Source organism: Zosterops lateralis (assembly GCF_965231275.1).
Source record: "Zosterops lateralis genome assembly, chromosome: 4".
Classification (NCBI taxonomy): domain Eukaryota; kingdom Metazoa; phylum Chordata; class Aves; order Passeriformes; family Zosteropidae; genus Zosterops; species Zosterops lateralis.
Window position 1 is genome coordinate 41,419,793 of NC_139765.1, and position 217,053 is coordinate 41,636,845.

The following is a 217,053-nucleotide window of genomic DNA, read 5'->3' on the forward strand; positions in this document are numbered from 1 at the left end:
TGTACAGGTCTCAGCTACTCCAGCATCCTATTCTGGTCAGTAGCAAAAGTAGGTGACTAGAATAAGCAGAAGATTAGGCAAACATGTATTGATCCTTCCCAGTGTGATCCCACATTGCTTCCACTGATCTGTAGCTCACAGGCCTCTTCACTTGGTCTCATTACAATGATTTAACTTCTTGTCTACACTTTTTGTTTCTTGCTTATGTGGTGGTGTTCATCAATGCACCTGTCTCATCTCAGCTCGCTACCCCTGCCAGGCAACACTTGCACAATAATAAAAACAGTAGCAGGAAGAGGACAAGGAGGAAGTGGAAGGAGGAAAAGGCTGCATAAAATAATGAGGAAAAGCTCTCAATTCATAACTGTTCATTCAGAGGCCCTGTAACAGGATTTAAATATTAAAGCTCATTACAATGATTTTGATAGAAAGCTGTTCCAGCAAAATCCTGCTCCCAAAGGAATCTCGTGATGAATTACAGGGAATATGCACTGATTCATCTTCATGTTCTTGTTCCACTTCCAAATCATTGAAATAATTATTATTACTGAAGCAAAATGCTAAAAACGTTTTGGAGGAGGCTACAGAGGAGAATTATATGCAAACTATGACGAACAGAAAGAAATAGTGGTACTTAGTTAAAGAGTTATCGTTTGCCTGTCTCCAGACTACTTACTCAAATGCTTCTTTCCAACTAAAACCATAAATTCTTTCATATGGGTTAGTAATGATCTTTTATTTCTGCCTGTTTATAAAATAATTATATAAACACAAGCAAAGGAATGATGTTTTAAGTGATATTTTTTTGTTAATCTATAAACTGCTTTATTTGTCCATGACACACACCAAGATAAGGCTCACATTTGATTTGGAGATACTATACCAAAATCCAAGTGTGGTCCCAAAAAGAAACTGGCTGAAATAGCAGCTCTTTTCTGCTTACATGAATTACTTTTTACCAAGTTTTTTAAAGAACATGAAACAGGTATTGTCTATAGCAGTAACCATTGCTCTTACATTGCAGTTTTGTCAAGACATAGTAAGGATCCCATGGTCAAATAGTGGGAGGCACATATCCATATCCTTTTCACAAAAAGAAAAGACAGACTTTCCCCACCATTTCTTAATAACTATGTGACCCTGACTTAGCAACATTTGGAATAAAATTATTTGGTGTTTTTGTCTGTAAGTTCTCCTTTCTTTTTTACACAGAAGATCCTCAAGCCAAAAATGTTTTGCTGCTTAAAGAAGAGCAAACAGAATCTAAGATTGCAGTCTGGGATAATTGTGTCAGTCAGCAGGGAATAGACTCCTTCCGCTCTACCCTCTTGAGATTGCCCTTAAAAGCTGCTTACAGTCCTAACCACTTAAGTAGAAGAAAGATGTAAGTACCCTGAAAGTAATGGAAAGAGCAACAGGGATTAAGGGGCTGCAGGGATTAATTTACAAAGAACTATTTTTAAAGCATTGCACTTCATAGACATGATTTCATCCTCTGTAGAAGTGCTCTACATCGCTACCACCACTGTAGCCAGCCAAGGAAAGCTGCTTCTCTGACCATCATTTGTAATCTGTATGTGATCCTCCCATCAGTTTTTTAATCAACTTATTTTTTCCCTTGTTGTGCTACATCTCTGAAGTGTATAATATTTGTAGGTCATAAAAACTGCAAGGTTAGTGACAAACTGCTGGAGCTACAGGACAAAGTTCACATATGAAAATGTGCCTGACTACTTCAAAACCCTCTGGCACAGAGATACATCTGATTATGATGCAGTCTCCCAAAGGAAGCAGTGCAAATTTTATAATTCAAAATATTTTAAATAAGACCAGACACTGCTTGAAGGAAGGGACTCCAGCTATTTACAGTGTGTAGTATCCTTCACAGTCTGGTCTCAGAGTGCTGCACCAATAACTACAAAATGAAATTATCAGTGCTTATTCTTCAGGGAATCAGTATTTCTTTACTTTTCTCTTAAGTGCCAAGATACATACTGAGGAGTGAATTTAATAACTTAATTCATAGCACAGGGTTGCCACATGCCCCTATCTCTCTGAGTTAATAACTGAGGCAAAGCAAATACAGCACCCTGCTCTTATGGACCTTAATGTGCTACCCTCAGGAACATAACCAAAGAACAGGTTAGTGGAGACACCTCTGCAGACATGACTCAGGACTTTAAATGTGAATGAAGGAAACTGTGGAACTGGTATGTAATCTGATGGCAAACCAATGAAAAACCATCAGGACTAATGGTACTAATCTGGTAATAGAGGAGCTGCTGTATTTTGACTGAAGATACATCTAACACACACACACTGCAAAGCAGAAATATGATAAATAAGCATTCTAGCTACATACAACAAACCCTGAAGGAGTTCTTTTTGGGGTTACTGCTGTTTCTTGGGAAATTAGCTCAGCACTGTGTGATTTTGTAGGCAGTAAAAGAAGGTACTTTTTAGAAATGAACCCATGCATCAAAAATATGAAAATCATAAGCAAAAAACCCAAACATTTTGTTCTTGGTGATTTGGCAGTAACACATGATTGAACTATGTGAGAGGAGACCACTTGGCCCAATTTTTTTGTTTGACTGATGTGATGAATCTACTCTTCAACTTTAACCTGTGTTTCTTCAGGTGCATATTTGTTTGAAAGCAAGGAGCACAAAGTGAATTCTCACTGGAACACAAGGTGAATTCTTCAGACTCTGCTTTTAAATCAATGACCATGGATAGTCTGCAATAAGTAGTGTCCAACATGCAGAGGATTAGTGAAGATACCATGATTACAGGTAACCAGAGTCGATCACTGTTTACAAGTATTAAAGCTGTACAAAGAGCTATAGAAAAACATTGTTAATGTACTTTGGTACCAGTGCTGTTATTCAGGTGCTGATCTTCTTTTGCTTCTCATCATGAAGAAGACTGAGACCAAACTGAGGAGGAAAGAGCAGAGTTAGGAAGTGCAGTGGGTTTGCTGTTCTTGCAAACTCATGCTGCTGCACATTTTATGATCAGCTTATCATTTTGCTCCATCCAAGACTGCATTCCCAGAATGGTAACTAAAAGAAGAGAGAGACAGAACATAGGTGGCAGCTGACGCCTCTGTAAGGTTTATATATGAGACTCTGGTCATATCCCATTGACAACACCGTACAAAGAAAATTGTACTGAAGCAACTGAACTGGGCAACCCCAGGAGAAGCTCTTTCTGTTCAGCATTTCAAAGAGCACTTTTAAAAATCACAGACAAACTTCCACCCTGCTGGTGACAACTAATGAAAGTCAAGAAAATCAGCTACATTGTCTTGCCAGAAAAGGCGACCTCTCTCTCCTTGGTCTTCAAAGACTTTGACTGTTGGCTGAGCTGATGCCATGCCCCATGGTAGGTGTCCTTACTGGTGGGGTGGTATGAGAAGCATAAAAGGCCTTGATGCTATGCAAACACTGCTCAGCAGTAATTAAAAAGAAAAACATTTCCATATTAGCAACCTGCTTCTCAGCACAAATCCAAAACATAGCCTTATACTAGCTACAATAAATAAAGTTAACTCTACCCCAGTCATCACAAATATCAAAATATCAAATATCCATTTTTCCCCACATGACATGTGGACATGGAGATGCCTATTTCACTGTTGCAAATATCACACACCTTTGTGGATGTAGTAGAAGTTCAGTGCTCACAGCACGTATGGCTGGTTCCCCACACCCTCCAAATTTTGGTGGCTAAAAGTGGAAATTTACAGAGCAGAACTGAGGAGTCCAGTTGTCAGAGGAGGCGCTCAAGGAGACCATGCATCCTAAAGCATGTGTGTCAAACAAGTAAGAAACCCACATCCTAAAAATACCTTTTATTGACTACAAAAAAAATCCTAAAGAAGTGCTTATTTGCAGGAGTCTGTGCTCTATATTTCTACAACTTCTGTAAGACCATCACCATATGTCCACAAGGAAATTATAGTTCAATGAACAGCCTTGAGGGCCCTTGCTAATGAACAAGTATTAGTTTGCCTGTGGGATCTGGCGTGAGTAAACAGAGCTGTGTGAAATCACTCTTCTGTGAAAATCTGATGCTCAGACATGGGCAAAATGCAAAACCTGTAATGTTCCACTCTCCCCCTTTCCATGAGGTTACAACAAGATCTCCAGAACTACAAGGCTAACAACATATTGCTGATTCTGGAGAACAGTCATAAATAAAGTAACTAATAACTTTGAAGCACAATAAATGATAATTTGATAAAAGCAGGGATTTTAATATATATGATCAAAGCTTTTGCCATTCTATATCTAACCCATCCCACCAGAGAGGAGTCTGGGGTTGTGCAATGTGTTGATAGTGGATGCTGACCAAAGGGATATTTCATACCATATGGCATCATGCTCGGTGTATCACATAGAAAGGATGCACTCACATATTACATAGAAAACATGGAAAAAGGGAATGTTGTTAATACTTTGAAGAATTTTGTTATAAAGTAGAAGCATATTGGTAATAGAGGATAATCTGTGATTGATTGGCTCATTCTGACTATGCAGTTAACTTTTCAAGAGGAAACCCAATACTTTTCTTGAAAAATTATCGTGCACGTCAGACAGCATCCTGCTGTGGTGCATAGTTTGCTATGCCACTTTCAATAATATTTGTCCATCTATTTTGTTCTCTTTTCTGCCTGCTTCCTTGGCAACAGGATAATATTTTATGAGCCATGACCATAAATAGAAATTATAATCTCTGATTCTTTGGGCTAAGGGGCATTAGACAGCAGAAGAATGGTGGTCTCCTTGGGCTGCTTTTTAGCAGAGGGTGGAAATTATACACAAGGGCAGAACTGCCCTTTGCTTGTCCTTGATGGGGAAAAGGCCCCTTGCCTCAAAAGCTCACGGCTATGTAGATACTATAATGTTATCAAGATTTTTAATCTTTTTAAATCCAAGCAGGTTAAAATGCCTCCATTCTCCCTCCAGTCTCCTCCTTTGCCTGCAGCCAGGGGTTGGCAGGATACAGGGTATGACAAGGCACAGTGCTGAACTCCTGGGGTTTAGTTTTACATCTTTGATCACCAGAGGTCAGAATAAGCCAAAGTCCTCATAAATCTTGCTCATGATGCAATAGTCACATCTTCCTGTCCCAATTTTCCATATTTTTTTCCCCACATGTTTTTGTGAAATGGTGCTTATAAGTAAGCCTAATTTGTCAATTAGTAAACAGTTTAAAATGGCTGAGGGGACTGATTCCTTTGCATTAGAAGAGCATGCAGAGCTGTTTAAAAGCCACTAACCAGGAACCCCATCTTCTTGTGTTCGCCTCACTATTCTAATTACATGGAATAGGAAAGTGACTGATAGTTTACTCATGTAAGCCAAAAAATATTACTTGTCCCTGTAAAAATAGTAAATGATTCTCTACCATTAAAAGCAGGAGACGTTTTTGAAGATGGAGTGTTTTGGCTCCAAAAAACTGCAGATCCTGAATATACTTTCTCATTTCAGCGGCATTTAAACAAAGGTGGAAGATCTTAATTTAACCATTAGAGGTCAGTAAATCCCAGGTTATTCATCAGTTTGTTGAACTAAATTTAAAAAAAAATAGAAGAATAATTGCCACATCTCTGGACATCTGGGCAAAATGCTGGCTGAAATAGTGTCTTGGAAAAGAAATTTGAAGAGTAAAATTGTAGTTTTCAGCTGAATATGAGCTGGTGAAAAATGGTCCCCATCCTTCAGAATTCATCAGTGTTCTCATTGTAAGCTTTATTCAAGTAACTTAAACAAAGATTAAAGCAAATGACTGTCCAATGTAAGGAGGAGGGTCAATCCAGGGAGTAAAGGGCTGGAACTAGGGGACACTTTTCTCTTACATGGACGTGTAACTACTACACTGTGCTTCACAGTTACATTCTTGTATGCTGCTGTCCTCTCAGCGCAGGGAATTGTCCTTCCTCTATGCAGCAGCTCAGCTGCAGTGAGAAAGGTGCAAGGAAATAAATAATGGCTTCTGCACACATACTGATCAACAGGAAAGTTATACTATTCTTCTAATATTACTGCCATTAACAGGAAATTGTCCTAATCTAAGTAGAGTAACTGCACATGATTTAATAATGTCTGATCCTAGTCGATGCAACTTAAATAATGTATCTATTGACCAGCTAAAACTAAATTTGCTTTCTGATCCCCCACCAGAGAAAAACTTGTGTTCACTTCTAACCTGAACCTGCTCCCTCCAAAGGGTTTTTGCTATCTGATTTTCTGTTAGCCTCCCTGAAGCTAACTTGATGTATGCTACCTCTGATGATTCCTCAAATCTGGTAAACACCTCTTCACATTTTAGTGCTTCTGTGGGTGCCCAGGTGCTAACCTGCAGTTTGAAGGCATCTCCCTGCTCCATGCAAGCACATCCCTCTGGACCATATGTCTTGCCATGAAAAATTGCCATGTTACCTAATATGAGCCTTGATGCCTGACTGCCCAAGTATTTTAAAGAGGGAATGCAAGCACCAGTCTAATGAAGCGCATCCCCTGATGTGCACTCACTCCCATTGTGGGCACATGCCATAGGAGGGGAGGCAGACACAGGTCTTCTAATTACTTACAGGAAGACAATTAGGCTGCCAATGCGATGTCCCTGTCAAAAAGACAAAAGCCAAGATGAATAGAATAGTTTTGGTGAAAAAGTGTTTTTTAACACAATATTAAGGCCAAGCAGAAACTTCTCTAGAATTGCCTGCAGTCCTGTGTCAGAAAGTCTGATGTCCAGGAGAGGTAGGCCACTGAAATGATGAATAGGCATAAAGCAACTCTGATGATCAAAAGAAAAACAAAGAAGCTGAAACAGCACACTTGTCTAGCCCAGCAAAATAAGGCTGGGGATAGTTGTGACAGTTGACTATAAATACACTGAGGGGTGAGTGTAGAGGAGAGACACAAGCTATTCAGGATGAATCTGTTTCTTGGCTAAGAAACTGATGGGTATAAATTGCCTGTAAATAAAATTTCAGCTGGAACTAGGAGAATTCCAGATCTCCCAAATGCCTCTATTTCTCTTGGGCAACAAGAGATTTTATTTAAATTTAGATCTTTGATCATTTAAAAAATCACCAGACATAACTGCCCATGATGGTAGGGGACTGGAACTGGTGATCCAGCAGGCCTGTAGGTTTGTTTGCTAGCCAGAAGTCTTTAAACATCCTTTACAAACAGGTCTCAAATAATGGCTCCATAGAGTCCAATTCTGCTAAGACAATACCTTGCAGTGGTGAAAATAAAGCTTCCAGCTGCTGATTGACAAGTGATTGCCAAGGCCTGCAAGCAAGACAATATGAAGTGACAGCCTGTAAGTTATATGAGCTTTATGTCAACAAGGAACACCAAACTCGGATGGGTGAAGAACCCTCCCTTATTTATGACTACTGGATATTTGTGTTGAAGTGTGGTTCTGGGATGAAAGAATAAATAAATAAATAAATAAATAAATAACATCTTCTCTAAACTCCAAAAGATAGGCACAGAACAAGGTTTCTCCTGAGCACAGAAGGGAAAGACATTGAGAGTATGTTTCCGCATGTGCTCAGAAGCTTCTTCTTTTATTCTGAAGAAATAAAACTGAAGCAATAAAACAAAAGGAACTGAATCTTGTGGTTGGGGATTTGAACTCAGGCTGGTGACTCAGCCCTGTGGCATCCAGAAATAGTTTTCTGCTTCAAAATAAAACGTGTGTCAGCAACAGGTTCTTCCTTCTGAGAAGAGGCAAGGCCACCGAACTGCATTGGTGGCTGAAGCAGTGGTGGGACAAGGAAAGACTTTACCATCACTCCCAGGGAAGCCAAAAGCAGGTAGGGCCTTCCAGAACTCTGCAATAGCAGGTATTGCAAAGATTAAAGAATGGGGTTGTTGATGTCACAAGGTCACTTGCAAAGACAACTTTGACAGGAGCCTGTCAAAGACAACACGCTAGTTGATTTTGTTCTGCAAAGGTAGAAGCTGAACTTCATGTTCTGTCCAGGTTCAGGAACAGTATGATTTATGCACATCTTGGTGTGTTCAATAACTCACATTTATGTCACTGGTTTAGATCTTTTTTGTAAATAATATATCATTCTGTGTTAATAGAGAAGAGTGCTGCAAGACTGTCAAAATAATAAACAGCTGCATGTCTGTGACATTTTAATAATGCTCCTTCTTAAGTAGCATGGCCCTTATCATCATCCTATCTCATTGATAAATGGTCTCATTTTTTATTTTCTTTAATCAAGAGCTCTAGAACTAAATAAATCATTTTACTTAATGGGTAACTTTCTTCAAAGTTACTTGATTAATACAGTTTCAGAACTCAAGTCAGATGTCACTCTTAAACAATGTGCTATATGGGTCAAACTGTGGATAAAAAAAAGAGTGGAGACTAGGCTGAAAAAGATTTAAAAAAAAACCAAACCAGAGACAAAAGCAAAAATTTAATCTGTTTCAGTTTAGAAGAGAGCACATCACATTAAAAGGCTAGAAGATAAACACATCATCAGGTCTGTTTTCATCACTTAGAGGAGATATTTTAAGAAACTTCATCAACTAAGTAGGAAGTTGCTGTGTGTCTGATAAGGAAGATTGGATGAAATAACAACACAAATAGCCTCAGGAAAAACCCCATGATATAAACTGATGACTACAGCTAAAAGCTGCTATTTAAACATTTTTATTGACCTAAGAGCTATCATGTGTTCTCCATGCTGCAGTATTCACCATGAAGGTCATATTGGAAACAATGTGTATTGATCTGAGCCTATGTAAGAGAAACATTGTAGATGCAGAATAACGATTTGGTCCCCGCATCATGTGCTGAGGCTGTGCGTGTCTGAGCCCAAGGCAAACCATTTCTGACCTCCCTCTGCATACTGCCCAATCCTCCTCCCAGCACTGGGGTGTGAGGTAAGATGGGGGTCCTGCAGAAAGAAACTTTCTTCTGGTGGTGTGCAGGAAATGTGATTCCCTGGGCACTGCTTATGTCTCACTGTGCTGGGGCATAAGAAGTCCCACAGTATAGTGTAAAGTTATGTGAGCAGATCATAGCAGCAAGAGCTGAAAACTACTATTCATACCAGCCTTCCTATTGATTTGAAAGCAATTATCTGCCTGAGTAAGCCCTGCTCAACTGAGAAAGGGGTTACAAAGTCATGGCCAGAGACTTCTGAAAGCTCCTATCTGTCCTAGGTATGTGGGTTGTGAGTCCTGTGCTCTATTTCTATTTTTTTATGAAATTCTTACAGTCCTGAGAGTTTACCCAAGTCTTCTCTGCTCTCTCTTCTTAGAGTTACTGTATGTAGCCATGGAATTGATTCCTTGGTGTCTTTTAGAAAGATTTGGGATGTGACTGAGTTTGGCAAGCTTTCTAGAAGGTCCTGAAGTAAATAGCCCTGCCAAGATTCTTTGCTACTAGCTAGCCCTTGACATGGTTTCATAAACCTAGCTTGGACTTGTGGGGTCTGATAAGAGGAGAGATCTGTGTCCAGCTTGGCTGCTGTTCCCTAAAGACAAACCAGCCCTTTTCCAGAGTCCTAGAAGAGCATAATGAGCTGAGAAGATTCTCCATTTCTGGGCTGTGTGGTCTGCATCATGTACTAGGACTGCCTGAAGGTAAAGGTGGAGGAGGCGCCACCAGCTTCGATAAGAGAGAGAGGTGGCTAAAGAGGCAGCCCAAGAACTGGCTGTAACTACAGCAGCCTTGTCAAACAGACATCCAAATTGCATCCTGCTCAGCTCTGGGCACATTTTAACCTGACTGTGCTGTATCTGGACTGTAACTGGCCATCAGTTTGTCGATTCCTTATAGTCTACAGAGTAGAAAGAGCAACAGTAAACATTTTGTTACAGGCAAAAATGAACTTTTAGTCTAGAAGGTAAAGTCTGGAGAAGCAATTTCCAGCATATGATTCCTAAACATTTACAGCTGCAGAGAAGTTGAGCAACTCAGTGGACTGAGATTATGCAGGCAAAATTTAATTCTATTCAGCTTCTGGTTTAGTACATAACTTTTGGTCAGCCATTTACTCTTTGCACTTTTCTTTATGTGTAATGGTATAGTGGTAGGACCCAGTTCAGAGCATGCTCTGATGTTTGAAACTACAAAGGTCATGTAACTGCTGAGCATCTCTTGTGTTATGTCAGTTATATTACCTTAGAGACTTGAATGGTGATGACAAATCCTAAATAACAGGAATGTTACAGACATTAGCCCGTCCACAAATACAGGTAAATCTTTTCTTTGTGTGTATTTTGTCCTCAAGTGTATCACCAAAACCAGTCTTTTGCTTCACACACATTAAATAACCTGTCCTGAATCTTAAGAATTTGTAGCTATCTGTAGCACAAATCCTCTGCAAGAGCTTGCAGATGGCACAGTTAAACATGACCTGATTTGCTTTTTTCCTCTCTTTTCAGGGTGCATGATGAAATCATGAAGACTCATTCTCATGTTGTCACACTTTTCTTGTCATTCATAGACTTTGGTGTATTGAGTGCCACTAACATTTAAAATACTATGAGTATGTTCAGTCAGTAATTAAAGTGTTCAGAGTTTTCCCAGCTACTGTTCATCACCTAACCACTACTGAAATATGAAGAATGTATATGCTTGAGCTTTGCCATTTGTTTTAGAGTACATTGGTTCTCAAAGAGCATGATGGAAAATTTTGTGGGATCAGTGTCTGAGGTGATACCCAGAAAGAGAAGGGTCATGTAGTCCTCCAGCACCTTGTTTTCCAGATGTTAAAATGGAGATGCTGATTTTTATTGAAAGAGGACAGAAAAAAATGCCTTGGCCGTAGCAGAATAGCAGAGATATAATAACAAAATGACTTAGGAGTTATTTGCACTCTTGTATGCATTTGAGATACCCAAAATACATTTGTTTCATTAAAATGCATGGGGTTTTGCTAAGCATGAATTGAGTGGAGGTAAGGTGTTTGTGGCTGATGCAAGGACAACACCAGCTATTCTCAGAGATAATTGCAGTCCTACCACTGCAGACCATAAAAAACCAATCTGTAATCATAAAGTTCTCATACTCTATTTGAAATGTTGGGGGGGGGGGGGGTGGGCGGGGATGCAATTCCTAGTTTTAAGTGAAAAAGAAGTATGCAATGTGATCTTTCCATTTAGGAAGGGACCTTGAGTGGTCTTCTAGTGAGAGCAACCCAAAGCAAAATCAGATCTGTTAGGTAGCTGCTAACAGACATATGTCTCATCTGTTCATAAAAATCTCCATAAATAAAGATTCTCTGCCCTTCCATTGTAAATTTAGATTCATTTTCCCAAAAGAGAAATTTAGAAGTCTGAAACTAATTTCACTGGAGCAACATTCTTTTATCAAAAGAAGTTTCTGATAAAAGAAAACAGTGATCTATGCTCTCTCACTCCACTCTCTGGAAGAAACTGCCTGCAGCCAAGAGGCTGTCCAACTTCACAAACCCAAATGTTGTCCCTCCTAGCACTGGAAAGACTCTTGACCAAAATAGCACCAGTGTACTGCCTGATCATTTTATAAATTCCACCAATGCACTGCAATTTCTTCTGCTGTGACAGAGATTTTGCAGTCATTGTTATATGTCACTGGCCCCCCAGGTCCCCTGAGAGGCAACTGATAGACCAGACTCACTATTCTTTCATGGAAGTGGGAATCTGTGCCCAGTCTGTGTGGTGGAGGGGAAGCTGCTGCAATGGACCTGACCCTTACTGGCAGAGGGAAGCTCACACATGCAGGGCTGCAGAAAGCCTCGCTCATGCATCATGCTTTTTCTTTCTGAAGGAACAGCTGCCAATAGCCATTTTGTTTTTGTTTGTTTGTTTTTGGATTTTTTTTGCATTTAGGATGTTGAAAATCCCATCCAGGAGGCCTAAAGAAGTTCACTGATATGGCTGGCCGAGAAAGTAAAATTTTCTAAGCCCTGATGCCCATCATAATTATTTATGAGGCCTCATACTTAGAATCTTGCCCACTTATTGCAAGTCCTCATAATTAATGTAATCCCTTGATTTATTTTTTTTAATAGACATTAAGGTGTAAGACATTTACTTCTCTCTTATTCTTCCACTGACATTCACTCTAGGATGGAAAAAATTATGCATTTTTTCCTGACATGTGTAACAGCTGACTCACAAGTGCTGCTGCTCCTCTGGGTTTACAACGACTCTGTCCCACTCTGACTTGAAAATACCACGAGATTTGGCAATGACCCTTGCTTATATATATAAGTAATATAATGTCTTACATTTAAAATATTTGCCTTTGTGTCATGTTCCCCCACATTTATTTAGATCCTTCCCTTTTTCTCTCTCACAATCTTTCTATCGTGAAAGACTTGTAAACAATTTCAAGCAACATTCAAAATACCATCCTTTATCACACCTGTTTATTCTGTTAATACAGCTTTTCTCTTATATTATTTTTCCTTTTTGACCTCATAGAATGGTAGACTAGAATCATAGACTATGCAAAGTTAGAAGGGACCCATCAGGATTATCAAGTCCAAATTCTGGCCCTGTGCAGAACATCCCAAGAACCACACATGAGTCCCAGAGCATTATCCAAACACTTCTTGAACTCTGTCAGGCTGAGACCACTTCTCTGAGGAGCCTGTTCCAGTACTCAACCACTCTCTGTGTGAAAACATCTTCCTGATGTTCAACCTAAACCTTCCCTGACTCAGCCTCATGTCATTTCCTTCAGTCCTATCCCTGGTCACAAGAATGAAGAGATCAGTACCTGCCCCTCTGCTTTCCCATGTGAGGTTGTTGAAGACCACAATGAGCTCTCCCCTCAGTTTTCTCTCCTCCAGGATGAAAAAACCAAGTAATCTCAGCTCCTTCTCATACAGGTTCTCCTTCCTCCCAAAACTGCATGCAGCACTCCAGGCAAGGCCACAACAGGTGTGGAGCAGGGTGGGACAATCCCCTCCATTGCTCAGCTGGCAATGCTGTCCCTGATGCCCCCCAGGCCACGCTTGGCCCTCCTGGCTGTCAGGGCACTGCTGACTCATATTCAACTTGCCATCAACCAGGACCCCCAGGTCCCTTTCTGCAATGCTGCTCTCCAGTCTCTCATTTCCCAGCCTCTGCATACAACCATGGTTGCTCTGTCCCAGGCGCAGAATCCATCTTTTGCTGTTGTTAAACTTTGTATGGTTGGTGATTGCCTAGCCCTTTAACTTGCCGAGGTCTCCCTGCAGGGCCTCTCTGCCCCTGAGGGAGTCAACAGCTCCTCCCAATTTAGTGTCATCAGCAGATTCACTTAATACTCCTTCCAGTCCTGCATCCAAGTCATCAACAAAGATGTGGAAGAGCACTGGGCTGAGGATGAAGCCCTGCAGAACCCCAGTAGTGACAGGTCTCCAGCCTGATGTCACCCCATCCATTATATCTCTTTGTGCTTAACCCAGGAGCCAGTTGCCCAAAGCATACCATAATATGGTTATTTAGCTGAATGCTGTACATGTTGTCCAGAAGGATACTGTGAGAACAGCAAAAGCTCTGCTGGAATCCAAAATGATTACATCTACCGGCTTTCCTAGATAAATTAGGAAATCAGGTTCAACAAGCAGAATTCTCCCCTCATGAAGCTATGCTGGCTGTGACCAATGATTGTGTTGTTCTCCAGGTGTTTTTCAATACTTACCAGAGTAGTGTTTTCCATAGTTTTACGGGGCACTGACGTGAGACTGACAGGCCTATAGATTCTGTGGTCCTCCTTCTTTAGAATAAATCTGTTTGATAAAGGAGGAATGCTGCCCTTCTTGTAAAACTTTGCAGTTTTGCAGGCCCTGGACTCACTGCACTGAAACACAGGGAAGCAACCAGAGATTGTTTTGATTAGGGTTCTCTGTATTTACCTCTTATTTCTCATTATCTCCTTTCTTTGAGGGTTTTACAGTCTCATCTGTCTTTATCACATTTGACCTCTGCTCAGTTGATATGTCTCTGCTTTGATCTCTTTCAGATCCCATATACGTCTTCTCTCCAGCTCTCTCCCTTAGCACTTTCTCCCTCAAGCATGCAAAGAAATCCTCCCATTGCTGGCACTTTTAATTCTTTTGGCTTCTCTAGCTATTCTAAATATACTCAAGATCTGGGAAGACGGTGGCTATTGTTGCGTCCCCAACGAAGAGCCAGCAAAAAGCCTCAGTGTCCCAGGTCTGCTCAGTAGGGACCCCGCCGGCTCCTGTTTATTGCTGTTGGCCCCTGGCCAGCCCAGCCCAGCCCGTGGGCTCACTGGCCATGCTTGTTCTGGTTGCTCCGGCTGGATTTAAGGGTCCCCCTGAGGAAAGCCTGGGGACTGGAAGAGCAGTGTGTTTGCGTGTCTGTGAGCACACGTCCATCACTACCCGGCGGCAGCCCCAGCTCCTTGTGCAGGCTCCCGCGACCCTTTTATTGCTAAATTGCCATTTTCCTGCTACCCTGAAGGGGCCTCTGGCTCCTGCACATCCGCCTGGAACTCGCTTAAGTCTCCTCCGGCATGCCTCCACGTTTCCTCACCACTTCGGGGGGAAGAATAGCACTTAGTGAATGGCCCATTCACGCCCTGGTAGACACACAAACCACCCAGAAAACACCTTGGTCTCTCTGCAGACTCGGCTGGGGCAGGAACACCCGAGTCAGCAGCAGACCCAAGGCACTCTGCTCCCGCCCAGGACCGAGCAGCCAGGGCCGAGCATGGGCTGGCACGGCAGGCTGTGTCCCTGCCTGGGACCAGGCCATCGTCCCCATCGCTCCCTGCAGACCTGGCAGCTAATTAACAGACGGCAATGGCCTCTAAAAGGAGACTTGTGCTTCTCCTTCAGCTCCAAGCAAGGAACTGGATCTTTTCCAAAAGCAATGTTTTGTGTACTCATCTGGAGGTTGTGTAAATAAATCGGTTCAAGGAAATTAAGTGGGTTTTATGAGCGTAGAAGCTGCAGCTTCTTCTCTCTGGACCCTCGGCAAGGCAGGAGTTGGCTGCATCAGACTGCTGTGCTCCCTGTGCTGCCCTTGGTCTGGGCAAATCTCTCTGCTGCCCAGGAAAAAGTGCTGGTAGGGCCAGGGGTTTCAATCATTCATACATATTAACTGGGGAACATCTGTACCTTGTGCATACAGGATCTTTCTATGCTTAGTTGTATGTAAAGAATTTGCAGCCCTCAAAAAGGCTCGGACTAATTTTAAGCCTCTCTAGGTAAATGCTTTAACAGCATTTTCTGCTGGCACTGCTGGTGATGGTCCTGGTACCGGGGCTCCCACTGTGGATAGAATTACCTTACATTTTAAAAGGTGCTTTGGGAAGTCCCCAGCATGGGAAAACAGCTGAACATAGCAATGGTGCCCTTATATTGGGCCCAGTATCCCAGGCTGCTCAAACAGCTGCCTTGTTTGCCTGTTTTGACAGAAAAAAATGTTGAGGAAACATAACATATTTGGTTGGACTGGCATTCACCTCTGGAGTTCTATACATCATGTTTTCGTATCACACACTTTTTCTTAATTTAACTGAACTTCACATTTTGGCAAAGGAAAATAACATTTTAGATACGATCTGTCACAAGAGTGGGATGAGGAGCTTTCCTTTCCAAGCCTGACTGGGCTTCTGTAAATTTTTGTAAAAATCTCTTTTCAAGCTTTCATGTCTAAAATTGAAACAATGTTGTTTGGATGCTCACCTCACAAGTCTCATATGGCTTTTGAGGCTGAAAATAATTTCCCACTCTTCAGTCCCCTTTTCATCTTACATATTGCTTGGAGGTTTAGACCATCAGAGATGGTGAGTGGACTCTGTTTTTTAACAGGGATCAGGCTAGATAGATGTACCCCAAGGTACTGGGGGGCTAGGCTTGTAGTGCTCCCAAGGCTCATGACAGTAACTTCATCTTGCCTGTAAGTGTTACCTGTGTGTACAGTTCAGCAAGGGCATGCATACCTCCAACACACACATTCAAGGGCTACATGTAGGGGTAGCAGCATAGATAGGAGGGTAAATGGGGTTTTGGAATATTCAAGATACTGCTGCTATCCATCCAGAATAAAAAAAAAAAACAAATTAGCAACTCAATCTTGCTGTCATTACATAGGTAAGAAATTTATTAAATCAGTGTGACTAATCCTGTGATTAAGGACTGCACATCAGGTTTGGGGCTTAATCTCTTCCAAGAAAATCCCAATTTAACAGGAGTAAAATGATCCTGGGGCCAGTCTATGAGAACTGATATTTAAAGCATAATTGAAAAAACATATTTAAAGCAGTGGAAGAAGAAAACATAATTAATTAGTTTTGAGGGATATTTTCATATATAGGTAATTCTATTATACATGAGGAGCAATTGCGTCTTTGAGTCTCCTGTTGTAAATTAATGATAGTTTTTATTAGAAAATTAAGATCATCTGAATGCAAAGCTCTTTCAGGACAGCACAGTAATTTTGAAGCATGAAATGAAGAATATGGTTCTTGTGAAAATGCAGTGACAGGGAGGGGATGCTGCTTCCTCTTTCAGGAGTCACTTTTAAAGGGTAAGATTAGAAGTGCATTATCTTGATGCAGGATTACAGAAAGTCCACTTGTGCAGCTGGTGCAACTGGCACTGAGAGGAAGACAATCTGCCTGCTCTTCAGCTTCTAAGCACCAATAACATTGCAATGTTTTCAACACACTGTAAGATAACACTGGGAAACGGCCTTGCTGAATTTTAAAATAATTTACATATGTATATGTGTGTGTGTGTCTGTGTGTGCCTGTGTCTCTGTATGGTTAGCCATTATCTTTTTGCTATTTCCAGTTTATTAAATACTACATGGAGCCATTTAATTCAGTTTAACTTCTTAAAATTTCCTTTCACTCTTATTTTTGCATGTCCCTCTTTCAGTGTGCTTTCCAGGAAGGGAGGGAAGAGGGAGCTAAATAAATGTCCATAGCTGGGTCTTGTTTTCAGAGCAGTTCAGTACCTTCCTGCAGGCTGGGTGGAAGAGGAAGGGTGTCTGCTGTGTTTTCTCAACATTACAGGCTGTCCAGACAATTCAGAGGTCATTCATTTGCGGGAGATATTGTGGCACATTTAGCCCATCTATATATACTGAGTAGATCCAGAAGAAAATGAGAGCACAAACTGAGGCAGCCAGCATGCCTTCCAGGTGGGACAGGGTGATCTGTGAACGGAGCCATTAGACAGCAGAGTTTGTCAACACTTTTATGAGAACATTATGTGCTACCAACAAGGCTGAGACAGAGAGACCTTTGCAAGTTATTTCTATAAATAGCCTGAAACTTCTAACCAGTTTATAGCCTTGGTCTCTACAATTATTGTGTTTGTAAGTACCTAAACTGCTCAAATGGAAGTTGTGTGTGCCATTAGGCATTTTCAGGCACAGTGCTTCAAAGGTCAAGTGATATCTGAGCTAAATTCTTACCCTGGTTAGCCTTCACCACCCATCCCTAAACATACACATAGAAAATACAAATATTCAGAAACTAAGGAATCTGGTTTTGTAGAAATGCCAATCTTTTGAATTGGTGGATTTGGTGTATTCGTTGGAGATGTTTTTAGAGTGTCACTACACCTTTGTACAAGTGCAGGTCCCCTGTGATGTTGCAATGTCTATGTGCAGTGTCACAAATGCTACACCAAGGCCTGGTGTAGAAGGCAACTAATAAACCAACACCAACACAATAAGAGCTGGCAAGACAGTTGTGATGGTCAGTTCTTCTTCCTTTTGTCATAGAAAAAGTTTTCTCTTTTGTAGTCCCTTAATATGTAAATTCCATTAGCAAAGTGTGTGTTGTTCTCTTCTCCCAGGTAACAAGAGATCAGGCAGGAGAAAATGGCTTCAGGTTGCACCAGAGGAAGTTCAGTTTGGGTATTTGGAAAAATTTCTTCACTGAAAGGATTATAAGTCATTGGAACAGGCTGCCCAGGGCAGTGGTTGAGTCACCATCCCTGCAGGTAATTAAAAGCTGCATAGATATGACACTTGGGAACATGGTTTAGTGGTAGACTTGGCAATGCTGGGTTAATGGTTGGACTTGATGTCCTTAAAGCTCTTTTCCAACCTAAATGAGTCTGTGGTTCTGTGATTATTTTTTTATTCCATGCACCCAAAGGATAATAAGCTGAAAATACTATTAGTAAAGAGATCATATCAGAACTGGTAGCCTGTCCCACTTGACTTCTTGCTATCAGTTTGAGTTACCCACAGACAGGCTCCTGGCATATTTATAACCAATAAAGGGAGTTGTAAGATATCAGGAGGCATATTCATAATCACTTTTTTCTTGGTGCCAACTGGGACTGTAATAAAAGATGCAGAGATGGAGGCCACCAATTTCTTATTGCATTCAGTCAGTTACAAAGAAATTACACTGGAAGTCATACTCCAATAATAGCTAATGTCTCTGCTGAGCTCCAAGCCTATTTTGTGCTTGCAATTTCTCTGAAATGGAGTGGCTCAAATAATTGCCTAATGAGTCAGGCCTCCAAGGAGCAGCATTTGACATCGTGGCAGGCAAAACATAGCTTTAATTGTCAACATTTTATAATCTGAAATTTTAAATGCTAACTGATAATTTAAAAGCTGCTGATCCATCCTGATAAGACACATATTTTCCTTATGAATGGTATTTCTTTTGATCTTTAGGTTTTGCTTGACGTATCTCTCTCTGAAGTTAACAGGAGCCATCACTCATTTGATTCTTGGTTGTTTTTTTTTTTCTGGAGTGCTCCATCTGATTCACCCTTTATCCCCATCTTCTTTTCTCTTAAAAATGCAACGTGTATTTGTTTAATTGCTGGCCCACAATAAGCTTCCTTGTTATTCATCCATCACTAACATCAAGCAACGTAGAAAAGAATATAAAACAAAGGGAATATATCTTTGTTGTTATTGGATGTGTCTGAATCTATTTAGAAAGACATTAGAGGGAAATATTTTGTGTAAAGAACCTGAAAATTACAGTGCTGCACAGATCCTGTTATATATATCAGGCAGAAATTTCTTCTCTAACTCCAGGGCTTTCTTATGAAGGAGAGAGATTGATTTTGCTTTTCTGTGTTCTATCTTTGATCCCCTAAATTGGATACCTTTGGTTGCCTTTTCTTCTGTAGAAGAATTGCGATCTTGCTCAAACCTCCCTGAGGTTTTTTCCACTTCACTTGACATACAGAATCATTATCATTTCCCCTTTGGCTGTTAAGCAAAATCTATCATTTATCACAAGCATTTTTGATAGAAGAAACACCCAAGTCCTTTCTCCTCATTTTTTTGAGGACTATCATACAAATACAACTCACTTTAGTGTAAAGCATTAAAGGCGAGTTTTGAGATTTTCAGCTCACTCAAGGCATGGTGAGGGCCTAGTTGCACTGTCCAGGAACAGGCCAGGTCAGGGAACAAAACTTATCTGTAAAATCAGGGCATGTTTGAAAGCAAGGCCACATGCATTAAAATCTCTTATGTGACTGTTGCAGCATCCAGTGCTACAGCTGAAGGCTGGGGCCAAACCCTCATGTCCATGCTTCAGTAGACCTGATTTGGCACAGCCAGACATGCAAATGTGTGTTCCCAGTTCCAGAGGGAACAGAGGGCACCAGACAGACCTGGCTCTGTTAAGCAGTACCAAACTCTAATCTGCTCTCCCCATGAAGAATGTCCCCAGCCCAACTGCAGCGCTCCCTTAAGCACATGGATGCACACAAAGGATGTGGGTGAGGAGCGTGTCAGCCTCAGCATCATGGGAGCTGCAGCTTAGGTGGACATGGCTGTGCTTCATAACCAGACCATAGCTGGTGCCCTGCCAGATCCTGAGCTACTTAGGGCATTATGGCCAATGAGAGCTATTTGAAAGCTATCTAATGAACAAATCTTTGGTCCCAGGGTGTAAACTGGTTGCCACATGGCTCACAGCAATAGTAAGCAAGAGTGTGCATACCCTGCCCCCAAAAGCACTTGCCTCTGCGGCCTAATGAATGGAATGCTTTCTTTCCGCATGGTACCACTCACCTCTGACACCCATCAGCAAATTCCCATGACATAATGGCTTCCTTAAATACTACAGAAAATGATCAGGAACCACTGAGTTGATAGAAAAGTCTTATCATCCTAAATGTATAGCAAAGGCACCCTTACACCTGAGCATGGCCTTTGAGTTAACATGCCATCAGAATGAAAGGTGCCATTTAAGGAGCAACCAAGCACTGACTATTTCTCATTTTGCAGTCAGAAGGAAGGATCTTATTAGCCTGTTTACTTAAACTATTAAGATGGCGCAAGGAGCAAATGGAAGATGCTTCTAAATGATTCCTCTTAGAGTGACATCTGTGTTCTTCTGATGACAACAACTACTCATGGGAAGGCAAGGTTTGGCCTCCTATCTCATGACATAAGCTCACAATGGGCCTGAAGAGCCCTTTACTTATTATAGGCATTTTACTCACTGCAATTACTTCTCAAGTGTTTTATCCATTCTGATAATGAAATGTTTTACAGACTTGCCACTCTTGAAACACATTTCCGTTCTCCATAGGCTAATCACAAACTTGAGAGCATGGCACAACACCTCTGAGTTCTAGTCACTCACTTCTCACCAGTGGGCAGTTTCTGGAAATGCTGATATCTGAGAGCTTGGAAAAACAGCATCAACAACAGAAATCACATTTTAGCAAAATTTATTTGAGCACCTAAGAACTACTTCCCAAAAACTGAATGATAATGATGTGGCCCAGAGCACAGTGCTGTAAAAAGGCATCTAGAAACTCAGCAGGATACAGTTTAATTTCAAACTGTTCATTTCCATCTGTTAAGAGCTACATCTTAGAGAAGAAAAACACTGTGGTGTTTTGGAAAAGGTGAAAATCCTTTTCATCTAGAATTGGAATCCAGAATTTGGGATCCAGAAGAGATTTGTATTTTTTCCCCCAGACTTTTTGTGCTTGTTTTTGTCTGGATGCAGCAGCCTTACCTCTCTGCCTCTGCAGGTGCTGTTGGAAGGTAAGACAAGGATGGTAGTGGTGCTGAATTACAGGTGGGTCTCACCTGCATCAGCTGTGCCTGCAGCAAGTGGTGTTCTGCCATCTGCTCCCTGCCGTGGTCACTCTGATATCCCTGCTGTTGCTGTAAATGAGGATGGAGAAAGGTGCTCCTGTTTTAGCTTTAACTTCACTGGACCAAAGAAATTACTTAATTCTTGTAGCCTTGAGCATGAGGGTTTAGCTATGGAATGTTGAGGCAATAGCAATATCATAGTAAGAATCCTATTTTCCCATTAAAATATGGAAGAAGGATCTTCCCCTGTGTAAAAAAATCTCTCCAGCTGCTTTTCTGTACTAAGTGGAACTGTTCAGAAGGTTAAATATGAAATTCGAACCCAGTAGGAATTTGCTAGTCACTCTACTAAAAAAACCACTCTATGAAATGATTCCTTGTTTCTAAATGTACTTTAACAATCTTCAGAAACAAGATTCCAAATTTGAGTTGATTTTATCTATTTCCCAGTGCTGTTCAGAGCCTTGAGCTAATGGCCTCAATCCAGCAAGCATTTCCCACACTTACTTGGAACTATGGCAAGTCCAAACAGTTCAAAATCATTAGTCACAAAATTCACTTTCAAATAACAAGATTTTTTTAAAAAGACAAATCAAAGCTCTTTCAGTTTTCTGCTTTGTTGCTGAAATAATTGCTTGTGTTTTAATAAAATGTTGGAATCTCATATAATTTGAGAGTTTCAGAAACAGGGTCAAAGTGAAAAAGTGCTCAACACTTTGCAAGTTGGAATGAAATTCAAATTCAATAAAAATAACGGTTTTGTTCTCACCTCTGACTTTCAGAGTATTTACTAGCACAGTTTACTTGGAGTAAAAGTAATTCTACACATTCAATTTTTCTAGACTCAGGCAAGAAGTAGGCATAAGTTCATCATTTCAACATTAATTTTTGGCTTTGGATAATTTGTGTTTAGACATTTTGCTAAATCAGTGACATGCAAGTGCCTCCTGTTATACAAAGAGTAAAGTGACTTGACCATTGGCAAGAAACCACTCTTGTGTTGATGAAAGCTGGGACGGTACAGTGCAGTTATGGTGTTATTTCACTGTATTTTAATAAGATTCTTATGCATTATGTACATAGCTATCCAGGCTCAGCCTTGCTACCTAGTGAATAGTCACCACTGGTAAGACTTAAGGAATGTCTCCTTTGTTAGTCTAAGATGTGCAAAATTGGGAACCTCCCAAGGAAGGAGGACGAAGGTGACAGAGATGTCTGCTTGCAAATCTAACCTGACATCCCAGAAGGAACAGTGTGTGTTGAGAGCCTGGATCAGACCCAGTAGAAAACCTCTCACATTAAACAAGCCCCTGGAAAGCTGAGTGAGCCCTTTGCTTGGATCATGGGAAGGAGGAGTAAGGATTGCTCTCCCCAGCACCTCCAGCTGAGGGCAAATGCTGGGGCAGAAATCAGCATCTAGACAGGATGGGGTGGCCAGGAGACAGGACTTGGCAAAGACTGTAGCTTCCCACTGAGGAGGCAGTAATACTTGAAGAAAGAGAGTAGATCTCACACAGAGAAGTGAGAATGTTATCAGGCACAGCCTGAGCCAACTAGTAAAGAGGCAGATACTGCATGTTCTGAGAACAGAGCACTAAGGCCCCCAGGGAATGAAATGGGACCAGAAAGAAAAGAGAGGGATGACTACCTTGGAGGTCTGTATGCTAATATAAGAAACATGAAAAACTAATTGAAGAAAAATTTCATCCACAATCAGAATTATTTCTTAGCTGATTTGATAAGTGAAGGGACATTATACATTTATGTTTTATTTTGGGTAAGTGGAGAGACAGGGTCACATTTCTGAGATGTGCATCTATCTGCTAGGAACACCAGTAGTCTTTGAGCATAAAAAGGAGGGGAAGCAGCCCTGCTGCAATGGAGATTATTATCTGTTTCTATGAAAAGGAAAGGCTCCTTTGGATCTTGTCTGCTGAGAGAAGAGGGGCTGGTCCAGAGAGCGAAGGGAGTAGGCAAGCCCTGTGACAAGGATTATAAAGAAAGGTAGTCCTGACATCTAGCAAGAGAATAAATGAAAAGCAGTAAAATAAAAAAGAGGATTTGAGGAAATAGAGCATCAGTCAACTTAGAGAATGGAGAGAGAAGAAACACAGGAGGAAAAAGGAAGTTTAAAGGAAGCTCTTAAAAGGGTAACTTCAAAAAGACAAGCATAGATTATTTCCTGCAAAGGAGATATGAGAGGTGTAGTAAGAAGCCCCTTCTGCTAATTCAGAAGTATTTCAGTGACCTGAAAATTATTTGACATTGAAAGCAGGCCAAGTTAATAGGAAGATATATGTCAGAGTAGCACAAACCTACAAGGACAAAATAAGAAAGGCCAAGGTGTAGAATACAATAGAATTAACACAGGAGGTAACAAGAAAAGAACAGAAAAAGTATTTGCAAAGAACATTTGCTAGAACACGAGGATGAAAAACACAGTACACTGCTGAGTGCAAGAGTAGTACTTTCTGTATATTGGCTGTAGCACTGCTTTTGGCTTTGCTTCCCAAGGGAGTCTCACAAGGACATTAAGGAAACAGTTTTATTGAAAACACTATGAAATTGTACAAGTAACTGGAAAACTATACTTCTAGAGAAAAGGATGAGTAAATCAGTGCTGAAAATTATCCTGGGTCTGGTATTATTCAATATTTAACAGTTTGGACAGTAGACAATGGAGCTCTCTTGTATAGGACATAAGCTGAAGTACACAACAAGCATTCTAAATTATTTTGAAAAACTGAAGTAGCCTGAAATAGATAATTTAGGTTTCAAGAATACAAGATGGGAAACTGTAGACCAAACAACTGTTTTTTGTTAAATGCTGTGGGTGTGGATGACCTGGGTCAATGGTGTTGCACAGCCATGCCAATGTAGCTTCCAAGGGATGCAAAAAGTAGTTGTATGGAAGACACATTCTGTTTTTTGTTGTCTGAGACACATCTTAGCTGTGCTTTAAGAAAGATGGGACTAAGGCAGAAGAAGAAAGATAAAGATCAAAAGTCCACAGTCTTGGAGGTATGAATGAAAACTCTTGGGCAAGAGAAAGCTGAGGAGAAGGGTGATAAAACTTGATCATTTGTAGAACTGTTCTGTGGACCATGGATCACAGGATAAGGAGAAATGGTCTTTAAAAGTGCCCCATGGAGTTTGTGTTAAACAACAGATTTCAAATAACCTAACACCATGACAGCCTGTCTTCCAGGGAAACTATGAATTATAGAGATGGTGAGCATGCACAGGGGAGCATCTCAGAGGCAGATTAGATCAACCTCTATTAGGGATAACTTGGCAGAGCTGAGCCTGCCCTGGGGCATGAGGTAGCCTATATGACCCCTCAAATACCCTGACAGGGCTGGTTTCCGTATTTCTACAATGACTTAAACAGTCCCCACACTGAGAATGGTTGTCACAGAGAAATTTCACAATTGACATTTTCTCTGTGAAATTCATAACTGCATTGGTAACACAAGTGACCAGAATACCTAATGACTCATCCAGACAAAAATATCTTAAAGAGCTGAAAAATGAGAGCACTTAATATCATCTGCTTCAGTCTTGACGGGACACAGGGGAAGATTTAATTTCCAAATGTGTCACGTGTTAAAATGGCGCATTTCAGACACAAACAATAAATCTGCTAAACTGATATTTCAAAGATGAAAAAATATTTATCAGAAAACCATTCTGAATTGAAAGTATTGGATCCTCAGAGATCATTCCAATTACATACAGGTAATAATTAGAAAAGATTATAATCAAACACATCATGTTTGATGTGGCTTTTAGATCTGTAATGGTCTAAAAGTGGTGATCCTAATTCTGCTGCATCAAACCCACCTCAAAATAGTGCTGCCTCCAAGCTCTGGGACATTTAGGCCTGTCTCCCATTTAGGACTAGGTGGACTGGTGCCAGGCAAGTACTGATAATGAGCTAGTTGGTTTTGTGCTTTGATTTTGACCAAAACCTTATTTGAGTCTCACATGAAAACCTGACTTAAGCAAGAAATTTATTCTGATGTCTGGTTTGCCCTCTATGTGAGAAAAATACTCTCTCTGTTCCTTTGCAGTTATATGGTACACATGCACTTAAATGCTAACACAAAACATTTTGGTAACTCTCTGTAATAAAGATCCCCCTGAGTGTGGAGAAGGCCGGCAACTGAATCAACAAATTAGTAGACTAAAGCTAAATATATGTCTTGGACTTCAATTGTGTGAGCACCTATCTGAAAGAATGGATTTAAAAAACAAACAAACAAAGAAAACCAAGCTGAGAAAGACAGATGGAAGTCATACCCCCTATGACATTTTGATACAGGGAAATATTATTATCATGATTATCTGTACCAAAGCCAAATGCAATAACTTGTGTAATTGCAACAACTCAGACAGATTCCCTCATTAGGAAATTATCTGGAGAGTAGGTTTAGGAAATGAAAACCATTGTATTCACCATCTATTCCCATTCTCTTTTCCTCTTGTCAGCTCTGTAGATAGATAAATTCAAAGATAATCTCTTAAACTATATCTTCTATGAACCCAGATCTGATAAAAGCACAGTGCATTTATAAGTTTGGGCACAGCAAGTATTCCATTTGATTTCAGTGGACTGTCTGGTATATAAAGATAACAGAAATCCTGGTACAGTTATGTTCTGATCTTTACTAGAATGGAGAATAAAGCCTTTTCTTCCCAAAAGATTTATCAGTGATCATAAACAAGCTAGCCTTTTATTACTTTGTGTATTTTCTGGCAAAAGAGATGATCAAAGGCTAGCAGAGGGGCAGGATCACTAGCTATAGCCATGCACTTACATCTGTAAGGTACAATGTGAGAAAGAAATGGCCCCCACACTAAGAGGAGACTCACTGTTTTTCACTGAAACTCTGGTTAGGAAATTATTCCCATCAAATAGCTCTTCAAGACAAAAAAAGGGATGTATTTCCTTGTAAAACAGACTCTCATCTTCATGCTTGGCAAGGAGCAACCTCAGGACAACCTTCATTTCTCAGATGTGGAGGATGTGTAATATGGGGCCAGCTGCTCAAGGAGCTGAGATAATCTGTCAAAGATGGTTCCTGACAAAGCTGTGGTGACTGGATCACCTGTGGTGACTGGATCAGATGTTGGGGGTCCTGCCTCAGGGGAGCAGGCAACTCTGTGCCACCCAGGGCCCTTCCAGCATACATTTCTGTCATTTTGTGATGAATGCTGGAGCAAGAAAGTTACTTTTGAATCAGATCCACAAAATACTTTCCTTTTGTACTTGCTAAAGGTTTGTGTGTATGGGTTCTTAACAAGGTTATGAACTTTCCAGGATGACTATGCATGTATCTGCACTTTGGATAAATGCCCTGGGACTATTGGCTTATGCCCCTAACTAGGACAGAACGTTTGCTGATTGTCATGCAGATTCTAAGGCCTTCGGACAGCAGGACACATTTCAGTGATTGTTTGCTGTTGGATTAATTGTGCTGCCAGCACCACTGCTAGGTGGGGTCCATCCTCTTGCCAGGTAGTCAGCAGGGAGGATAAAGAAATGCACAGTGTTATCGTGGCCTCTTGAACCTTTTGCAAAGAAAAGGAGTAATACTCAGCCAAGAAAGTTTGGCTGTCTTTTAAGCCTGATAAAATCCTGATGAAACACAAGTATTAATTATTAATACAAATGGCATCAGATAGCAAAAATTCATGCATATAAAATTGACTTATATTTACATTTGAAAGTTTTTCTTTTCTCCAGTGTAAAAGTTTGTCTTTAATGGTCTATTAGTGCTTAGTTAATGCTGCATTAGCTTATTTTTAATGTACTGAACTACCAACAAAGAAATCACAATCCAGACATTACCTCAAGAAGCAAACACAGAAGAAATCATGCATGGCAAAGCCGTGCTTACTTTTTTCCTTTTCATGGTCTGTCTCACCAAACAAAATTCATTAGAATATTAGAAATTCAGTCTATGTAATAATGCTCATCACATTACAGAAGATCATGTCAAGGGTAATTTTGTGGTATGATAGCAAGGGAGTTGAACCAGCCATTGACATTAACAATACCAAGTATTCAGCAGCTAATCACCTATGTATCATCTGAAATTCTTCCTCTGAATGAACATTTGAATATCTCACCTCTTTTTTCTAATGAGTTTTCCTACTCAAGAGAAAAAAGGAATTGTAATGAAATTGTGATGCGGTACCTGTAGCTTTATTTGCTATTTTGCATGTGATCTTTTAAATTAATTATTCAAGAGAGCTACACATAGTTGATATAAACATAATAAACATTTATTTAGTTGGTGGATAGCTGATAGCCTCTAGATTGAACTGCATAGTTCTCCACAGAGACAAGTTATGTGACAACTGCCCAGATTGATGTAAGTCATGGTAATAGGAACTTGAAAAACTGAAAACTCTTAGAAGCAAGTACTGTCAGATACAAAAGATATAAAAGGACCTTCATCCACAAACCCCGGCTACAAGTAGCCATATCACAAATTAACAACCCAGGTAAATCAGTGTGTGGGCTGAGGCCAGGGCAGAGCCGGCAGAAGATTCTGACTGACATGGTCCCATGAGGTGTGAGCTCAGAGCAGAGAGTTGCTGCACAGTGGGAACACCACATCTCCACAATGATGCCCTGGATGGGCAGCTTCCAGCTAGTGACTAACCAACGAAGAACGCATAATCCACTGGAAGTAAGATGGTTTTCTATCATAGTAAGAAACTGTATATGAGTAATCTATGTATATGTACTCTACTCCTTATTTGCATGACTTAATCTTTATTTATTTAGTGAACTGTATGCTCAAGATTTTCTAAACATATATTTTAAATATATTTTAAATATATTAGTTCCTTATGCTTGTTTCTCAAGGGAAAGATCCTTTATTTCTCTTAATTTATAATTTGTATTTAATTTTCCCTGTATATCTATGTTATGTATTAAATTATTCCCACTAAAACACAAACTTTGTTCGTGAAAGATAGGATTCCTGTGACTTAAATTTAGACTCATGCATTTCAGTATCTTGCCTGGTGTCTGGGTTCCCCCCACTATCAGCAGAGACTTCTCTCCAAAGGGGAACTCATTTATTTGTCTCAGAAGCCTTCTTTAGATTACAATGAATCCCTCTGCCATGGGAGGGCTTATATCTCTCTGCTTTGATTTTAGAAAATGCTTGTCTACCTCTTTTATACCCAGTGCCTGACTTTTAGATGACTGAAGTCAGGAGAGCTGGATTTAATCTCTTCCTGCTGTAATGATGTTCCTCTACAGAAGTGGTAGCTTTAGAGGATCTTCTCATGCAGTTGCTGAAATAAGATATTGCTTAGCATATTGAAATAAGCATATTTGCTCAGAAGATTACATACAGCTAATTTGCCCTCCTTGATTTTCCCTGGCAGATTTATCTTGACAGAATCTGTGTAGAGGTCAAAACCCTACCATGGCAGGGCTTAGATCCTACTTAAAAATTTCTTCATTGCCCTGACTGTGAATGTCTTCAAGCAAACAGCCACATGCAGATATAACACCATCTGCAGAACTTCCAGTATGTTATTTCTGTAGCAAGCACGTCTCTTTGGAGGAGCTGGCTGGGATCTCCTTCAATCCACAGCGTTTCCAAGTACCTCATTTTCACTACTGTGCCACATGCACAGTAACAAACATCATGGCCTTTTATGGAGAGGAGGATGGTAGTTAAAATTATAACCTAACCCACGTAATGAATGGACTGCCCTGGCTGGTAAACAGTGATTTCTGCCTGGCAATTGCAAAGTTCTTTATAGGCTTCAGAACAAAATTAATTTTGTGCACGGGTGTAATGTAAGGTCTACATAAGGCTTAATTTCCACTCTTGCTTGTTATATAACATTTAAGGAACACTTCAAATATGCAAAGCTCCTGATCTGGCCTTTTGACTTTCACTGGCTAATTTAGGATCAAGATGCTAAGTTTTAAGGTCATTGGAAAATACAAAGAAAATCTAAGAATAGAAGTCAGTTCCTCTCAGTTGCTAAACCCCAAGACCTTAGGTGTCCTTATACCTGAAGATACTTCCTGTGCTGAAACCGTTCGACATCTTCTATAGAAGCTTTTAAAATCTTTATTTTAATGCACTTCTACATATTTTAGAAGGTTCTTCATATCTTCTTAGCATTTTTTCAAATTGATTTCTGATTACTTTCTTCCTGATTATATATTCCACACCTGCTGTCTTGACAAGGCAAGCAGCAGGAATCTACTCATCTTTCAGCTCCCTTTACTCTTAGAAGGTGCATTTCATTCATATAGATATGTAATTAACATCCTTCTGGCTTTTCCATGCAAACACAGCTTCAAACTGATCATTACCAGAAACAATAGGTTGTTCTAACAACAATTTCATTTGCACTTCATTACGCTGTATTAGGTGACATTGAAGGTGACACTAGGAAAAGTAAAATAGTTTTGTATTGATTCAGTTCAGTTGTTTATAACGAGATAGATTGTACAACAGGATGTTTCCAAAGACTTAGGTAGTGCCTCTCCTGAGAAGTAGGAAGCTGTCTGGTGTTTGCTTTCACTGTAACCTGAATGTTCTAAACTTTTTTGTTTGCAGGCATTTACTCCAATTACCTTCTTCTAATTCCAGGTGAGGTATTTTTCCCAGCCTCGTTTTTTCCTAAGAAAACATTGCTGCATAACTCCATAGGAAATTGTCTTCATGCTAACTTTCTGCTGCTGCTGATCCTCTGGATAACTTTCTTCAGTAAAGATGAAGCTAGTAGAGGTGTAAGCTACAGAACAAGGTTTCCTTTTGAGCAGTTTCTGTTTTACCTTCCCTTCCCTTACTTATAATTACTTATAAGTAATCCCACATCTCTTGGAGCACTATCCAAAATGCTAAAGTCAGTGAGTCTTCCCATCGATGTCAGTGGTCTTTCTCCCTCTTGGCTAGTGATTCAGTCATTTAGTACTTAAAAAGCCATGAAATAATTGAGTTTGTATCAGCATGATATCTGTGTTATTTGCTTGTTACAGCTTCAAAGACTTAGAGAGCCCGGGATGATGCCAAAGCATCCCATCAGGCTGCTGGAGTCTGTCTGCTTTGCAACAGCAGCAGTCCCTTGCCACTGCTCCCTGGGCAGCTCCAGCAGGACTGACTTTACTGAGGTACATTTGCCCAGTACCAAAGCCACAGATTTTGCTATCAATCTTTGATGTTATTGACGCACTGTATGGTGCGTGTTTAGTGGAAGGAGAAGCAGGACTGCACCCAAAGGTGTATGAGCATCAAATGCAACTGCAGAGGTGAAGGATCTACTCTTCTCTGCTATTTCTCAAACACTACTTGCTATGTATTAGTCCCCGTTACCAAAGATTTAAAAAATGGCAAACCACTTTAAAAAGTATTTACACTGAGTATTGTTGTTGCAAGAATAATTTTTTAAATGTATCAGAAGTGTTATGACAGACAAAAGAGGCAACATTTTAATGATGTGCATATGAACAAGAGCAGATTTGTACCGGGAATATTCATGCTGGAAACCCTAGTATAATGAGTGAAACAGGAAATATCTTCCCATATGAGACAAAGAAGAAATCTTTCAGAGTTTATAATCCTTCTCTTTTTACTGAAGTCCCTGATCAAGTGCAGGACTGAGTATTATTGGGTGCATCAGCTTTTACATTTCTTCATACTATATTCAAAATAACCAGGAGTGAATAAGTTAAAAATCAGCAAAGGAATTGGGAACTAATTCAGTGGCTTCTTTCACACAATGGAAGTAGAAGCTTTGTTCCAGCTAGTTCTGGCCTGACATTTACTTCAAGTACTTATCTCTGGGAGCATACCAGGAAGGAAACTATAAAAATACATTTGAGGATCTTGTCAAGTTAAAAGTGGTTGACATATAATAAGCCTCTGCTGATACTTCAGTGCATTCCATAAACTCACCCTGTTGGTCAGTTGTGTTTTCCCAGTACCAAAATCAGACACTGTTCTTGAATTTTAGCTTTAAGTTTATAAGCCTATTCTCCCTGTTGCTATCCTACCACTCTACTTTTCTGTAAAATTCAGAGTAATAACTCCTCCATGTTTTTCAAGGGAAGAAAATCTATCTAGTTCTTTCTTAGCAAATAGCTGTTGACCTCCAGAAGATCCAGGCACATATGCACAGAAGAAGTAGGGTTTCCCAGTGCAGAAAGTCAAATCAGTAGAGACTCTGTTTCAGAATTAGCAAACAAAGATTCGCTTCATAAAAATTTCAGTTCTAATGTCATTTATAGAAAGGAAATGGAAATTACTAGACCACTTTAATGACAACAATCTTTGTATGGCACAATCACAAGTACATGCTTTTATTTGTATACTTGCTCACCTTATTCTTTGTGTGGAAAGAGAACAATGCACACATTAACTGTGCACTGCAATAGCAATGTGTAAAGGGATAAAATCTGTGGTCTAGTAACCACTCTGTGGCATGTGGCTGGAAAGCTATAAGTCAGCAGTCTTGCTGAATCCAGAAGACTTTAGGGAGAGGGGACATGGTTTCTGCACCTCCCACACTGACTTCTTACCCTCTGGCCAGATGCAGCCTAGCTCTGACATTTGAGGGAGAGGTTCTAGACAGCTTTTAAAGAGTCTGACAAAATGAAAAAAAAAATTATTCAAGCACATAGGTGATCACTTTAGGGTAATCAAATTGCTCTGTGCCTTCTCTACTCAGCACTAGTAAATATCTACTGACTTCAATGGGAATTTACATACCCTCAGATTGATTTAGTTGATAACAGAGGCAAAAAATGCAACTCATTTAAGATGTACTAGCTTATCCCACCCGGCTTGCCCTGCTGCTCCAGGTGAACATGAGGCTCCCACTGGACACAGTTGCCCAGCCTGCATGGGTGGGTGGTTCACATAACCACAGCTCAGCAGATGAGCAGCTCTGGTTGCTCCAGAAATGTAGTCAAGCAACTGTCCCTTAGCTCACATTCAGATGCTTACATTTGGAAGTTTGAAGAGATGAATTCCATGTTTGGTTGGAAGAGACCTTACTCAACTCTGCCTCAGTTGTGACCAGGGAAGTGCCAGAGCACTGTTAATTGATGATGAGTTTTCATTTCAGTGCCTACTGTGCAGAGCTAGATACTGAGGTTTCAATGCAAACCAGGTGTAGGTGCCACCCAAATTTCTAGCATGAATGCTGAGCTTTGTGGATAATGTTTTTTACTCATTTTATAGAGTAGAATGGATATGATGTGATATTTTACAGTGACTTAGAGACAAATCCCCACTCCAAGAAGCTTAACTGACAAAAGGAGTTTAAAATAGATTAATTTCCATTGCTTGTGGAACCTTAAAATGTATAGCTTTCTCTTCATTTTCTAGCCAGCAAACCTTTATCTTTGTCTAAAAGCTGACACATAATATTCTACCAGTTCCTGAAGAACAGAAGCTAGTTGCAGCCTGCATTGTTGCAATCCAGTGTATAGAACTAGGTGTTTTTTAAACACAAACCAGGCAGTGGAAAGTTGTGGAAAAAGAAGTAATGCAAAAGCTGGATCTTTAGCAGAAAATGATCATGAAAGTGACTGCAGAACTAGAGACAGGAACTCTCACAAGCTCGTGCAGGCTGCAGTGAAGCCACTCCTGTCCTGAGCCGACAGTCCTTTGCAGTGTCTGCAACATTCATTACTTACAGCTTAACATGTGCAGAGCTGTAGGAGGAAAGTGCTCTTTGTTCACCAGAACAGCTAGAGAGAGACTTAGCATGCAGCATGTTACTCTAAAGTCTGGGTAGCAGTTAGTTTTTTTAAGAACTCTATAAATACACCTTCTCTTTAAAGCCATGAACGAGGCGCATTGTGGAGGTACAGTACCCACAGAGGTTCGATTCAGACACAGCAGAAAGCTTCAGCCAGCAGCAGCCAGTCACAAAACATCTCTCATGTTTGTCAAAATCACAAGAGTATTGTAGCTAAAATGTGAATTTTCAAATTTGTCATACTCATAATTTGACCCAAGTAATATGTACCTCTTCCTCACAGCAACTTCCCTCTGTCCTTTACCTCTTAAAGCAAAAGTAGACTGAGGGAATTCTGAGTAGTTCCTATTCAAGTACTCAAGCATTCAAATTACTTTAAAAGTTAACACCTATTTTAAACCACTTACTGTTCAAGAACTGAGGGTTTTTTCCCACAAAATGCTTATTTAAGATGAGTTGAAACTTTTCATGTTTCAGTTGAAATAGCAAGCAAGTGTTAGGAGACCTCACAAACTTCTGACACCATTTTTCTGGACTTGAAACTGCCTACAGTCACTTTCACCTTCACAATAAGCTTGACGAAAATTTTCAGGCTGATGATAACTGTATTTTCAGAATATTATACAGAGAAATAGACCTTTCACCAAAGCACAAGGCAATCACAGCCTAAGCTGTAGGACACCCCTACTGAGACTGTGAATACATACCCTATTACCTTTTTGTGCAAGTTACAATAACAGATTAAAATTCGGTAATTAAATAAAATGAATCTGACAACAATCTTCTTTATTTCATAAATTAGTCTTAGAGAGATTCTTTTATCTAAACAGAACTTAAAGGGAAAATGTTCTAGTTTTTTTTGTCTCTCACTAAACTCTTACAGTCTGAGCAAAATTTCATGGATAATTTTTACCATCTTCTGACAACAAAGTAGAGAAAATATGAAGTGCTTTCATCTACCTACAGGAGAAAGTAATGGCTGTAGAAGTGGAGTACTGCATACCAAATGCTCACATGAAATTGCTCATAATCATTCTCCCAGAATCATTAACATTTTGAATAATTAATAAATTCAAGAAAATTACAATCTGTTCAAAGACAATCCATGAAAAAAGCCTAAGACTGCCAAACAAGTTATTCTTCATAAATTATTGCTTTGCTGATGCAGTTACATTACATAAAATGAAGCAGTCAACCCTTTAAGAACCAAATGTTTCACTACCCTTTCTAATGGGTGACAAACAGGTGAAATGAAGCTTAGAGAGAGAACTAACAGAGGAGAAACCTTGCAGTGACAGGAGATTATCCTCAACATATATCACATTTTCTATATTGGGAGTGCTGCAGCTCTTTCTAAGTAGAATAATAAAAAAATAAGGTAACACCAGAGCAAGAGGGATGCTGAGACCTGAATGAGTGTCAGTATGAATTTTCATTAGGCACAGCTGGAAGGTCTTTTGTGTTGTGTAACCAAGTCTATGAAAATTAAACAGTGTGAAAACTGCTGACACAACAACTGAGCTGCTTATTCCAAAGGCAGCCCCACAGCTGGTGTACAACAGCACACAGACCAGTGAACACCAGTTGATTCAGAGGTCATCAAAGGCATTTTTAAAGAACCTTCAGAGGCTGAAAAATGGGCAAAGTTTAAAATTGTCATAAAATTTGCAGGTTTATAAGGATTTGGTTTGCTGCCAAATCCTTTCTTGTGTGTGAATGATAAACATGAATGAAATGTCGCATTTTCTTCCACAATATGCTACAAAAAATACCTGGTGAAATAAAGGTGATATCTGAGAAGCTTTAGTCCTCCTGGTCTTTTGTTAATAAAACATAGACATTAATCAGATGAAGCAGAGCAGAGATTCACATTCTTAAGGGTATTTTTACAATGCTTTGTCCTACTGTCAGATATTAAATGTGCGCAATCTGTCAATGAGTAACTGAATATGCCCTGGGATAATTTCAGAGTGTTTCTATTTTTCAGATTTCTACATAATTTCTATAATTCATATTCCAGTTTCCATACACACCTTGCTCTCCCCCTTGCACTGGCCTTATGCATCAGAAAAATAGGTATTTGCAGAAGGGATCAGAGTGTTAGGGCTGGCTGAAGAGCCTTGTCGTCTTTTCACTGTCTTGTGAAGCTACATCTCTGTAAAGCTCATCTGGCTTCTACTGCTTAGAGAGGGGTGGATGGGGTAGAGAGGTGTTGAGGTGGCTGCTGCCGCCATTCCTTACATCTCTTCAGTGGCAGCAAACCCATCTCCCAAAGGCTGCTCCCCCTAATATGGTTCACCTTCCATGTAAGGTTTATCCTTAGGCTTGATATTCCTTCTCCCCTGGGAAACATCCTGGCCCATGCTGAGATCAGCACTCCTCCATTATGCCTGTTTTCCTGAGACATCATCAGTGCTCTGTGTTGTTTGACAAACTCACAAAACAGAGTTAGAAGAAATTCTTAGGACATCAGTTCTGATTTCAAATCTTTAAATAAAGTAAATTGACATCTACTTTTCATTCCCAAAGCATACAAAATCATTTTTGTAGCGGACTTTACCCTTGACTAATAAGATTCCACCTAAAGTAATTTCACCAGAACAGCATCAAATGCAGAAAATCCAAGAAAGATCCCTGGCTATTTTCCCATCAAATATCAGTAGTTAATAATTTTATAAAATTTTGCATGGTTGTAAGATAAATGGTTGATTCTTCCAAGGGAAGAGAGCATGCAAGAATTATGCCTCCACGTGAATGGAAACTTAAGTCACATCTTGGTGATCTCCCTTTCTAATAGCCATGTCTGCACTATGTGGACTAGAGGATCCACTGCCACATGTCATGGCAGTCTCCATGCTTGTGCAACCAGACTTCTTTCCAAAAGCAACCACTGGGTACTTACAGATGGTGCACACCAATGGAGGATGCCACCATCCAGGCCCAATGTTGTCCATATGGGCACCTCAGCAAGTTACTGAGGATCACTCTGTACAGCAAGAGGGACACAGCCAACGTACCTGTCCTTCCTCTGGAAGCAGCAGTCATATAAGAAAGCAGGGAGAGATAAAGGTGTACTTTAGAAGTTACCAAGTCAGAGATTCAAAGAGCTCTAGCAACCAGCTTGGGCACCAAAAAAAGTACCACAAACCCAGAGCTTTAACATAGGTACTGGTTAATAAATTAATTAACTTACTATTACCTGAAGTCAAGAATTACCTTACTAATTATCTGAATGAAGGCTGAGAGAATTGGTGTTTCAGCCCGGAAAAGAGAAGGCTGCAGGCAGATGTTATTGTTGCCTTCCAGTATTTAAAGGGGCCCTGCAAGACAGCTGGAGAGGTACTTATTACTAGGGGTCTGTAGTGACAGGACAAGGGGCAGTGGCTTCAAATTCCGTAAGAGTAGGTTTAGATTAGATATAAGGAAGGAATTCTTGACTTTGAGGATGGTGAGACAGTGGCACAGGTTGCTCAGAGAAGCGGTGGTTGTGTCATACCTGGAACAGTTTGGATAGGGTTGGATGGGGCTTTGAACAACCTGGTCTAGTAGAAGGTGCCCCTACCCATGGCAGCAGGGTGCAACTAGGTGAAAAATGTCCCTTTCAACCCAAACCATTCTGTGATTCCATGATTCTGTGACTATTTGTATAAAGGAATCATCTTTGCCTCATAGCATTCTTATTAGTAGCTTCCCTCAGCACCTGTTATCAGCAGAGAGTTGGTGTCTCCATGGCCCAGACAGTCCAGTGTTGCTGGAGGCTCCAAGCCTAAATGCTTTCTGTCTGTATGTCTCACTGAAAGTGGTTTTCCATTCTTCACTCACCCCAGCCATTTAGCACAGAGATGATAAACACAAATAACTTTAAGGTAGTCATATATTCAAGTGTTTCCTCACAAAAATATTTTTGCAGATGTAAATTTATAAGGAAGCCATTTACCAGTTTGTGATAAAGGGGGTATTGGCCTGTTGAAAAGAAGCAAATAACCAAGGTAAGAAACATTTTGTTCTGCTGTACATTTCTCTCTTCATACATTGCCAGGAGATGGTAATGAGCAATGAGTCATGAGTAGACTTTCGCTGGAATGAAAAATGGCAGAAATAGAACAGAAAATACACCCTATCCTTTCAAGATTCCCCATCCCACAAACACCAGAACTTCATTAATTAGGATTTGAATGTAAATTAATGTGATTATTGCAAATTAATGCTGGGAACCAATCCAACAGAGTTGTCCAATAGATGTCACTGAGAATGCCAAGACACATATACTTTTCTCCATATTGCCACTGGGAGCCTTATCTCCATCCATGGCTCTTCAGTATGTGCACGCTCCTGGAGAGGCATTTAGCAGCATGCCTCCAGCAGCTTTGAGGCCTTAAGGCATTGAAAGAATGAGGTGCAGCAATATTTAAGTTTATTCCAAATGTAGCAGACACATTTTTAATAGTGCTTGGATATAAGTATCCAGTAGGTCTTCCAGAAGAACTCCAGGCTAACTGGAAGTCTCATCACCTAAGGTATTCTCATTATTTGTGCAAAGATAGCAACAAAAGACCAGTGATTCACGATTTCAGAGACTGTAGGAATAAACAGTCTGTTCCCTTAGCTTTCCTTCCTACAAAAATTAAGCTGTACTAGGGTCATTGTATGAAGGTTACGTTCTGTCTGCAAGGCCTGAGGAGACTGGGAAACCCTGCTGGACAGCTGTTTGCTTGTCAAGCCCACGATGTTAGAGCAGATCATCCTGGTTTGGAAATAGGTATCTCTATTTCCAGAGCTCAGGTATTTTCTTGAAAGTGTCACACTGATAATTAAGAGCCAGTCACATCTGAAGTGCTCCTTGGGCCAGAGGGAAAACAGGTTCTTTCCCTTTCCCTTTTACTGGTAAAGACAATCTTTCTATTGCCAGAGAAACCTGACCTTGGTTATCACCTGATTTAAAAGGAATGGACAAAATTTCCAACTTCCTTATGCTGCCATATGCATGTATTTTTGTTCAAATACATCACTGACAGGACAGTAAAGTAGCCTGAATTTTCTGCAACACATCTTCCAAGGATGCTCATCACCCTGCAAGGCACCCTTCTATTGCAAGTGCCTACAAAAGCTTCCCAAACTAAATTTGTCGGTGTTGGTTCCCTGACTACTTACATGGCATTTGATTTGTCATGTCAGGACTCAGTCCCACAACTCTATCCACTTCACCCACTCTTCCCAATCTTTTGCACCTTAATTCCCCCACCTAAACTCTGTATTTTTTTCATTCCTCCTCCTTCACCTATGCTTCCACCGACCAGGACACTGTCCCTTCTCATTCATGTAAGGCAGGCTGCAAGTGCTCAGGCCACAGTCCTGTCCTAATCCTGAGGTGATCTTAATCACATCTGGCATCCTGGACTAGAAGCACAACTGCAGGCTTCAAAGTGATGTGTTTTTGAGGCAACCACAGCCACCATGGCAGCTCAGAGCTCTGTCTGTGCTGGTTTGCCAGTGGATGGAAGCACCTGGGTCATGTCTCTTGAAAAGCCCACATGCACACAGAGGTTGTGGCCACTGCTTCCCATGCAAACATTTCATACAACACTTGAGCAAGGTTTAGAGTGATATTTGGAAGAGCCATCAGCATGTAGTCTGTATTTCCTTGCCTGCAGTGAACATCTGGATGTGATTTGAGAGGAACCTCTGCTTAATCTTCTTAACTCTATGTAGTGGATACTCCCACCTCTGAAGGGGCAGCCTGAGAAATCCTACTCTGCAGCTGACCTACTGGTCACCATCATGAACAATCTTATGAGCTCATAACAGACAGCCAATTAGAAAACACAAGCAATTTCATGAAGCTTTACAGATGTCCAGGGAATTAACAGAATGGTGTGGAGAATCCTGCCAGTTTTGTTCCATGTGCTGGGTTCAGCAGATTTCTGATTGTGAGCCGTTGGTAGGATCAACCTGGTGGTTGGTCCTTTGAGCAGGGCATAGCCTGATATGTGGCAAATGCAGCAGCAGAACTGTGTAACCTGTAGCTCACATCTCACTGGAGCTGTCAACCCAGGCTGTGAGAGCAGGGCTTGATCCCAATACCACACTATAAACAGGAATATTCTTCAACCACCCTAAATTGGCATCTTTGGAACTTGGATTTCCAGCCAAGATGCTGTTTGGAGATCCAGCTGAGAAAAACTAATAACTTAGGTAGCAAACAAAGTTTGAAACTCAAGTTTGAAAGAATCTGCATGCCTTCATCAATGTATTTACCATTTTGATCCTACAATTATCATTATTTTAGTGGTACTAGGGTGATAAAAACTATGAGCATGGCATGATGTGCTGTGTTGTGTGATCCAGACATCCATTAGCTGGTTCATTGTTCTAATTCTCAGGCTCAGTTTTTCTAACAGTTTGGTTATAGTCATGGATCATGATAGCATGCACACATGCACACACTACACAGCAATCAGAATTACAATAAATTTGAGTGAAGCCTTTAACTACACTATTTTAAGTGTTTATTAATCAATATGCTTATCTAATTGATTTTTTTAATGTGCTCTTACTCTTCTGGCAGCAAGTGCAGTTTACTTGTATATGGAGTGAAAGACAATCACTGTCATCTAATATAAAAGCAAGTGAATGGTCTCCATCACCATAAGAGCCAAACAGCCAGTTTGGCTTGCAGTGGAGCTGGGGTAGAGCAATACACAATATAGCTCCAAAGTGCACATTTAAATGCATGATGCAAAACAGCAAGCACTGGGAATGCGACTCAGAGCTATCCATATGCAAAACAGCCACCCTCAGCCTTGCTCTTTCTTGCTGGATGTCTGCAAGCAGATCCAGTCTCTCAGCATAACTCTGCTGTAATTCTCACCTGCATTGAAACAAGTTCAGGAAAACCAGTAAAGCTTGAGACTTTCTTGGATTTCTAATACAGGAAGGTTTTCCCAGAAAAAATAACAGAAGCTCAGTGAACTTAGGACCAACTCCCTTGCCAAATTTCATATCCCTCCTCTGAACTAAAGGGTTGCTACAAGCATTTTATGGTGACAAAAATATTACGTACTGAGAAATCTCTCACCTATTTCTAGAATTTTTTCAATCACATGGGAACTTTTAAAATTAGTTCTGACATTAAAATTCAGTTTAAGGTATAGATCAGAGAGAAAGTACAACAGTATCACTGAAGTTTCTTAAAGCAATTGAAAGTGAGGTAATATAAAAGGTTTAGACTTACCTAGTAAAGGCACCCAAAGAGGACAGTTTCAATAAATAGATAAATGCATGCTGTTTTCAGTACAAAATTCAGTCCCACTCCTCCCATAAAATTTAGTTTCCATTTTAATGAAACAAAATTTTGTAACACTACTACCACCAACTTTAATTCCTGTGTAACACAAGATCAACACCATTTTCAGACAGCTGTCTTTTTACTTTGCATTTTGCTTCAGAAGAAATCATCAGTATCTTTCACTGAGGTGCACTCTCTGTGCTGTTATACTACTGTTATCCAAGACACATTACAGAAGCAGGCTCATCAGCTGAACAATCTGGTCTCATAATATCTTTGTCATTATTGGAGAAAATTGTCTGTTTTATTAATGGCTGCTGTTTACCTAGAGTTTTTTTTTGCAGAAACAAAATAATGCAGCTCTATTGCTATTTCTGTGTCAATATAAAGTATATTTCCATAGAGATATTAAAGAAAAGGAAGTGTTCTTTATCATTTATTTTATCTCCATTATCAAGTCCCAGCTGAAGTAAGGACCTCAGTGTACTGGATTGCAACCACATAATAATATTTGTCTCCCATGTATTTTAACTACCTGTCATGGATTTTCTCTCTTGGAATATATATTGAAAAATAGAAAATGAGGATCCATTCAGTATCTCTATCCAAAGAGAGATGTTGTTATTTATTTCAAAGGGATAAAACGGAGTTTGCATCAAAGAAATTTGTAGTTTCCTTTGTTATCACTTTATTTAGGCATATTTCTGATATTTTCATATTTGTACTTAATCAGATTGGGACCAATTTTTGTGGGAATAAAACATAAAAAAAATCAGTTGAGAAATGCAGAAATGTTTGCTGGGTATGCAGTCATGTAACAATAAGGAATTGTTATAGAACTCCAGAGAGAAATGCCCTGGGCCATGGTAACAAGGAAATATATTCTAAGGGTTTGAAGCACTGAGGTTGTAGTTCAGATTAAGAAAAGCTAAGCCAACCTAATTTATTTCCTTCTGTAGTGCAACAAGTCTGTAAATGTAATATTTTTAGTGAAGTTTTGTCATTTTGTAGGACTAATGGTTAAAACCATTTTTCTGGGAAAATGCCTAATCAGGTCCAAAAAAAAAGTGAATCTTAAAACCACACATTGGCACATTCCAGGAAAATTAAATTTTAAATAAACCCAAGCAGGTTAAATACACATTTGTCCAAGAAAGGACTGTGAGTTGCCCCAGCAAGGTCCACTATATGTCTGAGAAAATAAAGTTTCAACCTGAGAACTCTGGTCAGTCAACATCTAGGAAAAGGCAATCTGCAAAATAAAACAATCCAAGACATTTCATTAACAGATTTGAGGAGATCATGATATGCTCAGAAAATCTGGGGGTGCGGCGGGCAGTGAAAGAGAAAGGCTTTATCTGTCACAAGATATATAGCTGCTATTCCTTCTAATGCCTTGTAAATAAAGTAGTTTCATTTACAAGATATTAAGGATATCATTATGCTCCATTTCAGAACAGAAGTTGCTCTTCCTCAGCTCATTTAACTGTTTGTACTATAATTTAGGAATTCCAACACAAATATTAACCATAAGGAAATGTTGCAAGCAAAATATGATTTGTGTACAAAAATGCTTCAATTGAAAATAGAAGCAGTTCTCCTTTGACAAGGTTAAAGGCAACTTTTAACACTCGAAGGATGCCAGCAGATAAAACACAAAAATAAAAAGCAGAGAGCCAAAAGACACATATGGAGTTAACAATGCTCTTTAAAAACTCAGCATAGGGGGCTGGCGTTCTCACACATGGGAGTGCCTTCAGCAAGCCCTGCAGGGAATGGGTCTACAGCTCAGGCTTCTAGAATGGGAAACAGCAGCTGCTTTGCCCTGCTGTCTTGGTTTTGCCTGGGATAGAGTTAATTTTTTTCCTGGTAACTGGTACAGTGCTGTGTTTTGGACGTAGTATGATAATAACGTTGATAACACACTTTGTTGCTAAGTAGTGCTTACTTAAGTCAAGGACTTTTCAGTTTTCCATGCTCTGCCAACACAGGTGCACATGAAGCTGTGAGGGAGCATGGCCAGGATGGATGACCTAGACTGGCCAAAGGGATATGCCATACCACAAAACATCAAGATCAGTATATACACTGAGAGGAATTACCTGGGAAGGGTGCTCACTGTAAAGGGATGGGCTGAGCATCAGTCAGTAGGTGGTGAGCAACTGGATTGTACATCATTTGTTTCTCGTGGCTTTTATGACTCTCTTATCTGCTTTTTCATTGTTTCTGTTATTAGAATTATTGTTATTATATTTTACTTAAATTATTAAAATGCTCTTATCTCAACTAATGGATTTTACCTTCTTCTGATTCTCATTCCTGTCCCACTAGGGATAAGGAAGGAGATACAGCTCACTGTATTTGGGCCAGAACTCACTAGGCTGTACTCTGACCTCTGCTCTTCACCTTTCAAGTTATTTGTATCTCAGCAGGACATGGTTTAGCATTCAGTTGGCTGACTTAGTTCGAAGTCTAAACACAGTTGCAAAAACTGTTGACACCTTTTGATCTCAAAAGTCTTCTTTGTAATTACAGCTAAGTTGTCTCCTTTCCACTCTGGGGGGATGCAAGCATATCTGTAACTTTGAATAGCAAAGGAAGAAGATGGACAGGGGCTGCAAGGAGCTGGGAGTGGAACCAATCTTTTTCCACAATGCAACAGCTCTGGTTTTTGTGAGAGGCACACCTGTGGTAATTTCCCCTGTGAATCACACTGCCTCGCTAGAAACAATACCAGGGGAAATCAGAAACTGTTCCTGAATCTGACCTGCATATGTTTGTACACCCACACAGCAGCCCATTTGCACTGGTGGATGTAAACCACGGCCAGTTAGAGTGAACTGGGACACTTATTGAAGAGCAAGCTCTGTCCCAGACAGTGTGTACACCAGAACAGTGCCTGGCCTGCTCCAGGCACTTGGACACTGAACAGGCATCTCGGTGCCATCTGGCAAGAGGCTGCCCAGGGCTGCAGGCAGCCTGGGGACAGTGTGGACATGCAGGGGTGGGCTCACAGGGTTCACCTCTGCACACCAGGACAGACTCAGTCATCCCACCCAGACTGGAAACCTCTTCCACTTGAATTCAGGTGTCTCGCAGTGTCATATACCATCTACAAAAGCATGAGGTTTTTTAACTTAACATATATTAACTATGTATGCAGGCACATAAATGCATGTGCATAATACAGCTTTTTAACTTTCCTACAGAGATAATTCTTTCCCTGTACAGAAAATGCAGAAACCTTGGGGTAGCTTTGTTTTCCCTTATACTACATTAAAACATAACTATTCAGACTGAATTTTAGTGTGAATCACAAGATCATGTTGATGCTTCAGAATGTAAATGCAGAATTCCCTTTCGGCTTTAAAGGCATTTATGAAAGAAATCAAAAGAACTTGTTCAAATTTAAAATGTGGTAATATGTTACCTTCTAGCTACTTTTAAAATTTTTATTTTATTTCTGCATAAGGAAAAGAAAAAGCAGTCTGAAGAGATTTACATTTAAAAAAATCAAAAATCCACCACCCTGGAGGAGATTCTGACATAAAGTTCTCTGTATTAAAAAGGCAATAGTTTTCTGTATAGATTTTGTTGTTGTTGTTGTTGTTGTTGTTATGGAATTAATAATTGATCTCTATTTTATTCAGAGTATTCCGAGCTTACATGCACTTTTTATTATACAAGATATGTGACTATTGTGATACTGGCTAGAAGTAGTATGCAGAAACACTGAGAACTTGTTTAGGAAAAGACTGAAGAGGAAGAACATATATGACTCATACAAAAATGTATTGAGCATTGTGTTTCTACAAAAGACAACTGTCTACAAGCCTGAGAAGCACAAGCTGCTGTGATCTCATGTTTCTTTTCAGAGCCTCCATGCTGGCTCTGCATCTGAGTGGTGTAGAAGAAAGCAAAGGTCACCCTGGTCTTCAAAAATGGCAAGAAGGAGGACCCAGGGAACTACTGGCCAGTCAGCCTCACCTCAGTCCCTGGAAAGGTTATGGAGGCCATGTGTGCCCACAGGAATGACAAGAAAGTGATCAGGGGTAGTCATCACAGATTCACTCAAAGTAAATCATGTTTGACTAGTCAGATGACCTTCTACAGTGAAATAACTACCTGAATGGATGAGGGGAGAGCAGTGAGTATTGTCTACCACAACTTCAGCAAGGCTTTTGACAGCGTCTCTCAAAATATCCTTATAGGCAAACTCAGGAAGTGTGGACTGGATGAATGGACAGTGAGGGGGATTGAGAACTGGCTGAACAGATGCCAGACCTAGTGAAGCCACATCTGGAGTATTCTGTTCAGTTTTGGGCTCCTTATTACAAGAGAGAAATGGAGCTCCTGGAGTGGGTCAAGTGAAGGGCTACAAAGATGATTAAGGGACTTGACCATCTCTCTTATGAGGACAGGCTGAGGGAACTGGGATTGTTCAGCCTCAAGAAGAGATGACTGAGAGGGGATCTTGTCAATGTCTATCAGTATCTGAAGGGAGAGTTTCAAGAGGATGGATCCAGGCTCTTCTTGGTGATGGCAAGCATTAGCACAAGAGGCAGTGGGAAGAAACTGGTGCACACAGAGCTCCAGCTGAATATCAGGAAGAGCTTCTTTACTGTGCAGTGACCACACACTGGAACAGGTTGCCCAGAGAGGTTGTGGAGTCTCCCTCACTGGAGATATTCAAGAAGTGTCTGGACGCAGTCCTGTGCAATGTGCTCTGGGATGACCCTGCCTGAGCAGGGAGGTTGGACCACGTGACCCACTGTCGTCCCTTCCAAACTTGCCCATTCTGTGATTTTCTCACTTCATTGAAGTAGGCCTGGCTGAGAGTGCTTCAGTTTACCTAGGGAGAAGCAATGGTTGTAAAGAGATTATCAAAACTAATATTGTTTTTTTTCCCTCCAGAAACACTGTTGTGCTAACCTCTGCACTGTTTCATTTCACTGTGACCATGACTGTTACCCAAGCTATCAAAATGAAAACCACATGCATGGCAGCTTCCCTTTACTACTATCTTTTGTATAATGATTATTGCCAAAAAAAGGACAGAAAATATGGTTATGTGCTAATCCCACCAATGCCGGTACAATATGGCTATGTGTTTATCTGCCAATCTGCACATCACTAATTTTGCATGGGTGAGCCATTCTGGCAAGTTATCATATAAAAATTTATTTAGGCATATGAATTCTTGCAGTAATTATGATACAGTAAGTATATTTTTCTGAAACAGTGTTCAAAATAAAACTGATGATGTGTATGTTAGGAAACAACAAGAAAAGATGAGTGTTGAAGGCAGCAATATGAGCTCCTAGTTTTGATGAATTTTAATCCCCAGGACTTTTTAAAAAAAATTACTATTTAGTCAGAAATTCACAGTCAAGTGCTTAACTCCAGATTCAAAACACAGCTATTGGTACCTGATGGAAATGCACTGCTTTTCAAGACTGCTAAGCACACAATTTTGCTGAAGCTAAAAGGTGGCTGAAGCCAAGTGGAAGAACTTTCTAAAAATCAAGTTTGCTTTCCTTGGCAGTTTCAGAAGCAGTTGGAAACAAATTCTAACCCTTTAGTTTTTTATGACTGTGTTTTTCAGAATAACAGCATCAAGGGGGCTTAAATGGCTATGAATTTTCATCAAGATCTTCACAACTCTAAATTTACAGCCAATGTTGATTAAATCATTAACATTTACTAAAACCTAGCAAATCACCATTTATTAATGAAATCAGTAGTTCCCAAACTTCTTTTTCACTGAGAACTGCAGTCTTTGCTGAAACCTTTATGAAATAAATAAGGGCATTACAATATTATGATAATAGTCTAAAATTATAATAATCTGTATTACTGAATTAATGTCTTTATAATTGCTGGATGCCTTTTCCATTTCAACCTCCTGCTGCCCCATCTTAAAATGTCAACCTTTTTCCCTGTGTGGTAGCTGCTATCCCTCACAAACCACTTCTCATCACATCTTAAACATCTAATTTTTTTTCCCAGGAGAGGCAGAGACTGGTTTCCTATTTCCATTCTTGGGAGGATTTATGGCCATTTGCAAGTCTGTGCACAGGGAAGAGACCCTGCCTTGAGACAAGCCTTTCCTGGCAGAGGTATCACATAAAACTGCTGGGGCATGGTCACTGCTCTGCTTGGGTGAGCCCCCTGTGCACTCATAGACAGGGACAGCAAGCTCAGCATGCTGCAGTGCTAAACACCAGCTTCAGTCCCTTGTTAAAAAAATTCCTGGATGTGGGCTCTCACTGGATGGCTTTAGGACATTGAATAAAATGATAATTGTATGTGTGAGCTACAATCCCGTGACACAAAAATCCCTTGTGAGGAGCATATGATAACAACCCAGGAAACGGGAAACTTAACAGTGCTGTCACTGTTTTCCTTAAACATGCTTGTTTACACTCAGAGCATGGCTAGGTTTGACTGAAAGCACTAAGAGATCAAACTTTCCTGAGAAACTTCTCTCAAAGAACTTCATCCTTGAAAACCTGCTACATTAGTGTAGTCACCAACGGGGTTGGAGAGATGCCTGCTTACCATTTTGAAATGCTTCCTATGCAGTTTATACAAGCCTTTCCAACCAGCTTTGAATTTCAGGCTTCATCAGTTTTAATGGAACATTGCAACTGTGTTTGTGGTGTCAACACTTTTCTTTGGCCTGTTCTTGAACTGCAGATTCTCTCTCCCTGCTATCACAAGAGGGAACTCTTTCACCCTGGCTTTCAGGGCCACATTCCCCCTAAGTGCTGTTGAAACAGAGGTCTGCCTAGCAGAGTTATTTTGAGAACTGTCAAGGGAAGTATCTCACAGTATCTCCTCACCAACATAAAATATTGTTAAATAAATATTAACAATATTTTAATTTTATTGTTAAATAAATTATTTTTAAAAAATAAATAATGTATAAATATAGACAATATATTTGCAGATTTTTCTTAATCATGGGTCTTTTTATGGAACTGTAAATTCTTGTAGTTCAATTATGTACTTTTGTAAAAGTGCAAATGGAGATATAACAAAATCCATGGAGGAAATATATTTTTGGTTTGGGATAGCAAAGCAGAGGCATAAAGAACCAAGGACAAGAGCATAGATGTGGCCATGATTCCTATTATTTGACTCAGGACGGATTTGTGAGAGCTGGAGCTTCTAAACCTGGGCTGAGCGGCCCCAAAACTTCCCCATCACTCTCTGACAGTCCCACACTGTGCTTTACTCTTGTCTTTGGGGTTTTCCTGAGGCTGGACTAGCCATGGGGTACCATGACTGCACCACATCCTTGGAGGCTGAGGGATTGTGCCAGCCATGGGCAGCAGGCCCTTGGCACCTCCCTGCTTTAGGCAGGACTTTAGAAAAGAACTCAAGTGGAGGGTAAAAGAGTGTGAAAACACAGGACAAAATTAACTTCCCTGAAGCACAGTGAGAGCTGTTTTCAGTGGCTGAGCTGAAAAACAATTGGCAACGACCAGCATTAGATTATGGCATGCTAATTATTTACTGTCATTACTTGAATGTATTTGAGGTGCATGTATTACTCTCAAAAGAGGCTCCAGTTCCATAGAAATAGTAAAAGATTTTTTAATATACTTAAAATTAAAAACGAAAACACTGTAGTTAAAGATGTGCAATCACAAATAACTTTTCTTTCCAGAAGGTCAGTGTGTTTTTTCTATGTCAGCTATTTGGTGGAAGATCATGATTCTTGCTTTATTGCTTTAAATCTGTTAAAAAGCATCTTTTTGATTGGTATTCTTAGGTTGTTACACACAATAGTTGAAAGACCATGACCCATAAAAGCCAGAGGTTAATTTGATTTTCAGATATGTCAGCTGGAGTAAGCCAAAGGTCGTGCAGATTGCCTATTGTAGTGGCACTGTGTTTGCTTAGGACATTTCCTGTGGCTGTCTTGGCCGCGGAAGCAGAGATGTTCAGACAGTCCTGTTTGAACATTTTCCCGATCAGCTCAGGATGGCCATTACTGGCACATTGTTAATGCTCTCACATGTCTGTCCCTTGACTGGCAGCCCTTAGTACTGAATTAAATCCTGGGTTTTCATCACTAAGTCAGTTTAAATGGGGAGAAATGAAACAGATACAACAGTTACATTCTTGTGCCTTTAGGAAGAAGCATGAAGAGAATTATTCCATCATTATTATTACAATTACTGCTACTACTACTATTACTGCTATTACTACTACTTTTTAAACTCACTCTGCAGGAGATTTTCAAAGCTTTTAATTTATTAAAAAAGAATAAAAACAAAGGTAAATCAGTCCCAAAAACCCTCCATAAATAAAACACAGTGAGGAAGAATTCATTTAAATAAAACTGTCATGAATATTAATAAAAGAGACCACTCAAGTTATAAACCAAGAGCAGGGGAGAAAGACAGCCATGTGTTTGTCCAGGCTTAAATGCTTTAGGTCCCACACTACTGACACAGGGTTTTGCAGAAAAAGAACCAGATACTAGAGACCTTTGAAGGATGCTGCAGAAGACCGGATAAAATTTATAGTATCTTGTTTCACAGCTAAACCAGAAGAGCTTTTTTTTTACTCTAACACAACTCAATAAATACTTATATATTCACTTTTACTTCTTCATCAAACTTTTGGAAGTGACAACAAATTCTAAATCCTCACTGTTTTTGTCATTGTTTTTGTTGTCTATTGACAAGATTCCATATATGATTTGTACCAGTCTGAATGACAGTATATTAATATCAGAATGTCATGTATTTGGGAAAGCAGATAATCAGACTGACTGTACAGGGCACAGACACCTCATGACCATTGCTGGAAAGAACATTAAAAAGGTATGAGAAAAACACTTTCCATATTCCTGCTTACAAAAGATGTGCAGAAATCTAAGAGCTAAATGAAAAAGTAATATAATTTCTTTAACTTTCTCAGCCATCATTCACTATAGCTGCAGCTGTGATTATGAAAACATAACACATCTGGTAAACTCAGTCTGAAGTCTAGGACCTTGGAGTTTTGACAACTTGCTCACATATCCTACTTCCTTCCTTGGCAAAACTATCTGAGAATGAGTACTACATAAGGCACCTGGGATTTCATATGTCCAAGCTAATATTCTATCCTTCAAGTTCTGCCAGAAATGTTCATTTAATTAATAAAAAAAATATTTTAAAAGCACTGCCTAACTCTAAGCATTATGGTTAAGGCTTGACCATGCTGCAGACAAGGCCAAGGCTGATATGCATTTGAAAGCTAGTGCCTGGCTGGCCTGAAATGCAGGAAAGCTTGTACAGCAGAAGCCACAGCCCAAATGAAGGAGAGAATCTTTATTCATGTTCACCATCTGCTCCTAAGCCACAATCATCAGACAAGAAGCCCCTCATCTGCCCATCCTGCTTAATCTTGAGACATCCGCACGTAAGGATTGTCTGCAGTGAATGCAGCTGGCAGGTTACTCAAAAAGTCTCTCCATGTGGTACATACAAATCACATCTCTGTGTGTTTAACCCATGTTTAACCCAGGCACTAGTCAAGACTATCTTGTATGAAACATGCTCCTGCTTGATCTGAAATGTTGAGGTAGTTGAAACACATATGCCTGTACTCAGTCAAGCTTTTAGTACTGCTCCCCACCCCTACAAACACATCCTTTTACCTGTTTATTTTCCTGTTGTCTCTGCATTGAAAACTGTTTGATTACTTTCAGCTTTTTTTTTTTTTGCTGAGACTGTCAGCAAAAATGTTGCCACTGCTGACATTTTTAAGCATCTCACAATATCATCAGGTCAACATGTTCTTTCACAAGAGCCAAGGCAAAGGAGCCCCAGAGAGGATATAATAATCTTGCTCCATCTCCCTGATGAAAAGCTGCCAACAGAAGCCAATAAACAAACTAGTCCCTATTTCATCTCATTATTAGCAGATTCAGCTACAGGCATTCAAAAGGAGCAGATAATGGAAAGTAAGAAGAGACTGTTGAAGCAAAATCATAATGAGGATGCTTATTGTGAAACTGGAAAATTTTTTTCAGGATATTTACAGATAGATTCTTGTAGAGAAAGTAATTCTGTAGCCTTTGGCAAATGTGACACTTGCAGGCTTATGGGCAGCTTATGTTGAAGTATTTATTTATATTTATATAGATTGCAAGAAGTGTTATGATTTTGTGACATCTTTTGCAGTGATTGCTAGTCAATTAAGATCCCTCCTCAGAGCCTTTTTATGCCTAGGTATGTAAATTAAGGCTGCCTTCATGCAGCTCATAATGTTGCATTTATTAGCCCTCCACTGTGAGAGGGGATATGAACCCACTTTTCTGGCATGAATATTTTCCCCACTAAGCTGGACAACGTATTTTTGAGTAAAGACAGGACTGTGACAGGCCTTCTCTTCATATCACCTCCAAAATATTTCTGGGAAGGTGCAGAAAGAATGAGTCTGCAAAAGCAGGAGGGGGAGGCTCTGTTGGGAAATGAGACACCAGGGCCCCAGCCCCCTGCTTTGTTAAAGCCATGCTGACTCAGTACAGCAGTTGTGCTCTGAAAATACCTTCTCAGTTACGTTCTGCTGGTGAGACAATTTCTAGGTCTTGAATCCCTAAAAATATAGGGTTTTAGCCATTCAACATGACCAAGAACAAAGGTAATTCTCCACATGTATGGAGATAGGAGTGGGGTAGACAACATCCAGCTCCTGTTCCTGCCTGCCATCCCAGGTCTCCTGATGTGTCCATGTTGCATATTAGCATTAAACTCATGTGTACTACTAGATCCATTCTAGTCTAAAAGAAACTTTTTATATTTGCTTGGCCTTCCCATGTCCCCAACCCACACAGTGCTTCAGCAGGTGTCTGATACATGCAATACTCAGAGGATGACCTGCAAATGAAGAGCACTGGGCTATGGAAGCTAAATCCAGCTATAGTCCCTGTAGCCTGACAAAGAAAAAATATGTTTGGGTTTTGGCCACCTTGCGGTTAGGATGGCAGTAGGAAAAGAACATTTTATCCTGAATTTCATATATGAGGGCTTGGCCCTGATAACATTTTGTGGATTTCGACTCTTTGGATAGCAGCCTTCATTAGGACTACCCAGCTCATGCTCTGTGGGGAACTGGATTAGATCACAAAGCCTTGGGGCCATCACACTAACCATGTTCTGATGGAGATGCTCTCTCTGAGCTTCGGTTGCAGAAGTCTCTCAAAAAGAAATCCATGTATAAAATTAATATTGACTAGAGGATGATGCAGTAGATATCAGGTATAGCAGAGGAAATATATCACCTCAAGTATTGCTAGCATTTATTTATTTTTAAGCTGAATTGGTGTTTCTGCAAGCAAATTGGCAAGAACACCAGCAGCTTCTGTCTCATCAGCTCTGATAAGCCTAGAAATGGTGGGGCTTGCTGCAGGCAGACAGAGATCGGGTATTGCGGGAAGTAGGATTGATATCTTAATAAGAGGCATTTTGTCCTCCACATCACTGTGATGCTCCAGGCACTGTGCTTCTGAAGGGCCTTTCTCTAGAGATAAAGAGCTTCCTCATTCTAATTAAAGGTTGCACAGTCCTTTTGAAAAGGTAAGAATAACTTCATTGATCACCACATGACGTGGTAATCTTCCTGAGTAGAATCATATGCAAAAATGAGACTTCCAGTCTTTTTCGTATGGGGAATTAACAGAGAAGTGCAACCAATTCTTCTGTCAACGCTTTTTGTTCCCTGCATATACAGCTTTATCCCATAATGTCAGGCACCTATTCTGACACACTCTCCAAATTTGTTCAGCAGCTCAGTTCACACCTGTGGATATTGACTATATCTGTGATAACGTGACCCAAAAGTTCAAACCTGCAGAAATGGTGCATTCATCTCACATCAGATCTACTTTTTCTCTCACCAAAGTCTTTGGGAGCTTTTATTTCCTTTATTCAGAGCATGAAAAGCACAGGAAAAAAAAACTTCAAGCAAGCAACATGAGTTATAAACAAGGTATAAGCTAGTAAAAGTTACACTGTTGAAATAAATTCCACATTCTTATGAGGCAGAGCCCCAAGCATTGTCCTATTATGCAAAAGAAACAAAAAAGTCCTGCACCAGAAATATTTTTTATTATCAGAAAAATTTTAAACATGTCAGGTCAATTCACTTTCACTGAATACACTTCCAGCCACTCCACATATCATATATTTTCTGCGCAAGTACTCACAAGCTAGAACCAGAATCTTTACAGCCAAGTGGATATTTCATTTTGCAAGCGTTTTTCTTTTTTTAAAGTGAATTTTCTTATAGTTCTCTAAAAAAGTAGCTACAAAGGCAAAAATAAGACAAAAGGAAATGGAATGAAGCTGCATCAAGGTAAGGTCAGACCACACATTAGGAAAAGTTCTCACTGAGAGGGTGTTTCGTCAGTGCAACAGGCTCTCCAGGGAACTGGCCATGGCATCAAGCCTGTCAGAGGTCAAGGAGCATCTGGACAATGCTCTTGGCCACATGGTTAACTTTAGGTAGTATTGCAAGGAGCAGGGAGTTGGACTCCATGATCCTTACGGGTCCCTTCAAATTTGAGATATTCTATGGTTCTGTATAAAAATAATACCTACATAATATCATAACATAATGTTATAATAGCCCTAAGAATTTTTTTTTTCCTGACTGTAAGTATCTCTGCTTTCCTCCTGGTTGTGTGGAATAAGTTGATAGCTGGAGGGCAAGACTACAACTCAGAGGGATCTCAGCAGCCTGGAGAAATGAGCTGACAGGAACTTGCTGGAGTTCACCAAGAACATGTACAAAATCCTGCAACTGGGATGGGGAAAAGCCATGCAAACAGTCAAGAAGGCACCTTCACAGGAAAAAGCCTGAAGATCCTGGCAGGCAATAAAGTATCAGTCACTAATGTGCCTTTGCAGCGATGAAGGTTAAACACATATTGGGGTGTACTGGCAATAGTCATGGGAACTGACCGTACCCCTGTGAATGGCACCTGTGAGAGTACTGTGTCCAGTTTGGGCTCCCAACCTGACCTACTGGAGTGAGTCCAGCAGTGGGCCACCAGGGCTCTTCAAGAAGATGCTGAGATAAATGGATTTGTTCAGCTTTTAGAAGGCAGGGCTAAGGTGAAGAAACCTTACTTCTGCCTTCAACTACCTAAATAGGGGGTACAGAGAGGAAATAATCTCAGAAGTATTCTCAAAGCTGATGCGTAATAGGAGACAACAGACACAAACTGCAACAACAGAAATTCCAAACAGATGGCAGGGGGAAAAAAAAAATTGAATAGGTGGTTGAATATTGGAACTGGTGCCCAGAGAAGCTGTGGTATCTCCATCCTTAAAAATCTATCCTTGGAAATATTGAAGACTTGACAAGTTTCTGGAGAATATAACTTAACTTTAAAGTTGACCCTGCTTTGAAAAGGAGCTGGAGGACATGATCTTCAGAAGTCATCTCCAATCAGAAGTATCTTATGCATGAAAGTTTAGAATGCTCTTTGTGCAAATCTGTTTTCATTATGATTCAAATTACTGAATTTGTTGAATGCCGAATGTGATGCATGGCAAGGTGGCATAATTCAGATGCTTCAAAGAGCTCATATGAATGTGTTTCTGGCCCAGATGCAGCTTCACTCCCCAGCACGGTTACCCATTCAGAGAGAAAAGTAGACTTACTCCAATGTCACAAATAAGTTAACATTTAAAAAAACCCTGCAAACTGTCATCTTTCCTTTGCATTAGTCATGGGATTGCAGAAGGACAGAGAGTCAATTTTCAAACATTTGCATAGAGAATTCAGCCTCTAAATTTCATTGGAACTCAATATCCAAACCTTTAAAGGTCTACCTGCCACCAAGAAAAATGTCTGGCTTGTATCAGGCAGACCACAGGCTGGGAGATTTGGGGAACTTGCTGAGCCCTGCAGGGACTGATTATTACTTCCTTTGAGAAGTGAGGCTTCACTTCTGACTCAAAAGTGAGCATGATCTTCTTTCCCAAAGAACTGAAATCAAGGCATCTCTGGACTTTTCTGTACATCTCTGTACTTTCTCTGCATGAAGAGGCCATATCCCTCCTGTTGTACCATTGTATCCTTACAGCATTCTTGTAGAGGTAAGCATCCATAGAACTTCAAACGGCACAGATCTGTTTTGAATGGTGAGCTGCTGAGCTGTCTCCCTGTATATCTCATCTGGGCTTTTCCTTGTCATCTACCAGAGATAATAATTTAAATTCTAACATATTCTTTCACATTTCTCCCTCATGTTTTGTGCAGAATAGTGACTACAGTATGAGGCCAGAGAAGAAACACTGCATGCTCTCTGTTTGAGTTTTAGTCAATATTTTTCAATGTCTTTGGTTCCAATAAACTGCAAAGCGTACTGTGTTGGCACAGCTTCTCCAGAAGTACAATTCATAACCTGTGATGGATACAGGGATACAGGTCAGCTTATGCTCATGTTCCTCTTCTCACTCCTGTCTTCTCTGGGTGGTAGGTCCTATAAGCTTTAGGGAGGAAAAAGAGTGCTGGAGTACCTGTTAGATGAAAAAACAGAGGCCATCCAGCAGACAAAAGATAGTATAAAGAGATCATCTTGGGTGATGGAAGAAACTGGGAATAAATGAAGAGAGGTTTACTATTCCTCAGAATACTTATAATATCAACCCTGGAAATGGCTAAACAAGAGACAGGAAAAATAAACACCCTGTCCTAAAGGAAGTGTATCTGTAATGCTTAATTTGGAGTAGATTTATTTCCATTTCTACTTTAGAAGGCAGTTAACATGCTCTTAGCATTTCTGTTCTCTAATATATTTTGGCTCTCTAGAGTTTATTAGAAGACAGCTTTATCATAAAAACCGGTGAGTGTCACGACAGTTTTACATTTCTTGTCTTTTCATAAGGAACCTGAAGCAAAACACAGGCATTGTTTGAGCTCAGTTCTCAGGATGTTATGTAATAATCAGAAACTGAACAACCACAGAAGACTTCAAACCTCTGTAACTGTGTGTTCAGTTTCGTGCCAGCTGGTTTCCAGTGTGAGCCAGCAAGATGATGGCAGATCATCCCCACTGCATGTGTGCCATGTATGATGACTGACGAGCTCTCTCCTGCTGGGTTCAGTACTGCACTACTCAAGGTTTGCTGTACCTACCTGCTCCATTTCGCAGGCCATTGCCTTTCAGGGAGACTTACAGCTTTCAGGTGGGCTGCAGAACCACAGAGCTCAAAGCCTTGCTTTAGAGGACAGATTTTCTATATGCTCCTGCTCCATTCCTACATTTTCTTAAAGCTTGGCACACCCAAATCTGCAGCCCTTCCACACATTTGCGTGACCACCACGGTCACCCAAATGACCAACAGACCTCCCGGTTTGGTTTTATTATTTTTTTTTTTAATTGTGAAAAGTATGACACGGTCAAAACTACAAAACAAGAGGAGAAGGGGTTAAAACATCTATGTCCGCAAATGTGAAGGTTTTTAGGCCCGTTCTTTCACCTTTGCCCCACGAGAGCCCCTGAGGGGCGGCGGTGCCGCTCGGTCCCGCTGAGGGCGGGGGGCCCGGCCCGGCCTCCCCGGCGGGCAGGCTGGAGCGGCACGACTCGCTGTCGGCCACTGCCCCCGTTCTTTTTCCTAACAAATGGCTTCCTGGGGAAATTATCCTTGGCGTGTTTGAGCAGGAGAAGGCAAGTAAACCCTCTCCGAGCGGGCGTCTTGTCCCGCAGGATCGGCGGGCTCTGCCGGGCCGGGACGCGCTGGCTCAGCCCGGGGGCAGCGGGGACAGCGCTCCGCGGGCGGCGATCCCCAGCCCCTGGTAATGGAGCCCCGAGCGGCTCCGAGGGCACTGCCTCCCGGGCGGCTCACACCGCAGGCGGCCGCGCTCGGGGCCGCATCGCTGCGGGCGGACACTCGGGGCGGCCCCGCCGGGCCCAGGCCCCGCCCGCCCGCCGCGCACCTGCCGCGGGCCGGCCCCGGCCAAGGGAGGCGGGCGGGGGCGGCGGCCGCCCGTGCCCGGCGTGTGCCAGGAGCCCGCCGGTGCCGCAGGAGGAGCAGGAAGCGCCCGGGCGAATCCAGCCGCGCTATCACATGACTCAGCAGCCGCCGCCGCCGGGCTGAGTTCGCCCAGCGCCGCGCCGGGAGGGGGAAACCTGCGATGAGGCCTCGGCCCCGCGGCCGCCCCTGAGCCCGCCGTCCTCTCCTCTCCTCGCCCGGCTCGGCGGGGCCCGGCGCCCCCAGTGCGGGCCGGCGGGGGCTGCCGGAGCCGCCTCTCGGCGCTGCCCGCGGCGCGCCCCGCTCCCGCCCCGCGCGGCCGCCCCGGCGCTGCCGCCGCCGCCGGCGGGGGTACTATGCTGACACGGGTGAAGTCCGCCGTGGCCAATTTCATGGGCGGCATCATGGCTGGCAGCGCGGGCGCCGAGCACGGCAGCGGCGCGGACTTGCCCCTCCGCTTCCCCTACGGGAGACCGGAGTTCCTGGGACTGTCCCCGGACGAGGTGGAGTGCTCCGCCGACCACATCGCCCGCCCCATCCTCATCCTCAGCAAGGACACTCGGCGCCTGCCCTGGACCACGGGCTACGCGGAGTGAGTACGCCGCGGTGACAGGTGGAGCGGCCGAGCCCTGCCCGCGCTCCGGGCGGGGAAAGGCGGCGGTGCCCGGGGAGCCCCCGGCGGTGCTGGAGCGGGGGGAGCGCAGCCCCGGCCTGAGCGGCCCCGCGGGCAGCGGGAGCGGCGGGGGAGAGATGCCGGGGGAGGGGGCGGCGTACCCGGCCCCGTGTCCGGCCCTGGCCGTGGCTCTGTACCTCGGTGCCTCATTCCTGGGAGCCCCAGGATGCAAACGGTCCCTGCCCTTGAAAGTCCCCGGGGGAGTGGCCGATACGTGGATGGGCGAAGGAGGGCCGGGGCAGCCCGGGCTCCCCTGCCCGTAGTGCCGGCTCCGGGGGCGCAGGGCAGAGGATGGGGCACCGCCGGGGAACAGCAGCCTCGGTCCTTCACCCTGGAATAAAAACGGCTTTTGGTAGGAAACCCTGTTTGGTTTGTGCGTTGTAAATAATTCCCGCTGCCCATGAAGGGTGCAATGTGTGGGGTTCACACTCCTTCCTGCGGAGCCCACAGCCGCTGTGCTCGCTGGCGGTGCCGGGTCGCATCTCTCAAAGTGCTTTCCAGTTTGGGGAGACACTTGAGGACCACAGGCTCCAAACTGAAAGAAAAAAAAAAATCCATTGGCTAGCCCCCAAACTGGGCTTTCCAAATGGTTTGTTGCCCTGGCTCACTCATATCATGGTATTTACCTCAGGGAGTATCTGCTCAGGACCTGGTTGTAGCCTTGCCAGCCAGGCAAAAGGCAGTGTTCCTTTGGATGCATCCAGCTGGCAGTGGGAGTAGTTGCAGAGGCAAGGCATGTCCTTGCACTTGATGCCTTTATCGGTAGGCACATTGTTTTCCTTGAGGATTCTGGGTGCAGGATTCAGTATTTGGTTTCTTTCTGTTTGTTCTTTCTTTGTTTGGTTTCTTTCTCTTACTGCTTCTAAGTCTTGAGCATGTCTGGCCATCCATGTTGCTACCAACTCCGAGATTACTGAAGTTACTAAATTAGTGTTCCAGACTACAAGTTGTTTTGTATAGTCTTTTCAGACATACATGAATTCCCCCCCAAAATATTGCAAAAACCAAAGTGAAGGCTTCACATTGTTAATGAGCAATAACTAGCTTTATTTAAAAGGTTGTTACATTGTTGAGGGTGCTGAAATGGGAGATTTAAAGAGAGATTTTAATGAGAGATTTAAAGAATTTTTAATTGGATTGTTCTCCACAGATTAATAAAGAATTGAATAGGTTACCGAGCAAATTCCCCATGAACTGTAAGTTTAAATATTTAAAAGTCAGCTCTAATTGTTCTGCCACTATAATAGTCCTTTAAAAAGCACTTCTTTACCAAAATAAGTAAAATATGCTGCTATTTTCGGCTTAGGTGAAGTTCTGTGGCTTTAAGCAGGTAACTGTAATTGCAAGTTGGTGACAAAGTGGAAGGGAGGTTCTCTGGCTCCCAGGTGTGTGCATCCCATGAGCTTCACGTGGGATTGTTGGGGCAGAAAAATGTGGGTGCTGGGAAGTGAATGTTTCACAGATCCTGTTGATGAAACCTGATGGGAGAGAGTGTTTGAAGATAAAGTAAATGGTGGTCATGGCTCTGGGGGTCATGAAAGCAGAACATACCAGGATTGTTTTCATATACTTGTTGCTCTTCCCTCTTCAGCTTTGAGCAGCTTGGTTAATTGGGAGGTGTAAAAAAGTCACTAGCTTTTTCAGTTCCTGTTGATATCTATGTAAAAAGAAGTTGCCCTTTTTCTTTGTCTCTGGCGGCTTTTTTGTTGTCTTTTTTGTTTGTTTGTTTGTTTTTGTTTGGTTTTGGTTTTTTGTCTCATCCCCTTCCCTTGCAGTTACTGGCTCTAGTGCTGGTGGAGCAGATCTAAAGAGAAAGGTGGTACTTGTTGGAGAAAACTAGTGAATGTGTTACTACCCTCTTCCCAGAAGTGTGTATATGATGTTCCAAAACTTGGGTTCAGCGTAACCAGAAGATCCCAAAGTGCTCGCCACAGAGAAGCTGAGAGGAAAGCAGTGCCACCAAAATTGTGGTGTTTTCCAAAGGCAAAGCATTAAAGAATGAAGAAATAGAAGAAAATATGGACAAACTCATATTTTGCCAAATATGACCTTTTTTGTTGTTGTCGTTTTACTCATACTGAGCTACTACCAGGCTTTCTGAAAATAATTGCAAGACTTGCTGGGAGATATGTGTTGAAACTATGGTGTTTTTTTTGAAACAGGTTTGAGTTACATAGAGAAAAGAAATGGGAAAAGTAACAGGAAGATGAAATTATGCTTTTACATATTCTGAAGTTTGTTGGCTTGGGGAAAGCAGGGAATAAAGTACTTTCATGGTATTATTTAGCATTTTGTTACCATCTATATTAAGGAAACTATCAGAACAATTGTTTGCCTTTTGTTACAATATAAGTGAGCACTTACAAGAATGTTAGGAGGAAGTTTAATGTCCTCACAAGCAGCTTGTGATGTAACACAAAGGTCAGCTATTTAACTCACATTTTGCTAGTTTGCTTTGGAAGACATGAGAGAAGACCTGTCATACCTGCAGTGTGCCAAGGTGCAGCTTCCCTGAGCTATTGCCTGTTCTGTGTTTTCATGTTTTAGCAAGTCAGCAAAAGGGCGATTTCAGTGTTTTGTTGGTTGGGATGCCTATGGGCACAGGGATTTTTACTTCCTGAAACTAATGAGAGGTTTGTTGTTGACTTAGAAGGGGGAGATTTGGCTCAGAAGGCATAAGAGAGTGTGTGCCACCTGTACTGTGTCTGCCCTGATGTTGTGAGCTATTGCACGGCAGGGTTTGAGTCAGTGGATTTATGTTCCACACCCGGCACCAGCATCTGTCTCTATCCTTAGGAAGAAATTGTGGCTCTGAGAATAGGTCACCTGGAGGCTGAGCTTCAGGAAAGCATTTGTAGTGTTCCTGTTCTGTAGTTGTAAAACATGTCAGTTTACAGATGATACTGGAGTTCCTTGATGTTGTCATGCTGGTGTTTCATCCAAGCTGGAGAAGACATTTTGGGGTTAGACCTGGTTCCCATGCCAGCCGTTTGTATCTACAAAATATGCATTTTTTAAGGGGATTCCTCTTGTTTCATTGATTTCTGAGGATTAGTATTTCTTACTAAACAACATCTTGACAAAGTAGCTCATCCTGTTGATTGTTTCTTTTCTCTAACATCGTGGTATGGGCCTGCTCATCTGACTTATTCCCCTGGAACAAGCATTTGTCCTCCACTCCACTTTCTTCCTCCTCTTGTACTGAACATTTTTTGTAACAGGTATTTTTGCAATATTGCTTGTTCATGTCATGTATTTTAACTTATTCTTTAAATTACCTACTTAGTTCTGTGATATTATGTAGTGAAATGTAAACTAGTCTTTATTTTTTATTATTAACTTTCCCTCTTTTAATGGTGTGATCACTATGAAAAGCATGTAGGCAGGCAAATGAAACATACTTGCTGCTGGGATAAAATATCATTGCTTTCTGACCTTTTAGTGGGAATGCCACAGAGACTCAACTCTCCTTAGTCAGTAAGCAGCCTAAAAGTTGTCTTCTGAAGTGACTATCCTGCTGTCTCTTCCTTGCATGAGAGCCCTGAGACCCTGAATTTCATTTCACCTCATAAAGCATGGCAAAAGGCCATGTTTCAAAGAGATATTCTTATACCACAGACACTTGTCTAATGTTCGTCAAGCTCCACAGAAGCAAAATTAAAATTGTATCCCACATCCAGTAAGATTTTTAATTGTCTTTAAAGGTATAGTTTTATTTAGAAATAAACTTTTCATTTTTAATCAAGGGCATCCTTAACATAGTTTTTTGCGTGTGATTAGCTTGCATGCATCAGGAATGACCCTGGGAGAGGGTAGTCTGTTAACAAATGTTCTCTTAAGTCTGCCTTTAATCCAGAGGAGTAAGGAGATTTGTTGCTCTCTGAAAAGTTAAGTGATTTATTTGAATAAGGGAGGGTGGGAAGGATCCTGCCTCACACTTTATTTACAGATTGCCCTCCCTCTTGTCTGGAAGCAGCTGCACTCCCAAGGCCACTGGGATCTCCTCTAGAGCTTTCCCTGTCTGAGCCACAAGCTGGTTTTTGAGCTTCTGCTTGGACTGCACTGTTACTGGGAGGGAAGTTTCTTCTTTGGTCCCTTCCTGTGCTGTTTTCAGTGTGTTATGATCTCTTCCCTGCAGCAGTGCTGATAAGAAGCGCCGGTGTTCAACTCTGAAAGTAAAGGCCGTAGCAGAGAGCATGTAATGTGAAATGACCCAGATGATATTCACTGCATCTAAACTCTACCCAGAACATTATTTTTTGCTTTTTCATCTTTTGCTTTATCTGCTTCCTTCTGTGAAGGTAGAGGATGAACAGGGTGGATCAGAGCCTTCCTCTCCTAGTTGAGTTCCCTGGACTACATATGGCATGATAAAATAAATGCTAAATTTGCAAATGACAAAGAACTAGCCTGCTGTTGGAGTTGCAGGGAAACTGCAGTAGCATTTTGTGGTAGAAAAACAAGCTTAGTCATTTTCCATCCATTTTGAATGTATATTCCTATGGTCCAGAATCCAGTACTATAATTGCTTTTCTGAACTGTATGAATCCTGGGGATGGGACCATGGCTGGTTCCTTCTGTGTCACGTGTTCCTCTCTTTGTTCTTGCCTTTCTGCCATCTCTTTGGAGAGCTTCAGAAGGTACTATCAAATACACTTAAGGGACAGAGTGAAAGATTTGATTGTATGTTGTCTGGGCTCTCATGCAAAAGGCAATTTTGCCTGCATTTTATTTTATTTTTAAAAAATTCTAAATGACACTTCAGATACCTTTGCAGTTCCAAATTATAATAGGTTTTCAGAAACTTGTCTTTACTGGTATGCATGTTTCTTGGCTTAAAAAAAATCAATTTATTATCCCAGCAGTGCCTTTTGTTTGATGAGACAAAGTCCAGGCTGTTTTTCCATAATGTTGCATTTCAGAGATACTGTGGTTTCTCTGCTCTGCAGGCCTGCAGTAGAAATTACATTTTCTCTGTGGTGTTGGTGGCTACTGACCCATAATGAATGCAGAGTTGTAGGTAAAGTATGATGACCATGTCCTTCTACAGCATTATTACAGTGGCAAATTGTTATAGTTCAAAATAAAGAGGGAGGGCAGTTTATGGAATCTTTTTTCCTTCTCAAATACTGGATTTTTTGTAAGGTTGATGATATTGCATCATGTTTTCTCATGCTATGCTATTTAGTTTGTAGCAAATGAATGCACCTGAGAATTAACTGGAGGTTTTTATTAAAATATTTTCCAGCATTTCTCAGTGATTGTAAATACTTTGGTGAATTAAGATAAGACAGAAGTATTCTTCTACCTTTCATGTTCTGTCTAGGCCAAACTATTTATTCAAATGCTAAGCATTTTAGTAATGTTATGAAGCAGGTAAAAGCTTAGCACGTCTATGAGCTGAGGTAAGGCAAAACACAGAAAATGGTAGTCCCAAATTAAATATTTTGATGTTGGAGGATAGCATAGGGCTTGCAACTGATTGCTTATTCTAATCCCCATTGCTTCTTATTAATAGAAGATAACAACACCACAGTCCTGCTCCTGTGAATTTGAAGTGATAGTCTTTCTAACCCTCCCCTGGGAGCATGACTCATACCCTATTGGTAAACACATTTCTTGTGTGTGTTCTGTTTGGTACAAATTTCAGGAGGATGAGACTCATGGGGAAGGGAATACTTTTTTTTTTTTATCTTGTTCCGTTTGGTTGTCAGGTTATGTACACAGAAAAAATGAATTACTTTCCTTTTAAACTTTTTAAAAATTTGTTTGCAATTCTCTTTGTCTAGATGAAAATACTTTCTTTTATTCTTTTTGTAGGTCAGAACATAATGAGTAGGACCTGATGAATGAACTAAAAACTCAAGTCCTATACATGTAGCTAGAGACAACTGTGTCTTCCTCTGTGAATGAATTATCCTTCTGTGCATATTATAATGTTAACTTTAATGTATATTGCCTGGCTCTTGGTTAAGTCTGGGTTCATATAAAACAGCCTGCAGAAACCTCATGATAATTTTAAGATCTTCAGAAATCCCTTTCCTTGTGTAAGACCTTATGCTATAGCGTCTAATATTTATGTAATGCCTCTAATCTGCCAAGTGCATTGCAAATAATTTCAGAATAACCTTGGAGAAAAATGTACATATGTGTAATGTACTGGTTCTTCCAAGCGAAAAAAATGCAGCAGTGAGGGTAAGTTTTGGCAAGAGATTTGATATGAATGTGGAGAATGAATCTCAAGTCACAGGTTCTGTGTTTTGATGACACAGTTATTTTTCCTGCTGTTGTACACTTGGCTTTTCCTGTGTGGCCTCTGATTTCTTAGAACTTACAGGGGTAAAAGGAGAAAAATAGAAAGAGGATGAAAATGTAAATTGTGCTCAGGTATTTTTAATACTATCTGAGAATTAAAAATACTTAAATTAAAAGTTTAAGTATTAAAAATTGCACAAACATGATTCCTAATGGGACATGTATGAAATTCATCCCTTGAAGCTGTCTCATATTGCTAGTCCTTCAGAGACTTAAGACTAGTGCTGTCTCACATGTTTCTGAAGGGCTTGCAGGAGCATGGTCCTAGCTTCTGACACCAGAGCATGACTGTGTCCTCCCAGGTAGCCTTCCTTTGGACCCTCCTGCCTTGGCATGGGTGGCAGTCAGCAGATGTTACCTGCAAACACTCCAGCTTTGTTCTCTGTTGGAGCTGCATCACTTGGGATAGGTGTAAGTGGGAATGGCTTGGCACAGTTCCCATCACGGCATAAAGTAAACTGACAGGGCTGTGCCCCTCGGGGTGAACTGCTTTGAGCCTGTGAATGTGATCAAATTAAACATGCTCTGTTTGACCTTGAAAGGAAGCAGTGCTGCAAAGCACACAGGTCATTCCTGTGATGGGATCTGTGTGCCACTGCAGAAAGAAATATGGTTTGTGGGTTTAAGGATGGGTTAAGTCAGCTTTGTGAGCTGAATCCCAAATAAGACTTGGAGTGAGGGAGTGCAGTTAATGAGTGCAGGGAGATAATTTAGGCAGAGCAGACATAGCTGCTTTGCTGTGGCGTGGGGCTGGAGTAGGTGCTATATCTGTGATGGAGCAGCATTTGCAAGGGAGATAGAGGCTCCTGAACTACATCTACCCTGGATCTTTATCCACATCCCCTTGGATTTCTGTTCTGATTGAACTTGCTAAAATGCAAGAGGTCCTGTTGGACAGCAGCACCTTAACTGTGCCTTTTGTTGTCTCAAATGATTTTTTTCTTCCTTAAAATGAAAGAGAAAGGTGACTTCTAAGAATTGGTTCCCATTTGGCCAGTCACATTTACTTGGTCGGGTATGTTTGGGATGTCCAGCTATAATACACGTGTTATCCAGAGTGGTTTCCTGATCAGACCTCAGGTGGAGGAGGTTACAGTTTCAAGTGCTCAGGGCACAAAACAGTGAGTGGAGCTGGTGAGAGAAGTCCCAGCTTGTGTCGAGCCACTCTGCCCCTCAAATCCAGCTGACGTGGGGTGGAAGTTTCATTGCGTGGTAATTACAGAGGGTCCAGCAAGTAGGAGATGGCCAGCAGATCCACTAAAGCCTTTTGGCTTCTTCATTATCGCCCTCATTCAGCACTAGACATCACTTGCTGTCTAGTAGATGCTGCCAGCTGTAAGTTGGGGTTATAAGTGTCATGGTTGCTAAGTGGTTGATGCAGCATTAGCTCTTCAGTAGATGAAGCTCATGAAATGGCTGGAGGCAGTTGTGATACCTCTTCCAAATACTGTATGTAAAGCAAGCGTTTGTCTGAAGAATTTAGCATTCTCCAAATAAATATTGCAGTATTTTGTCGGGGGAAGCAGTGCTAGGGTAAAGCCAGCCAAAGGGATGTCTGTGGTTCTTGATCACAGCATGGTTTAATTGCTGTAGTCTGAGTGAATGACAAAAATAACACCAAGCTGAAGGCAGTCAATATTAGCAAGTGCAGTAGATAATGCAAGAGAGTATGTGGCCGATGCATAATTGGGGAATGCCAAAATATGGACGCTGTATATAACTTAGCAATCACACTGATTTAAGAAAGAAACTCAAGAAGAAGTTTTAGGGAGCTGTGGCCAGCAGGCAACTTTCTGGCATGAAGTAGGGTGGCAGATCTAGAGCTTTGCTCATTGTTCGGGATCTGTATTCAACATAGTGAGGCTTAAGGGAGACAGAATCTGCTGAGGGAGTCTAGAGCTGCTTGAGGTGGAGGGCTATGGGCAGTGCTGTGTCTGCAGAGAGCCTCCAGCTGGATAGAACCAAAAATCTTGTGTGGCCCAAATGGGAGCCTAAATGCACCATCTCCAAGACAAGCAGGAATTGAATGGGTCTGATCCCCCAAGATCATGTCAGCCTCTCCCTCCTCTGGTGTGGGGAGATCTGTCTGTCCATTGCTGTCGCTTGTCATAGTGTCAGCTTGTTTTCAACTCTATGAATGATGTCAGATCCTGTAGGCTCTGTGCTTTTCCCTCTTATGAAAGCAGGTCTGAGGTCTGGGTGGTGACTGTCGCTTAAAGGTGAATAACCACTTCTAATTTTCCCCCCCCTCCCTCTTTCTTCTTTCTAAAGAAGAAAAAAACTACCCTAAGGTGTAGTTGATCTTGACTGATTATTTTGATGCTGTTCAGGTTCTTTTGCAAGCAACAGTAATGACACTGTGATTTGAGACAGCCAGTTTTGCCTGATTTCAGGAAGAAAGGATGTGGGGGGAAGAGTAGATCATGTGCTGTTGCCTTTATGCTTTCCATGATGATGTTCTGCTACAGTAAGGGGAGAAATACTGAGCTTTGATTGCATCTGGTATCCTGCATACCACTGCTCTAGAAATCCTGTGGCAAAATGTCCTTGAACTGGCATTAGTGGTCTGTGAGATTGTCCCTTTATAGGCACAGCTCTGTTTCCAAAGTCTTTGCAGTTATTTTCTTCTTTTATTTCATCTGCTGGTCCTATATCTAAGTGCCTTTTGTGCCATCTTCCCCACGTATCTACTCCATTGCATAAAGGTACAAGAGGTGAGTTCTTTCCTCCTCTCTGCTCCCCACCGTGAGCCCTTCTGGATTTCCCTGATTTATTTCTCTGTCCTTTGTGTCCTGTTATGATAATTTCTGCTTTCCAAACTCTCTGCAAGGAGCAAAAAAGATCCATCTCCAGCCAAGTTCTGCAGCAGATCCCTTTTATTTTCCCTGCCAACATTGATTCATTCAGGCCAAGTATGATTTTTCTATCTTTAGGTATGTGTTAGAGACCTCCTCAGAAACAGATGATGCGTAGTGCATGTTTGTAATGCTGTAAAATACCTGTCAGTCATAACTAACAATCTGGTCCTTGGTGGAGTTTTACATTGGAGGTGGGACTGAGGACACATCTCCAGCTCTTATAACTTTAGCAGTGCTCCATTTTGTGCAGAAGTCTTGTGAAGAGACAAGTTACCTTGCTGTTCATCAGAGATCCCTGTATTTTCCAGATTTGGCAGGTCACCACCATGGGTTTTGTTAGGTTTTGAAACAGTTTGAGTGAAAGGTGGGTTTGGGCAACATTTCCCCTCCCCCCAACTAAGTGCCACTAATATTATTAAAAATTATTATCATTGTTTTTTTTTCCCTTCCCACTTGAGGGAAGTTGTTATTTTATTGTTGGTTGCGGACCTTTTCTTTTTGATTATTGTCTCTGCTGCCTGTCTGGGGAGGAGAGGGCAAGATGCTGTGAACCTTAATAAGGGGCAGCAACCTTTTTCTTTCTGGTTGGGAAGAGCACTCCTTAAATTGATTGGTGCCCAACCATTTTGAATGAGAGCAGGGTCCTTCTTCAGCAGGTTCAGGACTGCACCGGGTGTTCAGTTTCAGAGGCAAGGAGCCCCATGTTAAACTCCTGTCCCTGCCTTGCTGAGAGGCTCCTGAAGCAGCTGAACAGCTCTGCTCCTCTCCTGAGTGCAAAGGGTTGCTCCTCCCTTGGCTTCAGTGGCCGCGGGGGAGAGCTTAGTGCCTCCTTCCCCTGTCCCATTGCATCCCTCCCACTGTTAATTCCATGGCTCCAAGTCTGTGGAGGTGCCTTGGCAGGCTGAGTGAGGATCTTGGGGTTTTTATTTGTTCAGCAGTACGTGATGCTTTGCAGAAGCCTGTGCAGTAAATTCATCTCAATTAGTTTTTGTTTTTCTTTGCTGACCTTATTTGTAGATGTCTTGACTGAGAAAGATCAAATCCTTGAAAATAAATGGGGAAAAAAGAAAAACTTCTAATTTTCCAAGTTCAAACTTGCAATGTTTATCCTTTAGAAAGTTTAAAAGTTGTACAGTGAAACCTTGCATTGTATTTGTGGTGACATGGGGGGGATGGAGTATGGCTTTAGATTTTGGTATTTGGAAATGGAAAACAATAATCATAAAGCTAACTTCAGTGATTATTGCTGCTTATGTCATAACAAAGGTCAAAGTTTTATGTATGTTTGGTTTGAGTGACTTACATTTTGAAGAATGTAAATAGAAAATTTTCTTCCCTTCTTCGTCCTCCCCTTTGAACAAAACAATAGTAGTTTTTCAGCTATTTTCATGAATAATTTGAAGATTAGGACTTAGCCATACATGCTGTCAACCATAATGCAGGAATTGATAAGGCATTAAAACAAACACTGATTTCTTCAAACAAATGTGCATCAGCATTGGAGGGCAATTCCCTCTCCCTTACCTTATCACTCCTCTTATTAATCTCATCTCCAGACCTGGGCTTTCAGTTCATTTTGTTGTTCTTCTCCATAAACTTTAACATTAGTGTCTCCACAGCCCTTACAAAATCTAGATGGCAACTTCTTCAGGCTGTGGCTCCCTCTAGGGTACTTCTCAATGTCATTTTAAGGTCTTTCTATCCCTTTCTGGTAGTGCAAAGCCAGGAATTACAGTCCAGTTAGTTCCTTTGGCAACCTCTCCCGAGTAATCCCTGAAAATCCTAGGTCTGCGGATGGTAATTCTATTAGCTGTTCAGCAAGCTGAGTCCGGAAGAATGCAGCTGGTGTGTGGGAATGTGGGAAGTTCCCCATATCTGCCTTTAATCCTGCTTTTAGAGGGGAAAAAAGTTATAGGCTAATGTGATTAGCTGTAATTCCATTCTTGCTTGGTTTTAGAAATGTGTTTGATTCCTAAATCACAAGCTAGTTCTGTGAAGTGCTTTCGTAGAGGGGAGAAAGCACTATTTTGGTAACTTGGCTCATCTGTCTTTGAAAAAGCACTGGAATCAAGAGAAGAAGAAACTCTCATAGCCAGCAGTAAGTTTCTAGTTCTTGCTGCACAGCATAATTTAGAAATCTGAAAATAAGAGCATGTAAATGGAAAGAGAGAATGAGCATAATTCTTTCAGGTGTGTGTGTGTTAACATAGGTGTGGAACAATTTAATGCGCACTGCACTTGGTTCTTCAGGGCTTTGCAGCCCAGAGGTTTGCTTTGGGATTGTGTTATCGGCTGATATGTGACAGCTGCTGCTGCTGGGACTGGTGGCGTGGCTGGTTTAATGCAGACAAGGGGTTCAGCTGTCTCTAATACAAACTGCAGCTTCTACCTGAAGTGAATGATCTGGAGATCTTTTTTCCCCCTTGAGGCACATATTTTTCTTTTTGTGTTAATGGAATGAGAGGATGGACTTGTGTGGGAGTGCCAGTGTGAACTGCTAGAAATGCTGTTGAGGGGCAGAAGCAGAAGCCCCCTGACAAGAGTGGAGCAGATGTGGCCTGTGCCAGTGTGAGCATGGACAGCACACTGCTGTGGGGACAGAGGGCAGCACCCTCTCGTGTGAAAGGCAAAATGCAACATGAGCACATTAGTTGTCTTCAAAGGTGCTGTGCTCCCTATGGCCATCGTTTGGGGAGAAGGAAGTGTCACCCTCACCAGCTCAGCCTGCTTTCTGTTTCCATGGGAAATGAGGGAGAAGGCAGGAAAAAATCTTGTTCCTGTCTTGTCTGTTTGTTGGAAAATTCAAAATAAGTGTGCCTAGTTTTGTGTGAAATACTGCCTGAACCCTCTGTAGTGAAGAGCTCCTGCAAGGATGAGGTCAAAGGACTTGACTTGTTGCTTTTTTTGTTCAAGCAGCAAATTTGAAATTCTTCACTTTAAAGAAATTGTGAGAATTGAGGCTTTTTCTTGACTTCCTGTTAGGTTCCCCTTCCTCTCATGTCCTTTCTTGCCAATGTGGCAGCAGTGACACTGGGGCAGGGAGGTCCTGAAGGCAACTGTCCCCAGAATTCCAGGGAAGAAAGAGTGTGCAGGCACTGCTGGAAGGGTGCCTGGCCAAGCTGTAACACAGCTGCTTGGTTCCATTCCTAAAGGATTGCAAGGTGGGAGCAAATAGGAGTGTTATTCAGTTCCATCTCCTGTGTTGAGTTGCCTCAAGTGTTGATCTTGTTACAATAGTTCAAATGCTTGGGAGAGATGATGCTGTAGCAATAAAATGTTGCAATACTAATCCTATAAATTTACACAGGTACCTGTTTTGAAAATACCTTTACCCCTCTAGTATAGTTTTGGAAAGCACTCCTATGATCAAAGTGGGATGTGATAGTGGAGAATGGGTTGCTTCTAGAAAGTCTACATTTAAAACATGTTGAGACTGTGTTCACCCTTAATTATTGGCAGAGCTAAAGAGGAGTAATGACTGGAAGAAAACAAGTAGGGAACATAGAGGAGTTTAAAGAAGGGGACAAAAATGAAGCCTAAAAAGCCAGGAGAAAGCACACTGAAGGCAAGCTAAATATTTTTGTGTTGGGAGAGAGGTTTAACAGGAGTAGAAGTCCCTATGACAGAAAATGAAAGGCTGTAAACAGGAATAAAGATAACGCTTCCCTGTGTCACTTAAGAGTATATAGGCAGAATTCATTGCATGAGGACATTCTGAAGAAGTCTGTTAAAGATGAAGTTCAGGGTCTCCTGTTTCAGGAAGCAACAAAACCCTGGATTTAAAGATATTTAAAGTTAAAGACAAGTATCTTAAAAACCTAAAATCTTCCCCCACTTTTCTTTTTTTCTTAGAAATAGAGAACTTTTTCATGTTTGCTGCGTGACAGGTGTCTGCTGTGTATTAAGGAGATTGCTCTGCCATGGTTGGGTTCATTCCTGAATTAACCTCTTACTTCTCCCACTCTCACCTGTGCAGCAGAAAGCAGTGCAATTAGTAGAGCACAAACTGAGCTGCTGAGAATTTTTTTCCAAAGTTGGTTATTGTTGTTGTTTGGACTGATAATCCAGAGTGTTGTGGTTTAACTCTGGTCAGCAATTAAGCACCAGCAGATGTTCAGTCACCCCCCCACAGTGGGACTCAGAAGAGAATCGTAAGGGTAAAAATGAGAAAACTCATGGGTTAAGATAAAAACAGTTTCATAGGTAAGGCAAAAGCTGCACATGCAAGCCAAGCAAAACAAGGAATTCATTCACCACTTCCCAAGGGCAGGCAGGTGTTCAGCCATCTTCAGGAGAGCAGGAGCAGGGCCCCATCACACATAATGGTGACTTAGGAAGACAAATGCCGTCACTCCAAATGTCCCTGCCTGCCATTTTCTTATACCCAACTTTTATTGCCAGCATGATGCCATATGGTATGGAGTATCCCTTTGGTCAGTTGGAGTCAGCTATCCTGGCTCTGCTCCCTCCCAGTTCCTTGTGCACCTCCAACCCGTTCACTTGTGGGATGAGGTGAGAAAGCAGAAAGGTTGCTTTGATGCTGTGTAAGCCCTACTCTGCCATAATCAAAGCATCTCTGTATTTCCAACCCTGTTTCCAGCACAGATCCACAACAGACTCCCATACGAGCTACTATGAAGAAATTTAACTCTATCCCAGGCAAAACCAGTACACAGAGAAATTACCAAAAGGTAGGAGAAGGCCCTTCCATGGAGACTGCAGCAGAACACAAAAGTGGCTGCACAAACTACCAAAAAGTGGTACATAGTTTTTCTGCATGGGGAGAAATTGCTTTAAAAAAAAAAAAACTCTTTTAGTGGTGGGCAGTATTTTCATTTTAGGAGTGTATATTTAAACATTGCAGGAGGCAAATTTTTTTTGTTCTAAGATGAGTGTGCTTATTTTATGGTATTACAGAGTAAGAACTTTTCCCCAGAAAAGAACTGAGAAAGGCTACCTCACCAAGAAGGAAAATAATTACTGCTGGCTATTGGCATCATGTAACATCTTATTCTTTGTCTTTCAGTTCTGGTTAGTATTTTAACTCATATTTCAGAAACAAAAAGGCAGGAGAAATATATCCAGATACCTTTTTCCCCCCTCTTTTCCTGTTTAAGTCACAGCTCCTCAGAAGCATCACAGACCTGTGGAGCTCTATACTGCTTTTCCCCAGTGTTGCAAGATTACTGTTTGAAAAAACTTCACAGAAGTCAAGTGAACATCCTGCTACAAGTAAACAAGCCAGCATTGTTACAGGCAGGTTAGAAGGCGCAAGGAACTGACTAGTGAATGGATTAGTCATAAAGAATCATTGAACAAATAGCTCAATCTGGGGGAGTGGCGAGGTGGTGTTAACTTTGAAAATAAGAATGGAATCTGGAAACTCTTTCGCTTGTGAGGCCTTTAACAAGACCTGGAAGAACCAAAGTATTGACAAGGAAGTAGTTACACTCTCAAGGAATTACAACAGTGGGATTTGTTTTCTGTGCAGAGAAAAGCACTTGCAGTACAGAAGCAGTTGGTGCTCACAGTAGTGTGTCACAGTGCAGTGAGGGACCTGAGCCACATATGGAGCTATCCTAGCATTTTCCCAGAGAGCTTATTTTAGCCAAAGTTAAAAGCATGTTAGGAATCTGTGGAAAGAGATGAGAGTTTTCATATATGAGGCACAAAAGAAGCTTGTTTGGGAATGCTCCTGCTAGAACTTCTTCATAAACTCTTATTCTCCTGTGTCTGAAACAGGGAAGAATGCATTATGCATATCTGCAGGTCAGCTCTTATTGAGTATTGGTCAGCAAAGCAAACCTGGTAATCTGTGCAAATTTAGCTAAGTAAAATTAGCTTCTGTGGGACTGTGGGAGGAGGTGTGATTGGAGGCTCAAACTGAAGGTGAAAGAGTTTCAACTTGTTTTAGGAAACAACGTGAAAGCTGAACAATAACTGGGAGTGTTAGAAATAATATACTTGCAGGTAGCTGTGTAAGCTGTGTGTACCCTTGATGAACTTTGGATGGGTTGTAGGAAAGGTCCTGTTGCCTGTGTCTGTTCACCTTATGCTCTGCTGCCCAGAGATGCAGAACTACAAAAGCTTTTATTTTGCAACAGTGATGTTACTTTTTGTGGACAAAGAAGCCAGTGGTCGCAGGGCTGTGGAGTGGGGACTAGATCTGTGTGTGATGGTCTGCAGCTGATGAGAGGGATTTGTTATAGAAAGCATTGACTTCTCACAGTCTCTCCATGTGCTGTGTAGGATGTTTTCAGGTCTTCTGAAGAAGGAGGTGAAGCGGGTGATGTAAAGCTGACTTCTGTCCCTCTTGTCCTCCATATTTCATGGATGCAGTGCCCATTACAAAAGAGTGAAGTATGTCCATTGAATGGCAGAGTAGTCTGACAATGTAGCTAAAGAAATATTTCCACTCAACGAGCTGTGAATAGGACTTTGGTCTAGAAATCTGAACATAAGAATTTGACAACTTATTGAAGTCTAGGACTATTACTAGTGGTCCCATGTTGCAAATAGGAGCTTCTTGTATGAGCAGCTGCATTAGCTGGTATTAGCTGCTGAGGAATGTGCACCAGAGCTGAGAATATAGATTTCATCTCTATGTGTTGGTAATGACATATTAGTTGATGTTTTGAAAAAAGCCATTTTAGACAGGTTTTTAAAGAAAAAAACCCCATGATCTTTGTCTGAAACAAAGCCTTTTCTTGTTCAGTGTGCCCAGCAGGTTGCTATACTGGAAGATTGTTGTGTTCTTTAAAGTGTTTTGTTTTCTTTTGCTTACTACTTTCCTTTGGCCCTTCCCATGAAATTGCTCCTGTGAGGTCTCATGCTGTTTGTTTGTAACAGTTGAATAAAACTGGAAACTTAAAATTATATCTAAGAGTGCTGCCACTTGACTCAAGTGCTATATGAGATAAAAAAGCCATGTTGCTTTATTTTTCAGCTGGTCTAATCTTGCAGTGTGACAGATATGTTTTGTGTATTATGTTGATCGTTTTTCCTTTTAATTAGTTATGTGGCCAGTCAACATGAAATGCAAGAGTTCTGTCTAAAGAGAAACAATATTGCTTTCCTCAGCCAGTTTATAGTCTGTGATGCCCAGTGTGGCTGTGCTGTCCATTTGACATGAGGGGCATTAGGGGACAAGGAAGTTGTTGTCATGCTTTGATTTCTTAGACCTTGTCAAATTACTGAGGTTTGACCATAGATCCAGAAATTCTTTTCCCCAGAGCTAGTAGGAATCTGAAACAATAGCAAAGTGTTATATGCAACTCATGTGTTGCACTCACCTTAAACTCATATTCCTTTTCTCCTTAGTTCTTGAGCTGTCAGAATACCATCAGTCTTACCAAAATCTTTGTAAGGAACAAACTCCCAATGCACTAAAACAAAACCAGAAGCAACAAAAGTAAAACAACAACAAAACTCACCCACCCAACAACAGCAACCAACCAACCAACCAACCAACAAAAAACCAAAAAAACCCAAAACCCAAACAAAACAAAAACAAACAAAAAGAAAAAGAGCAAGCTGTGCCAGAATAGAATCAGAGAATCATGGAATGGTTTGTGTTGGAAGAGACCTTAAAGATCATCCAGTTCCAACCCCCCACCTTGGGTGGAGACAACACTATTTCTATAAGTGCTTTGGAGGGTAGGGCTGTAGGAATTTTGAAATTTACGTATGTTTTGCATATTGTAGACTCTGTCCAGAGCAGTAGGAATTGTGTGAGTGACTCTGCACCCAAACACTGGTCCAGACAGGTGGTGAATGGTTGGAACATTTTCATCTTTCATATCTTCCCATCATCCTCCTGGCCATGATTTTTCTGAAATATTTTAAAACAAATCCCCCCAAAATCCAGAACAAAACAAAGAAAAATCTTTTAAAAAATGGATCTGAGCAATCAAACTTGCTGTAATTCTTCTGGATATGCATAATGGAAAAAGCTAGAGATAGACATATGCATAATGGTAGGGATAGCCCTAGATATGTATAATGGCTTTATGGCCTGAGTTGTAATTATACTCTGCTCTCCTACTGTGCCCCCCTTCATTCCTAGTCTGCCCTTTCTTGCATCATCTCAGTAGCTAGAGCTCTTCTTGTCTGATGAAATGTCCTGTGTCCTACCAGCAGTTTGTTTTTTTTATGGTTTATCTGCATGTAGTTAGAAGCTTTCTGCATTTGTTCATTTCTGAAGAAGTTTCTGCATACTTCAGGGAAAGCATCAAGCAAAGTTTGAGCTCTGCCAGCTATTCTCATAAAAGATGCTGTTGCTTTCTGGAGACCTGATCTCCCTAATATTATTTTGATAACAGGCTATTTTAAGCCACAGTCAAAAACAAAATAACCCCCAAATCTGATTGTTAAATGCCACAGACTTAGAGTAATTCTCTTGGAAAAAAGCCAGTAAGATCAAATGCTGTCTGTGAACTCCCAGATGGTGAAGTTAGCAAAAGATGACACTTAAAGATTGTGTGAAACCCTCCTAGTCACTGAGAAAGAGTTATAATATGTGGGATGCCTGAGAAATATTAAAACAATTATTTGCATAACACTGACTTCCATCATTAAATATAATTGTCATATCTTTAAGTTTTAATAATCCTCATTTTTCTGCACCTTTTAGGTCCTGTTAAAACCATCAGGATTTTCTAATTTCAGAATATGGTGATATTTGTTGACGGTCAAATACTAATGTGGCTTTTATAGATTTTGCTCCAAAAAGAAAATGGCTATTTTCCTCTCTCATTTCAACTTCAGAGTCTGTTTCCAACCATTGCTACTGTGCCTTCTGTTTTAATCAGGGCCTGGCAGAGGGATGGGAAGTGTAGGAGGACAGGCAATTGATGTTTAATCCTTCATATGATTTCTGATTTATACTAGGGCTGATTATACATGCATCTAGAGCAAATAGATGCACATGCATATGCTAAATACAGATACATTATGGTTTTCTTGCTACAAACAGTATATCATCTTTCCACGGCCTCCATGGTTTGGGCCTGGTAAAATTCCTTATTATGTATTTTCACTTCTTCACTGTTCTTGCAGATGGGAGAACCTTGATAAAGATTCAGTGCTTGAGAAGTCTTGTTTCTTAGAAGATTTTCTCCAACTGTCACTTCTTAGATCAAAATTGGCCTTTTTTATACTGAGTAATTAAAAGTGCTGCATAAAATACAGAATTCCCTTAAGTGTTTGTGATAATTGAGTGGTTGAGTGATCATTTTGTACGAAGGTTGCAATGTATTTAATGCTTTGTTTAAAAACTAAATAGAAACCCTTGCAGTGTTGTGAAGGCAAGAACAGTGCTGCTGCTTTTTTACAGGGCTGAATTTGGCCCTTTTATCTTTTTGGTCCACATAGACAAGGTATTTTGCAGAATTGCCCATTATTCCTGGACTGAGAGCTTGGACAAGTCTCATAGCTGGCCCCTAAGGGTACTTTGCAGGCTCCCTGACACTCTGGTGGCGTTTGTCAGCAGTGAGGAGTGCTGTGAGTAGAGTTTAATGCAGCTCTTTTGATTGGGGTAAAGGTTTCTTGTTTTTCTCTTTGATAGAGAGATTTCTTTTTTATCTTTTTCTTTATATATCTTCATATCATACTCTGTATCTGTAATGACTATGAGTTATTTCTGTATTATTGAGCGTTTCCTGCTCTGGTAATTACTGGTGTGTAGCATACTGCCAAATGGTTTTATAAATCTGCAGAGACTGCAGCCAGCACGGGAAGTCTATTAAAATAACACTGGCTTTTGATTTACAGGGTTTCTCTCAAATTTTGAAATTTCTGTGCTGCAGAGCACAGACACAGTGCTTACGACTTTATACTGCATTTTGAAGTCACCTTGACAAAATTTAAGGTGGCTATTGCACTTCTTGGGATGAGAAAGGAAAACTACAGGGACACACCCAATGGGAGTAGAGGCAAGTCACTTCCTGTGGAGACCTTTCCACTCGCTCAAAGCATGAGGTTAAGAGGCTGGTGTGCTTTGAAAGTAGAGAGAGCAGAAGAGGAGGCAACGCAGAAGGTTTTAGCGAGTAATCACTCCTTGGCCTAAGTGGGCAGAGCTGAAGGCTTTGGGGTTTTGATAGCTTGACCCTTGCTTTTAACCTGAGATGTCGATGAAAAGACCCACTGTGCTTTATGGGCAGCCTGGCCTTATCTCTCTGTCTCTCTAATGAGCCCTGAACTGCAGGGTAAATAAGGTCTTACCTCTGCATATCACGTTGCATGGGCACTGGGTGATATTTTGGTGCAGTGTCCTTTAAAGAATGTTAGAAAAGCTGCAGAGTGAAGAAGGGGGCTGTGGAAGTTATTCCAAAGACTAAGAAAGCAATTAGAGCAGGAGACTTGGATATATCCTATCTGGTTGAAAGAAAAATTAAAGGTTGAGAAATGAACTGATTAGGTTTATGAAAATATTAATGGAAAAAAAGGAACTCTTTTCTCTAGTGAAGAAAAGCAGAAAAAGAGCTGAGGCCTGGAAGTTAAAACTGTTAATTCAAATGAAAAATGAAGCTCAAATCTTCCATAAGATGGTGGGTAATTCAATGCTCCATCAGGGAAATGAGCGAAGCTCTCATCTTTGCTCCAAACTTTCATGTGTACACACCAGGGACACCAAAATACTTGTAGAAACACAAATGACTGATGTTGAGGCTGAGATACTTCAATCACACATAAGGATCTGTGATACATCAGTGGTCAGACTAGATAATTAACTTTTCTGGCTTCAAAACTTACAAGTATGCTTTTTAGAATACTTGTACTTTCATAGCAGTTAGGCATATTGGTTATAGCACTTGGAGGCAGTTTTGATGGTGCTTACACCGCTCTGATCAGAGATTGTGTCAGCCTTATTAGTAGCTGTGGAGATGCTCTGCACTTTCACCCATGTAGGAAACATTATCTTGGCTGGGGTTTGTAATTAAGCAGGTAGGCAATTAGGTGAGCAGTGGCTGAATTCCCAGGTGCCATGTGTGTGCACACAAAATAGGCGCACTGGGTAGTGCTCACCTGGTGACAGAGCTGTAGAAGCCTGTGTTGTGGGACAGCCTCAGGGGCGCATCTGGGGAGTGATGGGGTGACAGTGACATTTGGAGTGTTGCCCCTTGCAAAGGTGCAGCCTTCTCAGTTCACAGGAGCAGCAACCCATGGTTTCAAACTTAAAAGGCTGAAATTTAAAAGTGGATCTTGAAGGTTGTTTCTCACAGTTCTCTGTAAAATACCCAAAAAGGGTTCTGTGAAAGCCCATCTTTGGTAGTTTTCAGTCTTGAAAAAACCTCCTTTTAATTAGGGGGTGCCTGTACTTGGAGCATTTGTATTTCTGATGGGTTATTTACTATATTGTCATATTTACCCTAGTGCTGCTTTGACTGCTAGAAGATTACTTGCTTTTATTTTGATTAATTCTGATTAATTAAAGGCAAGCTTTTGCGTCACCACATTTCCTTTTCCATTTGATTTAATTTTATTCAGCCCCGAAGGAGTTATAAAATTTATATCTGTGGGCTTTCTGCAGTATCTACATAAATACTTAATTGTGAGGCAGCTGTATTAATGGAATTTATTGTTCCTTATATGAGTTTAATGTTTGCATGTCATTTCATAACACAAGCAGTGAAAAGGAAAGGCTGCTAAATTTCCAGTATACAGAAAGTAATGCCTCCTTGTCAGAAACACTCTAGGGATTTCTGTGTCTGTCTACCCCTCTAAATATATCTGTGTAAGTATTAGAATATATTTATAGCTATATAAAATGTATCTGTTTGTAAATATTTGTATATGTGTGGAAGTTTTAGAATAAGTTTCCATCAAGATATGACAGACCATGTGAATCAGCTATTCGAGACCTTACATGTGCAGAAACCCTTCAGGACAGCTGGTTCAAGGCAGGGCTGACATTTCAACTTGCCTGCTCTGCTTTGTCTTGCCTTTGTAATTGTAAAGAGTAGTATTTTCATTACCAGTCTCTTTCTTTCTGTTATCTAATTCTAGATTACTGGAGTTGGAAACACCATAATTGGGATGAAAAGATCAGAATTGTATTATCCTTTCACTGATTCAAAATATGTATTAAAGTGAAACAGATTTTACAGAACAAACAAAAAACCCCACATAACTCTGGACAAAGTGAAGTCAAAATTGAAGGACAGAGGCACACTTGTTTATCACATCTCTCAGGGGTAGATCCATAGCTTGAAGTTTGCAGAGGAAAATTTCCGAGACAAACTTATCCAAGGAGTAGGGCTCCAAGTTGAATACTCTCAGAAAATACCTTGATTTATCTGTTCTCTTTGGGCAGGCCTGGTTGTCAGCTGGAGTGGGTGCATTGGCCAGTGAGTCAGCAGATGCTTAGCTAGGGACTGGGCATTACACAAGCTGACTCTTCCCCTGAAAGAACAGTTGTGCAGAAGGAACTGGAAATAATCTTGGAAGATTTGTTCCATCAGAAGAGGAGAGAACACAGGGACTGTGGTGATATCTGGGACAGAGACAGACATGGTGTTATGGTGTTTCAAGGGGTGTAAGGATGAGAGAAACCAAGTTTCATAATTTCTGCTGCTATCAATCCAGTCTTCTGAAATGTACAGGAGACAATGAAGCTCTCTGTTGACCTTCATGAGAGCATCAATGCCCCGGTTCCTAATTATTACCGTGCTAAAGCAAAGGTCATTTGATACCACAGAGCAAAAATAAAACTTACCAGAAATAAGTGGGGTTTTTTTAACATTATGTTGAAGTATAATCTATTCTTAATGGAAATCTTTTTATAACTTGTTAGGCTGGGCATTTAAAAATATTGATTATAGGACTAGTGGTTTTAAGTGAGAAGATGCTTCATATGCCACAACGTAAGGGGGAAAGAGAACTCACTTTGTGCCCTAATTTATGGTGCTCATGAGGTACAGAGATTTCTGTCTCCCTTCCCTTAAGGGTAAAAAAATCAGAAATTAAGTGAAATAAAAGTGAAATAAAAGCCAAAAAACCCCTAATGCACAGAAGTGAACAGTTATTGATAAGTTTTTATAATCTGTTAAAATACTTCATGTTCCAAAATGCTGTTTGGACCATTTACTTCTGAATTCTAACATCACCTAACTAGAATCCTAAACAATTTTGCTAAGAGGTTTTTCTTTTTAGTTGTAGGGCTCGTTTCTTGTGGAGCATGTAGAAGAATTTGAACACTGATGTTTCAGTTGGTTTCGAAAACAAATGTTCCCTGGAGCACTCAGAACCTTTAGATTTTAAAAATAAGCTGACAAAATATGCAGTAAAATCCATACTGTTTGTGCCAGTCCTTTTATCAAAATTTACCAAAGGTGATGACATGCATCATCTAATACAATGTAGTAGTGAGGATCTGGAAGTTTAATGCTGCCAAACTTCCTTTGAAGTCTGGACATCAAGGATATTTGATTAAATCTGATCTTTATCAGGAGGATTTGACATTCATGGGACCACTGAATTTCAGAAAAGTTAGAAGTCTAACATTGCCTCTTAAAAATTCACGTACATCAGTATAGTTGAGTTACTGTATAAAATCTAAGACATAGATATTGCTGGACTTTTCTGTGTTATTTTGCTATTCTTTGCCTTCACACAAAAGAGCTGGGATATGACTTCATAGGGGTTGGAGGACTAGCCTTTTTTTTCTGATAAACTGTTGAGGTACCTCAGCTTGCAATACATATGAAATATTGATTGTTCATATGAATTATTACCTTAGGGTTTAATTCTACATCTGTTGAAGTCAGTTAAGTGGCTTCCCTTTGGATTTAATTGTTTGAGAATGTGAGTCTTAGGAAATATATATTACTTGGGGGAGGAGGTTCTGAAAAAATAAATTTCTTCTATGTGTACATCATTAGTCTGGTACAAAGGTAGTTTGACTTTCAAATAAGAGAAAATTATTCTCCAGATACATATTTATCTCTTTGACATGTGTAAGTAAAAATTTTACTAAGATGAGGAAACCTGGGAAATAAGTATTTTATACTCAAATTACCTGAAAAATCAGCTCAGGGAAAGGGAGTGTTTTGCACTTGCAGTAGGTACCATCTGTTCTAGGCACTGTACATTAAACCTCAGTGAGGGGTGTTTTATTTTGTTTTGTTTTTCTTCCTAATGCATTGCTATTATGTAGTGTTTAATCGTGAGTTTGGAAAAGGATGTGTGTGACCTCATGCTAAAGTCCCAGAGCTAGTGCAGTAGAGTGTCACGTTGATTGTTCCATAAGTGCTGTTCTGCCTGCTCTCACTGATGTGGCTCCTGTGAGGCAGCTCATGTTCTTTAGGGACCTTCCCCATTCTTGGGGTGCTTTATATTCCAGTGTGGGCTGGAAACTGGTTGGCTGTGCATAGTCATCATCTGAAGCACAGTGTGCCTTTTGGTGTGTGAACAACCAGGTGTGTTGTAGTGCTAGAGGACTAATCACAGCTGTCTTTAAAAAGTCAAAAGCCTGCCCTTTTTTTATCATTGGATCTCTTGTTTCAGTAAAAGTGATTGCAATAGTCTTGAGTTGTGACCAAAAGAGCCACAGCTGACTTGAAAAGGTCAGTGTAAGAAAAGTGGTGCTGGGAGGTGTTTGGGAGGGTGTGGGTGACCTTGGTGGCTGAAGACTTGACTTGTGGTCATCATTGGCTACAAACCATCTCCTTAACTGTACGTGTTGTCTGTGCTGCTGTGTGCGGAGGTTTTTCCTCTTAGTGCTTTGTCCTTAACACTGGAAAAAAATGCTGCCCTGATGTCAGTGTTTATCCTGGGCATTGGAGAAGGTGGAAGGCCTTGGCCAGCCCAGGTGTTGTGCCCTGCTTATGCTTGATTGAAGAACTGATGAGAGGAAAAAACTGTTGGCACCAGCGACCAGGAAAGGCTGGTGGGTGAGACTAATGCTGTGGTTGCTGATGGAAGGGTGCAAGTGTAGCAAGGAGCTGTTACTCGGGGGGTGATCCACAAGCTAGGTGGACGGCTGGTGATTGCTGCGTTGATTTGCTAATTGCTGGTTTTGTTCAGTTTGTGCTGGAAAACTCTTCCAGAGCTCTTGCAGTCTGTCATTTTTAAAGGCAAATGAACTGGTTAATGCTTCCTCTGCAGTACCTTGCAGGTGCTGCACCGGCTGAAAGGACTTGTTTTGCTGCAAAAGAGTTGTATGTGTTTATCCCACCTCACTTTTAAGGGCGGAAGACTCGTCCTTCAAGTTGCAATGTACAAGTTAAGCAGTTTGCCTGGCAACAGACATGTGATGAGATAGCAAAAGCAGAAAGACACAGAGAAACAGTACAATGCAGAGCTGTAGGAGTAAAATTAGAAATGAGCTGACTGAGATGAAGTGCTAAAAACTGAATTCTGTTAATGCTATTGCAAGCCTGCAATACAGGCTGGATGGAGGAGGAGACTGGGGTTGCTGTCATTAAACAGGGGAGAGAAGAGGAAGCAAATAGATGCAGAAGAGGGAAAGAATGAGTGGCCATGTGGTATGCATTAGAATAACTTTAGGGTGATGCACCCGGGTGGGGAGGCAGCCTGGTGACAGGCACAACCAAGTCAGCAGTGGTGCCTTGCAGGCACAAGGCTTTGCTGTAGGCAGTTGGTGCTGCCGAGTGGTGCCCTGGCAGCGGCTTCGAGCCAAGGGCCACTGTTGTTTGCACTGACTGTTTGGTGCTGTTTGGTACTCTCAGCCAACACTTTGGTGTAGTTCTTCAAGCCTCTTCGAGGCTGTTATAGGACATCCCTGCAAGAGCTGCTGATCCTGCCATGCTTTGAGATTTGCCATTTTCTGGGTTTAGTTTAGAAAAGCCTTCTCGTGATGCTTCGTTCTTGCCTTGAGATCCCAAAAAACGCTGAAAGCTTTGAGCTCAGAACAACTGCTCTAATACCATTCCTAGATGACTGGGGTAGTGTTGGGAAATTGGTGGAAAAACTCAAATGTCTATTCTGGTCTCTCATGAAGGGGAGTGAAATGTATCTTTCATACATTAGAAGTTCAGAACCCATTAGGATTTATCACTTTGATATTGCAGAGACCTGGGACAGGAATTTCAGATTTATGTAGTGCATACAGTCACTTGATCTCAGTCTGGTTTAGGCGTTACTTTAAAAATGTCTTTAGTCATTCAAGATACTGGGAATAATATTTTTGGAATCTTTTTAAGAAAAATATATGCCACATAGAAACATTCATCAAGATATTTCTTAATTTGTTTTAGTGTAAATTTAATAAATATTTTAGTGAACTGATCTGAACACTTTTCTGGCTGTTTCTAGAACTCAAAGTGGTACCTGGTCTGTGAAAGCAGGAATAGACTTACCACAGGAAGTAAATTATTGAGTTAGGACTGCTTATTATGGAGAGGCTTCTATTAGATTACTTGACTTGCAAATATCTGTAATAACTATTTGAAAGAAAAGCATTCTACTTAAACTTGAACATTCTTATAGTCAGGACTTAATCCTTATCTGAGATTTCAGTTTGTCCAAAAAGGTAATTTCTGTCTGTTCTCCAACTGAAGAATTTAGAAGGCATCATTATGCCTTCAAAATGTTGTTAATTTCTTGTTGTTAATTTCTTCAAATCGTTGTTGATGTAAATAGTCTGAAACAAAGAAGTAAAATAACCTTTTAGTCTCCTGAAACAAAATAGTTAGGAAAATAAACTCTAAACACTGATAAAGACATCAAAATCTTAGATGAACTCTGTTCTTGAGTCTGTCTAATGCATTACAGGGTTCTTAAGTTCCCTTTGCATTAACCATATAGACACAGCTCTCTGCAGGAGTTAGGGACTTGGCCCAGGGTTTCAATTGCTGGTCACCAGCAGCTTTCACTGAATGTATTCCTGTTTCCTGAAGGTGTTTAATTGGTACTGCCAGTTTGGTTTTTTGACTAGGGTTACTGTGCATTCTTCTGCAAGAAGTCTTTTCGGTTGTGGAGTTTAAGGAAGCTTTGCCATTTGTTTCAATGGAAGCAGGATACAGCCAAGAGTAGCTGTGCATGTCCGGAATGTCAGTCTGCACATGCAATTATTGCATCTGAAGATCAATTTATGTAGTCAGCTGAAAATGTAACTTAATTATATGGTTCAGTGAGAGACTGTGTAGTACAGCTGGAGCTAGTGAAATCCAATATGAAAGGAACACACAGTTTTAAAACAGATTCATCATCTGTAGACCCAGAGAAAAAGGAGCTAAGTGAAGATTTTGGTTTTCTGGTTTGGAAAAACATGAATATAGTGATACAGCTCTTCAAACATGGTCTCTGCATATGTGTTAATGTTTGTTTGTCAGTGGGGTTTTTGGTTAGTTTTTTTGTTGGTTGTTGTGGTGGGTTTTTTTCCCCGAAATAGCAGTGGCTGCTTGTGGGGGGCTGTCCTGTTGCAGAAAAAAATTTTGGTCCAGTATTTCAGTTTGAGAATGTAACATTGCAGGGAGTCAAACCCCAGAAACCTGTGCTTTGAGAGCCTGGGCATAGGGCCTTACAGGAACTCTGTTTTCCAGATATTGAAGAGAAGGTATGCAGAAGTTCTCTGGTTTTGGTGATCTGGAGAACATTGTCTTTGCTTGTGGGTACATCCTGGGAAAATCTTTGTAGGATCAGTGTTTCTGGGCAGAAACTGTTGAAAAACTGACAGGTCTCTAGGAAACAGGTGCCTTGGTAGATACATTTTCATCTTAATATGTGATGTCTTTTGGAATCTCTTCAGTAAATATTTTTTTGTAAAGCTCCTTCTACTGGACTGATGGTCTCCAAAATGAGCTCTTGGGGTGCAGGAGGGAAAATAGCAGAAAATTTATGGAATTTATAATACATTTTAAATTAAAAATTATAAGTATTTTATGAGTTAATAAACATATATTATGGGTGCATGGTCAAAATTCAATTTTTATTGATGGAATGCACTGGAGTGCATTGGTGGAGTCACTGCATGGGACAGTAATGTATTGAATCAAATAAACACACAGATATTACAATAACTAAGTCCTGTTAAAGTCTTTACTCTTTACAGGGAGTTTGTTTCACTAAAAAATATTTTTCTTTTTATTTACTTGTCCTGGTGGGGTCTGTTCTTCCCTTCTTTCCCTCAGGGTGTGCTGCTTGTGCAGCCAGTCTTCCTTGCATGGACTGTCTCGGCTGCTTCAGGTGGCTGTCACTTCTACACACATTTACATTCCAGCCCAAGAACTTGTAAAGCCTTATGTTATGTTTTGACATGCTATTATGTTAACAAAAAAATTGAAGTGATGCTTTCTCTGTCAAGGATGAGTCATCCTGATTATCTTTTTGTGGTACCAGTTAAGGCTGTTTCACAGTAGGGCCCACTGTCTTTCCTATTTGCTCCAGTCTGGACCTTCCTGTTCTCAAGAATGGCAGATGTGGAGAGAAGGAGCCCAGGAATACAAGCACTTTCTCATTCACCTGTCATCCTTTGGAAAAGCAGGTGGATGAACCAAGTCTCTTACCTGCTAGAGTTCCTGTTGTGGTTTGAGGGAATGTTGTAAATGTTCTGATCACAGTTGGCAATCCAGATACAACTGAAATTTGATTGGTTTTGAGTGCTTGTATTTAATGAAAAGTCCTGTTTATTGCTTTTTGTTATTTAAAAGGTTGTCTCCTTTACAAAATCATTACCTTCAGAGTAGGGAGTTCATGATCTAGGTTTTGGGCAGAGAATTTGAATGCATCACAGAAAAGGATGTTACTTCAAAGCATCTTTTTGCTTCTGAAGATTTGCTAAAGGTGTGAGAAACATCCAGTTTTGTACCCTTTCTGTGGATAGATGATTACTTTATGTAATGCACTTTTTTTCTTTTATGCTGCTCCCTCTCTCCTCGCCCGCAGCCTCAGGCATCCAGTGGTTGCAGCCAGCCTCCATCCTTGCTGCTATGGGAGGTCACAGCTGTGAGCTGGGTGTGCTGTCCTGGGCTGTGTTCATGGTACTCAAGATATCATTCTGGGTAGTGTAATATTTGCTCTCTTTTGCATAGGAGTTTATAATAATGCTTAATTGCACTGCTTCTTCAGATCTCTACACTGTGTATATTACTTTTCTTCTAGAATCACTATTATAGCGAGTGATCTTAATATCACTATTTGAGGGCCTCCCTGCTCATTTAATGTTTGATGCTGATTATAGAAATTTTGGTGTGAGGGTTCTGAAACTCTTAGAAAGGTGTATTTTTATGTGGAATTTGTTTGCTAGCAAATGACCATACTGACCATAGGGTTCTGGCTGTAGATCTTTCTTTTCTGTATGTTCTGGAGAATACCACAGCATGTAAGATTATTTCAGAAATGGTAATGTTTCCTAGGGAGAATCCTGTTGCCCTAACCAAGTGCCCTAGGTCATTTAAGGAAAAAAAAAATTGCTACAAAAAAAAGTATGTCTATTTTTGGAATACCTATTTTAAAAGTCAATTAAAAATAGGAAATATGAAAGGAAATGTTACATTTTTATCTCAGGAATTTTTCTCAATAGCTGCTTGATGAGTGCATAGACTGTAACCCAGGTTTTGCACTGGATGTTTGACTTGATTATTCAATATTTCGTTGAATTCTACAAAGTTGCATCCCTACTATAGTCAGCTATCTACTGACTTCACTAATGACATTCTTCTTTTGCTCTCATTTGTTGTGAAATCTACGTAAGTGATCTCTAAAAAAAAAAGTTGGCTGTAAATTCCAGTTGTGACTGTCACTGACCTTGCTGAAGTTATTTTGCAGGCTTTACCCTGGATGTAGTTGCCTTATACTACCACAGCACTGTGGAGTTAATGAACAGGTGCCAGCTCAAAAAAATGGGGCAACAGTAGAGATTTAGTTTAACCTGCACAGGTACCAGTGGTAGTGTTTTTATGAGGTGGCACTGGCAGATCAGGTTTGGGGATTTTTAATACAAATGCATTTTTCACTGATATCTTTAACTGGCTTGAATCTGTTTAACTGCATGGTATAGGACCATCAGAGGAACCTGGAAATTTGTTCCAAGTGTCTTTGGCTGATGGAATATGCTGAGCTGGGATCAGCCAGACTGAAACACGGGCCACTTATATCTGCAGGCCTGCTTTACTGCAGGAATCAGAATTTTGCTGCTGCTAGTTAGACTATTAGTGGTTTTCTTGACTAACTGATGTCTGTTAGTCTTCATTGGTTTTGTTTGCTTTGCTGCTCACTAGCAATGATACTAATTTAGCTTTGAAGTTGACCACTTCTTCTCCCAGCCTAACACTATCAGTTTAGGAACAGACAAAGCTATTAAAAAAAAAAAAAAAAAAAGAGAGAGAGAGCGGAAAGAGAAGAAAGAGAAACAGAAACCTTCATTTTCACTAGGAAATTTGTAGATATCCTCCAAGCCAGCTCTTCAGCTCTTCCCTAAAGTAGAAGCCATCCCGTGCAAAGAATGAAGGTTGCCTCTTCTGTTTGGCATGAGCTCCTGCCTATAGCCAGCTTCAGGCTTCCTGAGCTGGAGTGAAATTCAAAGGGAATTAGGAGGCATAGTGACAGATCCAGATCATGTCAGCCCTGGAGCTGTGTCCTCCTGAGTCTGTATTTGAGCCCAGTTGGCAGAACTAACATCTTGTGACTGGGCATCTCCAGTGAGCAAATAAAGTAAGTTGATTCAGTTGTTTGGCTGGGCATGGAGAGGACAGATAAATTCTGTATAGCCCAAACTTGAAAGAGTAAGTTCCATGTATCCATTTTTGTATCCATGGTGCTGTTGGCTCCCTTACTGGTCATGCTCACCGGCAGCTCGGAGTTTGTAGGATTTGGCATTTTTACCCTAGGGTTCAGATTTTGTTGTGTGCCTCGTTTCAGGAGTGCGAATAGTGACAGCTGAAGTGTTTGAGTGTCAGCTGCTGGCAACTCCAGTGTGTCTCTGTGTCACAAGCAAGAATTGTTATACTACCGTTGATATATTTGCAAAGGGCATTTTTCAACAAATTTTACACACTCAGAGATGGAATGTATTCCAGCAGGAAGAAGTAATCATGATGAAGGAAGATTTTTGCAGCACTGCACTTGCATTGCACTCAGATCCATGCTTGGGATGGAGAGGCAATGCTGTGGTGGTGTCACATCTTCCCAGGCACAGCTTGTGGGCCGGCCCAGGAGCTTGCAGCTACTTTGTTCTTCTTCCACAGCAGATAGAGAAAGGGTCCTAAAACCTAGCACTCAAGTTCATTGATTGGAAGGAAAGGAGTGCTGCTCTAATTAAATTTAATTTATTTTAGTGCTTTGTTTTTACTTCTGATTTGCCTGCTCTCTTTGCAGGTGGAAACAGTCCTAAATTTTTTTGCTTTGCTATATGTAACTACTGTGTAGGTGTTGCTAGGAGAGATGGAAACAAGGGGCTAAGAAATGATCTCCATTTTTTTCTATTAAGAGTGGTGTGTATTATTTGCCTGGTTTGGGGGACAGATACGGGTATGTGTGTACATTGACTTTTTTTTCCGGAGTAGTATTTCTACCCTGATTGCTTTTAGCCTATCATTGTAATTTAATTCTTGAAACATCTTGCCAAGCTTCATTATTTGAATAGTATGAAAGATAAAGTTCCCAGTTCAAGCCCTTATTCATGACTTATTACCTAAGCATTTACATGTAAGTGTGTGGCGTGAGTGTGTGTTGAGGGTTAGGGGAAGGAGAAGCCTTGCCTGCCTCCCTGACAAGGATATGGCTGCAAGTACTTCACCTGCGCTCAGAGACTCATGCTGGAAGCCTTGCTTGTGCATCATGTGGAAGACAGCAGGCGCACAAATACCAAGATACACTCACTTACACGTGGTAAGAAGAGGCTGTGTGAGCACCTTCCTTCAATTCTGCTCAAATTAATCAAATCCATTTGAGATCCTATTGATATTTGAGTATAAAGTAACAGCTAAAAGGCCTCTGTTCGTTTATTTTTAACAGCCCAAATGGCTTTCAAGCTTTTGATTTTTTTTTTTTTAAGGCAATTCATAAAACAGTTATTCACATGTGAAAAAATACGCCACATTTAAACAGCAGCAGAATCTTGTGGGAACTTTTCAGAGGAACATGTTTGATGACTTGAAAATCAGTGGTAGGAGGCCTGGTTTTCACTTTCACACTGCATAAACCTGGGATATCTTCATCATCAGATGTGCTTACGAATTGAAAGGGGCTTTATATCATACAAGATAAAATGCAGCAGTAGTAAAATGATGTGCCTATACTTAAAATCTTTGTAAAGCTGTAATTTTTCAGGAAAAAATTCTTTTTGTTTTTGACTAGACTGATTAGCAGATGGCTTTGTGAAGTAAGTGTTCTGTTAGGTGAGTCTGGTGGTATAACCTCATATTGCTTTCTAGCCCTCTAATATTTTTCCAGAATAACCCTGGGACTATGAAACTCAAATTCCCTGTAGTATGGGACAGTGCAAAGAAGAGCCAATTGCAAGATAATGATGCTGGTTCTTGGATGTGAGCACTGCCAGTTGAACTTCCAGGATATGTCAATCTCTATTGAATGTTTAATATTCAGTGATATCCTTAAGCTAATAATTAAGCAGTAGCATATGTTGCATAATCCAGTATTCAATTTTGCTGGAATCATATTCTTTCCTATCTTCTTACATGCTTAGTTAGTACTAGCAAAGAATGGTTTGAATTTTGTGCTTCTTTGTAACTTTTGCCTACTCTAAATTTCTGTAATTGTTAGGATTTTTCTTGTGATTTTAACAGATCTGGATTTAATGTCAGAGGGCTTTGTCTTGAATTGTATTCACTCTTTGAATGTAAAGAGAGGAGAACAATGGAAATTATGAGATGGTATGTTGTGGAGTGATGGAAAGCAGGAGAGGTTGACAACTTTTAAAGTGTTTGGGCTTTGACTCATGATAAATCTGCTCAGGTATGTCTCATCTTCACCCTCTGTAAAAGGCTGTCTTCTCACTCTGGAAGTGGAGATTGCTTTTCTGTGTTTCTTCGGGAAGGGATTCATCCCACTGTGGACCACATTAACCCTCTCCTGATCTGAATCTGCCACGTAAAAAATTAAGTGTATTTATTTTAAAACAGCTTGAAATGGAGAATAGAGGTGATGCAACCCAAAGTCCTAAAATTTGGATTTATCAGAAGTTCAGGGGAGCCCTTCCCTCCATGCTGTTTCTTATGATCCTCTGCTGGCATGTGCTGCCAGTCCTACTGGGCTGGGTCTGTGGTGGGATGCAGTGAAAGTTGTCTTCTGTGCTTGGTGCCAGCAGTGAGATGTTTTTGTGCAAATTGATGTCTTTGTTTTTTTCCAGTCCTGGCTGTTTGTTTTATTGGATTTAACTAGGGAATAGGGGGAAGAGAAGGGCAAAGGAGCAGCTGTAAATTAAATTGGCATCCTTGTGGATTTGGGCTTAGTTGCAGTGGGTTTCCAAGAGCTCGTGTTAGAAAAGGGTTATGTTTGAAGTAAGTTTTTCTCATATTTGGATCACAGTGATAGTTTTGCCTCTTGTGTTCTTCACTGTGGATGAGGAAAAAGCAAGCATAGCATCCAGGATAACAGCATGTTTCAACACTGTCAGTTCAATGCTGTGAAATTCTTGCCTGGGAGGATGCTGTTCTGTTTGGCAGATGGATGGTTATGTATCACCTTCAAAAGTCCTGAGGTTTTTAGCTTCTCAAAGAGCTAAACCATCAAGGCTTCATTTAACAGTGCTAATAATTATTAACACTGTTATTAATATTAATAATTTCCCTTATCTGTCTGGCAGAGGGTTGTTTGTTTTAGTGTGATCTCATTGGTATTATTAAAGGAGTTGGAATGTTGAAACCTTTTTTTCCTTTTATTCCAGTGCCAAATATATGTAAATGGTTTTAAGGTGGAGAGTATGCATCAGAATTATGATGCAGTATGGATAACAAACACTTCTCAGGTGGTGAGTGAAAATAATTTTAGTTTATATTCTGCAACATGCAGTTTCATAATGATTTGAAACATACTATTTTACAGGGCAAATTTCAGATATAGGTAACTGGAGCATTATGGCAAGTTCTATCACTGTCCAAACAAAACCTTGGTTTAAAAGATGCATCTCTTGCTCTATGATTACTCCCTAGTCTTAAATGTTACTCCATTTATGTATGTTACTCTATGTAATTTATGTATTAGTAATTCTGTTGAATAGGGCAATGAAGCCAAGAAATAAAGAAAACTGGAAGCAAGATTGTACACTTGCATAAGAAGTTTTCCAGTCAGAACTTAAAAAAAAATCACCAGTGCAGAAGAATTAGATATTCCAAAAAATCCTGGGGTTTACCTGTTCTCTATCCTTGGGTGTTGTGTGCCTTCTCTTACGAATATTTTCCTTAGTGGGGCATGACCCATCCGTTCTCAGGTGCCTTAGTATTGCTTGTGGGACTCTGTAGACCAGGCCTTTGATGAGAATTAACTACATCTTTATGATGTTATCTGTATGGGAATTTGTAGCAGTCAGTTGGTTTGGCTGTCTCAGTGATTTTGCTTTGTACTGGATATTAGGCTGCGTTCTTCCCATTCTGCTACAAAATGCAAAAATCTTGAAAACTGCTTTTATCTTTGCCCTGGGCTTGCTTCAATGATGACCCTATTGATTTTGTTTGCTTTTGTTGTGGGGTGTTTTTTTTTTTCCTAAGGAAGGGCAAATGGTCAACTTCTCGCCTGTCTCTTTTGATGAGCAATGTGTTCTTTTTTGATCATTGCTCTTTATCCAACATATATTGTTTTAACTCCAGGTTTTATAATTTCAAATTATAATAATTTTCAAGGTCATTGGGACAAGTCTTTCCCCATATCAACAGCTTTGACTAGTAGTGAGGGAATCATCTAGGGGAGGGGTAGTAACTCCTCACCAACTGGAATGTGAATCTGCTGTCAGAAACCAAGCAGTGCTCACATGTAGTGAGTGTGGAGAGTGAGTGTGTTAACAGGTTTGCTCTTTGCTAGGCATGTGATATGAATACCAAGAACAGAATAATTTGGATATTTTCTTCTTCTGACAGATTAAACAGTACACCATGTTCAACCAGTCTACACAGAGTCCTTGAATATTTGATACCAACACCTGTAAAATTCCTCTAGAAAGTGTTTTAGGTATTACAGGGAGGAAAACTGTTTGTCCTTGTTTATACCTCAGAAAGGAACTTGATACTAAAGACAAACATTGATCCAAATGATCAGTAGAAAAACTACTTGGAGGCAGGGATGGGAAATCTCATGATTTTTTCTGCTGTCACAATTGCTATGTCATTCTCCTCAGAAAGCAATGTTAAACAAGATTAAATATGACTAGAGAAAGATATATCTGTATTTATCTCATCAGTGTACACTGATATAAATTCATGCTTCTGAGTAGGCCCTGGGATGATTTTTTTGCTACAATCCAAATGTTATCCTGAAATAAAAAAATTTCCATTTTTTGCTTTTTATTTTTCTAAACTGACCATCATTTCTGGACTGTGGCAGTATCTCACTGGAAACATAAAGCTCTTAATGGTAAAACAGATGTAAATCTTGGTCAAAAATACAGTATGACTTGCTATGGTTGCTAAAGTAAAATGGCATCTCTGTCAGTTCCAATCAGGCTGTAGCTGAATTTAAAAGCTTCTCCTGCCCTGTGTTTTGATGACTCATATGCCATCTTAATGTTCACTGCAGAATTCCTTGAGGACTCTTAAGGTTTGGACATGCTTAGAATAAACTAAATACCAAGGAGGTAGCCTGCCCAAGGTTTGTCGCACAAAGACCGTCACCTGGATCCCTGCAATGGCCCACGCTATTCCTGCATGACCCATACGGTTTAGTAAAGAATTGTGCTGTTATCCTTTGAAAGCCCTTGAACTCAACTGGGAGTTGAGCATCACAAGAAATCTTTGTGGCCTTGGTGGTGCAGTACCTTTTGTGCAACAGGCGTCCTGAGGTCAGGTTGGTTCAAAGTAAAGTTTTAGGGTTAAAAATACATTTATTTGATTCACTACAGGAAAAGTTTGGTTTTGGAGTTGTAAAAAGACGACACATCAAAATATATGTTCAAAGTTATGCTTAGTTGGGTTTTCTGTTTGTTTTTTGTTTGGGTTATTCAGTCCTAAGATCCTTTCTTACCGACTTCATTGTGTTAGATAACTTGTGATAGTGGCTAATGATCCCCACATCTGGGCATGTCCCAAAGAGTCGCTAAAGCTGCATCTTCCTTTTGTGTTCTTTCAGGTCATGTGTCCTTCTGAAGGCACTTTTGCTGGAGCTGGTCAAAAACAACTGCTGAGATATTTTCCTCTCTCTGCCTAAAACATTAGGAATGTCCTGACTTTTTCCAACCTAATTTCTTTCACTAGACGCTGGCTTGTTATCTTGTGGGAGATAAAGCAATTTCTCTGTGTCCTTAGACTCTTGATTAAAGTTTCTGTTGAGTATCTCACCTTGCACCTGTCCCATTGTGGCCCTCGGATGCTTGCAGGGCGCATTGTGCATTTAATGTGGTCATCACCTATTATATTTTAATAGTATGGAATGAAAAAGAGTATAGTAGAGATAGAGAAAGATTATGTATTTAATCGAAGATGAATATATGAAATTCAGTTTACCTATAGCTCTTTTCTTTGTGAGTATCATATAAACCCAAATGTGTTACTGTAGAGCTGAATTTGGGTGTTAGCATTGAGCAATTTTATCTTCCTGTCATGTGCAGTGGTAGTTTTGAAAAGAGGAAGAGGATACTCTAAGATACTCCTAAGAGAATTTTTAAAAACTGATAGTGCAAAAAAAGTGTAGAACTCTCAGACAACTTTTATTTAATGAGTTGTATAAATGTGTCTTCTGTTGGGCAATATTTCTGTTTGCGGTACAAGACAAAGTTTGTACTTGTTCAGAAGTATGTCACATCATGCTGAATTTGTTGTAGTACTGGTTGTAGTACCAGACTGTGTGGACATCAGATTTCTAATTAAAATCTTTTTAAACTTCCAGTGAAGCTGAAAGTAAAGCATGGAAACCTTGTGTTTTGCGCATTATTTCTATTATGTTGCATTGGAATTACGGTGCGGTTTTATATGATTCTTCATTTGGTAGCTATCTACGGGATAAAGCCTTATGGTTTTCCCTAGTTCTTAAAAGCAAACAGAACTCCCTAAAACTCACCACAAAGAAACCAACTTGCTGTTCCTGTTGAGCTCTATAGTCTGGTCTGTAATAACTGCACTTCTTTTTTTATTTAATCTTTTTCCTTATTCTGGTCAATTATTTGCTCTGTTTTCTACAGAAAGGTCTGTGCAAGTGTTCTGTGTACACCTCCTTACTTGGCTGAAAATAGTCAATGGGTTTCAGATTTCAAAGGTTTTACATTCATTACTTCTATTATGGAAATACTGTGGGGAGTGCTTATTGGTCTAATACTCAGCAGATATCAGATGGAGATGTCACATGTCTTTCAATTCTGGGATTTTCAAGGCACTTGAGGTTTTGGGGTTTCATCAGTACAGCCTTTTGGGGAAAGATTGCTGCTTTGGCTCTGTTGATGAAAGGCAGATGTGGGTTTAGTTTCATGAATTGTTCAAATTCATTAGCTTTCAAAATGGCAAGCCATTTGCCATGTACCCTTGCCTCAATCACTTTTCCTGGAAATTCAGAAGTACCCTCTGAATGAAATAGGCTGCTGCTTGAAGTGAGGACCAGGAAGCTAAAAAGACTCTCTAATCACTTCAGTGTCCTCTCTTTCAAATTTTCTTTTTCCTACAGATACTGAAGAGTTTTCCCTTAAAATAACTTGAGAATCGATTCATATGAAAGTTGCACACAAGAAATCTTGTATAGCATAGGATTGCTCTCTTATAACCATGTCTGATTTCTCTGCTGCTGCAGAGTTCAGCTTTCAACTTATGTTTTGCTGAGTGGGGAAGCCACTTCAAGGTACACATCAATCACGTGCAGAATGTGGCTGGCAGAAAGCTAACCTGGTAAATGCTTTGTGGCCAGGGCAGCCTGCAGCTTTAGTGCAAGCTGTAAAACCTGCCTGCAAAGCCAGGATGAAGCTGTTTACTTGCACAAAACCATCTCCATTGGGCTGAGGTACTAGCATGTGCACCATTTTTTCTTGACTGTAAACTGGGACATGGGATGGCATTCAGGACAAGGATGCAATAAATCTGAGCTTTAAATTTCAGCCTAAAAAAATAAAATTAAGAGTAGCCTGACCCAAATCTGGAGCTTTCTTTTCTTTTGTATCATGTTTAATTTCTGTTTCTTTGTGCACCTCTCTGCTTTTGGAGTCTTTGATCAGTACTGAGTTCACGTTATCGATAGTCTAGTTCACATTTCACATCCTGAGATCTCACCAGAACAACACAGGTGTTTTCTGTTACTGAATGCAGCTGTAGAGAAGGAACTTCAGAGACAATACACGGAAGTTGTAGTTTCGCCTCCTGAAACCAGGTTAGGGCAGTACTCCAAGGAGGAACAACAGTTTAAAACCACTTCTTCCTTAATTCCCTCTTCCTGTGGTACATGCAAACATTACTGTACAAAAACAGAAAGACAACAAACTGGCAAGCTGTTATGTTATCCTAGCATGAATTTTCAGGCAATGAAAAGGAGGCTTTTGTATTTGGTCTGCTGACACTTTTACTTAAAGATTCCAAGAGCCCTTACTAGGGGCAGGATCTTCTTGTGACTGGCTAATCTGGAGGCTCCTGATGCAGTTTTTGCCCATTTTTGCCAAGATTATAAACTGGAAATTTATCTTAAGTAGAAGGAACTTTCTCAAAACCTCACAACCAATGTGTGAGGGATCTGGGAACAGATACAGATTTCTAAGCCCAGCATAGCATCATACTTGCATTGATGCTTGGTGCCTTGGGAGGAGAAGTTTTCAAGCATCTCCCCTAGAACAACTAATGCTATCCAGCTAATGTTAAGACAGCCTGCTTTGAGCTGCCTGCCTGTGTTCTCCACCAGATGAACTCTTTTGTCACATCCCTCAGGACAGTGTGGTGTCTGTGGCTCAGCCGTGTCAGCTGTTGATTTGGCATTGGTCACTGGATGTTGGTTTGCCTGTGAGTGGCTGGTGGGGGGCTGGAGGCAGCTTGTGGAGAGTTGACAGGCTCAGTAAATCCTGTTGGGGAAGATGGCAAAGACACCTGGAGGGTGATCAAGCCTCAGCTGCCTGTTTGCTTGGCTGATGGCATGGGCTCACAAGACTCTTTATGAGGGCTTATTGCCTGTGCTCAATCCTGAGCCTTTGATTCAATGTAGCTTTTTCTTGATTTGCTAGAAGGATAAAAGACTGACATATGGGCTTTTATTGGCCAAAAAATTACAGTTTATCTGATTGAATACCTGAGTTTTCTCTTCTGCTGAGGCAAAAAAATGCAGTTGCCTAAGGCAACCAATATGTTCAGTGTGATTGCAGGTTGTGATTGGTAAACCTCTGTGGGTTTGACTGATACGACATAAAAAATGGTGTTGCCTTTTTTCAGTGCTGTGCTGGTTGCAAATACATATTAATTTTGCCGATTTTATCTTTCTTTACCAATGTTTGTTAAGAACATCTGTCATCTCCTAATAAATGAGATACCGAGTGGGAGCCAGATTTTTTCCTTTTTTTAAAAATGGTACTAATATTAGTTTCTACTGCCTTAGAATCTGTCCCAGGTATGCAGATAGAGGTGGATAATGAAAAAGTTTGCTGTAATCCTTTCTTCCCTTGGCTTTCATACTATAGCTAATGGTCAGAAGTGAAGAAGGTGAGGGGGGTGAGAAGAAGCACTGTATAAAACCAGCCATGTGTCATTCCTGGGGTGCAGGGTACAAGCTCCCTGTTTGGAGAGATGGGAAAAGAGTTAACTCAGTTAACATATTGGGGATGGGGAACTGTAGGCAGGAAAAGCACTTACTTTTCCAGGCTTACTCTAAGTTGGTCTTTCAGTTTCTTGCAGAAATATGTCCAGTTGGGCACTAGGGACACTTGGGAGGGCAGGTGTTGATTCTGTCAGTCCTTTGCTTAGGGCTTATCTTCTCTGAGGTGATGAACTATCCCTATAAAATAGGATTGTTTGAACCTGCTGTTAAGGTTGAACTTGTAACTATTTTTAGTTACAACTGGGAGAAAGGAAAAGTGTAAGTGGCTAAGTAACTGCACATGAAGAAATGAAAATTATTTTCTTGGTTACTTGTAGGAAAAATACTTCAAATGTAGGCCTAAGTATCTCATGTCCCCTTCTTTGCTGCTTTTGAGATTGCTGAAGGTTTAACCCACAGTTCTCAGCCATTTCAGCTACAGAATCGTTTAATACTGAGATGTGGAACTGGTTTTCCTGGTCTTGAAAGTAGCAAACCCCATGTTTGGTATTTGGGAAAATGCTGTTCCCTGAGTATCAGCACCCTTTCACTGGCTGAGGAATGTCATTGCTTAGCCTGGGGGCACCAGCTTAGGATACCAGAGGATGTGGGTGCCAAAGCCATTGGAGAGCAAACCCCCAGTTTTGCCTCCAACTCTTCTTCCAACTTGACTTCACCAACAAACTACTGGGAATAGGAGCAGCCAGTGGTCATCCAGCTCAGAAGATACATCTGTATAGAACAGTATGTTTGCTAAACTGCCTGTCTGGAGGTGTTCGCACAGCTGAAGGAAACTCCATGGTCTGTAAAGCAGCCTTGCTAGCTTTGTATGAGTCAGAAGTGAGGAGAGGTGGAGTGTTTGGATTTAGAATAAGGGCATACTTTTCTGTCTCTTGACCTGGGCTGTGTAACCTTTGTGTAGAAACATGGCTGTTTCTTAGTTTGAAAAAAAATGGAGCTTTTACAGTTTTGTCTCATCTGAAATATGTGAAGATAGGGAATACATTCTGTTTAATAATGTGTATTTGGGAAGTAATGGAGACATACCTGTTGTCAAATACAAAATTCAGATTTAGAGATGTACTTCTAAATAAAAAACTGATTAAACACTTCAGGGACTATTATTATTATTATTGCTGGGGTGCTGATAGATGGCTCCAGTCTATATAACTTAGTTTTCACTTCAAGACAACTGTAGAACATGCTGGGGAAAAAATAATCTAACTTTCTCTCCTTACACATAATGTGTTATCAGATCCATTCATCTGTCACTTTCCTCTCCCCAAAGCAGCATTCCTCATGCTGTTTGTCCTCCTTACTGTGCTAGGATTATGTCAGAAAGCTCTATTTAGAGGCTGATTTTACCTCAGCAAAATGAGCTTGCATAAGCTGTGCTGCATTTTATCTGACTGGGAAGATTTTGTTGCCGTGCATGTTACCACTGAACCGTTGCTTCCCAGTGGAAATCCCTGTACTTGTGTGTCATCAGTAAAGCTCATCTGAGGTGCAGAACAAGGCTGGTGAGGGACTGACCCCAAGCCACAACATGAGCTCCTACAGGAGCCTCGCACTGTGACAAATAGTCTTGGAGTTGTCTCTGCTTGCTGGCTGTGTCCTCTGGCATTCACCACCTTCTCTCAGCAGCAAATATAAATGAAGCTGCACTCTGATTTAATATGTGAGAGGTAGTTGGAATATATTCTGAAGTCAGGAATAAATTGGCATATTCTAATGAGCAGCAGTTCTGCCTGTTTCACTGCCTCCTGCACTCATCAAAGCACCAGGAATATACTGTAGGCTAGAGGCCTGTATGGCTGGGGGGTAGATACAAATAAGCTACAATAGGAGAAGGGAAACGTTTCACTTCTGTTTTTGTTTACATAGTATTCCATGCATCTGCTCATTTACAGAATTACCCCTGATAGTTTGTGGATTTTTATTATTTTTATTTACCTCCCAAAGGCTTGGAAACTTCATTATTCTTATAATCTACCAAAGCTGGAAAGAAAAGCTGTTTGTTCCATTAGGCTCTTTCAGGCTTCTGCACAGTTTTTGACTTGTTTTTGAAGATACAAAGAGCTATAAGTATCAGAATGCCTGAAGGGTGAGGAATAAGCACGACACAGATGTCTCAAGCTCTGTTCCCATCACTGAGCTCTTGCTTGTTTCCATTAACTTCTGACCGAAGTGATAGTGCTTAAGAGTATACCCACCTCTTTACTTGACAAGATGGATAGTATCTTTCCTCACATAGTGACAAAAATAGTTTTTTGTCTGATTAAACAGGCATTATCAAATATACTGATAGCAAAGGTGGTCTCCTTCTTTTTGAAAGAGCAATTCTTCAGGTAGATAAGCTTAGTAGAGTTGCAATGTTTTTTGGAGACATAATGTAGATGGAGTTGAGGACTGTTTACCTCATGGCATGTGCACCTAAATTATAATGCAAAATAGCCCCACAAACGGAATGTTAGTTTGACTGTATTAACCTTTGAGTCTTATAAATGCCTACAAGAGTGGTGGTGATGCAGGGCATATTCTTAGAGCAATTGAGCTGAGTGTGATCTCCTTCTCTCCCTGCTTTCTTGGACTGCTAATGAAACGATGCTGCCTTTGTTACAGAAGATAATCCTCTAAGTGTTTTGAAGACACTTCGTAAAGGACAAAACCTGAGACGATTTAAACAGTTTGAGGAGTGTTGTTCTCATATCCAAACAATGTATTTCTTTGTTATTATGTAGTAAAAATCATCAGTCTTACCTTAATCAAGATAATCTTGAAAGTCTGTGTGCTATTGAGGTCTAACTATAACAGTGCTATTGTTCAGGTTTTTTTATTGTGATATTTAAAGCCCAGTTGAAGGCCACTGTGGAGTCATAGGCAGATAACAATGCTGGAAGCACAGAAGTCTAATGGATACAATTATCATTGTAGCACTCTTTGCACTAATTATTGAGGCTATACAAAATGTAATTGGGCAAAGGGTTTCATCGCTAGAGAAAAAATCCTACTGAATGTTTGGGTCATGTTCAAAGCACACCATATCCTAAGAGAATATTAGTTGGTGTACTTCACAGTACATTGTACCATTATCTTTTAGCTGATGAAGGAAATGAAAAAAAAAAAAAAAAAAAAAAAAAAGTGTACAGTGATACCAACTACCAACTGAAAAATCAGAGGAGTAAAAGTGAGGAAACCCATAGGCTGAAACAAAGCTTAACAAGGAGAGCAAAAGCTGCACGTGTACACAAAGCAAAACAAGGAATTAAAGGACTGCTTCCCTGAGCAAGCAGATGCTCAGACATCTCCAGGAGAGCAGGGCCCTATCACATGTTATGGTTACTGGGAAAGACAAATGACATCAGACATCCTCCACCTTCTTTCCCTTCTTTCCCTTCTTTCCCTTCTTTCCCTTCTTTCCCTTCTTTCCCTTCTTTCCCTTCTTTCCCTTCTTTCCCTTCTTTCCCTTCTTTCCCTTCTTTCCCTTCTTTCCCTTCTTTCCCTTCTTTCCCTTCTTTCCCTTCTTTCCCTTCTTTCCCTTCTTTCCCTTCTTTCCCTTCTTTCCCTTCTTTCCCTTCTTTCCCTTCTTTCCCTTCTTTCCCTTCTTTCCCTTCTTTCCCTTCTTTCCCTTCTTTCCCTTCTTTCCCTTCTTTCCCTTCTTTCCCTTCTTTCCCTTCTTTCCCTTCTTTCCCTTCTTTCCCTTCTTTCCCTTCTTTCCCTTCTTTCCCTTCTTTCCCTTCTTTCCCTTCCTTTTATGTATTGGGCTTGATGTTGCATGGTCTGGAATATCTCTTTGGCCAGTTTGGTCACCTCTCCAGGCTGTGTCTCCTCCCAGCCTCCTAGGCACCCCCACTCTCTTCCCCAGCATGGCAGTACAAAAAGCAGAAAACCCCTCTATTATCATCACTGTATTCAGCACAAGCCCAAAACATAGCCCCATACAGGGGCTATGTGAAGAAAATTACCTCTTCCACCATCAAAACCAGCATAATTAGGCATTTAGAATTTTTTCCTTTGCTTGTAGTTAAGTTTGTGCTAGTACGCAGGAGATAAATCAGGGATGGGGGAAGTACTGTTGTCCTAGAGGTAAAAAAATAAAGTGCAGTAAAGTTTTTGTATGCATATATAAGTGGGAAGGATGGCAAACTTATTGCTTAATCCTCTGGACTCCCATTGGTGTCTTTATGGCAGAAATGCATTTTATATTGAATGGTTAGTTATGGTCTAAAAAGTACAGTAAATCCAGAAGACTGGGCAAAGTTTCATGCATGTGGAAGTAAGAGGCTTAAGCAATTTTAGTAATTTTTTTTTTGCTGTAGTTGAAAAAAACATGCCTTCTTAAGCAGAAATACTGCTTGCAAAACAGCAACAACAAAGAGACATGCAATTTTCCTTCAGGATCCAGCCTCCTCAAAAAGCCTCTTCCCTTCATAAAAGGGAAAAGAAGTGCTGGCCAGAATAACTTCCACAAGAAGGGAAGGAATTGCACACAGAGATGTATTTATCTAAACCCAAGTGATAAAATATGATTAAGTGAGCCTGGAGCAACTATTGAGGTTGGAGCAGACACCATGTGCACTACAAGACCATGAAGCAGGATGTGGACCATTCTTTTGGCATTTACTTGGAGTTGTCTGGTCCCAGTAGTACAGCAGGAGAGTAACGTTCCTTTAAAAATGTTCAGTAAAGGATGTAAATAGCTCTGCTTGCTGCCTGCTGTCTACTCCAAAATGCTACCTTGAAGTTCTGACACATCAGGGACAGAACAGCTGTGCTAAGGCCATTCTGAAGATGCTTCAGAAAATTATTTTTGTTTTGTTTCAGTTTATGAATGGAAGCAGATCATAAGGGCTATGAGCTGTCAGATTGGCTGGTTGGAAGGTTGGCATTTTTCTTTCCTGTTGGCACCACCATCCTCCAGTGCATAGGGGAGCAGAAGGACATAGTTGCTGCCATTGTCTGCTGCAGGCTGGTTTCTTTGCAGACCTAAACGGGCAACTTGCTCACCCCTGAGTGTGTAATGCTGCCCTGGAGGAGGTCAGTCCATGTGCCTTCATTCAGGTGCCTGTCTTTCCCTTGTTTTATCCTGTGAGGCCACACCATTTTAAATTTATGTGTTAAAGGAGAGAGGTGTGTAACCACAGGTAGAATGGCAGGAGACACCTTTGCCCCTGCTGCAACCACTCTCCATTCTGTGGACAAGCCTATTTCTTCCTTTGGAAACACATTACTCCAGATCACTTCTTTGTAAGACTGAATTTTGTGCTTACTGATAAACTCAACATTTCAGAGGAACTGGAATATTTTTGCTTGCTTTTTTATTTTTTTCCTTTCTCTTCCCAGTAGAGGAAGACTCTCAGATCTTTCTTTTCTTGCTCTGCTGATTACTCCTGTATTCTGTGGGGCATTTTATTTCAACACTCTGAGATTATATTTCTTAATCTTTGTATAGTAAATAAAATACATCCTAATCAAATAAGTTTATCCTTATTTAAAATGTACATATGGAAGATGTATATAAATAGGTATATGTGTGTATGCATGTCTCCAAAGCATAAAGGAAGTATTAATTATTTAATTGGTTCAGGAAACACTAATTTTGTACAGTAGGTGGTGTGGTTGTATTCTGTCTACTTGAGTCTGTGGAGTAAAGAATCTCCTTTTTTCTCAACTGAAGAGTTACCCCTACCCTTGAAACATGCTCTGATGAGAAAAGGTTGGTGTTCTGAGCTTGTTGATGGGTAAAGGGAAGGAAAATTATATTGATGTCAGTTAAAAGTGTGGGACAGCCTGTGCACTGCTTTGAAGATCATGCACCAGCTCTTTGTGACTTTTTTCTTTTTGTGGCAGTTTAATAGCCATCACTTAATGCTGCTGGAGGTGTTTTGTCCTTGGCAAATGATTTGCAAATCCTTTGCTGCCACTTGCTGATCATTTTGAATTGAAAGGAGATTAATGATTGTGTCTCTGCTGGTGGTGTTGGCCTCTTAATAAGAGCTTTCTATGCCTATCTAAATATCCTGTGCTCAATGACTCCAAAGGTATGTATCTAGGTAGTGCACAGATGTCTAAATATAGCAATAATAATCTCTAGCTTTCTTCTTTTCAGTCACCAGAAGAAATTGGTGGGTAGTTTCCATGTGTGTGGAGTGTGGACTGAGATAAGTCTATGTTGACGTTTGTTTCAGTATTAATTTCTAACATCTCCCTGGTACTTTCAGAAAAGGAGAAATTCTTCTTATGGAAAAGTCTCTGAGCTTGTCTTTAATCCCTGGTTGTGGGTTGAGCTTTTTCCCTGTTATGCTAGAGAATATGCAATTCTCAGCCCCTTTCCGAGCTGCCAACTTTCTGTTCCATTGAAGTTACTTCTGGCTCCAGTCCCAGTATTTGTGGGGAACAATAGATCCTATTTTAGCCTATACAGATTTAATTGCTATGAACAAGATTGACAATTATCTCCTTTTGAGTCTGAAAATCCTACCAGCTGTTTTAGATGCATTAAAATAGTTACACCACGCTAAACTCTCATATTGCATCGGGAGCTATAATGCCAATATGTCCTTGGCCTTTATTTTATAAATAATTTTTGCTGCATTTATTTCTGTTTCTTCTGCTTTGCTTTCAACCCTAATTCTCTGCCTTGGGTGGTATTATTAGTCATACCAAAGAACTTGCATATCAAAGATGCATTTTGAGGAAAATGCATTTCAAATAGCAAAAGAACTTATTTGAAGTGATGTTGATGGGCTTTTTTGTTATTTTTTTGTTTGTATGTTTGTTTTGCTCCCTCCACCCTCATAAGCTCGGGCACTAAGTGGGAATCATCTGACCACATGCTGACAACCTGCTGTGTCAGTGTCTAGGCTCAGCTTTATCACCCGCGAAGAGGAAGACATGTTTCATGCTATGTAAACAACTAAAATAGGTCAGATGAATCATGCCCCCAGATGTCTTCTTTCTCTTTAGCTAATCACCCAGACTTAATAAGCAGACTTAGCTGTCTGCACCATAGACATCTGACTAGATCTCACCTCTGGGGAACCATACTTGTCACAGCAGTCACATGTGGGTGACTAGACACATGTAGACACGTAAGAAGATTAAAAGTACTTGGCTTCTTGATGCAGAGCCACTTCCAGTGCCAAGGTGAAGGTGCTGTAGGCTCATCTTCTTGATAGCAATGACAAACCTGAGTAGATTTTCCCAGAAAAGAGACACATTGGTGTTTGATGTTCACTGTTACATACCACTAAACTTGGGTGCGCAATCTCTCTTTTTCATTACTATCTTCCTAGATTCCTAAGATACAGCTTTGTAGCTTTCTTTTTCAGAAATGTTAGATGGGACTTCTCTTCCCTATTATCTGCTATTTCTGCCTTCATATTTTCTCTTCAGTCTTGTTGTGGAAATATATTGATTAGGATTTAAAAAAAAAATAATCTCATTACATAGGTGTCCCTGTGGGATAGCACACTGGCATATAAAGGTGGAGGTTGCTTATATTGGGAAAGCCAAGAGAGGGGATACTTGAAGTTTGCTTTTCACCCATTGCCTGAGAAATTGTTTCTTGCTAATTTTACAGGTTATTCAGTTGCTGAATTCTGTGGATTTTCTTTGCAGTCTGAATACATTGTTTAATATTTATTTAGAACCTTGTCTAGGGGTATATAAATTTAAACTTCCAGTTTCACGCTTTGCCTTTGTGCATATTTCACATTTGTGCAGCTTGTAATTTCTGAAAGCAAGTTGTTTCTTGGTGTAGCAGGATGCAGGAACACTCTAATACTTTAATTTAATTTCCTGATACATATTTTTACAGATCTCGACACAGTTTTAATTTCCCAGTGGTCTGAGAGGCATGGAGAGGTTTACATGGAAGTTGCAGTAGTTAGTTGGTTCTGGTGTTGACTTTGTTTCATTGAGACCTCTCTGGGATTGCACCTGCCTTTGGTTACACTGTGCAATATCTACCCCATCAAGGCTGCTTCAGTTTGTGCCAGGCTATGCCATTTCCTCTAGGCCTCTTTGGGCATGAGTGATTATCCTTAGTAATTAGCTCTTTTTAAAATATTCAATATTGGTATTGGCCCTACTTGATGTGTTTGTGCTAAGTATTTGCCAGTCTGTAGGCTTTCCAGAGTGCCTGTTGCATGCACAAGTGAAAACTTGGATCGAGGCTTTTTAGGTGCTTGTGCTATTGACTTTGGAAAGGATAAGGTTTACAGTGGAGGCAGATTGCACAGCACAAGTGGAACAAATAGTCATGCTGGAGAAGCATGACCTTTCAGACTTCACAAGGTGTTAGTGGGCTGTTCCTGCCCTGGGCCAGTTCCTGTGCACGCATCAGGTAAGATAGGCTTCTTGCTTTGTGCTTTACTCTCTCTGCATTCCCATTTTTAAAATATTTGATGTTGACCCTACCCACAAGGTCCTGGACAACCTGTTGTATGTGATAGAGCAGGAGGTTTGTACCAGATGACCTCCAAGGACACTTCCAAGCTCAGCTACTCTGTGATTCTCTGGTTTTGCACCTCCCAAAACTTCTTGTTAAGCCTCCTCTGCCCTTGGGTGGGAACACATCTCTTCATCCCACCCCCTGCAAGAGCAGAAGGAGCTTTTGAGGAAAATTTACCTTGAGGTTGTGGCATCCTATGTTAATAGGTGCTGTACAGATCCCAAAACTTCAGTACCTTCCTTCTGGATAAAGGTAGCAGATGAGGCTGGAAAGGACACCCTTGTCTCCAAGCTGTGTGCACGTGCACACACACTCGTTCACACAGAGCCAGATACTTATCTGCTCACTGCTATTTGCCTGTTCTTGGGCAGAAATTCTGCATTTGGCTGTCATTCATTAACTGGCATGATTTTTACCAGGGTTTCTGTGTTGACTTTCACTCTAAATTAACATTGCACCTGAAAATTTTCATCTGTGATGGCTGAACAACTGGGCAAAGATATTAAGCACTTTGACCTACCAATATTACATGAAAAATAAGTGTTTTCAATGACATAATATTTAACTGAATTTTATATAACTTGCATGAGAAACACCACAGGCTTTTGTTTAGAGGTGTTTGTGTGTGTGTATGTGTATATAAAATATATGTTGAAGTATTGCAAAATTTTCTTAATCCTGTTTTGCTTTAATTTCTGTGACTTTTTTATACTTTAAATTTAGGAAAGCTAATTTTGGAATTGATTGTTAGCACCAAAAGGAATAAATGAATGATCACTGCAAATGTTTTGATGAATCATGGTCTATCAAGATTAGGGCAGCTGCCATTTTTCTGTAATCCTTTTATTCAGGCTCAGGATTGCTGATATTTCATTGGTTTACATTTAGCTTCTATTTTAACAGCTTCAAAGATGAGGTCTAGGAATGCAGTTTTAGGAACAGAAGTATAAGACTGGATTTTTAGGCACATTTCTATGACAAAGTGAAGAGGTGTCTTGTCTCTGCCTCGGCCAGCCCTGACACCTCGACAGTGAAGGGCACGGGTTGGTAGCAGGATGAACCTCACCCATCCCTTGGGTTCTTGTTTGCCTGAAAGAGTGAAGCAACGACAGCAGGAAAAAAGAGGAGGCTGTTCAGGGTTAACTGCTGGCTTTATTCATCAGGGTATCTGCCCCAGCAGACACCCCTCAGCAGAAGCAGCAGGGAAGAAAGGTGAGGGAAAAAAAAGTGGGAAACCCCCCAATGCAACACCTTTTATTGGGGGGAGGAACTCAGGGATGGGTTTAACTGGGGACAAATCAGGGACCAAGGGAGTATGGCTCTCCAAGTAAATGACATACATTGTAACAAATTAATAACTCGGGTGGGGAGACAGCTGAATTCTTGCCCAATCACTTGGGGTCCTTACTGGAACTTTCCAGACTTTGGGGAGAGACCCCAAAGTGACAGACAAGACCCAGGGGCTGGATAACTTATGATTGACATAACACTGGGGTTGGGGTAAAACCAATAAGGGTGGAACATGGGTGACATGGGGCAAACCATTACAACTTATAAAAAGGAATATAAAACAAGGAACAAATACATACATAAAACTGATAAAACCAAAACCACACCACTACAGCAAAGTGGTGTTTTTTACACAGGCCCCCTTCCTGCAGATCTGCCAGTACGTGTTCTCCCAGAGGAAAAGTGATGAATGTAAAACTCCAGAAGCAGGATGTAGTTTTTCTTTAATTATTAAAAATTACCAGCATATAAGTGACTCTGAATTAATTTCCTACTTATGATAATAAAGCTGTGTGTAGTGTTTTCTCTCTTTTTTTTTTTTTTTCCTCCCCCTTGTCTTGCATATGTGTGCTTCCATACGTATACAGGTTCTGTAATGACTTTTAAGAATAAATTAGCAGATTGTCTTATTTCAGGTTGTGGGGGCTTCAAGTACCTACTGCAGTAGAGGGATATCGTGAATAAGGCATTAGTGTGTATCTCTGGAAATGTGTATCTTCTCTGTCACACTTGCAGAGATTATCTTGGGGCTAAATTCAGTTGACAGCTGTATAAAAGGGATTAGTACTGTCACCACTCATCTCTTGGGGTTAACTTTCACACATGCTAAGTATGAGAGATAATTTTTTTTAAAGCTTGGACCAATTTTGCATAAGCCATTTATCTTGATTTCTCTTAACCTTGAAGCTGAGACTGTGGTCTACAGCATCATGGTCTAAAGTTGTGGGATTTACTGCATTACTTTAAGCACATAATTTGCTTCACTGTAAACATAAGGAGAACTTTTATTTGCATATAACTCGCATTTCTGTAAGGAAGAAAGGGTTTATTTTAAATGCGCTTTCAAAAGTAGAACTTTGGGGAAGAAGCTGGGGAGGAGGGGGAAATAGTCTTTTGTTTTCCTCATGCATCCTTGTCATGTGCAGACACTCATTTGAAAGTCTAAAAGAAAACAAAAATTTGAGGTCAATTCAAATTGAACTTTTGGTTGGGGTTTGGTGTAGTAGTAGTAGTTAGCGGTGTAGTAGTAATAGTAGTGCTGAGCTTGTAGACAGAGTGAATATTTCTGAAACCAGATGTCCCTTGCCGTAGCGATTAGGGGCAGGTTGCTTTTCATTACCTTTTCATCATCTTAACTAGAATGGTTTCTGTATTTGTCACATAACTCTGCGGGGACAACTGAACCTCATATGCAACCATTTTATCAGATTGTGTCTCGGCTATGGTGCCGTCCTTAAGAGGGTTGTCATGGTCAAGGCTGTATTCAGCCTCACGTGCAGACAGTGGTGTACAGCTTATGGGAACTGACATGGAAGTGGCTGCTTTTCCTTTGGATTAGAGAGAAAGGAATGGCAGAACTTTGATTCTCGTCTTGAATGTGAGCTCTAGGATAGATCCAAATATGTTTCGCATCTAAAAGCAGCTCATAACCACTATCCAATGATGTGTTTCTTGGTGTGCAGTCAAATATGAAGTATTGCTCGTCAATTAACTTTCAGGATCACCCTAAAGGCTATGACAGTAAAATCATGCATAATAAAATGACTGTGAGCAAAATAAAAAAGTTACTATCAGGGTGTGATTTCTTTAGATTGAACCAGGTGCCTCAATTTCAAGAGCTGTCAGTCCTAATGCACAAGGTCACAGGTGCTATTCACACATGGCTAATAAGACATGATAAAGGATATTCCTGTAGAAAGGGTCTGTTTCTTTTCAGTACTATTTAGGGGGTTTTTAATGCTTTCTGCTTGAATTTGAAACTGAAAACGTATCCCACTAGCCAAAGATGGTAAGCATTATCAACCACATAATCATGTTATAATGTGGTAACAAAATATTATAACATAATAACATAAGGTAAGCCTTATCAGCAACAAAAATCTAGAAAAATCTAATCATAAAAATCTCAGAGTTTTTGTTCAGATATATTCATCTGGAGGCTCACTTTACCAGGTTGAATGTGCCCTATTCATATAAGCAGCATAACTTGAAGAACTTTCAAGTCAACTTCTTCCTGAATACCATGGAAATAAGTTCAGGCCCATTTTCCCCAGATTAGCAGGATTTGAGAACTTAACTGTTGGAGAGAAGGAAAAGGTCTGAGTGTGTTAGTGGAAACTGGACTAGAAGGACACTGGTCAACACAAAGTTGTTTATTCTCATTGTCCTCTGAATCTCTTGCTTACATTTCAGCAAGTGCTGAACAGCTGGGCAAAAGTTGCTTTAAATATGGATGATGAGAAGTCTGACCTGACATTCTCTGCAGTTTCACTGTCCTTTGTGGGAAATAAATGGTGATTCTCTTATGGTGTCAATCTTTGTGTATGCAACCCCTCCTTACCCCATTCTGATAGCTAGTACAGAAGGAGTGAGGAAGAAAAATTTGGCAAAGTAGTATTGTCAGCTGTGACTGAGACTACTCAGCTCTGAAGTGAGAGATCATGTTTAATCACCTTTGTATCCCACTGGTCTGGCTCAGCATCTGCTCGGGGTACACTGTCCCTTGGTTATCTTCTGCAATGCCTGCATGCTAATTATCAAAAAGAGCTGCTTCTCCCTGTGTAGTGGTCATAGAGCTTGTGCATTCCTCCAGTGACCTACAGCTGTTTGTTCCTTGTAGTCACTTAGTATTTTATCTTTTTATGGAAAGGGTAGCTGAGTGGTGTGCTGCATTGTAGCGTTTTGGGAAGTCCATACAAATAACATCAGGATGGGCTTCCCTTTCAAGATGTTATTGACTTCAGCCCAAAGACAAGCTGTGTTACCAGGTTATGATAATTTAAATGAACTTGTGGTAAATTTCCAGTATAAGTACTATTCTACTTTTATACTTTGCCCATTTTAATGCCATATTTAGTTCTTATTAGCTTGATGTGTGTCATAGCTTCTAGCTGGGCCTCTAAATGAATTTGGCCTAGTATACCAGTGTAATTGCTGGTAGGAGAAACTGTATTTTCACAGCACATCATTGCAAGATTTCATGGCTAAATATTCACTTCTTCCTTGAAGTGAAAGCTTTATTTAGCCCTATGGATTTAGAGAACTGATTCAGGTCTGGCTTCAGTTTCTACCTGCAGTGGACAGTACTAGTCAGTGCTTTGGTTTTGACGTGCACAATGTGACAGTTACAATAATGAATGAATGGAACTGTTTAGGCTGCTTGAAAAGCTGCCTTTCATCTGAGGGAGGAGGTGAACAGCTAGAAGGAAATCTCTTTCAAGTTGATTCTCTCTGCAGAAATAAATCTCATGTGGGTGAATGGGTGGAAACAGACACCTACCTGAAAATCTAAGACCGTAAGTGAGATGTCAGAGAGAAGCAGCAGCATCTACTCACCTGCTTATCCATTGAGGGGAAAAAAAAAAAAAAAAAAAAAAAAAAAAAAAAAAAAAAAAAAAAAAAAAAAGTGGGAGGGAGAAGTAAAGCCAGCAACACTTCTGTGAAAGTAGTTTTTTAATGGTGTCTTTAATTGTCATTCTAGGACTGTTGAAATTATAACACAAAACTCGTAAGAACGTGTTGCCTGTACGTAGTCAGGCAACTATTCATCTGGGTTACTTCTGTCTTATTAGCTGGGCTGGATACAAGCTGGTGTCATGCAATTTTGGAGTGGTGGGTATGTGCCACAGCTGGAAAGAGGAGAGGCTGGCTGTAGCTCCTGTGAGGAGAGGAGAGAAGGGCTTTGTGCTTCCTGATGAATTGATTCATTCAGAGTCAAAACAAATACAGGTGTCTGCTGCTAGTCTGAAATCCCAGAGGAGGGTAGAATTGAAAATTCTGATGTACAACAAGTTGCCTATGGGTATATCCTTTTATTTCTAGCTCTTTTTTCTTGTTGACCCTTAGGAGCTTTTGCATCTGTATGGGTTTAATCTTTGTGGATTAAATAAGCACAGGTTCTCGAAGTAAAAACGTCTTTTTGGGGCACGTTATAAGCAATGTTCTTTCACTACAGCTCAGAGGCTGTTTGAAGCTTCCGTTGTGGGCTGTATTTTGCTCCAAGTGGATAAGGCAATTGCATTGGGGGTTTTTTTGGTGAGTGAAATTTTCCTGCTACAGGACAGCTTAGAATTTTGGCTGATTACAATATCAAAGAGCATGATATAGGAAGGAATAAAAAAACCAAAGAGTATATACTGGTATTGATGCAAAAAAAAAATTAGAGGAATGAATAGAAATGCCTCAAAAGATTGAAACTTTTATTTTTGGTTTGTGTTTGCTTGTGATTTGGTTTGGGTTGTTTTGGAGGTTCTTTTTGAAACTTCTAAAGCGTGTTTTAGATTTGTTTACCAGGCCTGTTTTGATTCTCTTAAGATAAACTTAGGATTTTGCACAGAACTTTAAGCTCTGCTTGTTGAGAGAAGAATAGAGTCACAGTGTGACCTGCATTTCCGTCTAGTCAGATGGGCTTTGGGGACTCAGAAGATACCAAGAGAATCCTAATTGTGAGTCAAACAAACTAGCTGATTCCTATCTGGTGGATTTGCTTTTAGCTGAGGATATATTTAAGATTAAGACTCAGGAAATACTGAAGTGTCAATCAAGAGATGCAGATACTTCAAATGTGACTAAAGCCCACCACCTTACTGTGCAGGCTTCAGGAAGCTCCTGTTTGGAAAGCAGGGCAGGTTTTTATTAGCACCACTATATCTTGAACTAAATTTTAGGATTATTTATTTATTACTGAGAAATGTGTTTGACATAGTACAGACAGCAAATTCTGTAAAAAGAGGGGCTTCTGATCTAGATACATTATTTGGGTTGAATGTTGCAAAAGATTGGATAGGAGATATATAGATATTGGGGGAGAGAAGGAAAAAAGATGGAAAGGAGTTGATCATCAATAGGTTTAATCAGTGTCTTGGGAAATTTGGAGAGAGAACAAAACGAGGAATTCACTTGAAAACCTGTGTCTAAGTAAGCTAGAGAATTATTTAGGCCTTAGTCTTTTAACTAAATTTTGACTATTTTTTTCTCTGCATTATTATTAATATTAATGATAAAATGAAATTGAAATTATTGGAGCTGTTTTATCGCATTTTGTTCACTTTATTGGTGGACAACTTGTATTTTGAGTTAGACAGAAAAAAACAGCTTTGGCAGCTGAGGCACTTCATCAGTGGAAGGAGAGGCAGATTTTTCCATAAAATATTCCAGAGGTCTAATTAAGAGTTACTTTTTGGTGATATAAATAACTTATTATTTCTGCTTTGTTATTTGTATAAGCAGCTTAGATGTGGTTTTTATTCTGATAAGCTGCAGTCTGGGAGAGCAAGGAGGAAAGACAACAGTGAAATCAGCATTGGAAAGCTCATTGAAAGAATTGCCTGGAGAAGGGATTTAGGAAACTACAGAAAGAAAAGGATTTCAAAAGTCAGCAAAGAGAGAGTTGTTGAAGCCGACTAGAAGCTGTTTGAAGCTGAGTAGATGTTACCAGCTGCTGTGCTTGGTAAGATAGTTCAAGATTCGAAATTAAAAATCATGAGGCTTCACTGAAGCAGTTTTCCAGGATTTGCCTATGAAATGGGATGTGAGAGTAGAAGAGTGTCCATGTCAGGAGTGGAGCAACTAGACCCTATACTGCTGGTAGGATCCATAACCACCATTTTGACATAATAATAAATTCAGGCCTTCACAAGGAATAAAATACGCTTAATCCTCTAATGAAGAAAGAAAAACTGCAGTTCTGGGAGATATAGTTGATTTCTTAGATGAAATGTATTGTTCAGAGCCCCATTCCTCTCTCCTCAATACACTGACACCCCAATTCCCATGTCTACTCAGCGTTCAGTATTGCCAGGTTTGTTTTGATCTTATCCTCTTCTAGCGAGGTGCTTGGTACACAATTTCACCTCCAGGTGTTTTGTGATAACTGATTGCTAAGCCAGTCTGTTGGGTCACTTTGTTCTCATAGTCTTTCTAATGTGTTCAGTGCATTGACAAATTTTCTTTGTAAGAGCTTTAAAAAAGGATAATATTGTGCATAACTTAACATCTTCTACCATACAAGTCCTGAAGTCCATCACTAAGCTCAGGAACCCGGGCAGCTCCAAGAATTCATTTGACTTTTGTAAGAAACAATAAGTGGTAGGAAAGCAGTGATGTTTGTAAGGAGTAACTTTTTTCTCCTAGTTGTCTTCCACTTCTTTTTAAAAATGGGATTGAGAACAGCAGCATCAGTAAGGAGTCCGGTCAGCTAAACTGAATATTGATTAGTTCCTGATGTGATAAAACAACACTTTGTCAGCTGCTGCAGTATTTTAATCATGTTTGTAGCATTTCAAACTGAACAGGTCCTGGTCAGCTGATTTAAATGCTTTGGTATTTATGATTTTGTCATGTGTGTTGTGTGTTCCGCCCTCCCCCCTGGACACTTTCCCCCTATTTTTGAATATATGCTTCTACTTTTCCTAATGTCAGGAACATGGGAGTTTTCAGACTGGAAGCTTATTGCATCTCAGTATTTGATCTGCAATTGTCCAAAGGTTAAGCACTACAGGGGATAAGTGGTTAAACTGCTCATAAGTGCCTTGCAACTAATTGCTCCTTCATCTCTGCTCTCTGTGTTTTGCAAAATAATTTTATCCACAATTAGTGTTTATTTACAAGACATACTTGCAAACAAATGGTTGTGCTGTGCATACAGATAGACAGAAATGTGGAGCATTTAGCACTGTAAGGAAACTTCCCATTTCTGAAAGCAGTTAACTGCAATGGATGTACATTTCCTTTTTTAAAAAGACTGTTTTTTCTATGCAGAGGGAGGATTACTCATTTGCATGTCACAGCATCATATTGCTCCTTGAAAGTGAAAAGAATGTATTACCTTTAAGCAAGGCTGATACAGACTTGAAATTTCAGCAAGAGCAGGCAAGCTGGGGTTCCCTGCAAGCCTTCCTTCAGTTTTTGTTTTCTTTTCAAGTATTTTCCTATTGCATAAAGTTTTACTGTAATGAAAACATTAGCGATCAAGAAGTCAGGTATGTCTTGAACATGCCATCAGGATTGTGATGTGCCTTGAACCTATTTTAGTTTCTGGGGAGGCAGCAGTTATTTCTAAAGACATTGTGTGCCTGATGTGAAGCTTGGTGCTTATCCAGTAGTGGAAATACCATAGCATCTCTGAGTATTGGTCAACTTGTTGGCCCAGACCTCACAGTAAAGAGGAGTGGGTGGGTAGTGTTTGTGGAAGAAGACATGCTTGCATCAAAGTCACAGTGTCTTTGCTTGGTTGGAACAAGACATCGTCCCGTCTTGCATGGATTTTCCCTGTGTGAACCCAGGACTGTCAACTGATGCAAAATTGGTCAGTTTGTGATGAGATTCTCATGTAGAAAGTGGAAAATGTGTTTGAGCTTAACTGTTCTGAGATTGATGATAATAACCACAGTGTTTTGAATAACACAGGCTTCTGATTAAGGTTTTAAAAACTTGTTAGTGGAATAGCTGTTGTTTCAGCCTCTTCACTGATCAAAGGAAAAAAGCTGTGGTAGAGGTCTCAGGATACCTTTGGCTGGGAAAAGCTTGTACTGAGCTCTTAGTGCTGGGTTTTGCATGCCTGCAGCTCTTAGTGCAAATCTGTTTTCTACAGGGTGGACGGGGCAGATGGTTTGAGGTAGATGCCTAGGGGGCAGGGGGTTATTTTGTGCAGTACTAGAGGGATGTATTTAGTATGCATCACTCTATCAGTGTGGTACAAGCAAGCTTGATTTGCCTGTCAGAGACAAAATCTTTCCTTTGTATTTCTGTCATAGCATTTCTAATACGTGCCATTTGAACAGACTGCCTTTAGCAGTAACAGCTTTGTAGATTTATGGCAGGTATTTTGTTTGTGGAAAGACTTGGAACTTGACAGAATGCACACTCTTAGTGAGCAGATAATATTCATTATTTATAGCAGAGATGCTGACAGGTAGAAAAGCAAATGGGGGTCTCATGATTCAACTGGGAGGCATATGTGTTACCAATTTCATCCATAAAGTAGTCTCTTCTTAAAAAAAATATGGTATGCCTAGGGGTGAAATATGCTCATGGCACCATTGGTTCATATTCACACAGTTCTGCAGAAAATGCTTGTTATATCATGTGTATGTGTACAGAAATAGGCAAGTATGCCTGTGTGTATGTTTGTATCTCTGGAAGGCAGTCAGGTATTTTAATTCAGTCAGTACTCGCAACGCTGCTGGACTCTGGTTCCGTATGTCTCGAGTCACATTGTGAGATACAGATGGGGGATTTGTGCTTTGCTAACCTGGTCACTGTCTTCTTTTTTTGTTTGTTTTGCTTTTTTCTTAGGGTAATAAATGCAGGGAAAAGCACGCACAATGAAGATCAAGCCAGCTGTGAAGTTCTCTTTGTCAAGAAAAAAGCTGGAGCCAGTAATTCTACACCAAACAGGAACTCTTCAACAAAACGGAGGTCATCGTTGCCCAATGGAGAAGGTCTCCAGCTGAAAGACAATTCAGTAAGCAAAGTTCTATATCTTGCCAGTGGAGAAATACAAAATTACGTAAAAGGATGTAAGAATATGACACTAAAAGGGGTTTTCTGAATATTTAATATCTTTTCAGTTACCTCTTACTGATTACATATGCTTAAATTTCATTATATTTTTCTTACATTTCATTATATTTTTCTTAGCTCTACTTAATTTTTTGCATTGAAAAATGCTCTGTTCATCTAAGATATTTTAGTTTAAAGATGAGTAAGGGGATGATCCTGGGTTTTTCTTCTTATTTCATTTCTGAAATGTAATGTTGAAAATTTTGAAGATGAAGAAAGGGCTGGAAGCAGGGGCTGTTCAGCCTGAAAACAGGCTGTGAGCTGGGGCTGTTCAGCCTGAAGAAGGGAGACCTCCAGGGAGTCCTTAGACTGGCCGTCCAGTACCTAAAGGGAACTGCAGAGTGGCTTTCACAAGCACCTGTAGTGACAGGAGAAGGAGAGGAGTAAGGACTTCAGACTAATTGAGGGTTTAGATTAGATATTAGGCAAAAATTCTTTGCTTTGAGGATGGTGAGGCACTGGAAGAAGCTGCCCAGAGAAGTTTGGCAAGGTTGGATGAGACTTTGAGCAGCCTGGTCTAGTGGAAGGTGTTTGTGCCAATGGCAGAGGGGTTGGAACCAGATCTTCTTTAAGGTTGTTTTCATCCCAAACCATTCTGTGGTTCTGTAATTTACACAGATGCCTCATGATGCCGTGAAAACACAGGTCAACCTCCATCTGCTTTTTCTAAGTTTCTGTGCTGTCTCGTAGACACATTTGCACTACATGGGGCCCTGTGGACACTGCATTGGCAGCTGTTTTCACTGTGCCTACACAGGGGTCAGATAAAGACCTATATGAACCATATAGGCTGTTAAAATGTGTCTTATATCTAAGACACTAAACCACATCTTCAGCCAATGTCGGAAAGATACTTCATTCTCCAATTTAATCAGCTACTAAAACAGGATGATCTTCTGGTTTGTACAGGTAGGGTAAGATCATCCAGCACATGGAATTCAATGATTTTTGCAGACTATTGCTTCTCTCATTTGTGTGAAGTGTGGTGTATGTCATACACTTGTCTACTGGCAATCATCTGCTATTTTTCATCTGTCTTGTTTCCTGACTGGCTAATTACTTCATCTACTCTTTAAGCATGAGCTCAGCCTCCAGCAGTGATTGATAGTGTGTGTTCAGTTCCAAGATTTCACCGTGTAATACTAAATGCCGTGTCTGAATGTTGGAGTCAGACAATGTGGATATGCTGCATTCCTGCTGCTGGAGAACACAGGTTGTCCCTAAGGGATAATGAAGTTTTTCAGTGGACTGTAAGTCACCTTTTTTGGTAGTTTAGGGTTTTTCTGTTTTGGTTTTATGGTTTGGTTTGTTTGTATGTTTTGGTTTTTGTTTGGTTTGGGGTTTTTTGTTAGTTGGTGTCTGTATGTCTCTTTTAAATTAGCAGTCTGCTTTAGTCTCTCTCCCAGAATTCCATGGCTTGGTATACCTGATGGCTGTGGAGTTCATTGGGGTCCTGAGAAACAAGCATTCCTCTTGTACTGTGTCTCTCCCAAACTCTTGCCCAGTTCTGTTTCATATTTCGTTATTGCTGCAACATTTTCAAATGGAGGCATTCTCTGGGTTTGCAAATTTCCCTGTTTTTTCCTCTTTAAAAATCTTTCCTTAAATCGTGTTTCAATTCCTGTGTGCTGATATTCCTCATTGTATTCAGACAGTCATGATTTCTTTTTTCAAGTACGTTTTTGCAAATTTCTGGATAAAGAATTGTTCCCAGAACTTGCTGGGATTAGGACTTCTACATACAGTCATGCAAAGCAAAACACAATTTGCTTTAATTAGCTGTATTTTAAAAAGTCTTTCCTAGAAAGTTCATGCAACTGCCTGCTGTTGGTCCAGGAAGGTGCTTGGTTTTGGGAGTGTATTTAATTTTTGTATGCATTAATTACGTTTAATGGAGCAAGCATTTCACCACGTTACTTGTTGGTGTATAGGAAATGCAGTAAGACAGCCTCCAGAATCCTCAGTCCAGGTGATGGGTTTGTTTGACACCAGGGGTATCACTGTGCCATGCACACAGGCATGCTGCAAAGACCCCCCTGCACACACCAGCCTGGGTACACACATCTTGATGCAGTGCAAAGATAGGAGATTTGGTCTCACACCACATTACAGTTCCAGACCTACCATGTGAGATACATGGTCAAGGGCCTCTGCATCTGGGATGTGGGTGAGTGTAACTATGCTGAATTTGCCTGGTTTCGCATATTTTGGGGGACGCAAAAATCTTTGTAGCATTGTTTCACAAAGCCTGATTAACTTCCAGTTTCAAAAGCTTCTCAGGAACAAAAGCTATGATTAATCACCTTCAGAAGGAACTTTTTTCTCAAATGTTACATAGTTAACAAGGTAAGATTGCATTAAAAATAAAGGGATCTAAAATAGTTTCGTGATTGGAAAGGCATCTTAACTAACCTTGATGTTATCCAGTTGTTGTACTGTTATGGTAATGTAACGGTAGGGTCATTAAGCTGCATGTTTTTTAAAACTGTTATTTTTAGCAGTTTGATATTTCATGATTCTCAGTAAATTTCTACTTACACAGAGTTTACAAGAAGTATCTCATGGAATGTTCTGATTTTTCTTTCTCTCTTCGCTAGTATATTTCCTAGTTTGATTCTGTATCTTTCATATTGATTTTGGAAGAAACAGCCACTCCCTTTCAGGTTTTTTGAGAGAAACACTTTTATTTCAAATCTTCTGGTCTTGATTCTATTTCTGACATTTTTTGACCAGAAAGGAGCATAACATCTAAAGTTAGGAGGAGCCAGCTGATCCATATAATAGAGTGTACTGTTTCCTAGTTATTTGTTATCTTGTTCTTTGTATTTTCTCTTCTTATCTATTGATTTACTTCTGTTTTCTACATGGCACTGGAATAAGTGCTGTCACATCTATTATTTAGTTGTGGAAAACTTACTCTACCATGTTATTAGACCACAGCTTGTGTATTTAAATTTGTAATGTATTTTCCCAAAACAGGCAGCATATTCCTGGAGAAAGTTTTCTACTAGAGGGCAGTCTTACACTAGCAGTTAGTAGGATTTTTTCCTTGCTACGTCTTTTGTTGGTTGAATATATCTAAAAAGGGGGAGGAAAAAAGCACATTTCTATGTTGTGCCATTTTTGTTTTCATATTTTTATACTGTGGGGCATAATACCCCTCACATAGCACTGCTGGCGAATATTTTTTAAGGAGTATATGAGTTTGATATTAAATGTGATGAGGGTGGAACTTAATTTGTATGAATAAATTTGAAATACTGGCTTTAGATATTACAGTGAATGATAGAATATCATCCCAGGAAATATTTAGTAAGAAAGCCAGAGGCTAAATAGTGTAAATGCCTCATAGGGAAATCCCGCTGTAACATGCAATCTCAGATTGTCTCTATGTTGTGAAGCACCTTGAAGAAATACTGAAGGAAAAACGAATGAGAGAAGAAGGTCATTGAAATGATTTTTTTTTTTAAAGTGTGGAGCACAGGGGAAATAGGCACTGAAATTTAAACTTCATATAACAGAGTCCTTTTCATCATCCTCAGATTTTTCTTTTTTTCCACAGACTCTTTGAGAATGGCACATGCAATCTTTGTTTTCTCCTGCTTTTTGGGAAGTTTGTGAAACATCAGCTATAAACAAGATTGTATGGTTGTTGTTTAATGCTAACCCCATCAATCCAGCCCTGTGCTTTGACAAAGCAGCATAAGGGAGTTGGAGATCCGCATATTGTCCGCATGAGTTGAATGCCACTATCATGGTCTTGACTCTCCACATGGACTTCCAGAAATGGAAAGGAGGGGTGGTAGGCCAGAAATGCAGAAGTGGAGACATGAACATTTCTTTAACCCCAGCACACAAATCCTGTGAATCTATTAGGATAAACATGGTTTTCTTCTTGAAAGGGTCAGTAATAAAATGAGCAGAGCAGTGAAAGACTTTAATTTCAACCCTAAGTTAGTTCTCTCCCCTTCCCTCTATCCCACTCCATTGCTGCTTGATTGCAGTATATCTCCTGTCTGTCTCCATTCAAGAACATTCACAATAAATTGCACGTCTTTTTCATTTGTAGTACTTTTAAATGCCTTTAAGTACAGAGTACCTTCACGATGATGCTGAAAACCATCAGCAAGCAAAAGAGAAATCCCGTCCCAGGATATTGTCGTAGTGATGATCAGGCTGCAGGGCTTAATGTGATGCACTGTTAATTGTCATTGTAACATGAGGATACATAATTACTAATTCTGCAGTTTTCTTTGCCACAAATCTGGATGGTGTATGTTTTGTGTGGCACAAGGCTGGTAGCTTACCACAGGCAGCTGAACATATTGATAACATGAGGAGGCTTTTCTCTGATGATTAGGGTGGCAATTGCTGGCCCAGTTCAGATTTTATGAGAAGTCAAGTTGCACTCTTAAGTATTTTGTGACTGTAGTTCATAACTAGAATAATAATAGTCAGGGTAGGTTATAGTTCCCAGAATAAATCTTTAGTGGCAGCATGATTTATTTGCCTGTTGTGGAATTCCCTAACAACAATCTGAAGGTTTGCAATGTAAGACTGCTTTCTAGCTTACCTGAAAAGCATGTCCCAAATTGATCACTAGCTATTGCTGAGGTTTATCCCTTTTTTTTCTTTTTCATATCATTGAGCTCAAATTATGTGTGCATATACATGCAATTTCTCTCATGATTTCTGGTCTGTTGCTTGACCCAAAACTTTGCATGTCTTAATTATATTTTACAATTGCAAAACCCAGGAGACTGCTGAACCTTCCTGAAAGCTTTGTCAGCAGTTGAGGAGCCTGAAGCTTATTAAATTTCCTAGTATGTTCTGGAAATTAATTGTAAGGTCGGTGCAGTGAAGGATTTGTTTTCTCTTCATGTTTCTGGTAGTTATTCAGCCTGTTGTTAGGTCAGAATCTTTTGAATGAAAATCTAAAATAAATCACTGTAGTGACTAACCACACTCCTATTTTAGGATTATGTCCAGATAAAAGAAGATATGAAGACTGGTGTTTGAAAGACTACTTTTGGCAGAATACTGCCAGTGCTAGTAAAAATAGATGTCTTGTTCTCTGAGTTTGCTGAACGTCAGTTCTTTTTTGAGAAGAATTTCAAGCTCCCAAATGTAAAAGAGAGCAAACAGCAGTGCATATGCACACCAAAACAGGTAATCTCTTGGTGGATGCAGAGTTCATCTCAGCTCTGTAAGGAAAAGCAAGGACCTTTCTGTTAATTTTGCCTCATTTGTGCGCCCTGACTGCTGGCTCTTGTTTGTTCACTGAGTCACTGCTTTAATTGCATCATATTTTTAATTCCCATTGAATAGGTGTGGGTTTGGGAATTAATTTCCTTCAAATAGAGGAGCTGTTTTTATTCTCAGGGTGGGGAAAAAGAGTTTGTTTTTTCTTCCTTTTTTAGACAGCTAATGGGTAATCTGTGGTTTTCCTCTTTGCTAGGTTGAAAGTAAATGAAGCTTTGTAGGAATACACAGAAGTTTTTCAAGACTCATATTTCAGTTACAGCAATGCCTGCAGATCCCAACTGAAGTTAAGGCCCTAGAGCATCTCACACACAATGTCTGTATGAGACCAGCATTATGGTAGTCATCTCCCCTGAGTGCTTAGACTACAGGCTTTGCAGTTATCTAGGGTGCTTCTGCTGTTGGTAGGGAGAAATAAATCTACTTGGGAATGAGATGAGCGTAGTCTGAAAATTCAGGGTTTTTTTTCCGTCTGCCCAGCATAAGAGCAATTTAGAAAAGAATCTTGGAGGTGTGTAGTGTAGATGTCTGAACTCAGCTGAATTGGTAGCAGCATCCTCTTTGTTCAAGAATTACTGCTCCAAAAAGGACAAGATCATTGGACCACCATAGCTGATGTGGCCATGCCATGGTGACATGTGTCAGTGAGAGTCTGAGAATACAGCTCAGGTCCATGTGAACTACTCTGTCCAAATTTATGCTGCCCATTGGCTCAGAGGAAATAAGTGATAGCCTTTCAATTTCCCTTTTTGTCAGGGACCTATTTTCATCTGTTTTAAAGCATCCCAGTCTCATCTTTATTTAACTCCCAAATTCACATGAGGCTTGATCAGTGTAGGACATAGCCAGAGCTGAGATCATAATAATGAGAGGCAAATTGCTTTAACAACTGTTCTCCTTTATCTTCTGAAAAACTGTAAGACAGACTTTGCTGGGGGATTTGCTTTGGAGAACTCATGAAAATGGAGTGCGAATCAAACTTGTTTTTATTTTTAAGCTTCTGTTCTAGTTTGGAGGCAGGGGGAGAACAATGACAAAATATCTGCCTTTTGGTGGGAGGTAAAATATTTCAATCTCAGAGCTGAAATGCCCTGAGGGTTTTTCTCCCCAAAGAGAGCCCATTTCCAAAGGAGTAGCAGCTTTAAAGAATATGAAGACAAAAACTATGGAAGCATTATCCATGGTGCATCATAACATATATTTTGGCCAGGGACACAAACTCTTAAAAGAAGAATGAGAGCAGAAGTGGTTTGATATACAAATCCCAAGAGGCACGGTGTTGTCATTTTGAATAAATAATTTCAGTTTTCAGCTGGAATACTTTCTCTTTGGAAAACTTGTTTCTGTTGGCAAAATACTTGACATTTTACATGAATAGCAATCTATTTTTACAAGAGTGACTGATGAATTCCTCCTCTTGGAGGAGCTCTCTGCTGTGTAGATGACTATGCTGTTGATACTGTGATTAAGAAAATATTTGAACTTTACCACGTCAGCAGTGCTGTATGCAAAAAAAATTACACCTCGAATTTTATATGATTTTTATTATCATGGCATCTTAGTGGAGCAGCTGAAACAGCAGAAAGTAAAAGGAGCTGCAGTTCACAGCCCTGTCTATAAATTGAAACAGGCAGTGCTTTGGACATGAAGTGCTGGGATGCACATGGTGCCTAGACTTTATGCTGATCTGTAGTGTTAGGGAGCAGTGTTTCAGTGAACAAAACAAATTACATCTGTCCTCCTAAATTAGACCACAGTGTAACATGCACATGTAATTTTGAGGTTATTTGATTGCAGCGAGATCTAGGTTATGCTTTCTTATTATGAGGTATTTTACAACAGTATAGCCTCATTCCTGTCCCTTGCAAAATTGTTTCTTTCTAAATCTGTATTAGTCCACCCACATCTGACTTGCAAGGCAGCCCCACTAACAGCTGTTTCTGCATAGCTGGGAGAAGGTGCAGGATTAAAAGAAATTGAGAAGGGAAAGACAGGAAAGACACTTTCCCTATGCTGCTGCTAAATATGCTGTCATGAAAGGTGGGTATCATCATGCCTTAAATGGTTACCTGAGGATTGGTAGATGAATTTCTCTCCTCCCTAAAAGTTGAGGTTATCAAGAGTATGGCTCCTTGGTATTTTGCGGGCATATTGGAGTTTGTGATGCCCAGAGCTACTCTGCCTCCAGCCCTGTCCAAGTGATAGGGTACCCCACCATTTCCAGTACTATACAGGAAACTTTTTAGGGGACTGTGAAGAATCAGGCAGTGAACATAGAGGCTAGATCAGATGAAGTGCAGCTGATCCCACTTGTGTCTGTCATCCTCAAGGACCTCTGTGCTGGTGTTGTTTCCAGGGCTGGCACAGGCAGGGAAAGCCCGAGTTGTCCCATCTGCCAGCACGGATGGACCTTATCTACCAGTTGTGGAACTGGAGCTCAAGTTTGTTGCTGCATGTCAAACTGAGGTCCTTTGTCTTATGCCTAGTAAAAAAATAAGGTCTGTCACTAAGTATCCGGTGCGGTCTTATGTAGAATTTTGATCTTTTGTGGTGCTAGATCTATCATATATTCAAATGCTATTCTTCTACAACCTATGATGGTCGTAAGGTAAGAAAGATTGTAAGTTCAGCCTTTCTTATTCCTTTTTTTCTTGGGCTTTTTTTAAAAGAGGTTAAGGAAAAGAAAATCATGGTGGGGATGCGTTGTAAAAATAAGCATATTTTCTTTCAACAGAGTTGTACTGACACTGTGGGTATTTTTGCATTTCAGAAAGGATGTTACCTCTGGGAAAGTTATCTGTTTCACCTGCTGCCTCTGTGCTACCAGTCATCTTGCTCACAACTGTGTGATAGTGACCATCTCTTTTTCCTTCCTTTTCTCACCCTCCTGCTTCTCCAGGACACAGATGGGATCAACCTGTACTACTGGTCCCTGTTTGATGGACATGCTGGGTCAGGGGCAGCTGTGGTTGCTTCCAAACTGCTGCAGCACCATATCCTGGAGCAGCTGCAGGAGATCGTGGACATCCTGAGGAACACAGCTGTCCTCCCACCCACCTGCCTGGGAGAGGAGCCTGACAACCCATCCACCAACAGCAGGACACTGACACGGGCGGCCTCCCTGCGTGGTGGTGTGGGGGCCCCGGGTTCGCCCAGCACGCCTCCAACACGCTTCTTCACTGAGAAGAAGATCCCACATGAGTGCCTGGTTATTGGGGCCATAGAAAGTGCATTCAAGGAAATGGTATGTATGTCTCAAGGCTCTGAAGTCCTTGTTATTCACATTGAGTCATGTGACCTGGAGATAGTGAAGATTTAGATTTTTTTTTTTCCCTTTCCTTCCTTTATCATCATCTGAGTGTGAACGGAACTGTTTAAGAGCCTCAACAGCTTACCAGATAGATCCCTGTGAGGCAGGAGCTGCATCTTAACTCCCAGGTAGCATTGTGGCAATGGTCATGAATTACTTGAATTTTTGATGTGTGATACTCTTCTTTTTAATTTTCTTCTCCCCCTCCTTTTATAAGATAAAGACCAGCATTGCCTTACAGTGGAGATTTCAGCACTGGCAGTTGTTAGCAGTCTGAGTATATGGGCATGCACTTTATAAAGCCTCATTGCCCTACCAAAACAGCAGCCAAGGTTGCTTGGTCCAATGACCCATAGTTCACATTGGTGTTGGATAGTGACGTTCATTCCTACCACCCACTTGACTTGTGTACAGCCTGAACAACTGTCAGGAAATCATGATCTTATGGGAACAGAATATCCATCTATTGCCCTATGGAAGCTGGTTTTTTCTCTTCTGTAGTTGATGTAGTTCCTCCACAACTTCTCCCTTCACTTCTCCACATTACTGAAAGTCATTCTTGTCAGGCAGAGCAAAGGTCTAGCCTGCCAGCAAGTACATGTGGATCAGGTCTTGGGAGGTCTGATACTGTTTGGTTTGTTTTTGGTTTTTTGTTTGTTTGTTTTTGTTGCTGTAGTTTTCAGGAAAGCCTCTTATTTGAAAAGAAGAACTGTGAACTATTCAGTGTTTCCCAGTGATTTTATTTGTTGCCTGAAAAGAAATATCTGATCATTGTTTTTCCTCATGTATGTGAATTTTGTCCAGTACATGCATTTAATTAGAGACTACAATTGCTGTAACAAGTAGTACTTCACTTTGAGTTCTGAATAACAATTATCTTTTGCTGGATTGTTCTTTCTTCCCAAGGAAGTGGTGGCAAGCAGACCCACCGAATGGGTTTGGACTTGCAGGTGGGTAGGTCCAGGAGCAGCATTCACAGCCATGGCCTAAGCATACTTCAGTGAGGGTTGTATGGGCAGATTTAGCACCATGGGTAGTGGGCTCAGTTTCTGCTAGATGGAAAGAAAGGAGTATGCATGAAAATCTCTCAGTTTAGCACACCTTTTCAGAAAGGGAGAACTACATTGCTCCTTTCTTTGTTGAGAAATGAGGGAGAAGACAACCATGTGCATCCACTGCACCCTGATGGGTTCAGAGCATGCTTAAGGGGATCACCAATTTCATACTTAAGTTGGTGTAATTTTGAGGCCAGAAGAGTGCCAGCCTCTGAGAGCATGAGGTGATTCTCTCCTGTTGAAACTGTCTCCAAGTGCAGACAAGATGAGAAGTGGAGTTTTGTGGGACTCAGAACTGAAAGTAACAGAGTGCAGAAGGGCTGTTTCAAGTATTCTACCTCTTTTAGGAGAGCAGCATGTGCATTACCCATCGCTGCCTTCCTGAATGTGTCTGAGTGAACAGGGCTGTTACTGCACTGCTTTATTTTGACTTCACATCTCTGGTAGGTGTTCACACAGAAGACCATCTCAACCTATGTTCAGAGATCTGATTCTGAGGGCTTCTGGGGGTAGACAGATGCAGACAAATGCAGAAATCCTGGATAACTCACTACAGTTACAGTGTTCAGGTATTCCTTGTATAGCTCATACTAATCCTTCCTCTCTGTTTCTGAACTGAACTAGACAGAACATCCTCCTCCCTGTGTCTTTGTTCATATGCTACAGATCTTAATTCCCACTTGCTTTGTATCTTAATTCCCACTTGTTTTATATTAGAGGGCTGAAGTTCATCATTGTTTTTGATAAACAAATTACTACCACAATGCAATGTAATTTCAGTATTAAATTTTACAGGAAAGCTTACAAAAATGGTCAGCTTAAGGAAAGTAGTAGATGATTAAATTGTATCTACTTTAAGCTCTGAGGGAAATTCTGCACTTATACTTGGTTTAGGCAAAAGACTGTTATCTTTTATCTGTGTAAGGGAGCAATTCATAAAATCAACATTCCTGTCTCATCTGTGCTTGCAGTGCTTGATCTTCCTCTTGCCTTTATTTAACTTCTTGCTAGGATACACTCCTTTTAATCTTGGCATGAAGACTTTGGGCCTCTTCCACAGCACATTGTTTAATCAGCCCTTGTTTGTACTGGACCGTCATGGGTGTTGTTGAGTTAGGTCAGCACAGCCAAGATGTGCAGTGTGTATAAGCGTTTTGAGTCAGCAGAGCACATCAGTTTACCTGGCACTTGGTGAAAACTCAAGTTTCCTGGGCACATTGGCAGACTTCTTGGTGATTTTTCCTGAAACACCAATTTCTGCAAAGGATTCTTGTGAACTGAGTGAAAATAATGAGTAGATAAAGATACTGTTTTTCAAAGAGTCTGACCTGACAGGTTTACCTAATGATGACTTTGTCCCCTTTTCCTGGGAGCATTTAGTGTACCGATACTTTTTTCCCCAACATGCTTTTGAATTCTAGTTAAGATCTCCTTGTTTTTGCCTCAAGTCTCAAATAAAATTCATGGCTTTCAAAAGGCTTTTAAAATTATTTTTCCTTTATTTGGTATGGGGTTTTTTTGACAGTTCTTGTCTAACAACTATATGCAGTAAAACACTGTAGAAAGCTGACACAGATCATCATTGCCTAAGTTAGACATTTAGCAATTAAATTGTCCCCATTTTGAAGTACATCTAAATTATGTTTTCTGTGTTGAAACTGGGATTAGCAAATTTGTACTGTGTTTTCAGATAATTTAATGCCCTGTCTAAAAACAGTAAATGTCAGTAATTGTCAGTATCAGAATTGTTCCAGTTAAAAGGAAATAAATATGCTCAAGTTCTGAAGGTGTCATAAATCAAATCCTCTAATTTTCATCTACTGAATTTTAAGATGTCCATTTATAGGAGCCAGGAGGAATGTTTCCAAGTGCAGTTTCATATTGGATAGAAACTTCAAATTACAGTCCGTTCCCTTTATTTAACCTTGTATACATGTGTGATGTTATACATATTTGCGAGAAGGGTTAAGGGGAGAAAGCACCTATTCTACTCTGAACCCCATTTAGTTTTAGGTGGGAAAAAGTGGTACAGTTTACATACACAGTAGTCTGTATGATTTAGCATACAAATCATTGTACAATTTTCTTCTTTATTGAGTGTTTTTTACTTAGATGAAATCTAGACAGGCACTTTTTCTAGATTTGGTATCATTTTAATTAATTTAGCAGTCCTCAGAGAATGGCATGTGTTGCACAGTTCACTTTTTTAAAAGTTTCCCCTCGTTATATAGCCAGTAGAATTGAGAGTTTAAATAAGAATTACAGGTGTTTGATGTACAGCATGCTAAGGAGTTAATTTTATGTTTATGCCTTTTTTTTTTTAACCAGATACCTAATACTGTGTGTGTAAAGCTGCTTTCTGTCATAGCAAGGTTGAGAACCAGGAGGAAAGGCCACTGCACTGAGGATAAATGTAGATGAAAGGAGTGTGGGAAGAGTGGCTGGCAGTTTGAGGGAGCTGATCCCCCTCCTCTACTCAGCCCTGGTGAGGCACATTTGGGGTGCTGTGTCCAGTCCTGGGCTCCTCAGGACAAGCCAGACCAGGAGCTGCTGGAGAGGGTCCAGCACAGGGCAGCAAAGACGATTGAGGGCCTGGGGCATCTCCCTTATGAGGAGAGACTGAGGCAGCCGGGCTGTTCAGCCTGGAGAAGACTGAGATGAGATCTCATTAATGCACATAAATATCTGAAAGGCAGGTGTCAAGAGGATGGTGCCAGGCTCTTTTCAGTGCTGCCCAGCAACAGGATGAGGAGCAATGGCCATAAACTAAACCACAGTAAGTTTCGCCTCAACCTCACCCCAGGGTGGCAGGGCACAGGAACAGGCTGCCCAGGGAGGTTATAGGGTCTCCCTCTCTGCAGACATTCCAAACCCGCCCGGTTCCTGTGGCGCCCCTGCCTTGGCCGGGGCTGGAGCGGACGATCCGCAGAGGTGCCGCGGGCGGGAGCGGCGGCCGCTGCGCGCAGCCTCCGCCAGGGGGCGGGAGCGGCCCGCGCCGGGCTCCGAGGGGCGGCCGCTGCTGTGCGGACCCGGCCCAGCCGGCCCCGGCCCCGGCCCGCTGCTGTCCCTGCGCCCTGCCGGGCTCGCTGGGAAAGCCGCCCTGCTCGCCCTCACGGGCTCGGTGCCCTCAGCAGGCCGTGCTCCGCCCTCACCTGCTCGGTGCCCTCTGCAGGCCGTGCTCCGCCCTCTCGCACCCCGCTCCAGGGAAGGGGGGCCAGGCCCGGGGCAGCCCCTGGGACCACCTGCCCCCCCTGCAGCCCGGGTCCCGGCACGGGCGGCACAGCTCCGGCTGAATGAACTGCTTCTTCGGGAAAACAAAAACAAATTACCACCACCACCAAATATCCACTTGCTCTGAAATAATTCTCCGGGTGGAAAATGAGGAAAGCTTTGTATACACTCTGTCTGGAATGAGCCCCTTTACACTCATAAGGGTTTTAAAGGCATTTTGGGGCTTCTGCCTAAGTTTGTACGGCATTCCTAGCACCACTATTATAAAGTATTTCATTAAAAGCTAGTGTCTCTACATCAGAATGAGTTGGTGGCATTGATGAGCTTTATTTTGCTTAATTTTCCCCCCTCGAATCTTGAGCTGTTGGAAAGGCTTGCCCGCTTTCCTTGCTGCTGAAAAAGAAAAGGTCAAGCAAAGTATGTAATATCGAATCATACGTGACACACAATGTACTCTGACAAGTCATGGTAGTAAATTGAAGTTCTAGATGGGAGAGCCAAACAACAGCAGTTTGAGAAAACCCAGTACACAGATGTAGTTTAAGACAAGGAAATTCTGAAAAAGAGGCCCTAAGGATTATCCATCTTCTCTCCTATAATATATGTTTCTGAATTCTGCTTATTGGAAGAAATAAATTTTAATTTAGGCATTCCAGCACTCGCAAAGTGTATGTATGACAGAGCTGAAACCAGGTGAGGAATTGCACATTCTGTGAAGGTCTTGGAGGATATTCTGAACTGTGGAAATGAAAGTTTCTTAAAATTCTTGACAGTGCTTGGAAAATCCATAGTATTTGTAAGTTTAAATTATTTTGATGGTTAGAAATTTCTGCTTCCTTTGAACTCTTCAGCTTTATTTAAAAATATATAGAAACCATGGGGAGGAGAATCAGCTTCTCTATGGCAAAATTAGATAAAGATGCGTTTATAACAGGCCCATGACCAAAGGTTCTGCAAGATATGATTTATAACTTGGAGGTGATTTCCTCCTGGTCCTCACTATCCCCCCCCCCCCACAAAAAACCAAAAAGGTTAGTGAGTGCAGTAGAACCCGTGTCGCTGTGGCAGCCACGTGCAGTTTGCACACACAGCTGGGGATGGCCCACTGGGACAGTGCCTCAGCACTGTGTTCATGGCACTAGTAGGGTGTGTGTGCATTGGGCAGCGAGGAGTCAGCGAGTTATTTGTGACAGACACCTCTGCCTGCTGGCTCAGGACAGTGCCCGAGTGCTGCTGGGCATCCCAGCTGCTGCCCCAGGCCACCCCTCCCCTGAAATTTGTAGAAGATAAAGCATGGAACAGGGTCCTCCTCCCACCTCTGCGGATTTTCAATCAAATTGCAGATGTCATGGTTTGTATTTATTGTAATGTTTTTCTTCAGATAAATTTAGCTCTAAAATAAAGCTCCAAATTCCATACCCCAAGGCATGAACAAATTGAGCTGTTTGTTGCTTGGTGCAGATATGAAAATGGCTGAAGTATAGATCTGTGTGTATGCACACACACAGAAGCAAACATACTTTCGTAATAAAAACCACTTAAAAGTAGGCAGAGTTTAGCTGGAAAAGATCTGCCAGTACTTGGAATAGTGATGTTAAAGGATGCTCTCTGTTTGAATCCAATACTATAGGGACAGACCAGTTTGAAATGAGGTTTGGTTCTGAACACAGGAGAGAAGGGTAATTTGTAGTGTGTTATTACCTGAAGCTAAACTACAGATACTAGAATTAATTCACTGGCATACACTTCAGTGTTTGTTTAAAATGTATGGATGAAAGTAGCTCATTTACTTACTTGTTCTATGTTCTGTAAGCCTTCTTGGATCATTGTATGTGTGTGTATATATGTGTGTGTGTGTGTATTTGTGTGTATTTTTTTCTTTCCAGGACTTGATTGACTGTTGATGATAAGTATAATTTGTGTTCTCCACTTCTGTTAAGCAAAAGGACTTCCTTAATATATAATATTTCTTCCACTCAGAGTCAGATTAGCATCCACTCATTCCCTGTGTTTCTGAAGGGTAGCCTTGTAGCACAAGTGCATCTTGCTGTTGTTCTTAAGGTGTATACCCCACAATCCTAGCATTCCTCTAGGGAAGTAGGTAGTTATTCACGTTGTAGCTGGGTCTCATTAATTATCTGCTGTCTGTGTAAAGCTCTCTCCAATTACACCACCAGGTACCTGTTGTTAAGCTTCATTTATCTTTGCCTTCATTGTGCTTTTGCCATAGCAAATTCTCTTGCATCCCTGAGAGTTGCTATTTATTCCTTAGTACCTGATGTTTTACAGTCTCCTGACCTGATTTTCCCAAATGTCTTTGTGTAAGTAATAGGTACTCCTCAACTTTCTGTTCTCCCAGCTCATGTCACCATAGCTGCAAGAAAAGACAGACAGTGGGACATACAATTTAATAAAGACTCTATTGTATTTTTGGCTTTTAGGAGAGACTTCATTTTCTCAGGCATTAATTTTTTGCAATGCTGTCTTTATAAATCTTGTTCTCTTTTCCCGCAGGATTTGCAAATCGAGCGAGAGAGGACCGTGTATAACATTTCTGGTGGCTGCACAGCCCTAGTAGTGGTGTATTTATTGGGGAAGCTTTATGTGGCAAATGCTGGGGATAGCAGGTAAGTGTGTTGTCACTCCATCTCATCCTTCACCCCAAACTCCCCAGTTCTGGTGTTACCTAGTTCCTTAAAGGCAAACAGCATCACAAGAAGATTCTGTTTCTTGGCTGGACACTTAGCACTTCTCATAGAAATGAATGCAAGTGCCAGGGATAGCATTCCAGTATCTTGAGCAGTGGTTGCAGGGAAACTGACAGCACTTCTGGTCCTGTAGCAGTTTCTGAATGACTTGATGTTTGCAGAGAAGTGGAAAGGTGCTAAAAAGCCATTGAAATAGAAGAGGTGTTGGGTGTGCAGTGGAATTGTGTGTTGAACACTGACAAGGTGATTGCATCCGGAAGAGTTGGTAAGGCTGCATTTGTTCTGTTGGAAGTCCTGTGGCTCCTGTTGCCAGGCATAGTCTTGATAGGCCATTTGGCTTTCAGATTTTCATGTAATTGAAGGTAGTGATCAGTAAGCAAATAGCTGCTCTTGCCTTGGGGGAAGAGGAGGGGGAGACAGGCAGTCACAGTATAGGGGTTTTGCCGTGTCCCGTTGTAGCTTATGTACTTGTCCATTTCTCAGAACTGACTGCTGTTGCTCAGGAGCTGTTGCTTTGTTTTATTTTGAAGTTGGGTGCTTGAAGACTCATGATAAGAAGCGTTTTCTTTGTCTTCTGATGTTGCTAAAGATAGGAGCACACTGGAAATCTCTCATTTGCATTCTTTCCCCCCTCTAACTCTGCCCTTACCAACATTGGAGAGAGATAATGAGGCTCTCCTTGCAAGACTTCAGATTTCGTGTGTTTCTTTTGGCAGTGCACTGCATAAACAGGGCAGGGAGAAGAGTTCCCGTGCAATATGAACTGCTCTTGTATTCTGTTCGTTAATAGCTGAGTAATTAACATCTGCAAAGGTATCCAACCATGTTGTCTTTAGGTGAAGACTGTGTTTAAGGTTTGTGCACACAGTTCATGTTTGTAGTGTGTGCACCCATGTAGTTACAGAGACAACAATCGAAAGTTAAGGGTTTTGTAGTTAAAACCTAGGATTTTTATTGCCTCTTGCTGCTTTACACTGTGTAGGAAATCAGATAAATCCTCTGTGCATAAAATTCCAATTCTTTTCATGTTGGTGATTGTTTTTAAGATGCTGTGTTTGCTGTATGTGTTGCAAGTTGCTCACCCAATTTCTGTTGACAAGTGACAAATTTGAATCTCCTTTTAGTATCAAATGTCAAGTGAATCCTCACATGGTAGCTGCAAACATGTTTGAGGTGATCACCTATCTGGTCAACAGAGCTACTAACTGAACTACATTCTATCTCTCTTGCCATTAAATTAGAAACAGTCATGTTTTCTTGTGCTATTGCACTTGAAGTGCAGTTGAGTTGAGTGCTTTCTTTGAGTTGGCTAATTTGCTTTATTGTCTCTTAAAAGTGTGCTGTGTGAAACTGGCCATGCAGAACTTACTTCTGAGTAGTCAAGATCTTTGTTCTTAAATGACTGGAACTGGTTGCTTCCGATTCCCTCAGGATTCCATGTGTGCTCCCTGAGAGCAGCTTCAACTCCACTGCAGCCTCTGATACCCCAAGGGCAAGACACTCTGTTGGCAGCGATCTGGAGTTGTTGCCAGAGTGTTGGTGTAACTGTGGTTAAACATACTAAGTCTTCAAGGAGTTTTACGTGTTCATTAAGTCCACCCAGAACATCTCTTCAGAAAAAGAGAGCGAGCAGGAATCAAAAAGGATACCATCAGCAGGATTGGGTGTTTTTTGAACTAGGATTCAAATTCTCATTCCTAACATCTTGTTATAATAAAGTAATAGGCAATAAATAATATAACAAGGTAATAAACTCCCTCCAGATTCAGAATAGTTTGGTTTTGCACTTCCCAAATGGACCTCGCAGAAAATCTCTCATATGCTGAGGAGAATTATTCCAAAATCTTTCATTTTCAGGTAAGTCCATTCCTAGACTTTCCTAGCTCAAAAGAAATTTTAAAACTTTGAAGTGTAGATCAGTTGGTCTGGGTCTCTCTCCCACCAAATCCCCTCTTTCCCACTTACAGGGGGAAAAAAAGCTGTTGCAAAACATCTGAGTTGCTGTAATGACAAAAAGGACATTTAGGACTAGACAAGCCGCTCTGAGGTTGTCTGCCCACTGCCAAGGGTGCACAGTATTTTGAAGAGCCCAGTTAGGTAGTCAAGAAATTTTACTCATGTTAGTTGGAAAAATACGTTTCTTTTTGCTGCCTCATGCCTTGTGCGGTCAACTTTGTTGTTTGTACAGATAAAAGGGAGAACAGTGAGAAATATAGTAAGGAAACTACTTCAACAAATAGTTATTTGCTCTTGAAAAGAAGAGTGAGTTTTTCACTCAAACAGGGGACTTCCTGTTGTTGCTGTTGGAACTGGATGATGAAACCCTTAGTTCTTAGTTTCTTTGAGTTCACCTACTCATTTGTGCCTTTCTCCTCTCCTCATTCTCCTTCCTCCCTGTCTGCAACCCCTCTGGAAAAAAACTGCAAATAAGTCAAGTTTCCCACAGATAGGAATCTGTGAGAGAAGGCTTTGTGTGGGAAATAAACATTTTGGGTTCATGCAAACCTCAGTTATACTGCCTCTCCCCAGAAAGTTAGGTTTTATAATTTCAGGGAACTTCAAAGCAGCAGAAGCTTTTAAAGGTGGGTTTTGAACAGCTTCTGCTATCAGAGGACTAAGGTATGTGCAACAAACTTACTATCACAATGAGACTAAGGAAACGTTAAGTGTGAGACTTGAATAATAATATACTGTGTGGTGCCAGCTATACCTCAGACTTACGTCTGTGGTATTCAGTTTATCCACCAAAGCTTCTCAAATCTAATCATTTCATGCCACGTACCCTGGCAGTGTTGTATAGCAGCTGTCCTTTTGTAGTTGATGTGTAATTACATCATGAAAAGACTTTAATTACCATATTACTAAATTACCAGCCAGCAGTCCTTTCAGGTTCAGCCCTAGCTCACTTCTGTATGGACTATTAGGCTTCTCCAAGCTGAACACTTTTGGTTGGTGTAAAAGGGAGGAAAAATTGTGCTAATTGTAGGTTTTGTTATGAACTATTATTGAGCTTGATGTTATGGCATCACTAATGTCAATGATATAATTAAACTTCTACTAACGATGCAATCACAGTTCTGTAATAATTATATGTTAACTGCACATGATACCAGAACCCTACTAAAAATGAGGTGATGTATTCAGATCCTGATAAAAACAACTTGGAAGAACTGCTTTCATTCTCTAATGGCTTGTCTGATCATTCTTGGACTCTGCCATAAATATACCTACTTGTACAGTCAAAATTCATATCTGAATATCGGCCAAAGCTTTTGCTAATGTTTCTTGCTCTCTCTTTCTTCTTTTCAGTGATTAGCATTGTCCATGCAAGGTTATCTGATTAGGGACTGCTAGTGCTATAGTCAGCTCTCCAGTATATAGTGCTTTTTTTGGGAAGCATTGAGGCACTGTATTTTGCTTACCAGCATGACATATTTTCTATGAAAACTAGGCCATCGGAATAGCTGCTTTTTATTTCTTTTCTTTTTAAAATATAGAGTAGTAAATCTTCTCTGGTCATTGTTTTAAATAATATTGTTCAGTTCTATATTGCTAAAGTGACTTTTACTTCTAAACTGCCATAACACGCCTTGTTAATCTCAGTTCTTTTTAGTTTTATGCTCTTTATTAGGTTGTTGTTTTATAGCTACTGATGAAGCAGTTTTAAAACAGGACTTAATGTTTTTACTGATTGCTGCCCAATTATTGTATAGCCTCATGCAACTTAACATTTGTCCAATGTCACTACAATGACTGTAATGCAATATGATCATATTAACCATGTTTGGCATGAGCATTGTTCTGGCTTTTGCGTTGTCTGGAGCTGCTCGGAGACGGCAGGCACTTCCATTTTTTGCTGTTCTTGGAGCCACGTAGGGAAGCTGTGCCTTTATCATTATACAAGAAGCAGAACATCACAAGTTGATTTGACTTTTCCATACACCCTGAAACCCTCACTAAGTCTGCATCTGGGTTCTTGGGCTTTTCTTGATTTATTGGCAGAACATGACATCAAAGCAAAAAGCCTGATGTTTCAGAGGCTTCATAGATTTTCAGGGTCACTGAATTTTTTGCTTTGCTTCATCAGCTCTTTTTTATCATCTTTTTGCCTTCTTGCTTTTGCTCCTCAGTACTTACATTTTCAGGGCATATTCACACTCTACTTGAACATACATCCTCATGATCCTCAGGTCCAGAATAGATTTTCTCCTTTTTTTTTGCAAGTGTAAAATTAATGCTAAAGTATTTTGACTTGTAAATGGTAGGAGCTTATTGAGTGAATATTTTTGTGATGGTTTTGAGTGGGTGTGGGTGAAGTAACTTCATTGGTACTTGAAGAGACTAGGTGTGGGCGAGTGTATTAATAACACAGTCTTCTCCCAGTGTAATAAAATAGTGAATTGAAAATTGAATTTGTTTACCATTTCAATTCTTTCTGGATTTGCTGCTTGTGTTGAAGTTTACTACATTTATACTTCCTCTTCTTTGTCATGGTGCTTGTCAGCTGCTTCCCTCATGGTTAGTTCTCATTATAGGAAGTCAGATCTGGGGCCTAATTTGCTTTTATGAAGTAAATGAGAACAGCATGGAAACAGCCACATATCTGCTGACTGGCAGTGTAGCTTAAATAGAATTTCTGAGAAGTCAGAATTGGTGATTCTGAGCCATTTTTGTGGTTCATGGTATCTGACCTCTTCCTCAAGGCAGTTCAGCAGGGTCGTTTTTGCCAGAAGTGCTAACACTGTGTAAGGATGAAACCCTGAAAAGGGTATTACTGTTGTAGAACTAGTTGACTTGAGTCTTTGGTTTACTGTCTAGGAAGCTTTAATTTTCTGGTTTTTGTAGCTACTCATCTTCTAATCTAAACAGTGTGTATTTTCCCTGTTTTCTGTGAGTGGTCTGCCTTAAGCCGCTCTGTCTTCTTATATCTGTGTCTGCATAAACAACAATAACTGTGTTTCATACTAGAGACTAAAGGTCTCCAGTGAAAAGACTAACTTAGTTACTAAGCTTCTCCAGTCCACAGTATTTGGAAAAGCATTCTTCTTTCTGTATTCTCCTAAAGATGGGGCAAAGAAACTTCGAAAACTGAACAAGACACTGAGGCCATGCAATCAGTAGGGATTTCTCTTCATTCTCTGAAGTTCTCATTTCTCCAAATTCTCAAAAGATGCCTCCCCAGAGGCATCTACTTACAGATTGTAGTTTGGCCAATCTCTGGTATATCCCCTTTTTAGGTTATTATTAATTCTCTGACAGAATCACTTGAAAATAAAAAAATGTTTGATCATTTCAGGGCAACAAATAACCTAAGTCTGATTTGCTCACAGGTCTGTGTAGTGAGGAGAGACTGAATTCAAAGCAAAGCAAGCCTCTGCCATGTACATTCTCCTTCACTGAAGTTTGATAGGTGGAGAGGTCTGGTCCTTACTAGTCCAAAACGTTGGAAAAGCTTACCCATGTTCAGGAGTCATGGCCATGTCCACTCTCTCTGTTTCTCCTGTCTCTTTTCCTTAGAAGCATGATCTGCAGGCCTGCAGAAAGTCCTTCTCCCCTTTTCCTGCTTGGCCTCCTTTCAGGGAGATGCAGGAGCAAAAGATTCATTGGAATAACAGCAACCTCAGATACTGCAGGATTTTGTGCTGGGTAAAGCTTTTGAAGGCACTTCAAGAAACACTTAAGGTGAGGTGTGAAGAAAAGGTGTTGGGTTAGATTTCACTCAAAGGACTGTCCTAAGGAAGAGCATTTTCTAGTTATCCAGTGAATGACAAGTTCCAGGTTACTGGCATGTCATATCCAGCACTGACTTGGCAGAAATTATTAATTTGGTAGTAAATGTTTGCAAGCTTTGAAGACAAAACAAATGTCCTACTTCTTTTCCAAACTCCTGGTTTTCCTGAGAGAGCATATGCTTTAGCACTACCTATGGCAATTAGCAGGTATTGAAGCCATTGTAAACGTTTGCAGTACATTCAGTTAAATCTTTGATCCTAACCACACAGACATTCTTATGTTCAGATAATGAGGAAGGAGAAGAATTTTGGCTATTGGAGCAATACCAGTAAACCGTAAAACTACACTTCATTGATACTGGTTTCCAGGAATAAAGAATTCTATTAAGTTTAATTCTCATGGGGTTTCAGCCTTTAAAAAAGCAAAGAAAGAAAAAATACAAGCCAATAAACTCCAAACAAACTATCTTTTAAATCTGTACCTTTGTAGCTGACCACAGAGATACGCAAATTCTTCACTGCAGTGTTGCAGGGCCAGGGCCAAGGCATGGAAAAGCAGGCTGGGCACCTTGGTTCTCTAGTTCCCATTCTGTACTGTGGGAGGAGGGGCAGAGGGAGCACCCGAGGCTGGCTTGGTGAATGTTTCAAAGTCTGCTCTGATCCTTACTATGTTAAAAAGCTTTTCAAGTCACCTGAATTCAGCAAACTCAAGGCAGCCCAGGCTGTTTAGTCTCAGCAGCAGCTATGCAGTGCTGCTGGAGCCGTGCTCCTGGGACTTTTAGTGATGGCTCTGGTCACTTCTGTGTGGGTGAATGAAGCAGGGCTTAGGTAAAAATTCACCCATGAAGAGCGAGAAAAGAGCATGAGTTGTGATCTTTGCTTTTATATCTCGGTCCAGCTTGTTCCAATACCCTGCAACTGGTACTGAGTTAAGCAGAAAAGCTGAGATCAAAGTAGATATGACTTTAGGTGCTAAAGTCATTCTTTTTGTCTGTGGTAAGACAGTGAAGGGCAGAGAGATAAAACAATCATTGCTGCTTCCACCTTACATGGACAGCCATATCCCAGCCATATTACTGGCAAAATAAACACTGACTTGCACAGCAATGCCTTCATCCACTAAGCCCAGGTTTAGTTGCCATAGTAACTTGTCTTGGAGATGAATGTGATATCCTGGACAGCAGGGAAAAAGACTTTGATTCCTCAGATACCAGTCCTGAGGCTCAGAGCTGGTCACAGAGATGTGACTGCATTTCTTTGTTCATTTCCCTGGCAAGGCCTGAGTAATTGGTGGTGTGTTGTTCAGCCATGATACAGAAACGTGGTGATCTGTCATCATTGCAGCTTTGTCCTTAGCTGTGTTCAGATGACGAATACACTGAAATCATTGGGGCAAAATGAGTGCTAAGAGGGCAGTAAATGTCCAACCCAAGGATATTGGAACCAACGATGGGCAGTTTTTGTGTGCTAGTAGTGTCACTATAAACTGGCTTTTAATAGCTTTCTAGCTGCCAGCTGAAGCCCTTTCTGAAAGATTGATGTGTTGAGATATAAACCATCAGGAAAGTACACACAATTACTTACACAGCATTTTAGTTTAGTTCATTCCCTTCTGGGTTAGTATTACTGGAGCTGAAGTAGACATTACTAGAAATGTGTAGGTAAACTGATAAAGTCACTAGTGGTTCAATAGCAAAAGTTACTTTCCTGATTAATGAAACAAGAAATTGCATACAGATAGCCAGTGCCACCACATTAGTGGGGGGTGGGCGTAACAAAAAAAAAAAAAAAGTATAATTTGTCCTAAAATAAAACACCATTAATAAAGCCAACTACTAATAATAGCTTCGTAATTAGATTTCATCAGCCAAGCAACACACTGAAGGACCTAAACGAGAGCAGGGAATTCACTCACAGTAGAGTCTCATGGGAATGGAGTTGCAGCCACTGAAGAGGTGCTGACAATCAGAAGCATACAGCTCCAGGGGTCAAAAATGATGGGGCAACGTGTCTTCTCCAGGCTATCCCCTCTGTGGACAGCCTGCAAGCTCAGCATTACATTTAATTTAAAACTGTACAGTAGTGATGCAGAAACAACTGCAGTCATTTAGTTCCATTGTTGGTGACAGCCAGGTGCTTCTCATGGTTAGATGCAATATATAGGGCAGAGGGTGGCTGCCAGCAATAGAAAATCCTTTTAACTGCTGCTTACTTCATTGTTAGTGAATACATGAGATGGAATACCAGATCAGTTTTAAAAATTCTGATTTCTGTTATTTTTGGTGGCAGTTAGGAAAATCCTGACTGGCACAGGTGCTATTGAACATGAGAAGTAAGCCCTTCCATGGAAATCTGTGTTATTCTGCTTACAGAAACAGTTTCTATTTGCCTATTTGTGATTTTTTTAAAAACAATACAATTAATTCAGTAAAATCAGACCACCAAAATAGTGGCTTTAGAGTATTTCAGCAGCCTTATTGTGCCCAGAGGCCTTCTCCAAAGGAATCACTAAATAAGCACTAGAAATATAAATATGAATGAGTCAGGTAATTGGAAACAGCATAAAGCTCTACACATGTGTGCACAGGAACAGCTCATGTGCTGGCAGGTGCCTCTGAAAGACAACTTTCAGAGAGGTTTGCAGGGACTGGATTTCATAATTTCTTTCTCTGCTTCTTTTCAAAGGTGGGAGGAGGTTCTCATCTTGTCACAGGAGAGGTATAGCATGCCTGGCTCCATGCTGTGGCAAAGACATGAAGCAAGGATCTTGAATGAAATTTTTGGGAATTTCAGTGCCCTGGTGGAGCAGGGGCTGCGCTCGGCAGTTGTGCTGCTGAGATACTAACCCTTGTTGGAGCAGCTGGGGCTGCCGGCAGTCTGCAAAAAGCCTTAGCAGAAGTTTGGGAGTGATCTTCATTGCTCTGGCAGGAAACACCAGAGCACACTCCTGTAGGAAATTACTTTTGCAATACTTCACCAAGGCAAGTTTTCACACCTTTTATTGGCTTGAGGGAGCTGAAGTTCCCCCAAGTGATGAATGAAAGTGTCTGAGCAGCCTGCTATAACCCACAACATAACACGAAACTACATTGTCACTGAAAGAGCCACAAGCAGGGAGAGTCTGCTCCTGCTTAACACTAGCTTTGTTTGGCTGAAAGAAAAATGATTCAGTGTTTCTATCCTGTCACAGCGTTTCTATGAACAGGCTCATGTTCATGCTGAAAAATATGAAGAAATCAGGGTGGCACGACTGTTGAGTGGCAGTAAATGGAAAATGAGGACAGAGACAATTTTCACTGGCTCTACTCCTTCCCTGGTTTGTTGCTTGTGTTCTTCTTGATAGTGATGAAATAAGAGTTGGGGCATTATCTCAGGTATTACGGGTGGGATGCAGAGAGGGTATTTTTTCCAGTGGTATTGCTGAGGGTGGTTGCTTCCACCTGAGTTATGATGATGGATATGTCATCACTGGAAACTGTTTTAATGCCTGCTAAATGTTATATAATAGTCTGTTTCACTATTCCCAGCCTGCTTTAATTCATGAAATTAAGGAAATAATTTAAAGGCTTTGCACTGTAGTTCTACATAGTTAGTGAATACATGGGATGGAATATGAGATCAGTTTCATACTTATTGCAGTGAGGTGTTTGTACACCTGGTTTCTAAAGAAATGTTGAGAAGTGGGTCTGCTTGGGACTAAGTGAGAGTAATTCAGTTTGAAGTAAAACCAAGATGCCAGTGCTGAATATTTTAAAAGTCATCAGTAATCATAATGGAAGTAAGTTCCAGTACTTCATTTACAGAAGTGAAAAACATTTCTCATTTTGATTGTTTTACTGTCATTGTCTTTCACTTCTTAGCAATTAAAAAAGGTAAAGAAATGAAAAAAAAGCACAGCTGGTTTGAAGCTTACCAACCATTAGCACTGATCTTCCCTGGATTGTTTAAATATATGCATTTAGTTATTAAAATAAACAAGTACCCATATAGACTGATTCAATAGTTCTAGGATTTACTTTCTTTTTTCTACAGCTATCTTGTGACACACCTAATTAAAATCTACTGCTTAGTTCCCCTTTGAATATAATAAAACCCTGCCTTATTCTTTCTGTCAGTTTAATCCCTCTTTCTTTTTCATTGACACATTTCTAATACCTTTGCAGACAGGCCAGACACTTCTGCTTCATCCGTACTGAATCCACCTGCTTAGCACCTTTTGACAAAATGGATACAGCCTCCCTGTGGCTTGGAATTGATAGAAACTGTCAAAAAGGGTTTTCTGAATGGTCTTTCTCTGTCACCTTTACCAGATTTTTATCCTGTGTTGTAGAAATGTGCAGTTTAATGTTGCGTTTCAAATAATTTTTGGCTGAAAAAGTGTGTAATGGAATCAGGGTGTCCCCTAAATACTCCTAACAGTTGGAGATGTCTCTTTGTTTTGTACACCAGAATCCCAATAGACCTGTGACAGCAATGGAATTACACTTTTGACCTTGTTCGCTAAAGTGTTGCTTTCTCTGGATGATTGAATGTGAGTAACCAACAAGAGTTTCCTCTAAAATGTATGAGTTTCCCCTATTTGTTTCTCATAAAAACATAGAAAGGATGCTGTGCAATTTTCAGCTGATTGTGTTTTCCACAAAAGAGAAAACAAACAAAGAAAACCAAAACACTGTTTGATTCAAGGAGAGATGGTAGTTGTTAGCCATATTAAAAATGCAAAAGCAGTTGATATATCAATATTTTTCCTTAAGCCAGTGTTGTTGCTACATCCTGAGCGTCACAGCAGCAGTACAGCACAGTGGCAGATTTTTATCCTTTTGTTGCTTCACTCTCCATGTATTTTAAAAGCAGATGTATACTAAGGCACCAAATACAATTTCTAAGTATTGAATCTGAATATAGAAAATAATCATATACTTCATGTTCTGTGTGAATTTAGCTGATCGTTATGGACTACACAGTCATGCCAATCCAAAAGATAAATACACTGTTTTCTGCAGATGCACATGCAGCCTTTTAAGCTCCTGGTGTTGCTTTTCATTTGATTGTGACTGGGCAGACATAGCCAGCTGTAGGATTTGCCATGACTGCTGTTCCTGCCCTTTGCATTGAGCCACTACACATCTCTTGCTCCCCATTTATTTTTTCAGTGTGGCTTTTCTGGATCAGAAGAACTCGAGAGGCCAGGAGAGATACAAAATCAGATTCTTGTTTCTTCCACTTTAGGCTACTTCAGCTGTGTTTTGGGGAATTTTTTCTCCGGTATGTTCCTGTTTACTGTGAATATCCCAGCCCTGGAATAGTGAGCATATTTCATTGTCATGCAGAGTATATGAAATGCAATGGAAAGTACAATCCTATAGTTCCTGTGGGTGGGGAGTTAGGGTTCAAAAGAGAGGAAAGGACTCAGGGAAATCTAGTTTGTTTTTAGAAGAGTTCAGAATAAATAGCTTACTGGCCTCTGTAGCCTCAAGATTTCAGTTTCTCACTGTAGACAATGCTGTGTGGAGGGGGCATCAGAGCATGGAGGGCAATGCACTGAGGCTGCAGATCTGCGACTCCCGATTTCCAATCCTGCCAAAAAAAGCTTTTTTTTTTTTTTTTAATTGCTACTTCATTGGTGATATAAATTAATGATCAGTATGGGTCTGAAGCAACCTTGTCATCAGAGAATATTTGGTTAGTGTTGACATACTTGTTCTCTGCAAACATGAATCATCCATCTGCCTTTGGCAGGCTCACCCTGTGGCTCTGCTATAATATGTTTCACCAGTGTAGTGGAAATTAAAATGTCATTATTAAACATGGCAAAATCAGATGCTCTCTGGGCACCGCATCTATTCAAGGAGTTCTTGCTTCCTATGTAGTTATTTCTGACAGTTTAATAGGACAGCTGTATTCTGGCATAAAAGAATATGTGCGTATATCCTCAGTACATGGGGAGTTAAATGCTTTCAGAACACTATTTCCTCACATACATGGGTGTTTCATGCATGGCAGAAGCAGTAATGCTCATGTAACACCATGTTGCTGCTTAGTCCATTAGGAAGTGTAAAGTCAAAATTAATTGTCCTGCAGGACTGTATAGAGTGGGTCTCTAAAAGTGGTTGCTGTAGCTGTTGGCAGCTGCTACATCAGCCAGGCTCCTTCCTCGTGAGCAGTTATTGACTGGGCTATTGAATTCAGGGCTCTGGAGGTTGCTTGGTGGAAAAAGCCTTCAGTTGCTGCTTGGCAGCTCTGTCACTGCAAGGTCATGGAAAGGGCACTTCAGTCTCCAAACCCAATTAGGGCCTTTTTCAGCACCTTTTCAATCACAGGGGAAAATCCCACTGAGCAGGGTGGCTCCCAGGCCAGGCTTTTGCACCCAGCCCCCTCAGTGAGACGGCCAACAAATGTGTTCCTTTTTGTCACTTGGGCCATCAGAAATACCCTTTGCTGTCATGAAACAACTAAGCAGTTTGTGCAGGAAGGTAAAGAGCCCAGTACGGGCTTATAAGCTCACCATAGTTGAATTTGGACCCGTGCCTTGTACATGTATGTCTGTGTCCCTCCCTTTACTCATATCTAGAGCTGTCTCATTCCTCAGATCAAATCATTTGACTCTTAAGAACAGCTGTAACTTGCAAGTTGAATGAAGTCCAACTGCTCAAAACATTAATGAAAAACATAAAACTCTCTTTTACCAGGTATCAACAGTATTCCTTTAATTCCTCCCCCTCTTAAGATTTGTGTGTGCTGGGTTGTGCTTTTCATCCCAGGTGGCTGCCAATTCTGGTGAAAATAAGTTGAGCTATGAAAGGTTGACCCACTCGCCTCTGAATTGCTTTTTATATGATGTGAGTCCCTCAGGGCCCAATTCTACACATAGAAGTGAGAATGACAGCTATCAAAATATATAGGAAGTATGTCAATGTGCACAAAGAAAAAGGTGAACCCCAGACTGTTTTGAGTGGTCTTTAAAATATAGATTTCCTGTGAAATGGTGATTAAAGGGAAAGCAAAGAATAATTAGAAAATTAGCCTGATGTGCTAGCAGTTATATCAATGTGTGGTTTTATATTAGCTCTTTTAGACAAGCAAAAGATCAGAAAATCCCTTATGACTTACTTAAACTAGTGTGTAAAATTTGGGTAGTGTCTGATCAGCTCCTTTGATCACTCTAGTCTAGACCGTTGCCAGAGTACATACTCTGTACTAAACCCACGGACCCCTTAAGTAGAGGCCTACTCAAGTGAATCAAAAAACATATTAAAAAGTTATATAAAATGTTCCCTGTCTGAGTAAATTAATCTGGTTCAAAGCTGAATACCTTAGGAACTGCAAAAATATAAGTGTTGTTGCAGACGAGAGGTGGTAGAGTTCTTAATTCATATTTAAATGACTGTCTCAGAAATGCAAGAGAAAAATTTTCAGCAAACTTTTATTCTTTTTAATTGGATAGGCATTTTTGTAAGCCTGTAGTCAGATTCCCTAAAGGAGAAAAAAAAACCTGCCAAAAATTATGCACAGTTTTTTGGATTTTTTTTGGAAATTAAAGATTTGCAACTACTATGTCTGTCTCAAGTACACAATATTGTTTTTAATTAAGGGTCAGTGGGAACCTTCCAGTTTGTAGGCTGCACTCTTGCCACAGGATTATTTGCAAGGAAGTGCTGGAAGTCCAAGAGTAGTAAATTTGCTACATTTCAAAACAAAGCAGTTTTCCCTTCATTGCCAGAGCTTCTTTACATCTGCCATTGTCGTACCATCCTGAACCCATCTGCTCTTTGCCACATGAATCTCAGAAATATGAACAGTTCATTTACTTATAGATAGTGCTGCTGCCTTTTACATACTAGCAATAATAGGTGACAATTTGGAGACAATTCTAGTCTAATGACCAATTCACAAGACTTGCAAATCTGTCCAAAGCCACTAGTTTTAGAAATTCAGGTTTGTACCTGAGTTAGTTTTCTCAAGATGTCTGTGTCTTGAATTTAGGAGTTTGAGTTTTCAGTCTTTGTGCGCCTGCTGTATTTTCTGGTTGCATTGCAATGCCATCAGAAAACTGGCATTGAGGCAACAACAGCAGATTGATCAAATTATCAAGGAAAGTTAACTAGCTCATAAATAGGACATCAGTGGGGTGAAAATATCACAGAAATGGGACCATTTAAAACATAGAGAAGCTGGAATCCAAGTGGCAAGTACTTTCTTAGCTACACCAAATTCTGTCTAAATTCAAGAGGAGAGCTGGTACACTGCTGTTATCCAAACACTGAATTTATCTACTGATGGCTGAGAAACAGTTCCACAACAGGCATTAAAGTCTTTGGGATGATACACAGTTTATCAGAAGTGCCAGGCATTGCTCTCCTTACAGAGAGATAAATAATTGAAAGATAAAGGAACATAGTTCTGTGAGTGAATACATGAATGTAGAATGCAGTAGAAATATTGGGTAAATTCTTTCCTCCTATGACTTGTCTTCCAGCCAGTGGCATTACATCAGAGAAAGAGTGGAACATAATTTGTGTGCAACATATCAGATTGTTAAGAGGCAACAAGCAGGTGTTTGAGAAAATTTTCTCTCTGCCATTTGCAGAAATGTGTATGAAATCTCCTGGCTAATCTACAGTCATTCCCTTACCTGCCATCTTTCAGCAGGTAACTAGGTAAATTTGTGTTAAATAGGATTTGCTTTGCTATTTCCATTTACTGTTCGAGTAGAAATGTTCTGACATGACATATGACCAATTAATAATTGGAAAGTGCTTGGATGACTCATTTGAAGCCAGTAGTTCAGACTATGTCAGCTGCAGCTGGTATTAAAAACTGCTAAGAGTTGTTCTACAATCAGTGATTCTGCAGCATCTCCTCTGGGTGTCTGCATTTCACTTAATAAAGATGGTCCTGTAGACATCAATTGAAGTAACTCTTGCCTTTGTTGCTTGGATGTTGTTGTGAGCTCTGAAATGAACTTGGTTTATACAAGTATACTTTGTTAGCCAGCCTAGAGGATGCAGGGCAGGAATTACCCTGTTCTGCTGACAACCTCAGTAGAAGAGAAATGGCTTTATTTGGCTGTGATTCTGAAGAGAATAAGAGTGTGACTACCTCGTGGTTTTCTGAGGGTTTTTAGCTGGTTTTTTTCTGTGCTGATGATGTTCCATTACTTTTACAGAGCTATAATAATCCGAAATGGCGAAGTCATTCCAATGTCTTCAGAATTCACTCCGGAGACTGAACGCCAGCGACTTCAGTATCTGGTAAGAGACCTGAGGACCAAATCAGGTGCTGCTCATGACAAGAGTTGCCCAGTAATATCAAAGGCTCAGAGAAATGCTGCTGAGTTACTGTGGCTCAGTGAAGGGTGGTGTGTCTACTGAACACCAGTGACTGATCATGTATGTCTTTAAGCCATCAGCAAATGTAGAGAAAACCCTGGTGGTGCAAATCTCAATGAAATGAGTATAACCTCTTCAGCAAAGGCCATCGATTAGCATGGCTGTGCTAGCATACATTTTTCAGCTGCAGACCCTTCAGCAGCACACTGGTGTTGGATTTTGAGAGCCTAGATATAGAGCTGCTGACCCACAGCTGTATTTCAATCCATCCCAGTGCTTACTGTGTGACAGTATAAAATACCACAGACTGCTCTTTGTATGTGAGTGATATTGCAGAGTTTGATTAATTTACTCTAGCAGTATGCTGGTAGTATCTCCAACAGGAGAAAGATATCCAACTTAGAGGTGATCTCAGTGAACATTAGTAGCTGCAGGATAGGATGGGGGATTGAAGATTAGTTTTATTTTCTGTAGCAGCACCCATAAAGCTGGGATAGGGTGACTAGCTAGGGACACATGGATGCTTTATAGACCAAGCTGTGTTGGCTGATAAGCTGCCAGAGTAATAAAAGTCAAAATGAATGGTGTTATTTTTCATACAAACCATCCTGTTACTTTTTAAGGTTTTCATCAATGGACAGATCAGTTGGTTGAAGTTGATTAGTTGTTTGTCAAAATGTCATTCCTAACATTTGGCTGAGAGATTTCCTTTGTGCTTCTTCTGTTCTCCTGCTTTTTCCTTTTAGAAATTTAAGCTTCAGCCAAGGCAGGCTTGCTCTAAGCCTTGCCTGACTCAAGGTGGACAGGCCAAGGTTAGTGGTGTTCCTAGGTCTTAAGGTGTCTTCTATTTTTAAGCACTGTGGTTTGAAACTAAACAAAATGCCATTGTTTGAAAGGTGGTGGTGGAAGGTTTTAAAGAAAAAACTGTGTTTCCTCAATTGTTGCATTTAATTTCTTTTCAGTCAGATTCATTGGCTTCAAGCTGAAAATTTCAGAGGAAATACTGCTTTGGGACTATTCGTATTCAGAGAACCAAATGGAAAAGAGGCCTAATAAATATTTACAATTCAGTTACATTTAAAATAATTTGTTTGCCTCTAAAATAAAAGGTATCTTTAGCATCTAGGGAGTCTGCTACTTCTGTAGGAAATATGAGATAAAACATTGCCTACAAGGGGTTTTTCTTCTCTTTTGATGTCCTTTCTGGCTTAAATTTGATACCAGTAGCTGATCTGAAAAGCATTTCTGCTGTTTCCTGTGGAAAATTCCTTTACCTTTGTTTGTCTATTTTAATTCTGCATGTAACAAATATGCCGAGTCTATGGGTATCATGTTCAAAGAGAATACGTGCAAGACAGCAAGAGCGTGAAACAAAATTACAGATCATTTCAAATGCAACATTCCATAAGTAAGATTTTTACTCTTGTGTTTGAAAAAAAGAAAAAGATGACCCCAAATTTCTTGCAGGGTTGGCATAAGCATTACACTCCAAAGTTTCCATCTGTCTTGCTAATTAGATCCCAAATAATTCCTCTTACTCGCTTGTCTGTCCCCAGGTCTGCAATTAGTCTATTCAACTATCAACATCTCTCATCTGTTGTTCCGTCTGAAAGTTACTTACTTTGAATCTATTTTCTTATTTGCAGTTAAAGCTGAGTTTCTTTGTTTCAAGTATGTTGCACTGCTCTCCCTGCACGAAAGGAAGAAAATCCCTTAATCACTTTAGCATTAATATTTTATTTGGTAAATGCAGAGATACTGTTTGCTATGAGGAAGTTACTGAACAAGCAAAGGGAGGGTATGGATTTACAGCCTTCAGGCTGTTCCCTGTGCAGCAGACACTGTTGGTGCAGTCAGGATGAAGGAGCTTCCGTCTGCCTTTAGTGCCTCTTGATTGCTTCAGTCACGCAGGATGGTCTTTTATGCCCTCTTTCTGAGCCTAAATTTCTCTGTGGAAAAAAATCCATGGGGTAATGAGTTCTTCAGGTCGTGTGAGTATCTTTATATGAAGTCCTCCAGTCTAGTCTTAGACAAAACTGTGCTTCAGCTAATACTGATTGAGTAACGGAGAGGGGAGGGAAACAAATGTTTTCTCTGTCTTGGCAGGTTTATTGCCAGGCATCCAAGAATGGCCTTGGCAGTAGATCTCTGGCATGGAAACCCGAAAATTACAAGTTGACTATCCAGCCGTTCTGACTTTGAAGCAGCTCTGAGCCTGATCATCATTCCATAGGAGGGCAGTGGAGGGCAGGGGCCGGGGTGGGGGGTGTAGCATCCAGCTGCGGACTTCAGGCAGGGTATATGGTACAGACTTCTATGTCAGGCAGCTTGTAAGAGTATTGCAGGAGGCAGTCAATCCTTCAGTCAGAGAGCACTTCTTAAGATGCAAAGTGTGAAAGCTTTGCACCAGTATTCCCTTGATCCTTCGGCTTCTGTAGAGGTTCAGTGCACCATATTGCTTCCCTTCCACTGGTGGGCATTCAAAAGCCTCCTTTTCTTCTGAATTTCTGTGTCTCTCGTTTTTAGCATTGTAGCAGAAGAGCCCACACAGCGCTTCAGAAAAGTCCTGACTTCCCATATCAGTGTATCTTGAAGGAAAAAAAAATCCAGTATTTACTGGGAGCTGCTCTGGTACATTCAGCAGTTGTGCAGGCAGTGACAGCCAGAAGCAATTTTTCTTTCATCTTCTGAGGAGACTCTTCATTTCAGTCATGATAGTGTAAATTGTAACAGTAAATAAGATAGATTTTGTTACTTATTCCTTTAGAATATATGTTTAAAATGAATGGTGAATTGAGCATACTGCAGATGCATATATTTCTATTAGTTACTCAAGTTGCACTTTCAGGATGTTGTGAGGTCAATCAATGTGGTGTTTGTAGCATCTTCATGTGTGCACCAAGCAACCCCTCAAAAGTTCACCAGAAATGGTGCACCACTGCTACCAGTGGAGGTGTCACTGCTTGTAGAGACTGGGTGGCCAACGGTGACAGTGGGTGCTCTTTGTGTTGCCACAATTTCAGCAAAGGTTCACGAGCCCAGATAGGCTCAAAGGGGATCTATTCTTATTTTGCTGCTCAGGTAAGGATAAAAGTGACACTAACTCACATGCTGAAGGATGCCTGCAGAACCTGAGCCTGAAGAGAAATGCACCTAGATCTCCTAAATGGCCAGTCAGCACTTTGATTACGAGTCAGTCAAGATGTAATTCTCCTACAGGTTTTGGCTCCCTGTATCACCCAGCATACAATTGCTTCAGCCATCTGACACAGTGGATGATTCTGTGGTAAAAGAGATGTGTGGTTCCATGGAAGAGATTCTGGCCTTTCACAAGATGAGAGAGATGAAATCAAGAGATGGATTTGACTTCTAGTCTTCTCCTCCCTTTTATCACCACATCCTTTACTTTTAATCTGTTTTTGGTTTAAGAGTGTCCCTATGGTAATGGCTGAGTCATTTGCAAAACTTCTGGCTGCATTGGGTTGTGCATGCTGTTGTGAGCAGTAGTTCCATATAGTAGAATGTTCTTTTGGAGAAAAGGACACAGTATGATAAAAGTATAAACTTGTAAGATACAGTTGGTGTAGGGGAAAGCAGCAAATCTGAAAATAGCACAGAATGCAGTGAAACAACTAGTGCCAGCGACTTTCCAGTGCAGTGCCTACTGAAGGAGCTGGAAAAGGCAGTGGCAGGCCTGACTGAGATACATATAAGATATGTATCTTATATGTTTCTGCCACCTAACTAACTGGCATGCGAGTGTGTAAGTCTAGGTTTATCTTAATTTCATGTTTGCTTTTCTAATCACCAGGAAACACAGCAGGAAGTAAATGCCCTTTTTAAACAGCCATGACTAATGTTTCTTTGACTGAACTCCATTTTAAACAACTAATTTTGTATGCAATACATCCAGCCACAAAATACAACATGAAATGGCAGAGTACCAAAAACACACAATGCAGACCATGCCAGATTTATGCCAAAAAGCTCTAACAGCATCTGAAAGAAAAAATATGGAAAATGTTCCAGTTCCATAACACAGAATAACAGTGTGTTCTGAAAATACCTCATAAGGATATAGGAAGTGTTTGATAGCTACACTATGTTAAATTTCAGGTTCTCTGATGTTTCTGATCTAAGATTCTTGCAAATCGAGACTAAACATTTAAAAAATGGAAAATATGTTGCATCATCACAGGTGAAATTCTGGTAGTCAGTTCACCTACCTTTTTTGTTGTTTGTTTGATCACTTGAGGAGATTTCATGGTTCTGCTTGTATATCCATCTGAAAGATCTTTAGATTTTTAAACTGTTGCTCTCTATTTATTTTCTGGTTCTGATGCCCAGCATGGTTTTTTTGAGGTGGGGAGAAGTGTCCTGCCTTGTACATGGAGAACAATTTTCAACAAACTCAACTGAAAGTTGTAGCTGAGTTTTATAGCAGAACATTCTCCTTTCTGTAGAATTACCAGTCAAGCATCAAAAATAACTGTTTAAAAATGGTAAAAAATATGGAAAATTAAAATATAAAGTAAAGCACAATGAGAATCCCCATTTCTTCACGTAAGAATTCAGATCACAGACACCAGAAACTTCCAAATTGCTCTTTTTCCCTCTGTTTCACTGACGCCAAAAATGTTAAAATCAAGTTAAGATCTCTGGATTGTAAATCAAGCATTGAGGGTTGGCTGTGGAAGAGAAGTCTTATTTGAACATTAGCAGTCCACGGTAACTGTGCCAGCTTTATTAATCGTATTTCAGTTATGACCTCAGACTTTCCATCTGAGTAAATCTTTATACAATGCAGCATCTCCTGATTGCTTTACCTTTTCAATAAAGGAAATTCTTGGTTTTAAGTGAAAAACTGCTAAAAGCCTGTAATGTTTTTCTTTTGGACCTCTTATTCAGACTAATAATCTCACAATCTCAAGGTTAGATAACTTCATTTTAATATCAGGTGTGATTTTTTTTTCTTTAAGTATGACCTTGTTTTGTAGGCAGGCGACAGTATTTAGCTGGTAGTAGTTTATAATGTTCTAATCAAGATAGGCTGTGCATTTTTAGAAGTGAACCAAATTGCACTTTCAATGCAGACTGACTTCATTGTTTACAATATCATAGATGAGAAAAAAACACAAACAATCCAGCTCTTTGTTATCATACAAAGAACAAATATTGTTCATATGTTGTGGTACATCAAATCATTAGGAATTTTCTTTTCTGCAACTTGAATGAAAATAAATAAAATAAAAAGCTTACGTGTACTTTTAAATGAAGAAGTTCCAGAGTTCTGGAAGTATGAAAAGCCTCATGTGGACTAATACTGCTGAACCTCTCAAAAGTCACTAGTGCTTCTCAACCATTTCTGTAATGAGGAGAGGGATCCAATTAGAGGGCCCTTGACAGCAGTATTTGGGTGGAGAAGGGGACTTCGGCTGACTGTGGACTGAAGGAAAAAAAATGTAATTCCCTTAACTGTACACAGAGAGAATTGGATGGAGTTCCTGTTCTAGGGAGGGATCGCGATGTCAAGATCACTTACGTGCTTGAAAGCCACCTCTTGAAGGCAGAATCCAATCTTGCTGACTACACACAGCCACCTTCCTTAGTCCTGTTCCAGCCAAGCTTGAGGTGTTTTCTGGAAGGAAGGTGACAGGAACAGGGACAAGCTGATAGAAAGTTAGTGTTGTGATGTGCTGAGCCAGATAGAGCTCCTATTAAATTGAGTGGGAGCAGGCTCAACTGTTAAATGCAGGAAATATTTTATTGTGAACTATCTGCATGACAGATGCCAGGTAGATCAATAAGAGCTTCCAGTGCTTCCTGCTGCTTACCTTTGATGAGCACTAGATTTATGACATACACACAAACTAAACCCCAGCTCATTTCATCTCCCTTGATGGCAGCTGCTGCTGAAGATAAGACAGACTTTATTGCCTTAAATGGCTGGATAAGGAAAAAGAGTTATCTGCAAAAAGGTTAAGAAATGCAACTTTTTTCAGTTTCCTCGCCAATTTGACTGTGTCTTTCATAAGAGTTTGCTCATAATGCAGCTTTGAGGAGGAAGAGAGAAAGGCTTGTTTATTTGAGTACTAAAGAAAAAGGAGTGAGATTTATTTCAGAAGGAAGAAATAGAGTATGTTTAGGATTAATGTATCATGTCAAGTGATCTTTGTATAAATTCAATCCAAAAATTTACACAGTGGACAAAGAGCCTCATGATGCTCTCAACTATGGTCAGCTTTGGAGAACATGAGCCAGAGGCACAATTCTGACAAAGAAGCCTCCTAGCATCTGCAGAACAGTGCACCAGAAAGGACATGAGAGCGTGTGAACATTAAAACCATCAAAGACCTTAGTTGCAGTTGTGACACAAAACTGCTGCTGCTTTTTTAAAAGTCTACTTTGCGTGAAGGATGTAGTTTTTCAAAACCAAGAAAATAAACTGCTCTGTAGCTTGTGTTTATTTGCAGTGTCATGTGATGGGGTGCATTTTTCCCAAGGCGGTGACAAAGTGTGGTAGTAATGTTAGTTTTTTTTGTTGGCATAGCTGAACTATTGGGAGTCAAAAAGCTTGAGCTTCACTGCACACTCATCCCTCCAAGTCTCTCCATGGCTTTGTATTCGATCATTCCTTTCTCTCTTGCTGACTTACAAAAGGTGTGTTCTGTTTTACAAAGCTCTGCAGACTCCTTCAGAGTCAATGGATGTAGTTTAGACATCCCAAATCTTGAGGAGCAGGGAGAAGAAATGAAGGATTTTGAGGGCAAGAGGAGTGCTGCCTATAAGGCTGCTGCTGGATATCAGTCAGGGGCAGAAATGGTGTATGTGCATTGTTTGCTGAAATGGAGAACATCATATTCCTTATTTAAAAAGAAGAGTAGAGGAGTGGGTGGAATTTGTGTGGGAAGGGACCAGGAAGGGATGGTAATACTACCTCATTAAAAATAGATGATGTCTTGTTTTATGTGGTATCTGTGTTTGATTTCTGCCCGCAGGCTTACATGCAGCCCCACTTGCTGGGAAATGAATTCACACATTTAGAATTTCCACGGAGGGTGCAGCGCAAGGAAGTTGGAAAGAGGATGCTGTACCGTGATTTCAACATGACTGGCTGGTAAGAATGTGTCCTTCTCAGCATGGGGTCAGCCTTCTCCTCCAACCAATGCCTGCTTTGTACCTGTCTTTGATTAGTGTACACTGCGTCAAATATGGAGGTGTACCCCTGAGTACTAAAAGAAAAGGCATTTCCTTCTTTCAGATGTATCTTTTTTCGAGAAGATAATGTTTTAAATAAGTTGACCTCCCTCCGGAGAGTTCATTTTAATGTGTGAGCACTCAAAGCAGAGCAAGCATATAAAGGCAAAGATGTGCCATGGGATTTTTCTGAAAGCTAAACAATTTTCCTATCTTGGAAATAGCTTTTTATAAATTCTGGATCAGTGGGTCAGACATTTGTCTTTTAAACCAAGACGTTGAGCCATCATGCCTTCACATGCCGAGGAAAGCTTGCAGAAGGGAAGGGCTGCCTCCCCTATTCCACTGCAGCTGGCCCTTGGTTTGGATATCCCTTGAGGAATTGTTCTATACATGGGCCCATCTGAACACAACCAGCCTAAAATGAAAAGGCTTGAATGAACAGCATGGACTTCAAGAAGTGAAGACAGAAAGAATGATGTTGGTTTTTTTGTTTCTGGCTAAATATCTTAATTGTTTTTTGTTGGTTCAAGAGGCTCCTTGGAGAAGCCCTATTCTTTGCTGTTGTGAGTTCTGTGCACGACCTATAAAGGCAAAGCCCAATATATGCAAATGGTCTTCATTTCCATGACATTTGTGTTTTAGGGTCTGTAGTAAATGACCTTACAGGAAAAAAAAAGAGCAGAGGGCTTAAAAAGAAAGCCTATTTCAGATTTGGAAGCCTGGATGCTCACATACAACTATAGCTCTACATAACTTTTGATTCGTTCCATGTTTTATGGACCATAAATGTAATGATGTTTTAATTGCAGGATAACGATCTAAGTTTAATATAATCTGAAGTGTTTGTGCAGAACATGTAAATCTGAGAATAACCATCGTCTGTCATCTTGAACAGCTGCTAGTAGAATATGCAGTTTCACCCTGAGAATGATGATGTCACATTTTAAAAAGGCTACAGGCATGAGCAAAAGAATAGGAACAGAATGAGAACATTAGATCAACTGAGGACTTAGACAGCAAAACATTTGGAAGATCATGAGACACTCTCCTAATTTCTGCAGAAGGAGGGTTTTTTTTGTTAAACTCCCAGATGTCTCTGGAGGCACCAATAAAGAATGGTTTCATGTAGACTTCCAAAGGCTCTTTTTCAAGATGTGACATGCCAGTTGGGACGAAAAACATGTGGGGGAGAGCTGTAGAAGTATCATAGGCTAGGAACTTCCTGAAGGGAGCACAAGAACAGATTTCTGTCATCATGGTTGGAAGGCAAAGAGGGTTTCTTCAGGGAGTTATTTTGCCTTTCCCTGGTTGGTTAGTGGTCTGGAAAAGAAATTAGGTTGGAATACTGAAGTTGCAGCATTGGCAGGTGACACTACAGCTCTTTTCCTATTAAACAAGAATGACCATGAGGTACTGCAAAGAATTAAGTGATTAATGCAAATGGGCATCACAGTGATCAAATTTGGTATTGATAAAGTAAAGCATGAAGGGGAAAAATAACTTTTATGCACACTAGAGGTTCCAAATGAAATGTCAAAAAACTCAGTGGAAGTTTTGCTTACTACAGTATTTTTTTCCAGTCTAAATCACCAACAGAATGTTGAGATTCATACAGCAATGGAACAAATCTTCATTTAACTTTTAAACACAGTTTAAAAGTGAAGAGATAATTCTGTATATTCATTTCTACCTCACTTGTGAATGTGTGCGTAGCACTTTACCTTATCCAAAATGGTTATTACATAGTTAGCACTGTTTGGCATTAGAAAAAGGAACAGAAGTCCTAAATGTGGGATAGTGAGTAAGGTAGAAGAGCTTTGATAAGTCAAGCTGGCAAATTTGATTCAATGTGTTGCTTTTTAATACTGGTTTGTGAACTCTCTTAGGTCTAGCATATAGCAGAGAGGAGAAGACAGTTATTTTCCGGTTGATTTTTCTGAATTTCCTAAAGTCTAGAATACACGTTGATCAAGTAACACATTCTAATATGGTCAATAGAAAAATTGTCACCAGTTCAGTACAAATATGCTTAGCTGTAAGCAGTTCTGGAATAAATACTTGAACTGGGACTTGAAAATTCAAGTCTGAATTCATCACAGTATTGTCCCAGAAAAGGGTGGCCTGTGCCAAGCAGAAGCATGTGGAGACTGTGATGAGACTACCTCTCCCTGCTGTTCCTTTTGACTTCTGGATGGAAGTGAAAAATGGGGCCTACATTTTTGTCTTAATAAAAGAATTGGAATCTTTCAGCTGCTCCATATTGCACAACTAGTGCATCAGTTACCTCTTTCTTTGGTTGCCTTGGGACAATAAAGAGATGATAAAATTGCTCTATTGCCATACATTTTTGTAAAACTGAGCCCTTCTAAATAAGGATCCATTTCTTTTTGCAAGGTTTCGCCCAAGGTGTTTGTTTTCCATTGAATTGTGTGCAGTGATCCCCTAGGCAGAGGAGAAGCAATCCATTTCTGTTTATCTAAAAGTCTGGGTCAGTTTGAGTGGTTGTGATTGTGGACAAGACATTAGATTTCCAGTTTGGTAAGCCCTCAGAGGCAATGGTTTGAAGTGGCAGAGGTTTCTTAGCGGCTGTTTTTCACTTCAAGATTTTGCTTCTATTTTCTTCCCTTTCTTATTCCTGGATTCAACCGATGCATCAGGACACAGTGGCTGAGGACATATCTGTTTTGCATTTGTTTCTAAGGACACTATCTATCATGGAGAATAAATTAGCATATATATTCCTTTTCTAGAAAATGTTAGATGGTGCTTTGGCCAGCCAGAGCTTGATACACTAAAATGTTGCTGAACTTTCATCACGTGCAATGCAGATGATCAATTGTCTGAATTGTTTTTTTGGTCACTAACCTCACTGTGTGTTGACATTTGCACATACATGTAGAGAGGTGCAGGTGATATTAGGAAGAAACAGCCACTGTTACGCTTAATTACTTAATCCTTTAGTGAGAGAATGTAGAGCACTCTCTGCTTTTATGTTTCCTCAGGAAAATAAAACTGTTTTATTTTACAATTCAGTGTACTTTTTGTGTTTTGTATTAGAAGCTGTATGACTTTTTTTTCTTCATTTTTATCCTCCTCCTTTGCTCCAGAGCTTTTCAGATTCTCAACAATGCCTTGGCTTGCCCAGCTTGTTTGGATTACAAAAGATTATTGTCTTTGGGTCTGTATTTGGCCCTTTATTTTTTCTTTCTGCTTTTTCTTTCTTTTCTTTTTTTTTTTCATGTGAAGTTTCCACACTGGCTTTGTCTCCACAACCCACAGTGGTAGCACAGCTGCCAAGTTTCCCCACAGCATTAGGATAACCACTGATCCAGCAATGAGTACCGCATCACTAGTCCAGGCTGCCTGTAACTGCTTTGAGACCAGCCTTTCCCTTCTTGATCCAGCTTGCTTACCCTTTCTCCTTTCTTTTCAGTGGCAATTGCAATGAGAAATCATGCTGTATTAAATATATGTAAAATAAATCCCACACTGCTGGGAGCTGACCGTGAGCTGCCCTTCCTGCACACTTGCCCCATGTGCGTTGTGGTTGAACAACAATTGCAAAATGTGCAATGTAGCTGGCAAGGCATCTTAAGAGCAGTATGTCCTGCTGAACAAGCTTTTGAGCTGTCTCAAGCCATAATTTGCTGGCAGATATCTGGATATCTGTGTTACTGACAGTCTTTCACAGCTGGGTCTCTGGGTTGGAGTTTTCAAGACCATGCCTTGCAGAGGTTGGACTTGTATTGAAGAGAGGTGTCCTGGTGGCTTTGACAAGTCCTGGCAACAGAAGAAACAGGAAAAACTCAGAGGCCATGTAAGCAGAGAGTGGTCAGTGCTAAAAAAGGGTGTGAGTAACCTGAAGTGGAAATATGGAGGGGAAAACAGCAGACCTGGTGATAGCTGCTCCTTTAAGGGACTGCACAGAATTAGTGTTTTCTGACTCTGGCTTTTATTCAAAGTTAAGACACAGTTGGTCAGATTTCCTTCACGTGTACATGCAGTGTGAACAATTTTGAAGTACTTTGCTTTGACTGTATCCTAGAACCTTCCCAAACTTGGCTTTCTGACTGGCTGCGTCCTTCACTGTGGCTCCTTCCAGAGTTCCCTTCTCAGCCTTCTGTGGAGCTGGAGGAGCTGTACTTAACTGAAGACATCCAGAAGGCACTATCAGTTGGCATCAACTTTGGTGGTTTCAAAATTAATTTTTTGCTCCTCCTTGAAAAAAAACCAGTGGCTTTTCTACTGCTTGCATTGAAGTGGAGTTCTTTAAAGGCTTGTTTCCAGATCACAGCTTCATCTTTTTGATTTGATTTTAGCATGAGAAAAGAGACCTAGATAACAAGTATGGGTTTTGACCTGTTTGTTGGTTGCATCCTTTGCCCTCCCTGAGAGGCGGAGCTGAGCAGCAGAGCTGAGCTGCACCCCATCAGAAATGGTCTGAGGCAGTGTAGTGCCCACCACATACTATGGGCTGAAGCCCAAGATGGCAACGAGTGGGAAAATTGGGCACTGTCTCTGACTACGCCGTCTTTGCAGCAGCAGTGGAGCCCTTGCCAGCTCCGTGTCCATGTGTCTGGTGAGGGAGTGCTGTGGCACATGGGGTCAGCCCCCGGGGGTCAGCCCCTGCTGGAGAATCGCCTGCCCGCATGATTTATTCCAAAGCAGGGAGGCTGGTGCCCTGAGGCAAGCACTAAGCAAACCCCATTTTATTCTAGAGTCAATATTGTCCACTGCCTGGAAAGCTGCCAGCTTGCTCTGCACTCGCCCTTTTCTTTCCAACAGGGAATGTCTTTCAGCCTCTAAGCATCTGATTAAAAAAGCAACTTCACTTTTCAAGCCGTTTTATTTTGTTTGGGATGGATGCCTTTTGCTTTCATTGTGCAGCTCGCCTTGCTGTCTGCGGTTCAGACTCCAGCTCACAAAAACCACGCTCTCATTAATCACTTATTGGGGATCCAGAATACCCCAGTGAGAGCCAATGTACATGTTTTGCTTGGTAATGTGTGGGCTGATTTGAACAAATATTGCCAGTGTGGCTGCTATCTTACTCTTAATTGCTGGGCTCAATGTCCTTTGACAGCACATTCAGGTAGCCTGCTCAAGGAGTGCCTGAGCAGATTGAGAAATGCCACAGAAATGCTTTATGGAGCTGGCACCTATGCTGCACCCTCCTTTAATATAAATTGATTTATTGAATCAAGCACAGAAGCCCTGCTACAGAAACCTCAGGCTATAGTCTCTAGAGAACCACCTAATAAAACAGCCCCAACTGACACTCCTCATTAGCTTTTCCACTGATCCCAAGGCAGTATTTAAAGTGACAGTGTCCCTCTTTTTGGCCTGAATTTATCTCCTGGCTAATGCCTGTGGGTCTAATTAGCTTAGCATTATTAGTCTTATTCAGATAAGCTGCATTTCCTAACAGCTTGATTCCAACTTGTAAGAAGTAATTGGAAGTCTGCAAACCCTGTGCTCTACCTGCTTGATTGCACCTTTTAGCCAAAATCATGTAATTTATAAAAAGTCATCCTTCCCCCCAGCTTTTTTTTTTAATTGAGCTTTTTTTTGTCTAGTGAAACATTCTGTGTTTCTTCTGCTGAAATCCTGGCTGTATCGTTGTGTTTGAGATCTCAGCCGTATCCTTTGTACAGTCGCCAGGGAGAGATCAAATTTTAATTTCATAATTACTTCACAAGAAAGCAACCTTTTCCCTAGTCATGCCTGGTATTAATTTCCTTCCAGCAACTTACATTTTCATAATTTAATGATTATGGGGCACCTTTGCCGCACTGGGCCATTCTGGAGAGAGAGAGGATATCATTTTTGCAGCAGAAGCCATCATCTGCAGTCACCTGCCTTGCTTTCTGTGTCCGTGCTTTTGTCTCTCACTGCAAGGTGGCGGGGGGGGGGACATGCCTCGTTGGTGCACACAGCGAGAGCAGCTTGCTGGGCTGTGCCTGGGTGTCTGGGGCACAGCTCTGCAATGATGAATGGCTGTTTGCAATGTGCATGTTATGCATCTTTTCAAAATTTGCAGCCCTCACTGCAGGAGCAGCAGGAGGTGAGAGCTGACGTGCTGTGCACGTCTCCTGACGGTGATGAATGGCTCTTTCCCCCAAGTGTGCACATGCCACAGGAGCTGAGCCAGTCTTTGGGGTAGAAGAAAGCAGAAACAGGAAAGAAATACTGCTGCAGCAAAAGAAAAAGCTTAAGTCTGGAATAAAGCCCTGTGTAAATGGTCTCTCTGGGGCCAAATGAGAGTGATAAGAATGGCGTTGGTCTGAGTTGTGTCCTGCAAGAGCATCTCCTTCTGGAGGCTGTGCATCTAAGACCTGTCCCTATGTGGCTGTGCATCTCCACTTGGGCTTTGCCTTGGCATGGAATCAGGTGCTGTGTATGTAAGGGCAAACAAAAGAATCCCAGTCTGTTTTGTTAGAAGGAAACTAAACTGGGATGAGATAATCTTCATTCTGAAAATCCAAGCAAAAACAGCCCTTCTTCCTGATAAGATGAAGTCTCATTCCACAGTCATGCTTTCTCTGGCATCTCCATCTGCACAAATTTGACATAACCTCAGCTGGGTCTATAGAAGTTATCTTTCTTTCCCTTGTTACCAAAGATTGATTTATGGCTCTGCTTCTGGCTGAGAGGAGGCTCCTTGCTCCTTGGAGGAGTTTCCAACACTGCTGTGGAATGGCGAGGTCTCTGTTTGCTGTGTCTCACTAATGGGCTAAAAAGTTAACCACATTCCAGGAAGTGCCTGAAAAAGATTCTGGTACTTGAGTCTTTAAACTGGGCTGGCCCAAATGGATAGTTTTGTTTTGCTTAGGAATTACTTCCACAGGAATATGGAGTGCTAGTGCTCTCCAAAGTCCAGAATCCACCTTAGGACTGTACACAGCACTGAAGGCTCCCTGGAGGTCCAAGGCTCATGTATTAGTCTAATTTGACCAAACCAGAGATCATAGATGTGTACAAGTCATGCTGAGAGATTTTTATTTTTTTTAAATTTGTAGTAGATTGGTAGACAGAACTGGGATTTGCAAAATGAAGCATTATACACTTTCAGGTTCATAAGAAGGTGTTTCTAAATTTTCTGTGAATAATGAGTGGTTTTAAACTTGTATGTTTTCCTCTTTACTTGAAAGAAGGCCTATGAGAATATCTTGGTTGAGGTAGATCTTCCCCTAAAAACTATTTTGTGCCTGTGTGCATGTGCATCGATCTTTGATTTGGCTTTGCCATCATCTCTTCTCTTAACAAACATTGCTGTAGTTTGTGTGCCTTAATTATCTTTGTTTATTGTAATTTTGTTTCATTAAACTATATATCAGATGAGCAATAGGGGAAAAATACTGAGACACTAAACATTAGAGCTAACCTATCTAGAGGATACTTAGTATCAGACAGTGCTCTCTGGATTTGGAAATCTTGTCTCTGCAGAAGCACAAGGATAAGGACACTTTTTAAGATTATGGCTGAGTTGAGACATAAATTGTATAATTTTCAGTGGCTTTGTGCCTAACCTGCACTAGACATCTTTTCTTCTTGATAGTAAGCATGCAGTTACACTGTTTAGATCCCTGTAGTTCAACAGACAGTGCAGATGAACAGTTCCTTTTGGACTGGTGGTTTACCAAAGGATGAGCTCCATTCTATTGATTACTTGTGTGGGAGGGGAAAAAAAAAGAAAGAGTTTCTATCAAGTTTTGTGTTCTGCTTAAAGATTAAAACATACTTTTCTGTTGGTATGACCAAAGCAAGTTGAGCTTGAGAAGGAAGTTATTTGGATAGCTGGGGTAGTTTTGTTGTGGGTTGTGTTATTTTGGGTGAGGGGGTGAGTTGGGGCAGGTGGAGGGTGTATGGATGGCCCTAGGTTTGGGGACTTTTAGAATGGTAGCAAAGCAGTGTTAGAAATACACAAAATCTACAAAGCTGTCTCAGAGATCCGTTTAGCCTTGTACTCAGTGTGAACTAGGACTTTTATGAAACAGTAGTACTTTGTCTTGGTTGCTTACACAAGTAGGTTTATTCTATGCTTCAAGCTAAAGCCCTTTGACGATGATAATTTTCTTTGCTCTTCCTTAGGTTTAATTATGTTTACTATTAGGTGTTACAAGCAGAGATGTGAAACACAGACAAACTTCCTAAAGCCAAGTGCCATGAAAAAACAGAGCACAGAGTCTGGATTCCCCTGTCAAGCATAGAACTGAACCTTCCAGGTCAGAGTAGATTGTGTTTTCAACACCATCTGTTGTGCCTGGGAATGCCAATGCAATACTTTTCATTACCAGTAACCTTACACAGTTTGCCATGAAAGAAAACGGAATGTGGATTTTGGTTTTAGTCATCAGCTTCTACTCTTACATTAATTTGTATGTGCTTTCAAAAGGCAAATTTTAATGCATCTTATATGGCAGGAGAACTCGTAACACACATAAAGACATTATCTAGGATTTTGGCTCTGAAATTTGCATATGGGAGTTGACTGTTTTTTCAAGTTCTGACCTAGAAATATGCAGCTAACTTTGATAATCTTTTATTTAAAGAGTGTTAAAACACTAACAGTGACCCCAACACTCTAAGAAACTTCTTCTGTAGATTGTGTTGTTCATTTAATAGCTCCTGGTTATTCTTTCACATGCATTTAGAGCAGATTTCAGTTAGCATATGAGTAACATCATGTCAGTCCTAGTTCTTTTGTTCTGACATCTCTTTTGGCTCCTGGTGCGATTTGGCCCGGTTTTCTAAAATGTTGATCCTGAGTCCAAATGTAACTTTGTGGGTGGTACATATGTCAAGGCCTAGTTCAGTATTTTTGGACAGCAGTAGCATTTCATAATTCTTTTGAAATGAAAAGAAGAAACAAAGTTAACTGAAAAAAATGCAGCTAGATCTAGCTGGGCACGAGCTTGCCTTTTCTACTCTCCACTGCTCCCCCTGTTTTTCCATTTGGAAAAATAGAGGCTTACGTGGCAGAAGCACTTAACAAGCTTTAGGCTCATTCAGAGCTGGAAGCAATAGCATTACCTTGTCTTTATAACTTTTCTTGTCATTCCTTGGTGGCCACCAAAACCTCCTGGGATGTGGACAAGGAAGACAGGGAGAAGAGAGAGTCACAACCCTGTGTTGTTAAAGCAGTGAGCTGGGCTGAATTATGCAGAGGGCTAAATAAGACCATTCTGGCACTAAAGGAGTCAAACCACCCCCTCACGTTCTCTGTCTGCATTCGATATACCTACTGCCATGTTATATCTTTATATACAATACACAACAGTATAAATGCAACTTTAGTACATAAAATCAAGAGAAATAGTCCAGAAGGCTGTAGCCTGTGTGAAATAAACCCACATACAAAATACAGGAGGTTTCACTGGGCATAAATTAAAATGCACTTCATATCTTCCTTCCATCTCACTAGTACAGTTGCTGAGTTGTTAGCTGTTAGTTGTTCTCTTGTGGCAACCCTCACACTAGTATATTCTTAGTTCTGTTTCTCTAGTAATGCAGGACAATAGGTACTTTTCTAGAGTGTCTCGGGTTGCTTTTCAGTGTGTCTGTGCTACCTCCACTACTGTGGTTGAAGTTCTGAACATTTTTTTTAAGTGATGATATTTTTTCAGGCAATAGCAACAGCAACATCAACAGAAAAAGCACATTTGAGATGAGCTTGACACCCAGGTTCTAAGCCCAAAAGGGGACAGGCTATGAGAAACCACAAAATAAATCACTGTAGCTCTCTAGGCCTCCCTCACTCAGATGCACAGCTTCAGGAGGTCACAGGCTAGCCAGCTGTTCTCCCTAATTTCCTGATGGAGTAAGTTAGCTGCAGCCCTTGGAATATGACCTCCCCCAGTGTACTTACCACCGAGGTGTCACAGTTGAAGGCCTGAGGGAAAAGTGGTTTTTGTAATGGTTCCGTAAAAGAAGCTGGACTCAGCAGTGGGGAGCATTCTTTTGAAGGACACTAGCCTAAATGATACTTTTTTTCCCTTCTTCCTAAAGCACAGTCAGTGTGAGGTGTTGTGCAGGAGAATATAAGGAGAAGGAGAGAGAGGGGAAAAAAAGCTTGGTCCCTGTTTTTGTCAACTTACAGGACAGTGTAAAGTGAGGGTTTTGGTCTTAAATATTTGTAGTTACCTTGCAGGTAACAATCTGTGTGTAAAGAATGGGCATGCTTTGTCTTTAACAAATATATACAACAATGTGAACATCCAGTAGGAGTGGTTGTCTTCTCAGGCTTGTGGCTTGATTAGTCATTTGACTGATGCCCACAATGGACTCAGCTTATACCCATTTTCTTGGTGGCAGAGCACAATTGGCTCTGTGCAAGGCATAGTTCAGACTCCTCAAGGATGTTTTCTCAGGGCTTCCAGTTCTATAAGTCCAGTTGGAAGTTTTGAAACATGTTCATGAGCAGTTCAGAAATAGTAAATTTTTTTCTCTACATTCAAACAAAGCTATCCAAGTTAGTGAGTGAGGCAGAGATATTTGTTGGAAATAAAGGAAGGAACGAGAGCAAAATCCATGACTGACTCCTCCTTCCCAATTAAATGCTATTCCAGGATTTAAACATCAGGGAAGTATTATCGTGTTGGCTACTTGTAGTAATTTGTGCCTCTTTGTCTGGTTTAAGAGCTTATTTATTTGCCCTCTGCCATGCAGAATGCCATTTGAATGCCCTCACTGTACCATGTCTTAGAGAGATGGCCAAATATTACAGTTATATATTCTAAGATATTCTTGACTACATGAAGGACCCACTGTATTTTGCAAATCTCACCTAGTTTCATTTGGGGATTTTATACATAGTAATGTTTTGTAGTATGTGAGGGGAGTCCTCCACTACTGTTTCTTCTATGCATTTTTGTTGCTTTTCTCTTTTTTCTTGGTCCTTCTTCACCTCCAAAACCCTTACTGGGAAATGTAAAGGTGGGGCTTAAATGTCTGTGCAACTCTCAGTAAGTCTGAGGCTTGCCTGGGTGGTGCAGCATGTGCAGCACCATTTATTGGTCCCAGACCCGTGCCATATTTTGGTGAAGCAGTTTGATTACAATATAAGATTTCACCCTTAATTTTTAATTTCCTGCTGGTTTACGTCACAGCCTTAACATTGCTTAAACCCGATCCCATGTGACTCCCTGGGGCTCAGGCAGCCATCCTGGAGAGCTGGAGAGCTACACAGCAGGGCTCGGCAGTGGCTGGCAGGGAACCTGCCCAACACCTTCCCTCGCCCTCCAGTTTGTGCACTCGGGGTACTTTTGGTATCACCCTGAGGGCTTTGGGCATGGATGGGCCAGGAGGGAAGCACAACATGCATGGAAAGGCTGAGGAGGGATGTGGTGTGACGGGAAGCATGCCCCTGTGGGACAATTTACCTTAGTCAAAAAGGTACCCCAGCACCTGAGCTCAAGCGTGTATTACACAAACCACAGGACTCTACAGCTTATGAGAATGACTGTCATCTTCTGTTGTTTTGGTTTTCTTATTTCTCACTGACAAAATTGCTAACCTTCTCACCTCATCAGTGTCAACAGCTGGATGTGTAAAAGGTAGAGTACTCAGGCATGTGGCAAACAATCAGAGCATGAGCATTTACTTCTCTTGTCTCTTGTCCATGGGAAAGCTACTGTGAAATGTGAAACCTCTGACAACCTTGACTGTTGTAGTCAAGGTCAAGTGAGCACTAAATATCCTAAGACTTTAGCACGTGAAGCTTGTCTTGGTTTCTAAGGTCCTGGAGAGTGAGAACAGGATCAGAAAGCTGTTTCACACTGTGTGTACACATCCTGTCATTGCTCATGTTTCACATTAACAGTGTGAATCTAGGCATTGGTTAGTTCCTTGGCTTAGGGTTGTTTTGTTTGGGTTTTTTTGTTTGGTTGGATTTGGGGTTTTTATGACACTGTATTATGGTATAGCTGGTACCATATCTGACAATATCTTACCTGATTAGGATGTTATTCCAGTTCACACCTTTTTTTTTTTGCAATCAATAGGAGCAGCCTGGCATGTTAGATATTTTCCCATCTTCACTTTTTCTTTTGGTGAAATGGATAACTATTTACAGAAAACCTTTCTGCAGGAAAAGAAATTTGCATCTTGGTTCAAAGACAGAGTCACTAGGAAAAATGATGATTTTCCCCCCCCTCCCCTGTTTTTGAAATCTCAGCTGCTTGTTTCAGGGCACTGGGTCACCAATTGAGTACAAGCTTCATAAATGTCGTTTGTCCTCCCCCACAGGGCATACAAAACCATTGAGGAAGATGACTTGAAGTTTCCCCTTATATATGGAGAAGGCAAGAAGGTGGGCACGTTTGCTTTCCTCAGACCAAAGGAAGAAGGAATTCTGTGCTGTTTACCATTCAGTTTAGCCCATGGCAGTCCAGTGTTTTCCACTCAGTATCTATTTTATCGTTTTGACAGCTTGGAAAAATATCTTGGTTCTGTCATAAATCAGTCTCATGTCTGGGGGGGTGGTAGGGAGAGCTCAATGTTATAATAAGCATTTTACAGCAGTCATTTGTTGTTTAGTTTGCTTTTGTTTTCCTTTCGTTGTAAATAGGCTACAATGAGACTATCATAAGTAATTGACTTTAAATGTTCCTGTTTCAGTGTAAAATATAACTAGAACGAAGCAGGAGGATATTTAATAGTGCTCTGAGATGCAAAACTCTAATTTAGGAAGAGGAGGGATCAGGGCAGGATTTGTAAAGTACACCTTTTAACCTTATCTTCTTCAGCTAGTGGACATGAAGTCACTGTTGAATTTTTCTGATGTGTGAAGACTGATAGTTGAATGGGAGAAGCACTGTTCTGTTTGTTATACTTTGTTTTCAGCTCTGTGATTAAGAACAGTGAGATTGTTAGTGTTGGTCCCAGCAAGCTTAGTTCGATGCAGGAGTAGGATCAATATAAGGACGCAGTGGTGTCAGTTTGCTGATATTGGTATGCTTGCTGTGTTTCTAAATAGTGCTCCTCTGCTGCATTAGGTTCTTATCTCAATGCAAAAATAGACACTCTTCAAAATTAGTTCATGTTTTGAAGGTTCAGACCTGGAGCTTATCTCAGAATTTCATTAGGTTTATAATTATTTGCAAAATGCTTCATGCACATCTTTTTAATTTACTTTCTTATGGCCCTGTGGAACCAGGAGTCACTGCGGCAAAATGATTCGGAATCAGTTGCTCACTGTTAGTGATGCTGAGCTCCCTTGCTCAGAAGCTGCTGTGGCTAAGCTTGAGTTTGGGGGAAGTGATCTGCAAAACACAGAGAGCAGGGTTCCCTGGGAGGCTGAATGCCTGGTCAGTCTTTAGAGCAGCTTTCATGAAGGAGAGCCCAGAACCTCTTGGGACACCACTCATGTCACAGAGGAGGGTGCTTGGGGGAGGGAAGTGGTAGACGTGAGGGAGCTGCAGACCTGCTGTAGAGTGACTCTCCCTAGAAGGGGGCACTGTGGTCAGTGCTGCTGTCACCTGTGTGTTCAGCAGTTTGGGGTGGCCTTCACCACTCTTCCCTGGTAAAGGGAATATACAACAATATGTCAAAAGGAAGATGCCATGGATTCCTTATGTGAGTAATTAAACTCCTTGTCTTCTTTATAGAACCCATATTAACAGTATAATTTGCTGAAGGAATGCTCTCATAGACTGATGTGGATAGTGAGGTGTCTGGGTTAGGTTTCTCTAGACCCAGTACCTTCAAGATGGTGACTGAGTGGGATGTGGGTGAAAACAATGCTTGGAATAAGGAGAAAAATGGAGATGGTATGAGTGTGAAAAGCTTTGACATTGATTAGCTATGTTAAATCTAGAGTTTCTGGGAGAGAAAAGGGAATTCATCCCTAACTATAGCAGTTACAAAGTAGGAATGTTATCTCATTCCCTATTGACACAGTCTCCATGTGACAAGACTTTATCCCATTGCTGTTTTTCAATTCCAGGCTCGGGTTATGGCAACAATTGGAGTGACCCGAGGACTGGGAGACCACGACCTGAAAGTGCACGACTCCAATATATACATCAAACCTTTCCTGTCCTCATCTCCTGAGGTAAAACAGCCAAAGTTCAACTAACTATCTGATTTGTGAGAGGGAAATAAATTTACTTAGTGTGTTTATTTGTTCTTCTCAAATCATCCAATCTGCTTGTGATCCAGTCCAGGTAACAATTGCTGCCTTTTCTGAAGGTGCAGCATGATAGTAACATCCACATAGTAGGAATAAGTTCATAGCAGAGTCTAAGTTCCCCAACAGTGTGCTCTAGCTCTGATTGCTCCACATCCCTGCAGAGCACTGATTCTTTCTCACTCCCTATTCCATGGTTATCCCATAACCTTGCCATTCAGTGTGACAGATGCCCAACTCTCCTTTTCCTTCATGTGCTCCTGCTCCCATCAAGGCCGAGATCATGCTGCCTTCACAGAAGATGTAAATCTGTCTACTGCAGAAGGGATGTCTCTTCCACAGCAGGGTAGTATCCTGCATTACACAGAGTATACCAAATCAACTCTTAAGCAGGAAAATGCCAAGAGCCACGGGAAAGATACTTTATATTTCCATCTGTTTGCCCCTTAATCTTCAATTCTTAATTCTTTTGATAGTATTGTGCAAACACCAAATAATGACAGTGTGCATTCCCAGATGATGGTGTAATGAGGAGATTATGTGGTATTCAAGTTAGGGGTAGTTTTAAATGCCTCCTTCATTTTGAATGGCCTCATCACAAGCAATTCCACCCAGTTTCTGACCACTGGAGACCTTGCAGTGGAAGATATCAAGCCTTCCAAAGGGATTTAAAGGTATTTGTTAACAAGGAACATGCAAGCCTTGCTCTTTTTTCTCCCTCTGAAACTGCATTCCTGTTCCTATGTCAAGGAACAGATGTCACATATTTTTCATAAAATATTAAGCAAGGGCAAACCATCTGATGACAGTACAAAAAGAGGCAGCTTTGCTTCCATGGCCCAAATGCTGAAAACTGTCCATTGTCAGCTGGATTGCCAAAGTTTTAACCATACCCATTATTTGACCTTGAATTTGTTGCTTGCTACAGCAGTATGAGAGAATGAAAACACAGAAATAACATCATACTGCTAGGAAGGAACCAAATTACTAAATTAACCTTGCTTAGGACATCTCCAAGGCAAATTTGTCATGAATGTTTCAGGCTGCTCAAAGAATCACCAGCAAAAGTATCAGCAAAAGCAGGTTTAATATTAAAATGAAAGCATGACAAAGTTTGTTGGCAGGGTTCACTCTACTACTTATTAGATGGTTGGAGCACACAGAGAAAAAATTGGACTGAAATCTAAAATCAATCAATCTAAAACTAAAGTCAGCCAAAAATTATCTCTGTGGGAGCTGGGGACAAAAAAGCTTAAGGGTAAGGAATAAGGATAAGGGAAAGGGTAAGGATAAAAAGGAATAAGGGAGACCCTCCTGTTGTGTCACAAGGTTCAGAGTAGACCCCCTTGCCAAACTTATCCCCAGACTTGATAACCAGTTTAGGCCTAAAGGTTTTAAGAACACTTAATCAATAGCTGAATTTAAACAATTTAACAAAAGATTCTATAGAATTTACTGTAAGCATAACAGTAACTGACTTATAGGCTTAATTTACAAATCTAACATCTTTAAGAATCTAAGAGAGCAGCATTCCTATACCTTGGTTATAGTATATTCACACTCATAGGTACACCTATCTAAAAGAGTATGTATGTATGTACACAGCCTGTTGTGGGGTCCAGGAGAAATCAAAGGGTCTCACTTGGACCCACTGTTTATAGGCTTGCAAGAAAGTTGACTTTTGCCATAGTAATTTTCCATTCTGGCTGCAATTCGCGTGGTAACTTTTTCTGAAAGTTTGATAACTTTGTTATAATATTGTTCCATTTGGGTTGTTATTCAGGTAAGAAGAATAAGTTTCCAAGGCTGTTTGAAAAAACCACAGGAACTCGTTAGACAGTACAAGTTCCTGGGAGCAGATGCTGTTTCTGATGAGCTTGAGAGGAGCTCCACCCAGGTGCTGTTCATCAAGGCCGAGGCCTGACAGCATTTCTGAGATCATAGTGTGACCCGAGGAGGGGCAGGGAGAAAGCATGCACCACCACAAACCACCCCACAACTCAAGGCAATCTGGCTTACTCCACAGAGTGGTGATGTGGTCCCCTCTGAATCTGTAAACAGAGATATAAATTTTTTATATATTTATTATATATAAATTATATTGTAAAATTCCAGTTTATAAAAATAAAAAACTTAAAAGTGCTGAGAGAATCCAGCCCTGAAGAAAAGAGGGAGATCTACAGACAGCCCCTTCTTCATGTTTCCTTGCTATCAATTGTGTACTCTCTCTCCCCCTTTGAATGTGCGGTGTCCCTCACGAGAGACCTGCTCCTGGTCTCCTCAGCCAGGCAGGCAGGATCTCTGCCTTCATCACTGTGATGGATTTTTTTAATGCCAGAAAAATGATGCAATTCTACTTACTTATTTTTCTTTCTGGCTTGCTGAGACCCAGTGCTTCTGGGGTACCTAATGGCTGCAGCACAGCATCCCAGCAATATAATTTCTGCCAATTGCTTCTGCAGTGTTTGTCTGTGTCTATAAACCAGAGCTTCTCATGGGCTTTTCTGATTTGTGGGGAATGTGTCCATACACGTTCAAATTCTGGAATGTGGCATCCAGTTCACATGCTAGCCACGTTTCTGGATCTCTTAACTGCTTTGCAAAAAGGAAGCAAAATTGGCTTTGTTTCCACAGCCTCTTCACAGCTAAATTCAGCAGAAATGTATGAGGGCAGAGGAGGAAAGACAGAGCACCAGCCACCTTAATTTAGAGATACTGGCAAAAAAACCCCTGAGTATTATTAAGAAGTAGCATATGCTCCAACTTGCTTTCCATTGCAACTCCTCCTCTTAATCATCTCTTCCCTCTCTTCCCAGAGAGAGCCCCAGTGCTTAACTCCTCATGTTTTACCCTGACTTGTTCTGTCCAAACATGAGCAGCACGCCTTGCACAGAAACCAGCATTAAGAAACAACATCTTTATTCTGCCATCTGAGATGCTTGGCCCTTGGAAACAAAGGCAGTGGTGTCAGGCAGCAGTCACACTTGGTCCCTGGGCAGCATTGGATTGTGAATTGTTTAGAGGCAGGGAAGTGCAATTTGCAGTTTCCAGACCTGGAAAAGGGGATGCACAGAAAGTTAAGGCACAGAGTGAGTCGTGACAGAAGGAAGATCCAAATCTTCTGGCTTCTGTTTCTGTGCCATAATTGCAATGTCCTTTCTCAAGTAAGGGATAGTGGAGTGAGTTTTCTGAACATTCTACTTCCAGCATGACAAAGCTCTGGTATGCCGTATCCACCAAAATTTAGCTCAAGGAAAGGTAAACATCCCTGAGACTACATCCAGAAATAGGCATATAATAGTAATTTCAGGGTGGTGTGGAATGATACTTTGACAGAGTGCCAGGCTATGGGAGGAAAAGTCATGCAGCCAAGACTGACAAATGTAATCAGTATTCACTGGCTCAGCTGTTATGAGACCAGATTTGGAGGACTTCTGCAGGTTGGTGAACTCTAGAGATTTGAACCTCTTATAATGAACTGGAATAGCACAAAGCAGGCAAGCCATGGCTGAGGCTCTCTGGCATGGAATTAAATATTTATTTTTCATAATGGAACAGTTAATTTGAAAGCTTTCAGCAGGAAATTCTGCTTTTCAAAGCTTAGTAAGAGCCACCTTGTTGCAGATGAAAAGGAGAATGTCATCCCTAAATTTTTTGAATGGCAGCTCAGCTATTTGGTGGGGAAAGATGTGGTTCCGATGACATCATTTGGCCCTTGCCAGGAAGGAATGCAAAGCCAGCCACCAGAACAAATGATAAAAAAGGTAATGAAGAAAAATTTTTGTTGCTCCATAGTATTAGTAAAATCTATCTGACAACTCCACAAATATGGCCAAGGAGACCATTTTAGATTGACATGTGCCTTCTGGAGAAATCCTCAGGAATTAAAAGGAACAAGTATGGCAAATACATAGAAAAGTACAGTATGATCAAGGGGAGTCAAAGTGGCTTCAGGAAACAAACATCACACTTTAGTGGCTTCAGGTCCTTGAGATTAGGTCTACAAGAGAATTATAATAATAATAATGATAATAAATGCAGTTGATGCTTTTGCATGAGCACTTTGATTCCTCAGAAGACATTTGAGAAACTGTTGTGCATCACAGTATATAAGATATACTTTTATATACACAATATAAAAGATATGAAGCTACAGACAAAGTGGAAAGTTGGCACAGTCTACTGGAAATTGCCTAACGGGCAGGAAACAAAGGATGGCAGTAAAAAACTAAAAGGAGATTAATTGGTGAATGCTGCAGGAAGCAGTGTTGAGATCCACTTTTTATTATTTACATATAAATTACATGGAGACCGGTATTGAAAGATCTCATAATTTGCCAGGAAAAGCTGCACTGGATAACACTGTGCATAAAAGGAACAATACAATTAAGAACGGGCTTAATTTATTGAAGTAGCTGGGCTGATCAATAGTGCAGGCGAGTGAATGCAGGCTGTTGTTTAGCTGGAATTCCCCCGAGGCTGCTGAGGAACACCTCAGGTGGCTGCAGCTCGAATGTCACTCTGTTGTGAACGGTTTTCCAGCCTCAGGGACTTGCCTTGGCTGCCTCTTAAAAACAAACCTGGCAAACGAGGCACAGTGCCTTCGCAGGGCTGCTGTGGTCCTCTGCAGCAGCCAAAGGCAGGGTTTGTCCGGTGAGTAGATCTGTTTGAAATGTAAATAAAAAACAGCCCACCTGTTTGTTCATTGCTTGCCCACTGCAGTTTTCTCAGTGCTCTTGACTGCATGTAGGTAATATGTAATACGAGAAACAAATACCTAGATTGAAGAAAGATGATACTTGACAAACTGCATAATGGACGTTCGGAAAGATGTGTATGACTATGGGCTCTAGTGGTTTGTATCTACTGTTACCTGTCTGCAGATCTGTAAGTACTAGTCAGGTTAACTAGTATTATTCTGTCTGTAGGACATAAGGGTAACCCAGTGCTTATTGCTGTGGCTTCATGGCTGCCTGTGCTGCTGAGGTTCTGCTTGTTCCTTACAGTTTTTACATTTGTGGTTGATACCATCAAGTTCAGGTAGTTAACAGGCCAGCTGCTTTACATCAATAAGCCACTAGTGGATGGGAGAAGTATGGTGACCAAACTTGGCTCCTTCCAGGGCTGCCCTGATACTCCAGAGAGATTAATTTAGAGTGAGAAGCTCACTCTTCACACAGAAGGGGCTGGTAGGCTGGAGGGAGTTGCTGAGAGGGCTGTCAGGACATCATGGGAGGCCAAGAACACAAGTTCTGTGGGGCACTCTCAGGATTGATGTCTGGCTGCAGAAGCAGCAATTCACAAGGAAAAGACTGAAGATTCAAGATGGCATTGTTAGGAAATTTGTCAAAGGTGCTGCACCAGTTAAGGAAACCTCTGCACCGCTGGTCATTGAGGAACCATTGCAGGGTTCTGCAATGCTGCTTTGCTGTGTGAGCAGCTTTGCACAAACTTGTGTCACAGACAGACCTTTCCTTAAACCTCACTCTTTCCTGAAATACAGCTACAGGAAGGAGGCAGGCATTGGGAAGGTTTAATTTGGCATTTAAAGAAATAAAACAGGCATTTTCATTGCAATCATTGAGCTGTTTTTTGTCACATAAGATTTAAAGGGCTGTGGGGTTCATTGCTGTTGCAGGCACTTAGGTAATTCCCTGGATGTCCCCTCATACTTGAAAACTGTGGCATATCTTACTCTGTCACCTTTTTTGTACAGTGGGTAGTGTGCTATGGGTGCTGCACAGCGTGGCACGTGTGTGGAGTGGGTGTTCAGTGAGCCCTGCTGGGCTGAGCTTCCATTCCACATGCCCTGGTGCCTCCAGGAGCTCTGCTGTCATGCTGCTCCAAGTCCAGCTCAAGGCACAGGGCGCTACTGCAAGAGACCCTCATTGACCCAAGTCAGAACTGGAACAAAGATGCTGACAGAAAAAGGAAAGATTAGAAGCTGGTTACTTTCTGCACCTGGACAAGGCAGTCTGTGAACATAACCTGACCCTGCAATAGACTGGATATCTCTAGCTCTTTTTTGTCAGCAACATATTAGGGGCACCTACAGCTGTATGTAAGAAATCCAAGGCAAGACACAAAGAAAGGACTTAAGGTAACTGGAAGGCAGACAAAACTGCATTTCATTGAACATTTTGTTGCATGCCCAGCTGGTTCTTGTATGCAACAATTTCACGTCAATTGCCCCAAGCTTCTCTCTTGTAACCTTGGCACTCTCTTTTCTTTAGCCTAGGGACAGGCCTAACACCTCACTGTCCTCTGCATCTCTTCTGACATCTGGTTTCTTCTCAACATATACCTTTCTACTGGAGGTGCCGAGTTCACAAAGCTGGTCCTTTTAGGAAGTACCTTTCTTCCTAGATTGCATAATAAATCAGTGAATGCATTTTTTTCCTATTCCCCTAAAAAACCCCATATCCTTGGTAAAGCAATCTCTTCTTGATGTTGCTCTTGCATTTTGACCCATGGACTGGCTGCAGGAAGCTTTGAAAAGTTTCTTACCCATCCCAGTGCCGCTCCTCAGTCAGATAAAATGGTTCATTTCAGGAGGATTCCAATCAGTGATGCATATGGATTTGCTTTCCTGCCTTCTTCCCCATCTAAGCTGCAAACATGGCTCTTGTACTGTAATGTGTCTTTTGTGTAATGTGTCTTGGTTGGGATGTGCTTTTCCCAGCACAGATGTTTGAAGCTTGGTTAGCCCTGCCAGAGGCTTGATGCTGAGTGCATCCCTTAGCATTAACTCTGATGCTTTCTCAAGTGTTTGCTGGTCCCCAAGAGATCTGACCAAAACATGTGCTGTATATTGATGGTTGTGTTGGCCAACTACCCTCCACACCCCAGGGATTTCTGAGTTGCAGCTGTGGGCTGTTAAGGCTGAACTAAATTCTGGGAGACAGGGACTATGACAGCTACTGATTTCTGTACAATAAGCTTGAGATGAGAGCTGTGCTGCATATAGGGGTCTTTTCTGTATTCCCACTCAAGTCTGAATAAGCAGATATGCTCTAATGAAGAGAGTATCTTGCCTTGAATTTAATCCTCTCCAAAGTCCTTATTCAGCTACCTTAGATAATGAAGTGAAGGTTACATTTTACAAATGACCTTCTTGTGCTTTTGAGTGAAAGGCGAAATGGTAAGGATTAGCAGTGAGATCTAGGTGATTTTTAATTTTTTTTCTTTCCTCTGGTACTGGGTGAAGTCCCATAAAAGCATAATTACATTAAAAGGTCCAGGCATTTTATATGCATTGCCTGTTCCATGGCTCCTAAAGGGAGAGTGCACCATGAGGAAGAATAAAACAGCTCATATTTTCTTCTCATGCCAAGTGCTTGTCCTGACTAACTGCTGCTAGTGGAATCCAGGACTGGAGCAGGGTGCATGATGAAGTGCACCGTTTCTGAATTTCAGTGTAGATGATCCTTCCCTCCTATCTGCCCTGCTGTGGTTGCTACAGTTCTTTCAAACTGTGGCTGTTGCTGGGGTAATTAAAGTGCTCTGTGGATACTTCCTAATGGCTCCCCATCACAACCGGGGAAATGCAGGCATTTCTCAGCTGGAGTTACAGCATGTGCTGGAAGGGGAGTTACACCAAACTACAGGCTTGTTTTAAAACACTTTCTATGGCCTTTGCTTGCATCCTGGCTCAGCTGATGGCCTCGCAGCAACCCCCACCGTGACTGCCTCCACCACTCAGCCTCTCTGAGAAGAGGATGGTGGAAATTGTTTTAAAAGACAGGGTGTTAAAAGGTGCCAGCAGTGATCAGCCTGACTGGGGCTGCAGACAGACAAGTTGAAGTCAATGGGTATTTGAATAGTGCAAATAAACTTCACTTTTGTACAGATCCTGAATCGGTCTGTAACGACTGAAATCCTTACAGATACATGTGACTGAGCAGTTTTTCTGCATTTCATGGAACAACTCACTTGCTCAGGCAAAACTCTTGAGTGCAGCAGCTGTGTCAAGTTTAGAAAAATGAATGCAATGCCGGCTGTCACACAGGCATTTCCAAATATGCAATCTGGCAGACTTAAATGGATCTGGACAAATAGTGAAAACAATTATTTGTGAATATTTTATTAGAAAATATCAAAAATTCATCAAATAAATTATTCAGCTTCCATATGACTAGTCCTGCCAATGATAGGGAGGAGCCTCATGCACTGAAGCCAGGCTTCTGGGTGGGGGAGGCTTCAAGTGCTTTTGGCATCAGGCAGCACAGTGCCTTAGAGCCTGGTTTTGGAACACTTGCAATCCATCCTGTTAGCACCTGAGCCACGCTGAGCTGCAGCAGGAGAGGTTGCTGTGTGGAGGGCTGAATTGGAGACAGACTCCGCCAGTGCCATGGGAGGTTATTTCAGTGCCCTGGCTGAACCTGATAAACTCACAGCCAAACCCAGCAATGTTTCACAAACAGGTCTGACAATCACCTCCTTCATGAATGTGGGTTTTTTTCTTTTAGGTGCGAGTCTATGACCTCCTGCAGTACGAGCATGGGCCAGATGATGTTCTGATCCTAGCTACTGATGGACTCTGGGATGTGCTGTTAAATGAAGAAGTGGCAGAAGCTGTCACTAACTTTCTACCAAACTGTGACCCTGATGATCCCCACAGGTTTGTGCTCATCCTTGATTTTCTAGCTTCTCCACAGAAGAGCACTTTCTGGTAAAAATTTTTTGTAGAAAGTATGATATGAATAACATTTGGGAAATATGCAACACTTACAGAATGTTTTTTATAGGTAGGACAGAGCCTCTACAGCAAGTTGTGAGCAGTTGGGGCAGGGGCTCTATTATAACTCAGAAATGCCTACCTTCAAAGGAATATGTCTGGGATCACAGTATCTTGGCATGGGATCCATTTTGTTTGCTGTGTGAGGTCCTGTGAAAACTGTAGGAGACTGGGGTCTTGGAGAACATGGCATCTCCTCTGGACAAACCCTTAACTCTAAAGATTGTTTCTCAGAAGGACATCCTCAACATCTCCCCCTCTCTCTCACTATGTATGTACATAAATACTTCCTACTATGGTTCCCACTCATTCCTAGTCATGGTGTGACCTTTAAACCCACCTTCTATAGAGGATGCTCAGTGCTACCAGCTGTAGGACAGGTGTGGTGACAAAATAGGTGGAAACTCTGACTTGTATTCCATTTAATTAGATCCTGTTTCATTTCAACGTTTTAATCTACCTCACACTCTTCATTTTTCTATATTTATCACCTCTCAGATTATGAGTTTCCATCCTTAAAACATTCCATCATGCAAACAAACAAGTTCCCAAACAACCATCTAAAGGCTCTCCACCTTGAGTGAGTCCATAGGTTTGTCTGCTACTGGGGTTAGTGTCACTGAATTAAAACATTATGGCAGAGGTCAAAGTCTCTTGCTTGTGAATGGGATTGTGAAAGTGGAATGAGCTTTATTTGTTCTTAGGGACTGTTCAGGAAGGGCAGTGTGTGTTGCTAGTAAATTAAGGGCCGTCTACCACTGTGTTCTGCCCTCATCCTGGGCTGAGAATGGGGTAGAGAGAATTTATACATCCCCAGCTGATCTGTGGAAAGTGGAATTTCAGAAATATCTAAGACTCATCTCAAAATGCTTGCTGTTTCTCGTATTTCTAAGTGGTCATCTTCACAGGGTCAGCCCTGTTCATCAACAAACAAGATAACTGGGTACAGACACCTTGAGAGTGACTTGGGTTTTAAAGAGAGAACACCTTCAAAATAACTCGACAGCAGTATTTTCTTGCCCTGACACAAATCTGGAATGCAAAAAGAGGTTTAGCTGCGATCATCGGGAGAATGGGTGATTGATGATTATCATGAAGCTGCAACTACAATATTTTGACTTTGCCCATCTCCATATGCCAAAGATAAGATGTGGTATGAATGATAGTCCTGGGCCATCTTTACTTCAGCAAGACATGCAGCTGTGTTTGCCTTCTCTCTGGGAAGAGATCAGACAGGATCAGCTAAGGGCACTTCCAGGGCATCTGGCAGTGTGCTATGCAGACATGCCATTAATTTAAGGTAGGAGGAGATGACCCATCCAGTCAACTTCCAGTTATTCCCTGACACTATTCAGAAATGCTGTGGTGCTTTTGTTCTCATTCCTGTACCCTTGAGATTCTTGCATCTGGTGACATGCAGTGCCTCTGTCCTGCTCTGTCTCCATTCTCATCTAGTATTTGGGAAAGGTTGGCCCTGCCTTCTGTCCTCACCAGTCTCATCTGTTGTGAATATATTCAGAGTGTGTTGTGTCTGTCTCGCTCCTTTTGGTCTTTACTAAGCTGATGGTGATGGCCACCATGACTGCTGCAGTAGGAAGCAGGATTCTTCAAGCTTTTTGACTTGTTAGGTGAGTAGTTTTTCATCCATTATAGAACACTCAGAGCAATGAGAGACACTAAAGGAAAATAGTTTTGATTTAGATTTTCTCATACTGGTTTAGTAATTGTGGGGGATTAGTCACTGTTTGTGCCAACCTGAGTATCACATTTCAGCGCTGAACCTGCTGTTTATAACTTAGAACAAACACATTTATTGGTGTTTGACCTACTGGTCTTTTAACGGACATCTGAATTGTAAATAAATTTGTTCTTTTAAGCAACTTCATGCCAGATCGTTCAAAGCCTTACAAATAGTGATGGCAAGACATTTCTCATGCCAGCATGCAAAAGGTAATTAGAGAAGTCCCTCATATAGTTTGCAATGATATTTATGAAAATTACCTTGGTGGAATTGCTCTTGCTGCTTGGTTGTAAAGAATATTTAAAGGTCTTAAAGTACTGTGTGAGAGGTTCTATGTAATTATTTCACAGTGGTCTAAATGAGGTATAACTAATTAATTTACAGTAGCATTGGAGCTGCATTCATTCCTCTCGCTAGTCAGTGACAGAAAAATCTCCTTTGCCATATTAGAAATGTTATGTTTAAAGGAAATGTTATCCCAGAAAATGTCAGGTTCCATGCTGGGTGCAGTGACATAATCTGTGGTGAGGTGATCAGCTGAAAATGTAATATCTCTAGAGATGTAGAAAACTTGTCAGAATGTAAGAGATTTGCACCCTGGATTTGGCAATGCTGTGGTCTTCAGGAGAACCAATCTGTGGAACAGCCCCTGGACCCACCTGACCCAATAGCCTACTTATTCTCTGACAGCAGCATATTAGAAAAGAGGAAAAAAAAAACAAAACAAAAAAACAAAACAACAAACTAGAGAGGATTTTACAGCTGCAGAGTACTTGGCTATTACATAATTAGCTCCTTGTGGGAACAATATCCTTCCCATTTGAATTGGAAGTCACTTTATAGCCTGATGGGTAAGAGCTTACAGCCCTCAGCAATGCTCTTAGGACTCTCTCCTGGTGATACTTACTGTGAGTATTTGTTGCCCACATAAAAAACATCTCTGAATTCTGTAAAACATAGTATGTGCCTGGACATCTTTAAGTGCAGGTAGAGCAAAGTCCTCAGGTCTCTGTTCATGCAGCCATGCAGAAGCACCTTCAGGGGATTTGGGCACAGACTTGTTTAAAGAACAGTTCCCATATGAGGGCTGTGATGGAGTGAAGAGGCTGGGATGGAGCTGCCAGCTCATTTCTTATGGGTCTTGTGGCAGACGAGCATTACAGGGGCTCCCAGTGAAGTGTCACTGTCCATACATCAGCTCTCTGAAGAGGTATGAAGATGGAGAACTATGACTTTTTGCCAACTTCCGTCAGCTGCATGTATGCGTGTTTACCCTCTGACCCTGGGAATCTTTTATTTCTTATCCTTCCTTTTGTCATTTCTTGTCCCCTCATTTTCCCTCTCACACTCACTGGAGATTTATGAGGATGCTGAGGAGCTCTTCCACCTCTGCTGAGTGTGAGGAGATAAGAAGCTGCTCAGACAGCAGCATGATTCCCCCACTGTCACCATTTCTCCTTCATTACTTTTACTGATCAATACAGAAAGCTTTGGTATAAGAAAAAAACCTCCATATATTTATTCTTAAAACACAAAAGTTGTATTCCAGCAAGGCTATTCATTAGGAGGAAGTGGATACTTTAAAACTACTTCAGCAGTTCTCTAATGCTGTCTCAACAGCGGAATCCAAATTTCACAGCACTGGAGAATAATACATTCGGTAATGCACTGCTGCTGCTATTCATCTCCAGGTACAAGAGACTCACCCTATCTCTTATAGTGCCAAGTTGAACAGCATTGCTTCAATTCAGCTCTACTCAGGAGAGGAATATGTTACTTCACTACTGCCTTCACCTGTTCCTTTTTCTTTGCTTCATTGTGCTGGTTTTCTTGAGTATTTCACGGTTTGTCTACAAGAGAATTTCTTGTTTATTAAAATTCCTTTTTTTATCTTCCCCTCTTGACACATTCAGCAGCAAAAGCCAAATGCAATCAAAAGCAATACTCATTCCTTTGTACTCCTTAGATGTGGAGAGTCCTTGTTAATTAGAAAAAGCAGGAAGGCAAAGTTTTCTTGCAGAATGATGGGTGTTTCTTTCTTAAATTCTGACAATAGCTGAGAAATCCTTGGGAAATATGTCCTTGCCATCATTCACTCAGCATCATGCTGTGAATAAATATTCCAGTTTCTTGCTTGCCACGTGGAGTCCTTTTGTTCCTTAGCCCTGCATCTGATTTGAGAACTGAGGAGTGCTAGTATGTATGTTTGGTTTTTTCCCCCTTAGAAAACACTGTTTCATGTTGCATTAGGACAGTAAGGGCAGTGCTCCTTGTTACATCCTGATGTTCTAGCTCGAGTCTGTGGCACAGACTGATCTCAGAACAGTGGACAGTGCATGTGTGTATGTAAGCATGTGTATTAGATTTCACATCTTTGAGCCCTTCTCTTGCTGCTAAAGTAAAAAATTTGTCAAAACTAGTGAGACCTGGAAATTTTATCACTCGGTACCGTTAGAAACAGTGGGCACATTGCAGCTGTACAACATTACTTGATTTTGGCATCAAACCTTTTGAGTAGTCAGGCATTGGTTCATTTGCATCGAAGAAATCTTTCTAGTAGCAAAAATATATCTACCCTTGATTCAAAGGAGTTCTCTGAGTTCAAGTCATCAAAACTCCAGGCAAGAACATAACTGGGGGGGGTTTATCTTCTTTTATCCCCAGAGACTGAATAAAGTCTCTATGATAGAACTTAATTAGGAGTTCTGTGGTGAAAAGTTCTAAGGTTAAAAGAGTCCTGGGTAGCTGACAAACCTAGACATACACACAGTGCTTCTGATCAACAGAGATACTGTTCTTTCCCTTCTACAGATGAGATCTGGGCAGATCTTTTCTGGTCAAGGATCTTCCTTAGAAAAGGGGGTATTGAAATGCAAACCCTTCTTGTCCTTTCTGGTTTTGGAAACACAGAGGTGTGCTTTAGTTCTTGGAGGCCTGTGTGTGTGGCTTCATAGAGCTCTGCATCATCATGGAGGTTGATATTTACACTTTTAATAAAAAACATGTAGACTGGTGGTTTTGTCTTGTCAGTCTTTTAACTATTCAGTTATTTTTAAATATTAAATCATAGAAAAGCTTGCCTCCACCCAATCAAATTCAAAACCTCTTGGCCAGGTGTTGGGCTGATGAGGTGTAACACATGACAGTAGCTGTTCACCCATAATGAGATTTGTTTCCTCTGAAACTTCTAGGTGAGTACACAGATGTGTTGATGTAGTAACAGCAGGTAAAGCAGTAAGGGACAACATGACAGGGCACTGTCTGTGCACCATTTGGACTCTGACACCCTTCTGCCCCCAAGCAACATGTGGTAGCTTTTCAGTACAGAAAAACAACTCCCGTAAATCCAGTGCCACTCAGCCCAGCACAGGCTGGGAGTTTTGAAGCAACGTGAAACTTGGTATTTGACTAAATTAAGCACTTGACCACTCACATGCAGGCAATTTTCACTGAACTCATAAATGTAAAAGAACCGTGGGACTCTGTTAATCTGATCATATTAACTGTAAGTTTCCTTTTCCAGTTGCAGAATAAAAGAGATTTAAAAGTTTCTTGACCATTCCTATGGTCAAGAAAAACAGACAAGTTAGTCTTAAAGTGAAATTTGGATTTTATTTTTATGCTCTATTACTTGCTATCAAACTACTTTCTTTGTTATAGTTCATTTCTGAAATAGTTGAGCCATGTTTACCTTCAGGTGTGTCAGTGAACAAGTGTGTTATTTTCTACAAGTAGTGTTATTTGGGGTCCTCAATTTTTCAGGCTACTACTAGAAACCCAGTTTGTTAAGGTAAGTGTGTTTAATATTTTTCTCAAGATTGGTGAAGCCAGGCACTTAGAATGGCCAGTGACTTTCGATCAAGTGGTGCCTGTCGAATAGGTTTACATTCTTACTCAGGAACTGTCACTGAACTGGAAGGAGTTGCTGTGTGCATATGCCATGGTTTGTGTTTCTCCTGCCTGCTTCTAAAGCACTGGGAAGCATGTCTTGGTAGGTCACAACATTAACTCTGCAGGCAGCAGGCTGTGAAAACCCCCTTTCCTCATGGAAACAACCGTCCTTGGCTGTACTGTGCTTTTTCCACAGGTACACGCTGGCGGCGCAGGACCTGGTGATGCGAGCCCGAGGCGTGCTGAAGGACCGGGGCTGGCGGATATCCAACGACAGGCTGGGCTCCGGAGACGACATCTCTGTCTATGTCATCCCTTTGATACATGGGAACAAACAGTCCTGAAAGGAGCACCAAGAGTGGTTATAGGATGGAGATCTTTGTGAGAAGGGCCTGTAAGAGACAATAGGTTTTGGTGGTCTGACCAGGACACTTCCAATTGATGTAATCTAGTCAAAACTAATGCTGGAGGCATATTTTTCTGCCCAAAAGGTAGGGCTCTGCACATATACTGTATATGAGTAAAGATAACCTTTAAGATTCCAGTTTCCCTACAGAAATGGTTTTGGTGCTTAAGATGAATGGGATTTAAATGCTGCTAGCATATTATGGATTCTGTCATCCCTCTAGGTGGGGTGGGGAATTAATTTTTTTCTCAGTTTACCATGTAGCTTGGAAGAGCCATTTCAGTTGTGAAAGTAGAAGTAAGTATCAGAAGCCAAGGAGGCTCCTGAAATCTACCCCCAAATATTCAGAAGGGGGTTTGGGTCACATCTCATTTAAGAATATAGATATACATATATGAGATTCAAGAGTTTTCTTCTTTCAGAAAGTTGTATTCATGACTTATCTATGGACAACTTCAAACTTGTGTAATCCTTTGAGCCCCTATTTCCTCTCCTATCTCTTCTTCAGTAAACTGTACCTCCTGTATTTTAGTAGGAAAACTGAAATTGGTTTCAGTGTGACTATGCCTGTTTACTGCAGCTAAAACAGTCACCTGCAGAGTTGTCTAGGAGAAATAGGTCATAGTCCTGTATGGCAGAATTTATTTCGGTGTGAGGAGTTACTTGTCAAGATTTCTTGTTGTGTGTATACCATGATTATACAGAGCATGCAAACTCAGCTTTTCGTGATGTTTACCTGGAGGCCGTGGTTTCTTTGGGATCAAAGATTTACATTCATTGAATGGTTCTGCCTGCTTTATCCTGTTGAAAGGATTCCTGACCATAAATTTTTTCCATCAGTTGAGATTTAGTAAATTTGTTTGGGCTTCTGAGTGTATTTTCAGTTGGACTTCTACTTGAAGTAGTGGTATTGTCATCTCATTAGCAATTTGGATACACAGATAGTGATCTGTTTCAAAGGTGTTTCAGTTCTTCCTGCCTCATTTGTTATTCAGGATACCTTTGCCTGCTTGACTTCGGTGATCAGAAAGGGACAGATTAAAACTTTCTGTCCTCTTGGCATTGAGAATTGTACTCAAGGATCATAAGATGACTGTGATAGATCTGAGCCTTTGTTTCAGCAGCTCTTTTCTTAGCAGTGATAAATCAATTTAAATAAAGAAATTTTGTGTAAAATGTTACTGACATGAAAGCAGTAGTCCAGGTGAGAAACAAGTGAGCAAGTCTGCAGTGTAACCTGGCTGCCTAGTCCACGCAGGCAGCTCTCTTACTTCATTGGCAGGAATTTAAGAGAAAACAAAATCAGAAAGTTCTAGCATACAGGTATATTGGCTGGGGAGCCAACTTCCACCTCATTTGTGCTCAGACCACATTGGTGTGGAGCTGTTCATCTGGTTTGTACTTCTTTGATAAGAAAAAAGACAGGGAGCTGACATCATTGGGGCATTGACTAGGGAGCTGTCAAATGCTGTGTCCTTTCCAAAAGACAGAGAGATGCTGTGCCCTTTGCAGACTTTCTCCTGAGCAGGCGTGGCCCAGAGCTCGCCAGTTCTGTAATTTATGATGTGCTGTGTAAACACGGTGCAGAACAAGTGCAGTGCAGCTGCCCAGATGCTGCATTTGACTGCATCTGGAAGTACAGTTTGGTGGATTTAAACTACTCTTGCTCCAAATCTCTAGACCCAGAAGAGTTTCGGGATGAAAGCAGGCAATGTGGAGAGTGGAACAGCTCAAACACTGCAGCATGCTGCGTGATTTTAGCTGAAAACTGTTCCATGAGTTCCCCAGTGCCTCATGTGATAAAGCTGTACAGAACATGGATGTTTTATATTCTAGAGCTTCAGTATAAATCAATGGCATATCTGATTATGTGTTTTTATGCTTTCTTTCCTTTTTTTTTTCTTTTTTTTCTTTCTCTTTACATCTTTTTCTGTGTGCATCTGGGTGAAAAGAGAGACTTGGAGTCTAATATTTTTCATCTGGCCCTTCATATGTTTTAAAGTTTAAGCAAGAGACAAGAGATCTTCTTGCTTTTTTTTTTTTTTTTTTTCTTTTTTTCTTTTTTTTTTTTTTTTTTTTCTTTTCCCCTAATAAACTTGTAAACATGCTTTTCATGTTCTATGTAACTCCTGTTGTCTCTTTGCAAATGCAATTGTGTAGTCTTCTTTGACAAAGAAATTAGTGCTGGCAAATCTGGTGAAATCATCTGACAGATAAGATGCTGGTGCTTGCTGGTACTGACTACAAGCCCCTGTCAAATATTTTAGTGCTCATGCACTGTTGGTCTTCATTTGGTAACATGGTGTCAGCACACTTACCAGTTGCCATAAAACCACTGAGTGCAGTGTGGTAGAAGTAGATTTCTAGTGTAGCATTTGCCAAAATTTGAAAGTGAAACTTCAAGGCAGTGGAAAAGGCACCTTCTCATTCAGGGGTGTTTTTAAATGTACCCCTGAAGAGATGGGTTAGCAGACTGCATGACTTAGTGGGAGCAAACTGGCAGGTGACTTCTCAGAGCATGATCTGGTGGGCTGGTGAATCAGCCTGCACAGTGTTTGTTGTTCATCTGAGGCACTGCCATCAGTCAGGAGCTTCTCCGCAGCAACTGGGCCCAGGCTGAGTTATGTTCAGTGTCAGCCCCTCTCCTGGAAAGGGCAGAAGTACAGTATCAATAATTAATATCAATTAGCATCGGTAACGGAATTCTGAGAACTTTAGTAAAATGTTTTATAGTCAGATGTATGTGACTGAAACTATGCTGTGATGGTTTTGGGGTTTCATTTTGCTTTTTTGCAAAATTTAGGTGCTTGCCTCCCTGGAGTGTCTGGCACATCTCTGATCCATGCATTAGTACTTGAGGTTTCACTTTTACCTGCTTTTGGTGGGAGATTCTTGCATACCTGAGCTGGGATTGTGCTCTGCTTCAAGGCATGACATAAATACATATGCACACCTAAGGCTCACAGAAACAGCAAGAGGCATTTATTGGGGGGGTATTATGTGAGAATCAAGAATAATTAAAAGCACTTCCAATTCCTTTTAAAGGCTGAATTACTTTGTATTGCACAGCATTAGAAAACATGGATGGCAGGGAGAATTCCTGGTGCACAATGGCATTTTTCAGATGGGTGCAGGATGGGTACGGCCACGTTCAGACTTGCAGCTGCTCTTGGACTCAGTGAAGCTCTTGAGTTAGGAGCAGACAGCTTGTGTCCTCAGACTGGAGCAAATTAGGCATCAAATACAAATTTTAGATTCGTGGCATGTCAGTTACTTGCCTGATGTGCTCTGGCTTTTGCCAGTCAAATTCCTTTAGTATTGCAAACTGCTACAGCCTCAGCAGCAAAGAACCTCAGCCCTGAGTTACATCTGTGTTCATGTTGCTATTGCACACAGTGCTCTGCCTTGCCTGTGCAGAGGCACTGCTTAGAAAGTTGGGCAAATTCTTGTCCTTCCTTGGACAATGGCTAGGAAAGGCACCAGTAAAAGAGTTCCAGTTAGCTGCAGTGTAACACTCTCTTCTGCTGCCTAGACCAGTCCCATTTCTCAAAACTCAAAACCAAGAAGCTTTTACTATTCTCCTAGAAATACCGTTGCAGAAAGTAGAATAGCCATTCAAATATTTTTCTCTTGCACTACAGCCCAAAATTTTCTTTATTTAATTTGATGAAGAAGATGGTTAGAAATTTAATTTACACCTGATTATGTAAGGCACACAGCCATCTTTTGGTGCATTAAGAAAATAATGCTTCCTTCATGAACACAAAAGTGTATTGTGTGAGAGGGCTGCTGTTCAGTGGCCTCACACTGGAGAGAGAATTTTTTTAATAAATTCTAAAAACAACAGGGCTAACAGGCTAAAGGAAAAGTGGTCAGAATCTGCTGTTAATAGTGGATTTCCATTTGTGGTTACTTTTGTGTTGAAATATGACAAGAGGTTTGTGAGGTACTGTCAACTCTGTCCCTCCAGGATGTTCCTGAGGAACTGCTCTTGATGTTTGGGCAGATTTTGGCTCTGAACTTCTGCTAGGTTTTTTAAGAACACTACATGCTTTGAGGAAATCTGCTGCATTTCTTCCAGCCTTGATGTTTTCCTTTTATTTTACATTTTATGTCCTAATACTTTTTCAGCATTTTTCTATCAAACATGAATGGCAAACTGTGTGGAACTGTTGTTCCTCCTGGACATTTTAGGTATGTAAGTAGCTTTCCTCCATGTGTCTTAGATGAAGACTCAGTGATGTGGCTGTCATAGAGGGAGTGACCAAACGATGCTGTAACTGTGCTGCTGTATTTCTACCTGTGATGTACTTGAAGGAGGATGCCCTTCTCCACCTCCATGCTCATTATTTTCTTTTTTTTTTTTTTTAATCCATTGCTGTTGGTGTTCTTTTCATAGGTGTCTAATTTTGATTTTTTTTTTAATACCTGCCATATTTATCTTTCCTTCAATGGCCACTTCATCTTAATATCTTGAGATCTGTACAACTGTCTAGGGTTTAAATTTCCTGAAGAAAGAAGGACGTGCTGGAGGAAGATGTTTTGGACCAATGTACTTCTGCTTTGTGACTGTGAAATGCTAATCTTTTTGTAACCTAAGAACAAAAAATGTTTAGTAAAGGGATATATTTTGTGTTTTTTGAAACTTTTCAGTGCAATGAACAAAAGAGGAGGATACTGAAGAAGTGTATGTGCAAAGTTTTAAAATAAAATTTTAAATTATATATTATATAATCCATCTAGATGTATAATCATTTTTATTCTGCGTTTTCATGAGCATTCCTGAGTCTCTTTATGTGTGTTACTAATTGTGCAATGTGGACAAGTAGCACACTCTGCTTTACCAGGGAACTGATGATTCACTGACAAAAAGTTTGACTCTTGAGTTAGTGAAGTAAATTCCTTTGATGTGCATTAGCGGATGGGTTGATCTGGATGAGTTCAGCTGTAGGGTAGCTGTGAAAGCTTTGTGCTGCCATCAGATCATGATTCATCACTCAGACTGCCAGTTGCCATGTTCTGATTCAGTGAAGAGCTATGCAAAGTGATCCAGTACCAGCTCTCTGAGGTATGGGATGTAATTTTGGAAATGACAACATAGTTGGAGTAAGTTTTCCCTCATCCTCAGTTCCTAAGGAATCACTGTCTGAAATTCTGGTCCGAGTTTATGTTTGAGTAAGGGTGAATTCATAGATTCCACTGAAGCAAGCTCTCACAGTTATTCAGTAGCCAAAAGTGCTTTTGCAGGTACTGAAGATGCAGGAACTGACACGAGCCTTGCCCTGTGCCAGCACAGCCACAGACAGTGCCCACCTGGGTTCCAGCAAGAGAATGAGAGCTGGGCATGTATCTACTCTTTATATTTTGAAATATTGCATTGTAGCACAAGTGGTTCTCCTGCTTCCTCTTTCACCTCATGCTTAGTAAAACAGCACTGAAAACATCTGTTCTAGTGCTACTGTGGTTTTTAAAGTGCTGCACATGCCCATTGTATCCACTGAGCACAATGGAGGGTGCAAAAAGACAAAAAGAAGCAATGTGTTCCTTTCTTTCACTCATGCTTCACTACTCTCCCCTTAAGTCCTACAGTTTATTACTGCACTCCAATCTCAGTGTCAAGTTTAAAATTGCTGTGCAAATAAAACTTCAGCACAGCTTTGCCTGGCTTGCTGGTGTCAGCTGAATAATAAGTGTTGGTAGCATGCAGTGACAGGGAACTGTTGCACACCAACTGAACCTAAAGGACCTTATTCCACATCATCCTTTTGCATTTCCTATGCCGTAACTTGTAAGCTTGTAGGGCAAGTAACGCATTTTAATTTTATTTTTTTTAGGTGATCCATACAACTCTTAAAATTTGGACATCAGTTTCTGTCATTCATGGGCAATAAGTCAATGCTTTACCAAATAATCCATTCATGTATCCTACTGAATGTGCCCAGTTCGCTAAAGTGACATAAGGGAACAATCCCAGTAATTTATTGTATTGTGTACAGTTTCTGTAAAACCAAGGCCTGAAATTTTGTCTTCTTAATGTATCCTGGTAGAGCAATGTACTTTCACAGAAAGTTGACTTTCTTATGCTTTTACACAGTGCCTTTTACTGATTCCAGAGTTTCTCTCATGCTTACCAGGAAGGCTTATATAAATCAAGGGTTTTGCACATCCTGTTCTTGTTAGGAGGAAGGATGAAGGTTTTTTTAAAATCTTCCACTTTGACAAACAAAGGATGCTATAACTTTTTGGGGATGTTGAAATAATTTCAGGGGAAATGGTGCTTTGAGAGTGAGATTGCTACAAAGGGGTTTAATGAAGACAGACAAAATGTGCCTACAGGTAGATAAAGATACATTATTTGGAGACTCTTAATAATTTAAGAAGAATTAATCATAAATTTGAAGCTGTAGCAATACTCCATGCCACAAAATGTTAAGGGGAGAGGGAGGTAGCTGCAGCAGAAGAAATAATTAGATCTTTACTGTAGCTAATTTAAGATTGATTATTTAGATGTGTAGATAGATAAGTTCTCTGAACATTCATAAATTTGAATATTGAAGCCAATATTAGAATTACATTCATTTTCTTATGTGTTTTAGTGCATAATTTCTCAGCCTCTAAAGAGTCAAAGTATCCCTCATCTTGACCACAAGCATTTATTCCTTTAATCAACAGAAATGAATCACTCATAGTGTTCCTCTGTTAAGATGCCACACAACCAGCTCTAATGGTTTGGTGTTTTCCGTGAGCTTCTCAGTCATCCCTGGATTTACAAGTCTGTTGGTTGGGTGTTCTGCTTGTCTGTGGTAGTTCAAGGACTTTCCCAACAGACTGGATTCCAACAGAGCATCTTCCAGGTTTATTTATGCTATGGGGTAGTATTTTTCCTTCCTTTCCTCTCCTTACTGTGCCCCTCTCAGGTTTAAAACATTTTGGAGTATGAGCTGGTGAGTCCCTGGCCATCCACTTCTTCCCACCACTTGCTTCCTGCAGGTGCTGACAGTGAGAGCATCACCAGCAATGAAGGACTGCTGGCAGCTAAGGGGAAGACTCATAGAAGGGGAAATGGTTTCTTCATTATTCTAACATTGCTCATTACCTCTAAATTAAAACTTACATGCCTGTAATACTTAAATTCTCCAGTTTGAAGAGGGGAACTTTAATGGTTTTTAAGTTGGTTTTAGTAGGCTCAACTTCTTGCCCCACTGTTACCCCAGTTCTTTGGCTCAGTTATTCTCCAGGAAAAGTACTCCTCCTTGGCAAATTCAGGACTGCCTGGAAAATCCAAAGGCTGTCAGACAAGCTCAGATAGAGCATTTAGCTTCTTATATGATAGTCATTATTTCTGTAATTATGGAACTTTTTGGGAACTAAGCAAAGAAACCTGAAATTTTGCTATTTTTGCTTTAGAAGAGTAAGACTTAAGGATATGGAAATTCTGGAAGATATCCATGAGTAAAATTACAAGGAAAGATCCTGCTTTCCCATGAGAGTTACTGTGGAAGACAAATGACTAGGCAGACACCTTATGAAATAGCACAAACTGTTCCTAAATAGAGACCATTTCTCTGCCCAGTATAATATTCAATAAAGCTCAAGGATGTAAAAGCAGCTGACAACACTGCAGTCATTTCAGTCTGTTCAGAATTTAGACTGACCCTGCCCATCCAGATCTCTTAAATGTGTATTAGTTTAATTTTTAATCCTGCAGCCCTTTGTGGCAGATGTGTGCTGAGGCAGCTGTTTCAGGGTACGGTGTGGTATCACAGCACATACTGAGATGGACAGGTGGAGACAGGGAGAAGCCAAACACAGTTGCAGTTATGCAGGGTCTAGAAGCAGACAAACCACTTCTTTAAAGAGGCAATTGCCCAAGAATGTACAAAGAGCAGGGGATTCCTGCAGCCATGTTTAGGCCTTAATTCTGAAAAGTGCTCTCTTCCCCATGTTGTGCCTGTTTACTTTCATTCCTGGGTTGGTACCACAGCTAATGGCGCCAAATGTCTTATTTCTTACCATCCGCCAGCTTTCCCTAAATCTTTGTCTGCCAAATGTCAACTGCATCTCATCTAGCTGAGATCAAGGTACTCCTCAAACAAGCTTCTAATACAAAATTTTTATGCTGCATTTTCTGAGGATTGTCTTCACTATGCTCCCAATTAAAAAAATAAATTTACTTTGCCAGTCTTTGCGCCCCCCTCTTAGAGCTCGTTTTCTGCCAGCACTCCTGCAATTGAATTTTACATCTGGGAATTAGGAATATGTTGAAAGATCTGGAACATCATTCTTACTCCTTCTCTGCTTCAGCACCAGCATAGAAGCAGTTTAAATGAACCAGACAAGAATCGAAACACAACTTTTAAACTCAGTTTCATGTCCAGACTTAGAAGTATTCTGTGAATGGCAAAAATATAAAACACAATGCTGAGATGGTAGATCTTCCTGTGGTTACATTTTTTTAAGAAGGGTGTTTCAGGGAATGTCTGTTTAGTGCCAAAAAAAGAGAAAGAAACATATTTATTGTTATATAAAATTTCCCAGTCATTCTCTCTGCTACTGCTCCTGCAAGGTTTCCCTAGTGCTGGCTTCATTAGGAAACCTGGTAGCCAGGGACTTGGGTACTCAGTCAATTAGAAAATGGGGGAAAAACACTCAAGCCTGGAATCCTGAGGTTAGCTGTATGGCGCAGACTGAGTTCTATAAATAAGCTTTTGTAGATTATAAAAATTGAACATACATGATTATATATATATGTGTAGTTATACACACATATATATGTACATATAGGAAGAATTAATAACTAACTTCAAGCAACAATAAGCCCTCCCTTTTTCCAGGCACCTTATACTCAACGGAGATAAAATTGAGTTTTAAAAATTGGGAACAACTCAATTTTGTTCATTCTTTGAAGGATTCAACAGCTGCCTTTGTACTGAAAAGCTGCATCTCTCCACAACTACTGGGAATGCTCCAGACTGTGGCTGTCAGTGGAGCACCTGCTCCTGACTACCAGCAGCCTCCTGGTGATGGGTTGAGCCTACACCTCGTGAGGACCTGCAAGGTTAAGCAATGGCTAAACAATAGATGACTTGAATATCTAAGTAAAGGGATAAATCCCTCAGGATATAGCTCCTTTCTTTTCCTTTTCCTTTTCTTCTTTTTTTCTTTTTCTTCTATTTGCACGCCACCCAAAACCACCCAAAGATTCAAGAACATGAACACCAACACTTGTAAACCTCTCAGTAGAGTCATTGCTCCTCCACTCAGGAAAATGGAAAGTAGAACGACTCATCTCTCTTTCTGCCAACAGGCAAAAAGACAAAAGCATGGTTTTGCCTGCAGTCAAGAACCAGCACAGCTACTGCACTTCAGGTCATGGGCTGCCTCAAAAATAGAACTTAGTAGAGAGACTTGAGGTTTTGGGGGTCCCCTCCTTGTTGTACTGGGCTATAGTTGGCACTTAACAATGTTGTTGTCTTGCAACAGCTGAGGTGGATTGTGTTGCTTTTCACCAATCTGGTGTTGCTCTTAAAAACAAATGTGCTGAGGTTTCTGGAGAAATAGTTATTGTTCTTTTTAATGCATCCAGGGCCATAGTGTGATGATTGCCCACCAGCCTCTCCCAGACACTATCCGCTTGCCCTCCCCATAACATAACACATAACACAACATAACATGCCGTGTGCAACGAGCTGCTTGCTCCCAAGCAGGTGATTAATTTCCAAGAGGCATATTTGTAGGAGAAAAATGCTTTGAGGGTGTTGCTGTGGCTCTGTGTGACCTGCATTGGGTATGAAGTAGAAGCCTCTACATTGCAGACATACCCAGGGTCATGTTCACAAGGGTAGCAGTGGGGGAAGGATGCGAGCAGAACATGAGCAGCTCTGTTACTTCATGTGAAAATAAACTCTAATAGCAATTAAGGGAAAGGAGTAGGAAATTAATAAGGCAGTAAAGATTTTTCAAAATTGGTCACAAACCATTGGTTTATCCCTTGAAAAGCTTAGTTGACAAGGATTCTCTCATCCCTTTGTCCCCCTATCTCTTTCAATAATCATCCTTCTTCATGCAAATATAGATGGAAAGGAGGGAACAGTGAAAGGTTAAAATGGAAGCAGGCTATCTTTCATCGACATGGTAATTTTGCTGCTTGGCTCAATGCCAAGCGCTTACTGCAGCCACTAGCTGCCATTCCAACATGAGTGAAAGGATCTTTAATAAGAGTGTAAATAAAAGCCAGGCTGAGAAATGAGTTTTCCATCCCAGCAATCACTGGCCTAACCTCGGCTGTAAATAGTCTCTCAGAGCAGCACAGATGGAGTACCAGCACCTGGGGATCAAGGCAATCTCTGCACAGTGCAATTTAAACAGCTGGGTACAATTGAAACGCGAATTAGCAGGGATAGATGGAGGGATTCCATTTTGTGTGCTAGGTAAAAACAAATAATTCAGTTCTTTTTCCCCTTTTTAAAAAAAGGTGGTGTATGGGGGGAGAACTTTTGACATGATCTTGTGGGAGGTACTCATTGCTGCAGCTGTTAGATTAATTTAACCATGAGAATTTCCCACAAGGTGCTGTAAAAACAGAGCCCTGATTTATGATCATTGATTTAACAGCTCGTAAGTGATTTATCTGACCTCAGTAAAGATAGCGAGGACACCAGAAGAATGACCAGTCATTCTGGGCTTTGTGTGGCTGTGATTGGCCTTATTAATTTAGAGCAGAAGGTCTGTTTCAATGTCTTATTGAGACAGTCAAAGGCAGTTGGCAACTGAACCATTTTAAATACTTTTTTTTCTTTAAAGCATTACTAACGCTGCTAAGAACTAAGGATTTATTCCACATGGGAAAGATTCTCATTAGCTAAGAAATGGTAAGACTTCATTTAGAACTGTGCAGAAACAGATGCCTGGTCTTGGATTTGCAAGTTGTTTTTTCTTAAGTATTTTTTTTTTCTGTTATTGGGAATCTAAAGCACAGTGTGAAATGGAATTGTTAAGCATAACAGTAAATGAGAAATAGCTTTGTAAGAGATAAAAGGGGTTGGCACAAGGGATTGCTGGCTCTTGCTCTTTTTAAGGGTAGATTTCAGAAACCTAAACACTTCACATATTTTACTATTATTTTTATCATTCAGTTCTCTTTATGGAAGTTATAGAGCATATCTGTTGACAAGTAAATATATCTAGGTTTTATTTCAGAAAAAATATGCTCTTGGTTAAAATGGGTGTAGCCTCTACTACTGAAATGTCACAACTGAGTGATAGAATTTCTTCATACAAATAAGAGGAGAAAGGATGAAAGGCACAGGGAAAGGTCACTACTCTCTCTCTCCAGAAATAACAACTCTTTTTAAAAGGAGCATGAAATGAAATCCAAGTGCTTTAAAAGTTTACCTGAACTAGAAAATTTGAATACAGAATAGTGTTTGCACAAGTGTGTGCACCTGCACAGAAATCACACAGGAATTGTGTGATTAGGAGCTCTAACCAGGAAAATGGGCTGGAAACAGTTCTTACTAATTTCTCTTACCACCTGGACTGACGTGTGGTGGGGTTACATGTCACTGATTTGTATGGCTCTGCACTTCATTCACCACTGGATTATGCCCAGCTTTAAAGCTCATCTACAGAGATCTCAGTAATCGTCTTTTCAAGGTGAGAGACAGAAAAGCTGCAGGTAGGGATTTCATCCATGGGAGATGATTGCTTACAGTCATTTTACTGTCCTGGTGACATGCTATCTGACCTGAAACTAAGATAGTCCACTTAATCTCCATACAACAGGGGAAAAAACAGAGAACGATATTTCAGCCCTTCAAAATATGAAATAATGGCAGTAATTTTAAGAAGCAAAAAGACTAGACAATAGAATAAATTATGATATATGTATTATGATGTAAAGCTTTCACAAAAATCTCATACACATTGTCATGAGATTGAAGAATACATGCACAAACAGTTATAAATCTCACTAAAAGGTTTGAGAGACCAATGGGTACCCATAAAACCTACCCTCAAATCCCATACAAATAAGACAAAGCTGAAGCCCATGTTTGAGGCCTGAAGAATACAGAAAGTTTTATGTCAGCCTGAGCATCTTCTTCCCATCTTGTGTTGCCATCAACCTTGTGTTGTGCCCTATAGCACACCATAGAGACTTCAGAAGAATTTTATAAACTGTTTGCAGTATTACTTTGCCTAAATTCAAATCTACAGGGAAAAAATTAATCAATGAGTAGCACACTAAAATGTTTCCTCACAGTGTTTTTAGCTGCGACAAAGGTCTCCTAAAAAATGAAATAAACCTTCAGAGTACTGACCTGCATCTTTGTTCATCTCAAAATAATGCTATGTATTTCTTCCCACTTAAATCCCACTCTGGATGTGTTCAAATTTGCTTCTGGAAAATTACAAATAACCATTCTCAACAGCACAGACATCACAAACACTTTGGAAGAAATGACTGCTTCTTAGCAAATGGTCTGTCTTTTTTTTTCCCTATCCCTTAATTTACCACAGACTTATTCTAACCCTTGACACGATGGCACACATAGATGTAAATGAATGCTACAGGTTAATTTAAAAGCACAATTATTTTTCCTCACAAAATCAACAACCTGAAAGATATTCTCTTTTAGGGGCTATAGTCCACATGATATCCTGGAGTACTCTTCATCTCAGGGTTCTCTTGTTTAATATTCTTAAGGAAGGCATAATTGGCATCTCAGGATCTAACCTATGATGTGACTTGTTTACTGCTGAAGTACTAGCAGTACTAGAATCTAGAATATACAGATTCACTTGGGTTGTCGGGTTTTTTTGGTTAAGAAAAAAAATCTCAGTTACTGCATTCACAAAAATATTCCTTCTAAACAAGAGACAGACAATGTGAGAGGACAGAACCTTTGAAAAAATGCTAGTAACTGATGAACTCTACAAGGTGCTCTTTTACACATTGTCCTCCTTCATTGCTTTGAACTTTTAAGAACCATTTTCATGAAAAGGTGTCTTTAATTACTGCAATAGCAATCTGCAGACAAATGTGCTCAAGTGCCCATATGTTTACAATTAAGATGCAGAAAGAGACATTCCCTTCCTTTGATGCTACTTGACCTCCTCAGCTCTGGATCAACCCACTCCCACTCCTGCTTATGGTCCCAACAACAAAGACCAGAAGCAGACTTCTCTTGGAAAACACTAGAAGGAAATCACTGACTGAAGGCTGTGATTAAAGCCACTCTAATATAGTTGCATACAAAACACAACAAAAACTGGTGTTGCAAGTACCCACAAGTAACAAAAAAACAGTGCTTGAGGGTTTGCTGGGCTCGGATTATGTGGGATGACCAGGAAAAGCCTAGTTCTGCTTAAGGAGTGCACAACATAAACAGAACAGGCTTCAGGAGCACTTCTCTGCAATCCTCCAGTCAAAACACCACGCATCTTACAGCTAAGTATTCTGCCCACAGAAATGGATAACCTACACATGAGAATTAAAGTCACAAGCTCAAGGTGCTGCATGTGATGACATGTGGAGGACCACGGGCACGGGGAAGCGTTGGCAGCGAGGAAGCGGCGTGAGTGCTCAGGGACACCCTCAACTGTGGGCACCGGAGCCTGGTGTGAGCCCACCCTACACCACAGGCACACAGGCAGAGGCACAGGCAAATCCCACCCTGGGACACCAGCCACCACCACAGCAGGCAGGGCACTGGCAGCAGAGAAGCCACAGAAACACAAACCAAATCTGCCTGGGACAGCAGGTTGGGGGTATGCTGCGTTGCTCTGCATACGAAGGACTAGAGCTAACTCTGGCAGCTGAAGTGAACATTGTGCTCATGTTCACTTCAATACTAAGAAAATTGTTGGAAAGAAGCTCTTAGAACTGAATTAGGAGAGTGGTGGGGTGGGGAGTTGTTTGTTTACTTTTGCAGAAGTTTTAATTGCTTATAAATGCAGAGGTAAGAGAAAGCCTCCAAGCAGAGTTTTAAAGCTGCAGGACAATAAGGAAAGTCCTTTGAAAAGCTCAATTTTGCTCCCACACTGGCAACTTTGTTGCCATCCATAGACCTATGAGAGATGGGGTCACCAGGAGTTTTGCTAGAGAGAATATAAATCATCAGTTGCTTGTGTGCAAATGCAGGATGCTGCAGTACACAACTGGCTGGGGATTAGCAAAGTGAGGATTTGTGAGATCAAAGATGTATGTCAGCCTTGCTTATCTTTAGGTTAAATGTGCTGACTCCACCTCATATTTAAAGAACTATCTGTTGGATTATAGCTATTACTGACAGGTGTAAAAGTGGTACAAAATGTATATGTGAGCTTTGCATAAAAACAGTCTTGTAGATGAGAAGAAGAAAATGGAATGTATTTGTGTAACAGAAAAATGCTGAATACTACTGAATTTCCTGCTTTCAGCTGCGTTCCTATGGCAAGGAACTAAATTGCTCATTATCATTAGTGGTAAATACAGTCAGAGTTATTTAACTTAGACTTCAGCCTTTAGTGGAAACATGTTTCATCTGTACCATTACTATTGCTACCATCACTGCATTCATAATAATTTCTTGTGGCTGGTGTTGCATCACCTTCTGCCATCTGCACTGATGGGCACAGGTAGACAAGCAGGCTTTCAGGAACTTACTCAGAAGAATAAAATTAGCCAAGTCATAATTTCAAAGTAGTTACACTATGTTCTTAAAAACTGCACCTCATAAAAGACCTGCCATGAAACAGCCTTGTTCTCAATACATTCTCTTTTCTCCTAACAGCAGAATTTATTTTTTTTTTAAAGAGACTGTTTGACTATGTGTTGATCATGCACCACTGCCATGAAACCCTGTGCTAGTTTTTAGCACACTTTCTGTAGATACTTTCTTAGCTGGGGATGATCAGTAGTCCTTTAAAACTGGGACCAAGAATGATTCATATGTGTATGCCATTAGTTTAGCAAAGTTCTAGAGTTTCCTGTGTTTTCCTTACACTGCCATTTACTCTGGAGTTGAGCCCATAGGATGATTTTTCATGTGGATTTTAATGTAACTGATGAGACTGACCTCTTACAGCCTCCACTAGCAGGCTCTCTTCTTTATGGAACTGTTTAGATAAAGGCGTTTTTTTTTTAATTTAACATTTCTAATTTTTCTTCCTCTTGGTCAAATCTGGATGAAATAGGCCAATGAATTCAAGGTTCATAAGGAAAGATTAGCAGATATTAGCACAATCACATAAACAGCGTTTTCTTAAAAAGTCAGGTTAGAAGTGTTCAGCTATAACAAAATAATTGGCAAAAAAGCAAGTGAAATTATGTTATAAAGCAGAACAAGCTTTTAAGTAAGAAAGAACAACAAAGAAGCATGTGGCTATGGATTTGTTTTACCCTTCTGTTTCAAGATACATGGGGAAGGCTGAAATGCTTAAAAGTACCCAGCTTCAATGTTAAGTGTGTAACAATGACATGACACTACAAAATGGCAGTTAACAAAAAGAAGCTGTCAAAAGACAGAGTCAAGAGAAACAGTAAGAGACCATTGATAAACATTTAAGACCATACAATAGGAAGGGGCTCTTGGAAACCCAGATTTTATTCCTCAGTGGTTTTACAACTGTCTCACATAAGCATTGTCATCAGTTTACAAAATGCTTTCTCAAAACTAGTGTGGGATTTTTGTTCCAGCAGCCTGCCTGGGATGACTGTTGCTCTAACACACACTTTGTGTCTTTCTCCATGCCATACTCTGTGATGAGTCTTCATATCCTATGCCCTTCCATGTGTTCATCTAGTTACAGTTTGTACATAAATGTAGCTCTATCTCAATTTTACTGCCCACTGCACGGGTCTAAACTGAATCTCAGAAAGTATCCATAATGTTAGCATATCCACTATGAAATATTGTTTTACTATAGTGTTCTTAGTAATCCATTGATCTTAGCTCCAACTCTTGAGTCATCTGTAGATCATCACACTTTTACCCTTCCTTCTTCAGGAAATGGGAAGACTCCACTGGAAGTTTCTAGGAAATCTCAACACTTCTGGTCACTGGATCATTTTAAGTTTCAGATCCAAATCTTCAACTTAAAAAACATGCTTCCAGATCCATTATCATGACAGCCTACCCATTTTTCTTCAGAAGAGAGTACCAGTTACATCATGTCTTGGGAAGGGACATAACTAAGCCCCCTGACTCAAACTGACCAAAGAGATACTTCATACCCTTTATCAGCTCAGTTATAAAAACTAAGAAAACGAGCATGAAGTGGGAAATCCATTATTCACAATGTTTACCTTTTGGGGCAACTGCTACGTGTGCTGAAGCCCTGGCTCCTGGGAAGGGCCAAATATTGCTTGCTGATGGAAAATAAAGAATAAAAATACTTTTTTTTCTCTTTGCCTTGTGTACACACAACCTTTTGCTTTATTAGACTGTCACCCTACAAGCTGTTTTCCATCTTATTCTCTCCTCTGTCCAGGAGAGAGAGGAGAGTGATAGAGTGACTCAGTGGGCACCTGGTATCCAGCCAAGGTTCACCCACCAAAGAGAAGTAAAGAAAATAGCAATATTTAACTGCAATTACCCACCATCTTTTCTACATAATCTGATTAGATAAGGTCAGAGAGCTTTGAGAAAGGGCAAGTACATAAACTATTTCAAAATGTATGTATAGGTGTTTACAGTTCAGCATTTCTTATAAAATACTAAGCTTACTGCCAGAGTTTCAAGTACCAGTAGGACAATAATTAAGTAGTAATCAACCTGGTCATTAGAACTTAACTGCAACTAACTAAATTTGCTTTCTTTGAAGGGGAAAAACTTAACAGAAGAAAATATTGTGATTAGTATAAACTGGAAGATTCAGAATTGTGTTCTATTAGAACCTATTCCTACAACACGCTTCTCTATGTAGTCATTAACAGTTGGAGGTTCATGTAGGGAGAATGTGATTTTTACCAGCATTATGTGAATCATAAAAGAGTAGAAGTCTAGTCGCTAGAGACTCAATACCATGTTGATAAAAAAATCACAGAATTATCTAGATCACAACCCTGTCACTAAACCATAGCACTAAGTGCCATGTCCAGTCATTTCTTGCACACTTCCAGATACGGTGACTCAGTCACTTCCCTGGGCAGTCTGTTCCAATGCTTAACAACTCTTTCCATGAAGAAATTCTTCCCAAAGTCCAGCCTGAACCTCCCCTGGCACAGTTTGAGGCTATGTCCTCTCTTCCTGTTGCTTGTTGCCTGGGAGAAGAAGCTGACCCCCACCTGGCTCCTGTCAGAAGTTGTAGACAGTGATAAGGTCACCCCTGAGTCTCCTTTTCTCCAGGCTAAACACCCCCAGCTCCCTCAGCTGCTCCTCAAAGGATTTGTGCTCCAGCCTCTTTGCCAGCTCTGTTGCCCTTCTCTGGACTCACTCCAACCCCTCAATGTCCTTCTTGTAGTGAGGGGCCAGAACTGGACACAGGATTAGAGGTGTGGCCTCACCAGTACCAAGTACAGAGGGACAATCACTACCCTGGTGCTGCTGGCCACACTATTGCTGACACAAATCCGATTGCCACTGGCCTTCTTGACCACCTGGGCACATATTGGTTCATATTCAAGTGCTGTTGACCAGCACCCCAAGGTCCTTTTCCACTAAGTAGCTTTCCAGCCACTCTGTCCCCAGCCTGTAGCACTGCATGGGCTCATCTTAACAAAAGAAGGCACCATAAATAAACAAAACATCATGAGGGAGTGAATTCTTCTTCTGATAGGAAGAAGTACCAAATTCAGAAATGGAGGAAAAGGTTAAATTATAAGAACATTGAATCAGCAAATATATTTTATGTTCATTACATGGTAAGGTTATACTATTCCAACAAAAATAAACCCCATAAATTTTATGCAAGACAAATGAGGTCATTAGTTTATGTTTGAAACTGGTTTGATTTCAGTCACAGGCCCAGGATTCTCTCTAGTACAGTGTATTTTTGGGAAAAGCTAATGAAAACGGTCACATGGGAATGGTCAAAATAATAATAAAAAAATAAAATAAAAAAGGAAAATAAGGTCTGTCAGGCAAAGGTGTGAAAAAGTGCCTGAATAGATGCATTCATTTTAAGAAAACTATTTTCCACATGTATGTAAAATCTGTCAGTTTTTCAAACTGCTAAATCACTTGTGGGAGAATGGAAGTTTATTTTTAAATGCAAAAAACCCTCGAAACAGCCAAAATGGAAACTCAATAAAGAAGTGGAATTATTGCTGGAGAAAATGATCATACTTTCATCTTAAATTTGTGCAGCTCTTAAGGACCTGCTTATTTACATACTTCTTGATACAAAATACCACATTCTTAGGTGAAGCAGCAGTCACCATCAAATCAAAGAGTGTAAGAACTCCAATTTCTTCCCATAATTTTCAAACATTGATATAAATACAGTAATTCACCCATCCTGCAGTTTGCCAAATTCAGATTAGATTTTTTAAAAAGAGGTGAGAGTGGAAGAAAATATAAATACCTGTGTTGCTTTTCAAGCAGTTCCTTCTTTTCTTTTGTAGATAACATGAACAGGCGCTTCTGATAACCTCAGTATGACAGTGAGATAGAGAAGATTGTTTGCTCCTTCACCTTTTTCCTGTAGTTTTTAACACAAGCTGAGCTTTGCAGACTCTTACTAGAAATTCAAAGGCAGCGGAACAAGTTGTATTACACAGCAACACACCTGAACTACAAACAGGAAATTATGTTCTGGGTCAGGTTCAGTATCAGGTTTCAGAATACCAGCTAACAATGCAGCGAATATGCCAGTCTGTGTTTTAGGTGACAATACCACGGCAGGTGGCTGCAGACTCCTCATATGAGTACATCCAGGTTTCACAGAAAAGGTTAGTCATCTTTGGCATAGCTTCAGATTACTTCCAAACTAACAGACCCATCTCTGTACCACTGTGTTTGAGTCCCTGTTCTCTCACTGCTTCTCCAAGTTCACTTTGGGCAGCTGAAAAAAATCTCAGTCTATGTTTCCTGAAAAATTCTGCAAAGGGCTCCTTTTAAATGTTGAAAAAGGCTGAGATTAGGTTTAGCTGGTCATTCTGTAGCAAAACACATGGGAATGTCCTTGGAGAGGAAAGGCAATTTCTCAGCACTAGCTGAAGAGAAAAATCTGTTGGTACAAAGACACTTAAATGTATCATTCCTGTATAAAAGAAGGAGAAATCTACGGAAATTAGCTTTTATCACAGCTTTTCTGATTCTTTTTTATTGAAAAGCAGACCATAATGTAGATTGATCTAATGGCCCATGATAAGTGGTAGTTTCTTGTTGCAACAGCTGCTCAGATGCTTCCATAAATAGAGCACAGGACATGTATTACTTCAAAGGAATACTGACCATACCAGCAGTGGATCCATCAATTCCCCAGTTGCCTTCTATAGCCAAAAAAGACATACGTGGAAGATCCACTGCTGAATGAAGACCCATATTTAACAATATGGAAAACAAAACCTGCTTGAATTAAGATGAGAACAAAGAAAAGGGAAGTGTTTGAGAAGACTAGCATTCATTCCTGAAGGAGAGAACTTGAGTTTGTTTGAGGAGGGGGTTTTGCAGCTGTACTTGAAAAAGCACCCCAAGAGAAGCAAAGTACTGTTCACAAACTGAGGTAATGATGAGAGCAAAGGAAGAGAAGCTTCAGTGAAAGCAAAGGAAGTATTCTGTTACAGCCACGCCAAGACACTAATATGATTGTAACCTGCTTGCCAATGCAGTCCCACTGACAACCTTTACCTCATAGCATTGAAATGCTCCATTTATAAGTAGCATTTTTAAATTGTAACAACACTATTTGCCACTGATTGCTAAACACGTCTCACCCAAAAAGCAAACAACTAAAAAAACACCAAAAGCAACAAAACCAACCAAACCAACCAAAATCAACAACAATAAAAAATTTCCTCCTACAGTCCAATCAGCAGTGCAGACTGTGACTTGTGGAGATTTTCTGATTAGCCCTTTTCCTTTCAGGTAACAGCATAACACTTCCGGAGTCCAGTCACACTCCAGCATACAACCTCCCACCCCCCCAGGAGAAAAAGAGAAAGGAAATCACTGACTCTGAATATTCAATTAGTAGCCATAGGCATTCTGCAGATTTTTATACTACAGGAAGAAGAGAAGAACCATTACCATTGTCATTGTCTCTTTTGGACTCAGTGGGGCTGAGGACTTTAAGTAAGGCAGGATTACCATCTCCTAAAAAAAGAGGAGTCTGGGGCCCAGACTGCTGGATAAAAGGAGCTGACTGTTTTGAAGACCAGACTGTGAAATCACTGCAGAAGCTTATCCATTAAGTAGCCATGGAGTCTGATGCTGCAGACATCCCCAGGTAATGTTTTGGCCCAGTGGTACCACTGTTGTCACTTGCTCCATAGAACAGCCACATAACTTCTTCAAATGTCAAACATAAAACATGAGGCAGTGTGCATTGTTTAAAGACACAGTCATTAAGAGCTATAGCATGCTTCAATTCCACTGCTTTTCCCAGCCAATTGTTCAAAACTTTAATCACTCCTACAACTCAAACAGTAGAAATTAATGGCATAAGATACAGCTACATCTCCTGTGACTCTATATATTATTAAAAGTTGCCCACAGTCTTTGGTATATGTAAGTGCTGACTACATATATTGCATGTATCTTGACAGCTTTCTCCAAATATTTAATTTTTTGAATTCTCTCCAATAGACCCATTTTCTTCCTGAATTAAGATGGTAAGTTTATCAATATACAATAATCAAGTGTTGCATACCGGGAAGATCACTTTGTTCAGCTTAAAAGCTTTGTTTCTGTACAGTGATACTTCAAGAGCACTATGCCAGCCCCTTTCCTAAATCTTTGCTTAATGAGATACAGTCCTGGTGGTGAGTATAGTGCCAAAATCAGTGCAAAGGAGTTAACATGATGCTGCCTTCCACTGTATGAAATGTCAAAGTTATGCACTCAGCACTTTCATCCTGCTTACTTCCATTGCAGACTACCATACTAGAAATATGCAAGCACTTTGTAAAGAATGTGGGGGAGGCAGTACTAGTCCTACCCAGTTAAAGTATTTGAAGGATAACCTAAATCTTCAGTTGTATCCCTTTCCTGTTATGTTAGATATACAAAATATAGAACAGAAATAACACTCCTATTTTCACAGTCTTGACAAACCAAAATGTTGGTAATAGTGTTCTTGGTATTTTTAGGGATGGGAAACCAAATTGAAATAGCTTAGAGATTCACAGCGTGAAGCCAAAAGGAATGTATAAACACAAGAGAGAGAGGGAGGAAAGAAACCTGAATACTAAACAAGTAAGAAAATGCCATTTTGGTCTTACAAGGTTCTCCCAGTTCTCTCCCACCAGCCACTATTAATGACAAGGTGTCATCTTTCAGTCACTTAAAGTTCTACCAAAACTACTGTAACATCAGACACTGCTTTTTACCGGGCCACAAGGCCGCGTAAGGCAAATTTTTGGCTAATTAAATGAAACTTAATTAGCATAAAAGAAAAAAAACTAGAAGACTAGAAAAAAAAGAGGGAGAAACAAAAGCAAAAGGAGCGAAGTCTTTGGTATTTTGAATAAGGGCTGGGACTAGCTCAGTCAGTAAAGTTGGTAAAATCACCTTAGTCCTTACTACCTTGGAAGTCTGAGAACTTTGGGATTTCAAACATCATGATTGAACCCTGAAGTGTGGTGACCCACACCACACTTGACTGGTGTTGACTTTGAAGGTAAAATCTGCACATCTTTTTACCCAATCAACAAATTCCAAAGGAGATGAAGAGAAAGGAAGCCCTTCTCTTCTACCAGTTAGGCTTAATTTCAAAACACTGGGTCCACTGCAATAATTTTCCTATCAAACACTTCTATTATCCATCAGATGTAATCTCAATATGTTCTTTAAACCTGCAGGATTTTTTGACTGAATTAATTCTATTTTTATGTTTTTCCTGACGTTTACAAATAATTTTATATAACAGACTGAGAGTTACCATCTGTTACCTTAAACTACTTTTAGGTCTCTATACAACACATCCTGCAGATGTAGCCTACTTTTTTTGCTAGTGTATATGGTACTTCATGGTTGACAGTGTTAAATATGTTGGACTGTGACTAAAGAAACAATTTGGATTGCTTTGTAACAATAAATGCTCCACATGTACTGTCCCATCAATCACTCTGTCATCTGCAGCTGTCACTAGGGATGGTATTTTGCCTTCTTGAGCATTGATAACTGGAATGAACAATACTGGCATCCATATACAGAACTGCAAATTTTAGCCTTGAGGAAGTTCTGCCAGACTAAGACTGGCAGAGTAGATGGGCCTTGGGAAGCAGCCCTGTGCACAGCTCAGTTACAGTGGTCCGGTCTCTGCTGGTTGTTGCCAATGGGTTGTGCTGCTCCACAGCTGCCTGCAACCCCTCCTGCCACTCCAGTCAATAGGAGACTGTGGGGGGTACCACAAAGACCTCAGAATTACCATAAAGGATTTTCTGGGCAAATGCCAAGTCCATCCTTGGCATAAGCTGACCACAGCCATCTGGGCAGCATTACACATGATCATCATGACCAGCTGAGCCACCTGCATTAAGGCTTTCTGACACTGAAGGTCCTAACAGCACCTTGAACTGTTCACAAACCACCTCCAGATTCAGCTTCAGCTTGCTGCAGCTCATGTGGTGGCTGCTGGAGGTTGTCAGGAGCCATGAGATATCCTAAGCACTTGACCAGCACATGGCTAAAACAGCAGGGCCATAGGTAGTACAAGACTGGGAAAGGGAGGGGGGAACTTATTGCATAAATATTTAAGCACCTCTGCTCCCACTAGAACTGGCACTGATAATTTTGTGCTTTAATTAGCATCAGTACTATTTATTTAATTTCTTTAAGCCCTGCACTTATATTATTAGACTATTTTTACTTCTCAACTGTTAAAAAGGATTGGTAAACTTAAGCACTCACTTTCTCTGCCACCCTTCCCTATTTTCTTTTCTACTCTAGCTTAATACCAAGTACTAATGTAGCAAAGGAAGCAGCTGGGTACAGGATGCATGACAGAATCATGTATGACATCAGGGACTAACATGATGAGAAAGCAATCTTTCAGGTGCTGGAAAGAAGAAAGATAATCATGAGGCTGGGGAGTAGTGAAAAAGTCAGTCACAAGAGTGAAGAAAGCTGAGGGACCTGGAAATTAATGGCATCTTAGCTGGAAGACTGGTACACCTATAAGCATTTAATGTATAACACTGCTAGTTCTCACCTGGTAGTTCAGACCTACCTTCCTCTAGGCATTCCAGCCAAATCTACATGAGTTTATACAAAAGTAACCTACTGCTTCCTTGCTGACAGAAGCATTCCTTGGTTCCATATGCAGGTTTTGCAGCATGAAAGGCTAGATACCATGACAGTGATGGCATCAGCAATGAGATTAGCCCAAATGAACATTATTTCATCACCACACTGTATCTCTAGGCTGCCAAATTTCAGCATGACTGAAATCACTGGGTAAATCAGACAGGATTACATGACACAGAGCAGCACAAGGCAAATCCAGACTGTAACAATGCATGCGTGCATCCTGATAGCACTTACAATTTTCACCTTGGGAAAGAAGATCTCAGAAAGCACAGATACCACATTGTGGGGATTCACGAGAGTAAGACAGACTTCATTAGCATACCTAGTCTGGTGACTAGGATGCCCTGGAAAGAACAAACAGAACTTTGAGCTCAGGAGAAGATGGGATTAGAAATCTGCTCAAGAGAAGAAGATTCAATCAACCCCCTACATGGATATGTTGAAATATGTATGAATTGTTTGTATGATCTTTTAACCTAATTATTGTAGTAGAAATTATTAACCTTACTGAAATGGTATATAAGTTCTTGGAAAACCTGAGTAAAATTGGATTCTGATCATGGTCAGTCTCCCCGTCTCTCCTTCAATCGCCGATACCACATATTCAGTGCAGCCCGCTGTCTATGTAGATACTGGCTCCTAACGAAGTAAGCAGGTAGGTAAGTGGAGGTAAGGAAGCGATTTATTTTCTACTTAGCCTGAGAACTGTAGAGAAAACATCATGCAGTAAGTTTTTGCATCATTATCCCAGTAGCAAATTCAGACATTAGATTTACCCATTCTAAAGTAATTGTCCACTCCACCAGCTGACAAGAACTGGGTGCAGCAAGGCTCATAGAATCACAGAATATCCTGAGTTGGAAGGAGCCTATTAGGATCATTGAGCCCAACTCCTGGCTCTGCACAGGACACCAAGGCTTGAGAGCCTTGTCCAAACATTTCTTGAACTCAGACAGGCCTGGTGCTGTGACTACTTCCCTGGGGATTCTGTTCTAATGCCCAACCACACTCTGGGTGAAAAACCTTTTCCTAATACCCAATCTAACCCCCCCCCCACCCCCCCCCCCCACCGTAAGAAGCACAATGCATGTTGGGTATCGTTTTTCTGGACAAGATTGATACAGCTTTCCCTTACACCTACCTAAGGAAAAAAAGGCACCACTTCATATTTCAAATACACTATCATGAGCTTCTAGTAATTTAAATTTAGTATTTTTAGGTTTATTGTAATCTTGCAGAAGCTTCATTCTGGAAACTTAACTGGACCAACCTCTCCTTTAAGAGCATGGTGCAGAAACCTGGGGGTGAACAAGACCCTTTTTACACTGAAAACAAAGCTTCAGCCTGTAACACAACACCTCAGCAAAAACCACACACACAAAATACACTGATTTTTACTAGATAAACTAGAAACCAGATTAAAAAAAAAAAAAAAGAAAAAAGAAAAGAAAAAAAAAAAAAGAAAAAGAAAAAAGAAGAAGTAGATTTCAAAGCAACTGAAAAATCTGTGTGGTTTCTTTTTTTTTTTTTTTTTTTTTTTTGTTTGTTTGTTTGTTTGTTTGTTTTTAACTTGCCTTCACGCCTACTATTTTTCTTTGCAAGTGGCACACAACAGATGCTCTTGCCTTTCTGGTCAAAAGCCTTGGCACCACAGTAATGTTCTTTCTAGGAACATACACCTCAGGTAATACGAGGTCACTGGGCTATCACTTGGAGAGTTCCTCCTAATGTGGTACTTCAAAAGTTAACCAACAGCTAAACTACCCTCTCTTCTCTTCAAATCCAACAAACCTCCACAGAGAAGAGAGGATAAATAGGACCTTGTCTTATTCAATGCTAGCATTTTCATACCAATTCCTTCATCTCATTTTTGTGGGACAAGGCTGATTAATTTTAAGACAAAATCCTCTCTCCCTGCAAAGGGTAAAATGGATCCTTCAGAATACCTCCTTCAGAATGGGATGAGGCATACTCCAAGTTCTCATGTGAAAGGAGGAATTTGGCTATATCTCACTAATTTAAAGAGATGTTTAACCCTATTTTCAGGGAAGACAGAAGTACATAATTTTCTTCTAAAACAACAACCATCTTTCAAGTGGCTGAAAAGAGTTGAAGTTATTGTGGAGAGGGTAGAAAATAGGGATAAAGTGATCAGGGACCAGGAAGGGATCTGATAACTAGGTGTCATGGATGCTATTTTCTTAGCTGGCCTAGAATAAGAGACTTCCAACACTTATGAAAGAATGTGCAAGACTGGATTTCTTTTCCAAGTGTGTACTGACACAAGGATGTAGTTAATCTCATGCACCAATACAGTTCTTTGTTGCAGCCACCGTGTATCTTCACCAGAAGCCTGAAACAGGCAGGCAGACTTCAAATGCTATCACCTGAGAAAATACAGGCTGTTTGGCTTGGGTTGCAGAGACAATTGGGCTAGACAAACTAATAAGGCAAGAGCAAGAACTTCGAGTACAAAGGAAACAGAATAACAGCAGAAATAACCAAACTTGGGAAGAGAAACTGTAAGATCAGGTAAGACAGCCTTTTCTGCTGCTAAAGTCTTGGACAAGGAAAAGAAATAGAAGTTCACTTTCAGTCTTCCAACTTGCCTCCCAGAGCAAACGTGGCAGCTTTCACTGTGATGTGGCACTTTCCAAGTCCAAGGAAACACTCTTGCCCCTTTCCATCAAATGTCAGCATTTCTCTTCAGGAATTCCAGTAAATTCCCAGTGCAGGTAACTTTTGCTGTTACATTTCTCTGTTGGCGGTAAGCAGCATCAACTGCCCCAATGTACACGGGCCTCGATCAGACGGGAGGGGACTCCCACCCACGCTCTGTCCCCACACACAAGGAATGTACCTTGGCTGAGCTTCCTTGGGGTCCTGCTCTCAGTGGATGGTCTGCCAACCTTTGCAAGCGCCACACACCAGTTCTTGGCAATAAATTTTTTCTTGTGCTGGAGCACTTCGTGGAAGGTGTTACATCAGTATGTTGGGTTTGTGATCAAATTGAATGCAAAGGCTGGCTGTGGCAGACCCCAGCAGCTCAAACTCCTGTGGTTCCTTCTCTAGTTTGGGAAGGGTTTCAACCCGCTCACTCCAAAGGAGCATGAGGTTGTCCACAGGCAGTTTGAGCTGGTAAGTGGAGCCTCCAAGGTACAGGATCTTGAGGGGAGCCTTGTCTGCCTTAACTTGGTTTTTGAACTCTAGCATGGACTTTGGGGGCTCAGCGGGGCTATATGGGATCCCTACCAGCCATGTCAACAGTGGATTGCCTGCTGCTGCTGCCGACAAAGATGGTCTTGTTTGAAGGCCTCTGCCAGGGCTATGCACACGTTCTTTTTCAGTTGAGGGACTACCCACATGACCCACGTTGGACACAACGTGTCCAACAGTCGTTCTGCTCCTGATGGTCCCCAAGGCTCCCGCTAGCAGTAAGGGGCCGAACAGCGAGCGCGGGGAATGGCAGAGAGCAAGCGGTGCCAATGCCAAACCTTTAGGGCACACAGCCCTACGCCGTGTGAGGGAGTCAGTGACAAGGACCCAGGCAAAGGAGTGCGAGGGAGGCTCTCTCTGTGAGGTTCCAACAGGTTTATTAGGGTCAAAGGAGTCAGGGAGAGAAGAGCAAATGACGGAGCTGTACAGCAGCTTTTAAACGAGGGGTGGTACAGTGGGTGGAACAAAGCAACAACCAATGGGTGTCCAGCAGGCGAGGAAATCAAGGGGAGCTACAAGTAACAACAACCAATGGGGCACATAAAGGGGAGGATACAAAGCTCCAACACCAACCAGGTGCCGTGGAACAAAGAACATTCTAGGCAAAGGGGAAGGGGTGTTCTTGGATGGATGGGCAAGAGGTTGGCACAACTGAGGACTGGCATAGAAGGATCATGAAGAAAGGGCGGGTTAACTTGATGGACAGAAAGAACGGCGGGAACATTATGGGCAAAACCAATTGTGAGGGAAAACAGAGGGGAGTCAGGGGTACACTACAACATCTCTCCTCATGTCTAACACCTTCAGTGGCAGGACATTTGTGTTCATTTTGGACAGTAGTTCACAAAGCTTATACATTAATGTAGCTGAGAGGCTAAGACTCAGCTAAAAAACTCAACTTGCTCAGATGAAAAGACTGACTACTTTCTTTAAAAAAAAATACATTTGTAAAAAATATGACCCAAAAATATATATTAGAAGATTAATATTCAAGACATTCTAGAGAAATGTAACACATATGAAAGACCAATTTTCCAAACATTCACACTTAAGTGACACTTCCATTTCTGCTCCAGAAACTCTCTAGAGGCATATACCCTGTGTGTATATGCATGTATATATGTATGTATGTGTATATATATAACAGATATAAAACCTCCTCCAGAAGCAATGTTCTAGAACTAATTGCTCTGATTTCACTAACACTTAGGTACAGAATAGTGCCTAAACTATTTAAAAACAAAGAATGTGGCCCACTTTCATCTGTAATTACTAGAGTAAACACTTCCTTATGTTAATTAAGTTGTCATTCTTATGGGGAAAGCAACAAATGAAAAGCCACACATAATTTATCTAATGCACTGAAGCATTTTAAGTAAGTGCTTATGTATTTAGAGATGTAATTCTCTAAAAACTGGCATTTCCTCTTACTGTCTCAAGCTGCTGCCCAGTGAAAAGCAGGAGGTCTCAGTAATTATGATGTGCATGGTCCAGGACCTAGTAGAGTAAAAGGCCCAAGCCAGCCCCCAATGAGAACAAGTTCTCAAATATCAATTCTGCTAGCATGGGAACACAGCACTCTCCTTGGTGACAGGGAGGGCAACTGCACCCTGCAGGGATGCAACTATCTTGGATCTAAGATTTTAGGTTGATGCATGCCAGTATCTTTAGAAGCAGCACTGACAGACAGTAGCTGGAGGGGTGAGCAGCTGGTGACTGCTCTTCACAAAATAGGTAAGACAATAGCACAAAAAGACATCAAACCAGGGAATAAGAGCATCCAAAGGTTAATCGACTATGCCATGAATCTCAATGCATTTTTATTATTCCATGAGTCAAAAGAAGTGCTCAGAAAAGCTACAGACGAACATTTCTTGCAGTACTTTCTCACCCAGCACAGCAAACAATACACAATAGGGACACTATAAACTAAATAACTTTGCAGAGAAATTCCATCAACTCAGCCATGTGCCTATTTTAATGTTTCTATAAAAAATTCACACAAACAGTTTGACTGAGTGAAATCTCTGAAGAATAAAGGGGGAAAAAATCTGAGAGAGACTATGCAATAGACAATAACGTGCCAGCAGTACTGCTTTTTAATTGGCATGACAAAATTTTTCTTTCCAAACTAATTCACCAAATCACAATAAAGAATAACTAAATTTACAAGATATGAGCTATTCTTGCCATTTGGGGCTTTCACAGTCAAAGTTTTCAGAGCCTTGACTTTTACAACATCTCTAAGGTAAGGCTCTCCATTCCACTAAAGAATTAATCTTCTTGCCTCAAAGCTTGATGTTGCAAGCTTCATCATACAAGTACACTCGAGAAGATGGACAGTTAAACAGTGGCTGAGACCAGGACAAAACTAAGGATGAAATTTGACTGGATTAATTTCTGTATTTTGAATACTAGAATGAGTAGTGTTCTGAACCAAGAAATTTATGGACAGCCCTAAAGCAAGCTAAGCATCGTGAATGCAACTCCTCAAAGAAACAATTCACATGTACCCACCTAAAACCTACTGAGCAATACACAACCAAGACCCATGTGGACAAACCTCCTCATGGATTACCCAGCATCTCAGCAGTCCACTGCCTGCATTAGCAGCATTATCTCATTTTAATACAGGTTCTTAATACTGTCCTTAAGCCATTCACAGAATAAAACACTACTGTTCGGGTAGCAAGTAAAGTTTAAAGGGGATACTTTACACAGAAGATAAAACAACTAAGTGCTTAATGGCAGGATGGTCGAGCATATTTTCTCTCATTGATCTTTTCCTCAAGCCCAAAAAGCTACAAGAGGAGCCAAGATCCATTCTACCCAAGTTGCCTGAGCATAAGGCAAAGCAACAGGGAGGACAATTTCACACAACCCACCTACAGGCACTTAGATTAGCTGAAGCACCTTCACTTCCTTTACAAATCAACACACAGAGACAAGCTCAGTGAAAGGCTAATTCAGATCAAATAATGCTAAGGCGCTTGCCAGCATGGTTTGTATCAGGGATATTTCTCTGCCATTTCCACTGAAGAGAAAGGGACTGGTGGATTAGCCAGTTAAAATAAGATGTCTAAAGGTAGATGGTGAAAACACCAGCCTAACTTCCAGATCAAACAAGTTCTGCTTGGTATGTGCTGTTTTTTAAGATGTGCAAAGCAGGCACCTACAGCATCCTTTTTGACCCTTCAACTAAGTTTGAAAAAAACCCCAAGGGTGTTTTAAATTTGGAAACAGTCAACGGCTAGGACTGCTATTTTAATTCACAGAAAAGCTACTAATAACAATACAATGTGTTGGTTTATTAGTGAGCATGAGAACATGTAGCTTTTAAAAAGTTTAGTTCATGACAAAGGTTGAATTACCAGAATAATGCAGTGCATGGGGTAAAAATGAAGTATCATCAGATTAAACTTTTTCTCTATGTTCTGCAAGACACTTTACATTCAGCAGAGGTGCAAGAGCAACTTTTACATGTCTTCTAAACACATAATGAGTTCAAACAATTCAGAAAGAGTGGATGAATTAAATATCTATAAGTTTCTTCTCAATATTATAAATACATTAGGACTGTTAATCAGAAGCACTACTAAGCCATCAACTTCATTTTAAGTGTTTAGCTACAGCTTTAATTTTCACTATAAAGTTAACAAACTCATAGTTTGTTAACTGACTGAAAAATTAATTCATTTTTAAAATCATGAGACAGTTATGCACATTTATTTTAAAAGTTTTAATATATTACAAGTTTAAGCCATTGTAATAAGCAATCAACACACTAAAATTTGTATCAAAAAGATACCCTTAGCAATCACTATAAATATACCAGCGATTTTAAGTAATTCACAACAGCAAATTCACGACTTTGCTTTTAACAATAAGTTAAAATATACAGGAAACATATCTCAGAAGTTCACATAAAATTGTGAGCACCAAGCAGTACAAATGTTCAACTATACTGTAAAAAGACTCTTTTATCAATACAAAATGGTAATCACATATTTCTGCTTTCGTTAGAGAAACACTCAAGATTTTTTTACCATTCAGACAAAAGCACTTAATACCACACATACAAGTTTTGCATATTCAGAACACACAAAATATAAGTCTGTCACTGATCTCCATCTTCACAAAACAGAAAATCCACCTCTTTCAAGGACGCCAGGTGAATAACAAGGTCTAAGCATGAGAAGAAATGCAGGCACTTGCTCTTCAGCCCAAATTCAGGTACTCTCCAAACAGCATGAAACTAGTGATTCTTCATCCAGCTCTGCGAAAGAAGGCGCATCCTACTGATGGGGTCGAACCCCACTACTTGTCTCGGTGGCCAAGGCTAGATTCCTCCCGCAGCACTAGGAAGAGAAGGAATTGTTGCCACCTCAGCAGCATGCAATCCCAGGAATACAAAGGGGATTCCCATTGTCATTGTCTTCATCTGCAGCTGATCATCACCAGCACTAGCAAGGCAGTAGCTTGCGCAGTTATCTCCACAGCGGGCAATGTCACAACCCGACCAACAGCACAAACTACTACCTCAGCCAGGGCCCTGGTGCTCCCGACCCCTTCCGGAGGGGGAAACAGGCAGGCAGACAACACAGCAGCGACAAATGAAATTAGACGGAAAAACAGAAGAAAGATAAAAGGGCTCCGAGGTCTTTTGATGATCCTCGTCTCCTTTATCTGCTGCAGACATCAACCAGACTCCTCTCGCCTGACTGTGGAAAGCAAAGGGAAACCCCGCCCAGCTCCCTCCCCAGATTTGCCCTTTTCCTTGCATGACCTGAAACCGACGGGAAGAGCTTCATTTATCAGATACATTACAGACCCCAGCTGGTACAGTAAAGATCACGTTTAATTTCAAACAGCCACAGTTCTGCAAGCCTGTAACAGATGGGGCGGGGAGGGGGAGCAGGGAGGGAAGAAAGGCGAGGAGCCGGGGGGACAGAAGGGGGGAGGAAAACAGCCGAAAGACCCCCTCCGCCCCTCGCCGCGACCCTCCAGCCGCCCTCCTCGCCCCCCCCCGGGGGCACACCAGGACCGGCCCGGCACCACCACAGGACCGGCCCGCCGCCCCTCCCGGCAGCGCTCCCGCCCGCCCGCCGGCCGGGGAACGGGGTGCGGGGCGGCCCCGGCCCGCCCTGACCTCCCGCCACCCCCGCCGGGCCGGCTGGCCCGCTCCCCGGGGAGGCGGCGATGGATGGGCCGGGGCGCTCCGGACCCAGCCCCGCTGGCCCCAGGACGCGCCGTGTCGCCGGCCGGGGCGAAGGGGCCGCGAAAGGATCTCCGCCCCGGCCGCCCCAGCGGGGAGCCCCCGCCGCCTCTGCCGGCGGGGAGGAGGAAGCCGAGCCCTCTGGCGAGGACGCCGGAGGGCCGGGGAGGGGAAAGCGCTCGCCTTGCCGAGGCCGCAGACAAAGGAGGCGCCGTGCGAACGCCGCGACTCCGTCCGTCCGCCCGCCCGTCCCTCGCCGCCGCCGCCCGTGTGTCCGGCCGAGCCATAGAGACCGCGCGGGGGGGGCCCGCGCCACGTGACCGGGCATGTCACTCACCCGGCCGCCGCCATCTTGCGCAGGGAGGGGAGGGGTGGGCTGCCCCCGGCCAGGGCCCAAGATGGCGCGGGCCGCTCCTCTCGGGCGGGGGCGCTGCGCTCCCCGGGCACGGCCGGGCCCGGCGGGGCCGCATCTCCCGCCTCTCTCGCATCCCCCGCTCCCGAAACGCCGCGGCCGGGGCGGGCGGCAGCAGCGGACTCGGCCAGGCCCCGGGGCGGCACCGTCACGGCCGGCGGGGCAGGGGACGTGCCGCGGGCTGTCCCCACACGGGCCGCTTTGGGCGGGGATTTTTACCTCCTCAGCCCCAGAGGCACAGAGCCACAGGCTTTGGGGTGTATACAGTACCTTCCTTGGCTCTGGACTTCTAATTTGGAAGCGCTTTTCTTTCTAAATGTACACAGACTGCATGACGATTATTCCCACTGTGAACCTCAGTACAGATTCACGAAAGATATAGATACTAACGTTCTTACTGCTCTAGCTGTCCTTCACCACCAACACATCTATGAACAAATCTCTTAAAAAACCAGCTACCAGCATACCAACTGGAAGAGTTCAGGAAGAATTAAGATGTGTTATTGTGTTTGCAAAAATTATCAACATCAGTGGTGCAGAATATGGAAATAAGAATACAGACAATAGTCTTGAAGTTTCTAAAGCAGAAATCTATGTATAACATGGGTTAAGAAGGGAATGCAATGCCTTTTATGACAACTTGGAACAAATCTGCAGTTGAGAAAGTCACACTGGAAAGGAGCCAAAACATTGCCATCTTAGAGACAAAGATAAAATACATTACAATTAGGTAGCTCTCCCTTTTTGAAGTTGCTGCCTACATGAAGCGTCAGGCACAATCAGATCACTGATCACTTGTTTAAAACACATTTAAACTAGTGACATTCTGTAAGAAAAAACATGCTAAGAGATTGTGTATGATGAGGTGACCCCAAAGTTCCTGTGTTTTTGATAGCGCATGGCATGTTAAAGAACATTGTACAGCTGAGAAAATGGATGCATCCAGTAACTCAGAATCCTTTACTTCTGGTTCTGGAAGAGACTGATCTCCTCCAAACCGCTTTCTCTCAATTCCTGTTTTCTTCTGTAAATCCATATTTCTCACAGGGACAGTGGGACTTAATTGTTCTATTTCTTTAAGTCAGTTAAGGAGAGGCAAAGTATTACAAATATGGATGCACCAAGGAAATGTATGATCTGTTCCTACTCAGTTCCTACAGTTACGTTGGAGAACACATAAAAACCCAGTTCTGACAAAGAAACACAATTTAAAATTGTGACGTTTAAGTGTTTATTAAAAAGAAAAATGAGAAGATAGATATTTTCATACTTTTTCCTATTAAATAATCCGATTTATTTAAAGTATATTACAAAATATATTAGCAGTGGAAAAAAAAATCCTCCAAACTTAGCCTATTAAAGTTTTTATTTAGTTTTGGGTTAATTTTTACCTTTTTTTTTTAATGTGCTCCCTTCTGTTCTAAGGCCACCTCACCTATAATGTAAAGCAACTTTTACACAAGACTATCAGTATTTCACATCTCAATGACTTATTTTCCTGAATTAAGGTCTCTTTTATATTTCTTAATTAACAGACTGAAATCCATCTTAATATCATGAAAATATTTAGAAAGTTTCTTAGACAAGGAATAAGCAATTTCTATTTGAAGAAAATCGGCACTTCTGGGTGAAAGTGAAATGTAAATTTAAACCACATCATTTGGATAAATTTATTGTAGGAAGGGGAGATAACTAGAATACTGTTTCTTTTTTGTAAGTTAAATAATTTAAATATTTGTCATTTATCATGCCTAAAGAGAAATTGTTTTTAAAATTGTAATTGGATATCAGTACAAACTATTGGCAGATACTCAGCATACATCACAGTTTATTACACAGCATATCACAAGACCTACACATCTTTTTGGCTTGCATTTATCTAAAAAGTAAAAGTCCAAAATCTATTACAGTAGACCCTGGAAAGCACTGAAAAATTACCTAAAAGGTTAGGAAATATGCCAGGATGCAGCTGGATACAGGCACCAATCTGTAATCTTTGTTGTTGGAGCCACCCACCTTGCTGATTCATGCTGTAATGAAAAGCTCGGAAAGATTTTGAGGATGGGAGCCCTAGTTACTTTCAGTAATTCAAGTTTTGTTTACCAAGAGTGTAAATGTGCACTTTCCAAATGGGACTTTCCAAGAACTCATGTTTACTGGCAAGTATTTTCTCATTTTCCTAAGAGATGACAAATTCAAATACCAAAAATAAGGATTCGGGGACCCAAGTGGACAGTATCAGAAGTAACCGTAACCTTGTTGACCTGAAACACTTGTGAGAAAAGCAGCAGTTAAACATAATATATAAAACAATCAGTAAAACTATCTGATGAGTGCACAAAAGTGTAGCAGTGATGGAAATGTTTAGTTCTGTTTACTGAGTTTATAAAGACAATAACATCATGTATTCATCCAAATTGGGAAACCAATGGAAAACCAAGACGGCTCAGTAGCAGGGAGAATTTAGGGCTCAAAAAGAGCTCAGCTTTGTACAGTAACAGTAACTGTAGATCTCCTAATTCTTCATGTAATTATTTAGACCCAATGCCATGACTACAAGGAAGTCACAGCTTGTTGTCCCTTGCAGACAGAGGGTACAACAGATAAATATTTGAACATTATATCCACCGAGGAAAAAGCCAGACAAGCCTTAGAGCAAACCCTTAAAAAGGATATGTAAATACACAAAAGGCAAACAAACAAAAGCCACAAAGAAGATGCTCTTAGGGGAACTCAGAAAAATTGCAGCACCATTTTGCAATAGCAAAGTCAACTGCTTTTATTGTGGCTCTCTCATCTTCTCAAGACATCTTTAGACATCCTGAGACATCTAAAGTAAACTAAGAAAACACCATGAAACACCATATGCCTAAGCCTGAGGAAGTTCTCCTATGCTCTGGGAGGAAGAACTGTCACTTCCACTCAGCAATTTAGATGACCTTTTAGCATGGAATGACTCGACTGTCAGGCCTGCCTACTTTGTCTTCCCTGACAGTAAATGAAGGCCAGGCTAGTTAATCTTGTGGTAAACCTCAAAATTTTAGTTACCTAAATCTCAGAATTGAAATCCAACTTCTGCATCTCAAAGCAGATGCTCCATGCTGCCCTTTGTAAGTTTGATTACAGGAGAAATGATTTCTGTCAAAAGTGACTTCTATTTAATAATGACTTAAACAAACAAGAAACTACATTTTAAGCCTGATTTTGCATCTGCATTCATCTCCTCTAAAAGATTATTATTATTTCATTAGCAATTATTTAAATGTTTGTTTGCAATTAAATATAGCCCCACTAAGTCTGGTAACTTTAAAACTAGGGGATATATTTTACATAGCTAAGATTATATTGCTTGTTAGATGCTAAATGGTTACATTTTACTTGAAAACATCTGAGTACATTTTTTGATTATTTAACTTCATTAGTTTGACAAGAGCTCTGTTTGGATTCAAAGTACAATAATATGAAAAATGGTATTCAAAATAATTCTTGGATTATATTTTAAACTTTTATTTTAGTAAGTTAAAACTATTTTAATCTTTTAAATGTATTGGATACATCCATGAAATACATTTTGTTAACAAAGAGTACAGAACTGATTGTTTCTGGTTGCCACTGCCTTCAGCTTTTAAAGAGAGCAGATTTTACCTTCACAGGTCTATCCTGTGTATGGAAGAGGGAAAAAAATGCAGAACTTTTAAAATTCCTAAACAATTTCCAAGTTTGACCTAGTTGTTTGAATTGAGTTGGTTAAAGTAATATTAAACTGCAAGAAAGAGCTACTAGACTAAAGTTTAGCACTTCAAAAACTTGCTTCCCACTC

General features: G+C 40.8%; 1 protein-coding gene across 1 annotated transcript; it reads left to right on the plus strand.

The window, feature by feature from the left end:
* Positions 1 to 56,431: 56,431 nt before the first annotated feature.
* Positions 56,432 to 185,684, plus strand: PPM1H (protein phosphatase, Mg2+/Mn2+ dependent 1H; the record flags this gene model as incomplete). Its single annotated transcript, XM_083859160.1, has 10 exons — positions 56,432 to 56,667; positions 113,998 to 114,166; positions 122,426 to 122,770; positions 129,637 to 129,749; positions 144,729 to 144,813; positions 151,890 to 152,008; positions 164,338 to 164,401; positions 166,037 to 166,144; positions 174,688 to 174,839; positions 180,785 to 185,684. The coding sequence occupies 10 exons, from the start codon at positions 56,432 to 56,434 to the stop codon at positions 180,930 to 180,932; spliced, it is 1,539 nt and encodes a 512-aa protein (XP_083715286.1). The 3' UTR covers positions 180,933 to 185,684.
* Between the last annotated feature and the right edge of the window lie 31,369 nt (positions 185,685 to 217,053).